Source organism: Diorhabda carinulata, chromosome X (assembly GCF_026250575.1).
Source record: "Diorhabda carinulata isolate Delta chromosome X, icDioCari1.1, whole genome shotgun sequence".
Lineage (NCBI taxonomy): Eukaryota > Metazoa > Arthropoda > Insecta > Coleoptera > Chrysomelidae > Diorhabda > Diorhabda carinulata.
In genome coordinates this window covers 28,377,215-28,584,404 of record NC_079472.1, presented here as the reverse complement: position 1 = coordinate 28,584,404, position 207,190 = coordinate 28,377,215, and the positions used below count along the sequence as shown (strand labels likewise).

The following is a 207,190-nucleotide window of genomic DNA, read 5'->3' as shown; positions in this document are numbered from 1 at the left end:
TTAATTGAAAAATTTAGAGAGATTAATAAATAAGCAAACGAAGATTTTATTAGAAAAAAATTAATAATTTTAGAACATCTTAGAGAAAGAGAATTAAAATTAGTAAAGAACTCAAGTAAGTCCGGAATGGAAACTGATGATATTTTTAAACTGAAATTGTGGTATTTTCAACTACTGTCGTTTCCAACCTATCGGACGAGGAAGAAGTAAGTAAATAAAAAATATATATGTTCACAGCTTTATTTTGCTATGGAACAACACTTTCATTGTTAAAATATGACATAAAATTTTCTCTTGTTATTTTTGCTCTTCATCTTCTTATTTTAAGACTGTGTCTTGTGTTTTCAAAGAGGCAGCATAAGTTGTGACTGCGAGGACCAGCGCTCATACCAGCGCTTTGGTGGTCTTCCAGGCGGTCTACTTGTATTGGGTCTCTCTTCCTTTGCGATTTTCGCCAGTCGATCGTTGTTCATTCTATTGCAATTCACATATTTTTGCAATATGTGAATAATTTTTGGCACTTGAAGATCTTTGTAGGTCAATTAAATCCTCTGAGCTAACTCGGAGACATAATGTGAGTGTTCTAGTTTCTTGATCCTCATTATCCAAATGTTGAGGGGTATATCCCTTCGGACTGTTCGTTCGCAAATAGTTATGTACAACGCAACACACCACTACTATTTTTTCAATTGCGTTCGGATTAACATTATTGTCAGTATGAAATATTCGAAATTTAGCTGCCAAAATTCCGAAAACATTTTCAATTATACGACGCGCTCTTGACACTGTAATTAAAAATGGCATTTTCTTTGGTCAAATATTTCTGAGGAAATGGTTTTAGTAAATTTTCTCTTAATGAAAAAGCGTCATCTCCAATAAAAACATAAAGTTCGGTCGTTGTGTTCTATTTTTTCTGGCTTAGGTATATTTGATCACGCAGAAATCAACTTTTCATACAATTTACTAGCTTTTAATACATCTCCATCCGAAATTCTTTCGTTAGTTCTAAAGTGACAATAGAAGATTTCGTAATTGGCATTTGCTATAACCATAAGTACTATGGAATCCTTTATAATTATAATAGTAAGAGCCTGAATAAGGTGGTGTAATAATTCGAACGTGTTTTCCATCTATAGCACGTAGACAGTGGGGAAACTTCCACATTTTTTTAAACGAGTCTGCAATACTCTTCCGGTTTTCTTCTGTTGTTGGAAACTTAAAAAAAATTAGATAAAGAACATGTTTATCTGCAACATAATATATGCATTTTGATAATGGAGCTAAAAAGCAGCAAAGCAAATGACGTGTTCTCTCAAAGAACCTTGGAAACCAAAGAAGATTCACATATATCTCAAGAATCGACAATATCAGAAAACATGGCTACTTCTTCAAATATCACAACGCCGTCTTTGCGCAAAAAACGAACGAGAAAAGCAGAAGATCCCATAGATGAACTGCTTCGTATAAAAAACGAGAAATTACAGCAGCCAGTACAAAGTTTGCGTGAAAAGGATAGATACGATATTTTTCGAGAGAATGTCGTTATAAAATTAAGATCCCTTCCCAACAATCAAAGGATCATGGCATTGATAAATGACGTGTTGTTCGAAGCTGAAAGTACTGCCCTTGCAGTGGATGGCAATTGACATCGCTGAGTTACACCCTCAACATAGTGCTAATGCAGAATTTTCCACATCTCAGTTCTTTTCAACTTTTACTGATAATTCTTAATAATAAACAAAATAAAAAGCAATATTACATATTTGTATATGTAGTTTTCAAATATTGTTAAATTGCATTAAAGATTGAGTGGAGATGATACTGGTAAACTTTAAATCTTCATAGCTCCTTCCGGTGGCCAAAAACCTAAAATCACTGCTAACTAACCTAACCTAACCTAACTTCTCATATTTATGTGAACCTCAAAGTTGCCGAAAGCCGCTCATGTGGTGATATTGATTAGCACATATTTGTGTCTTTTTTTAAATCAAAGGAGTTACCAGTGTCAACAATTCCACGTAACTAGATTCATCCATCCGTAAGTAATTTCTATAATCATCTGGATGCAGCCGTAGTTCTTCCAATAAAATAACGTAACTCAGTGAACATCTTTTTTTGAGCCATTCTTTGCACCAAAATTGTACGATCTTGTTGTGCGATCCTGTCGATCGAAGCCGCAATACCGTGAGTGGTCAGCTTCAGAATATATGTTTGGTAATAGGTAGATAGGTTTAGGTGGAGTCGACTTGCAGAAAACGATAGAAAGCATATATAATAAAGACGATCAAGATTACAATGACAAAGATGAGGAAACTCTAGCGGTTGATAGAGGCCGCCTTGCCCCAAGAAATGTATTGGCAACCCAAGTTAATAATTAGGGATTATCCATATTGAACGTCGAAAAGAGCCACTAAACCGATTATTTTCGAAAAATGAATTCCTTTAAGCTGATTCGCATTTTATTTCATAATTACCTAGTGATAGCAAAAAAATTTCTCTGTGATCCTTCGCAACTATATCGGCAAAGGGATCAGGTCAAGATTTTCTCAAGTGAAAGTGTAAGAGATTTTGCACTGACAAAATAAAGTGTAATTCGAAATATCATAGCACGTTAACGTGCAAAAATAAATAATATATTACTTAATCATGTATTTGTTGATTGGGGTCGAAAATAAATAATACTCGGAAACATTGTTACTATATTATGTATTCATGCATATGTTACCAAATAAACACCTTCAAACCAATTAGCATTCTCCATTAGGAATTTATTTTGTCTAAATCACGTAGTGAGTAGTCACTTTGCTCAGTGGCCGAAACCATTTAAGTGACTACACCCATATTTCGCATTACCCATAGCTTTGTCGCAGGTCAAATTCCGAATCAGTTTAAAGACCTATCGCATGCGCACCAACAAAATTGTCGTTCGCGAGAGTGGAATCATCGACCTGCGAACAACTTATATATAACTATATAAGGAAAGTCAATACTTTAAGATCAAAAAAATTGAAAACAATCGGTCACTTGATCACATTCAATCGCGATATGAGATGGACTATCCACACAATCTACGAAATTACTCGAGGGAACGCGAGTACTTTGGATGGATAGAAAATATATTTATATTAATCAAATCTAAAAGATTACAAAAATATCCTTTTATATTATATAATTCGTATATCAATAACATCAAGAAACGTTTCGATTCTAGACGATATTTCTAACCAGTGGCGGCTCGTGGTAAAATTTTTTGGTGTTCTGTAATGTTCCAAAATAATACCTTATAAAAAGATTGTCGTCTTTGTCAAATTTTCATTGACATAATGGATTGTTGGTAGTGCTTACACACTGTTTTGGACCGCCTGGATTATAACGTTGGTTAACGAAAGAGCACATAGAGTACATTCTTGTTTTCCAGATAAGTACGCTGCAACAGCGGGAATCGAAGGGTATGTGGATTATTCAACAAGTCGGCTTCACTGAACGCAGCCAATTCATTTGCAGTTATCAAGTTATTACATGGCGACTACGAAGTATTGAAAATTCTCTTTTGGATAAGTAATACAAAACGTTATATTACTTGAGATTATCATTATTTAAATTATGTGATTATAATTTTTCTAGTTCTCAATTTTTTAGCACTGTAGCACTTATGCACTTGGCCCCTACTTCTGATATTATCTCAGTCTCTGTTATTGATGTGTGTATTAAAATTAATCATTATTTAGATACATTTTCTCTTCGTTTGCATAATTCATTGTAATTTTTCTTTATGACAATAATCATCTTCGGAGAAATGTAATGAACAAATTTTCATGTATTCCTTTTCCAAATAAAAGTTGATTTTCTCTTTGTTCAGAAAAATGATTGGAGAGAGAAGATGAGCTTTCATTCCTACACTGTCACAGTTACTGTGTGAAAGCGCCATTTCGAAACAATAAAATCGAAGAATTTTATCGTTGAATGAAATTGAAACAAATTTGGAAGAGGGTTGAAGGAACGCTATAAACTGAAAAACAATGAAATAATAATATATTATAGAATATCACAAAAATTATGAAAGTGATGCAAAAGCACAGAATTCCACAATTCGTATAGGAAATGTTTTAGCATCCACATAGTGTGTAAAATATTTCTTGTAGAAAGAGTTGTATGTTGTATCACAACCTGTTTATTAAATTAATGTAGAGCTTTTTATAGTGTCATAAACTATGTTCTAATTTTCGTTTTTTTTAAATGGCAATCAATATTCAATAATGCATGGAAGGGAATTTAAAAAGACATATAAAAACTTAAGGTGTATTTAAAAAAATCACAATATACTTTTAAGTACAAAACATGACGAAATAAAATGGAATGTATAAAAATTGCACTAACTAAACATACATAATCCTAAGTACAGTACGGTTCAAGTCACAAAAATGATAAAGTCTCCTAAAATTACATTTAAATATTGAGATCTTATAAAATAGTTTTGACTAAGTCTATCTCTTGACACAAATTTTTGATTTTTCAATTTCATTTATACAAAATACGATGTGATATATTAAAAAGCTTCTTAGGCACGATTTTTTACAAATATTACGAAAAATAGGTTCCTTATTAGGCAAAAATAAATAAAGGGCACGTAAACTTTTCAAAAAGTCTTTTTCTCATACACTAGAAAAAAATTGCTTAACTACTCAGATTACATTTATTGTATATGAAATATCTTCGTAGATGAAAGCTCACAAAGGATATTAGTCTATTGCCCTTTTATAAGGAAGGAGTAGACAATGTTCACATATTTGATTATACCAACTATAGCAATTTTAATCACATAGGTACCACCCAATCAAACAAATAATTTATGCTTCTAAATGTTCTTGATTTTAGGTCTCTATTGATTAGTTTCAAAAAATTTTGATAAAGACTAAAAGAAGTAGAAACTTCAAATTCTCATCTGTCTTCAAAAATTTAAAAGAAACTAATTTTAAATAATAAGAGACTTAAAATCAAGAGCATTTAGAAGCATAAATATATCAAAAGGTCTAAGAAATAAGAAATTAAAGAAATTTAAATAATTTATTAGATTTGAACCAGATCAGTCTTTTAGTACATAAAATTATCAAGAGTGATGGAAAATTGAAAATAACCGTAAATAATTCAATTTTCTTTATACGATGCCAAACAATTGAGAAAGATGTACTGGTTCATAAGACCCGGTGTTTTGCGAATTTAATTATTTAACATGATTTAATATTCGGAGTATAGAAGCAAAATTTCCAAATGTTAATTGTGACTGAGTTCCAAATGCATTAGGTACTATTAGTAAATTGGTAAGAAATAGAATAGACCAACCGTCTCTTATTAGAAGGTCTCCTGAAAGGACAATGGCTGTTACGGACGTTTTATTCAAAAATAATTTGTGACATTGTAGTTATTGGAAATGGTTTAGGCTGATATGTTTTTAGTATTTAGGGTTTGTCTGAGAATTGCCAGGTGCTTCTGGTAAAATCATTTATTTACAAATTCCTACTTCAGGTTTTATATCAATATGTTATATATAATATTAATTAACCACAATCACAAAAAGATATACAATAATCTTACCGTAATCATAAAAAGACCAAGTTTGTACATAAAATTTCGGAAATGAACTAGATTGTTTCATATTTTATCATGTTTAAATATTTTTTGTTATGTAATTATTTTACTTTTGTTTTTTTTTATTTAAATTATAGTTCCTTCATTTTTTTCTATGTATTGTTGTTCATATTTTCAAGTATTAGGTTTGTCTATAAAATTGTAAAATGTTCTATCGCAATAAAGCATTTTTAAATTGACTTTGAAAAGACTGTAACAAAGCATATTTTTAAAACATTTTATTATTTTTGATTTCAAATTTAATCAGTTTAGGTGTAATTTCACATAATTCAGTTTATCATTATTATATTGGGTGATTCTGCTTAATTTTTTGGTAATTTGAATAAGACATTAACGAATAGAATCAAAAGAGAAGTTTTGAACGAATTTATAGATAGGTAATGTTGTATATCGAAACAGAACCGTAAAATACTAAACTTATTTGAAAAATATTAAAGGCGCTGGGCATGGGAATTTTTTTACTAAATAATGTAATAAGCAAAGTCTTCACCAATTAAGTGTGTTTATCATCAGTTGATAATTTATATCAGTGGAATATTTTGTAGTCAACGTGAGTCATTTTTAATAATATCGACTACTTTTAGCAATATTAAAATTATCAGGTTCTGTTTTTGGCGCATGTTTAAAAAAAATGCTCTATTACTATCTCCTCAATGGAATCATGTAGTGAGCTGTGGTTTTTGCATTTTATTCCTGTATAGCTGTAGATGTTCAGAAACATAAGAAATTTTGTGCATTATCATAAAAAATTAATCAAAACCAAAACGTGATTTTTCCCATACAAAACACAACAACCAACGAATTCGGAAATTTTTTGAAAACATGACATCAATTTAGTATGTTCAAGAGAAGCTACAGCAAACGCAAATACAACATTCGATGAAGTCTTTGTAATATAATGTGCTCTCAAAATTAAAACTTTTCATGGAAACTTCTTTTTATAAATTTATATTTTTGTTAATATTTACTGATTGCTAATATAATTGAATACTATATGTAAAAAAATTAATCCCTTTTTCGACAGTTTATTTATTGATACTTTGATTATGAATATGGTAGTGTTTCTAGTATAGTTATTAAGCAATGAGGGTCTTCTCCAATTGTTTGTCAACGTACAGTTCGAACATATGTATTTTGGATGTACTCAACAGTATTACTTCTAGTAATTCTCTAAATAGTCTTGCCTTTTGTGTGCTTTCAAATCTACGAAATTTTTAACACTATTTAAAGTTAAAAATGATGTTTGATCATACTGTCGTTTGAATGTATGTATAATAGATATTTATTGTAAGAGTGTTTTCTTAAGTGAATAAAATTTATCTAAAATACGTGTACAATAAAACGTTTTATTCACAATCACATTCATTTAGAATCAGATTCGAACAAATTTTGACATTTTGTTCTGATTATGGAGGTTAGATGTAAGGAGATATCAATTTAAAATTAATACTTTACAGGTAAAAAACACGAACTTTTAGTGTATAATTTTTACATTTAGGGAAATACCATTTTATTTCTTAAATTTGTAAGCAAAGATGCTTTCAGAAGGGCGCAATATAGAAATATATTTTTTTTTCTTTTTAATCTTGTTCTATTCTATTAATTTTAGGCGCTATATTACAGATTTCCCTTATTTCTACTCTCTATAGCTCTGATAGTAGTTTTCACTTTAAAGTAAGAAAAACATTTTTCTGATACTAATTGTTCCTTACAATAAAATATATACATTTATTCGACAGGCACTATGCTCTCGACAACCAATGGCTCTACAAGCTTGTTAATGGAAACGAAGTAAAATATAAAATGAATAAGTAAATTCTGAGTGATCAAGATTATATATATATATATATATATATATATATATATATATATACATATATATATATATATATATATATATATATATATATATATATTTGATTATTCTACTTGTGAAATAAAGTTACTTCATTATTATGATATAAACTGATACTTTATATTGTTTATAAAGTGATTGTGAATAATGTTATTTTCTATAATTAGCAGCCATGATTTTGATTTAAGTTTGAAAATATTTCTATTATTTGAAATGGGTCAAACTTCATTTTTTTTTCTTCGAATAATATAAATCATTTAGTAAGGCATAAAACAGGTTTGTACCAGTATTTTTTTGTTAGAAAACAAGCAACATTTATATTATTCCTCAAATACAGAATCATAAATGCTTATACTGAAATTCCTGTGGCAAAAAGATTTCTACAAATACGCAAATATTTTTTTTACATAATTACTATTAAAAATTGTGCTATGCTAATTTTTAGAATGCCTTCACGTTAAAATTCGACGAGTAAAGCTTGGTTTATGCAAACAAAAAGAAAAATTACCATTAAACTAACAAAACTTGTTGAAAGACACTAAAATTAACATTAACTTTAAATTAAATTAAACTGAAAGTTTTAACTTCTTAGTTTAATTACTTAATTTTGTGAGGTTATGAACACAGAATACGTCAGATCAGTCTGTATTGGTGGTATTGTTTTGTATACAACATCTTTCTTCTTTGGTTATGGAAATATTGTGCGCGTTATTGTGCGCGTTATTGCGCCGCTTTCCGCTGTGGTGATTTATTTTTAAAACTGATATAAAAAAAATGGGAAAGAGCAATGTCTGAAAGGTAGGAATGTTTTTTAGACGATGGAACACTGATAGACAGTGTCAGGAGCCTTCCGCATTTGTATAACAAAAAGAACTCATACAGGTTCTATTGGTTTACCAGTAATTTAAAATAATCCTTAATTTACTACATAAACCAAAAACTTAACAAAAAAGTTTAATTCAATGTTAATTTTAATTTAGTTTCAATTTTGGCTGCATAAACCAAGATAAATTTGGTATATAGTATCAGGGCCGAGCCTAGGGTATCCACCGCCCGGGTGCAAGAACAAAATGTGCCGCCCTATTAGCATACATAGTCGAAATTTGATTAGTGAGGCGAGTCTAGTCCGATAGAAAAGTACCTATTAATATATTCCGTCGTTTTTGCGAAAGGGCGGCTTATTCTTTATTATTACCAATTTATTATCTTTTTTACGCCGCCCGATTCGCCCCAACGCTCAACGCATATTTTGGTATTATTGTAATAATAAGAAAACAATATTTCGGAGAAATACCGCTATCAAAGAAAGGCACTTTGCACTTTTCGACTCAATATTTTTTGCATTATAGAGTTCTGTTATTTTTTTAGAGACATTTTGCCTTTTCTCGCCCGGGTGCTATGCACCCCCGGCACGGCTCGATCCTGTATAGTATTAAATGTGTTGAAAATGAAGACGTATAAGGCTACAAGTATAAGTTATGGAAAAGTAGGTTACCTACGGCAGTATTGATAAATGGAATAAATATTGAGCAAAACAATTGAAGTGTTTAAACAAATGTTTGAAATTTTTCCGGAATGGCACTGAAAATGATATTTTTATTCCTAATTATATGTTAATATCGTGCTATAAATTTTTTGTATGAAAAAGACAATAAAAACCTCAATTTTTTGATTTCACAACAATTTGATGAAATTATTTAAAGCTTTAACAAAATATTTGATTTGATGATGAATATCAAGACACCAATTTATCATTATATTCTGATTTAATTCATTATATGGATTTCACAAGGTGGTCTAGATTCATGTTTATCAATTTCTAGAGCTAATAGTAAATTTAAAAATATTAGTCCTTTTTTATGTACATTTTGGTCTAAATGCTATGTCTATAAGGCGAAAACATGTGTGGAAGCTGACTGAAGTAATTATGGTACCTAAGCCCAAGGACTCTTCTACAAGATATTCTACAAGTCGGTCAACTTGCATTAACCACGCATTATCCAATTTTGTAACGTTACAAATTGTCCACTCAAAGATTGAGGATAATATTTCTAAGCTAAATTACAGTTGTTTCAGTTTTTTATTTCGAATCGAGTGTATAAATTTTGCAGTAAAGGTAAGTTATATAACAATTTTTTTGTTTCTGTTACTTTACAATAACAAGTTGTTTTGCAAGACCAATTGCAAGATGTCAGTATCATTTTGTGCTGTATTTGGATGTAAATCCAAGTATTGGAACTGTAAAAAGACTGAAATTTACATGAAAAAAATCTCATTATTTATGATTGCTGTTTGTTGAAATTTTACATTTACAGTCTTTATTTGAAATTCAGTTCTATTCATTCTATTCTTTGTGGAAGAGTCTTCTATCTAAACCAGGGAAACTCAAAACTTGTCTATCATCAGAATTGAGAATATTTTAATGAAAATAATTGAGCCGATTTTGGAAGAAAAAAATAGTTCTAGGCCATCAATTCGGATTTTAAGACAAACACTATACACTTGAGCAGATACATAGAATATCAGATATAATTGAAAGGTCACATTAAGACGGGACGATATGTGATATGTTTTATATATACATGATATTTTCAAAGCAAATTTCCTGTTTTATACGGAATAGACTACCAGATAAGTAAGATTATATTAGGTCGACAATGTACTTTGATAATATCATTTTATAGATTAGCACAGCATGCCACCCTTTGTCTATATTATATATATATACGCTTCAATACATCTTTCTGTTTCCAAGTGACCTTTAAGTTATATTTAATGTTCTAAATACCTTGTCAAGGGTAGAGTGTTTCTATTCCAAATTGATGATCTGGTATTATGTTTTTCCTCCAAAATCCGTTTAATTATTTTCTTGAAAATAATGGATACTAGTGAGGTAAGTCAATTTGATTTTCGGTTTCCCTGGTTTAGGTACCATAATAATTTCAGCCATCTATAATCAGAACATATTTTAGGCTTGAGTTTTGATTTTTATTAAATTACGCTGATTTTTCGGTGACGATTTTGTTCTTATTCAATCTATTATGGAGATAGAGAGTGGGTTCTATTAAACTTCGACTCGAATCAGACACGATAATACGTTGAAAAAATTCCATAAGAATCAGATAGTGTATGATTTCTACTAAATATTTCGTGGTAGTTATTGTTTTCGACGTAGTAAGTGAAGAAAAATACCAAAATATCTTGGAAACAATACATTAAGCTGTTATTTTCATCTGTAGATGATGAACATTTAATTCAAATAGTTTTTCATTGTATCTATTTTTACAATTGACTATACTGGTACTATTGTGGACATCATGATTTTTTATTTCAAATTTTGGTACAAACAGAAATAACCATTCTGCTATAACGGAAGACAATCCATAAAATCCGATTTGTAAGGATTTTTCGTGTTACCTTAGCGGAATTTTTCTTAACGGAATTCAATAAGAACAGAAACTTATCAACACTTATCAAGTGTATCAGTTTTTTTACAGCTATTTTTGGTTTATGCTACTGAAATTAAGTCATTACCTGGTGTTTTTTTGATATTGATATTCTCTTTAATCTCTTTAGCTAGTTCTTTCGGTGTCTGATTCTTGGAAACATCTTTAAAATTTTCTTTCTCACTTTTTCGGTTTACATATGTCTTAAAAAACAGGTTTTTTTTAGTTCATGCTCCTGAAATTATGTCATATCGTTATGATTTCTTGAGATTGATATTCTCTTTAGCTACTTCTTTCGGTGCCACTACCCTTGTATCTGCTGATTCTTGGGTACATCTTGAATTTTCTTTCTTACTTTTTCGGTTTACATACGTCTTAAAAAAACAAGGTTCTCAATTTACTTATATTAATATAAATAATTCTGGACCACCTTCACCTGTTATATTATCCTTTTTGATGGCCAAGCACCCAGGTAGGGTTGCTCTTTCTTTGTTTAGTTTGTTGAGGGTTTAATACAATACAATTGAATATTTTCTTAAAGATTTGAACAAATACATAAAAGCATTTGATTCAATTTTAAATTATCGACAAAATATTTATCTTTCTCACTTAAATTCGGAATTTTGGATTGTTTTAAATTTCCACAGTCTTATATTGGAATGTTTCAGTTAAGAAGAATGTATTTTTATGAAGGACTAAAAGTCTCTTTCAACTAAAATTAGAAGAAACCATATTTTTAACAACTAAGTTTAAAATTTTTGGTTTTGAGTATATAGATTCTTTGAAAAAAACATGGTTTCAAATATTCTTATTGTATATAACTAATTTGTTGCTATTTATATAAAGCTGAGTATTACAGGTATATATTCTAATTCTATTTTCAAAGCGAATATATATATAGCAGTGGTACATATTGTGGACATAATAACAACTAATTTACATGATCAGAATTCCAGTGACAATTTTGGAGCGAAAACTTATGGAATCCTAACCATATACAATCTTATAAAAATAGTTTTGAAGATCGTTCATACATGAAGTGAAGTAATTGGTCCGTGAACAACGAAACAAAAATTCATCAAGTTTTGTAATTTGAGAATGAGTAAACTATGATCGCTAAAGATGTATAAGTTTAATGATTCAAATTAATGTTTGTTGCAGAATAAATATGACTATTACAGTTAAATTCACAAAAGTTGCCGGTTTTTCTTAAAACCTTGTGGTAATTAAAATAATTTGACGATAATTCACTTGTTACAATCTGAAACTTACGTTGTAGAGGTGCAGTGAGTTTAAAAAAAATGCAATGTTGCCACCATTCATACAAAATATTTGTTTCTAATTTCAGGTTTTACACCAAGCCGCTAAATTTTAAAAAATAATTTAATAAATTAATTACATGCACTGCAAGTGAAACCATGATAATCATTGGAATTTTTTCTTAATATATTTAAGCAAATTGTAATTTGGTTTTTTAATCGTCTCAAAATAAATAAGCGAATTCAATCATTTTGTTTTGACGGTTTCATAAAACAATGAATTTATATCAAACTACCTGTAATCACTTTATTGCAATTACCGGTAATTGTTCACCATCAAATCTACTTTTAGCAATTATCTACCACTTAACTGTATATATGAAAGTCATTTACACATTCTCAACTTAAAAAATCAAATGTTTTAATAGAATGCATTGATTCAGTAATAAAAGGTCCTAATATATAATAATAAATATTAGTACTTTCGGTTTAATAGTCTCTCAAGTATCAATATATTAAATTTTATTTTTTGAAACGACGGAGAAAAATATTGAGCATAATCAATTTTGTAAAAATTACTAAAAATACATTAGCAAATGAAAATAACCGCTAAACTGATGTTTCTTCATTTTTATCTTCAATCCTAAAACAACACAAGTGAATTATTAGTTGTAATAATAATTGTATACTCATATAATTTCACCTTACCCATTATGTTAGTGATGTTATTTATTTAGTAGAATATTCCCAACACCATCTATACAGTAAAAAATGTTTGGTTAATATGAAGATATTAATTATTTTTTGAAATAACATGAAACCCAAAACACTCACTGTGGAGAATTCCCATGATGTGCAGTATGCATCATTGACACAGATGGCATTAACGGTGAAGGCGAACCCCTCATACTACCGGAAAGGGAACCATGGACTGAGCCCAATACCGAACCTATTCTGGAGCCCAAATGCGAACCAATTGTGGAGCCGTGGTAATCTAATCCAGGATTATTTACGTCGTTTGTCACTGGAGACATTACTCGACTGCCAGGATGGAGAGGATGAATGTAATTGTTATGAGGTGACATGTGGTCTTCTTCCGCTAAAAACAGAACCCATTCCAATAATGTATAATGTATAGCATATATAGATATCATAAAAAAAATTATCATTTTCATACCTCATAAATAATGGATTTGTACAACAATTTTGAAAAATAAGATTTATAACTTGTACAAAATAATGTCTACACACCAACAGGCATATTACTGAAAATCAGTCAATTTTTGACCTATTTCAAAATTTAGATACGATAAAGGTTAGTTTTACAAAAGTGCTTACAGTTATATACATTGGATCAAACCAGTAGAATTGCGATTATAAGATCTTATTTAAACCAGAATGTATGATGAGGTTTCTGCATAAGTAACAATTGTTTTTGTTATTATCAAAAATTGATGTATAAATCCAAAATTAAATTGATAATAAGCACAAACCTTCTAATTCAGTACCTAAAGCAGCAGTGCACAAAGACAAAAGCATTAATAGACAATATAATCAATAAAGCATATCAAAATGATTGAAATATTTGCCGAGTTATAAATTATGTTTGACTTTTAAAATTACCTACCCTACAGTTTTTCATATTTGCTGTTAAATTTCTCTCTTAAATTTCCAGTAACACATTTTCATTTGAAACATTCCCTACTTTTCATTAGAAAGATTCTTTTCTGTTATAGAGGGGATTTCTTTTAAGTATAATACTTTGACTCAAATTAGCAGTCCTTTCAAAAAAGAATAAAATTTTTCCAATTTTATGATTTTTTGAGTTCTAATTTTAGTTTTCTAATATTTTCTCTTTGTACCGTCCCCGATAAAAGCCACATTCATAAGAATGGATTATCTCATAAAATCCCGTAACAAAGATTGTTTCAATTTGGAAGGAACTAAGGTAATATTTTCAAATCTACTTAAGCATTTGTTTGTTCAGTTAAACTAAAAACATTCTTCGTTCAACAGTTTAAATAGATGATATTAAATGAATTAGAAAATTAACTTTAGTTACCTGTATATGGAAAATGGTATTTATCATTCATATGTCCTTTATCATCGATATCACTTGCCCTATCGTATTCTTGGTAATTCATATTATCGTGTGGCATAACTTTGGGCATATAATCACCTTTGTAAATCAAGTTATTCGGATTGTAATTATTATAATGCGCCCTCATCATGTATTGTTCAGATTGTAAGGCCGGTACGGTAGTTTCTGGTGTTACGTCTGGATGAGGCAATGGGTTAGGAGAACCATTCTTTTGATAGAACTCATTATCTGAGCCTGTTTCAGCTGACCACCTACCAACTTCAGAAACTAAAAAGTAATAAAAATTTTAGCAATAAAAAAGTATAAATAATCTTTTAAATAAACTGACAGATTTTTTACAGTTGGTTAATAGACTCTTTCATAGTTTGAAAAAAATAGTTTAGATGCATCCTTTTCCTTTCAATTTGTAAGTTTATATAACGAATAAACGGTGGGTCGGTTGGGTACATTGAGTCACGATTCACTTGTACTTGTTAAGGAAGCGATACACTTGGTTCTTTATGTATTATTGCCATTTTAATAAAATTCATTAATACTTTTGTAATGATTATTTTTTATAGAATGGGCAGAAACAAAAAGACAAGAAAAATAGGAATTCATTCAAAGCAAATGAAAAGGGCACTGGATGCGATAATAATATCGATCACCTGACGCCCAACTCTACTAGAAAAATATTTGCAGCTGCATACGAAGAGGCCTTATGTGAATATGTTTTGATAATTTTAATATGCTTGTAATATGATCTTACGTTCCTGCAGTAATTAAACAGTAAAATTAATTTTTGAGAATCTTTAAAATATCCTTAGCCTTAGTTCAGCATTTACAGATGGTACTTGCATTTATTAAGTGGATGTTTTTCTTAGATCAATAAGTTTTTAATCATATAATTGTTCTGATTAAATTTAAAAACGAATAACAGATAATCTTTTCTGGCAGTTGAATATCGCATTAAATATTTTATGCCTATTAAGTATTCCAGACTTTTAGTTTCATTAAGAGGTTTTTTTTATAACAATCAATAAATGATTTCAGAATAACATATCTTTAATTTCCTAATGAGGTATCTAAAATACCAAGATCCATTGTTCGCCTTCCAATATACACAGTGAGTCAATTTTACTTTTTTAAAAAATCTCATTTACTCAACTATCCATTGTTGGTACTAAATGAATTAAGATTATTCTTATAGTTGAATAATTATTTAATACCAAAACTAAATTTGAAGCCAATCGTATTGATAAGTTTTGAGTTATAAAGAATAAAAAAAGGGACCCACTGTTTACCGTTTTTTTTAAATCAGGCTTTTATTAAAAGTTTCTAAATTATAACTGAATATTATTGATAGTAATAATTAGTCGTTTAAAATACATACCATTATGATTAGGCAAATAAGATTCGGGTAATTGGCTTGCCCATCTAGAACCATAACTGGGTTGTACAGCTGGAAACAGTTGGGAATTTGTTACGACGTTTAAAGATGGAGGCGTACCACATCGTGATATCACGTGCTCTGTAATATTTGGCAGGTATCCCTGTCGTCCTACAAAAATACACAAAATTAGTTTCAAATATTCATGACACGAATATTTATAAGTTATGTGTTAAAAACATTACAATTAGATAAAAGGAAATTTCAATGTCTGTAACAGAGTGAAGGAATTATTCAGATTATAAAAGATTCGAATTACAGTGATCATTTCCAAGTTTCAAATATTAAACTCTATAAATTATATGCTGATAACTACTTTGGTATTCCTGGAACCATTGTTGGTATTCACACTGTTAAATACATATATACAATGTGATAGGCATTTTCATAACTTAGTTATTTTCTTGTGTCTTACCATTATTTGTTCTTGTTCGATGCCTTCTAGTACTAGATTCATCATCATCACTGGAATGACTGGAAGCCAAATCCAAACTTCTTCCTTCCGATCCATCCGAATCTGAATCGCTGTCTCTATCTCCTCTTCTTTCTCTTCGCTCCTCTGGTTCTTCCGGAACTTCCCTATGCCTATGTAATCCTGTTTCCTGTTCAAAGCCGCGCATATACGATGGCACGTCACTTGTTGAATTGTAGTTTGATGTTGATGTAGATGTGTGACGTAAATGACTGTCACTTCTGAAAAGTAGACGAAAATATGGGAAATATGTGTATTTATTTCAAGTAAAATCTGTACCTGTATGGACTTGAGCTAGTTTTGGTTGTTGAACGAGAAGTTGTACTAGATGTTGAAATTCCAATGTTCCTTCTATTCGGATCACCTGAATGGTATGCCAAAGCTGACCGCTTGAAATGAAATATCAGGAAAAATTTACAATTAAAATTGTATGGAATTACAAATAAATGAAATTCAATAATTCAAGTCGGTTCAAACTGTCTTGTTGTTTATCACATTACTATTTTAAACACACTCTCTTTATTTTACATTGAATTGAATTGAAAATAAGTGAATAATTTTAAAAATATTATTTGAAAAGATATCTTTTCTATGATATATGTATTGAATGTATTTATTACCATAAAATACCACAAAATAGTCATATCTATTCTAAAATTTTATTGAAATTATCTAGAAGATTCAAATTATGATTATTTTGATAGTCGGTAAAAATTTGTTTCGGATTATGAACAATCGTTTGTTCTTTTTTATTAAGCTCAATCCTACAATGAATTGATTCTTACCGATTGGATATTAATATTCTGGCTGCTGGTACTTGGAACACCAATTACAGAGGTTGTATCTAGTAATGGCACTTTTTTACCCAAACACCTCATTATTGATCTGCAAGAATAAGTATAAAAAAGTTTTAAATATCGTAATCGACCGTATCAACATCTATATATGAATGCAAATCTCACCTGATGAGATTCTGTCTGACTCTGTTATTAGCAAAACAATATCCTGCCAAAGAAAATCCAGCATGAACCAAAACAGCAACAGATAAAAATGGCGTGAGAAGCGGATGTCTTTCTGAGGCATCTAACAGTGCCAGAACCCAAGTGGCACCCATTAGGGGAAGAGCTATCACCGATACCCATAATAGCGTTCTAAAAAAATTATAATGACCATAAAAATTACTTGCAAAGAAAACAAATATGGATTATTTTATACTGAAATAAAAAGAAGTATTAAACTCTCATTAGTGATATTTCATCAAAACTCTCTGTGTTAATTCCGGTATACTTGAATTACTAATTAATAAATATCAATTAATTATCAACTTCTGTAGGATAATAATTAAGCACATTTCCTGTAATACTATGCTCAAATTTTAGTATAAGATCCTTAAAATGTCATGTGTAACTCCAGTGAACACGTTCTTAATTCGAATTTTCTCATCATCGAGTGTAGTTTGTGGTCGGAAACTTTTTATATAATCCTCATAATGTAGAGTCTTGTGAGTTAAATGGTATAAGTGTTAAAATAAATATACACGTACTTTGAAATAAATTCTAATCATAAGAATCTATAAAATATGTTGCTAATTAGATTAAAATATTCACTCCTTTGTGACAACAATGCGTGTCATACGAATCCTAATTTGTGATATTTTACCAATTCATATTATTATTTAACACAAGGTCTCACATTCCTAATAGTTGAACATTCCCCTTAGTTCTTACATGACCTTAAGTAGACTATAATATAATAATGACATTCTTCCTTTTTTGTTTGGCTTTTAAGTCAGCAAAATAGTAATCATTTAATTTTCTATTGAAATGATAGATAAATTATTGACAATGGAAGATCGCAAGTGGTTTTTTTATTAGTTTTAAGTTTAATAAATATTTCTAAATTTAAAGTATAAAAGAGTATTGACATCTTTAAATTGCCTTCAGTTAGCTAATTATTATTACAATTATTACCTCAGATTTCCAAATCCTAATACGTGATCCTGCAGAGTAAAAGCTGCTCGAACAGAAAAAGCTAGTACGAAAATGTTCACTAAGACTAAGAGGCAAATTGGTCCCACTAAGCTCCAAACTACGCTTTCATATAAAGATACCCAGCAGCTGAAATTGCAAAATAAAGTATGAGAATACGTATATTCATTATACTGATCAACTGAATTTAAATTTTTTTGTCACATGAAAGCTTTTTACAAATTTTGAATGTACTATGGCCACTAAACAATAATATATCAATGGAAAGAAATTGACACATTTCTATGTGACATCAAAACATATATTTTTATACAATGTACAAAAATCACTACCATAAAAAAACATTCCTTAATGTACCATAAATAGCTATAATTTACGCTTCTGGTAGGACCTTTTAAGTCTCCAACAGTAATCTGCTAGCATTCCTAGATTTTTTTCACTTCTTAACACTTTTCTAATAAAAAAATGTCCTGATGAAATCTTTCGCCTTGTTCGTCACTCACAGCATCCAAATTCTCGGGCAAGAAATCCAGATAAGACTGCAGGATATGTATTTTTAAAGACATATTACATCTCAAAGCTTTGTATAAAATTATAAGCTCATTCATTAAGTTTTTGTAATTTTCCGTTTTATGGTTTTCTAGAAAATTTTGGACAACATTCACAAAACATTTCCAGGCGACTTTTTCCAGATCCTTCAAAGTTTGTATCCTTCATTAGTTCCCTTATTTGTGGATCAATAAATATTCCCTCTTTAATTTTTGCTTCGCTGTGTTTCGGAAATTTCTCTTCCAGGTATAAGTTGACAATCAATAATAAAAAAAATAATACAACGTTACACGGTGTCAGAAGTGGAATTCTTCTTGACGGTTTAATTTCCAGTTTTGGGTTTCAATATCATACTCACAATCTTTATAACAGCCTAACCCTTCGAAGATGTTATCTTCACATTCAGTTTCTTTCAATGTTTTTACCCGTGCAATAAGTTCTAACTTTTCACAGGTATCAAATTCTAGGATCGGTGTAACCTTTTCTTCAACTACTTTGAATGTTGTTTTCTTCATTTTTTATTTTACAAAGTAGCGTTGCTTCACCTAAAACTGCTTTTTATCTTCTGTGTAGATAATTCAATTTTTTGTTCGGCTTGGTTTCAGACTTGCCTTCGTTTTGTTCATTAAGTGTTTCGGTAACACGTTGCATTGTGCTCCTGTACCTAGTTTGGTAATAGATTTCACTTTACCAACTTGTATTTTTTCTGTCCAGTTTTTCTTTTCCCCGGTACCTATAGCTTATATGTATACTTCATCTTCAGAACTATCTGAGATGTCTTCTAACGTATTCACTCTATATTTCTGTTTGGGATGTTTCTTCTTAGTGCGGCACATACTGGCAAAGTGACCATTTCTATTGCACTCCGTACACTGTTTGTTAAATGCCGGATATTTTCTGCATTTATGTTTTGTTCCACATCTCTTGCAGTTAAAATATTCATTTTGTTTATTTTTGACACCTTTACTTCTCATTGCTAATACTCTATCTTTTTTATTTCTACCTTCGAACTCGTCTAGTTGTCTTTTAGCATTTTTTCGAGTAAATTGTCAAATTTTTAAAAATATGCTCGTATATCTTTCATACGATATAATCGATTTAATGCGAAGTACTCTTGTTTTTGTCTGCGTCACTAAGGTTAAACCTGTTGTATATTTCGATTGCTCCAGAGTCAATCACTGCCATAAATGCCGCTGCCTGAACTTCAGCTTTCTTTTTATCTACTTGAACGACAATTGCATATCACTCAAACTGTTGTAACTACTTTTTCCAGCAAGTTGATTTGTCAGAGTCAATTTGTAGGTAAGTTGGCGGCTTTATTCCAGACACTGCATCGGTCGTAGCCAATTTACAAGTTTTTCACGTATTTTCTTTTATTTTATACGTTTTTCTATACTTAAATCGTAGTTAAAACAATAAGTATAACGTTACAACTGCCATCTCGAGGCATAGCTTTTACAAAATTTTTCATCAGGCCGAGCTTTATATGCAACGGTGATAAAAGTATGTCATCAAGTTCACTAAAGGAACATTTTAATATTCTTCTGCGCTGGAGTAAGTGATCCACACTTGGGCCATACTTTTTTTGTATAGTGACATTTTCTGTCTTTGCTGTCTCATTCATAAATGAAACAGAAATATTTTGTGTAACCAAACTGTAACCCAAGTAAAAAAGCATTGACTCTGAAATCACAAATTTTCCAAACGTGTTCACTGTATTTATTTTTTTCAAGATGGAACGCTTTAGAAAAATAAAGTTTCATTTCATCGTCGCTATGTCAGAAATAAGAAATTTTCGAACCAGGAGAAAGTAAATTCCAGTTGTTTAATCTAGACCATAAAAGCTTGGTTTGTTTTTTAGACAAATTCAAATCACGTACTAAATCGTTTAAATCACTTTGTTCAATGAATTCGGTTATTTTGAAGTTGACGGTTTATAACTTGGGTTACTCTTTTGAGATACCTTATCGGGTTGACTAAGAAAAATTCCGCACTAGAAACAGAATCCTGATTTTCTGCTTGATTTGGAGGCTATGGCACATGCAGTGTTTGTTTGAATCAAAAATATTCAAACAAAAACACGTAAAAGAAGTCAGAAAAGAATATATAGCTATCACAAAAAACTGAATGTGACTGAAACAAAATAATATTTTTTTTTGAATGAGGATACATCAAAATAAATAAAAATCATTACAAAGTTCGTGTGACAAAAACAGTTTACCAGTGTTATTTATCCTCATGTACTTGCATCTACAAAATAGATAAAATTTTTGCCGTATATTAGGATATATGATTCTTGTTAGTTTTTAATAAAAATATTAGTAGCAAATGTGTGATTCAAATGATGAATAAATAAATAATATTCCTTCAGATATTTGATTAACTGCAAAGGAGACATATAACACATTATTAACTCAAAAAGTAAATATGAATTTTGTTAAAAAGAAAATCATTGACTCTGTTAAACGGAATTGAAACTATATCAGAAAAACAAGCCCTCGACTCTTTGGACAAAATATTCAATGTTAAGAATAATGATAAACATTCAATACATTAGGAAATTTTTTTTCTACATAATAATAATCACTTACAAATAATAGTTTCCATATTGATGTGCTCTTACTCCAACTGCTAAACTAACGACGACAGCAGGTGCGACGTAGCCCATGCTATAATAAAATCTCATCGGCCCATGGTTTATGTCTCGCATTTCCGTTAACATCCTGTACAAGTGTATCGCATCTACCAGCATCCATGAGAACGACGCTAACCATAGATAATGTAAACCAATGGCTGACAGTTTACAAGAGAACTACAAAATAAAGAGCATCTTTTATAATTTATTTTAGTGTAACTACTATAAGGTACAATTACATATTTTTTAAAAAAGCGGAATAAAATTAAAATAAGCTAGGAGTTTCGAATTCGTGGTTATGTTTTTGACTTCATGAGTATATGTTGATTTTTTATACTATAAGTACAATTGTGTTCTGGGTTATTTTGATTTCATAAGTAAATGTTATCTACAACTTGCAAATAAATTTATAATTAACTTTTATTATAAATTAATTAAAATTATATCGCTCATGCGCGTACAAAGGGAGACAAGTCAAAAACAATAGTGTAGAGATATATTGATTTTTAAAAAGGTCCTATTTTCAGTTGAGTTTTTTAAAAACATAAATTAAACTAAACCAATATTTATTGAGCAACACATTTATTTAGTTGTAAAGCATAAAACATCATACCGGAGTATGACGACCCCTCTCATTATCCAATGTTGTACCTGAGATGAGAGTTTTTGTTACAACAGTCTCAATCAATTTATTTGATAAATTAATGATGATGACACGGATTGTACTAAATAATTTCCAAGTGTTGAGATATCTCAAGATAGCAAATTAGAAATAACTTGCCTCAATTCACACTACACAAAAACTAGGGCAAAAGAAAACATATTCACTTACCTCTTTTGGCACAAAAGTAACTTTTTATGCAACAACTATTTGCCGTAGTAAACTCAAAATGCACTTTTTCGGACATGTCTTCCTTTGCACGCGCATGAGTGATATTCACTATGCCATTATTAGTTGCAGTTTTTTTCAAGTTATAAACCATATAAAACATTGTTTCCTTATTTTCTATTAAAACTATTTAAAAACAATATGTGAACTAAACAATTAGAGCAACAGTAAAGCCTCGAACATAACCCAAAAATGTGAAATTTTTCAACATTGATTCCATCAATTGATTCTCATTATTTTATAACTAAAAATATGAAACAATGAAGTAATGTATGTTACCTCATTGCCAATCAATGGTTTTCTCGCTTTTAAAGCTATGAAATAGAGAAGTTCTCCCAAAAATACACACAGAACCAAATTTTTTCTGATGGTATTTGAATTGGTCTGCAATCCTCGAATCAAAGCCAAAATGAGATAGGTTCCGAAAAGGAGCGGCAAAGAGATAGAAAAACAGCTATAACTTGATATATCTTCTAATAGTGAGGGTTCCGGAATGTACTGAAAACAAATATATTCATTTCAGTTTATAAATATAAATATCAAAGTCAAAGTACCTCCAAATCTACAACGTCGACTAATACAGCGAAAGTGCTCAAATGGTTGCAGCTACAGTTCACTAAAATTGGTTTATCATTGGTAGTTTCATACCAGTCATCGTTAATTTCAGTTCTGCAACCAACCCGAGACCATTGCCCAAATCTGAAAATTATATGTTACTCGCAAAACAGATATTCATTTCCAACAAACTTACCCTCTAGCTCTAGACCAATGGACACACTGCGGATTAGATCTAGCATTTAGAATAGTATTGTTAGCGTCCAACCACAGCTGTAACCTTATGGGTACATGTAGAGACATCCCTGCTAAACTTTTATAAACTAACTTTTTTTCTTCAATGTGACTCCTCTTATTTCTTAAATACAGTGGATCGTTTTCGAGTATATCAGCTCTTTTAAAACTAGATTTTGCCCAATAATCATCAGTGTCGAACTTGAGATTGGGCATACTCATATCTGGCACATCATTTTCCGCAGGTTCTACTGGTACATATTCTGGTACCAATACTGCTACTGATATTAGAGGAGATCCTATGGTAATATCTACACCCCATCTTCTAACAACTGATTCGTCGTATGTTTTTGGTAATAAAGCACCGTCTTGTCGATATTCGGCATAACTTATAACGCTGCCATCTTCTGGTAAGCTGTGTTTTGTTATAATTTCACCGAATTCTATCGGTTTGATTCCCAAAAGATTTAAAGATATTAATATTTTGCTATGCAGATCAAATTTCGATTTATCCAATAGATAGTTGTTGTATTTGGGGAATATTACATATGGTTCTGGATGTAAATTGCGATTTTCTTCTAAAAATAAAGATGTATCCGGTAGAACAACATTTTCTGAAGTGAAGTTAGGAGTTATTGAAGGAATCGGTGGTAAAGATTCCGATTCAAATCCGTAAAGAGATTCAGGAGTGACTACATCCAAACCAAGGACTGAAATTGATAAAAATGTTTAATCGTTACTTCTTAGTTCCGGATTTATGATGGTTTAAATTACATATGATGTGAAGATACCGTGTCAAATGTTTAATAGACCAAAGTCTTTTCATAAACCATTCTTTATGTATGGTGATCAACCTTTAAGCTTCACATTTTAAAATTCTTTAAAAATATACAGGATCTTTCAAACACTTCATCACATCAAACTTTTACTGTTTTAAATTAAGCATACTGTATCATTTCACTATCATGATTGTAGAAGTGGATAATTTTGATAATATTCCTCATATGCAATACTGAATAAAAAAATTTCTAATTATTTTCAAATGGAATACTATTTATTTTATAATGATACCTTAAAATAAAGTTGATGTAGTTCAATTTATTGTAAGTATTTTATAAATGTGAATTAAATGGTTCTAGGGATATTTTGTTAACGATATAAAATTAAAAGTGTAAAATTTGTTTTTTGATTCACCCTTTAATAGATTTATCGAATATTAACATTTTTAATCATTTCTATTAATGTTGAAATTCATTCAAAAACAGCATTTTTTCACAGTTTTAGAAAGTGAGGGGGATTTTAAATTAGAAATTTAATACAGGGTGTTCCATTGAAAAATGTAAAGCTTTGAATTGGAACATTATGTATATTTGCGAATAATTTTTAAACCTAATATTGAAGTATGTTAACAGGTATATACTTTATCACAAAAGTTGATTGACAGTACAATTATCATGTATTATAATTATAATGAAACTTACTCATATTCGGAGAAACAATTTCGAAAGGACTTGTGTAAGTATCATGTTGACTGACACTCAATGTGTTTATATACTTCTCAATTAATTCTATAAGATCTTCAACTCCTTCTCCCGTCAATTCTTTGATTCTTTTCCAATGATTTGTGTATTTTTTTGACAAAACAATGCTTACAGAGTGTACCAAATTTCTTATATAATCTTTATCTTGACTGTGAGTTAAATTAAGTCCATTCATTTTGGATTCATAATTAAGTAGTTCTCTCAATAATTCGTATGTGATTAAAACATCTGCTCCATAAAGATTTTTCGTTAAGTTGGTAGCTTTGTATAAATCGTGAGCCAGTTTGATGGAGACAAAAGTGTTAAGTTGGAGATCTCCATTTTCTATATTAGACAGCTATAAATAGGAAGAATGAATAAATTTAAGCTTCAAATTTAAAAAACTATACCTCACCTGCTCTCTTAACTCAACAAACTTCTCAGACGTACAATTAAACATATCCGGTTCTTGCCATCCACCTAATTCGTTGTCACAAGTTCTAGAAGCTTTCCCGTGTGTACCTTTTGGACAAATCTCAATGGCGTCGGCTCCAAACACTGTTCTAGGCCACCATATAGCATTGGCTGATGACTTTGGACATCCATCATATACAACTAGAAACCAAATAAATTAAATAAAAAATATCGAACTTCTAAGATACTTTTTGTTACCTTCGCAACCTTTGATAGTAACTTCTGCATAAGCATTAGGACAAGAATCGCATTTGAGTCCAATAACTCCATCTCTGCATTTACATTGACCTGTTTCATGATCACATTGAGTGCTGTGTGATCCAATATGATAGCAGTCACATGGTATACATTGTGTGGAACCACTGGGTTGATAATGATTTTCCCTACAGTGACATTTTCCTGTTTTCTTATCACAATCAGGGTTGTAACCATCTTCAACATCGCATTGGCATGGGCCACAAACTGGATAGCCCCACCAACTTGCTGGACATGGTTGAGACTGTTCGTTTTCACAATATTCTCCCGAATAGTTCGTGGAGTTACATTCACATTTGTATCCTTTGGGATACTTTGAATTTTCTATACAGATACCACCATTATCACAGGGATCTTCAGAGCAAACTGGGACACAAAGAGGACCAATATGACCTTCGTTACATTTGCAATATGATCTACCCCATTCAACTACACATGTTGAAGATGCTGGACACTCACTGTGACACTCATTTGAAGAATAACATCCGTCTTCTACATTTTCTTTAACGATCGGTCTGCTAAGCGTTGTTTGATGGTTTCCTATTCGTACATCTTGTATACATCCTTCGAGGTAATTATAACCTGCATTAAGGCTCATGTAAGTATTATCTGGGCCACCTATTAAGATTTTTCCAACGTACAGTCCTTGAATTTTTTCACCATAGGGCATAACCTCAACACTTTCGCCGTAATCTACGGACATTTTTATTTCTGTACCAATCCAAGTTACTTCCAAATGATGCCATTCACCATCAGATATGTATTTAGTTGGCAGCGATAAAGATTCGCCATTATAAGTGTATAATAGAAGTCCCCTATTTAGAGATAATACTGCTGAGCTATTTTGACCGATTTGAATTGACATGAGGAAAGTATCTTCTTGTAATGTTCGTACAAATAGAGCGTTTAACCACGGAAGTTGTATCGGTCTCAATAAGGGATTAAATGACAGCATACCATCTCCATTAAAGTGCCATGGAGGGCTAATTGTTTCACTACAATCTTTATTTCCAAACCCTTGTGGACATTCGCATTTATACATACCCCAACCATCAATACATTTTCCTCCATTTTTACAGGGTGTTGAAGAACAAAACGATCGTTTTTCCGGACAGCCGGGATTAGTACCATTGTCTGTCATAAAGCTGTTTAAATCTACAAATTTGTAATCGATTTCCAAATCTGAAATACAACCATCGTAATAAATATTTTGTATCTGGAATACACTGGATTGGGCGGGAACACCACCTAATTGTAAAGGGCCTGTCAAGTCCAAGAATCTGTGACACGTTTCTGTTAAAGACGCACATCGGGCTTCCAACTGGTGTTCAACATATCCTGCACAGTTCCATTTACCTCCAAGATCTTCGCCGTGTTTTAAAGCTATAGCTATATCGCAATCATCTAAGGCTATTGTAGCCGTTTTATTGAAATAATTCACTACTACCGAATGCCACTTTCCATCCGACACTCCTCCTGGTATTCTTGCAGATACGTTGGTTACCTTGCTACCCAAAGAAAATGAAAATTGCACCGCACCTTTGATGATTTCCAAAGCCACAAAGTCGTGTTGTTCGTTGTATCTTCCATTATATAACAAAAGTCCATTCTGTTGTTGAGTTGCGAATTTTAGAGCCAAATGGATTCGATGTCTTTGTTTCAAACTAGGAAATGTCAAAAATGAGGTTTTGGTGAAGCTGCGACTCCTTAGCTGACACTGCGAAGTGTAATGTTCGTATTCAGCAACAATATTGCAATCTTCACAAATAAAGCTCGATCTTCCAGGTTTAGGACTACAAGTTTTGTCTTTGATGCATAAACTAGGGTTGCAACTGTTTTTCTCTATCTTAATTTCGCAATTGTCACCTGTATAACCATTTTGACAAACGCAAGTATATCCACCTTCTTTAATTTTACAAATGCCATTATTCTCACATGGGGAGGAGTAACATAGATTAACTTCTGTATCGCATAAATAATGTTCTTTAGAGCCGGTGAAGCCTTTCGGACATTGACAGGTGAATGTGGTTACTGGATAGATAGGTCTAAATAGCACAGTATCGCTGGAAATAAAACCTGATGCATTACCAAATTTCAAAATTGTTAGACATTCTTCATAATTCAAGCAAGGTTCTCTAACGCAAAGATTATCGTCAAATGGAAGTATTTGAACAGTTGAAAGTCTTGCTAGTATTCCTCGATTCAAATAAACTTTTTCTTGGAGAAACTGCGGGGTGTAATATTCTTCTCTAGGTACGTCAGGTCTACGAACAGAAAAACTGACGTTTAGTATCTTGGCAGCAACGTCTGTATCGTCTTGGATGCTGAAGATAAAGACATTCTCTTTAGGACACGGAATTATTGCTGCTAAACCATCGGTGAAGTAGTTAAGAAGAGGAGAAAGAAACGCTTCTTTGGTCATTTGATTAAGTCTTACAGTTATGGAGTTGAATAACATTTCTGCTGTTATTAATCTTACGCTTAATGACATTATTTTCTTTACAACATTAATGCCGTCAGATACAGATACTTCCATGGAAGCTATTTTTGGTACATTTGTATTAAGCTGTGGTGATAGCTGCAACTGTCCAGTAGTTTCGTTCAAGGCTATGAGATTTGCATTATTACCAGATAAAATCCTATAATGCAACTTATCTGAGACATCAGCGTCAAAAGCTGGTATTCTCCCTATAGATCCAGTTGGGAAAAAATCTTTAAAGTTATTGAACATTACTTGAAAGTCTTTTAATATTGGAGCGTTATCGTTCACATCGGTTACTATTATTTCAACGTGAGCATCACTTCTTAAAGGAGGGCTTGCAGCTCTAACTATGAGATCATACTTTTTCTTAGGGCTTTCGTAATCTAGCTCTACCATCGTTAATAATTCAGCTTTTTCAGATCCTGGTCTAGTTACTAAAGAAAAACTTTGTGCATCTTCTCCACCTATTATTGAATACTGTACGATAGCGTTGACGCCTTCGTCGGGATCTTTAGCGTAGATTTCGCCTACAGTAGAACCTATAGGACTATTTTCTGGAATATAAAGAATTATCTTATCAGAATCAAAAGCTGGTGGTGAATCATTTACGTCATCTATTCTTATGTTCACTGGTACAGAACTACTAAGCGTAGGCGATCCCCTATCTATAGCATAAGCTTCTAATTCGTAATTAGCAACAGACTCTCTGTCTAATCCTTTATTGGTCCTTATTACTCCGCTAGTCGGATCTATAACAAAGGAGCCATCTTCTTGATCCTTTTCACTCAAAGAATAATGAATTTTTCCGTTTAAACCAACATCTGCATCAGTAGCTGTTACTTGTACCACGGAAGTTCCTACCAAAGCATCTTCTGGTACACTACCTGAATATGCTACTTGTTTGAATACTGGATAGTTATCGTTAACATCTGTTACTGATATTTCGATATCTGTGGTGTCTGAAAGAGGAGGAGATCCTCCATCTTTAGCTGTGACTGTTAGAAGATAACCTGAAGTTGTTTCGCGATCAAGAGGTTTGGTTGTTACTATGGCACCTGTTTGTTTATTAATCGCGAAAGCTCCATCTTTTCCTACGTCATTCATATCGTCGCCTACAAAAAAAATCTATTTTGCAGTACATCAGTTTTTTAATAAGAGATCCAAACATACCTAAATAATATGATATCTGAGCGTTCAATCCAACATCGTTATCTGTAGCGGAAACAACTAAAACTGTAGTACCAACAACTACGTCTTCAAAAACGCTCGCCGAATAAGGAGCGTTTTCAAAAACCGGAGCGTAATTATTAGCATCCGTGATGTTGACATAAACCGTAGCAGTATCTGTTCTACTTCCAGAATCCGTAGCAGTAATTGTCAAAATGTATCTTTTTTCTTGTTTGTAATCTAATGGTTGAGCTATGGTGATTAATCCTCTACCATTTTGTGAGGTTACGGCAAAGCGACCTCTAGTGTTACCATTTGTTATTTCATAATGAAGTCTTGCGTCTTCATCCGGATCTGTAGCTGTTACCGTTGCCACAGGAGTACCTAAAACAAATTATGTTTTCGGCAATCGTACAAAAAAATTTTTTTTCTGGTATTCTTCACCATGTTCTAAGAATTTTGACTTAATTATGGATCTACAATCCTGCATAGCTTTTTATCAAGAATAATTTTTTTATGAAATGTAAGCTTTTCTCTATTTGTAATAAACTTTTTGGTAGAGCCTATATATTAAACCTAACCAAAGTCATCTTTTTAGTCATTAAATTGTTGTTACATTGCGTCACCTGTGGTTCTGGGTAATTGGTAATCGTTCTAAATTCATACTTACAGCTAGTCGAAAAATATGAATTGATCTCAAGAACGTGGATTATTATGTAACTAGGTAACTAACATCGCAAACCTATGGTGTTCGACATAAATCGAAGATCGAGGAATATTTCAGCTCCATTCATCTTCAAGAAAAGTTGAGCTTAGTGCAGCGTCAGATTTCGAGGGACATGGACTAACCCTAAGAAGAATGTACAGTTTCGCCATTGAGGACTCGTATGTAACTGTAATAAAAGATCTCGCGCAAAAGAATAGTACTGTATAGTCGGAAACAATGGCTGATTGGTACAGACAGTGTAGAGAAGTCATAACAGATTGACAAAAGGAAAGATTGGAGGTATTGTGATACTGATAGATGAGACTAAATTTGGCAGACACAAGTTTCATAAAGGCCCAGTTGTTGAGGGTCACTGGTTATTGGGTATGATCGAGGATGATCAAATCAAAAGATTTCAGATTTGTCCCAAGAATCGCCGAGGTAGAGAGACATTGATCCCACTTATCCTAAAACATGTGGAAGAAGGTACAAAGATATATGTTTTTTAAGCTTACTTTGCTTGAGTATCGAAAAATTTTTCGTATCAAGTAATACTGACCGAGATTGAATAATTATATTGTGGGTTACGTTTTATGAATTGTTTTTTCCATGGGGTCGGGGCCTCTGTAGTTGGGGGTCCCCGTATCTAAGTATAAGAAGAATCGGGACTAAAATTTAGATTAAATTCCGTACCAGCAAACAAACAAGAGAAATTGAGAAGCAAATTAAAAATAGCAGATACGAATTTCCTACTGTCCACTGTGGTTAATATAATTCGATCGTTATAGAGGCTGGATACAATTATTTAAAAAAGATTTACTATAATTGATAAAGAATGTTCTGTATTCTTTCTAGAATTGTCTTTAAAGTTCTCAAATACATTCTATTCCTAGAAATAGCTGGAAATATTTCAAATTGGTCTAGAATGGTCTAAAAATTTATGTTAAAAATGTTTAAAATAAATCAATAACAATTCCAATTAATCTAAAATGATTCATATTGGTCTAAAAAGTCTAAGAATTTTTCAAAAAACTGCAAACTTGGTCTAAATGTTTTGAATTAGTTTCACTTTATTCTGATGGGCTTAGATTGTGTATAACAATTTGAAGACTACCATAGAAGGTGCTAAACTGGCCTCAGTATTAGGTAAATATGAATGAATTGAGTTTATTTATTTAAAATAATTTGAAAATGATTCCATTTAGTACAAAATATTCTGGAATAGCCTAAAAATTTATCATTAATTTATTATAAAATAGAATAACAATAAAAGAGCTCACCTGGAGAATCATCTTCTGCAACTACCGATTCATATATTTTTGGCTCAAAAACGGGATCATTGTCGTTTACGTCTTGGACTGTAATAACAACGCTTGCACTTGCACTTTGTGGTGGCGCACCTTGATCACTTGCTATAACCTTTAAAAAGCATACGTGTTGATACTGATCAAAACAATCTAAAAATAACTTACTTGAAACATATACTTTGCTTGATGTTCCCTATCTAGTTCTTTAGTAGTATAAATCCAGCCTGAATGGGAATCTACAGCTAATGGTAAGTCGTCAGTACTACCACCAGTAGCATCTCTACTTGATATTGTATATTTTATATCAGCGTTAGGCCCTTCGTCAGCATCATAGGCTTGAACTTTAACAATACTATAGCCAACAGGAACGTTCTCAAGGACGCTTTCTTGAAATAATGATGTATAAAATCTGCAAGTATATTCATTGTTATAGATAAAAAAATTGGTTAAAATAAATGAGTTGAAGTAAGTAAGTTTTCAAGGTTAAAAACTCACCTAGGCGCATTATCGTTAATATCCTTAATATTTATTAATAGTTGAGTGGTATTGGACCTTGCAGGACTACCGCCGTCTTGTGCCCTTATCACTAATCGATAATTCCTAATGGTTTCATAGTCTAGAGGTTTTACAAGAGATACATCTCCTGTTAGACTATCTATAGCAAATTGTGATTGTGTATTGCCACTTATTATTGCGTAACGTATTGCTGCGTTGGCGCCCTGATCTGCGTCAGTAGCTCTATAAAACGAGACAATAAATCACTGAATTGAATAAACGAATATTTAAAACTAAAAATATATCTTATCATAGGAAAAGGAAATTATAAATAAAGAAAGAAGTGGAAAAAGAAAGTAGGAAAAAGACAACATAAAAATAGTAGTTCAAAGCTGCTAATAAGTAGAAGTAATAATAAAAAGATAGTTTTCGAACATTATTTAAAAACACTACCTGTAATCGACAACCAAAAGTGAATATACAAACTACACAGTTTCGGATACCTAGAATTGGAAGCACTACAACCTATAATCCAAGCTGGACGTGGAAACTAAAAAATAGGTCCAATCAAGTTTGTGATTGAATATTTTTTATTGTAATGAACCATAAAAGAAGAGGGAAGCAACCGCAAGAGTTATTAACGGTTTTCTTAAAGTTTATGTTTATTACAAAGAAATATTGATAACAAGGAAAGGAAGCACAAGAAATGGAATGCGGGAAAAAGTAAGTATTTGCAAACATTTGAGTAAGAAAAAAAGTATAGATGTGGAAAGGAAGTAAATACCAAGATAGAAAAATAATGAATCAAACATTAGAGATTAACTTTTTCAACGCAGAACAAAGAAGTCTGCGTTGTAACACCTGAAGACGCTGGGCCTAGCAGATAATGCGGCATGTAAGTTTTGTTGCACAGAGAACGAAACCTCAATCCACATTCTCTCGAAGTGTGAAACACTACGTATCTCCAGAGAACTGCACCTGGGAGTGTATGAAATATAAGACAAAGATCTCTAGCAATTAAAGCCATCCCACATTCTAAAGTTTTTAAAATGAGTGGGATTGATGGTTGAGCTGTAAACACTGGGTTCTCCAGTATCGCAGCAAGAAAGGGGGATAAAATAGATTCTTTGGGTCGTAGAGTATACGAGACTCCAAATCCATATATACATACATACAATCACTGCAAAAAGTTAGTAAAAGCATAGATTCAATTAAAACCTATCTTAAGATTGAAAACCGTGAAAGGTCCCTACAAACATTAATAAATATATTTTCTAATCTTTATCTAGAAGTTATAAATGCAGGATAATTGATACTGGAATTCCTTACTAATTGCTCGAAATAAAATAAGTATGTACTAGTTTGACCAGATCTAACAGAGTACAGAGCTATCAAACAAATTTTTATCCTTGTGGAAGAGGAATTGGACATTAAATGTACTGATTAATTAAAATTGAATCAAAACGTTTATTTAAAAAAATAAGTAAAAAACAAATAAGAGATGAAGTAAAAGTATTCCTTCTTCAATTTTTTCTGTAAGTACTAATTCGCAGAAATATTTCTAATAATAATACACTCCACCAAAAAAGCAACGTTGCTTACAAAATCATCATTAGAGGAATATTATTACTGTTAGACTACTTACAAACTAACAAAAATACAAAAAACGAAGCGACAGAAATAAAGATTAGTTAGTTAGTTAGTTAGTTAGAATAAATAAAATGCCAGAACTCTAACTCACTTTAACCTATGGGTTAGAGTGAGAGCGCTTATTAGGCATCTGTGGACTTCATTAGAGGTAGATTTAAAATGATAAATAACACAATAGAATTTTCTTAATCTTGTTGAAACATCACTTTTGAAATATTTTTCTGTACCTTTGATGTAGATATTTTCTAGGTCAAGGATACTGTGGGAACATATTAAAGCACGTAATATTCTAGGTATTCTTTTCTTTTAGGAGTGACAATTCGTAGAAGGTCTTATTGCTGTTACCTGTACCTGTGACGTACTTTTATATTTCTTGCTTAACATTTCGAAGGTCCTAACCTCTATCGGTTTGCGGTGTTGCTTACGATTCAACATCTCAGTAGTCGTTTACGAACATTTTTGGAGTGCAGTTCAGTTTTACTCGTGCGTCAATCTTGCTACCAGAATAAATATTTTATACTGAAGTATTGCAATTTTTTTTTTATTCAACACTGACAATATATTCGTGTAAATCAATTTTAGAGTATGGTGAGGTAGATTTCTACGTGTGTTAATTTGCCTACTTCATTCAGACTCGTATACGTACGCTATAGACTTTTTTTTAAAACTCAGTTCTACATTAATTGTCACTCATAAAAGAAAAGGAAAAAAAGTTTCGTAACTTTTGAAATGACCACCTAATTGGTCACGGATTTTCCCTCTATTAGTTTTGCTGCCCTGTCGTATGATAGCCAATTTATCGCTTTATTGGGAATCTAAATGTTTCAAATGTTCTCTCAGTGGCAGCAAATGTTACTGTTGCCCCAATAATTTCTTCTATTTCTAACATATTGTTAATATTAATCATTAAGTTTCATTTTAACGTTAGAAAAAATTGTTATATATAATAATTGAAATAGTTATTTAAAAGCACAAATACATAATAACGAAAGTAATATCAAAATCAGTTAAGATTGAAAATTATTTTTTATAAAAATTTTTGAATACTCAATCGTTGGGCGCTGAAAAAGGCTATGGAGAAATTCCCCGGTATTTTTCCATTTTATGAATGTCCAGCCTATTGGGCATTTGCCCGGCCTACATCACTAGTTAATGCAACCCTGATTTAAACTTCATTGAGCATGTGTGGGATAATATTTACAGAACGGTAAGATCTATAGTTTGATACCAGCCTACCTCCAACAACTGCAAAAGAAGTTAATGATTAAGTGGGACATTTGGATTCAAAATTACTTAGAGATCAAATGTATGCCACGACGTTGTCGTGATGAGATTAGAACTCAAGGAGTTGATTTATTTAATTTCAGTATTATTTTGTACTATATTTTTCAATTTCTTAGTACGTTCAAGTTATATGTGTACATTACTTTCACACCACTTTCTGTCTGTGAAAGCAATTATGATCATCTGAAAACATTCATATAAATAATAATTATTATCGCAACGACTAGAAATTATAGTGACGCATTACTTTTTTGGCGGAGTGTATTTTAAAACAACAAAGCATACGCAATTTTTTGTAAAATAAGACAAAATCAACACACACATGATATTAAATTTAAATCATTTCTTTTGAATATACGATGAACATACTTCAATTTGAATAATTGAAATTCAAATTCAAAATTCCTACATCCTTAGATTAGTTTTTACATTTATCACGTAACCTGTTCTTCCAGTTGCCGCTGAAACTAATTAACTTACTTGATATGTGCAACTACAGGGTTATCGTTGTAATTAATATCCTCGTTGAGTGAGACAGTATAGGTACGTTCAGAAAACTGGGGATAATTATCGTTATCATCCAAGATATGTACAACAACGCTAGCAGTAGATGTTCTTCTAGCAGTTTGAGGAGTTGCCAAATCAGATGCTTGTATGATTAAGGTATAAACTTCTGTCGTTTCTCTATCTAGCAAAGTTCTTGTTGTAATAACACCAGTTTTGGAATCAATTTTGAAGGCATTGCTGTCCTCACTTTCCGGCGAATTTCCTCCGCCACTTATACTCTTTATAGAGTATTCTACCTCGGCGTTCTTTCCAATATCTTGATCAGTCGCTTTGAGGGTTATTACAGTAGTACCAACATTTACACTTTCTCTTATACTAGCATCATATTCCATCATTTCAAACGTTGGAGAATGATCGTTAGCATCCAAAACATTTATTTGCAGCATTGTAGTACCAGAGCGGGGAGGAAAACTATCATCCATCGCGGTTACCCGAAAATAATGAACATCCACGAGTTCGCGATCTAATTGAACCTAAAACAAAAACGTCCCATTAAAGAAGATAATGATACAAATAATAAAGATTGTGTTTTTAGAATATGAAAGGTTAAGTAGAATCCAAAATAACGATTTTGAATTGTTTGCGGTTATGTACAGAAGGCAGTTTTCTGTTTAGATAGAGAATTCAGTAATACCCTTATTGTTATTTCAAGAGTAAGGAGATTTAATTAAAATTTTTATTGTCTTACAAGATAAGTCCCAGTCATATGAGGACATTATGCATTAAACTCTTCCGGGCAGATTTTTTCTACTGAAATCTATATCCAAAAGTATTTGATGCTATTGAGTTTCGAATATGAAGTTAGAAAATTGAAATTTAGTTTCCAAGTATGACGGGTTTCGAATTAAGAGCTCACAACACTCCTAAACCTAGAAACCTCAAGACCGAAAGATCATTCAAAGCTAGATTGTACACCCTATAATTGAATGTTGAGAGATGTTGACCTTGAACTTCTGTAGATCATTGTGTTCGTGAAAGACGTGCTTTAGTAGCTGCTTCCTCAGGCTCGCACTTCTTCAAAAAAATGAGTCCCGATCAAATGACGTTCTCGGCGTATGCAGACGAATTGGTTTTCATGAGTCTGCCTGTCACAAAGGTCTATAAAAAACTGCTCTATGTGGGATTACGTTGAACAGTTTGGAAGAGTATTTGCCATGGTAGTATCGGTAAAACAGGTCAGATCGGTGACCTTTCTTATATGCTCTAAGCTGTCTAAGTTTCTGTTCAACTCTGGATCGCCTATAAGTCGAGCTGCTCTCTTCTGTATTGAGTCCAGCATCTTCAGGTTATGGTTGGGATCCAAGCTCCAAATGTGCGAGCAATATTCCACAGTTGGACGAATCTAGGCCTTGTAGAGGATTAGTAGCTGTTGTGGAGTATATAGTTTTTTGATCTTAAAGATGACTCCAAGTTCTTATGAAGCTGCCTTGGCTAAATCGGCCACGTAACTATGCTAGGATATATTGCTTCCAGCCTCAACACCCAACAAGCGAATTTGCGGCGATAGTGATATTTTATGTCCAGACAGGACCAAATCCTGAGTCGCAATGCCAGCCATTTTTGTAGAAACAGCAGCCTATATCTTTGCTGTATTAAACTCAATCAGATTGCTTCCACCTCAATCCACCATAGTGCATGAAACTAAAATATCTAAACATAGATTCCTGCCTCTCTTTCTGAATAAGCAATTGATACTTTGGGTGTACTAAACCAAGATGGAAATTATCGTCCTAATATGCCACTATATATTTGGTGAGAATCTGTTTAACATAACAAGCTAGGACCACTTCAACCTACCTTAGTAGTTATCACTCCAGTTTTTTGGTCAATATCAAACATAGCCTGCGTTCTAGAATCTAATAAGCTAGTCATGGAATATGTTATTGGACTATTCTCTGGGTCTCTTGCCTTCACTGTGGTAACTACTACCGGTGGATCACATTCTTCCAAAACACTAGCTACGTAGAGATGCTGTTCAAAAAATGGTGACTGATTCCTCAATTCTCTTCTTACTCTTTTGGCGATATCTGTGTCGTTGAATTGTTGATGATGGTAAACAATTTTCAATCGATGTTCTGAATTTAAAACGGATATGTTTTGACATATCGCAGTGAACAATATTGTTACCTAAAATAAATATATACAATATTAGTTATTATGCAAGGTTAATTGCACAAAATGCTTGATTTTCAATCACATCAAACAATTTTAAGTGGAAATATTTCTGGTTAATTTTTAAGAGAAAAAGATACCTTCCAAAGTGGTTCTATTATACAAACATCCTTGCTGGCTACCAGATCTCCTTGACTTCGTTCAATTTCGAATCTGTCATCGCTGACGTAATGGAATTCAACAGTGCAATAACTGCTGATAGTATTCGGAAGGAAGGCGGTGATAGAGTTAATGTATTGACTTTGTCTTAAGCAGATCTTTTGCCACTTTCCTGCGGTTGGTATAGCAAAAGAAGCGTAAGTTTCCGATACCTACGACAAAAATTATAAACAATTAAAATTTTTTTGTGTATTTGTGGAATTTAATTTCAATGGGTTCTTGAACAGAGTATGGAGGAAAAGTACTGGGAGTGAACAATACTGTTCTCTCATTAATGCAAACAAATAGAATATTCTTAACTGAACAGATTGTACTTATCTCATAATTTAGTTCATGAACAAAACGCAAAGCTTAGGTGGCAGTGGATGCAATAAGTAGTAAGATAAATACAGACAATTGGTCATACAGGATATACTATGGGGGATAAAGAATTAAAAAGAAGCATAGGAAGACCAAAAAATTCGGAGAACGATTTTATCGCTGTAGCTATAAAGAATGAGAATAGTTAAAAACAGAGAAACGTGAAAGAAGATAAAGGAGGCTTGTGTCTATTATTGGATTGAAGAAAGGAATAATATTATTAACTACTGTACTATAATTTATTTCTCTTCACCTAGATATTGGATTATATTGGCATCATCTCTTTTTTTAAGTTATGAATAGGTTGCAGTACAATATTTTTTAACATATTACTGTTTCTTCAGCTGCGTGGTTGTTTCCGAAGCTCGACTTTTTTTAAAATGGAGATTGCATTAGGATTTAAGTGCACTTTTGCCCAAGGGCAAAACATTGTTAAACTTATTGCTTCAAATAAATACAATATACTATAAAGTAAACACATATAACAAAATACAAAGGTACTTGCGGGTGACAGTATTAGATTGATTATTTTTACAAAAGATTTGTTCAAGAAAAATTTTTAATTATAACCCGATTAGATGTTGGCATGATTATCTTGGATTAATAATTTCCATGTAAAAATGATTATTCAAGTATTTAACGGCGTCTTAAGTATTGAATAACGGGTTATTCCAGGTTAGCAACCAATGATTATTAGAGATAAGACGATATATTTCTTTAACATTTAATAATAAAAAAAGATAATTGAAACGTTGTGTGAAGAGATTTAAATGTCTTAAATTTAACATAACCTCTGAAAATGTAATTAAGCTTACCATTTCCAAACAATTCTTATTTCTAGCCCCCTGCTTATTATAAATTTTAATTTTATTTTGTTAGATAGTAATTATTGTATACACAGTAATATACAAAAGACTCCTAGATATTCAAGTATGCGTCCAATGATTCCAGCGTTAGACGCTGGTATGATTGGACGTATCGCGTGGTCGTGGTGCGCATGTTTTGCATTTAACATTGGCATTGGTACGTTGGCCATAGAAAGTCGGTTGTTTGATCCGCGTCAAAGGGGTATTCAACATTGGAACGAAGTTGGAACCAACACTTCTTGTACTTTTGACCAATTGCCAGTAGCATCCACTTTATTTCAAAAGAATTTATATCTGTTGTATGCTGTTCATCACTTTTTGCCACGTTTTCATTTCTTTAGGTGAGTTTAGGTAAGGTCCAGCCAACGTTGGAAGGTGAATGTTGGAGCAAACGTTGACAACATCGTGTAGTACCGGCTTTAAGCATAAACTTCTTTCCAATAATAATAATTCGTGTTGGCAGCATATAAAATCTTAGATATGGAACATTTTCAATTTTAAAACTTACATTAGTGAAAATAATAGTATTGATAGGAACGAGCTCGCGTTCTCGGTCCGGCCCTGTCCAGCTACAATGGAATTTTAAAATTCGGCAAATTTGCGTGGGGTCTCTAACATTTTTTACAAATGACGGAAGAGCATTTGATGTGTCTTTTGAGTACTTTTTATTATAGCGGACGAGTTATTTGCAGTATATCTTCTAAATTATTTCTAGGAGAGTCTATTTAATTAGTTCATTTATTTCTTTTTGTTCTAGAACTTTGAAGAATTCTATTTGTAGTATATAAATAAGTTTATGTAGCGCATTTAGTTAGTTTTAAATGAATAGTCGTAGTGAAAAAAACGAAACGAATTAGTGAAAGTAATCGCAGAAATTATTCAAGTGATATATACAATAATAAAATTTTACTTAGATAATGAACTAAGATTTTCGGTGGTTTTGGATAATATTAATATTTGTAAAAATTTTTATTTTATTTATTATTCTAGCCAATAAATATTCAACTACATTAATAACGATCTAACCCATGGAAATTCAATGTTATCCATAAATTTATCCATTAATATTGAACATTATTCACTATAACGTATCCTTATCTAACCTATAAAAATTCAACGTCATTCATAATCTAACCAATTAAAAATTAATAAATATTCTTATAGTAACCAGAATCAATGTTTCAATTTCGATCAACGTCAATTTGAATATTGAATTTTGAATTCTATAAGTTTATTATAGGTTTAAAAATTTATACAAGCATTAGTACTATCCAAAACCACCGAAAATCTTAATTAATTATTGTAAGTAAAATTTTATTATTGTTATTTATACATATTTCTTATATTCTTATTTGACCATAATTTCAGTCCCAGACGATGAATACATAAGTATTTGAAAGCTCGGAAATCTAAAAAGAAAATGTTTAGAAATGGTTCTCATTCATAAGAACGAAAAAGCTATAAATGATAAAAAATAAATAAATTTAATATATAATAAATAATATATTTAATATTAAGAATGTAAGAGACAGTGTTATCCTCATGAATAGAAAGAAAGTGAATAAATACGAAAAACTTTATAGTATTTTACTGGTATATACTCGAAATGGTTATAATTTAATATTAATAAATGATCCATTTGTTAAAAATAATTTTTTAAGTTCTCTGTTTATTCTTCATTTATTTTTTCGATTAGTTATTTCAATGAAAATTTGAAATTTTTATAGTCTAATATCCCAACAACCTATCGTGTTAGCATGTACTGTATTATTTCAATTGTTCAGTTTCTAAAAAAGGACAATGCTTTGTACTGTTTACCCGCGTATACTCTCAAAATATAGTTAAACTTCTCAACATAAATACATACCCATTGCCGAGCTTCGTTGATTTTTTCTTTAACAGAAGGATGAAGTTGCGAAAAAGGTCCCCAAATATTTCTTAAACTCCTCTTAGATCTTCCAAATTCGTCTAAATATGAATAATCATCCTCGTTATGATTCACGCAGTCTTTGCCGACAATAAAAATCCTCAAAGGTAAACTATAATAGTTTATATCTTTCAGTCTGTTCGAAGTTGAGTCTATATGGATTGTGAAAAAATAGGGATAAAATAATCCATCACATTGCAATTGTTCTTTTAAAATTACTTGTCCTGTTTTTGGATGAACTTCTACTAAGGAAAATACGAAAGGGGCTGATCTCTTCCCATTTATTTTGTACTCTCTATCTGACCCTAGACGATAGACGCTGGCATTGAATATTACATTTCCGACTGGTGTTGTATCCTCTAATAGAAGTAAGTAAAATTGGGAGGATTGTATGAGAGATAAAAATAACAAAAACAGGTATAGTAATTGATTTCTCTTAGGCATAAGAGGATGTCTTTTGGTCATTTTTTGATAGGTAGCACATCGTTAAATTTGAAGTAGAGGTGGCTTCATTATAACTGAAAAAAAGAGGACGTAAAATATTATTATACATCGATCAGGAATGTTGTAAATGTTAATGTCTTTTAATAAAGAAATCGAAAGCGCGCTTTATGTAAATTTGTTCACTGGTTGAATACAAAACATGAGCCATGTTGAGTATTGTAGAATTTATTAAACGTAACCGAGTTGTACGCAAAATGTTTAATAAATGTGCAAATATGAGCGAAAATGGAGGAGTAACGATTTATAGACTTTTGAAGCATCAACCCATTCAAATTTATGATACTATGAAACAACTAATTCGAATAATCATTTTATTTACAACTAAAATTTAAACTTAAAACATCACTTGTCACAAAAACCGTCTTTTTCACGTTTTATAGGTTTAAACGTTACCGGCAGTCTAGAATTGTAAATTGTAGTTTTTTTATGAGTAACAATGCACCTAATATCACGATTAAACGATATTTTACATTTAACCTAATCTACCAAGTACTGTCTTTCCAACAGTATTTCCAATTGTTCCATTGATAAATTGACGTTTATGCGCACTTCATTATTATGGCTACTAACTTGTGAACTGGGCTTTAACCGTAACTTTACACACAAGTTCAAAAGGCTTGGTGCTTTGGGGTCTGAGACTGTGACGTTAGAGAAGTTGCAACATTTTGTTGTTTATGTGTTTATGGAGTTGCTCTTCGTGACCTTCAGCAATCTTTATCTCTTCTTTGACAGTTTTTATATGGAGTTTCCGCACGAATAGACGTATGTATAATAACTATACCTTTTGGAATCGAACCATTACAAGACTTTACCTCTCATAATGATCGAATGTTATATAATCATTTTTTGACATAACCCTGTATGAAAAAATACTCTACCACTTAAATACCTTCACTTCACCAATAATAGTGTCGCTTCGTCAGGCAGTAAAAGATTTTATGTTGCTTTATCGCATTTTTATGGGTTAGAAAAGTTTGTACGATCTAAAAACGAAGCGCCAGAGTCAAAAGTTAAGATTAAAAAAGGCTCGCATAAGGAAATCTGAAACCAGAACGATGCTTGTCTGCTTATTTGACAGCTATTAAGTAATTTATACGGAGTTCGTTCCACCGAGACCCGCCGTGAATCAAGTACATTTTTTGTTTCAGAAAGTGTTACCACAGCCACTCTTTTCGCCAGATCTATCACTCCAAAATTAAAAGCTCCGTGGTAGTAAGGCATTTTCAATTGTTTAAGGACACACAAACAACTGTGACGAGGGTGCTGTTGGAGGTCCAAATCATATACTTACCAAAATTAGTAATAGTGCGAAAGGGAATTGCTTCAACAGTCTCATTACTTAATTATCATACTTTGTAAATTGTTGTATACGAAGTATATCCATAAAGTTTCGTTTGATTATATAAAAAAAGTGTACAGATACAGAAAAAATATTTATTATAAAAAATCTGAAACTGTTTAACTAATTTATTACATTGATTTTGGAATTTTGTAAGCACAAATTTTTGTATGCTGAAGTTCTGGCTACCAAATAAAGATTATTGGTGTAAGAAGAAATGAAAGTCTCTAGGAGCGGAGTTCGGGTTGAACGGAGGATGTTCAAAAAAGTCCCAGCCAAATGTCACTCGTCCGCAGTAAAAGCTCGAGCATTATGGTCTCGCAGTAAATATGTTCATTTATTGTTCGACCTTGTGGTAAGAAATCAATCAGCGAAAAGCCTTTTCTGCCCCAGAAAATGGAGCACATGATTTTATGAGATGTCATAATTTACTTATGCTTAACTGTGGTTGACGACAAAGTGTACCTCCAATAAAATGATTGCCGTTTAGATTCTGGGGTGTTGTAAGATACCCAAGTTTCATCCACAATGATTATTTGAGAAAAAAAATATCACCGTCTTCATTGTAGTGTGTCAAAAACTTGCAAAACCGTTGTATTTCGTTTTATTTAGTAAGAACTTTAGGTACCAAACGTCAGCAATACTCTCGAAATGACAGTATTTCAGTAACAATGTTTTCATCCAATCCAGACCAAGAGCACTCATTTACGTTTTTGTTAAAGCTTCTCTTCAATTGCGTGAACCCGTTCATAGGTAACAAAAAACAGGAGTCAACATCGTTCTTTATTGTGCACTTGGTCACGTCCATTGAACTTTTTGACCCATCTTTTAATCATTGAATCATCAATAGCATTCAGATTATCCGATAAATTTCACTTGCTTTAATTGACTTATCGTTTAGAAAACGAATCACAGATCTGATTTAACATGCGGCGGCATTTTCAATTAATATTGACATTATAGAGAAGGTATACAAAGAACACGTAGGCAGGAGCGATCTTAAACTGGCGTACATTTCTTCTCAGAGTAACTGCCGTGCATGTTTGGAACTGCAATCGCAGCGCTGCCGCTGTTAAAAATAGAAATAAAAGACTTACATTATGGATATACCACGTATATATTTATTTGGAATTTAAACGAAATGTTTTAATCTAGTATACCATACCATAAATGTGGTTACTAAATGTTGACTTGAATCTAGTAAAGTCGAATAACAAGGTATAAATATTTTTCCAATCTGTATATAAACCTTTGTACCAAAAACTGTGCTATCATATATTTCAAACTAAATTATGGTTTATTCTAGAACGAAGTACACTATTTTTTTTTTCGTATACATTGTATACCATTTGTATAGTTTTTCACACTTAGATTCATGGGAATTCAACGATTAGAAGCTATTAGATTCATTCAAATTTTGCTAAACTATGATAATGGTAGTAAGTGTCCTAAGCGATAATCTATGTGCAGTTTATTGAAGAGTTATTTCTGATTCAACGGTAACTTATGGTATATATATATATATATATATATATATATATATATATATATATATATATATATATATATATATATATATATATATACATTAAGAATACCGGAAGAAAAAGGCAATTACATTCTAGATGTTGGATGTTATTTTCTATTTAATGCTTTTGCGTGTATCTAGACCAAACCAAGAAGATTGTTGAGGCGTGAACAATTTTTTGAAAAAAAAAACTAACTTCACTGCGAGAATGGAAAGAAATAACAAAAACATTTATCATAGGCGTGAACATTTTCATTTATAGGAGGCTCCCGATGCGTAAATATGATGAAATGAAGTAAAATTATATAGTAAAACAACAAATTTAAATTACTTGGTACCGCGAGACGTATGGAAATTACAACATGGAGGGTTAATAAAATCCGTGCCCTTACGCCTAGCGATCGTTGAAGAAAAGTACGTTATCCAAGGAAGTGAATATTTCAGGCAAACGAGTTTGTAACATACGCAAGGTAGGTGCTACGATTCCTTATGCTGATTAAAAGCTAACCCACATTAAAATTCAACTAGTGTTGGGATATTTTCAGATATAATTTGAGTTAATTGTCATTGGGCACACAGTGGACCAAAGAATGTAGTCCCAATGAAGGAAAAAGCCACGACCGGACAGTATTTTGGGATTCCAAAGCTGTATTTGGAATAGTGAAATTAAAATCTCACGAATATTATACTAATTTGCTGCTACGTTTTGAGCCAAACTTGAGGAAAAAAACAACCGACATTTTGTCAGGTTACCTTCGTTTTCTTTCTATTTGCAAACTTGAAAAATGGCTTAGTGGGAAGTGATTTCAGGCAGTGACAACGGGTATTTTGCGGAACATATGAAAAATTATCTTTTGGAAAGTCGCTGGAATAGTACATAGATAAAAAGATATTATATTAAATGGGATTGAGAACGTGGAAACGATCTTAAAGACATTTTTTATTAAACTAGTCCTTGGCATTGATGAAATTTATAAATTAATAGACGGAAATGATTTGCTTTTTATAATGGGTTGAATATTAAATCCGGATACAAGCCCCAACGAACATTTGATCGAATAACAAATGCTTATCAGGAGCGAATGTTGTTTGTTAGCCTTCGTAGATGTTGTTTGTTAGCCACTTTTCCCCAAGAAATAATTTCGAATCGAATTTTTCTTAGCTTTAAAACATTTTAGGGGTATTCATAAAAATGAAAAATCTTTGTACAATTGGTTATTAAAAATGATTCAATTAATAGATGATGACAAAGATGAAAAAGAATATTGTGAACATATAAGAATACTTTATTCTTTATTGAAGCACCAGGGAAGTATCAGAGAGTTACAATCGCAAAATTGATATACCACTGCGAGTTTTAAAGAAGCCCTTATAATACCCAGAATTGTGAATTTTATTAGATTACGTATTTTTAGTAACCCTGGTAAGAAATCAAATTTTTTGTACCTAAATTGGTAAATGAAATTTTGATATTAGTATGAAGTTTAACCACCATATCTCAATCAGTGCCCCCGCTGAGAGACCCGGCCTTGGCAACCAAATAATGACCCAAGTCTGGGTAACTTAGCCCCGACCATTCTATAGTCAGCCAAGCATGATTGAACTCTATCTAACCTAACCTCAGACATCCCATATTCACACAAGCATGGGTAACCGACCTCAGCCATCCTATAGTCAGCCAGGCTTTGCAGAATTCTGAATTACTATATAAAGTTTTGTTCTTATATTTTATCCATAATCTTAACATTAAAAGTAATATTTTTTTATGAATAAAAATAGTATCATTTCTTAATTCTTAATATGTGTAAATATTTAAGTAATATTTGTATATACATTAATTAGTAGAGTGCATTAATAGAAATTTGTCATAAAACTATAATTTTATTAACAATATATTAAAAATCTATTTTTACAAGCAACCAGTCCGGCCCAGGGTTGCAGACTAATCTTGTGTTTATCTAGACAACCAGGCCTGGTCTAGGCTTGCAAACCAAGCGAGGGACCTTGTTATCATCCAAGAGTCCCACCAAGTCTGGGCCAATAATGGCTTCCAAGCTAGGGCCAGAGTTGTGCATACTTGGCCCCAATCTGGGCCTATACTGGGCCCATCGTAAAATCCTATATGGGTGTGGGTTTATCAGCTATTTGTTTGGTAGTATTGACTATGGAAAAGAGAGTTGAGAAACAAGTTTACTTGAATTGTTTACCAATGGAATTACGGCTACGAAAACGTTCGAAATGTTTGCAAAAGAAAACATGTTGAGTGGTAAAAAGCATTCAGTCGAGTATATGTCGCAAAACAGAAGGTTAACAACGTAGCTGAGGACCCTACATATCAAAAGCACTGGCAACGAGACATGTATGTGTTTATGAATATAACAACGAAACTGCCCAACAATCTAGTGATTGGCGCTTCAAAAATGAGCGGAAAACGAAAAAATCATAGTCAATAATGATTACTACTTGACTGTTTTAAGGCATTAACGAGAAGTAATTCGTCGTGAGCAACAGGGCAAAAAATTAATGGTTTTTTCACTACAATATTGTGCTGGCAAATTCCAGCATGATTGTGGTTAATTATTTAGCCAACCGCGAGATGAAGCCCATCGCTCAGCCACCATATTCACAAGATTAAGTTACTTTTTACTCTTCGCTTAAAGTACTGATAGATATCGCAGCCGAGGCTTATAACAACTGTTTGGAAAATGAGATCAAGTATTGGCATGATTGTGTTAGGCAATAAGGAACCTATTTTGCATGCCGACAATAAGCATTTGTATTAAAACACGTAAAAATTGTTATTTAGTCAGTCCGGGTCAAATTTTATCACATACAACTCAGTCAATTTAGCAATGTTACGTCACCGAAAGCGGCATAATCCTTTGTTATTTTTCACTTTTACACATTTTTTGCTCCTTCAAGAGAAAATAACTTGTATATTGAGATGTAAGGAAAGTGGCTCATATAGGAATTATTACTTTCTAATCCGTTATCGAGTAAAGTCAAAATTCGTATGTGGTGTATACCATAAAGTGTGGGCGTTTGAGTCTACAGTGAGTTAGGAAGCAATGGAATAAAAGTTGATTATGGATTACTATATTCATATACTCCAACAATTTTTTCACACAACCCTCTTTAATAATTTTAACTTTATCATATTATACGTTATTACCAATAACAATGAAATTCAACATCACTTGAAAGCAGTGGTGGATTTACCAGCAGGCTGAGTAGTGTGGCAGATTTCATGGGGCGGCACATTTAGAATAGCATTTCTCATTTCCATTCAGAAAATTCAAAATATTCACAATAAGAAGATGAATTTTGATGAGGCGAACAAGAGAGTTTCAAGTTTTTTGAAGAAACGGCGTTGGAATTAAGCGTGTAGAAAAAATATACTAGAGAAATACACAAATATAATAAGCGCGTTAGCAAAACGGCAAGAGGCCTAAAACGGATTTAACTTGAAATTTTCATTTGATAAAAATTGAGCGAGATTCTAACAGAAACAATATTTTTCTGGAAAAGTTGTATCCTAATGATCTAGAAACAGAATAAGTTCGGGAATGAGTACACTTTCAAAGCTACCTTCCACTTTTTACTTCGTATTGTTCTGTGGACACCAGCGTAAAATTGTTCAGGTAAGAGAAGTTTTTCCTTCTGGAAAAAAGTGAAGACCTATTTACTATCGATGCGAAGTCAACAAATGCTTAACGTTCTAATTCTTTTATAAAGTCAGAACTAATGGACGAGATTTCGTACAATATTATGAATGATGATGATATTGTTAAACTGTGAGTGTAATAAAAAATATGAATCAACGTTTCTCAATTTATAAGCTTCATTCTTATTATATAATAATGTTGAATAGTTTTAAAACGTACCTTACCTAATTAAAGTAGTACATAATTAAACTTTGTTTAACAAGTGCTGTGAATATAATTAAGGATCTTACCTGAACCCTTGGATTACGTAAACCCTTGGTTTTTAAATAATAATGTTGAGACTTTTTTGATAAGAAATGTAATTTGAATAATTGTAAACCAAGGTATCGAAATTCAGAGGTTATTATAGGCGGCAGAAGATTAGTAGCCTACAAGCAGTCAATCTGTAAATCTACCACTGTTCAAATGTAAATATTTCAGTTAGTTATATGACTTACATGAACAATTTCTGTAGTTACATGTTAATAATATAGTTTTTAAACTTATTCATAGTCTGTTTCTATTATTCAAATCATTCCTACAAGAATTGTAATTCTTGTTTCTTAAAAGACATTGAATTCGATAATTACGAAGAAATTCATATCAAATATGATATAACTAAAATTATTGATCTCGATAAGGTTGAATAATCAATGATATTCAAATTTTAATATATATAATTTCAGCGACTACCAATTTTCGTTTCAAAGTACGCCGCTGGTGCTGAAGGTTACGTTTAATTAAAGGTCGAAATAGCGTCGAAGAAACCGTGGAGGGTACTACCAGGTAGGTATAGAAAAAGGGCAGCGCACGCCAAGTTTTAAACTCTTGAGAAACTCGGTTGTAAGGCATATTTAGTTATGGACTAGTTAGTATAATATTAAAGCATTCCACACAACAGGTTGTTTACTCGGTCTCTAGCATCTGCATCTGACACCGAGACAGTTCAAATATTGAAATATGCTGAGAAATATATAAATACGGTGGGACACAAACTAACATTTCGTAATGAAACCGCTATGATGAAATAAAATTAAGAACAGGTTTAGTAAGTTTGTGAAATAACGTTTAAACTAAGAGAATTAATTATTAGAGGCATAGTCGAAAATGTAGCAAGTTAAATAACTTAATTCATAACTTTGAAAAACTATTTATTAACATGAAATATAAATAAAATTGTTTCATTAATCTGACTACTGTTCTCGATGGATGTTAAGATTATATATGAAAATCTATGCAAGTTTATTCTCCCTCAAATACTAATTCTATTGTATAAAAAAGCTATAATTAATTATATTTATGGTTAGGTTAGGCTACGTTGTCGTTGGTCTTCACGTCACATCAATACAAAAATAAGTAATTTGATAAGTTAATGGAACTCGAAGTGTAAGAGTAAGACATTGAGGACAGTCAGTCTACAATAAATCTTACAATACAATACGAATATAATAATAAGTAGGTAGATTTATGATTCTTCACAATCACATTAATATAAGACAGATATTAGGTAATCCGAGCATAAAATAAGAGACACATTGTATAACTTAATATATGGTTAACAGATCTTAAATGATTCCCATGAGGAGTAGCGAGATAGTTATATTCTATTTCAGAAAAGTATAGAGTAATAATATGGGGAATTCCGTCTCAGTTCGGCTTAGTTTAGGTGTCGGCCATAGGTGTACGTTAATTATAACGTCAAGAGGAGATGGCAGTTCCTTGGATGACGAAGAATATTATGATTTTTTATAATTTAATTTCTGTACAATGTATTTTTTTATAATGTTCTATAAAAAATGAGTGCACCTAATACTATGTACATAATGCCTAATTTTTATTCTGTTAAAATAAAATTCTTTCCTTTTTACGAGTATCCCATCGACACGCCTTTGGCACATTTTTCAGTGTTTGTGAATGGATAATAATAGGCTAAACCCATATATTGACCCCAACCCGGGTTGTACTACCTGCACTTGATAAAAAGAATACAATGAAATTATTGCCAAACTATGAAAGTGGCTTAAATATTCGTTGGGTCACTCTGTGGTCCCTTTGCAAACTAATGAGATTTCATTATTCTACACCTTTCTGAAATAAACTATATCAAATTAATTTGAGAAATACAACGGGGCTTTATATAAAATATATTTGTACCATGGTAAATTTAAATTGTAGATTGTGTCTAAATCCGTTATAATCACACAAGTATTGTCCAACATGGAATAGATTTGGACACATTTGTGCTTTTAACAACATCATAGAGAAATTTTACCCGAGTGAAAGCAATAAAAAATAACTTTACTTTTAATGATCAGAATAGAATTGTTTCAAATAACATGAAATATAAATATAAACCATAATACCCATTCCCTGCTGACATCAACGACAAGTTTTATTCCATTGAAATGTAAAAGTGTCCTTTAATACTCGGGGGTGGTTTGACAAAAAAGTTTTAATTTCATAATTCTACATAGTCAGTCCAGCGAATTTTTTCAAATCATCCAGAAAATAATTGATATACAATGCGTTCCATATGTATGGAATAAATTCAATTTTAGCGTTTGTACTAGTTGAAAAAAACCTGATTTTACAATATGAAAATATTATCCCATTGCAGCACCCTCTCTGAATTATAAGCACTTCTTCTGAATTATAAATACTCACTCGTAAATTTTAAATAAGAAAGGGGGTCGTGTAGCACCTTGTCGGAAAGGTCTGTTCAGCAATATAATTTTTTTTAAATCATAACTGAGAAAATATTGATAATATCACAAAATTTCATGTAGAATGAAGATAATAATGTCGCATTATATTGTTAATAAATTTTTCAATGTACTTAACAATTAAATGTTCAAAATGACCACCATTCACTTTTTGACAATAACCGATGCGATTTTGGAATTCTCGTACAACATTTTGTATGACTTCAGGGATTATTTTGATAATTTCTTCCGTTATCCTAACTTTTAAATCAGCAGTATTGTCTGGTCTATTAAAATATACTTTATATTTTAAGAAGTAATCCTTGTTTAAATAATTTCTAGCAATACCTGCAAAATGCGGTGGAGCTCCGTCTTGTTGGTAGTAAATAGATCGATCTATCTCATTTGGATTATTAGCATCAGGAAAAAGTCTTTGTAATGTAGGCCCGAAGAAAAATCTAGATAAACTTCATCATTAGCTAAGTTCTCGAAAAAATAAGAACCATTAATTTTATTGTTAATGATACCAGCCCAAACGTTCACTTTTCTAAGATATTGAGTGTGAACCTCACCCATTTTCTCTGCTCCAACATCTACAATTTTGTTTGTTAACCGTTCCGTTTATATGAAATATCGCTCCATCAAAAAAAACTATTTTGTTTATGCTAACTGCAAATGTGCGTTCATTCTGTCCAAGATCTATGCACATAATTCTTGCCTTTAATAGGACTATCTTCATTCAACTCCTGAATTAACAGAACTTTGAAAGGGTGGTATTTTTCTTTATGCAAAACTCTCAAAATAGATTATTTACTTACATCATTGTCGGCGGCAAGCTCTCGAGTTGTCTTATGCGGATTTTCCTAAGTCTCTGGAAGTACATCTAACTTTTTTCATCATTTCTACCTGGTTTTTCAATATTTTTTACATGTTCAGTTCACGAAACTGTTTTTAATTTTCCTAACTGTAGACTGCGAAAGGTGTTGATTAAGATTTTTTCCTGATTATTTCCAAACTATATTCTATAAACTATAAACTATATACATCAAACAATAATGCTGATTTAAAAGTTAGAATAACGGAAGAAATTAACAAAATAATTCCCGAAGTCATACAAAATTGTCAAGTCGGTTATTGTCAAGAAGTGAATGGTGGTCATTTTGAACATTTGAACAAAGTACAGCTCTAACATAAGTTATTCAAAGGCTCTATATCAGTAAAAAGCGAAAGTACTTAGTTTCCAACCTTCTAATAGTAATAATCTCCGAGTATGCTGCTCAATCAATGCCGCTTTTCTACAATTTTTAATGGAAGAAGTGTATACTTAGTCAACCTCCATTATATTGTTCTTCGAATAATAAATTTTGTAGAAATCTTGTCACATGACACACGCTATCGCAATATATCTTATTACGTTTACCCTAAGCCTCGTCAAAAATTATCTGCAGGTATGGCGTTCAAAGTCGCTCACCCCTACACAATTACCAACTGTCTGTGTAATTCAAGACAACATTCGGTTTTTCTATCCGACCCTCTGTTAAATCCCGAAAGGTGTGCTGATGACTCACGACTAAAACGGGAAGCCTTGTTAAATTTTACTCTCTCATACGTTATTTATTACAATATTAGAGAGGTCGATACAACTTAAAAAGGGACGTATCCAGTTCAGTTTGTTGCACAATCAACCTTTTTTACTTTGGAAAAAAGTATAAATTTGTGGGGACAATTTGGCATACATTTTTGAAAATTTATGTTTTCAAGAAATTGTAGTCTAAAGTCAGGATATGCTACAGATACTTCAAAATATTAATACTAAAATTTTTGTGTATAGTAATATAATAATAGTAATATTACTAAACTATAGATAATGAATTTGATGTGGGGAAAACTGTGAATGTTGTTAATCGTTGACTCCGATGCTGACTATCATTGCTTTCTTTACTGCTGAGTTGTTGATTTCCCGAAGATTTTTCAACCATGTTGTGCGCTGATCTATGCTTCTCCTACCCATTATTTTGTTTTACGTTTTCAAGTGAAAAAGATCGTATTTACAGGGTTGCGCATCACATGACATCCGCTCAAGAACATCGATGTTTGTAACTCTATCGATCCAACTTATCTTTAAAATACGGCGATAAACCCACATAACATGGTGGCATCCACATACGCAGATCAAAGTTAAGATCATGGCTGCAAAGATACTTTAACTTATGTGTTGTTAACATTGATTTATTCTTTTGGTTCATTTGGTTATTTAAACTTTTTTGTATTAAGCTTTAGCTCATAAAGTTTGATAGACTAAAACAAAAGGTCCACGAGTCTCTGTAGTTCTTCAAACGAGCTGCCTATTCAAGGAGTATCATCAGCGTAGCGTATATTGAGACATTGACTAAGACACAATCATCAGCGTATATAAAACTTTGTTGAATATCTTTTTAGAGTACAAATTAAAGATTGCGACAAAATGAAACTCTTGTCTTAGTCCTCTTCTTATTTCAAAAGAGCTTTGGTGATCTACGCGAATGGTGTGATATCAGTAAAAATTAAGAATAATCTTATGTGACATTACACACCTTTATCATCTAAAGGTGACTTTTCCAGAATTTTTACCATCTTATCATGTCTACGTCTTTGAACCATCTCTTGAGTAAATAACGCTTCACGCGTAAACAATTTTTAAAAATATTTAGTTCCAAAGTCGTTTGTAACTAGTTTCGAAAGATGCATGTTGAAAAATTTTACATTTGGTTTGGTTGTTTTTAGAAAAATTGGTAAAAACTAGTTTCGTGTATCAATCAAATCGGGAAAGACGTGCTTGATTAGACTAGAACTGCTAGTTAAGATTTATGTAACTACATATTCTGAACCCTAAAATGGTCAAAATTATTGTGATCCTGTTAACAGGATATTGTAACGTTTTACACAGTTTAACAGTCTCTAGGTGGATAGGGTCCATAAAAAGAAGAAAGCTGAAGAATGTAATACATATTTAAAAAACCAAGAGAAGGTCTATCTACGTAAAACCAACCTACCTATACAGAATACGTGAATAAACTACCAACGTTGCTGAACCCTTTGGAAGCATCTATAATTTAAATCTTTGTTTGGAGATGTTTAATGAATGAATGATTGAACATGGAATCATTATTGTACTCCTGAATCAACGGGATTGTTAGTAGACCGACCAATACCTAGTGAAATCTATTCAAAGCGACGAAAACTGGTAATGGTATCCATATCCTGACAATGCATCATACATTAAGCGATAAAAACGTGGTTATACTGAACGATTTGCTTTTACAATTGCTTTATTCCCATCGTATTTTTCAGATTAAATCCATAAAGATTACTGGCTACAGAGAAATAGATTTAGCTCTAATGTTAAAGTGATTACAGATGTTGAGGTCTACTTTTAAAGCAAAAAAGCAAAGATAAATCTTTTTACAGAAAATCACAGAAAAAAAGAAAAGAGGCGCATTTATCACTATTGAGGATGATGAATAAAGACTTGAGAAAATGGTGGGTCTTATAGATAGTCTTAGATAGATAGCCTTAAGGTATAGATGATAACATAAGTACAACATATATCTCCAAAATCTAACGAATTTTAACAAAGTATTCGAGCTTACATTTTAGAGTAAGCTAATAATTATCTCCCTTGATGCCGTTCCTGCTATAAACACATACTGTAAGCGCACATATTTCAAACTATGAGGTGCTTATCGGCAAAACAAAAGTGGCTACTTGAAAAGCTTTTGTTTTAAGCAGTATGCATTTTTTTTGTAGTCTCTCCATTATATCCTGTTCCCAAAGGAGACTTAAAATTAGCAAAGTGCTGACGGCATGAACAATTTGAAGTACGCACTCTTTTGAAATAGTAGTCTAAGTATTTTCTTTCAATTTTTTTCTCTTATTATACGCTGATACTGATGATGTAAGCCGTCAAGTGTCCACAGAGTAATTCAAATATTGGTGTATAGGAATATCCTTTGCTACTGACTTTGCAATGCGTTTTATACGAGTAACGGACATGAAATATTTGATAAAAATAGTGGGAAAAACAGAAAGAGAAAAGACCATATGAGGAAAATGACAGAGCAAATATCTATAATATAGAAAAAAACAGTTGGTATGAATATTTTAAGACATGAGCCAACAAAAAAAAGGCCAGAAAAATAGAAGAGGAAGACTAAACAGGACAATGGATTAGATAGAAGTTGTTCAAAACGTAGCAAACCGAAAACATTGATAAATCATATTACTCTATGTCCATTTTCCCAATAATTTAACCAAACATACATGTCTTTGTTGGAAAAATATGATTATCCATATTGTCGGGAAAAACCGCGCAAAAAGATGTCAATATTTTTAAAAATATGTTCGGAATGCGACTAGACGCATTACGGTTCAAAGTATTTCAAGATGACTAGTAATGATCAGTAAGTTTCATTTTATTTTATTTTTCGTTACTTAGTAGGCCCTCGATGGCCCTAACTTAACCTAACCAATAAGGAATTGTAGTCAAAAAAGATTGTCGGGCTTTTATTGGCTTTTTATAACCATAAGCTGTACAGAGCAATAGAGGAAGATTTGAACTGGTCAAAGTGAAGAAAATGAGATTTTAGGTTTTTCCATATAATAAGGAGGTTCAAGTTGTGTATTCTTAACAGTTTAGTTTCGTTGTAACTCGGAATGCGGTATGCAGCCTATTATGAATTTTTTGTGAATATGGAGAATTTGGAAAAGCCACGTAAACGCGGTTTTTTCAAATAATGAAAAAACAATAATATTCAATTATTTGAAATCATTTACAGAAAAAAATTTATGTAAAAATGTTGATGACACAGTGGTTGTAGTTAGTAGTACGCTGGGTGTTGGGAAATCTACAATTTACAGAGTTATTAAAGAAGAGAAATGTGGCGTGTTTCAAACAGCACTTAAATCTTCAGGAAAACCAAAATTTCAAATAGAAAGTCATTTAAAAAAAAATACGAGAACAAAGTTCTTGTCACGGTTCGGAATGATAGGGATTATGCGAGTCGAATCACACTACAGAAACTTTTAAAAGAAATAGATTTTCGCTGGAAAAAACATTCCAGAAAGTCTATTATACTATGGAGAAAAATTATTATGAAATAAATGAGAAAACAAAGTAGAAATATATTTTCAGTTGAAACATGGATCAATGAGACTACACCAAGGAAATTTTGTCAAGAACTGTTAGAAGTCGAAGACATGTTTTTTCGAATAATTTATCTAATGGTTTTTGAATCCACCTATAGCAAAGTAATAATAGTCACATTGGCAGATCAAACGGTTTTGTTGAACAATTGCTCAATGAACTGTATAATAATAAAATAAATTTGCTGAATTCACATATATAATATGAAGTTCTATCCCGGTTCTATGAGGGATGGAACTATATTCTTTGTTTCCTTCATAAAGAGAAATTCAAAAAATATAAAATAGATGAAATTGCAGAAAAACTAGGTTGAACTGATATGAGCACAGAAAGAGAGAAGTTTCAAGAAAAAATAATTCTTCTAAAATAACTGATGTGAAACACTGGAAATAAATAGGGTTATATGACAATTCAAATATCTAGGAAACATAATATCGGAAATAGAACAAAAGAAAAAATTAACATAAACACAAAAATTACAATATACAAAGTCATAGTGGAACCTATTTTTACGTATGGATGTGAGTGCTGGCAGCTAACAGATAGATAGGAGATCGTTGGTGGAAATGGTCAAATACAATATAAGAAATATGTATAAAAATAATAAAATTTTAACTTACAATAATTAATTAAGATTGTCGATGATTTTGAATCGTATTAATTTGTAAAAATTTTAAATTCATAAGTTTCAAAATTCAATATTCAAATTGACGTGAATAGAAATATTGATTAATTGAAATATTTCAATTATTGAGTTTTGAAACTTATGAATTTAAAATTTTTACAAATTAATACGATTCAAAATCATCGACAATCTTAATTAATTATTGTAAGTTAAAATTTTATTATTTTTATACATATTTCTTATATTGTATTTAACCATAATTTCAGTTCCAGACGATGAATACATAAGTATTCGAAAGCTAGGAATTGCCACGTTCCCAATAAGAAACACGACGTTTCGGCTCCCACTTTGGGGCCATTATCAAGAGAACGGTGGGGATAGGGTGGTTATTCGTTCATTGGTAGGAAGTGATCCGATTCCGTGGTCTCAATTTGTCTACTCCACGCATCAAATCACCCCTTTTTTTTGGTGATTGCGTGGAGTAGGTAGACCACGAAATCAGATCACTTCTTACCAATGAACGAATAACCACCCTATCCCTACTCTTGATAATGGCTCTAAAGTGGGAGCCGAAATGTCCAGAATCTAACCTATCCTGACCGCGGACCACGGAACTTTTTGAAACTATTCCTTATGAACGTAAGTCTGTTTAAAAATCAAATTTTAAACCCTAATACGTATATATGACTCAATATTCTTCATACCATGTGGAAAAATGGAACATTTTAGAAAAAGCTACCATTTTTTAACTTCAGCTGGTTGGAAGTTATAAGCAGGTTAATTAAGTGAAAATATAAGTGTATACTCGGGGTATCACTGCAAAAAATATTATAAATGAAGTGATACGCCTATGGATTACGAATGCTTCATAATTTCATTAATCTCTTATTCATAAAAATAGACTACAGATTCAGCTATTGTAAGGTAATTTACGGGTAAAAAAACATGATATTATTGCTATCGATAAATCAACTACTGTTCATTATTCAACTTAATAAAGTTACAATAGGATTTGAAAAAATGTTTGCTGCAAAACTTAAATTCTTCAGGGTACTATGAAAAGACTAACATTCTTAATTATAATAGTTCCACTTATCTGTTTTTAAATTTAAAATTTATATAAATCAATATAAGTATAGTCATCATGAGACAAACTACCATAAAATAAATGATAATAATATCAGTTTCAATTCTTGTGAATGTTTAAATATTGAGGATGATATAAGTAGCTTATTGGAATGCAAGTGGTTGTAGACATCCCCTTTGGATTGAGTCCTAGTGAAGGATCTCTCCATTCTTCAGCGAAATTTGCTTTCAATTTACTAGTACTTCGTCTGGGTTTAACCTCTTCCTAGAGATTTTTAAACTATGGCAATTCCATACAAGTTTAGAAAGTCAATAGAGATAATCACCTTCATATTTTGAATCGTACAGCCATTTCAAAAAATTACAATGGGTTTCTTTTGGAATACGCAGTTTTTCTCCAAGTAATTAATAATAAATGATGCAATGATTAGTATTAATATCAACTGTTCAGATACAAGATATTTGCTTCATTTTTTGTAACAAATAGGACCTAATTTAGAAGATTTTTCCATTTGTTTTCATTTGTGTTTTTATCCAACTAGATTAAAACATGAAATTCATAAAAAAATTAGGTATGGGTACTTGATCGTCGATATGTGGTGACAGAGAATAAAATAGAGAGGGCAAGGTTCGGTTGATTGTTTGGGACTGTTCCTGTGGGATGAGAGATCTTTCAAGTTTGGCACTGATATAGAAAAAATTTTCCTCTGCAGGACTGGAATTGTGGTGGATTTAAGAGGGTGGTGTGGTATGGGCTGAAATCAATGAAGCAAAAAAGGCTACGAAATAAAAAGCTTTTCGGGAAGTGTGATTGATTTTTTTCCATGTTAGTCAGCAGCCGGGTGAAGATGCGGCTCTACTATTTCCTGTTATCGGTTATTTGGCTAGTGAAGGGGTTACAGGAAAACCGCAGAAAATTTGTTGTTCAATTTATGATATACATTTTTACTATACCCTATATACTTCTACGTTTGCAGGAACAAACAATTTCATAAAGTGCTTATTAGATATTTATCGTTTTCGTCTCAACTCGGCAGAATTTTTCAGCAATCGATTCTATCAATAAAGAATTCCATTAAGCGTGAAATTCAATTTAAACAACTCGGAAGCTCAGAAATGTTGAGAAAAGGCATTTCTCATAATTCTGTTTGTGGCCTTTTCAGAGTCCTTTCGAACTGAACGCGAAACGAGCACAATTTCCAATTAATTACTGAGACTTTTTTATCATCGATTTACTTCCATTAAAGCTTTAAAAAATGATGATACGTCAACAATTGTTATATGAACGTTTTGAAATATACATCTTTTCAATTACTACCGTGTAAGACTGCAGTACTGATCATTATAGCCAGCTATAAACTACTGCAGATATAAATATGAACCAACAATAGTAGTACCCGAACGATTTGTTTTAAAACTTATAAATTGTCTATAATTTTCCAAACTGTTTTAGTTTACTCGCGAAATATAATAATTGAAGAATAAGAATGCATTATTGTCAAAAATTGTATATAATTTGTAGACACGAGATTGTCAACAACTACAAAACCAATAAATATAAAGTATACACACGAAAAATACAATAAATAAAAATATTATCTTTTAAAATATACAATGTAAAAATTTTTATATATAATATACATTAAATGAATATATTGTCAGAACAAAACAAATTTAATGATGTTAATAAAGCAGATAATGAAATTGAATATACGGCAATTCTAAAATATGTAAAAATTTGCTTTTAAATCCAATATTATTATTAAACTAGTGTGTAGAATGGCAAATGATTGTGTACATTACTGTACATTGTACATTATTGAGACTTCAACTAATTCTGAACAATGAGTAGGTAAGTAGATAAAGATCGTACCTACTCCGCGTTCTTGTCGGTATGTTGATAAGGTATGACTTAAACAATGCTAAAGGTATTCCCCTAAAACTGTAGTACTGCAATTACTATAACACTTTTTGATATTGTATAGTTGAAAATATTTTATTAAGAATCATGGACAGGACAAGAAGGGATCAATTTCTCATATCAACAGAGTGGTTTTTGCGATAACATGAAAAAGCTAAAGGAAGGAAAATAAGCAGGGCACGAGGGGATGTCACCTGAAATGATAATGATTTGCCTTACGAGATCTCTAAAAAATTTTGACAGTATAAAACAAACACTAGTTTGGGTTAGCCCCATTCAGAAAAATGTACCTAAAAGATCAAAAGTCTATTTGCCACTAACAAGAGTTGGAATTTCAAAGTTTCATAATAAATATGGACTATGAAAAGGAAGGGTACTGAATCCTCGATTGTTTATACTAGTTATGGATGATCTAATGGAATCGACAAAAAGAGAATCCCAAAAAGTAAGAAAGAAATTATAGGTCTAACTCAGTAGAACCGTCAGAATGCGCCTTTGAAGTTGACCTCATGATACGTGTATCTACCGAATGGGATTATTAGTAAAATTATGATATCGAAAAGAAAACTAAAGCAGAGAAATGTGAAGGTTGATATTGACAAGTCAAAAGTAGTATTCATAGGAAGAGAAAACAAACGGATGAACATAGTGATAGAAGACGGAATTATTAAATATTCGGGAGTGACAATACACAGAGAAGGAACAGCCGAAACTGAAATAAATCTCTACTGCAAAAAAGAAATAAGCCGGAATACCAAGAAAGTATACCGACCAATTTTAACATATGAAAGTAAGAGGTGATGATAAACAGAACAAAAAGTAGAATACAAGCAATGGAATTGATATTAATAACACGTAATAACTGAAACGACAAATAACAAAAATTTAAAATGGATTGAATACATGGCTTGAATGACAAAGAAGAAATCAGTGAAAGCTATATGGGAAACAGGATCAAAAACGGAAAACAGGTAGAGGGAAACAAGGCAACAAGTAAAATAATTCACTGTAAAAATAAAAAAATAATAGGTCTGATTACTGAAAAAAAATTTAAGCAACTCCATCCTACTACTTAAGTAAGTACGGAATAATTATGATTTATTCAATTCGCATTTTATTCACCAAGCAATACATTGTGAACAGAAGCTTGTTTATCTACAGTCTCCCTCAAGCTGGTGCCACACTAGCGGATAACGTCAATGCCCATTAGCGCGATAATAATTACGATAATTTTTAACGCACTAAAGCGGGTGGCTACACTTTAACGATCAACGTGAATGCCCATTATTGGCGATAAAAACGGCGTTAACTTTACTTGAATTCAAGCAAAATGGACGTTGACGGAGCTCTGTATTTCATGAGTGTATATCATATTTGAATTTATTGAATCATTACCGAATGAAGAAAAAAGGAAAAAAAGAAAAAATTTAAATGACTTCTATAATAACCCATTAAGGTTTCCTGCTTCTTTTTCATTTCTTCAATAGTTGTTTTAAAAGGTGCGTTCCATGATTCTTGAAACTTTTTAGTTTCGTGTCCCACAAACATGGTTCTGTTTGCAGAATCTCGGGAAACGCAATTACTTTCTCGTTACTCCACTCCATAGCCATAGTGCGTATTTCAAAGACAAACAAGAATGCATAGAACTATGAATACGATAGAAGATTGTTGTCTGATATGGAATAAAGCAGGTCGTATATAACTAGTTAGAGGTACAAGACTTATCTAAAGAACGACCCTAATTCAAGATCGCTGCCTAATTAAGAGGAATTGTTAAATTTATTTTTGAGAATTTTTTATAAAACCATTTAATCCCCAGCTCATTTAGCTTGATACAGATCTAGAGTAATAGTATAAGTAGTGGAAAACGTCTTGAGCTATGACCTTGAAAATAGTTGCGCAGGACTAAACGGCAACGATGTACAGAATTGTTAAGATAGATAGTAGAATCTACGAGTTGAATACTGCACTTTACCTATAACTATAAGAATAAATAGCAAGATACGAGTAGAAAGAAAAGAATCGTATTCTTAAAACAATGCAATAAACATTTTAGTTGTAATTTGAGGTTTCAAAAACGAATAAACTGAATATCTAGGACTAAAATATATAAGTTTATTGTTTCTTTTCGTGTTTGTTGGGTATATGTTGATGATGTACTAACTGGTTGAGATGTTATAGTATTACCAAGATTAGTTTATGATGTGCAGCATCACTAATAATCATCCACCAGTGTTTACTAATGTTCACTGTTAATAATTTCGAGGTAAAAATCCATTAGATCTACGGTAATAATATGAATATTTTGATTAAAGCATGGTATAATCAAATTATACAAATGCCAGAACTTTACAAATCCTTTATTATACCTGATACATGGTTAAACCAAGGTTTGTAGTCCACAAGCATTTTTACCTACTGACAGTAAAAAAAATTTGATACATATGTTACGCTCAAGGACCTAAAACGGCCAGTGGCAGTTTAAAACAGCGACAACGCGTTCTGGGCGCCATGCGTTTGCCGGAACGCGTTGTGGCTGTTCTGATATAGCCAGAACCCGAATGAAATTATTTTAGATTTAGAAGACGTCAGCTCACGTAATATAATGCTGCTTATTATTTATCATTTGGTAACAAAGTAGTACAACACTCATTATTTGAATAAATGTTTTATATCCATATAGTCAATAGTTAATATAACTAACTTAACCTAACTGCCTCAAACATAAAGTTCAATGCAATTCAAAATGCTACAACATATCCTCGAGCAAAAACAAATAGGTGGATATGCAGCGAAGATTGATTTTAGTAATATACTTTTTTACATTAGAACGACTGTTAATAATTTATATTAACTACTGACTATATGGATATAAAACATATATAAAAACGTTGTCATAAAACATTTATTCAAATAATGAGTGTTGTACTATTTTGTTACCAAATTATTATTAATAACCAGTTGATGTCTTCTAAATCTAAAATCATTTCATTCGGGCCTATATCAGAACAGCCACAACGCGTTCTGGCAAACGCAAGGCGCCCAGAACGCGATGTGGCTGTTTTAAACGGCCACTGGCGTAACAAATACATACTGAATCAGTCCGAATAGAAAGAACGAGATGAAAGTTGCCGAGAGTAGCTGGAAATAAATAGATTAACCTTATAAATATTTAAGATGTAATAAATTTAATGGAATTACTGAAAGAGTGAGGAAGATTTATGGTCTGAATTTAGGACAATAGAGTACACTAAAGTTTCATGTAATTGTAGACTTTACTTATTAGGTTTCAATGAACAAAGTGAAATTAGAATTATGTGAATATGTTTCAAATGGATATTGTAGTAATTGGAGAGCTATAAAAGGACATTGAAATAAATCATTGTCAACAAAAGTTTATATGTTTGATATTACATTTCTTCCACATTTAAAACCAGCGACATAGAAAACTTAATCTTGTGTAAGTTGGACGTTCTGGAACCATTGATGATATTCATACTAAACACATTGTTTACACTACCACTACACCAACACTCACGATTACACTGTTTGACGCGTGTTTCAATAACCAAGTTATCGTCTTCAGAGACTTTTTAGTTTATCTTCAGTCTCTGAAGACGATAATTTGGTTGTTAAAACGCGCGTCAGACAGTGTAATTGGGAGTGTTAGTGTAGTGGTAGTGTAAACAGTGTGTTCATTATTAATCAGGTATATTTGTATGTCAAAAAAAAGAAAGAAGATTTAGACGATGGGAGAGAAAGATTTTTCAAACATATTCAAGTATTTAAGAAATTGTAAATGGACAAACCGAGAGACAATAAGCTAAAAATTGAAATATAATTAGAGCGATAAAGCGGAAAATAGTGCATATACAGCCCACAAAACATAATGTATTGTTTTCAAACTTAATAGCAAACAACACATCTCCAATACTACAATTACCCCTACTATTTGTATAACTTGATATTTTGACCTCTATGATAGAGGAAGGATTCCTGAAGACTGGCTCTAGACAACCTTTGTCACTATCCCCAAAAAACCATATGCTCTGTGAACAATATCTCCTAATAAGCTTGATAAATCCTCAGGGATATTAGCATGTTAAAAGCTTTCGCTATTTTTTCAAACCTATAAAGTAGCCTTTGTAAGTTATCTTCGTCTTCTAAGATGATCACTGCGTCATCAGCAGAACATACTATTCTTATTTCTTTGTTTCCCATTCGGTATCCTCTTCCAGCTTGCTAACGGCCGTCACAGGTATTCTACTGCTCAGTTCATTTTCCATTCTGACATATATACAATTATCGGTGTTCAGGTCTCCGATTACTATTTTGTTAGGGTGAATCTTCCTTCTCTTCAGTAGAGTTGTTACATCCCTTAATGGTACCAAATGCTTAGGCGAGATCGATAAACTGTTCTCCATTAGGAATGTCCTTATTTGAAAACATCAACCCACGATAATTTTCCTAAATTATCTAATCTAAATGTGCTGGAGCTTGCAAGTACAGCTTTGCGTACTCGAAAACCAAGTTTCTTACACAGATAACTCGTTCATTATTGCTCTAAAAAAATTGGAGGAAATTTTATACTCTATAATATTATATAAGTAGATTTTGAATAAAAACAATTTACAACTCTTAATTATATGAAAATTTTAAACAATTTGAAAATTTATTTGTTTATACGGTAAGGTTAATATCAAAAAGCAAAATGAAATTAATACAAACTGAAATATAGAGAAAATTTTGGTAAAAAAGTTGGTGTTTTCCAATTTTGAGAATTCAAAATCGTGAGCGCGTAAACTAACTTTATATTTCATTTCATGCAGTCGACAAAGTAAAAATTGTTGTTTCACAAACAATATTTGAACAGGATTTTTTAAATTTTATGTAATTTTTTAAGGCTCAAACTCTATCATTAGAAGCCAAGATAACGGAAGTCAATTTTCACAAGATAAGTAATGGAATCAGTCACCTTCCCCACCGTGGCGCGCGCCGTACCGCTGCTGCACTATATTTTCGTTATACGTTAAGAAAAACCCTTTTCATAAATATGTCTTACAAAATGTTATAGGGCAAAAGATTTTTTACAATTTTGTGGTCTACAATTTTTTGTCAGTAAAAATGAAAAAGTCGCAATCTTTAATAGAGAATTTAGGAAAATGATAGTGGGTGGATGTTTTCGATTAGGAACAGAATATTGGCTGTTTTTAATGGCTCTATCGAAAAGCGTTTTCAATACTTTATGGTTCGAAAATGGTTTTCAATTCTTTTAAAAGAATTTTGATAGTTTTATAAGAATCAGAAATGATTCCTATCTTTCACAATGAATCGATTATTAATTCCTGAAAATCATGAACTCTCGTTTTTAGAAACCGAATGGAAGAACCCAACTGATTGTCGTTAATCCTAATGTATGATTTACAAAGACCACTTTACTTTTGCTGGAGACAAGACAAGGAGTAGCAATCCATGTACTATGTAAGGTCTAAGGTTTTAATTGTTGTCAAATTAAAATTGTTTATTATTTCGACTCTCTCCATTAAATTTTGCTTATATTATCACTGAAAACTATTCTTGAACAACAAATTGGTAGGAAACATTCACAATAATTGCATCTAGCTAAGCCATAATGTATTTTCTAATAAATGAAGTTATTTCAGTTTTAGAGAAAAGTTAAACAAAACGATTTTTCACGACTACTGCGGTTGTTCTAGGTTTTTTATATATTGTTCCAAATATAGGGTTTAAAATTAATATTATAGAGTTTGAAATAAAATATTTTTCCCAAATTTAGTGAAAAATGATTAAGATAGCACCAAACTTTTGAGTATTTGCGATTATAATCGGTTTTCTAAGTTGTTTCAAATTTGCTCTCAATTATTCAATAATACTGCTTGCGAAAGAATTTATTTTTTCAGAAATTTTAAGAAAATGTATTATATTATTCAACTAATATTCCACTGCCACCTGAATTTTGAAAAATCACTCTTATAGAGTTGTTCTGGTTGTTCTAACTTTGTTTTAGATTTTAGTGTTTGTTTCAGAGTTGATCTACTTTGTTGCAGAACGACGTGGGATTGAGAACGCAACTTTTGGAAAAAATTTGAGCTACGACGACAGTTTTAAGGTGTCGTTAATTTGGAGGTTTATTATAGCTTTTTCCTAGATTTTTCGAGGCTTCTCCACAATAAATTAAAGTTCGAGCCGAATTTTAGATATATCGCAGTTTTTTTTCAAAATATCGCATTCGAAAAAAGTGTTTTTTCAGAAATTCAAAATAAAAACAAAGATGATTTTCACCCGACTGTTCACTTTTCAACAATTCATCCTGTACCAAATTTGTTTTTGCTAAAATATTAGCAAAATTCAACCTTTATTTTGGCAGATAAAAACTTATGTATTAATTTTTTGTATTTGTACTATGACTAAAAATTTCGTTCTCAAACGTTAGAGAATCTAGGAAAATCTAGAATAATTCAGAACAACAAAACAACTCATACAATAGTGATTATACATTAATTATAATCAGTTTTCTTAAGATTTAAAAAATTTTTTTTCGAAATCTAAATTGAACAAATAAGGACAATTTGAAACAACTCAAAACAACTATTGTAATTGCAAAGGCTCGAAAGTTAGTTGCTAGCTTAAAAATTAATTTTGGCGAATTTGTGAAAAATAATGTTTTTGACCCTATATTTTGGAACAATATAGAACAAACCTAGAACAACACAGAACATCCGCCAGAGTCGTTATACTTAAAAGGTGTGGTACCGGCTAAAAAATCTAAAAGTTTCGTTCTCAGTCTTACGCCATTTTAGAACAAAGCAGAACGAACCTAAAATAACCTGGAACAACCTTCAGGATGTTTGTTACCTCAAAGTGCGGTGCCAACTTCTTGAGGGTAAATATTTCTGTTTGAGTCTATGTATGTCTCAATACGATGCGACATGATTCCATCATCAACAATCTGTTTTTTATGTTTGAAACCACACTCTATTAAAACTCACCGAAGTTTGTTCTGATTAATGTCCAATGTAGGCACTAAAATGACTATAGAAGTCATACACTAAACTAAAATCCGAAAAACGAATTAAAATAATTAAAACAATGATTTAATACACCACTGAGAAACGCCAATGTGCCAACAGTCGAAACTTTATGGTTTCTTTCAAATATTAAGCAGAATTTTTTATCTAACAACTTCCAGGGGCGTGTACTCTTTGGAGATACTTTGATTTTTTACCTGGGTTACTAATTAGTCAAATTCTCTACTTTTGTCGTGGAAATGAGTATTATAAATGCTTCTTTAAAACTCGTCCCGTTATATCAGTTTTGTGGCAGAAATTCTCTATTCTTCAAATTAAAATGAAGTTTATATATTAATGTACAATTTCTCATACTATTTTTTAAGTATGACAACTATGTAGACATGTGACCTCTATGTCAACGAGTTTAATTTTTAAGAAAATGGTGAGGTTACTCCGGTTACTACAAAGGTCGCAAGACGCTGAGATAATATATTCTTCATTTTCTGTTTAAACTTATAGTAATAAGAGTTGGAAATCGCTATTTCCTAGCTTGTTGCATATTTTTTGAACGTGGGACTAAAATGTTTTAGAATATTTCAACTACTAATTCAGGTGGTTCGTTTTTTCAAACCCAAGCAAATATTTGAAATGGTGCCAACAATTTCATCATTACATAATTTAGCAATTATCTCTCATGCTTTAAACGACGATTTGTTATCACCATTTACCGACGCGACGTTTAGTCTGACAATATAGTGCACTTTGCATAAACTAAATGACAAAAAAAGTTTTAACAACAAAATTTTAATTGATCAAACTCCTTTGGCTTTATTTAAATTGATTTTTATTTTCTCAATTAAACTGATCAAAGAACTTTATGGAAATATAAAAGTTTGTTTACTATTATTCAGGATATATGATGCAGGAACAAACAAATATTGTTTATACTGTAATAACAACTTATTTCGATAAGATCATAATTATAAAGTATCAGACTGTGGGAATTGGAAAAATATATTTTTTTAAACCTTTTTGTTGACTTGATGCTACAAAATTACTATTACAATTAATATGACCAACACTAATTTTAAACGGTAACTTCTAGAAATCTATGCAACTCAATAATAACTGAATAAGTTTTTCTGTTAACTACAAAAGCTTTGAAAATATTTCTATCCGTTTCATTCAATGTATAAAATAATTTTTACCTACAATAGACTCTTTAATTTGAATTCTTTTTTATTTGTTAGGTTAGGTAATATAACCAAAATAAATTAGGATCGAATTAATTTGATTTTTAATATATTTCGTATATTATGATATCCTAAGTGCCTTCAAATATTTGTATCTATATATATTTGATTATATGAACAAATTTAAACTTCTAACATATTATAACAAACCACTTATCAATAATACTTAGAAAAATTTCGAACTTGTATAGTTTGTTACGCCTATTAAATGTTTGTTGAAAACAAACAAGAAATTAAATACCCCGATAATGTTCTTTTGCACAAATTATAAGAATGGAAGTGTAAACAAATGATTTATCAAATATATAAAGTTAAATTTTGAAGGATACTATAATTTAGAATAAATATAATATTTTCTAGTACTTTTGGAATTTGAAAATATTCACTCACCTATAGGTACTTTCACAGTTTTATACAAAGGTGCATTGACACTATGCCTATCAATTTTAACCAATCCAACATCAGTTTATCTAACACATTAAACACAAATTGCACTCTATTTTATTCAATTCACTAAAGACTTTAGTTTTTTTCGCATTTTTCAATTATTTTAGTAACTTCTTATTCAAGCGAACTAACGCGAATGACCTATGCTGCCATTTTGATGCTTCGAGATTTTTATGTTTTTATTATTCCGGTTCTTTGATAGGATAAAATGCCGGAGAAAGGATAATACAGAAAATTTAATCCGGGAGGTTTGAGTCTAAGCTATATCAATGTTCTTAAATAGTAGTTGTGTAAACTAGATGGCACAACGGTTCAAAATAATTCAAAAGAACAAGATGTCGCTGTATCTGTGTACAAACATTTGTTGTAGTTGTGTAAACTAGATGGCACAACGGTTTAAAATAATTCATAAGAACAAGTAAAGATGTCCCTGTATGTGTACACAACAATTTTGATTAATTATTTATTTTAATAATAAAAACTTACCGTTGAATAAAGAAATATTGATATGCATGTAATATAATAGTTCCAATTTTAAGCTGACACTTGATAAACTCTCGTAACAGAAAATAATCGATTAATGTTATCTTAGTTGCCTATCTTTTACGTCATTTGGAAGCCGCTAAGTTCATAGCACGGAGGGTAGATAAGCTCTTTCCAAAGATAACTAAGCCAGGGTTAGTGATCTGTAGCTCTATCTAGCCTCTGTGGTTCGTAAACTAAAAATTCCCCCTACTCACCTAGCTGAAACCTATAGAGAAGTACCAAAAGAATTTTGTTTTAGATTTAAAGAAAATACATTGTATCCGTTTCTGACTATAAAAATATACTGTACACAGTGAGAAAAAAGATTTTTAAACGCTCAATCATCTTGTGTTGTTCCTGAAACCTAGTATAACTTGAAATTTCTGGACCCGTTGGTGAAATTTATAGTGAACACAAAATTCACTACTTTAGATAAAGGCTTGTCAGACAGTGACGTGTGAATAGTGTGTTCACTATTGAAATCTAAACTTCAATATGATTTAATATTCAATGCAAACGGTATTTTTCAAAATTATTATTTTTACTACTTCTCTGATCTGTACACATCTGACATTAGGATAATATATGACAGCTGCGTGAAAGTTCAATTTGACGTATCCATAAGATTGGCGGCAATTGTTACTAAAATTCTATATCATTCTTTTATATAAATATATTTATTCAATTCTTTATATAAATATGCTAAGAATCAAAGATTAGAGGAGTTTGTGCTAAAACCATACAAATAGTTATTAAAATTGTTTATACAGAATAAAGTTATTATATCTAAAGGTAATCGAAAAGTGATACCATATTATACCAACTGAATTGATATTTTTCCAGGTTTTTGTCGATTTACATAATGAATATTTTATATTTTCTTCTCTTAATTGTTTTAATAGAAGCTCGAGGGAATAACTGGGTCGATCCTCATGAAATGAAAATTAATGTAAAAAGTTCGCTAAAAAGGTCTCAAAGTGAAAATGATAAAAGTTCGAATATACTAAAAGAGCCGGTGTACTACCGTGAGCCTTCAGTGGATGAAAATATGCCACTTATTTATTTGAAAAGAACAGTTAAGCTAATTTTACAGGCTGCCGATAGATCAAGTGATAATTCCAATGAATATACTGGAACTTATAAATATGATCTAGACAGTGAGGAGTACAAATTTTTAATAAATTTCGCTGATAATAAAATCACAAATAACGAAGACATTCGAAAATTGGATACAGTATTAAGTATGATATTCTCAACATCATACAAGAATAACATTTTAAATTTTGGTATAGGCATAAAAGACCAACTTTTAAACTATACCTCTTTAATTTTTTTTGGAATAGCTATTTGTTTCTACACAGTATATAAACTCTTGAAAAATAATTCAGGATTTTGGTCTATAATTTCATATTTAATTTTTCTCTTATTAATAGTCGATTATGGATACCGTTATAGATTCATGTATGAGGTATGTATTAATATTTTTTTTTCAATTTAAGCATATTTACAATTTTAGGAAATGGAAGAGCACAATATGAAAGTGATATATACTACTGCATGCGATAGTACCAAAATGAACTGGAGCCAGTACTTTCAATTTCTCCTCAGTAAGTAGATGCTCAGTTTAAATAATTATATGTGATTATTTGTGTTAATAGATTTTTTTGAAGGATTGTGAGATCAGAAAATAATAAATAATCTCTCCTCACGTTTCATTATTATCATCATGCCCTGTAATATAAAATATTTTTGTTAGTACTAGGCTTTGAATCCATTTGTATGTTATTTTATTTCTATGCTTTGTTAAAAGCTTGTGGTAATATTTCTCTTATTTCATTTATACTCCAACATTTTCTTTTGTATTGACTTTTTGCTTATAACTTTTAGATACATTGTAGGGTATTAATGGTTATGTTTGTGCAGATTTCTATTCTTAGCTAGGTCCTTGGCTTCTTTCTAGTTTATTCCTCGTTCAATCAATATTGAGGCTTTAAATTTATCCCACAATTTTCTTGGTCTGCTTCTTTTTTATTTTTTTTTTAAACAGTTGTTCTTCCTTCATCCGTTGTACGTGTCTGCACCATTGTAATTGTTTTCCTCTATGTAGTCTAATGTAGGTGAATGTAATAAATATTTTCTTATATCTATGTTTTTTATTTTACCTTTTTTTGTCACTCCTCTATTCTTCTGGAATATTTCTATTCTAGTTATATCACTTTCTTGGACTCATAGAAATATTGCTATTTTTACCTGGCTTTTCACTAAAAAGAGCAGTTAGCATCTTCAGGAGTTGCTTACTGCTTCAGTCAAAGCAGAAATTGTTTTATACAATAAGCCCAAATAAATATTAACTTTTCAAACAAGATGTGATTTTATTTAATTTGTGAAAATATTTGATCATGAATTTCCAAGTTTCTCTTTTATAGTTTTCAACACAATCTTTGTTTGCAACATCATCAGAGAACATGTTAGGGATGGCACAATAGAATCTAATTTCCTTATATTTGCTCAGGTGCCAGATAAAATTAACAAAAAAATATAGTTTAAAAAACTAAAAAACTTGATTTTAAAGTACATTAAACTAAAAAGTTGAAAATAATTTTTAAAATAAACCTAAAATAATAATGAATGGAAAATACAATTATCATTGTTAAAAAGAGAGAAGCATTTTGTTCCATATTTCTAATATTAGTATGTTTCAATCATTATTGCTTTATGCTAATTTTAAAAATTATTTTGATGTGCTTGAAAATTGTGTTTTTAATTTATTTAAACTATATTTATTTTTTACTTTCCAGTTTCATATGCTAAGAAATCGTGTTTTTTTGGTATCTTTAAACTTATGAAAAAAATGAAAATATTTGATGGTTATTCAGGCTTTAGTTGGTGATAAAATTTACTACAAAAATGAAAATTGAAAAAATTTACTTACATAAACTTTAATTAAGAAAGTACAGACATATATGGGTTCATATGAAGAATAAATAAACAAGTATAAATTTAAGTGTTTAGTATAAAATAAAAACTACAACTCTCAAATATTCCTCTATAGGTACTTGTAAAAGTTGCTGTCTAATGCCATCTAAAAGTTGGCGCACTTTGAATAACTTATCATGACCTAGACTGCCCAATGGGATATAATTTATAATTATTGTTGTCATTGAAGTGCTCATTTTTTTTATTATTTCAAATCTATTGCATGTTATATTTTGTAAATTTGTAGGTGTCCTAAAGTCTTGTTCCAGTAATATCGTGAGACAGGTAATTTCACTATATACATGAATATTACCATGCCAATAAATAGCTCCATTTCTTTGTTGCTTATGTTAGCGGGTTTGTTTATGTTGTCTTGTACGAATTTTAAATTAGAATGATTTGTTATAGTTTCTACCAGATTCAGATAAAATAAAAACAAGAAAAAAGTATTTCAAATTTTTCAATAAACTTTGGTAACTGTGTGGCTACATGTGAAATTATTTTCATCAAAAGCCTTCAATTTTTTGGATCCCCATTTTATAGTTGACGGGCTTATCTTTTTTGCCTTTCCTTTTTTCTGCGTGGAGGGTTAGTTTCATCATCAGAGCAATCACTGTTTCGGGTAGGTTAGTTAGTCTATGACGTTGAAATTGTCTAGGAAGAACATATTCACATATTTTTTTATCACGCAAAATTTACCTTTATAATATAGAAAATCTCTTGCCAATTTTACGATTAAAACGCCTACCATGCTTGGGCAAAATAAATTGAAAAAAATTTTTAACCGGGGAACCATATATGGGTTTATATGCGGTAGAGGGTTAATTGATATCACCCTCGTATAATGGCCTCGCTGCTTATATACCTACATCTCGTTGAAACATGTTTCGAATCGTAACGATGTAGTTGGTAAGGTTATCAAAGTGCTTAATTTACAACACGGAAATCGGAGGCTTCAATCCTGTGTCGAACAAAATTTTTATTAAATAAGCTACTTGCTCTTAGTCCATAGGAGAGTCACAAACCAACAAACAAACCCACATACAGGTGAAGCTAATGTAAGCGTGTTGAAAATAGAAAAAATATGAAAATTAATAAAATATTCTTGTTATATCACCTTTCTCGGTCTTATAGGAAAACTATTTATTGAGGCATATTAGCAAAGTTGTACTCTGCATAGGCTTATTATTATTACTCCCTGAGATTCTGTCTAGGACTGCCCTATATAATTATAATAAATTTTCTTATGAACATTTTTAGATCTTTTTGTTTTTAATTTCAATAATCATTAGTCTTATAATTGTCTTATATATTTTTATATCTTTGTTTTCTGTTACAATAAAAAAATACAAATTATGTTTCATATCAATTTTCAAATACATTTACAAAACAGTTGATTTCAAGTTTTTATCAAGAAAAAATATTTTTAGAAAAGAACGACTGTGAAAAAAGAATGGTTACTCCTCTGGATGTAGGACTGAACCAGTTAAAGCATATCATTATTATACCATTGGAGTCATTTGGTACTGGCATGGGGAAGTTTAGCAAAGAATTATGGGGTATGTGTTCATAGTAGACTATTATTAGAAATTTAAGAAAGGTTATAAAACATGTCCTTTATTTTAGAAACACTCCCCTTTCCATGGAATTTCTTCATATTTCCAATAATATTGGTTTTGATCATAGGCATAATCTTTATATTTATGTTAACATCGAAAAATACACTTAAACTGAAGTTGTGTCATCTGTTTCATTTCGAAGCAGCGGATGGAAATAGAGTCAGTGGTGAAATCCTGGAAAAACTTTTAGATGCTGCTATTCATAAAAGGGTAGAAGATATAAGATCATTTCCTGTAAAAAGGGAACCCAAAATTGTTGAATATAAAAATGACAATAGCAAAGAATATGTCATAAATGGAACCAAGGAAGAAAGTGTGAGTGAAAGCACTGATAATGCTAATGAAAACAAAATAGAAAACACATCAACAAATGTGTCTGTAGAAGACAAAAAGGAAAAATAGATTTATATATATATGTATATATAAATATATATATATATATATATATATATATATATATATATATATATATATATAAGATAAGATATAAGAAAACTTAAAAATAAAATAATTTTTTAGTATATTTTCAATTGCTTTTTATATATAAGAATTGTAATGTTAGAATCTTCTCACAACATGTAAACATATCACACTCTTATTTCAATAGTGTCATAAACTCATTAATGCTAATTTTACAGGGAAGCCAAAACAACAACGATTGAAAATGAAATGTTTTCTGCATCAGTTAATTCGGTACTTACGCATACCAAATATCTTTATGATGAAAAATCTACAGTTTTAAATTTTTTTTAATAATATGTTAATTTTATTTACGAAACGAAATATGACTTTATTAGAATTTTACTTTCATGTAAGAAAATAATAAGAATATATTAAACCAAAAAAATGTGTCAATTAAAACTCGCCCACAAAAGCTGTGTTTAAACATAAGTCAATCTCTGTTTAACCGTTTAATGTAAGAAAGAACAACATAAAAAAAACAAAATAATATTGAGCAATTTGGAACGAGAATTTTTAATTAAAATTAGTTTCTTAAATCTAGCATAGCTGGATAAATAGGGAGATACGACTTGAGAATTACACTGCTTCTTTCATTTTGTTTGCGTCAATCTTTGGCTTAGTTGTGTAGATTGGGATCAGAACAAACTTAGAGCCATTTTTTCATCTTTTTCTTGTTACCATCTCTTGAAAATCTTCACTATCTTAAGAGGTTTTCACTTAAAAGGAAAACTATCGTATCTCACGACTTGTGTTCAATTTATGTCTGTGTCAAAGTTGTTGCCGATCTGCGTTTGAATGTTTTTTATGTTATAAAAATCAGTGTGGAACAATTCTAGTACATCCTAGGTACCTCCTGTCTTTTTTAGCTGTTCCTATTTCCACCAAATGGCTTAAGGCGGACAAAATCAAAATAATTTGGATAGACTAATTTCATACCGTTTGGCAGATTGCCAGGAAAACACGAATTCTTCAAATTTTGGTTGTGCCACAAGCTGTGAGAAATTTAATGCCTTTAGGTCTTGAAACCTGTCGTTAATTTGTACAATCTAACCTCAAAAAATAACTTTTGATATGAAACTTTTAATTCATCGTCTTTGTGATTCCTACGCTGGTTTCGCCCTACAGTCTCTACTTTTCTATTTTCACATGAATATTTCCTCAAATGCTCAATAAAGTTACACCTGGTGTTGTTTAAAAAAGATTTTTGGATTGTATCTACCTTGCTGGTATTTCTGTTTGCTTATTTTGTAGTACATTAAAGGCAATTTATGAGGAAATACTTGAAAAAACAGTCTCCAAAAAAATAAACTCAAGATCTTTTAATGCTATGTTAATGTTAATATCCTACAGAATCGCGTAATGTTATTTGATCCCAATTGTTTACATCATCATTAAAAATATGTTCAAATAAACTTATTAAATCTTCGTAATGTTCAAATACGGTTTCCACTTAACGAGCAGAGTAACTCCAACGAGTTGAAGCATCTTTAGGCAGTCGTTTTTAACCACAGTATCCAACAAAGTGGTTTGATTAGTTGACGTACTAAACATACTATAAGTCCATTTAGTGTAGAAAAAAATATTTTACATTGCTTGATATATGAAACCGACTGAGACAACACCAAATTGAGTCTATGACTGTAACAATGTATGAAAAGAGCTTCTGTACTCCGTTAAGATGTTTTGACATAAAGAATGCCCCATCATATGTTTGCGCAATCAGTTTTTCCAAATAGCCAGACTCTTCTAGAATATCCACTGCTAATTTTGTTATGGAATTTGCTGTTCTATCAGCGCTAACTTCGAAAAATCCAATAAAAGTCTCGGAACAGTGACTGGAACGTTTCTACCGAAAACGTCTGACAGCTGAGACAAATTAGATACATCGGATGACACATCCATTGAAATCGTAACAAAAGTTGCTTCCTTAATTTGATTTCTTATTTCATTTGGAATAGTATCTCCAATGCACTTAGGTCGGTTTGAATGTTACTAGACAAACCCATAAAGACTGTTGCACTTTCCAAGTCATTGTATAACTTCGTTAAATTCAGCAAAATTGTGTTAAGCATTTCTGTATAATTACCCCGGTTGCATAAGCTTTCATCGTGGCCCCGAAATCCAATCTTTTGCTTTCCAAGCAAAAATATGGTTGCAATGAATCGCTTTAGCATCTCCCTATTATTTTTCATCTTCTCAATGTGTTTTGAAATTTCTAGTTTATGTGCTTTGCTTAGACTGGCATTTATGCGGGTTGAGCCAAATGACTTTAATTTTAACCGTAAGTAAATGCGATTCAGAACTTGACTTGAATGACGTTGTACTTCAGTGTGTAAATTCAAATCTGAATATCCCTTCTTGAACGAATTCCAGATTGATATTTTGTCCGAAAACTAAATACATGGGCGACATAATTAAATGTTCGGATAATGGCCGATTTCTTAATAGTAGTTTTCAGTCTAATTTTGGTGTAGGTCTTCCATCTGTAGTGATTCGGCATTTTCTCCCCAAAATTCGAAGACGAAAATGTTTGTTTTGATAATTTGTAAACTATGTCTGTATTGGCATCATCGTTTTGGTTCAGCTTGACGCTATTAAATCCTGTAGAAATCATCTTATAGTAAGCATTGGACGGAAAAAGTTAATTTAAATTTTTTGGGATATGGCACTATTGAAATAGGAGTGCGATATATAGAATATTTATTCAATTTTTTGCTGGTGGATTGTATAACTTCTGTCTATAATCTCATATAAAGTTTTACCAAAATGTTTTTTAATTGCAACATTTTTGTGAAAAATTGGCATAATAATCAACGAGCAGCTATTATTTAGCGGACTGGCCATGTAACTAAGTTTGCGATGGGCTCTGGACAAAAAAGATTTTGTTAAGACGCACACTGTAGTAGGTGACGACACAATCGAAAAGGTCCGACTAAATTGAGGATGAATCCCACACAAAACCAACATAGATGGATTCAATTATGGGATGCTTATACCAGCACTGGACTCATATAAGTTGAATTATGATGATTCTTATTATATATTTGTATGGATTTTGAGGTATCGTATACACTGCGACCCTAGGGATCTATTTCCCTTTCTTGCTGTGATACTGAAAAACCCAATGTTCACAGCTGAGTTAATCCCACTCATTTTAAAAAGTCTAGAGTGTGGGAGCGCTTCAAGGTGTATTATTTTAGAATTCCTTAATGTTTCACACTTCGAGAGAATGTGGATAGATGTTTCATCTTGTGTGCAACAAAATCTGCACGTCGCGTTATTTGTTAAGTTCAGCGTCTTCAGGTGTTTGTTGAGGCGACAGTGCCCCGATAGAACTCCTGTTAGTATTTGTAGATTCTTCTTAATTACTGACGCTTTAATAAACATAACCTTAAAAGTGCGCATAGGTACTTGGTTAGGATGATTTTGAAAATTATTTATATACTTATTTATATACTTACTTCCCTGTAAGAAATGTGTAAATATATACAGGGTGATTCATTAAGAATGTCCAATCTCTGAACTGTAGATTCTAGACCTCAAAATATAATGATTCTGCTCAACATGCCTTATGCAAATATTGCTAGTTTCCGAGATACGGGGTGTTCAAAGTTTAAAATTAAATTTTTATTTTCGCAATAATTTTTTATGTTTTCACAATTTCTCTTTGAAAATTGGCAATTTTACGTTTTTTGGCATGAGGAATCATAATTTGCACTCTAATTTACCATTGCTAATAGAGGGCGCTAGTTACACTTGTTTGTGTTAATTAAATTAAAGTAAACTTTTTTTGAGCTAAACTTACAACTAACATAATGAAAAAATATTAAAAAGCGTTAAATTCTACAAAAAAAGTTACTCTTCTTTGATTCGTGTAACTCAATCGGTTATCGAGTTATTTGCTTCTAAAAAGTGCAGTAAATTTTAATTTTTTCATAAAAAAAATTTATTATTCCTTAAATATGTAACAATAACAAATTTGTAAACAAAAATGAAAAACTTCAAAGCAAATGCTCAAAATGCCCACCGTTTACTTCAATACGATTTATGATCCGCTTTCGTAAAGATCACATTCGTGAATTAAGCCGTGGTTTAATTTTTCGTTTTTTTTTAAGTAGGATTGTGTCACTTTTAGACAGTTTGTGTAGAAGCAAAAATTGGATAAGAATAAGTAATACATTAGTATACCATTTATTAACAATTTAACAAGTGTAATAGTTATTTATCGAATAATGCCTAGGCATAACGATTTTTCCAATAATGAGATGCGCGATATGATTTGTGTGTTTGCTCAGTCAAATTATAGTGGTCCAGCTGCGGCTCGAAGATATTCACAATTATACCAGAATCCAGATATTAGATATTAGTACTCGCCGATTAAGTCTGCAAACAGGTATAAGCCACTCATCTATTTTTAGAATACTGAAAGAGGGAAAAATTGCTTCATATCATTACACTCCTGTTCAGAATTTATTACCTCAAGATTTACCTAAACGTTTACAATATTATTTTAGTTGTAAGTTTAGCCCAAAAAAAGTTTACTTTGATTTAATTAACACAAACAAGTGTTTATGAAAAAATTAAAATTTACTGCACTTTTTAGAAGCAAATAACTCGATAACCGATTGAGTTACACGAATCAAAGAAGAGTAACTTTTTTTGTAGAATTTAACGCTTTTTAATATTTTTTCATTATGTTAGTTGTAAGTTTAGCTCAAAAAAAGTTTACTTTAATTTAATTAACACAAACAAGTGTAACTAGCGCCCTCTATTAGCAATGGTAAATTAGAGTGCAAATTATGATTCCTCATGCCAAAAAACGTAAAATTGCCAATTTTCAAAGAGAAATTGTGAAAACATAAAAAATTAATGCGAAAATCAAAATTTAAACTTTAAACACCCGGTATCTCGGAAACTAGCAATATTTGCATAAGGCATGTTGAGCAGAATCATCATATTTGGAGGTCTAGAATCTACAGTTCAGAGATTGGACATTCTTAATGAATCATCCTGTATATATGTATATAAATGCATCTAAATGCTCTTGATTTTAGGTCTCTTCTGTTTTAAAACTAGTTTTTTTTTATAGTTTTTGAAAGAAAGATAAATTTTGACGTTTCGAGTTTTCCCCAAGTCTTTATCAAAATTTCTTTCTTTTAAAAACTATAAAAAAAAATTTTTAAACAAAAGAGACCTAAAATGAACATTTAGATGCATTAATATATCAAAAGATCTAAGAAATAAGAAATTGAAGAAATTTATATATATATATATATATATATATATATATATATATATATATATATATATATATATATATATATATATATATATATATATATATATATATATATATATATATATATATATATATATATATATATATATATATATGTATAAAGCCTCATTGATGGGTGAGACTTAACAAAACATTCAATAAGAAAACCTGATTGTCGATTAGATCAGGAAGTTCAACACCAGTTTTGTCATGAAATTTTCAAATAGGAAAATGATCCCTATATTTTGCCAAATTTTCGTTTTCCTGTATTCAGCCAACTGTTATATATAAACACTCATGAGCAAGTACAAATTCTATCCTCCTTTTACCCAGAGAAGTCATGTTTTTGGGTATCTGTAACTACCCTATAAAAATGAGCGCGTAAAAAGTAGAAAATTGTTTTCTTCGACGTCATGCTCGCGTTCATTTTGTTTACCGCTTAAGGTAATGGGTTGGAAAGTTTATTTTGATTTAAACAACAAATTCACAAAATATAATTGTACTTTTTTAAAAAATTTACATTTTTTTATAAAGAAGACAATTATTCTTCAAATATCAAATTAATCTCTATTCTACCTAAAAATACTGATAAAATATGTATATACATATTTAAAATTAGATATCACTAGAGGAAAATTTATATGGCCACATTATTAACACAGCTATAAATCAAAATGGGATTGTTAATGACGATGCATCTAAAATGTTTTTAAAAAGTGTAATAAACAGTGTTTTCCAATAGGAAAAATAACAAAAAGAGGTAATAGCACTTGTCACCAATGAAATTGTTTTGTCTTAAAAAAATTACTGTTTGCTCTAGGTGATATAAATACTTGGCTGTTTACAACCATCTTGAGAAAGTCAAAGTTTGCGAATACAGAGCTCCAATAGAAAGAGATCTATACAATCTCTGTAGTATTCTCAGTTCCTACACAATCTAGCCGTTATGTAGAATGTTTACAAAAGCGAGAAGCTGCTGTAACGTTAATCAGAAGATTTTTTTCAACTCCTCAAAAAAAACATAGTCTCTTGCAGCTTACGTTGCCGAAAAATAGGGTCATTTTAACAATGTTTCTCTCACAAACAAACAAAATGGATAAGCAATATAAGTAGAAGAATGCTTTCTAATGACATCAGCATTAGCGGATAGTACTTCTCCCAAAAATGTAGAACATAATTTGCTCTTGTCGGACTCTAAGAGTTCTAAAAACTGATTAGTGACCAACTAGAGCATCGGCACAGCTTGGTGAATCGAAAAACTCTGTAAAAGGTTCACATTCAACAAAATAAAAATTACAGTCTCCTTCGGAAATTATATTGACATCTTGAGAATACCTTATACCGTTATTTAACTGCACAAAATATATTCCTTGTAGTTCATCAGAATGTAAACGAGGGTTTAGCATTATGAAATAATCACTTATTTGAGGTTTCAAGTCAAATTTTTATGAATCGTTGAAAGTCAAATATAAAAGAGTGGCAAATAGAACCTTAAGTGAAAACCTAGATGAGAAGTTACCATAGAGAAGACGGTACAAAGCTAAACCATGACTGAAGGTTCTAAGAAGAATGGGATTAATAGAACAGCTATAATCAGTGGGTTTCCCAGTATCGCAGTAAGAAAGGGGGACACAATAGATCTTTTGTACATAGAACCCTAACATACATATATCACTTGAACAGAAAAACCCATCCATTAAGTTTTTTATACATGTTCTTGTATAATTCAAATGAAATGAACAATAAATTTTACCATTAGCTGTGTTTATTTTGTCGTGAATAACTCTTTATAAATATATGCTTTTAGCTCCAGACCTCCTCTCTCGGAGATATAACATGTGAATAATACCACTGATTGAATAGTTTTAAAAAATTATGCATTTTCTAGTACTTCTGAAGTGCAAATGAAAAAAATATCGAGTTTGTCGTGCAGATTCGTTCAACTTTGATCAAAATGACGCGAGTTTCTGGAAAACAAATCATTAGTGTGTGAAAATATGACAACCATACATTAAATCCACCAAACAAAGAGTAACGTTCAAGATTCTACACCAGTCTTTAGTAGCAAATTCTATACATATCGCAAAGAACATAGAGGAAATGTTTGTGATGTAATTTGTGAATTTCCTTTAAATATTTTTTTTGCAACGTTTTCAACTATGTGAGAAGACTTTTTAACTCTTCGATGATTTGTGAGAATATGTAATAAAATTTGAAAAATCTAGGAGGCAATTAATATATCATCGATTCGATATTCTATTGTTTTCATACTAACTGAGACAACAATTCATTGGATTTTGGAAACCACTGTGCATTAATCAAATTAAATGTGTTACAATTTTATATCACCAAACTTGAACGATTATGAACATTAATCTTTCAATTAAAAAATATATCTTGTGCCGAAAATGGCGGTTGTCTGGATAGATTTTTTTTAGAAAATATTGTGTCATTAAACAATTCTGTTAAAAACATTCTTATTTTTGATGTAACACATCGTACAAGGATGTCAATTGTGCCAAACTATAGAGTATTGGAAAAAACGATGAAAGTTAAAACGATTAGTGCTAATTATTATTAAAAAAATAAATATTGTTTATTATTATAGAATAACAGATTGGAGCTGTGAATTTGTTGAATATAAAACAATAATCAATCATTTCTTCTAATAAACTATAGTACTTTTTATTTTCGATGTTCATTCAAAAACGTTGGTAACGAATGCCATAATAACGATCCCTAGTATTAATGCCATTAGCTGCTTAAACGACTCTTTGGGATCTTCTTCTTTCAGTAAATCAGGGAGAACAGTCACTAATGCTATATGAAGAAACGTCCCTGCAGTAAAGGGCAAAATCCATGAGCTTCTAGCTTCTAAAAATTAAAATATTTTATATTAGAATAATTGTACGTTACAATATAAATATTAATTTTACCTATTGCCGTTCGCGCTCCGCTGAACATGATGGCTGCCATAGCACCGATGAGACCTCCGCTAGCTGTCAACATTTGGAATATACCAGCATGCCACCGCGTGAAACCGGATTTGAGCAAAATTGCGAAGTCGCCTACTTCGTGTGGTATTTCATGAACTAAAATGGCAAAAGTTGTGAGTAGTCCTACCCTGAGAGATACCAAAAAGGCTCCTCCAAGCGAAAGTCCATGGGTAAAGTTGTCCATGGTGTTGGCCACCAAATTTAGGTAACCCGCAACCTAAAAAAATTGTATATTACCTAAATAGTTTGTTGGATCTTAATTGCAAATACAAAAAAAAATTGTTTTGAAACAATAGCAACAGTTATTTCTGGATTTGAAATAATTATTTTTAAAAATTGTTTATCCGACAACATTCTATTATTATATTCACTACTAGTTAAAAAGTTTCGATAGTATTTCGAAGATTGTCGACTTTATAATATGTATGTATGTAGATATTGGGGGTGTCATATACACTGCGACCCTAACGATCTATTGTGTCCCCCTTTCTTGCTGCGATACCCAGTTACAGCTGATCTGCTAATTGTCCAAGTCCATAATGTGGGATGGCACTAATTGCCAGAGACCTTCGTCTTCTATTTAATATGCTCCCAGGTGTAGTGCCCTTGAGTTACGTAGTGTTCCTGTTAGTATTTGTAGATTGTTCTCACTTAGTTTAATACATTCAGCAGATCTTCTCTGGTTACAGTTTCCATTTGCGTGTCTCAGCCTCTGCAGGTTGTCCCAATTGGTTTTGCTCCTATCTCCCTATTTTTCCAATGCTTTTTCAATTGTTCTGATACCACAGCGGGGTGCAGGTTCCATAAAGGGCTTGTCTGCCCCCGCTTTAGAGAGCTTATAAGCTGTTTCATATACCTTCACTCCGGTGTGTTCCGTAATCCACTGTAGGAAAACTTTATTTTTCTTACCTAGCTCGTTTGATTTTTCTAGACAATCCTAAACAAGTTTCGATTTTATGATATTGGAGCTTGGAGCTCTAATGGCTGCTTGGCTATAGTTCCTCTCTACATTGAGCTGGACACATTTTTAAATTGCATAACGTTCAGAGTGTTTGGTTCTGGGCCCGTATGTTCATATTCCAGTTCTGTCTGTTGTTTTAGTTTCATCTGTATACCATTTAATGGCATTTCTTGTATTGTGTTTTGATCCCACTTACTTCTACTGCTTAGTATTAAGGTAAATGTTTTCCAAAGCTAAAAGATTCATCATCCTGAGGCATGTCCCATGTTTGGTCATTATTTAGGAACGTTTTTTCTTTGTTAACCCTAGATCACTGCCCCGTACGTGATGATTCGTCACACTTCTGTTGCAGTAAGAAAATGACATTAACTACAGCAGGTAATTAGCCTATTCAATAATACAAAATCTGAACATGTCAATTTAACAAACCAAAATTTTTTTGAGAAATATCCACTCTTTACATAATAAACTTAAAAACAATTAAATGAAACTTAAGAAAAAGAAACAAATCTCAGTAGATTAAGGCCGCTTGATGTGATGCAATACAACGTGCAATGCAATGCAAGACGCAATATTTCTTAATCAAAAACATGTGTAGATGAAGTTCAGCTGATTATTTCTTGCAAGATTTCGCATTTTATCGTCTTTGTGCCACTTTTATTATGTACAAGTTGCAATTTTAGAGAGAAATAAGTTTATTATCTACTGATTCAGTGTAACCTCTATATAACAAATCGGAGGGGACCAAGAAAATATTCGTTATATCAAGTAATTCGTTGAACTGATAGTTATGTTGAGGTTAGGTTGGTCTAAAATTAGTTGTAAAGAGGTAAAAAAAATATTTTTATCCACCTCAACATTACTTACTTATCTTGTTATAAAAAACAACTACTAATAAATGATAACACATTTTTATCTAAATACTGTATGTATTTTCTATTTAATAACAATTAGGTAGGCAACAAAGTTTTTTTCTTACATTAATAATCAAAATTAAATGCGGTAAAATCCGTTAGAGAAGGTACATATCTTGGTGGGTACATACATTATGTAGGTAATTTAATGTTAATTTCAAGGATTCGCACAATAAAAGTCACAAATTAAGGTAAAGAATCAACAATATGGTTATACATAGTAGCTTAATCTCAATTTTGTTGATCTTGATTAAAAGAAAAGTCATCAATAGTTATTTGTTTACCAGCGGTAAGATTTATCACACCCAAAGCGCAATCCAATTTCGTGATGGATTTGACTACATCGCTACTTAAATCTCCCTTTTTGAGAAACACAGATTTTATTATATTTAAATAATTATAAGCATCTTTCATTGTGAAGTTATGCTCATCAAGTAATAGTAACGAGCAGCAGTATTTACATTACTTTTACTTTCCATCCAACAACAGTGATTGTTTTACGAACAAAAGCGTGTCGAAACCTGTCGCGACATGAATCTCATACTATGAGATTAAGGGAAATTTATATAAAGGTTTTGGGTTGACAAAATTCGTTCGTTAATTAGAGATATTTATACTTTTTTTTGATAGTTGAAAATTCGTTATAAAGAGGTTGTTCGCAAAAAATGTTCGTAATGTAAAGGTATATTTTACATTGACCCTTATGGACAATTCAAGGGGATTACGAGGAATTTGTTAAATCGAGGAAGTCGTTATATTGAGGTTACACTGTATTACGTTTTATTTTACTTAGGAATTTTTTATATGTTTCTTCATCCATTCTCAACTAATTTTTCTATGTTTTCTTATCCAATTTTCCAGCTAAACTGTCCATCGGACTCTAAAAATAAAGGTAGCAGCAGATATAATTAGTGCTAGTGATGCTCTGACCACCTTTTTCTTGTTTACTTTACCTAGTTTTGTTTTCAAAGTGCCCACAAAATATTAAATAAAGTTTGAGGTTTCTTGCTTCTACTTATGGAATTTTGATTAGTGGCAACTATTATGCAATGACAAGTGGGATGCAATATTCGTCTATGTAATATTTTGGTCTTGCATGTTGTCTTGCATCATGTCAAGCGGCCTTTAGAAGCAAAGATCTTCACTTGGACACTATGGAACATTATCCTGTTGTTATTGAGTCCTGTGCTTCTAAAAAACAGCATCAGAAAAGGAGGAGGCTTTTGAAATTATGTAACGATGAAAAACAAATCTTTTAAGTGCACCTAAATTACCGAAACCACTAAGTAACAATTAATGAATTTAAATATCAAACTTAAATTAAAAAAAAAATGTTTTCTTTGTCAATAATGATCAGATTTTTATTATACCAATATGGTCGTCTTTAATCACGTACAGCATCTTAGTTGAAAAATTATGTAGTTTTAATTAGTTTCTACTTAAATATATATATTTAAAAATTATTTTACATGGCTATTTAATTTTGTTTTACAGTTTTTCCGATTTTTGGTACATTGTTTCGAACAGTATATTAAACTCAATGAGATACTCAAATATTGTTTTGACAAACAATTATCTAATTCCTTGAATAACATTAACGTTATCAATCAATGTGTTAATTTTTAGAAAAATGTCTACCATACAGATCCTCTTCATATATTTATTTTTAGATATCTATTCAATACAGATAATTTTTATCTGTTACTTGAATATAATGTAATATAAAAATTAAATAGTTGAATATTTATATATAACCAATTGTCTAATACAAGCATCTATCAAAATGTCTGATTGGTCTACTAAAAATTCCAGTAAAACACTAATTGTTTAAACATATTTTTTCTCACAACCTTTTTTGTTGAAGAGTTTTTTTTTTTCATTTTTGTGAAGAAAAATGACTTTTCCTGCCAATAAATATTTCAATAGAAAATGTATCAGAAAACCACGTAGACCAAGAAGCAGGAGTGGCAAGCCCAAAACCAATATAGTGCTCTCAAAAAAATTTTAGCACTAAAAAAATGATAATTGCGTAATTTAAAATTAAACATTTCCTACTACTCATACAACACAAAAAAATTTTTTATTATCTATGCAATCCTCCTGTAATACCTTGTTAAACAAGTCTGTAATGTCGACCAGATTAATAATCCATCTTCCGATTCACGCTGTTGCATTTTTAGGGCCATTTGAACAGATTAACAGTAATATACATAACTATTTCAAGAAGCAAACAAGGCGCAGGGTTCGTTTACTAGAACAGTCTTTGAATTTTTAGTGGCCATCATGCCATACACGGGAGAGCAACGCTCGTTTTGCGTGCGCGTGTATTTCGAAAATAATCGATCACTTATTCGAGTTCGACCATTGTATCGGTTACATTATCGCCTGCGCAGCATTGTAGAAGCTCCAAGCCATACAACAATTTTAGCTTGGATTCAGACATTCAATACTACTGGAAACATTATTGGCGAAATTCATCACAGCCGTCCAAGGACAGCAAGAACGTCAGGAAACATTCAGTCAGAAGCAGATTCTGTAAGCCGACACCCTCGACACAGCGTCAGTCTCAACTGGGATTATCAAGAGCCACAATTCACCGCATTATGCGATCTGATGTAAATGTAAAGGCCTAAAAAATTCAAATTGTGCAAGTTCTACATGAAAATGATTACGTTATAAGATTGAATTTTGTTAATGCAATGTTAGAGAGGTTCAACAACATGTTCCTCCGGCACATTTTCATTTGGATGGATACGTAAATCGCCAAAATTTTCATTTTATGGGAGAAAAGAATCCACAGACCTTAAATAAACGCCCGTTGCATAGCCCAAAGCTCACCGTTTGGGTCGCTATGTCGGTGAACTGCATTATTAAGTCCTACTTATAACAGAGGACATGCAGTCACTGTAACTTGACATGGTTCCAATAGGATGGGGCCACATATCACACCACTAACAACTCTTTAGCTGCATTGCACAAGTTGTTCCCAGAAAAAGTGATTTCAAGAAGAGGTGATATTGAATGGCCACTTCGGAGCACTGACTTGACCCTCCTGATTTTTTTTGTGGTGTTTTCTTAAGAGCGTGGCCTACGAGAATAATCCATGAAACAGATTTAAGAAACAATATTGAAGAAAAGATCAGGAGTATTCCTTGACGACTTCTTCAAAAAGTTTTTGAAAATGTACGCAAACGGTTTGAGGAGTCCCGTCAACGTGATGGCTGTCATCAAAAAATGTCGTGTTTAAAAAGTAACATTTTGTTTCGTATCTTTTAATTCTTACCAATAAATACATTTAAGTATAATGTATTTTTTTTCGAACTAAAGTAGTTGGGCCGTACTATAATTTAATTTATGTGATTTTGTGCAGTACGGAAGTTGTTTTTTAACTCAATAAATATAAATAGATTTTGTAAATAATCATACGAACAAAAGATTTAAAGAATTAAAAACGAAAGGTAGGTCATCACCAAAGATTGTTATACATAGAAAAAACTGTTGTTAGTAGAGAAAAAAGCTAGACAAGAAAATTTACTCAAGATATTTATGTCAAAAATAATTATATTTGTGGTTTTTGGTAACCAAACATGCATTATATTTGCATTTTAGACATTGCGAATTTTTTTTAATAAAACGACAAATAATGCAGGGAAGTCGATAAAATCAATGGAAATTGTGACACAGACGCAAAACTATTACAAGAAAAGTTTTTTTTTGAAACATTGTTGAACACATTACAATTTATACAAAGACCTGCCATTGTCAAAAAGAAATATACCTAATACCTATTATGAAATTTAGCAGAATTCCAAGTGAATAAATATTTTTTTCTATGTCCATTATAATATTCACGTATTTTTTCATTAATTTGCGGTCCATTTTTTCACGATTTTGCTTTAAAAAAAGTGCCGTAACGTGTCATTTTTTAACGCAATTATAAAATTGTTTTATCAAAATAGTGGGCTATGAATGCTTTCTTTTTCATGTCAATTCGTTTCTCCGATAAACTGTCACTTTTATTTCTTGATATTCGTTCAAGAAAATCCATTTTGTGTATAATTAAAAGGAGTTTATTATTATTATTATTATTATTATTATTATTATTAGTGATGGAGAGTGAAGAAAGTTTGAACTGCACACCAGAAGATGTTGTTGAATCGTCAACTGCAGTGACTATGAATCTTCTCCCCGAGAAATCCAGGGAGCAGTATTCAAAAGAATATAATTCTTTTATGGAGGGACGTACTAAAAAAGGCATAAACAGCTTCACACAAAGAGTATTTCTAGCTTACTTTGAAACTAAATCCAAAATGTGGAAAACTTCAACACTTTGGTCGACTTTTTCAAAACTGAAAAGCGTTCTAATGGTAAAAAACTACGTAGACATCAGTAAATACTCGAAATTCATTGCATATTAGAAAAATGAATCAGTTGGCTATAGACCCAAAGAATTTAAAACATTTGCCCGTGAAGAAATTAATAAATTTCTGTTGCAAGCTCTAGACGATCATTATCTCATGCATAAGGTATGACAGCAAAAAATTTTAATGTAAGCTTAGATATGATTTGTAACATCTTTCAGGTTGCTTTAATATTCGGAATCGCAGGAACTCTGTGAAGGGAGGGATTATATAAAATGAGGTGTAACGATATTAATAATACCGGAAATGTTTTAATTATCAAACTTCCTGATACAAAAACTCATGTTCAACGTCGATTTACTGTTATTGGTGAAATATCTGCCAATAGATTAAACTTTGTAAACATTTATAAAAAATATAAAAACCAACGACCAACCAATGTCAAAACAGATCATTTCTTTTTGCAGTATGGAAATGGAAAATGCAAAACCCAAGTTGTAGGTATCAATTCCTTTTCAAAAATTCCCTCGCTTATCGCAACATATTTGAATTTACCTAATCCAAAAAACTATATTGAGCATTCTGGTGGTGATATAATTCAACTGAAGAAGCACGACTTAATAGAAAACAAAATGGTTTCCGCAGTGAAAATTTTAACGGGAACAACTAGTTCGACTTCAAGCAACATTGTAAATGTTCACGATCTTATCAACAATCCAATAAGTACTAATACAACTATATTATACTTTGAACTCGTTAACTGATGCCAATTGAAGTACCAATAATAAAGTAACTTCTTCTTCACTTCAAATTAATAATGCTTACAGTTGTACTTTTAATATTACTATTACAAAATAAAAATTGATAAAAGTTTCGTCGAATTTTTTCAAGTCTACGGACGTAGAAACAATTTTGTATGAAACTCGTGAGTAAGTAACTTTATCACTGGAAGGAATAGCCGTCCTACCGTGAAAAAAAGTATTACTTTACTCACTTGTTGCATAAATAACTATTATGTGTCTTGTATATTCAATATCAATTTTCTATAAATTATGATTTAAAAATATTGTTATAATATTATTAATGAAACAATCCACGGTAATATTTCAAATTTTGATTTGGATGGAAAATTAGTTTTAGCAACAAAAATCTCGATTTATTAAAGAGTACTTAAGTTTTAAACTTATCATTGTCCCAGTTCATTAGTACTAAGCAGGCAACAAAGGAACGGAAAAGATAATTATTATTATTTTAGCAATTACAGTGTCTTGATAAGCTACTGAATGAGTTAATAAAAAAAATCGCGTGTTTTTCTATATTTGTACTACACGTTAAAAATTTGACTTCAATTTTATTTAGCCTTTAGTCAGTATATCAACAATGGTATAAACTGATTACTTTTAATGGCCATGCAAATGATATTAATATTTATAGAACTTGTTGAATGCAAACAGTCTTTGTTTCAAAAATTATTCACAGATAATATTCATTGTTTAATATTATAAACAAGTCGTTTAAAATATAATTCCAGTCACATTTTATATATACAACATCAATTTGATTATTGTTCTACAAAATTTCTATCCTTCATTTTATCAGTATGATGGTTGATAATAATTCGATAATCATCTTTTAACCCATCGAAACATACTACACTTTGTTCGATATACTTGTCTGTAATGACAATTGGTTGTCTGAATCAACTTAATAAAAATAAGTTGTGGGTTGCCTTGAGGACAACTTCATGATCTTATCTGGAATACCGAGCCCTTTTTAGTCGGAAGTCCTCTTCAATCATTTCATAGATCAGCTAGTCAATTCGTTCTCAGTCTTCCTATATTTTATGATCTAAAAAAGGAATTAAGTAATGTATCGATGTGCTTTTAACATCAGTACTCCGTAGGTCATACTTTCTTCTATTTATAAATATTAAGATTACTTTGTAGCATTTGATTTATCATATACCATCGATGATCATACACTATTTGACTTTTTCATAATGTTTAGCTGATTCGTCTTTTTTTGTGGTTTCTGTATCTCCCTTTATCATCATTTACCATTATACTATATATAAAAAGTAAAAACAAACTTAAAAATAACTAAATAAAGATACAAATAAAAGAAAATTTCAATATACAGAAGAAAACCACAATGAGTAACAAAATTATAGGTAATAGTAATAGGTAATAATTAGTATAGAAGTCCATAACAAAATTAAACCAGTATGCTGCATGTCCGGAATTAAATATTATTATTAGAATAGTCGTTTACAGAGTAGAAGGCACTTTCCAGTAAATATGCTCTCAAATTATTGCGGAATGCGGAAAAGGATAATATCGATTTGATTTCAATTGGCAAGTGATTGTGCATTTTTTTGCGTTGTAAAATATTGAGCCCTTAACTAATTTTGAACGTGCACTAAGTAGGTACAGGTCGTGCTTCGCGTTCCTTAACTGGAGCCGTGCAAAGATCTTTCTTAAATTGGAGAAGCGTGCTTACGAATTAGACAAACGAAGGAAGCATGAGTAAGAATTTTGAATCTTTTTAAGAAGTCCCTGTAGTGAGCCCTGCTGTTTGGTCCGAGTAAATATCAACAACTCTTATTTGAAGTTTAAAGATTCGCTCAAATTGAGTCGCATCATACGTACCCCAGAAGGGAAGGAAATATGGGAGATGCGACTCAATAAGGGCATAATAGACTGTTAAGGAGGTGGATAAGTTGAGTTCTTTGGAAACTGATCTCAGCGCAAAGCAGAAGAAACTTAATTTTTTAGATAAGGCTCAATATGTAACTCCCATTTCAAGAAATTGTCCACAACAAGCGCTAATAATTTTCAACGATTCAATGACGTCAATGGTGGTACTATTTAATGAAAAAGGCTGCAATGTATTTTTATTTGATAAAACTTTGGTTTTAGAAACGTTGAGACAGAAAATTTAAATCGCACCATGATTTAAGGATGATTAGGTCACTAGATATGGTCCTATGAAGTGCCGTAAGATCAAGGTTGCTCCAAGAGAAACTAGTGTCGTCTGAAAATAGACATATTTTACCACTGATGACTTGATAGGCAATGTCGTTTATGGACAGAAGAAATAAAATTATTTCAATAAATAAAACTGTTTAGAAAACAAGATTTTTTATCAATTACATTATTCAAAAAACCAGAAAGTTTTGTAAAGGTCACTAATCAACAATTCAGAGAGAATTGTCTCTGTAAATACAAAAAAAACAGCAAAAAGCACAAGATTATCAAAAATAAAAGAACCAAAAAAACTGAAGTAAACAATACAAAAATATAACCACGAAATGTTTTTCTCTGTATATTGGGCACTGCTGAATAGTTGATTCTAACTGACCACAAATTTTATGATGTACTGTAATACAACAAGTGATAATTACTTAACGACGTCAGAATAACAGTTTTCCAGTTCATAAAATTGTACATTTAATTCGAAAATTGGTGTGTCCGATATACAGATGGTTCGAAGAGAGCGCAATGAGCTGGATTGGACATTTTTGAACGAAAATGCAACCTCTCCACTACTGGGTAAATCACTCACTATTTTGTCGGGTAGCAATAAACAAATGTGCTTAGGAATTTTTGGATGTAAACCTCTCTCCGATATCCCAGCAGCCATTAAGGTCCTGAAGGCTATTCAGTGCACGTCCAAGCTAGCGTGGAAGTGTAAACATACTCTTAATTTAATAGCTTACAAATTAACTCTAATATAGGTAGCAGGGTATACCAGGCAATGAGGAGGTAAACAGCGTTACCAAAAAAGGTGCAAAGACTCCACAATTTAGATCAGAGTCCCTCATAAGATGTCACATCAATAAATAACTGAATGGATGGCTAAAGATTCAGATGGAGTTTTACTGGAGAAATACTCCAGGCTCAAGACAATCCAAAAGATTCATAACCATACCTGATAATAAGCGTGTTAAGTATCAAGTGTCAATTGTTAAGTACATCGAAGTTGTAGTACCAACACCTTGGGAAATGGGAAACAAAAACCCTTTGGCAGAAATCTACGGGTTTTTGAACAAGAACAGTGAGATGTTAAGTATTGTAGGTATATGTGCAGACTGGCTAAAAAGCATAAACGACTCCTCATACAAACTACAATCTAGTAGCATGCTAATAAATTCAACTTTTTTATATCTTGTAATAAAAAATGGTTTACGGAAAAATCCTTTATAAAAATTTACTCAATGAGTCTGAGGATTTTCAAGTTACAGCTTAGACGATCTTTACTTGGTTAAAGCAGGATTGTATTGTATTTTGAATTACCAAGTTTTTATTATGGTGTAATTTTTTTCCATACAGTTCCATACAGAGTGCGGATAACATGGGGATGAGGGCAGTTATTTCCAATTTTTTATGCATGTAAGTATATATGTATTCGATATGCAGGGTTCCCAACTTATCTCTTTATCTCTCTTTATCGATATCACCATCTTCGATTCATACACGTATTATAGTGTCATCAAAAATGTGATCTTATCCTACTCTTTATTCATATGGGTCTTGGTAGACGATAATATGAAATCAGTTATCCCAATGTCTTTTAGTGACGCCCAAAAATATAGTCCTAATCTAGCTTTTTAGCAGAAAAAATGAGGTTCAGAAATGAACAAATCCTTCTAGAGGTGAATCGGGACGATGGTCCGAAAATACAAAAGAACGTCTGGGACTAGGTTTTATCAAAATTATAATAAAGAAGACCTTGAAACGGTTTCGAGGAAGAAGAGGCCCTTCAAGATGTACAAGAGTTATATAATATGACAAGATCGACGCTACAAAGTCATGCTAAACAAATGCCAAAGAAACATGATGGGCAAACTTTTTGTTAGAAGGTGAGGAAAGTAGGCTAGTGCATACCCGTTGAAAAAAATTGATCAAAATTTAATAATAATATGCCTGCTGTTCAATAGGCGAATTTGTTTTGTTTGCATCATAAAGAATCACTCACTGAAAGACTGTGTGAAAATATTAAACGGGCTCAGGCAGCGAGGTTTCGGGAAATATTAGATAAATATTTTGATCACCTCCAAGTAAACTTACAAAATATTGAACCAGAATCCATCATCAACTATGATAAAACTTGCTTTGTAGATGATTCCGGATGGAAACAAGTCATTGTAAAAAGAAAGGGTAATCATTGGCGATAACTTATGTAGTCATCTGTCGCCCAGACTTATAGAATGGTTCGAAGAACCCATTCAATACAGCCACTTGAGGTCTCTATATTTGACCCAATGAAAGAGGTTTGTTGGTCAACTCTACAAAATTGGAAAAATGAATACAAGTGTTCTTTGCCGAAGGAGTATTTTCCGAGTTTAGTAAAACGTGCTACAGACAGATATGTAACTATTTTTCTGTAATTAATGAAAAAATAATGAATACATTGATTTTCCAAAAAAATATGTGTTTTATTATATTTAAAAATAAGTCTTAAAATGTTGTCCATTTAAACATTAATGGTTGTGGATTATAAAGGAATATTATCGTCTCGATTCACCCTATTTGACGGTAACTTTTAGTGAGCCGGTAATGATCATTCTGGTATGAAAGAAAACTTTATGTAAGTAGCAAATCATTCAATTGTCAATACACAATGAGGAATTTTAATGATGAATTATCTATTTTTAATTGACGTCAGATTTGTTTCAATTGTTTATGTTCACGTTATCAATTTTGTTTTATTTTTCAATTTGATGGAATGGTGATAACATTTTATTACTAGTAATATCATAATTGTTTAAAAAGTAATTAATTTATAATCATTATCGGTGTTAAGGTATTTATTATATTAAATATTCAATATCTTACTGTTTTATAATATTAAGTATCTACGTAACACGAACCATGATTTATTGTGATGCAAATGAAATAGTGAATGTAACTAATTGAAAAGTACTCAGTAGATGCTAACAACTGTTGAAATTGCAATTTGAGCAGACTAGTAAAACAAACCGCTTCTTCCGGTGTAGAAAAACGTTGACCTCGCAATTTATTTTTGTTCTGCGGTAATAAGAAATCAATGGGTGCCAAACAAGGACTGTATGGCGGATGACCTATCAATTGTGTGAGAGCTCGATTGGTTTCCCTGATTTTTTCGAACACTTCTGTTAAACAAAAGCTGGTGTACCTTTGAGAATTAGCCGTTATACGTTGCTCTAATGGAACGCTGGCGACATGTCCAATTATTCCGAAAAAACAGGCGACCAGTTGCTTCAAAGTGCTTCCAACTTTTATTAGATTTGGCTCGTCTTGAAAGACCCAGACACAATCGATTATTGTTTAGTTTCGGGTTCATATGCATAGATCTTATATATCTTGAAGCACCGTGATTGAATTTTTTCCTCATTTATTTCCACCTACCGACACGGACTTTTTTGATCGATTGTCATATTATGCGGTATCCAACGCGAACAAATATTTTTGACAGCCAAACTTTTATGCAATATTGAACGTATGCGAGTGGAACTAATGCTCAAGAATGCCTCAATCTCAAGGTATGCTCATGACGATCTTACAATATCGGTTCACGCACATCATCAATGTTTTCTGGCACTACAGACGATTTTGGATGACCTTCACAAAATTCATCTTGTAGCAAAATGCGAACACGATTGAATTTGGAAATTCAGCGAAACACGAAGGCTCGAGAAGGCTTTTGTTTCATCAACAAAAGTCGAAACGAGTTGATCGGCACACTGCTGGAGGGTTTAATATACGTCGAAAGTAGAATATCATCGCATGATCATTTTTGCGAATTAATTCCATTTTTGACCAAGGTGAATATTTCAAGTACATGTAGTTCACCATTAAAAATGTCAAACGGTAATTTCAGGTTTGGCATATTCAGTGTTACCATAAATAAAAACTTAAGTAGCAAGCCTGGTATTAATCAGATCTAAAATATTTTATGATACCATTGTCTATTGATGTAATTGAAGGACTCTTGTTAAGGCCTTTACAGTGCTTAAGATATATGTATAACTGGATCTGTTGTCCTTAAAAGATGGAAATAATCTTTTGTATTTTACCTTTAGCTTCAAATAATTGCAGTGAACAAATCTTTTTTGACACATTTCCCAATTTTTCATTTTTAAAATCTAGTCATTTCTTCTATCATCGATTCTTTTCGAATTTTATTTTTATTTATTTTTCGACAAAAAAGAATGGAAGCTATCGACGATTCTTTTATCCTTGAATTTGAATACACCATTTCGAATTAATGAAATGGAAATAATTTAATGATCAATTGAAATTAATGGGCAGAAAATCGTGCCTGATTAATTAAATTAAATTCTTAACAAAACTCAGTTTTTTATTCTAAAACAATCATATACAGAGAAAAAAATGTATTTCATGTTTTCAAATGAATTATGCTTTCAATTTTCTTTGAAAAAAATGGGAATTTAAGCCAGTGAGCCTTCCTTTCATAATCATGAATTACAATTAAGAACACAGGAGTAGTCGTTGCATGAGGACAACACTATAAACTCAGAAGCCAGAAACTAAGAATCGAATATCATAAATCCTTTCACACTACAAGTAGTATTCTAAAGAAGATATGATTTTGGCATTTTTGGCCTTGCCTCTGTGAACAGAAGCTATCACACACTAATGAAATACCTGAATAGCTGCTCATTAGTTAGTTCAAGCAAAGTATCCCTCTACAAAGTCTACTCCTAGTTCTTACTCACGGGTGGGAAACTTGACGATGACGAAGGGTATAGAGCAAAAGCACAAAAAAACAAACAGTGGGTTATTAAACAAGAACTTGCTTTTTTGTCCAAGGATATATACGGTCAATGCCAAATCAGCGTTAAGTTGGACTGATGAAAAGGAGATGCTCAAGTTCTTGAAATAAGGAATAGGTGGACAGCTGCCCGCCCAGTTCTAGTAATGGATAATAATTCTTTTAAATAAGGTATTTAAATGCATTTCGTGTACTCTTTTATATGTACGTATAATAGAGAAACTTACAGATTTCTTTTGTCCGAGTGGCTGTTTTAAACCTTTGGTATTATTATTTTCTACTGTGTTTATTTCACTATTTTCTACTTGTTCTATCACAGAGAATAATTTTTCGGCAGCCACAAATATTATGAGCCCTGTTAAAATTAACAGTCCACTGTTTGAGATATGGTGTCCATTATCTGAAAATTAAAAAGAGATATATAAACACGTGTGGTGATGTTAGTGTTGCAAAAATGGAGTTATTATTTTTTATTATGCATATCAGTTTTTAAGTAAAAAAAAGAAAATATATAGCAAGAGTTATAAACAGAAAAAATTGCTAACACATCACTCATTAAGTCATGTGACCAAGGAAAACAAATTTTTTGCTAAAAAGCGATTTTATTCATCAATGTAATCTTCTTCAAGAGCAATAGAATCATTCCAATGCTTCTCTAACTTCTCGATGCCGTGCTTTTAGAAAGATTTGACATATGCCTCAAAATAGGCTTCAGTTTCAACAATTGTTTTTCCATTTCTTATTGAAGAGCATATTTTGAAATCAGCGAATAGCTAGTAGTCACTGGGTGCCAGATCAAGACTATATAGTGGATGAGGAAGCAGTTGAAAGTGTAATTTGATCAATTTAACCTTCGTTTTCATCGACTTTTGAATCGGTGTATTGTCTTGGTGAAACAGCGTTTTTCCTTAATTTTTACGTTCGATATTGATTGTCCCTCTCTTTCGGAGATAGTCAGCAAATAATACTTCATGTGCGTACCAAAATACAAAAGCACTTTTTTGATGTTTTCTGGAATAACCACCTAACCAGAACGTTCACCATTTCTGAGCTTGTACAGTTATTTTTTTTAAGCAATGATAAATTAACACACGAAGTATTTTTGAGCCATTGTTTCGAAAATAACAAAAGTAGCTTCACTTGAATTGCTGTCACTTTTTTCTGACTAATCGAAATTTCATGAAATTTTAAACATAGTCATATGTATTCTTTTGAAAGCTGGTACATCATAAACGTCATATGGATTTGACAAGGGCAGCGCCATCTGAGTGTCAGCCAAACGACTTATTAAGTGATGTATTATATAGCAGGAGTTCTAAACAAAAAAATAGCTATTTTAAATTAGAAAAATGGCATTTTACTCAGTGCAAAGCACTAAGGGGGTATATTTTGGTACAAAATTTGTTGTTAATTACAGGATTAATTAATATGTTTCACATGTTTATATAAAAACTAAATATTAAGAATGATTGCTTCGGTGCAGTAGAATTCATTTCTTGAGTGCAAATCATATAGGAATAAGTGTGGTCATGGACTTAATTGGAAACTGAAGAGTTGTTTCATGTGTTTCAGTTAACGGAATGCATTCAGGTAGATCGAACAAGAAAGTAAATTCCTAACGAATACAACGGGAAAAATATGAATACGGTGATTATTAGATAAAGTTAAAGTTCAATAAACATGTAGTACGTAAAATGGCTTTGGTACTATGGGTAATTGATAACAAAAACTACACGGTAGTAATTTTAATACTCACCAAATTTTGTAACTGTATCATTAGCCCAAATTTCAGGCAAGGAATGAAGAAATACGTCTCCCAGAAGTCCGCCTACAGCAAAACTTAGCAGTGTTTTCAATTTATTCGCACTATCTGTAACAAATATACATATTGTTAGGTTTCATAAAATATGAGGAAGCTCTAATAGCCGTGTGAGATGGTGCTCCATTTGCTCACCAAATCGGCTTGGTTTCAAACCGGATAACATTTAAAAAGTGAAAATTCGGCTAGATAGCCCTTCAACATTTGGATCCGTCCTTAGTTCCTTCTATCTACGGTAAATGGAAAACACATGTTGAAGTGATAGTTCGCCTACTTATGATCATAAACGTGACACAAGATGAATTAGAAGAGAAACTTACGATTCCACGTGAAATAAATTATAAACAAAAACATGTATGGGGCGAAGTTAACCACGAATTTCTACGACGAATATTTATTTCAAAATAAACAAAACTGTGCGAAAAATGTTAATAGAGGATATATATAAAGACATTGGAGATTAAATGGATAGAACATTTTTAAACACATGTTTTTGTACATACGTGATCTGGCTATTAAATAACGATACTGCACGTCTAGAGGGCACCCTCGACGGGTAGGGTAAAAAACAAGTAGTGAGTTGGGTATCTAGATATCTTGTCTAGATAGTAGCAGTTTTAAAGGAACGTGTTTTTTTCTCGTACCGAAAACCAAGTGTGACGAAAGACAGGAGCAATGTATCAATCTCAAACTTCTCGTTAAATTGAAATAAACTTCGGCAGAGTGCTATAAATTGTTGCAAGCGGTCTATGGGGACAATTTTTTATCTCGTGTGCCTGTTTTTGAGTGGTGTAAGCGCTTTAGTGAGGGCCGAGGGAGCACTGAAGATGATTAGCGCCCAGATCGCCCTGTGACTGTTTCCAATCCGGAAACCATGTCCAAAATCAACCCAAGTGCAAGGAATTATTACACATGACAAAAGTCTGTGCGAAGTAGGACCTAACCTAACCTAACCAGACCTTGTATTTCAGGATTCTGAATCAAAGACCTAAAAGATAAAAAAAAATTATTCAACTGTTACAATGTTCACATAATTAAAGAATAAAGAACCAAAAATTATGATGTAAGTATTTCTGAATCAAAAAAATTCATAAAGTTCACGTTTGAGCGCGGACGCGCATCTTTCGTTTTTAAATTGGAGCCACTAATTTTGTGATACTGTTTAGACCATTGTGAAAAGGCTTCTTAATAAGTAATCTATTAACAAAAAATTTTGATGCAAGTATGTTTCATAACGCCAAAACTAATTCATAAAGTTTACATTTGAGCACTGAGGAGCATTGTTCGTTTTGAAATCGAAGCCCCAAAATTTTTTCAACTTTATTTCAATTGAAAAGGCAATTGCATATAGAATAAATCTTTTTATTCAATGGTGTGGGTTATCTGCCACAAAAATTAGATGTCTAGGGAAATTCCACACAGGATAGTGCGAAAGGCCAAAATGCACATTTTAAAAAATACGAATCAAGACATTTTCGATGACAAATCTACGTAGATACTCAGTATCTACTTCTCAAGGGTGAGGAAGATAGAATCTAAATATGAATTTGCTCAAATTTATAATTTCCCAAAATTTGGATACAGAATGTAGATAGTAGTAAGTTATCCCATTGATGTTGAATGTGTATACAGAAAAATAATTACAACACAATTTTTTGTTGATAGGTTCCTTATTTAGTATCCTTCGAAAATTTGAAAAAATTTCGGAGATTCGATTTCAAAACGAGCGTCAGTGCTCAACCGTTAAGTTGATTTTTTTGGTCGTTATAAAAAATACCACACAATTTTTTGTTAATAGGCTCCTTATTGAATGATCTTTGCAATAGTTGAAAAAAACTTGCAAAAATTCTGGGACTTCGATTTCAAAACGAACGATGCTCGACAGGGCTCGAACGTAAAGCTTATGAATTTTTGTGGCATTATAAAAAATACTTACATGACAATTTTCAGTCAGTTGTTTTCTAATTAGGTGAACTTGGTAATAATTGAATAATTCCTTTTTATTTTCTGGATCTTCGGTTCACAATCGTGAAATATGTACGAGGACTGTTCATACGCTACGCGGGCATGCGCTGTAAGCGACTGCGAAGATCTCGCACTACACACTCCGCCATTGTTGGCGTTCAGATGTCAGTCGGCGTTGTGCTACAGCCACGTAAATATGTCCGCCATTATTGATATTGCCGCCAAGTGTGAATTGCGAGTGTGATTCGTTTTCTATAGGCCGAAGGCAGTGCTGCAGAAATCCATCGAAGAATGAGTCGTGTGTATGGGAAAATGGTGTCGAAAGTTTAAAGATGGCCGTACTGATTTTCATGATGAAGAGGGCCAAGGACGCAATTCTGTCGTTTCAGATGACCTGATTCAACGAGTTGACAGAAAACCCCACATTCATCATTACTACTTTGTCTACGGAATTTCCGAAAGTTTTAAGGTCTGTTTTGTACTCTACTTGAATTCATTGGCGGCAACTTTCTTTAACAGGGTATTGAAAAGCTTGTCCACAGATATGACAAATGTCTCAATATCTTTGGTCATTATGTCGAAAAGTAACTGTAAGTGTACCAATCTTTTGGTAACATAATTATTGTTTCATACGAACTTGTCTTTTATTTATAGTCAATTGGAGGTTGAAAAGAAAAGGCACTCGCACCTACAATACGTATTTAAAATTTTTTTATTCACTTAATCCTCATTTTTTAGAAATAAAATTCTATAGTCTATTATAATGTGTCTCCTCTATTAACATTATTTCACCAAAATTCAGTTTATTCAGAAATATGCGTGGATAACTTCACACGTGTGTATGAGGAGTACTTCGATGCGTCAACTTTAATCAATTGTACATAACCGGGATTCTAAAATTAATTTATGGCAAAAATTACATATTAAATGATTCCTTTTCTTTTTCAATGTCTTAATATCAATCATTCCGTTATTTTATTCATAATTGACAGATGTTTTTTCTTTACCAACATTATTAGTGTAATAATTTCATTGTGTTGTTACTCAATTGAATTGTTCATTGAAGCAAAAAAGTAACACTTATACCCAATCAGTTTTGCAATTCACAATTACACGAATTAGGTTGACAATTTAATTTGACTCGCTTGCCAAGTTTGAAACCAAATTTTTTGTTACGTAATTAATACAAAATTAATCAAATGAAAAGTTCTAGAATTATCTGTAGAATTTAAATATGTTTATCTTGAAAAAGGTACACTTTTGAAATTTTGACTATGAACAAATAATCTTTACGGAATTCAAGTCAAAATAAATTATGAAACGATTTAATACCATGATAAACGTAATACATTTTTACTTAAAGAACTATAAAAAATATAAATAAGCCAGATGATAATTTTTAGGGCCTCGGTCTCCTATTATATGTTATATGCGGCGTCCGACTTGAGGGTCAACGTTCTGATCGATACCTGAACGCCAGGCACGGCGTCAGCGGTCAATACATTTCATACGCGAACGACAACGTCTTGTTCACAAGTAATAGCAATCGACAAACAGTGCTAGCTTGTAGTCGTGTGGTATAAAATGGATATAAATTCGATACTTTTGGTTAGGCGCTTATGTTACTTGAAGAGGAGATAGATGAAGCAAAACTCAGAGCAACAAGACCCCGATTACTTATGAAGAGGAAGAAAGAAGGATGTTTCCAGTTTTTGATTATGAAGCACTAGAAAGGCAACACTACTAAATTTATTAAATATTTTCGTGTCAATCAAGAACAAATCAAACAACCTTAAAGCTAGTGTAGTTGCTTGTCACTTTTATTGTATAATGCACAATAACATTGGACTGATCCAATCAATAATTCGCTTTTTCTTTATAGAATTTCGCCAGATACGACGTTTACACTGCAATGGTTCGAAATAATTAGAGACGCGACGTAAAGCTTTGAAAGCCATCTACAGTGTCCAAACGCCAGCATCAGCGTGTGAAAGAGGCAAAAGAGTACATTTCTATAGTAAGAGATGTACAGAGGCGTACGGTGTGACGCTGTACGCAACCGACAGCGTTTATAGGAGATCATAGCCTAAGAAGCCCCGGCCCCACATTTGCATTATACAAAATATAAAAATATGTATATATAATACAATTTTTCTCTGGCCGGGATGAAAAGTTCGTTTTTCGTCACTGATATGCAGGTCAAAAGTGGCGTATTCTCTCCCGGGAAGAATTTTCTTTTGCTTCCGCTATCATAGGGCATCCTCGCCCTATGATAGCACCTCACCCTATGATACCACCTAGGTGCGTAATGTAATATTTTCAATTACAAGAAAAAAATAGTGTATTATACACCGGAAAAATACAACCTCAAGCTAAAATGTACTACTTTTGTCCATCGTATAATAAACAACTATTTGTCTTTATTGCCATTAATTATTCAAATTCATTGAATGTGATAGCGACCATATGAGGTAGACAATACAGCATCAAATAATGGAAAAAAAAATTCAAAATTTGTCCAATGTCAAAGGGTTATTATAAATATGTTTAAGTGCCTAAGACGAAAATATGGAGGTCAGTCAGAAACGGATTCAACAATTACTTTAATTCCATATAATGAAATTTATCATGTTGTACAAGTGATATATTATACACAAAAATAGAAGAAAATTCATGACGCAACTAAAGATTTTACTCAACGAATAGTGTATGACTTATATAAAGCCAATGTAGTGTCAAAATCTGACATGATTTAGAACATAAAACAACCTCACAAACATATAGTTCTTCCAATATCAATTGCAGATGATAAAAATCATTGCCGACTATTTTGTTTGATCTACCATAGGCGTAGATACCTCATTTTATAAATTTATTATTTTTATAAATACTTTTAAAAATATGTATATCTTATGCGAGAAAGTAATCGTTCAAAGGCAAAGGAATTATTATAAATTGGACGGCATTATACGTTATTTAGACAGATGCACTTAATTGTAGTCCTACTAGGAACTTAAAACAAAATCATTATTATACCTCGTTAACTTGCTACAACTAAACCTTAAATTATAAAACATAAATAGACGAGTGAAATACACCTGCCTATAAGGGAGTTTGGTTTAAACAAGGTACCACACGTGAACTTTTTGTACCCCATTCATTTTTTTTTTCTGGAAAACTAAATTTCAAAGCAAAAACCTTAAACAAAAATAAATTCTTTGCCAATAAAACCAATAAAAATTTCAATTTCAAAATATCTTTATAAATAATTATGGTAGTCAGAATCATCAGAACTAGTGTCATTTTATAACATATTCAAGACAGTTTTTTCAAAGCTCTTGGCGTTCTGCTGCTAGAACTTTCTTTACGAGTTCTACAACCTCTTTACCGTCTTTGCTTCCAGCGTTTACAATTATAATGCGTTTCTTTTTGGATATTTTCATTGGTACAGTGGAGATGAGTCCTCATAGACTGACGGTTTGTTAGATGTTTACCGAATTTTATACGGGGAGTAAACATTATTTTTCATTTCTTAATTTGGTATGAGTGCCGTGCGTATTTATGAAATATTGATTTTTCCTCGTATAACTGTCTTCTGCAATTGATATTGGATATGAATAATTGAAATTCTTTATTTCTTCTCCAGCAAATGGTGTTCATGGCAAATGAGATTTTAATTTTTTTTTTAAATTTATATTAAAGTTATTTTTGGAAAGCTTTAATAATCTTATATCATTATTGTCTTTTATAATACATCTTAGTTATTTTAACAATGGGTCGCCACTGGTAGAATAGTTTGCTACTTTTTACTTTTACTGGACTTCTCCTTTAAGTGAGAATAGGACTACTGTAGTATAATATTCAAATACAAAACAAAAATCAAACCCAAATTCGTAATTAACGGTTAGTTAGAATTGCATAGTGTAGTCAATAATTGCTTTTTAGGTTAAAACTTTTTAGTCGGCTCCTAAAAATATGGTTGAGGTGTCATTTGATTCATAATCGCATGTAGAATATTTTTGAAAAAATTAACGATGCATTAAAGAATTGAGATACAATGAAAAATGCTAAGACTTATTTGTTCTTTATCAAAGAATAAATTGACCCTAAATTTCCGCTTTTCGAATCTTTTTTCAGATTCAGAATATCTCAAATAGTTTTTGAGATACAAGAAAAAAGCAAACCCCCTTTTTTAGTTAATTGTTTATAACTTCTGTAATTTTTGCGAGCACATCTTTAATTTTTTCAACTACTATACAGAGCATATATACTATATACTATACAGAGTAATGCGTTCATGATCACCGTATAGGGCTTCATCAAATATAGACTCATTTAAAAAAAGACAGCATGGCAATTTTTACATTTATCTAGGTACTTTATTATATTCGCAACAATATATGGGGCAATTGAGGTTAAGTATATGTTGATAAGATTAATACCACTTCATATTTTCCTGGTCATTGTTTTCGTGACATGATAATGTTCTTTTTAATCTTATGATAATCATAATAGTTAAGTAGTAGCCAAATATATCGTTAAAGAAGAGACGTTTTCTTAACTGATATATCTGACACACTCTAACTGACATATCGCAAAATTAGTTTTGTCACTTCTACGTAATAATCTGGATAAAGTTCAAGTGAATCATGAATTCTCCATGTATGTTCAATTCTTCATCGTAAATTGATTTCCCAAATAATTGTTATCTTGTCTTGTATTCTGTTGATTCCGACGACATACATGAATAATAATTATTTCATTTTAGCATATGAAACAGACTTCGTGTGGTTAAAACATTCGGTTATTGCTTTTTCACGTTCATCTAATTCTACATTGGCGTCGAGTGTAATGTTCGTTTATTTTTAAATAAACTTTGCTCATTCGTTACTTATCAACTATCGAGCCTCCTGTGAAAAACTTGTACGTATGTAAATGTAAATAAGATTATACGGTGAAAAGTGTACCTGACCTGGGCGAGAGATGGCGATAGTTTCTTGAAAAATACCACTATATATTAGAAAGGACACAATCTATACAGCATATGTTTCTTGTTTGACAACGTCTCGTTGTTTAGTATTTGTTTAGCAGCCATCAATATTAAATGTTTTCAGTGAATTCGTAAATATGGAAATAATTGGTCTTCTTTATGTGATACGATACTTTTATTTGAAAGAAATCAGTCCAATCAACATAAAAGTTAAACTAGATTCTACTCTGGGTGAGACTACTCGTTCGTTATCAACAGTAAAATGTGGTCAACCAAATGAGGTGACGATTCTAGAAATTTTGAAGAAAATCCACAAAGCGAAACCTACTGGATGATCGTCGACTGAAAGTGCGCGATCTAGCAGACAAAGTAGGCGTTTAAAAAAGTGCGGTACATCGCATAATAAATGAAAATTTGGACATGAGAAAGCTGTGTTTGGCAACGTTTCACAGAAATAAAAAAAAAACAATAAAAACACCGGACTGGAAAGAGTGAACAGGCTCCAAAGAAGGCAAAGACCGTTCCATCTGTAAGCAACGTTTGATTAAGAAATCAAGTAAAAATGGCCGCATTTGGTTATGAAGAAATTTTTTTTCCATGAAAACAATGCACCAGCTCACACATCCGTTATTGCAATGGCCAAAATTAATGAATTAAAGTTTGAATTGCTACCTCATGTACCGTATTCGTCAGATTTAGCCCCCTCGGATTATTTTCTATTACCAGACTTGGCTCGGTGGTCAAAGTTAATGGCTATTTTGAGCTTGACGATTCTTATTATAAAAAGGGTATCGAAGTTATTAAACATCCCTGGGAAAAGTGTATGGAGCTAGAAGGAGATTATGTTGAAAAATGTTGTGTTTTCTTTATTGGGCCAGGTACTTCTGGGACCATCCTCGTACTATGAGCATAATAGATGGTTTACCAAAACATGGGCGACGGAAGACAAAAAATTCACTTCATTCCAAAAATGTTTGCTCTTGCTCAGGTTGTAAGATTGTCTGCATACTTTGCTGCAGTACGGAGAAACAAACTTTGATAACTTGGTTGAAAATCATCGTAAAGACAAGCATTAAAGTACGTTGTATTTCTTACAACCTCCAATTTATTTTTCTATCGAAGTTTATTGGAAACGCTGCCGTAGAACGGGTTTTTTATTAATTTTTAATAGTATTAGTGACAACAAATTAACCCAAGTACGGAGATTTGCCGTAGAAACGAAACAATTATTTTGACAAATCTCTATTTTTTGACTCGAACAAATTTCTAGGAGTTCAACAGTAAAAGCTGAAAATAATCTTTATTATGAGTTTCACACGAAAAGTTAAGGCATCAATTTGAAGCTCTGGGTCTAAGTTTTGTGCATGATTATAAATAAAATAAGCCAGTGAAAGAACGTCAAGTTGCTGCTAAACGCAATAAAAATCAAGAAAATACTCGTTCTTAAAGGCATTGACTCCACATTGGTGAAGATTTCCGAAATATAGAAACAATATTTCAGATAGAGAAATTACATCTACACAGGCAACTAAAATCAAGGAAGGAATCAGGGCCTCTACTTTTCCATTACGAGACTACTCTAACTCTAGTAGTTGTTTCGAAACCTGAAGTCTATGAAGCATTCAAACTGATGTAAATTAAGTAGAAGACAGCAATGTGCAACTTTGTAGCGGGGGTCAAATTACAGTTTTGGATCGCGGACCGAAGTGACTAGATCGCAAGTTAATGACGAGTTACATTGTTTTCAATTCTTATAAAAGAATCGAAAACCTTAAAAGTATTGAATAAGTCGTCCAAGATCTTTTTGATTTTATTCCTGGACGAATGGACGAAGACGAGAGGAGAGAAATCAAACCAATATATTGACATCACAGGATATTCCAGTATAGATAATCAGGCGATATGCTTTCTCAAAATACATTATTATTTATTAATTTAACTAATATAACTTTTTCTGTTAGCTAGATCTGCATCAAAAGATTATCGTCTGCATACAAAACTGTTTGTTCAGCAATGCGCTTTGAAAAATCATGTACAAACAAAGAGTGTATAAATAAAACGATAACATGGGACCTTGAACCTATTTTTGCTTAAGTTTTAAATGAACTTTTCAAATGTTACTTTTATAACTATCAATTTTAACTCAATTCTGTGTTGATGAATTGGAATCTTTTTGATGACTTTGTCAATAATTCAGTCAATCAACAAAGTAATTTAGGTATAATTAAAAGTTGCGCTTTCCAAAAATATCTAAAGGCCAATATTGTACCTATCCGAAAACACTACAATTCTCACGAAAGTGAAAGTTCATTTAAATTCTTATTTACTCATACGTATCGATTATTAATAATAAATATTGACATTTTTATTTCATAATATTAATTACTGACCTAACCCGGAACTGTTAAGTAATCGTTTAAAAAAAATGTGAATGAATATGAGGGTTGTCTGAAAAGTTTTCGACCCCAACCTGAGTTAATAATTGCTATCATTCAGGCGTTTACGTATGTAAGTGCAATTTTACGGTTAGGAAACAGGAAAAAGTAGCTGGAGGCCAGATCTTGTGGTCCACTAATTCGAAGTATGTACAGTTCGTGAATTTTATCCATGCCGATCACGGGAATATCAGAAGATGGGTTATCATGATGGAAAAGCTCAAATGTGGTCGCTTTTTCTACTTTTACGTTATTAAGGAATGAGGCGTAATATTTTAATCTACTAACACAATCCAAAAAAAGTAGTGATGGATCCAGGTTTCAGCTACAGTTAGGAATCGACGGAGAAAATACTACTTATTTTACTTGAAACGCTTTCGGTCCAAAGTGAGCTAACGTGGCACTCAATGCGTGGATAGCTTACTCATGCATAATTCTTCAGTCAGTATATGTTGAATCCGATCTTTTTATTTGCCAATAGCCTCTTTTATCTCTCTAATCTTAGTCCTATGGTCATCTAGTACCATATGGAAATTTTTAATACTATATCGCAGGTTGTGGCAGTTTTTGGCTGTCCCGTAGCTTCGTCATCAGTCAAGCTGATACGGCCATGTTTGAATTCAGCTGTCCAAAATTTTACGGTGGTGAATGATGGTGCAGACTCTTCGTACATGTCTAACTCTTTCATTGTCTTTCAAAAACATATATTCGAAAAGATCTCCATACGATAAATCTTCAGAACGATTCACTTATATCATTGGCAAACATAAACTCAAAAATTGCTGAAATTAGTGCCATTTATATTGACTACTACTACTCAAATCCAAATTGATTTTTGGCCTCCCCAACAAGTTGCCTCTATAATTTTTTATCCTCAGTTATGTCTACTTCTCCATTAAGTCTCCTTACATCTTCACTCTCTTGGTAATTCCATCTTGCTCTTGGTCTTCCCAGTGAACGCCTCTCTTCTGGTTGACCTCTCCACACTCTTATTATTGTTGCCTCTTCATCCTTTCTTCGTACATGGCCTAGCCACAGTATCTGGTCGTCTGTACCTGATTTCTGTTTTTCAATATTCTCCATACTCCTCCTTCGAAAACTGGCTCATATATCCTCCACAACATTTTATTTTAAAATGTTATTAACTTCTTCTGGGTGTGTTTTGTTAGTGTTCAGACCTCAGCTCCATAATATCAAACTGGCTGTATTATGACTGTGTGGTCCCAATTTTAATGTTTTTAACGATGCCTGCGGTAGTTCATGGTTAGAAGAGAACCACTTGCGGATCTATACGAAGTAAGGCTGCTTTCTACCAGTCTTCGACGCATTGTATCTTAATTTATAAGGTAATTATAGCAATGAACACATTCTTGCTGTAATGCAGTACTTGTAGTGAAACAATTTCTTAGGACCTGCATTATCAAAATCAGATGGTTTTTGATATGAATGGGTGGTTACATTATTGTATATAATCCTGCAGAGACGTGACTGGATTGAACTTAAATTTGAAGAATGTATTTGGATGAACAAGGTTGCTCCTGTAACGTCTGATGATTTGAAAGCGTCAGTTAATATGATATAGTGGTTATGATAGTTTTTTATTTCTTAAAAAAAAGACTGTTCAATCAATTTAATTGGAGCTCCAGTTTTTTTTTGAACATATTAAGGTTTTTACAATTTTGGAAGCTTCGATGATAATCATGCTGAACACACTGTTTCACTAGAACAACACTCACAAATACACTGTCTGACGCGCATTTCGAAACTGAGTTTAATCTTCCGTCTCTGAAGACGATAACTTGGTTATCGAAATACGCATCAGATAGTGTAATTGTGAATGTAAGTGTAGTGGTAGTGTAATCAGTGTATTATTTATTGGGAATAGTTGGGAAATTGAAGCTGTTGATCAATTTGCATTTAAATATTGTTCTCAAGCGGATTTCTTCCATTTTATAAGCAATACGCGGCAAAAGCATATATTGTTTACTTATTAATATTTAATAACAATCTGCCACGGCAAAAATCAAAATAAACTTATTATAGCCTCAGTTATGATGACTAAGGTGAAACATACTGTTTTGTATACCAAGGTAAACATCTTCGCTCAAGAACAACGAACGCTTAATATTCACCGCAAAGGATACGCCGAATATTTATTAATTATTTGTTCAGTTGCTTATTCAGTATAAAGTATCAACCAAAAAGTGAAACGAAAACAAAACTTTCAAGTTCAAGAAATATGCAGATACTTTTCTCAGAAATCTTTCAACCTGATTACACTGGCCTACACAAGTTTTTTAACACATTTCAAACAAATATATTTATAATGTTAGTACCTTCCAAATAGTAGTTCATTTTATGAAGGGTAATTGAATATGCATGGATTTGTGAGCAATAGTTGTAGTGTGAGTAGTAAGTTTTCATATTGTGGGTTGTTTAATATTTTTCTAAGTTTACATTATATAATAAAGTGAATGGTTCTGTATAGAAAAAACTTTAAAAACCACAATAAGTCTTACGAGCCACAGTTGTGAATTTTTTCTTAACAAGTTTTGTTATATTTGTGGAAAATTTATGGTCAAAAAGTCATTTTTTCTGAAAATGTGAAAAAGTCCAATTTCATGTATCAAGACAAAATATGGGTTACCATGTGTGGAAGAGAAAAAAGTATACAGTATTGCAGTTCAGTAGCATAGCGACAACCCACTAACCATTTTGAAGATTGTCATTTTTGCATGAGGAAAAAAGAAAAGGGTACTATCGAATATCCAAATTTGCGATCTGTCATGACACCTGTTTTTCCCAATGCATACGTACAAACATCGACAGCATCTTTGGATTGCTAATATATACTTTTGGAAAGTAATAACTCATTTTCAAGAAGCTTCGAGGAACAGTGTATCAAACTCACGCCTGGTTCCAGTTACAGCGGACCACATTTCATTATTTAAAATGAATTTAATGATTTAGTACGTGATTTGGGGTTGTTAGAGCAATAGTCAGAACTTTTTGGATCCCGTCTAAAGATTCGTTATGTGTCTGTTCTGATATTGATGATTCAATGCAGGAAGTCTGATAACAAGCATTCTTTTTGTGAATTGTATCATGGATACAACGAAATATAGTCCTGTTATCACATAATTGAAATTTAAAACCATCTATACCAGTTGCTCATTTAATGACAATGAAAGAAACCTAGAAAAATATACGCCTCTTTTTATATAAAACAGATTAAAATAGCTACAAATGGCACTTTTAGCAGGACTTCAGGGAAGATATACGACATATTGTTCGTTTTTACTTAATAATTTCCCATTTAAAATTATTTAAATTTAAAAACATTGTACAAATGTAACCCAGACAAAGATAGTGTGTAAATTAAACTCACCCCCGATGCGAACCATTGTGATATTTTAGTCATTTAGTTGAAGGATACAAAAGCTCCTTATTTTTACCCTCCATTACCAAATTTTTATCTTATATTAATATGACTGAAGAATCAAAAATATAGCTATTCAATATTCAAGGTTTATTGTATTCATTAAGATTTATGGTACACGATCTTAATGGGTACCCACATCATTGATGTCATTCCAGGTTTCCCTTGGACACTTGAGTATCAAAGTATGTACTTTATTTTGTATCGATGTGGCTCTAAAAACCATATATATAATATAGATAATTATAACCTTTCATACAATAGGAATTTTCAGTATTTAAGAGTGGTCTGTAAACAGATCGAGGTCTTAATATTCTGGCGTTAATTCGAGTATGGTCGTGGGATTATTGAAACCACGTTTAACTACTTGTTTTTATCTGATAAATAGTTTAATTCTAAGTAGTTTTGATGTTTTAATACAACGAATATGGTCAACCATCATGGGTTAGGGCGAAGATACATTACAGGGTTATTATCATGATAATATCTAGCGTGATTACGAAACCATAAACCAAACGCTTCAGTAAAAACAAACTTTCTCCAATTAATTTTTTTTACATGACAACACCGCACCGCAGCTAGTAAACAACAACCAGGAAAAATATTTTTGCATATGAAACAAACATCGCACATTGCCAACAATAGAGTTGAGTTTTTTAACGTTGAACTCGATGAACTGTTGCACACGAGTGTCTCATGCGCTGCCGTGTGTAAAGATTGAATACTGTTGTTTACTATTTTATATATCAATATTATCGTGCAATTTTGTTACGAGAAATGTAGGATCGTGTGCAATTACAGTACAACGTTTAAATTAAAAAAAAATTATAAAGTCACAGAAAAGCTACATTGGTTTACTTTGATGAAAAAATATAGCGATTAAGTCAATTCATAAAAAAATGTTTCGATTTAATCTTTAGGTACAGAAGCCAGAAGTACTCATGATACAATTTTGTATGCTGATATCAATTTATCATAAGATAATAAAAGCTGCCAAAGATATTTATTATAATAGGAGACTCGCCTATTCGTACGTGTGGTGCGACTCAATTGGAGAGAGCTGTTAGATATTTAGTCGGACTAAACAGCAGGATTCCTTCCTTATTCATCTTTGAATCCGTTAGTACGCACACTTCTCCAATTTCAGAAAGGACGTTGCGTAGTCCACGTTCAGAATTAGTTAAAAGCTCAATATTTTACAATGTAAAAAAATGCACAATCACTTGCCAATTCAAATCTGTATCTTTATTTAGTAATTTTTATGTTTGTTTTTTAGTTTTTAGAAGCTTTTGTCTACAAATTGTAACAATTTTTTGACAATAAAACATTTCTCTCTCTCTTTCTCTCTCAACCAATTGATAACTTGGAATATTTATTGTACTTGTCAATCATCAAACAACTTTATTTTTATATAAGAATAATTCAACAAAACTTGATGCAATGATGCATTTTTTTGCTTTTTAACAACTATCTTCAAAGTTTGATAGAGTATACCTAACAGAAAAAAGCAAAGGAACACCTTCAAAATGTATTCATACCAACTGTATTCGCAGTGCATTTATAACTTGAATGTTTCAGAAACAAATGTCGATGAATAATAGGAAAAGGGCGTGATGCAGCGTATTCATCACAATAGTCAATATATTTTTCAGTAATACATTACAATACGCCTTATTTTGGTTTTAGTTTTTAAAATTTGTGGAATAAATGATTTATCTATTGATCTAATAAATTACACAACTCTTCAGGTCAGCAAACTCCATATATTTTAAAAATAAATCATAAGACAATTATTTAGGAGAATTTTGTTTTCTGATTAATATACGTATGCTTTAAATGATAAATAAGTCAACAAGTCTATGTTGAACGGATGAGCATCTACAGTAGATGATTGAAGGCTTTACTATACACCCAGAAAAATGTTTGGGAAGAGATTACAGGATATCAAGTTATGGGACCTGTTCGTGAGTATCTCGATGCTGCACCGACAAGGGTTAAGTAGAAAGAAACCTATTATATGGCCATCGATACCCCCCGATCTCAATCCTTTGGACTTCTTTTTATGAAAATAATTAAAAATCAAAGTTTTTAAGAGTGAACCATGAAATGTTAAGGTGCATTTTTTAATTGGTAAATCAACAATCAACAACGATATTTCACTCTAAATTAAGATGCCCTGTGTACATTATTTAATAATTAACGATGGTTAATATTTTTAACGTACAATTCCGATAATTAGATGAATCAATAGATCACCTACTACATTAATATCAAAATACAATTCGTTTTAACTCTTATTTTCCATCCTTAATTGTCATATATTAATATGGGGAAAAGAAGGAAGTATCCATTTCAAATTATGGTTACATTAGGTAATTCAATATTTTTGATTTCTTTTCTAAATGGCAAAACAGACAAGTTCATTGAAGTTTCCTTCTACCTTTTTTTATCTACCACTTGAGAAAATTAGAATTTGCAATAATATACTGCTAAGCAGATTTTTTCAGTAAAATTCAAATGTAGCTCTTTTTCTATCCTTTCCAATATAAACAGGAATAAACAGTTTATAATTACTACTGTTTATTGTTGGTTGATAACTAAGGTGATTCAGCATAATCTAACATGGTCAATTCATAACAAATGTGATAGTAATTATTATTGTCAGAATATCAAAGAGTAATGAACTGATTAGAAACGTCAAAATGCAATTTCACTGAAATACTTCTATCTATTTTATATTTAAAATGTGATGGTTATTACTTTGTTCATGAAACTGCTCCCCTTGCTTTGGTCATTACTCAAACTTTTCCACTCCGAACATATACCTTATAGAGGCTTAAAAAACAACTTTTTATTAAAACGAAAAAATTAATTAATTAATAAAAATAATTAATAAAAATTAACGAAAAAACGGACAAGGAGAAATTCAATTAGGACATTATATTATACAAAATAAATATTATCTATTTATATATTAACTTGCATTAACAAGGTGACACAAATATTCTATATATATATATATATATATATATATATATATATATATATATATATATAGTATGAGTTTATATACTCAACAAGTGCTGCAGGGACACACCTTTAACATAGGTAGGGAAAAGAAGAAAATCATCATTTTTGTTTTTACATTGTTTCACTTTCATCTCTACAGACTAAATACTCTATCTCCATATTAAAAATATTTTACAACCAGTTAAATCCCGATATACAATCTAAAAGAAGTGTTGACATGAACGGATCCATATGATCCAAAATTTATTCAAAATATTTTTGCTCGTCTAGAACTACTACTGAACAAGTACTTGAAATTGATGCTGTCGAAACTTAATTTCCATATCGCTCATGGTCCAGTAGTTACAGTCTAGTGTGTAATCTCATTTAGTTAATTAAGTAAAGAAATTTATAAATTATAACATAATAATTTGTGTAAAGATGTCTAATGTTCAAGATAGGATGGTTTTCCAGATATTACCCTATAGAGAATAAAAACAATTTTCACCAATGAAATAGGAGACTACAGAAAACTGCAATTTTGAGAACTTCAGCAACAAGAATCTTCCATTTATATCTTAAGATATAGATATTGTCTTATTTTCCATTTGCTTTATCTGTACTAAAACTAATCCCATCCAATTCCATATTGTATGGTAAAAACTAATATCTTCTCAATATTCAATATCGAAACAATTTCAAATTAGCATTTAACTTTTCTTTTAATGTGTGGTAATACATACTGTAAGTTAGAATTAAAAGTGACAATGATTTTAACCATATGAAAATGCATTATCCTTATTCTCAAAATAGGCACTGATCGCAAGATCCAGATAACAGAGGTTGCAATGTACAGTTTCATTTTTAGAAAAATGTTACCTAATCTATACATTTTGTATGGGTATTTTAATTTTTAAGAAAATACGAAGTTGATAGTATTTATGCACTACTAGCTTTAGAATCTTTTTCAATGGTATAAATTCAATCGAATATGACAGGATAAGAGTTATCTGACCTCTCGAAATAAAAATATTCATTAGGTTTCTAATATTTTTTCTCTGTGATATATAGTCTTACGAAAACTCAACTATATGTTTTGAAAGAGGAAGAAAAGCATACAGAAATAACGAAATTAGTGATTAAGATGGAATTTCTGGAGCCGTTGGTGATATTCATACTTCAAAGACTGAAGGTAAACGGTTTACTTACTCTCAGACAGTGTAATTGTGAGTGTTGGTGTAAAGTGTATTCAGTATAGAAACTAGTGATTGATTGTCTTTAAGCACAAAAGCCTCATAATTCAACTGCTGTTAATTTTAAAATCCCTTCATTCTATTATGGTTCTGTTATCTTAACTACAGTATTATAAAACAATGGTGGTTTGCTTGATAAAAGTCAAAATTTTCTTGCATATTTGCAACCATAGAGAATATTTATTTAAATGCTACCATTGATAGAAGGATATATTGTTCATTTTTTTCTATATCAAGTTTTCAAAATATTGATAACACCACTTGGTATTATTCATAAGTAATTACAAAAGTCCAATATGTTCCAATATTATTTTCTATTACGTCAAGGTATGAATATGAAAGTTTTATCTGAAAGATATTTGAAGTAAACCAGTGATCAGAAAAAACTAGAAGGTCTTCAGTTCACTAAACCTTAAAGCCTTTCAACCATCCATTACTGTCACAAATGATCATTACTGCAGATAGTAGTGCTTTCTATTTCATTATTAAACTGCTCATTTAAATGATTTAATTTCATACATGTTTTATACTTGTTGAAGAAAATTTAATTGTTTAATTTAGTCAGTAACACTTGTCTGTAATAATTCCCTACATGATAGACCCAGACTAATAATTTGTTACTGGATTTTCCTATGCTAAAATCTAATGATTTCTGACTTTTGTTAATGAATACATAATCTTTCATTTTTTGCACTTTTATACATTGGTTTATTGTAGAGAAGTTTGTACCCACAGAGAAAAACATGTTTGAACCAGTACAAACCTGGTGAATTCCTGTACACCTAAGATCTATTGAGTTACTACTCGTATATCCCAATGGAAATATTAACAAAGAATCGATTAATTTTAGAAATATAGGAAATCGTAATGCATTTGTAAAAAGCTATTGAAATTACAAATAGACAATAACCTACATTAAAATCTGAGAAGCATTATAAAACTTGATTTTTGAATATATGTGTTGAATGAAATTATATTTTTATTTATTATTATTTATCAGATAATAGTTTAATAAACAATATTTGCCTAATTAATATAGAACAAAATTAATTCTAACCTCCTTGCTTCAAATTGTCGGATTGGTCAATGGGAATGACAAGGAGCGGCAAAACTCCACTGAGTCCAACAAGGAGAGAACCAAATATGGCCCAACACCAAGGAACATATTCTAGAGCACAAATCCAATCCGGCACTAAATCCTTATAGGGATCTTCAAAATTTGTGCTATTATTGTCTGTTGCACACACGAAAGCGTTTCCTAGCAATGTCATTTTGTTTACAAAGCGAGAAATTTAATTTATAATCACCCACGATCTCACCGATAGTGCTTGTGAATTGTTGTTTTTATGCCGACTAATCTACACTGAGATTGAGCCGAGCATGAGATATAGTCTATTATAATATTATGAAACTCTCATTAACGAGCACTCATCTTATACGACACGTTTGATAGTTCATAACAAATATTCTTGGATAGTAACTAGAACTCTAACGTGTTTTTGACGGATAAATCCCCTCCACTCACGCGGCGATCATCTGGTGAGAAGGAATACGTATGTCCCATTTATTCCACCACAGTAAGAACAGCGCTAACACAGGTTTCTGTTATTAAAGACCGTTCGATGGTGACAAGAGTATTTGCGTCAGATAAAAGACTACCGAAGTTCTAATAGACATAATTTATGTAAATAAAGCATGGTTTGACAGTCACGATGTAGTAAATTTCGATTGGATAGACAATAATAAAAATTTCTGTTTGAATGGGCCATGTTCTAAAAGGAAACGCATTATAAAAGTAAATGCTGGAAGCAAAGACAGTTTCGTGCCTAATGCCTTATTAATATCTGCTAACAAAATTAGAAACTGTGCTGATAGCAGAATTATTTGAAAAGTGGTTTAATGAACAGCTTTTACCTAACATTCCACCACTATCAGTAATCGTTATGGACATCGCATCCTATCACTCGTGGCAACTCCTTAAGATACCAAATAGTAGTAGTAACAAAGTTCAAATTTTAGCATTTATGTCTGAAAAAATATTCCCAATCCTGTCAGCGATCGTAACAAAAAATTGCTTACTGTTATTAAAGGTCTAAAGTTGGAGGAAATTTATTATATTGACAAGCTGTGTTATACTCTTCCCAGACTACCTCCTTACTCTTGCAAATTCAACCCTATAGAGTTGATGAGGGCAAATGTAAAACGAAAATTACGAAAATGTAATCAGTCTCCAAAATTGAGTAAAGAGGTTGTAGAGTTCGTAAAGAAGGTTCTAGCAGCAGACCGCCAAGAGCTTTGGAAAAACTGTGTTAAACATGTTATAAAATGACACTAGTTCAGATGATTCTTACTACCATTTACCAATTCACGTCTGGTACCCTGTTTAAACCAAACTCCCTTACAGGCAGGTACATTTATAATGATTCTATTACCTTTTAACGAATACTTTCTCGCATAAAATATACATATTTTTAAAAGTATTTATAAAAATATTAAATTTAGACAATAAGGTATCAAAGCCTATGGTAGATCAAACAAAATTGTCGGCAAGGGTTTTTATAATCTGCAATTGATATTGGAAGAACTATAAGATGATTTTGTAATAGCGTCTATCATAAATTATACATCTTTCCTCACTCATAAAATTTCACTACTAAACATATATGTTGAGAGAATTCAAGTATGAAATGTCGAATCAGAATTATCTATTATTTGAAATTGGTGGAATGCACTTGCTTTTATCCGTACACGTCACAATGTTTCCAGTGTTGCCGGCTATCAAAAATATAAGATATTATTAATATGTGGTTAACTACGCAGTTTGATTTTTATATTAATTATTGAATTCTTTAAATTCCGATAATTGATAGATACCATGATTTAAAGAAATAACTTGAAATAATATATTTGATTTTTTTTCTACTATTTCATAAAAATATAAGATGCATTGATAATTGAAAATAAGGATATATGTTCAAGGACGATATTATTCAGTATAATTATAAACACAAGATTATGTTATATAAACAAATCAAGTTAAAAAATTAGTGTTAAGAATATAAACATAAAGAAAACAAAAAATATGTTTTTTTCTGGAGCTTATTTAAATAGGCTATAACCGTAAATAAATCCACGCTTAGATGCAATAGGGAAGTGATAATATTTTCAGGTGATATAGATATTTTATCATGTTTCAGGGTCAATAACTGATTGTTTTATTTTGTTCTTGGAATGGCTTTTATATATTTATATAATTTTTTGTATGTGTTTTAAGGCACTATTTGATTGTGTGATAATAAAAGACAGTGTAGAAAATCAAGGTATCGATAAAAAACATGTGGTAACAAAAATACATGCTATAAAAATGGCGGCTAAGCAGAGACTACGGATGTGGTTCATCTATACTTCACTTAGCGCCAAACAATTCCACTGGTCAATTCCTACACTGTTGCCAGTATTGTCAATTCTACTTTAATTTGAGCTCTACAATAAGTTTGAAAGTTTGAAATTGAAATGTGCTAATACTGAATTTTATTTCTAAATATTTACTATGATTACTTTAAAAGAAGAAAGGTTAATAGACGTGATAATGCCGTCCAAGCATAAATAAATATTTTTTCATGTAAATACCTTTAAATCGTTTAATTAGATATACGGCATTTGAATTTAGATTCGTAACAAAGCATTACATACTTTGTAACGTTTTATTCTATGAATCATATTAGTAAAAAGTAAAACAAATATACTTTTGTTTCAGGATCGTTTTAAGTTCATTTGTGTAGGTATATAAATGAATCGGGTATAATGATGTGCGTGTTTATTAGACCATATCTTTGAGCTTTTTTGATTTTTTTTTCTCCAATACAACTTCGATTTATTCATTATCCTTTATTAATAACTATAATCAATAGCCCAACTAGTTAAATACTACCTAAGTTCTGAAATGAGCATGCGCAGGTGTTGTTAAGGAATATGAACAGTTATAACGGGGGCAAGTTGTAATTGATAACTGATGATATACGAAATGAATGTAAACATGACGTATGAATGGTTGCCTATCTACAGATTCGAATCGTAAATCCATATATGTAATAATCCTATATGGACAGTTCTTAAGGGAAAAAACGTCTCTACGTTACGGTGCCGACAGTATTAATTTTCTCTCTCGTTCGGGACAATTTCTCTATACTGCGCATGCATAGTGCGCGCAAAAGATGCGCAGATCTAACTGAAGTGCTCGGAGGAGAGAAAGAACGATACACTATTTGTTTCACTTAGTCGGAACACCTTCCAATTATATAAACTGTCCATATAGAAATATTACATATATGTGTAATTCGAACATATCAGGAGCGTGGGGTAGATTTAGAGTGAGATGTGAGGAAGAGGTGGATGGAGTGAGGTTAACCCTAGTGAGGAAATATTAAAGATCAGTAAAAGGTTTATAAGAGTTTTAGCATTGAGGACTAGAAGTAGTGATGAGTAACTAAGTATGATTACTGGTTAGTTAAAGGTTTAGTAATTGAATATTTAATCAACTCGCTCCTTCTTTTGGTGTTGAAGCACCACTGTCGAGCCACTAAATCGAACAAAACGTTTTTGAACAGTCAAAAGATCGAATTGATGGGTCATTCGTCGTATAGTCCTTGTGGCATCCAATAATTTCTTCTTATTTCCGCAGATAAAAAATAAATTGCGAGCTCAACCCGAAGAAGCGTTCAAATCACATGTTTTGGAGGTACCTCAATCGGAAGAGAAAAAATGCTTAGACAGATGGTTCAAACACATGCAAAAGTGTATTGATCTTGATGGAGAATATTTGAAAAACAATAAAGTCATATTCAATTATAAGTATTTGTTTTTATTTGTCTTCCTGGAAACTTAAGTAGCAACCTTCGTAGTGAAAGTTTAAAAAAAGCAAATTTGTGCAAAAGTGGAAATCAATCATAAAGGCTTACATTGGATGATTTCTTATGATTATTGGTTTGCAGAATTTCGTCATGATCTTGCGTCCATCAGTCATGAATGTCGAGAAAGTCAGCCAAAATCAATGCTGTACGCAACATGATTAAAGAAGATTGTGATATGACTTACAGACAGATAGATGCATAAACTTGATCAAAAAACGCGACTTTTTCTTGTTCTCTATTGCAACAACACCACGTTACTCCAAAATCAGCTTCAAAGTAGTCAAAATTTTTCAATAATTGGTTTGAGCGTATGCAAAAATGTATAGACCTCAAGGGCGAATACTTCTAAAAGTAATGGAACATTTTGTTTCGAACTTGTTTGTTCCTGAATCACTTTTTGTGAATTTGTGAAGGCAACCCTCGTATTGGTGAGAGTCACCAATAATTCGAGATTAATTTTTAGTTTAAATTTAGTGGCAAAAATACGTTACTCATTAATTCTTACTAATACTCCATGATTTTTTTAAGACCAGTAATGGTCAAAAAAGGAACAATCAATAGAAGAAGAATATAATGGAAAGGGGGTAAAATTTTATATTTTCCAGAAGAAACATTTCAATACAGGTAGTCTAAAATTCAGTGAACAAAGCAGATATTCAAAGACTTCATTACTAATTACTTGCTTGTGACTGTTTTATTATGGTTTACAGTACTGTGCTGTCATTATTCAATTATTTTATATATAGAAATCTTCAAACAATTAAAAAGGTAGACGCACACTGAGGCGGGCCGCGTAACGCCGCAACGCATAACAAAAATCCTCCTGAATCAGTTTCATACATTTTGTATGAACTATCGCACACCTAAGGTGGGCCGCATCGCAACGCACTGGCGCATCGCTAGCCAGGCGTATTTTTGCGGCGATGTTATTCGTTGCAATGCGGCTCGCCTGAGTGTGCGTTGGCAGACGCAACAAGTAGACGGCTGAATAAGTGCTGTTCGTGAATTACCAAACAGAAGCCGAATCTAGGTTAACAATATTTATTCAGGTAATTTTTTATCGTACTAATGTTTACTATTTTCTTCGCTTATCAACTATTTTTTCCGCCTATCACGCGCTTGTTTTACATACAAGTCTGGTGTGGTTGTTTTAGGTTAGGTACGGCATGGATGAAGAATTGTTAATTTCTTTAGTAGAGCAGTAGAAGGAATTGTATGACCTACAACACCCCAAATACGACGATGTACAGAGAAGGAATAATATATGGAAAGAAATAGGCGGAATCATAAATCAACCAGGTATCAAATGTGCTAGCTAACACTGAAGTGCGTCGGCTGTAACAACAATTGCCATTCAACCTGTCTACAGGAGAGGCAATAATAAGTTTATTTTGAGTAAATTTAACATAATTCATAATAATAATTAAAAAAACCTCATTCACTCTACAAATTCTCTATTTCAGTCATAACAAATGCTTATTACCAGAATAGGCAGATTGCAGTTTCCACTAGGAGATATGTAAAATAATGTGTACTAGAATACACAAAAGTTTTAATCATGCAACATGAATTTTTCAAACATGTATGAATTTACCCTTTGTGCTTTCATTCGCCAAATTTCGATCTTTTTTGACTCTTTTGAAACGATTCAAATGAGTCTTTTTCCAATCAATTTCGAATTGTGATCCTGAGATTATGATGGGGGTATACGCCATCCTGTTATATTTGTAATATCTATATCTAAAAGATTCATCATCCTTCTGGGGCAGAGGTCATTTGATCTCCAATAAAATAAAAAGACAAGGTTGGTAGCTGGTAAAAGATTAGTAAATGCTCTGGTGCTAGGATTTGAGTAAGAGTTTATCGGAATTGTAGAGGCATGGGGTGTATCAGCAAAATTGGGACTTTTCGCGCGGTTAAAATTTTTCGGCAAAACGGTAATACAATATTGTAGCAGATAGTCATTAAATGATAAATGCTGAACACTGTGAACGAGATACGGATATAAAAAATATATTGGTACGAAATCGTCCACTGAGGTATTTTTTGGAAGATCTGTTTATTTACATTATGTTTCTTGTGGCTTGACCGAAATAGGTCGAACTGTTTCTGAAAACTTTTTTTTTAAAAAAGAAACCTAAAATCAAGACGAGTTATTAACGAAATTAAAAATATATATAGAGCTATATTTGAGAGCAAATTTTGACTAATTGTGGTATCTTACTATCACTGGCTAACTAACTCTTTCAAAATTCCAGTAATAGCTTGAGCCCATCTTAATTTTTGTCTAAAACATGCTGGGATTAAATTAAAAGTGCAGTCATTGTGTGATACGCCTACACCCAATAAACATTTTCTTGCAGACAGTTTCAAAGCAGGACAATTCCGCATAAATCGCTACATATGGTCACGTTATTAATGAAGAAAAATTCTTATTCTTTTTGAAATGGTTTCGATAGGAAAAATATCTCACACTTCATATGATGATCAACCAAATGAATTTGAAGAAAATAAAACAGAATGGCTTTCTGTAACTTATTCCATAACATATGTCTTATTAAATTGTGATGATATGTGGTTATTTTATAAACATGTACAGAAACTCAAAATTGATGCAACAAAATAGATTCTAATAATATCGAAAAATGTATTGGGACGGTCCTGATTCTTCACTACTAATTAAGACCTTTACGATTGAATCAGTTGCCAAAGCCAATATAAATGTTAAATATTGTCATAGTAACTGGCAGAATCCCGGCTGTAGCCCACTATTTTCGTACTTCCATTTTATGAAGAAAATAATTAGATACATAAAACTGATTAATCAATTTTTAAATAAATTAATTACCGGCGGATGAAAGGTGTTAAATATTTTTAGTTCGCCAGAGTGTGGTGGGAAACGTGTAGCATGTGCTGTAATTAACATTTAATCCTTAATTATCTTCTGTGTGTGTAGCGGTTGTGGAAGATGGACGTTTGGGGAAATATTACTCTTGGAAATTTGGATGTGCCGAATATTAGAGGAGAGGAAATTAATTTGCAAAGTAGTTTTAGAAAAAGAAAAGCTAAATCTACCGTAAGTGTTTGATTTGAATAGTTTTTCTTTCATGCAAAGGTCAATAACCTTAATACGGAAAAATTTCTGATTATATTGAGTTGAAATTTTATATTTACAATAAGAATCTCCGAGAAAATATTAAAAACATTATTTTGAAGTCGCATATTATATTTTTAAATAATGAAACACAAAATAAACACTTTCAGAGCGCTTATCTTATATTAGCACTTTTTCAAAAATCTCACAATACATGGGAAACAAGAGACCTTTAATCTGGCGTGGTAAAACTTACGAGGATTTTTTTATTTTAAATGCATTTAAAATTCAAAATTTTGGTATAATAGATTTTTAAAAGTTGGAAAATACATTGTGGATATATAGAACTTATACTTTATAATAAGATCGACCTAACAAAGAAACGACACATTTTTTCCTATCATATTTTTTATTTTCTAACGTAGTTACCTTTTCAGTCTATACACTTTTTCCAGCAATACTTTTAATCCTTACCCTAATTAGTTATCGTTATAGTGTTCCTCAAAATAGGAATTTACGTATGTCTCGTATGAGGAAAATCCCTCTCCCGCAAATGAAATTTTAAGGTTAGGAAACAGGGAAAAGTCGCTTGGAGACAGACTTGGAGAATACGGTGGGTGGCTTACCAATTCGAAGTGCAATTCGTGAATTTTCGTTCATGATCACCGAACTGCCAGAAAGCGCATTGTATCGATGAAGAAGAACTTTCTTTTTCTTCAAGTGTGTTTTCTTTTTTCCAATGCCTCTCTTCATCTTATCAAGCAATAATACTTTGACCTTTTTGAAGATAGTCGATGAACACAATCCCATGACTAGGTATCACGAAAAACGGTCGCCATAACTTTTGCGACTTATGAAACTGTGTTTGCCTTTTTCGGAGTAAGTTGGCCCGTGGCAATCCACTGTCTTAAATGCTTTTTAGTTTCAGAAATGCAGTAGTGGATCCAGGTATCCAAAATAAGCAAACGCGGATAGTTTATGCATGCCTAGTTCTTCATCAGTATAAAAATGTCTTTCTTTGATATGCCGATAGCCTCTTCTATCTATCTAACCAAAATCCAGCCGCCGTCGTCGGGTACCATGTGTTGAATATTTTTGGTATCGCAGTTTTTGGCTGTCGCGAACGATCGTCGAAAGCCAAGCTGATACAACCACAATTGAAATCAGCTCTTTTGCTCAGGATCAGCGTATATCTCTCAAAAACAAATAGCTTGATACTCAGTTTTTTCTTTTTTCATCTATTTAGCAATACCAATGATTCATTTTAGAAAAAAGTCGATATAAAATTTTTGAGATCAAGTTAATTTAAAATTTCACTGATATGCAATATAGAACATTCTGTGTCTTATAAAAATTAAATATTCTAGCAATTTTTCTATTGAATCATGTATTATCATAAAAAGCTAAAAAGGGCGTGAAATTTAAAGTCATTAATTGGGTTAAATGCTAGTGACAATTTTATTACAAAATTCCATCCAAAAAAACAGACCAACAAACAAATACGTTAATTAAAGTGTGATATAAACCAGTATTCGTCGATGAAAACAAGTCCAAAAATATATATGTACATACATCGTTTTATGAAAAACAGAATGTTTACTGACTCAAGAATGCATAAATAAATCCCAGAAAGCATATTTTTTATTTAATATGTACCTGAAAAGCACAAAATCCTATGAAAATAATCTATGGAATCTGCAATGCAATTTTTTTATTGAATACGTTCTTGAAAGAAAAGAAAAAAAAATCCGTTTGGAAATACTAATCGTTTTAGCTTGCAAAATATACAAGAGTTATAATAGTTTGATTATCAATTTATTCTAGTTGTTTCTTTTAAAGAACAATGAAAAACTCACTTCGTAAATCGAGTGAGGCAAATTAACTGAACGATCAATTAAAGGCTTTTTATTTTATCAGGTCCAAATGGTCATAGACTTTATCGTCGAACTCTAAGCCAAATTGTGTCAAAACATCTTATGCACGTCGATCGGTATGTGGACGAGCATTGTCATTAAGGAGCACAACACGTGCACATTCTACGTCACTGGCTCTGAATGGTACTTCATCATTTCCGCAGTGTTATGCAATGCTTTGTGCATTTAATAACTTAATCACCGACCACCCGTCGCAGACGGCGGATGAAGGAACAATACCTTCCATTTAGGACCAACACTACGATTAGTTATATAATATAAGTATGTTTACTTTGAAAGAGAAAACGTCGGGAAACTTACTTTACGGATGTGTCACGTATAATAACTTAAGATGGACTGAGCCACTCTTTAAGCTCTATGTACTCATGTACGTAATGGGAGTTGCAACAGTGCTGCACTTCTGGATAATACAACGGCAGGCATACCAATTGAAACCCCTCATCTCACTCAGAGCCATCCTGGACTTCTGTTTGAGCAGCCTTTTTTTCTTGCCTCGTTATAGGCCCCTCTGCTACCCTGGTTCGTTCTTGCCTTCATAGGCTAAATTTGTTCCGTCGGTTTTCTTAGAAGTTCTTTAATCTTCTAGTCTACTAGAAAGAGTATTTCTAGCTTCTATTGTATGTTATACCTTGCTAATTTCACATATTTCTTAAATTCTTTTTACACATTTTTACCTTTTGTTCCTATTCTACCGGCATTATTTTACCTTATTATCCTTTAATACATTAAAAATGGATTCTATTCCCTAAAGGTGTTTGCCATTCCTGCTTTTATCTATTAGTTTTTTTAGTTTTTTTGTTGTCTCTTCTTTTTTTATCCCTCTTTCCTTTCCATCTCCTTCCATTAGCTCCTAACTATTTTTGCATCCGTTGAGACTGTATAAGAGACACAATTATTATATACAGTAGTCGGATTATAGTCTTTTGTTTTCCATTGTATAATTTTTACCACGTATGGCAGTGGGAAAATCCTTGAAGTCAGACAAACCGTCTGACCCATCATAAAAAACTGAAATCCCCTCTTATTAACTCAAATATACGTTTAACCTGCAAATTGTCTTAAAATATATGAATACCGAAATAATTTTAAACTATTTTTAACTTATAACGCATGCCAACAGAACAAGTTGCGTCAGGATTTTGTAAAATTCGTTTCGTCTAAAATTATTAGTGTTGAAGGAAGAAGTTTTCGTATTAAAATTAGTTATATTTTCGTTAAAATATGGATGTATCACCGGATGTGTGGGGGCAACTAGCCCTAGAAGCCTCCCAAGTATATTTGACGGATGGAACGGCGGCTAAAAGCCCATTTGCTGGAACGGTATGAAAGGAATTTAGCTAAAAATAGTTTTTTTCCATTATATAGTTTATGTATTTGAGGTACTTGATATGCGTTGCTAAATATTATTTGGTGACTGAGTTCCGAATTACTTTTATTGTGTGTGATCGTTTTTAATGTTGTTATTTTAAATTAGACAATGAACGGATTCAAAATGGCACTAATACAGCTAGAATGTTTGATCTATACTTCACTACTACGAATATTTTTGACAAGTCTCAATGTTGAAATATTATAATTGAATGATCCTTATAACATGCATCATATTAATTAATGGACCGTCTTATAGAATCAATAGGTGTCAAGTCGGGGCTGTGTGTGTGTGTGTCCCGATGTGCAATGAAACAAATTGTTTGTTTTGTATTAATGCTGCTAATACCTTAAGCATTCTAACTGATGTTCACAACTATTTTTGGACGTTTGTTAAAAAAATATCTATTTATGGATGAATACCAAGACAAATGCACGGTTCATAAATGAATACTTTTATAAAACTTTTATAAAAATCATGCATACTATTATGTAAGGTTGTGAGAAAATATGCATCTTAGGTAAAAAAATAAAGCGTCAAATTTGTCGTATCATTTAAAAAAATATGGTTGTTCTAACATAAGAAAAAAAAACGAGGAAGTTGATGAAAATCGAAATAAACTTAATTTTAATGATACATTCTGAATCAACTTAAACAATATCTTAAACCAAACCTATTTCTCACAGGAATTGTTCGAAGTGTGTCCCGTTCCCGTTCAAGACGATGGTAGATCTCGTTTACAGATCATCTTCGAAGTTATTCAAGTCATTTCATATCTAATTCGTTCTATTATATCTTCTAAATTGTCTGGTCGGTTAATGTATACCCGACTTTTTAAATGTCCCCACAAAAAAATTCAGGAAGTTCATCTAGATGACGACTTCATTGGTCCTTGTCTTCTAATACCCTTCCTTCAAACTGGTTATCCAGAAACCTTCGTACATCAAGACCATAATGTGCACCATCTTGTTGAAAGCGAATACTAGGATCCAAGTTTTCCTTATTATTTGGATCCGGAAATGCCGCGACTAGGTTCGGAAGTATTACCATACATAGAAGTTCTAAATATCGCTTAGATGATAAATTTCCGCAAAAGCAAAAAAGTCCATTAAATTTTCCCCTGGTGATTCCTACTCAAACATCAATTTTTTGGTGTGTTTATCTAAATGCAGTGAGAATTTTCCCAAGCCCAGTAGCGACAATTGTATCAATTTACTGTACCACCCTAACACAAACTTCCCTTGTCTGAAAATACTACATTATCAAGAAGAAGATTTCACAAAATTCCAAATGGTCGACTCCTGAGAATTCGTAACAAGTTGAACTTTGTATGAGTGCAGTTCTTCTTTCTTTAAAAACTTTACTTCAAACGACTAACATTTTGTAAGAAGGCAATTTCTATTGTAGTTGCACAGTGTTGTCTTCTAATGATAGCAAAATATATAACTGCATCGCCAATCTTGGTTTTTCAGATTTTTGAGTATCCCTCACGTTTTCCGTTTCATGTTGTATTAAATGTTGTAACAATTTATCTAATTGTGCTTCTAACAATTAGAGCGTTTCGTTAAATAAAGCACGTTCTTCTTCATGACTTCGAAGTCTATCATCATTAAAATTTCTATCCTTCCTCTTTTCCCCACCGGAATCATCAAATTTTAAGATATTGTGTTATAGCTAGACCCCGGGGGGGATTGGAAAAGAAATCAAAAAGATTTGGCTTCATGGTGATTGGCGAAAAAACTAAATACATGTAAATGCAACGGCAAAAGAAGAATCAGGAGGAAAATACACATTTCAGAAAAGAAAACGGAAATTGTGTTGAAGATGTTGAGTCCTTCGACTACCTAGGTGTGCTGATTACTATTACTGATGATGAGACGGAGATAGAAAATCTGATAGCAAAGGGTAGTAGAATTATAGGGTCCTTGAAAAATATTCTCAAAACAAAAACAAAATCCAAAGCAACAAAGATAATATTTTACAAAACAATAATCAGGCTGACTATACTGTAAGGATGTGAGTCCTGGGTGTTAATCAACAAGAGTACTGAAAAAATAGAAGTGCGAGAGAGCAAAGTACTCCAAAATATACTGGGGGTGTGAAAATAAACAATGAGTCATGGAGAAGGAGAAAGAATGTTGCGCCGGTAGAAATATATATCGTAAGTCTAAGATTATGCAAGTAATAGCTCAAAGGTGGTTGGGACATGTGTGCAGATTGAATACAAACATAATTACCAAGAGAGTACAAATGGAGGGAGAGGGATTAGCGAAGAGTGGGAATGACTGAGTGGAGAGAAAGAACAGAGGTCGGAAACAGGTGAAGACTTATAGTAAAAAGCGCAGAGGAAGAACAAAACTGAGCCTAAGGATTTTGAAATATATATTTTGTGTACTTTTTAATTGTAAGATTGACAGTGACAAATAGTTATTCTAGCGAACCAATTAAAATGATTGATAAAAGCAGATGTTCTCACTAGTAACAATATTTATTTCTAGACTAGAATTTGAAATTGTATATACTCGTATTCAACGAGCGGTAATGTAGGTGAAAGATGGAGTTTGTAATTCATCAAGTGAGTCACTTTTACCACAACTATACAAATACTGTACGAGGGTTGTCTGTGAAGTTACCGACCTCAACCTGAAGGTATCAGCATTTATCAATATGAGTTGAGAAATATATATGCGCATGCGTTCAGAGATTCTTACTAAAATTTCAACCATTTTGAATGCTTTGCTTCTCGTATAAATTAGTCGTTGAGAATATTTCTCTGAAAATGGAAAAAATTGTGAATCGAGCTGTCATTAAATATTTGTTTTTGAAAGGCCACACGCCTATGTAAATGAAAGAGGAGTGAACGGAGACTCCAACTTCAATTACGACCATAAAGTTTTGGGAAGCCGAATTCAAAAGTGGCCGTTTTAACTTGACTGGCTACGATCGTTAGGGACGTTCAAAAACTGTTAAAAACGAGCGATATCATCGAAAAGGTTCACCAAATAGTATTACACCAGATTAAGGATGAAATGACAGAAGAGACTATCAGTATATCATGACGCATTTGCTATATACTGAATGAAATGTTATGCATGAGTAAACCATCTGCTTGCTGGATGCCACCTAAATTCACTTTGGAACAAAAGCACATTACAATCAATATTTTCCAGGCCTTGTTTACGGGGTTTATGCAAAAAGAGCACGCTTTGATTCATAACTGTAGATGAAAGTTGAATCCACCACTACACTTCTGAAACAAATAAAAGTGATCAGTAGAATATAAAAGACGAAAAAGTACAACTGAATAGGAAAATGTATATATTCAAAATATTGTGCAAAAAATTTTACTCAATTTTACATGCATTTATGTAAGAAAGAGCACATTATTGACGAGAGGGTGATGGAGTTGAAATAATTAATAATCCTTTTTACCACCCTTATATCTACGCGATTGCTTGTTAGGCCGCTAAACGAAAAGTATCGAAGTTACTTCCTAGAATTTCCAGTTGTAAGCAACAGAGTTAGGATCAAATTGATAAAGATTTTCTAGGATTTGATTAGCTGAGCTTCATTTACGTACCGACATATCGCGTACTGCATTATCTTGCTCATTATAGAGCGGTCTAACCTTTTTGTCTTCTGTGGTGACCCTAATCTTACTGCTGATTCGTGATATTTATTGTTGGCATTCACTTGAAAGTTTTTATTTGTTTGATTCAAGTCTGATGGATGAATTACCCTAAAAAAAGTTAATAGCATGTAACAAAATAGTTAGTTTTTGTTAGCGGCAGCCATAATGAAATAGCACGGGTTTGCATAAAGCAACTTACTGTATTCATCTAAGATTTTGACTATGCAAGAAATTGTTTACAGTTGCAGGTTGTTTTGCTACGCGTCAAAGTATTAACTTTTTCCATAACCCACTTTTCGAAAATAAATTTCAAATATACTACCAAAAAGCAAATTGTTTATATGGAAAGTTCTACGATTCATATAGTCTAAAAGTTTAATTTAGAGAGTGTTATTTCATTTATAAATAGTAGTGTTCACTTTTCAAAATATTTTCATTTCAAAATTAATATTGAGTATCTAAGTTGATATATTAGAGAAACACTTATTTCGTAGCTGATGAATTAGTTCCAAGGTTATCAAGTGATCACCCACGCGTAAACGGAGGTTTTATCTGGGCGATTCACATTTCAAAGCATGATAAAATCGGGAACACTATTTGGAATAGTACCTACAGTGTGCTATTCTTATTATCTTGATTATCTTTGTGATGTTGCCAATTTACAGATACATTGAACAGGGTGTAAGGTGATGCTTTTGAAGATAATATCCACTAGTTTTTTTTGAAAAGTTCACTTAAAAATATCTCATTCCAATAATTATAAAAAAAATTATGTTACTATGGTTGCTACTTTGGTTTTGGGATAAATAAAAACTATATAAATATTTATAACTGGATACAGCTTTATTATTTTTCAAAATGTATAAACATCAATACACATACGTTTGAACCAATTGCCGAAGCATTTTTTCCATTCCGATTGAGGTACCTCCAAAACATGCGATTTAAACGCATTAATCGTTTCTTTAGGTGTAGAAAAACGTTGACCACGCAATTTATTTTTGATCTGCGGCAATAAGAAGAAATAATTGAGTGCCAAACAAGAACTGAAAGCAGATGACCCATAATTTCGAAGTTTTGGCTGTTTTTGTTTGTTTGTTTATTTGAACTGAAGTGCTCACATTGTCGGGGTGGACAATGATTCGGCGTCTGCGATTGGTTTCCCTGATTTTTTCGAACACTTCCGGCAAGCAAATGCTGGTGTACTATTCAGAATTGATTATTTTACATTGCTCCAATGTAACGGTGGCCTACATTTGCTTTGAAATGCTTCGTGTGCGAACATTTCTCGTTAAGTTTTGCTCGTCTCGAAAGACACCAATCAACACGAACTTTTTTTGAGCGTTTCTCAAATTATGCGCTTTCCAACGCGACAGTTAAATGTTGATGCGATTTTAGATGACCTTTACGAGATTCATCCTGTAGCGAAGTGCGACGACCATTGAATTCGGAAAACCAGCGTTACACGATGGCTGGAGATAGTGCTTCATCACTCGAAGCCGAAGCGAGTTGATCGGCACACAGCAGTTGGTTAGATCCACGTCGAAATATGAATGTTTCAAGTATCTGTAAATAACTCAAATAGCACTCTTATGCCAACAATTTCTGAGTACGTTAACTATTAAAAATGTCAAAATTAAAGTAGCTACCCTCGTGTTCTCTTTCCATATCTTAAGACACAAATTTTTCAAAGTCTTTTTACAGACTCTCCTTCCTCTTCACAATTGCTTTACGCCAGATTCAAATTGTGGGTGACAGAAATAATGATCTGATATGATAGTTAACGTACTCAAAACTAAGAGCCACACGATGTTGAGAATTTTCAAGCATTGTTTCATCGGAATAAGTAAAAACTATGTCAAATTTGCGACACCATATACTCTAAACCTATCTTCTAAAATAACGCATCGATCTTACTACCCATGAATGATGTTCGTGTAATTAGCTATTCATCAATTAGTGATACTTGGAGAGTTTATTTTAGTTTATAAATAATATTGAATTTAAGTAGGAATATTTGTTATTCGAACTAATTACTTTACCTCGATAAATAGGTACGATAGATATGAGCTGTAGATGATTTATAACGAAGCGCTGAACTAAAAACAATTAAATGGATGGCCTCTCTTCGCACTAAATATGTAGCCTAGAAACTGTAAGGTATAGCAGGAAATTTTGACTACGAAGGCTTACAAACATGGACGCGAGGTGACCTACTTAGTCTTGTAGGAACTCTGGAATACGAGTGAAACAAGACATTGGACCTATATGATGATTAAGTACAAGATTGTGTCTGTCAGGAATCTTACAGAATTCCTTTCAATACGGTGTAGATAGACGTTGAAGCTCCTGATTATGTGCACTGTGTATACGCTGAGGACTCCGTCACGCACATATTTTTTGATTTTCATCGGTGGTTCGACAAGCTATACTTATAAGACCGGAAGTAATAACAAAGTTTGTGAGAGAAATGTTGACATAAAAGATAAACGACGCTTAGCCGCAGCTATGGTGTTGTCCCAATACCGTAAAAAAATGCTCACCTAGTATTAGAGGCTAAAGAGGGAAGATTTTTAGTGAGTATAAATCGCAGACTACTGAGTAGTCACTAGTGGCCATGAGTCTTTATATAACTTTGTCCTCTCCACGCAAAAAAAGTATCAACAAGGAGCTGCCAGTAGCCTCATAAAGTTTTATATTTTGTGAATGACACAGACACTATTATGACACACTCTTGTGACAGTTTTCTCTGTCTGGAATATTAAGAATTTTATAATGGCGAAAGTTTTTATTTCAATTCAATTCAATTTTTTTAATTAGTATAAACCAAATAAAATAGAGGAAAACACCTCATTCAAAACATTAGAATTATGGTCAATGTGAGAATGTACTATGATTCATTAGTATTATTTGAGACGTCTATTAATAAAATTCATGCCTTTGAACTCACCTCAAGCTCTTTAGGAAAGAATGCATTAGGTATTTTCCTTGTAAATACCAGGATCAAAACGAGAATTACGGTTGGAAAGCCCAAAATAACGAATATATTATATGGAAATTAATACATGAAATTTCAACAATAAAATATTATTTTTTTGGTGATAAATTTCTTGATACTCAAAACTCCATAAGGAGATTTCATATTCTTGGCTTTTTCAACAAAATAAACTAGAAGAGTATCTATCATCACATACAGTTCAAATTTTTTCGAGATTCCATAAAAAGTTAGTACTCGTTGTGTTCATATCTCGAGTTTTTTTAAACTAACATGAATTAACCTGACAGAAACTGGGAAACAATAATGCTCATGTGATACTAAAAAAAAACAAGATCATGGTTCCAACTTTAATTCTACCCTATAATTAACAATATCAAATGACATATGTCAAATTGGAACTTCCGCCATGTGATAGCATCTATTTTGGATTTGGAATTAAAGAGTATAGAGGTGAGGAGAACAATCTCAGTGTATCAAGAAGTGTCTGTTGAAAGGGAGCAAATTAAAGAGGCGCTTGAGTAGCAAGTAGAAAGATTTTAAAAACAGCGCCTGAAATGATTAAAGTAGGATAATAAATTAAATTATTTAAAAATCATAATAATAACAACAATAAAGTCAATAAATATAAAACAATATAATAACCTAGGTTTATAAAAAAGCATGCTAATGTCAAACACTGTCCATGTTTTTAAAGAATTTTAGGTTATAATTAAATAAAGTAGTTGAGATTTCAAATACTATTTATTTTTCAACTTCACTCTGTTTATTACTGTTAAATTCATATCATTTCCACTTGCTACACTAGTGGTATTATGGTGAGTCTTCGAATAATAACTTCCTGTTTATAAATGGACACTTTTTTAGCTTTCCCCTCATTTAAGATGGTTCTCCTTACCCCTACACTTCATATTCACAAACTAGACTATATAAATGATGTCATGAAATTTTGACAAATGACATTTCCCATATTTATATTTAGAGAGTCGCCATCTATATGTGAGATAAAACATTTCAATAATACAGAATGTAAAAAATTTAACATAACGTTTTTTTTTCTGTTACTTTATATTTTAATAATTTTTCAGACCATAGAAAAGCTTCCAGACAAAGTTCTTCTTCATATCTTCAGTTATTTAAGCCACAAAGAAATATGTCAAATGGCCAAAGTGTGCAAGAGATGGCGTCTTATGGCTTACGATACCAAATTATGGAGAAACGTCTCTCTTCGTCCCGAGATATCCGGTTTACATGTAGGATCACTCGAGTTTCTTCTTGCTCTAATTAGTATTAGGTTCGGACCATCTTTACGGTATATAGAACTACCTATAGAACTTATAACACACACCGTGTTGCACGAGTTGGCGAATAAGTGCCCTAACTTAACACATATGTTACTAGATTTTTCTACAGCTATGCAGTTACATGATTTTAGCGAGCTACAGGCGTTTCCCACAAAATTGAAATATCTTTGCATATGCTTATCTGAGGTAAATAACATCCCAAAATAATAAAAAGCGTTTTTCAATGTAATTTTTTCTCTAGGTCATTTTTATGGAGGGTTTTATGAGAAAAATTTACAATTTTATAAATGGACTAGAGATTCTTCATCTTATTGGTACTTACGAAAAAGTAGAAGAGGAAGAAGAAGAAATATATGAAGTTATAAATGTACATAAATTAAAATCAGCCACTCCCAATTTGAGGGTTATAAATCTTTATGGTATCAATTTTGTAGACGACAGTCATATTGACGCTTTTAGTTCAAATTGTATACAAGTAAGTCATTTTAGTGAGAGAACTGGCTTGCTAGATATTTGTTAAAGTAAAAAGCAAGGTAATTATGTTGATTTCGAGGATCCAGATACCTGACTTCTCTTGTTTTTGACAAGCTCATTATGTCAGGTATCATATTCGTTGTAGTTATTTGAAGAATTGATTGGAGATATTCATTCGTAAGTCTTGTGGGATGTTAGTTCTTTTTTTTCATGACGGAAAATATAAATACGTACGACCAAACATGCAAAGAATGTATGCTGTGTGCTTGTTAAATTCCGGGTAATTATCCATCATCCAATCATTTATTCTTGAAGCAACAGTGTTTCTTAAGAGCGAAATATTTTGAATTATTGACTTTTAAGATGAACCATGCAATGAAATGAAACATCGGCAACTTTCAACATACAGTCTTTAATAATATCACCATCATTGAAAGGTTTTGATCTTTTCACGATTTCTACTACAATAATAAAACTTGATTTCAGGGCATCTTCGTTCTCTGTATCAGCTTTAGTAAACATCGATTGTTGACCTTGAAGTTTAGATTTTAAATATGACAATGTGTCGATTATTATTTTTTCAGTGTAACAACTTCGACTTGTGATTCGTATAGTAGTGTATCTTCAAATTAAACTCCTTGCAAACAGCAACTGTTCGATTACAAATAAAACACAGTGGTTTACCTTTCCATTCTATGGAAAAATATGCATTTAGACTGAAAAGCTCTGCACACACATCAACTTTACGTTTTTGTGACATTATGCCAAAATCGTATCAATTATGGAACTCGACACAACAATTATGGATATCGCACGCGCACGACACAAAAGCAAAATACCTTCACAATCACTACTTCGCGGTACAATTAAAATCCTTCTCCAACCGTCGCGCTTCGATTACTCGACTCAACTGACTCATGTCGCGCCGACGCACTCGTTTTATATGGTTAAGGAAGGTTCTAGTCTAGATTCGAAGCGCGTGGGAGATTCTATCGTTCTCGACAAAAATAATAGGATATTTCCACTTGCTGCTAAGAGATGGCGATACTGTCTTTCTCTCTCACTTGTCTAGGTAGGCGGTGCCAATGAAATTACTTATAAATATCCGTAGACTTGAGATTACGAGTATTTAAAACATCCGTAGAAAAATCGAAAGAAGTCTAAAAGCTCTAAAAAAACATGATTTTCTTTCTGCGATACATTGCAATTGCGGGCCTTATTGATACGGCACAGGGGCCGAAAGCGGCCCGTGGGCCGTATCTTTGTCATGACTGCTTTATAGGATCTACTAATAAAGTTGCCGACTAACGGAGAAAACAAGACCAATCATATAAATAACAGTATTATAAATAAGTATTTCTATTTTCTGTTTATTTTTGTTTTCGGTACACTGACCATGAAAATATCTTCTAAATCTATAATTTGCATGGAGTAAAAATCTGGTGCACGATAAGCACCGACAACGCCCATTATTAAAAAAAACAAAAAAAAAACTATGTAATTGACTAGATATCACATTTGTCGCTAGATATTTTTCACCAGGAACTTCGTTTATGGAATTATTGAGCTGTTCTGACGTAGAAGTTTAAGTTCTTTTAGCTTCATGTGTCCATTATTGGAATAGGTCCAATATTCAAGAAGGGAGATAAAAGTACGTGTGATAGATACCACTTCTGGTTGACTTAGACAAGAGTTATGAGAGACAGATTCAACGAGAATAAAAAAGATAGTGGGAGAATACCAAGGAGGTTTCAAGAAATGAAGAGTAATAACGGATCAGATATTTACCTTTAACGTTAATGGATAAAATATATGAGTGAAGTATAGGCCTACATTTAGTGTTTATAGATTTTAAGCAGGCTCATGACAAAGTAGATTAAAATAAAATGTTAAATGCCTTTAACCTAATAGGAATCCCAAAAAAATTGTGAATCTAGTCACGATAGAAAAATCACACCATAGAGTAACAAGTGACAGAAATGTTTCAAATAAATTTAGGATTCAAAGAGGAGATCCAATATCGACAGTGGCTTTGGATCTAATATTGGACAAAATTATACGAGATAGTAACACACAATAGAGCTTATTTATAACCATAAACAGCAAATAATTGCATATGCAGACGATTTAGTTTGCATAACCAGAACAAAGAAGAGAATGGAAAGAGCACTCTGTAAACTAGACGAGGCAGCAAAAGTTATGAACTGAGAATATAATTAGAGAAAACAAAATATATGGCACCAAGACACAATTTGGTTGGTAGACAGTAATACATAAAGAATAAAGCATGAGAGAATAGAAAATACAAAAAAGTTAAGAGTTTGAATACCTGGGAGCAGCAGTGACAAATAAAAACGAAAAACATAAGTTGAAGAATAGCGAGAAGAAGTAAACTGTGGGACAATTGGGTGAGTCAATAAGATCGTAAGTTATTTAGACATCCTAAATTAGACTATATCAAACAATAATACGATCAACAGTTAGATACGGAAGTGAAACATGGGTTTTAATAGATGGAGAAGAAACTGGTTACTGGGAAAGGAAAGTTTTGAAGAAATAAACATAAATAGAGGACTCTGAAGAAGAACAACTAACCAAGAACTGAAGAACCAGTATAAATACTCATCAGTAACAAGTTACATTACAGCTGAAAAAATGAGATAGTTGGGATATAGCAAATGGTTACCGGAAAATAGATTAGCTAAGAGGGAATTGAAGAGGTGGAAGAAAGTACAAGGCCAAGAGGCCAAAGGAAAAATGGTTATATGCAATGTTGGACGAGATTACAAACGTAGAACCGAATTTCAAAAGTTCAGAATCACAACCTGTGGAGGACATTTGTGGAAGCAATTGAAGACCGATAAGAAAAGAAAAATTATTCAAGGGCATTAAAGTATTGTAAACATATATAGATTGATTGCATTATATTGTTGAGTCTTTTTAGCATGGAGTCTAGATGCTAAAAACGATTTCGAGTGGAAACTATTTTCCACAATAAATTTTAGATAATGTTGAATATTCTTCGTATCACACTCCCTCTATCCATAAACACCTTTCAGGATTACAAGTGAAAAATATTTTCCACAATGAATTTTAGATAATGTTGAATATTCTTTATATCAGATTTCTAGATGCTTTATATTTAGTGTTAATTTCGCTAAAAGCACATTTTCTATAAACGATGACTTGATGTTCTTACTGCTACATCGATCTTTTTTATTTTTATATCCATGTATTTGTTCTTTAATTTCTTGGGAAATAAATTTTGTATGGTTCTGATAAACAATCCCCGGAATAAAGGCTAACGTAATTGGCAGCCTCCAAGAAATTTCCGAAAATTCGTATCCAGTGGACCCAAAGGCTGACAGCAATCCCGGAATCATACTTTATATCCAGGTGTTCTGTTTTGAGTAGTTTTTCCAAGTTAATTAGTTTATTAAAATATAATAAACTGAAAACTAAACTATTGACATAAGAGATATACTTGACAGTGACATGAAATAATAATATAAGGTATCAGAGTAAGGTAACTACAAATGAATGGAACAATAAATATAAAATAATGGTAGTTACTTGTATTATTTATTAATGTGTTCATAATAATTTATCTTCAGTATGTAGATTCATCTTTTTATGCACTAAATTTAGAATAATTAGGTATTAATTTTATAAAAAGCTAATGTTACTTTATGTATCGTCTTTTGCGTTCTAAGTCCAAAATATGCCTCTTTCATTTTTGAATGTCTTTCAATAGAGAATCGACAATCTAGATAACTGATATAAAAATCCTGTAATCGATTAAAAAAAAAACACATTTATGTATTGTGATCGCGATATATAAAAAAGCATATTTTTTTGCTTACCTGAAAAGTTTTCATTTTTGACTTATGTGGTGAATTTAAGGCGATATACTATTAATTAATCAAAAGCAGTTGAATAACTAATAAAAACATTAATGGGACTGGACAAATTTACTTAATAATACAATTTAATTTCAATCCAAGAGATCTGTGTACTGGGTTTTCAGAATAATTTGACTCCCTATTATATTTGTAAGTAATAGAGATACAAATAATATACTTCCTCGTACCTCGTACCTTTTTTTTACCTCTATTTGAAACAACGGTAAAACTGTATTTATTATCGAGAAATTATTTTTTTACTATGAAAAACTATGATCCTCAGTATTGAAAGCCCGTGTATACATATCCATAACTATGATATTAGCATATTGTTTGTTTAATTTTATGTCGTTTATTTCAGCTTGAATGCTTGGCAGTAAATTATTGTAATAAAGTGACAGGATCTACATTAAAAACGTTATTCCAGCGAAGTAGGAGACTCAATTGCTTATTAATGAATGGAACTAGTAAGTTTAACATAAATTCAAACTGATTTACCTATTAGATTTCGTTCAATTGAATTTGTATTCACATAGTGCAGTAGACATATTTAAAAAAATAATTGTTTGAGTCAAACCTATGATAAATGATGCAGTATCTAGGAAAATATTTTCTTCACGAATCTGTACTAATACGTAGTTCTGGCCTCATATATAGTTCGCAAAAATATTTATGCACGTGTCAGTGATAAGTTCCAACAAGTTTTACACGAAATTCAAACTTAATAATTTCATCAATTTTATTATAATAGAGTTCGAACCTCCACTCAGGCAAACAGAATGCTGTTTACGGTGACTTGTGTCCTTCATTTTTAACAATTAATATCTAGTCTGAATTGTTTCGTGCCTACGAATAGTGACCGGTGCCTAAAAAAAATGCAGTGCAGACAAATCTTCTAAGGATCCTACTTGGACATTCAATAGTGACAAAAATTAGTGCACGTGCAGTGCAAAAGCAGCGTCGAGCAGAATTTTGTGAGCGATTTTTAGATCTTTGACGGGAGGACCAAGAAAGTTCAGATCAATTGTAACTGGTGTTAAAACTATGGTTTTGTACTATGATTCGATATGCAAAAGAGATTCCATGGAGTATCATCGGCAAGGAGCGCTCGTGCCAAAAAGAGTAAAGATCATGAATAGCAAACAAATAAAAAACATTGACTGTCTAAGGCGTCAAAAATTTTTCGAAAAAAATGGTGTCAAAATCAGTCGAGGTGTGCGATTGCTTCATGATAATGCTCCCGTATGCAGTATGCTTCGCTAACCAAGGCTCTGTACACGAATGTGGCTTTACAGAGAATGAACATCCACCATTTAACCCTGATTTCGCCCCGTCCAACTATTACCGACACTTCATGTCAAATTACAGGTATTTCACAACTTATATTTTCAGTATTGAATGCATGCGAGATTTGGCTTTTATCGAATAATTTCTGGCCACATCTACGCCAAATTTGGTGCTATTATACAACTGAATTGTCTCCGGTTTTCGGGCTTCATCTTCTTGTACGGTGAAGTACAATGAACGGCGAATTATAACTTTCTTTCTTGATTTGGATTTGTAAACTATCTACATACAATTGTCCCAACAATCGTAGTTTTTTTGCTAAACAGAGCCGGACTTAGAGTCATCGTGGCCCCCGGGCCAAAATACTTAAGGGGCCTATGTAAGGCGGGCGTTTTACGTGAATTCTTACATCAAGATGATTTTTCGGAACTTTTAAAATGATTGCGCATAAAAAAATTTATGTTGATTCTGAACATTGGCTATGGATGTATTTTTTCGCTTGCATTCATATGTTTAAAAATCAATCATATGGCTCGTCGCGAGGCCCCCCCGCAGCGGGGGCCCCCGGCGCACGCCCGGGTTGGCCCATGCCTAAGTCCGGTTCTGTTGCTAAAAGTTAGGTTGCTAAAGATAAGCGTGTAAAAAAGTTGTCCGTTGCTATATTTGTTCCACACAAACTCCTCCAAGAGGAGCTGAGGGTTCTCTATTTTCATCTATTCCGAAATATCGGAATATCGTTTATTATATATTTGCTACGTACATCGGATACTAACCAACATTTTTATCTAAATTTCTCCAGTATATTGGGTATTGTATTGAGTAAATCTACACCTTGCCTCCGTTGGAAACAACTTTCGTTAGGAAAGCAATTATCGGATAAAATCGTACCACAACTACATTACCTTTCGTTTTTAACGACTTTATAGTTTTGGCATTGAGTCTTAGAAAGAAAATAAAAATAAAAAAATAAGCGAATATTGAAAAATGTATCAAACATATAAATGAGGAAAAGTTGAAAAAGTTTAACGGTGAATCACTTACGTTGAATATAGTAAATTCCAGTTGATAATTTAAAAAAGTTCATTTGACTGGTGTTGGTGGGAATAGTGTTAAGGCTTAAAATACGTAACAGCGATAACGAAATTAAACACGCGGTGCACGAACATTTTGACTCTAAAGATGCATTGTAGTTTTATAGTGCCATTATTGTTACCATTAAAACCCGGTTTCAGTTTATTCTAGTTATGAATAGGAAAAACTAATTTTCACAAACCCTTTCCGTTAAAACAATTTTTAATTAATCAAAACTAGTGTTGACTAGTACCTTCGGTGTTAAAATTGGTTTATTTTGTAACAAGTTTTGACTAGCAATATACTAGAATTCACCAGTTAAAAGTGTTTGACCTCATTTCATAGAATCATCAATTACTAAAACTAATGTTCACTAGGAAATTCGTAGCATTTTGAATTATATTGAGTATTACTTTTTTGCGCAAACAGCTATTACAAACTAACCTAACTTAACCGAAATTACCATTATCACGACTGAAATTTTCGTAAAATGAGAACAATGAGAAATATATCTACTAAAATGTAAACAATAAACTAGCTATAAATGCCTTAAAAACAGACGTATAGCTAGGAAAAACAGAAAACAGCTGATTGCAATAATAGCTTCACATTAAAGGACAAACCATCCTTTCAATCAATACCCTAGGGTACTTCCTAGGGTATATTGTGCAGGGAAATACAAATACAAACGCTCACACCGAGAAACAAGTATAAAAAGCTAAAATTGCAATGGGTAGACTTCACCCTCTAATTTGCAAACACATTAAACTCTCCACGCAAAACAAACTTCTACTATACAAACAAATCATAAGACCAATTTCAACATACGCAGCCTCAGTTTATTACATTAGAACAGTGAAATGGTTTTTAGGACGCATTCAATACAACATGATTGCATACCAAACAATAGCCATCCAAACCATTACTTCCGTTGTTCTCTGCATGTACAGCAATGTGAAGATTACAATTTGAAAATTATTAGTTTCTCACTTCATTTGACAGTTTCTTCCATGAGTTAATCGAAGTGACTTTTACATCAGCTGATATTGAATCTTTCAAGCTTCTGTAATGTCTTCGCACCTGTCCTGTCTTCTTCTTCATCAATTTCGTGTGAAAAACTTTATTAAGGTTCAATTGAACATGCTCATAATGGATACTTGTTGCAGTAAAGAAATGCACTTCATGACATTCAAGACTTTGTATCAATCCTTTTAATTACCATATCGCACACTAAAACTTACTCAATAGTAATCACACTCAGAGTTTATCCATCAACTATAATTTAATATATGCAAAATTTAACAGTTTAGAGACAGGATACTTTCAGTTTTAATAATCATAAGAATAAATATTATGTTAGGTACTTTACTTGTAGTTTTTCAATTTATGCAGTTGTAGAAAAAGTATAGTGTGCAACGAGCCAAGAAATTGATTTTATCACTCGTGAAAAAGATGGAATTTTCTCACTTGTTACACAGTATACTACATCCTACTTTTCTAGATCTCCAAAGTGAACATTTGATGCAAGTAGAATGGGAAAAATGTTCTGTGCAAGAGCTTGATATAACTGCAACTGATCTGTCAACAGAAGCATTACAGGATATGCTTACGAGGATACCAGGACTTAGATTCCTAAGTGCAGGACAGTTAAACGGTTTCAATGATTTGGTATTAAAATCCTGGATGGAATCCGGCATGTCACGAAACTTGGTACTCATATATTTCTTCACAATTACATCAAAGCGTTTTCAATGTTTTTTATTTTCTTGTATAGATAGCACTAGATTTGGACAGTTCTGACAATTTGACTGAAGAAGCGATCTATAAATTTTTATGTAAACATGGTCATCAATTATTAGGATTAGGCCTTTCAGGAATGACTCACATTACTGATTCTTTATGGCAAACAGTACTACCTATACTTACGAATGCTAAGTAAGTACTATTAATTTAAAAGATTGAAATAAACTCTCTTTCTGAAAATTTTTAAATGATGGTTTCTAGATATATAATTTTCTCTTACATATTTTAGAACAAAACAATCTTATATCACTGGTGAGCAAAAACATCAAATCGCACGGTCGCTGTTAAAAGTCTGTAGCTTCCATTATTTTTCAGATTTTTGCATCCCAAAGCCATAGTCTTAGCTTTATGAGTGGTCTATGTTGTTATTGAGTTATTTGTTTTGGCAAAGGAAAAATATCAAACAAAAAGGAATTTTAAACAATGAAAAGAATTATAATAACAACTTCCAATCGCTTTTTCATCTTGTTTGATGTGCAGTGCAGGGCTTCTAGCCCCAAATTTTCTCTTGAGTTCTTCCCATATATGCTTGTTAGGATTTAAATCCGAGCTACGCGCTGGCTAATTCGACATCCTATATATACTGTCCTATGGAACCTGCTGTTTATAGACGGGCATTGTCCTGCATTAAGATGAAGTTTTCGGCGATGAAACAGGCGATGTGATCCACTAATATTTCTTCTACTTAACAGTTCGCTGTTAAACCCCCTGCTCCACCGCCAGATTCAATAAAAACCATCTCGGCTTTTTTTTCTATTGAAATGTCCAAAACATCCAGGAGCCTTCTCCAAAAGCCACGTTTTCTTTTATGCAATACTACGCGTATCTTTCTCCAGGTCTTCTGTAGACTCATCCTCTTCTATCGCTACCATAAAAACAAACTTTGCTTTCGTCTGAGAGAGACCGGAGCACCATTGTACGTCACTCCAATTAACTTAAATTGTAGAGGTTAGCTGTATTAAATTTTCTTTTTACTGTTCAACCACCCCTCGCGTTTGTGTGAGCTTCCGGCACCACGTCTTCGATGAAAGTTACCTGTTTCTTGGTAAAGACGGTAAACTCTGGAAACATCGTCATATGAAATCATTAGGCAAGATCTATAAAAATTGCCGAATAATGCCACACGAATTAACGTCGAATAGCTTTTTGCATTGCCAAAAGATAATAAATGATGATTGTTGAGTGTCCGGTGGAGTTGTGAAGATTTTCTTATCATTGTTTTTTTAGAATACTGATCATGGGCACGCAAGAAAAATTAGGGGTAAATATTCTAGCTGATCAACTAATGGATACTATAGCAAGAAATTGTTTGAATTTGGAAAGGTTGGAACTAAGATGGGATCCTGATAATCTCAGGTTTTCAGATAAAAGTCAAAAAGCCATAGATACTATTAGAGTGAAATGCCTGAAGTTAAAATGCTTATGTTTAAGGTAAGCAGGTGTATTAATTCTAATAATAAATCAAAACAATAATTATTAGGGTAGATAGACATATTTATAAAATAGGAGGTAACTTAAAAATGACGTATCGGAATTAAAAATACAAGAAAATTTGAAACAGAAGTAAACCAATAGATATTTAAATGATGCAAATGCTCATAATGTAATAATACCCTAAATGCAATCACATTCCTTTTTTGTGCTTTTATTTCCTTAAAATTTGCCGGTTTAATATAAAAAACTTTGTTTTTAATTACCATAAAAAAACTCCATAGGATGAGATGTGGGAATTTCAGTGGTCATTCAATAGGTTCCAATCTAACTATATCAAAATCTAATACTCCGTTGATAGTTTCGTCAAAGAATATTGGTTCTATTACTCACAATATTTAATCAAATATTTTTGGGCGTGAGTTTGAGATTTTTATTTGCCAAAAATATTTACTTTACCTCTTTATCTAACAGGTAGATTCATTAACCAACAAACTGTGTATTTGCTATTTATTCGGGTTCAGTTGACCACAAAACTGATGTCTTCTATCAGGATCATACAAGTTCGGCTGATCACTTGCGAGTCGATAAACCAGGATTACGTTTAACTTGTTGAATTGTGTTTTCTGTTGTTGTTGATCTTGGGGGTGCCGTAGGCTTCTGATTGAGAGTCGAACCAGTGGCTTCGAACTTTCTGACCCACGATCGAATCCCACTTTCCCTCGGACACTGATTTATGTCATGTAATCCAAACTCGTCGAAACAAACGCCGAACAATAGCGCATTAATCGCCATGACATCGAAGTTTCGAATAGTGAGAACGACAAAAGGGGAGAATAACTAGAGATGCGAGTCTTAGGATCGAGGATGACGAAGATGTAACACAATAATCATAGTTGGAATAACTATTCAAAATTCATGTGTTATAGAAATACAATGAAATTGTAATGGGGCGGAGGCTGCCGTAAAACAAAATATAATGTTCCCTGCCCATGCCTAATCTCTAGGAGCAGCGTAGTTCGGTTAGAGTTGAGTATTAGTGCACATTGTCGCCACAGAACAAGTTTTGATTTCTATAGCGAGCAAAAAGAAATAGATAATGGTAAACTGATGCTCTCTCTTCCAAGACTACATTTCTACCTACATGCCGCTCTCTTTATCTTTAGTATATACTTTATGGATTGTAAATGATTCTGTTTGTGGATTAAACGTTTGAGTTGTAAAGGGATTACCCTAAAATACATCCACATTCTTATAAGCAATAGTAATACATAACTTTGTTTTTTTTATTTTAGCGATGGTCGTTACTATGAAGTAGTAAAGGCTAATTTCGAAAGAGCAGATAGAATGACAGTCGTAAGGACGTTAACAAATTGTAGGATTTCTAATTATTATTTATTGTCGAATTATAAAGATTTAATTTTTAACTAGTATATAAATAAGCAATTTAAGTATTTAATTTTAATTTATATATGGTGATTAAATATTCCTTTGTAGCCAAAGCTATTAAAATTTTAAATTACTTTGGAATATGACAGGTTTAAAGAAATAAATAAACACGTATTTCTCAAAAATAACAAAATATTTATTATTTTTTATTTAATTGATTTTTTAAGGCGGTGTTTCCCAACCTGTGGTCCGCAGACCCCTAGCGTCCTACCAAGAATTAATTTTACGGTGTGCGTTAAAATTATCTATCTAAAAAAATTACACAGATATTAGCAATGATGCAAATTTGCTTGCATATGTTCGTTATGTTTTATGCAGACGATGGTATTGCCGTAGCAGAAAATGAAGAAGATTTACAACGTCTACTATATGAGATGAAAATTTCTGCCGAAAAATTTAATATGAGCATCTCAGTTAACAAGACACAATCAATGGTAATATCAAAAAATCCTATTCGATGCAAATTGGCAGCCGATAGCGGAATAATACAGCAGGTATCAAGATTCAATTACCTGGGAGTGAATATATCTAGTGAAAGAAACCTGACAGAGAAGGTACGAAGACAAGCGATGAAAGCATCAAAAGTCAGCGGCTGTCTAAGAGATATAGTGTAGAGAAACAAAGCTATGAGCTCACAGAGCAAGACAAGAATCTATAAAACATATGCCTCAAAAACCAGAGCCGAGACATCAACAACAGAAAGAATAATGAGAACCACAGAGATGAAAATAATACGAACCCTCAAGGGAGTCTCCCACAGGGTCCGAATAAGGAGTGAATGTCAGAAGACAGATGGCCTAAGTGGGCTAAAACATACCGAACATACAGAGCATACAGACCTGTAGGCTGACCACCAAAGAGGTGGTACGAGAGCTGGAGTTCAGCTTCTCAGGAAGATCCAGGAAGAGAGCCAAACGTACAGGGTTGAACAGGACCTGGTCCTATTGAAAGAGAAATAATAATAAGATGTTCGTTACGAACACAACAACAGCATAAGTAAGGATTTTTTATTTTGTTTACCTGTGCGTTTGCACACTAAAGGTGAAGTAATATTTGAAGTGTTGAACAACTTTATGTCTATTCATGAAAGTACATAGGACAAATATGTGGCAGTTAGCACCGACGGTGCTCGGGCTATGACCGGGACACGAATAGGTCTTCAGGCGCGTGTGAAGAAGATGAATCCACCTATTACCTGGCATCATTGCTGCATGCATTTTCGGTATCATTTGTGAAGAAATGAGAAGCATTCACAAGCAGTTGTTAGTGCGTTGGTGTCTCGCGGCAAAGTTGTGTCGCGTGTTTTCGAGTTGAGATGAGATCAGAATGTTCTTTTTGAAGAATTCCGTACACAGCGTCAACAAACATGTTAATCACCTCACTGACTTTGAATGGCTTACAATGGCAGCATATTTTGTTGATATATTTAGTGCCCTTAATGAGCTGAACTTGGATTTACAAGGGAGAGGTAACAACATCTTCCATGTCGATGATAAAATTGAAACGATGCTGAAAAAGCTTGACATTTGGATAACTCGTACAATTTAAAAAAACTACACTCCTTTCCCAACACTATCAGCATTTTTGGATTCCGTTGGTGAAGCAATATTGCCAGCACAACTATAAGATGAAATGGTTACACACCTCCGCGCCTTGAGATCTTCGTTTCGGGATTATTTTCCAGTACCCGACAAAAATAAAAATTGGATATCAGACCCTTTCAACACGGATGTTACTGATATTACTGGCTTAACAGCGGCACAGGAAAACCAATAAATAGAAATATCCTGTGAACTGCAATGAATTGAAATTCAATTTCAATGAATATTCATTATAAGTTTTTGGGTTAATCTAAAGACATTATAAGGAAAGATCGGACGAAGCACTGAAACATTTACTGCTTTTTTTCAACCACATACCTATGTGAAAAGGTATTCTATACTCTTGTATATACAAAAAATACAGACACATTATAAGTAGAATCTAAATTGAGATTACAACATCAACGATTTAGTTGCAAAAAAACAACACCAACCTTCACATTAATTTTTTTTTCATAATAAACAGTTATAAGTACCTATTTTGTATCTGTAATAACTAAAATAAATACCTAATCCGATTTTTTTGCTATTTATTTTATTAAGGGGGTTCGTGAAAACTGTACTTGATTTCCCAGGGGTCCATGGCTGAAAAAGGTTGGGAAACGCAGTTTTAGGTAGTGTAATCTTACTATAGCATTGAGTTCAACTAAAAGAATATCTACTTATGTGGTATAGAAGGATCTAGAACAATTATTTTGTTTATTGTAGCATAATGCTACTCTGTATTTTTCATAAATTGTATGTGATACACCAGTACATTTGGGAAACTTGTACCGAACCCTTTTTTCTACCCAAATCGGCTAATTCGATCCTGCATTACTGTCAATAGAGGGACTGTGGTGCTGGCCTCTGTGTTTTTTGACTTGAATGTCATTTTCAATCGACCTTCGGTTCTTGATCTTAGGTTTCAAGCCTAGATTACATAAAGTTCCACCGATCTCAAGTTGAAAATCTGCTGAAGGCAGTTTTTGTCACTGCAGTTTCTTGCCTGTCTTATTCTTCGATATAACAGCCAAGAATTTGCCATAGTCAGGTCTAATAAGTGGTAAAACATTCGAACCTGCCATCTTTTACTTCGTACCTAAATTTTATACCTTTTCATGATATTGTATATAAAATCTAATCTAGTCCTCCCATATCCCGATTATATTCTACGACGATGTGGACGCGATTAAAATTGATGTATTTTTTTAGCCTTATTGTACCGTCGTACTTGTGCCTTCGTCAAATCACCAGTAAAATATGACACCAGAGTTACAACTTTTTTGTCTTTCCAAATAACTTTTGACACATCAATTCCATCCATATTCACACATATTCAACTGAAAATCCGCCTTCTTCTTTCATTATTTCCTTGTCAGCGGGTGGTTTGCAATCTGGAATGCGATTGAGTCGTACTGTCCCAAGAATCAGTATACCCTCTGTAGCTAAGTACTTCAGTAATGCCAAGCAATTTGATTATTCTGATGTCTTAGCAGATTCATCTGAGAGTACATTTTGAGTTCCTATTTCAGGTTGAATTTCATAGGTGAAACCTGAGACTCCACAAAATACAAAAATCTTATAACCCCATTTGTGTGGTTTTTTGATTACTTCTCGCTTTAGTGGAGCAAATCTGTTCTTCCACACAAAAGTATGTCTCCATTGGAACTCCACTAAAAGTCCTATTCAAAGTTTCTACGCTAGATCTTATTTTAAAAAACCTTTCACCATTCGTTGGATTTCGTTAAAGCAAATTAGAATTGTCATTGAATGGATATGCGGAATTATTTTTTGAATCATGGTTATACCAATAGATGTGTTCCAATGATTGGTTACTCGAATGGCAATTGTATCAATAACATCATATAAAATCCAACAAAAATGCTTAATATCGATATCGGTAATTTGATGATTTGGTAAGGATTCTTTCGTATAGAAAAGATATAAAAATAAAAAGAATTGAATTGGTATATCAAGCTCAAGTGAATTAGACAATAATTGATAATCGTTTATAATTAAGTTTTTCTTGGTCCATTGTAATTGCTGCTTTTTTCGCTTTTGACTAGTGGAAGTTTTATTTGAATGGCTATCTTGCTGTCCAGAATCTGCAGATCAGGGACCAACAATAGGCTCACTGCGTTCACATTCTTCAATAATTGAATCCATATCAATTGCAGTATGTTCTTCATAATCTGATAAAAGTTCTAAAACTTCTAATAATGGCTGAAAATCTAGATCAATAATGCTGTCATCATTGTTCTCTAATCCGTCTTCGCTATAATATTGGTGCATTACTTTAGTTACAATTAATACTTCCATCATCACTCAATGTAACAGTAAATATTACAAACTGATAATCATTTATCACATTTATCACAAAAGTATGCTTTGGTAATAATATATAATAGGTGCTTCACGCAGGCCCTTTAGGCCTATAGCATGGAAACGATTCCCTTCCACTATTTGCTATTTTATTGCTTTCGTTTTTCAGTCCTAGATTCCTCTCTCTTTCTCTATTAGGTCTTCCATCACCTTTGCGTACCATCTTTTCCTTGGTCTTCCTTTTTTCCTTCTTCCTTCTTGTTCTATGCCCATCATTTTTTTGTTGCTCCAAAATCTGGCATTCTCTATATGTGACCCAGCCACTCTATTCTTTTACGTAGCCCTGCTTCTCAAAATGAATTCCTTATCTCGTTATGTGTTCTCCTCAGCCATAAATCTCTCTCCTCTTCACTGCCTAGTACTCTAGGCTGTAGTATCCTAGTATTTTTCTTTCCCATATATCTAACTTCTCTTCCTCGGCTTTGTTAACAATCTTGGTAACAACATAATTCATTTACCTATAGGTGTCGAAGAAAACAATACCATTTTATAAACTTTTATTATGTTTTTATAAAATTCAAACTTTCAACGAGTTTCAACTTGTCACTTTCATCATCATCAACATACGAAGTTTGAACTCGCTAAAATCAGCCAGTTAAGCCATCTATAATTTGTATTTGATACTAAAATTTTCGGTGTGGTAAGTTACAATGCAGTAACATTGATTTAAATGAACTAAAATGTTTAGTTACATTACATTACTGAGGTTTGATACAGAAATATCACACGAGACTACAAAGGGATATCTTATAAATGTGATTACATAACCATCAATTGTAAACAATTAATATATAAATAAATAATATGTTACAATTTTCTTTCCTTCTTCGGTTGTCTCCGGGCAGCTTACAGTAAAAAACGTATAAAAAGTACAAAACATAAATGAGTCTGTTAGAAGAGTGTGAAATACATTTCACACTCAACCACGGTTTTCCTCGGCCAATTTTTATGTAGGTCAATAACCAACGCTTCCAACTACTAATACGATCTAATAGGATACGATAACTTTCATATAAATGAAAAAAATAAATATTTAAAATTTTTTCATAATTAGTTTCACTTTTCAAAAATTAATACCACACCTTGAAAATATAATGAAAATTAGAATGTTCTGATAGATAGTTAGATATTTCCCTGCAGTATCCGAATCAATTTTTATAATTTGTTAGACTAGAGAAGAATCGACAACAACCGACGTCAAACTCTGTAATCCAACTCCGACGCTTAGGACGAACTCAAGCACCAGACGATTGCCCTTAGACTTACAATACGATAGAAATCTACCAATACTCGTACACTACAATTATCTTTGTACATTTAGCGTTTCGTATATTCGAAATTTGCACTTATAATCATTTAGACTTAGGAGTTATCTATTGTTATATAAGTATAAGTATGCGCTTCCCTAACAGTCCCAATATTTGGAATAAATACTCTTAAGACATATTTCAACGAGTATTTCACTTAACAATTGGTAGGTACCAATCCACTACAATCTTCTTACGTACATTTAGCGTCTCGGAAATTCGAGGGTGACCGAGCAAGATCGGTTTAACTTCCAATATACAAGGGTATAAGAATTCACAACACCTAATATCTCAAAGGGTTTAAGCCAAAGCGCCTGATCGGCTTCTCAAAGGACATCGGCCTTTGGTAACGTCAAGTGGGTCACGACGGACCTATCTGGAGGCCTATGTATTCAACGGCTCCGCCAACAACTATGAAGGGTATAAGAAATAAGAAATTGAAGAAATTTTTCAGTAACTTTACTGCGGTCTTCTATTTGTCGACATTGGTACACTCTCGTCAATTTATTGTCATTAATGTAGAATAGCACAAAATTCGTATTTCAGGATAATTCATAAATTAAAGCCCCGCGGAAGGAATCTTGAACAGACTTGAGTAAATATGATAGACTATTATCATCACTTCATTGCCAACAAAAACATCTTTTCTAATTTTTCAAATTAACACGTTGAGCCCCGATGCGGTTCATAGGCTTGCAACTGAACTCTCCCCACAGCCCAAAGCGGTCCTATAAACCGCACGACGTATTTTATTCCAAACCTATTCCACGGCCCAAGAGACCGTATTTAAATTTTTTTCACGGTTTGCTTAGACCGTCCTAGGTCCTTGAAACATTATCCTACACTTGGTCCATTTGATTTTTTTTTCATGATCTGCAACTCCATTTTAAGACAAAAAACCTTACTTTTCATATTTTTTTGTTTTCTTCAACATAATTCAAATAATATATAATTAAAATTTCTGATTTGGGCCACCTTTATATTACCTGCCTTGATCTTATATCATATTTTTCGAAACATTCATACATACATTTTTGTACACTTTACATAAAATTATATATCATTGTTCAAAGGATACAAAAGCAAACAGAGTATCTTCAAAATTTATTTATTTCGAATAAAAAGTGAAAAAATTATGTTTTCTGGGTGCGGTCCATAGGACCCTTCTGGGCCCTGGAGCAAGTTTTAGCGCTAACCTTTACCTCGGGCCCAGAGGAAGCCTATGGACCGCACACAACGAACATCATTTTCTCGTACTATTTCTTTCAACTAAATTTTTTCTTGGATCCACGCCCCATATGGAGTGCAAAAAACACAAACACATTTTTGGGGCCAGGGCAAGTTTATCAATTTTGGTTGAGATCCAACGTATTAAAATAAAATAATATTAGGATTAATTGGTTACGTATTCATTATTTTCAATAGTTCCATAATCAATTGATATTTTCAGAAGTTTATTAAAGAAATTCATAGTTGACAATTAGACTAAATTATCAATTTTGAATAATAAATAATAACGAACTTTTCATAACAATGATATATTTATTTCCAATCATCTCCGAAATATATTTAACTTGGCAACAAAGCACATTGGTAGTTTATTAGAATAAAGCATTATAAGTTTCAAAGTTCGACTAATCATAATCAATTATTGTTTTCTATTTGAATTATAAAATTGAGCATAGAATTAACTCTATTAGAATGCTAGTAGTTAGAAAGCCCTTACTAAAAAAGCCAAAAAAAATTGTCGGTGAGTGTACCCGGGCTCTTGTATAATATGTATTCTTTTGTTCAACTAAATTGCCGGATCAAATATTTCTTGTGTTTAAAAAGATTCTACATGCAATAACAAAATTTAAGTAAAGCTCAATTTATATAAAACTAATAAAAATCATGTATTCTAAATGAATTTTGATTAACAATATTTCCCTGATATTTTCTTGGATATAAAATTTTATCCTAGATTGTTTATATTTTATACCTTAAATTTGGCAACATCGTTAGAGTTTACCTTCAGTCTCTGAAGACGATAAGTTGGTTATCGAAACGCACGTTAGACAGTATAATTGTTAGTGTTGGTGTAAACAGTATATTCAGTATCGTTAGCCATACTTCCAAAGTTTTAGGTCAAACTACTTGTCAAATTTAAAATTCATTTCATTATAGTTCTTTATTTAAATTTGTGCCAGTTTTACACCCAAACCAAAAAATGATTTATTTGCCACAGGGTACATGCATAAATATAGTATTGGATAGTTTATATACAACTTTTATTATATTTTTTTAAATTCTTTGATCAATACTTTTAGAGAGAAAAACTATTGAAAATTCAAAAATTTTGTAGGTAGTTTGAACATTTCAATAAGGTCGTCATAGGTTAAAAATAAACATTGAAAGTATTGGTCGTTTTGACGATCTTGCGAAACGTAATTATTTTTGTTGCCAGGATCATTTTAATTTAAATAAGATTCATATTTAACTTATTTTAATATTTTATAGTAATTAAGTTTATTATGGTTTTAATTTTTAACGTGATTATAGGATATTGTAAGAGCTTAACTTTAAAAGGTTTATTCACTTTATTCTTATATATAGAAAAATGTTTTATTTATAGATAATTAACAAATAAAAACTGTATTATAACAGCTCAAAAAATCCATGGAAATAGTTTTCTAACGTAGTTAAAAATTTGGAATATTTGGGATTTTCATTTCAAGAACCTATAAAATAAACAAAAAATAAATTCGGTGTCGGTTGAGTTATTCCTTTGCGTTAATATATTATATTGGTTATCGCTTGTGAACCAGAAATTTGCGAAAAATGGCAGAATTAAACGCCGTTTTATATGCATCTATAATGACCAAAAAACTGATGTTAATGTTTCACAGGTAAGTTGATTGAATTAAGTAATTTATAAGATCCTATTAACGAGTAAATTTAGTCACTTTAAAACAAAGAAATATATTTGTAGTAATTGTGTTGATTAAATATTCGTAATTAAGTTTTCCATCATATAAGACAAAAAAGGGTCAGTGTTTGTAATTTACGAACTAAAACAATTGTATATATGGTCCAAACATTTCAATTAAAGAATTACTTGAAAACCAAATTTTTTATACATTAAATTTTGACTGAATAATATTCTGTACCCTCTAGGAAGGAAGTTAATATAGCAGTAGTTTCAGAGTATCAAGAAAGTATCAAGTTGAGAAAGAAAAAAACAAATTCAATTTCCAAAGTTTAAAATTAACTTTTACTACCTATAGAAAGTGACTCAAAGCTTAGAGAAATTTTTGACACTACAAATCCATATTTGTCTTTAAGTATATGCATGAATTTTGAAGGTTTTGATTGAAATTTTGCACAATTTGACATATTTTGGCTCTAAGGTAACCTCGAAGGCCATAGACTAATATCAACCGACTTGAACTGAACGCGAGGACAAGGTTGATAAAAGCCAAAATTACGTTCGTAATAATATAAAACAATCAATAATTAGTTATTGTACATTTAGAAATTCACATATACAAACAAGGTGTATAATTAAACAAAGGGCGAATTGTTTACTATCAATTTTAGATAAACAGAAAAGAGACCATGGAAGAAAATATATAGATGGTTATTAGTCATATATGATGGAGTAGTAATGTATATCGTTGATAGTTAATATAGTTGTAGGTATGTAATACGTGATGGACTTGACCGTAAATTTTTATACGGGTCAAAACATCAGGGTAGTTAATATGTTATTTAGAGTGTGATTAAAAACTTATTGATCTTAAATATATAGTTCAGTTTCCACCCTGTATTCCCGATTGGGGTAAGTTTTGATTTACATTAACTACCAGAATCGGTGTATAAACTACAGCGTTATCCTTCAACGTAACCATATACTACTTAAGATAATATTATAGTATTGAGTTGTTATGTTTTTCAGAAATTATTATATGTAATTAGGTCCATAAATGCTATTTTTTTTCTTCAAATATACTTTTCTTGTTTTCTCAGAAACTTAAAGAAATACTAGGTTTGTTCCAGCAGACTGTAAATATTTGATCCTACGCAATATGAAAATCGCGTTCCAACAGTATCAAGTTCAAGTAGTGAACAAAAATTTTACGTTCCAGCAAAAAATTAAACTTGTTGTAGAGACGAGAACAAATATTTTGAATAAGTTTTGGAACATTTGGATTCGCGCATGTCAATATATATTTAAGATCGTGTATCATGCTTTATCAGGTTGTTATTAAGATTGAGATTGTCTTTAGTTGGTTGTGAAGATGATAGTGAATGGTCCAGTGAAACTGGAAACAATTATACAAGTGAATTGTTACTAGGAAATTCTAAGGGCAAATAAATGACTAAAAAAGTTTTGTATAGGTGAAAAAATTTGTATCTATCTTGGCTGCTAAACCGATTCAGTGGCCAAATGATACAATTGATATTTTTCGCGATAAAAGAAATTTTTAAGATATTTTTGCTCTTCATGTCCATCCAAATGAATAAACCTACTGAACATCCTAATCCATACTATAATAGAAAAAATTCTTCTCGATTTCCTTAGTAATTAGTTGGAAGACAATAAATGAACTTTTATTTTCAATTAAAAATGTGTGTGAAGCTTTTAAAATTTTAAGTCCATTAATTTTAAATTTATTGTTTACTTAGGATTCAATATAATTTGTGTGTGTTCGATTTAGCTCAACTGCCGTAATTTCAAGTAAACAAGACAAACAAAAAAGTTTTTTTCTTTTCAATAAATGTGCCAAAGGCAACAATTGTGGGGTGCGTGTTCTTAATAGCTTATAGTAAAGTCATCCTTAATGCACCAAAGTTCAAAGAACATACTGATTGAACAAACCTACCATTTATATAATTTTTCACGATCTAAGAAAGTGATTAGTCTTCAGTTAATATTTCTGGAAATCTTCCATCGACTCAAATCGGGCCCCTTTCAAAGCAGATCTTTTTCTAACCTTTCTAACCTTATTTAATAGCCAGACCTCGTATACCTGATTATGTATGGTTCCAAAACGCCTTTGTCTGCCTGTTCTTTTCGAGCCATGAAATGTGTGTTAGAAGGTTCAATAGTTTTTTTCAAAATATCCACCTAACAGCTCAAATGTTTGCACGTTGAAGCAAAAATGGTAGTTGAGAATGTTTACTTAGAATTAGTAGAGCGAGGCCACGAGAAATAATTTTCATTAAAACAGACTTTAGCTTTAACAAGCATCCCCGATAGCACAATTTGGAAAATTTTGAATAATCCGATAGCTTTAAAAAAAAAAACAAGTAAAGACAATTGTGTACCAAAGTGTATTGATTTCTTTCAAGAAGACTTGAATTGCAGAACCAAAAGTGCCAACGTTATTGGCACTTTCACGAAGACTGTTCAAAGAATAATAAGAATAACTGTCCCACTAGAACTCTGTAGTGCACTCTATGTCGTTTGGAGTTTTTATTCAATAGTCACAAAAGTCTGGAAAAGAACGAATTGATAGTTTAATGATATTAGGATATTGTGATAGGCGTAGAAGTCAACAAGAAACGTATATAATCTATAATAATTTATAACCTAACCGAATCCCATAACAAGATCTACTGTCAGTAAATTGGTAAAAAATTTTAACGAAACTGGTTCAGTAAAAGATTTATCCAAATTAGGGTGCACAAAAACTTGATCATCTGAAAACAAATCTTTAGATGTTTGTGTTCTGTTGAAAGACGATCCACACTTAAGTACTAGACAAATATCCAGGGAACTTGATATTTCGCAAACATCCGTAATGAAAATGTGATAATAAATTCCATCCATACAAAGTAACGTTGGTTCAAATGACGATTTTGATAGACGTGAAGAGTTTGCAGACCTAATGTTGGAAAAATGTTACAATCAAAACGATCAAAATTTTTTAAATAATGTCATGTTTTGCGATGAGGCCTCTTTTTGTATTAATGGGAACGTTGTAGATTGTAGATAATGGTCACGTAACAATTCTCGTTGGATGCGTGAATCCCACACCCAATATCTGGAATAATTGGTCCCTTTTTCATTGAGGGTAACTCAAATGGTCCGACGTATTTAGATTTATTGGAAAATAGTATTATTCCTGAGTTGTCTCGGATATTTTCAAATTCAAGTAAGTATTTTCAATTACATATAAAAAAAAACTTCATTATTAGATATTTTCAGACAATAACAATATCCTAAACGACAATATTTGGGTACAACAAAATGGTGCCCCACCTCACTATGCGTGTGTGGGGAGGCATTATCTACCTAAATAATGTGTTTCTCAGAAGATGGATTGGGAGGCGTGGTTTTATCGAATGACCCCCGCGATCACCCGACATGAATTCTTTAGACTATTTTCCGTAGGGTCACTTAAAAAATACCGTTCATAAAACAAAACCTGCCAATATTCAGGAATTAAAAGATAGGATTACCACAGAGATAAGAAGAATTAATCAGTCAGGGATGTTGTAAAATTTCAAAAATCGCAGGGCTTGTTGAATTGAAGTAGATGGTCAACATTTAAAGATTTGTCTTCAGTTGGTGTAGGTTTTCTGCGCCATGATTTGAATAAATATTTTAATATACCAGTTTTGTTAAACTTTTTACTAATTTACTGATACTAGACCTTTGTACAAGATTTGTATTACCATATAAATTATTAAAGAATATTCAAATTCAACGAGTTTATTCAATCGTAGCCATCTAAATGTATAATATTTATTGCAACTTTGGTGAAGATACTGTAAATGTTGCTATGACTACGAAATTATGGCAGTTAGTTATAGAAAATATTACATGAAAAATAATCAGTACTTCTTAAGGAGTTCTAAAAACACAAAATATATAGGATAATCCATTTGAAATGAAACAAAGTTCATTATTTTTCCGGAAAAAGGAACGATCTGATAACGATGTAGATGTATGTACCACTATAATACCGGCCTAATCACAAGACCCTTGTACATAAAAATTTATAAAAATTGTAGAAGCCGTTGAGGCGTTGCATATATAAAACTCACTCTGTATAGCTAGATCGGAAAACCAAACGATAATCTACCTAGATGGGACTTGGTACGACACCCATGTGGCGCTACGTCTAATAAAGGTAAAATAACTATTCTAGATGCGGGGTCAGAAGGAGGATGGATATCAGAATGTGTGTTTATATCAGCCAATATTTCGGATTCCATCCAAGATTATCATTACGATATATACAAATAGAAGATTCTTTGTGCGAATGTCACATATATTTCTAGGAAAATTATAATGTTCAACAATTGTTAGATACTGTAAAAAGTTATAAGTTTTCGAAGGAAAACGTTTGTAGCAAAATTTTAAAAAAAGCATTTCGCGAAGTAATTCGGCTTCCACTATATTATTGTATGTTTAATACGATTAAGTTGATATGGCATAAAGTCTTATGTTCGTGTTCACAATAATACATCTACTTTAAACAGTAGTGTGATCGAGTAGACAAAGATGAAAGTTAAAAATGTAACCGCTGAAAACTGGAGAAACTGTATTCAATATGTGAAAAAAATTGAGAACTCACGTATATGTATGTGCACAAATATAGATAGTTTAGAACCACTAAAAAACTTATTTTATTGATTTGTAAGATTTAAGATTAAAATTCAAGAGTCCAGACATATTCAAATTTCAAACTCAAGAATGTAAACCAAAAATTTCCTGTTTTAAAATCATTAAATTTACAAAATTGGTATTTTTCTACAAACTATAAGGAAAATGCCAGGTGATATGATACAATAGTGTGACCCTGTACAATACCCCCCAACAAATGATTATAAATTTACGACTTTTGGGTTTTATCGAATTTTATATAGGTTTCAGTGGTAAAGACACTCTTGTAGATTTTGGAAAATATTATACCTATATAGTGGTTTTTTACTTGTTCAAAATCGAATTTTAATATTGAAAGAAAAAACTTTTTATAAATCCTCATCGAAGATCGGAACTACTTTGTGTCCAATTGCTTTAGATACGTTTCCTTTTAGGTAGAGATATTGAATACTATTATTAAATACATTGCAATGATTGTCCCATTTCAGCAAATTATTAGATCATGATACTGACTGTGAACGGTAAAGAGAAGGGGAATTATCCCTCATGGGAGATAAGTTGAAATAGTTTCCAGCTGTATACAATACAGAACAGTTCAAAAACTTTGCTGGTGTATGGTATGAATGTAAAAATTGTAGAGTAATTGAAGTATGCGAGTTAAAAAATTTAATATCATAGTTATAGTTCATTACTGAACATTTCAACAACTTGTGTTTTTTAACATTTATCCAGAAGTTAATGTGGCGCCACCTTTATTTAACACATTTCGACGGATACTTTTCGTGCACAAAGATTGTTCTCCTTCTCTATTACCTCCATATTACTGACAAAATAAATAATTTTAAGTGTTAAATAGAGTACAATGCTTTTCTAATGACATTTGTAGTTATTCAACATACCCTTGTATATCTACTAGCCTCCTATTGTTAATTCTATGTATATAACAAACTGTACTTTATTATTATTGGTGAAATGAATATCAATGTTGCCAAGTCTTTTGTTGTAAATTCAAATTACATACAGTAGAATAATTATTTAATCCAAATATATTAATTATGAAATAATTTGACAATTAATAAATTTTATTTTTTTCACACACAAAAAAAGATTTTTTAATATAAGCAGCAATTTTTTAAAATTAGATACATATTTCAATATATACGTTCGACTGGTATAGTTCTTCCAATATCGATTTCAGAAGACAATTATGCGAGAAACCAATATTTCATAAATACGCACGGCACTCATACCAAATTAAGAAATTAAAAATAATGTTTACTCCCCGTATAAAATTCGGTAAACATTTAACAAACCGTCAGTCCACGTGGACTCATCATCACCACTGTTTACCAATGAAAACATCGAATCGTAAACATAATTGCATTTCTATTGGCCATAGCTGTCGTACAACATTTCTTCGAAATATTCCTGCCAGGCAAACTGCGATAAGCAGTGGCGTCGCTTGGTTAGATTCATTTAGTTCATAAATTTCTTCAAATAAATAGAAATATGACGTTCTTTAGACCATGGGCGAATGAAGATAATGAAATTGCACAGTGTAGTGAGAATAAAGACAGGTATGAATTTAATAATAAAGATTTAGATATACAAACTTTTCAAACAATCAGCAAGTTATTTTAAATATACTCGAATGTTTAAAAAAGGAAAATATTTAGCAATATGATTATGCAATCATAATAAGAATTGCTGAATTGAGTAAATAAATTTTCCATTTATTGAGTAGTCACGGAAAGAGTTGCTGTCGATCACAGAACCGAAAAACACGTAAATAAAAACTGAAATCAGTTGACAAAGCTACTCAAGATTTTATAAGTAGGACAATTTATAGTTTATATAAGGATACAGGGTTGCGACATTAGAAGTAATACAGCAAAAGGTAGCAGATTATCCAGAATACAATTATTTCAGTTTAGAAACATGGTGTCAACTTTTGTCAGCATATGGTTTATAACACAAAAAAATGAATAAACGGGAGGCAATAACCGAATCGTCAATGGCGACAAGATTATTATATAAAAGACTACCGAAGTTTCAATAGACACATAATTTATCTAGATGAAAAGTGGTTTGACACTCACGATGTAGTAAATTTCGGTTGGGTTGACAATAGTAAAAATTGCTGTTTGAATGGGTCAAATTCTAAAGGGAGACAAATTACAAAGACGGTTTCGTGCCTAATGCTTTATTAATATCTGCTAAAAATATTAAAATCTGTGCAACCGTTTATCATGAAGATATGCCAGCAGAATTATTTGAAAAGTGGTTTAATGAACAGCTTTTACCTAACATTCCACCACTATCAGTAATCGTTATGGACAACGCATCCTACCACTCGTGGCAACTCCTTAAGATACCAAATAGTAGTAGTAACAAAGTTCAAATTTTAGCATTTATGTCTGAAAAAAATATTCCTATCCCTGTCAGCGATCGTAAAAAAGGCCCAACAAACAAAGAATTGCTTTACTGTTATTAAATGTCTGAAGTTAGAGAGAATTTATTATATAGACAAGCTGTGCACAGAATACGGTCATAATCTTCTCAGACTATCTCCTTACTATTCAACCATATAGTGTTAATGTGGGCAAATGTAAAATCAGAATGACGAAAATGTAATCAGATTGAGTGAAGAGGTTGTAGAGCTCATAGAGAAAGTTCTAGCATCAGACCACCAAGAGCTTTGAACAAACTGTGCGGAACATGTTATCAAAGAAGAAGATGAGTATGTGGTATAACCCTCTTTGCAACCCTTCATAATTCAATCAAATTATGTCTAGTTGAGTCGATTCTGGCTACCATTATTATATATAAATACAATTTGGAATTGAATTTTTCTTTTATTTTGTTTTATTTGTAAAGAATTTATTTTCCTTTATTTTTTGCTTTGAAATTTCGTTTTCCAGAAAAAAACGAATGGGGTACAAAAAGGGCTCAGTTCACGTCTGGTACTCTGTTTAAACCAAACGCCCTTACAGGCAGGTACATTTTACTCGTTTATTTAAGTTTTATAATTTAATATTCAGTTGTAGCAAGTTAACGAGGTATAATGATTTTTTTTCTAAGTTCTAAGTAGAACTACAATTAAGTGCATCTGTCTAAATAATGATTGGATTGCCTTTTAACGAATGCTAAATTTATAAAATGAGTTATATCTACGCCTATGGCAGATCAAACAATTGCCGGCAAGGGTTTTTATAACCTGCAATTGATATTAGAAGAACTATAAAGAGAAATGTAATTAGTAGGGTCTAAACTTTCTGCCAAGAACATAAAATAAAACACTTTGTAACTCAGTAACAGAATATTTTCAAGGATCAATAAGGAGTTAAATTTTTCAGTTTTCAAAATTCCAAAAGTTAAATGATTAGGAATTCTCGAATAATTCATTCATATTATTATAACTATTACTACTACTAATTTTTCATTAAGAAATCTTTTTTTTCCGTGCCAAGATATATCTACATTGAAACCTCATATTTCTTTACACGTATATTTACTTGTTTGTCTTTTTTTATACATATCTTTTTCTCAAAGTCCATTTACAGCCAATAAAATCGTAGATGATAGTATTCACTTAGTCATCATTACTCCAAGCTCGTTTGTAATAAAATTTTTTTAAACCTATATCACAATTTGTTAACCTATCACCTATCATAATTATGATCGTCGGCTACGATAGCAGCAGCCTCTTGTTGATTGTTTTCTTTTCTCTCGTCGGTTTCTATACCGTGAAGAATTTCGTGACAAAGGGGACATCTATCTTGAACGTACAACCACTTCCTTAAGCAAACACCATGGAAAAAGTGTCTACATTTGGTAATTTTAGCGCTTTGCATCTCCTGATAGCATATAGCGCATACGTCATCTAATAACCTTAACTGTTCTTTGTTGGCCTCGGGAAGAGATTCTATTTTGTTTACAGCGGTTCTACGCTTCATAAACACGGACCAACCAGATTTAGCATCGCACCAAATATTGAAATAAGCATGTATACACATCATGGCAGCTCTTATTGCGCTACCGCTTTCAAACATCAATATCCAAGCACCATTAAAGAATAAAAATATGCCGAAACAAAACTCAACAGTATTTCCGAAGGCTCTTATATAATAAATATAGTCATCTAATTTTTCCCAGAAGGTTTCTCTTCTGGCATCAAGTAGGAATAAAGAGTAGATCGCTAGGGATACAAAAACCTTGACTATGACTTCTATGCTAAAAGCTGTTACCGCCAACAACCACGTAGACGGTTCTTGGGTTTTCCACAAAAAGTACATCAGTATAATAGGTAACATGACCAATACTCCACATACCAATAGAGCATGCAGGTGCTTCTTCAGGGAAGGGTTATGAGAAGCGCTTAAACTCATCAACAAAGGATTTACTACGTTGTGAGTGAAATGTAATAGAGCTGTAAATAGCAAACAAAAGTTTCTGCATAACCTCACAAAACGTATTTCGGGTTCTAAACCAGTCAAACCAGTTTGCAATGCTAATATATAAAAGACTATAGCAGATACCGTTCCAAAATTTTTATCATTCTCATCGTCCGTGAGAAGAATCCATTGAAAGAATTTTCCAATGTAATTACATATGTATGACACAATACTAGTGATACCTAGTACTGCGGTGAGAGTGTCACAACCTGTTACCATAAGGTACTTCATCAATCTGAAGTAAGGGGAGTTTTCATCTTCAATTTCCCAGTAACCTGATAAGAAAAATATCCCAGTGTGCTCCAAAACTCTGAGCATCCAAAAAGTTCTCAAAACTTCTGGCACGTTTAACCTCAACCATTCAGATTCCACCAGAGCAGACATTCCAAAATTAGCAACGAAAATTTTAGCTTGCAGGTAGCCTGTGTAAATTGATTGAATTATTTGTATAATAGAGGTACATAAAACGAATTTAACTAGGGCTAACGGTATTAGGGCCGCTATGAAAGGTATGTGGTTTAATAGGAATGGAGGCGTGGGCAATACAACTAATACAGAAGGAATCAGAAAGGCTACCGGTAGGATTTTTTGCAGCCATGGATTTCGAGGCCCCAAGTGTATGTTGGTAAAAATGATTGCTAGTAGGAATTGAAAGAAATAATTTTGAACTACGTTAAATAAATAAACTTTGTGTTGCAGCAACTGTTCGAGGTTAAGTGACAGAACGTTGATTATGTTGAGAGTGCCGTTTCCGAAGGTTTCAATATCTAAAGCTGAATTAACGGTGTTGACGTTCGTCCAGTAGGAGATGATGACTAGGCCAACTGATATAAGGTACATGTAGACTACCATCAGGTGTTTCGTACTTAGAATAAACATACATATTGCTATTATGCAACCTGAAATAATATAACACTGTTAATACTTCTTCAATTATTTTGTAAATAATAAATTGACAATAACGGGAGAGGTGCTTTAGTAAAAAAACTATTACTGACGTCACCAGTAAAAATTAATCGGCCTGCATCGTAGATTTTTCTTTTACAGAATAGTAAATTAAAAATCCACCTTCCCTTCAATTCATTCATTCGTAAATATTTAGCAGGAGGCTCCAGCCCACAATTATTCCAAAAAAATTATTTTTTGCACACTTTTTTGAGTGTTGAATAAGACTACTTTTAGTCTTCATCAAAATATGATATTGACACTGATAATTCGCTTATTTATATTAATCAATAGATCAACTACATCGTGAATAATTAAGAAACAAAACAGAAACTACACATAAAATATTTCTCCTAACCATATGTACAAGGATTTTCCCAACAATTATTTTATTATTTAATTATTTCAATAAATATGATATAAGTTATAAAGGACTTAATACATTATCCAAATATTTCACTAAGCTAAACTCTATTGTATTTATTGTGACGCTGTCTACATAGGGCAAACATCTCAGTATTTAGAAAATAGACTAAAAAGTCATCAATACGAAAAAAATGAAATAAAACTGCATTAACGAACCATGAAATATATAAAAAAACATAAATTCAATTATAAAGATTCAAAAATTCTTGGAACGAAATCTAATAAAGTAAAAAGAGAATTTTTAGAAACGGTCCACGATAAAGCTATAAATGATAAAAGAGACCTAAATAATTTAACTAAAATTTATAGCTCTATTTTGTAAATTCTAATAAAACTACAAATAATTGAATTGATAAATGCTACATACTTATGAGATGAAAAACTGAGGAAAAAGTAAATATCTATTTTGATTTCATTTTTATTTTGATATTCAATAAGCAAATCAGTGTCAATATCATATTTTAATAAAGCCTTAAAGTAGTCCAAACGTCAAAATTTTTATCTGTCTTTCAAGAACTATAAAAAAACTAATATTATAACAGAAGAGACCTTAAATCAACTCGTGTTAATTACACTATTACTGCCCAACCAATTTGGCTGAAAATTAATGGGGAGGTAGCTTAGAACCAGAAGAAGAACATAATGTATAACTCAAAAACGGCCGAACCGATTTGACTCAAAATTGGTGGGGAGGTATATTAGAACAAAGCGAAGACAAAGGATACTTTTTATACCATTTCCGTAGGACGTGACAAGCAAAGTAGAACGGTCAATTCTGAATGGTACACCAGCTTTTGTTTGCCAAAACTGTTCGAAAAAATGAGGGAAACCAATTGCAGAAGACGAATCTATCTCCACCACATTTGACACTCGATGATTTCTTCTTATTCTCGCAGATCAAAAATAAAATGCGAGGTCAACGTTTTTGTACACTTTAAGAAGCGGTTGATGGGTTTAAATAACATGTTTGGAAGGTACCTCATCAGAAATGGAAAAAGTGCTTCGACAATTGGTTCTTAACAGAGAATGTTTTGATAAAGAATAAAGCCACATCCATTTATAAATATTTATTTTCATTTATTTATCTCAAAACTTGAGTAGCAACCTTCATATAAACCTAACCTATTCTAGGACCATTGAATCATTATTATTGATAGTCAAAGACAGACAGTGTCATGATGAGAAATATATGCCTCCCTCAGCCTTGGAGTACTAGAAACCAACCCTTAAGGCGTGAAAACAATTTGGAAAAAGTTTGGGTTGGAGCCACACTTTTGAATATTCACCTTTTTAGTTTACTATATTTTAAGCTAATAGTGAATGAATGCATTATTATATAAATGTACTGTACAATATTCTACAAGTGGAGTTGCTTAATTGATAGGACATTCTTTATAATAAAATATATAAAATAGCTATGTTTCAAAGAAACCAAGTCAAAATATAATTCTTTTCATATTGTCATATATTGAATGTAGATTAAAACTAGTTTTCACCTTATTCTTTATAAAAATGTTCTTTTTTCATCGACCTATTATAAGTACCTCTCCAGTAAGAAATAAAAAACTGGTTTCAAGTATGATACACATTTTTAGCATTTTTACTAAACTCCAATCTACACTGCTTTGCAAAGAAACTCTTAATCAAAAATGAAGATTTTAAATTATAGGAATAGGAAATCATAAAGAAATATTTTAAATATAATTTTTCTCTAATCTTGTACTTTGTGAGATATAGGGATGATGAGGATAAATACAGATTTACTTAAGATACCCTGTATCTCGAGTTATAACATTTGTTTTTTAACTCAATAATGTTTTTTCAAAATAAGACAAACTCTTCAAAATAGACTTATAAAACATTCCACACCTTGTACTATATTTTATTAAACAATAAGAAATAACAATTCCAAATATATGAAATGATACTAGAGCAGTGGTCAGCAAACTTTTTAACCAAAGTGCCAAAAACGAATATTATAATAATTTGAAACAGAAATGGGAGCCAAATCTACTTCTTTAGTAAACTTTCATTACACAATAGAAGTAGTACATTAAATTTCATATTTATTAATACAAACAATGTGCTTGGATCTTCTTACAAAGTTTGAGTAAATCAGATTTGTATGTTGACGTTCTCAGTTTACTCTTGATAATGTTAATACTTGAAAAAGATTGTATCACATATATATGTAGAACCAAAAAAGGAAAGAACAGCAAACCCAAGCTTTTTCAGCTGATTTTAAGTATCAAGAATACTATTCCGAGTGTTGGAAATGATCATGTCTTCCTTCTCCAGGTCATTCAAAGCAGACCACTTATTAAATGAGATCACTTCTTCAATATTTTTAAGTCAACATAAAGACTTTGAAGCGCCATATCTATCATATTGTTTTTTTGAATCCAGCAATTATATTTTGAAAAAATCAATTTCAATTTCAAAAGGCAGAAAATTTTAACTCGGTTATTGTAGCATTAAGATGATTTTTAACAAATGCTAACCTCATTTTTAAAATGTTGCCCTTTCAAAATACTGGGCAAAAATAATTCCATAGCTTTACAAATCCCCTATGGAAATGTTTGATACAATTGTGAACAAGTATCTCATAATTAATGTTTTCTTTAAAAATAACAACCAACCCTTTCCTTACATTGGTCATACTTTGGGCCATATTTATTGAAATCGCAATAATTTTATCGAGGTCAATATGATATTTTTTTAAAAATATTGTGTCTTCTGTGAATATTTGAACCAGAGTTACACTTAAAGACCTACATGCAGCTCTAGAGGCACACTTTGCCGACCACTGAACTAGAGAGGTTGTTTAATTGAACTTCTTTCCCCAGTAACTTGGCTTTATGTTCTATAAATGTTTTTAAAGGTTATAAAGAACTTTCAAGAATGTTTAAGCACCTCCCATTATCTATAAAAACAATAGATGACAGAAGAGGAGGGAAGTATTTCATGAAATTTAATAAAAGTTAAGTTTAAGTTAAAAATAGTTTTGATAGATTTATAGCTATTTCTAAAAATTAATTTGATTAGTGTTGAACACTGTGACTTTGAGTCATAAACAACAATTACATTCATTTTGTTGTTTTAATTAATATAAAAGATCATCCAATTGAAAAATTATGAAATCAGAATTAAATTGAAAAATCATGGAATCAGATTCAAATTTTGATGTAATTATTAAATATACAATTAAATATTAAAGTGTAGTTAAGTGAATAAGGATGAAACAAACATACTAAAATCAAGGGCAAATGGAAAAATTTTAAATTAGTGTTCAGAACAACAGGAAAGTATATTGAAATGAAAGATAATTATGGATGAAAAAAAAATTTTAAATATCTTACAAAAATTAAAAATATTCAAATGAACATATAAAAATAAAAAAATATATTTGAAAACATTACAGATTTTATTTGTTATAATTCTTGTTTTAATTACAAGCCCCTTTGTATGTATATATAATTAAAAGATATATTAAGAACAGTTGTTGAAAGTGGCCTTAGCTACTATTTAACAATGCAGAGTAAGCATATATCTATTTTAATTTTTAAACTATAGAAAGTGTGAAAAAATAAACACTATTTGGGGTAATTTAAAATACATATCTCAAATTGTGGAAACAATCCAACATACTTGTATAAGTACACATTTACTACATGTAGTAGTAGTATGAAATATGAGCATTAAACTTCAATATGGACAATAATAACAATAAGGAAAAGTGATAAATACAAAAAAATATAAGTATTGATACACTGGTTGTAAGATTGAATTGAAATATTGAATCTTTTCCATGTATTTGACTAACCTTAGCAACAAATACTGTATTTAGGAGCAAAATTGTGAATTATTTTATATAAGCATATACTCAATTTTTCATTATATAGTTTGGTATCTGTACAATATAAATACTTTAATGTATAACCCTACATTGCCAAATGAATACACACCTGATTCAATGTCAACAAAATTTAGTGGGTGTCAAATAGTAACAACTGCATGTTTATACAATTATTCATGTAGACGAAAAAATGTATGATAGGTAATGTAATGAAGATTATTTCGAAGTAGTAAATTAATAAGAGGTATACTAACCTAATGTGCTGATTACCAATCTAATTACGGTCATTATAATAAACCTGTACACCAAAGGATCATAAGGGTCACTATTCGTTGTAACATTACTAAATTCCTTTTCAATTTTAGCATATTTTTCCTCGATATTTGATAAGTCATGTTGTGACAACTCTGTTATACCAAAAAGTCCAATTTTTAGTATTTCATCTATAACAAATAATGGTGGCACTCTTAAAATAACTTCCACAAATCCTAGAACTCTTCCACGGAACGACATTTCATTTCAATGCAAGCACCAAAAATTTATTTTTTTAAACGTTAAAGTGTATTTTTATTATGAGGCTGCAAATTGACAAACGTCATTGACGTTAAAAATGACAGAAACTGAACCTCAGCGCTGCGTTTGTAAACTAAGTGACAGAACTCACAGCCAATCAAAAATTCAGTGATAACATCTAATTCTAATGAATAGAAATATTTTAAAAAGACATTTAAAAAGTAAATACTTAAATCGAAAAAATTCTTTCTTCTGAAAAGACAATTTTTATGACCTTGTGCAAAAACATAATTAATTATGTATGAGGTAAAAACATTAGCCCGTATATTTTCTGTTCCATTACTATGCATATTTGGTAAAATAAAATAATAATGAATGATTTATACTATGCAAATAACTAAATGTGTGAGTTTTTAAATATAATAGATATATTATAATATAATAGATATTTTAGAAATGTGAATTATGTAAAACGCCATCTAGTATGAGGAAACCTAACTTTTATTTTAAAGATATTAATTTCGAGCTGTAAACTGTAAAACCTAAAAAATGAGGAAATAAATTTTCCAACTTGTTTTTATATAGTCTTACTAGATAACGCAGCATATGCGTTTAGTAATATTTCTCTTACCATGTTGAAAATATCTAATCCTTTATACCATGAAAAACACAAAAAATTGCTATTGGAATATATCATGGTAAGTCTCTCAGATTTTTGAATGCCTTAACCTTCAAGTAAGATTGATTCATGTTGGTGATTAAAATTAATTACAGTATTTATTCACAACTTGGCCGTACCTGCCCCATACATGTTAATAATTAATCTACATTTGTTGATCTAATTACTAATACATGATTACCAATTTACTGAGTTATAAACTGTCATTCTTAACAATATAAGAAGGTTAAGTAGTTTTTCGAACTAGAATCAAGGTTTGGTGAAAAATTTTCTAATTTGGTTTTAAAAAGTACACATCAATTTTATTTTCACTAGACAAAATAATTGCACGGTGATAGATCAGACAATTATGGAGGATGGTTGATTCCACACATCTTTTTTTTTTTTTTAAATTCGTTCGATTTTGAGAGTCTCACGGTTTGAAACTAAATATATATGAACAATTTTTCTTCAAATAAAAGAAAATCTATATGATTGAATACTGATAATTCTTGATATTTGAAATACAGTTGCTAACTTGGTTATATGTAGACACTGAAAATTTGGTGTCACCGGACTCTTTTCTTATACATTTTAATTCTCTGTAATATCCATTATACGAGGTGTGATTGAAAATTACAGTGAATTCCTTTTTTCAAATAAAGTAAAGAGGTAACATGAAATTTGCATTAATTCTCTTAAAAGTCTTGCCTATGGCCAGTAATATCCTATTCAAACGAGAGACCCGTTAATGGAAGCAATTGTGCTAGGATTCTTCAGTATTTTTGTGAAAACCACCTCTTTTAGCATGTTTTGTATTTAGAAAAAGCCAGAACTCGCACACTGTTGAGTCTGGGAGGATGTGGGCAGACAGAAGCATTCTTGGATCTTCTATAAGAAGAACGTTGTCGAATAATGCCACACGAATTCATCAAGATTCAACCAAAACGTCATATAGATGTGTAAACAGCTTCTTGCTTTATCTAAAGATGATCGTTAGACGCAATTTTACTTGCAATTAAAAATGGATATGTCTAAAAACCCAGACATGGCAAAAGATCAGTGGTCAGACAAAGGAATATACATGTATTTTTGAAATATTTTTAATTCACTCCTTAGAGCTATAACTCAATAAAAAATATATATTTTTCAAAAAAGTCGAAATAATTTTTATAATACGATTTTAGGTATAGGTTAAATTTAGTTTCTCCATATTTATTTACTTCAAGTGTGACAGTTATTTTATAGGTTATAAGTTTAAAAACTCTATTAGAAGGAAACCGGATAGAGTTTAGAGATATAAGAAACAAGAACTAAATGTTTGTATTGTTGCAACGGACATTTTAATAAAGAATGTCAGAAGAATAATCAGAATCTGAAAACGCTTCCGGAACCCAAAAGCAAACAGGATTTTTGTTTGGACCTCAATAAATCCTGAACATGTCATTTGACATCGCAATCAATGAAGAGGCATTCATTAAATTTGAATTTCGCTAGCTTATTTTACACATTTTAATACTTATCTATGCAACAAGTTCAAAAAGTAAGTTTATTGCACGCGAAGTGTCTAACGAGACCGTTATGACGAGTTTGACAGCACGTCGAGTGCAATAAACACTTTTTGTACGAGTTGCATACAATATTTTTTCTACGTTCGTGAAAAAAAATTTTTTTACAGACATTTCTAGAAGTGCAGAGCTGCATTATCCAAATCGTAGTAGTAGTGATCGCGTATGTTTAAGGCTTTACGTTTGTGTTTATAAATTGTAATCATTGGGCATTTTAGAAAAGAAATGCATTTTCTAGTAATTTCGTAATCCAGTAAATAATAAATATTACTGATAATAAAATAAAATTCGCAATTCCTCGAAACGTATTACAATCTCACAGAAAAAGGACTAAATATTTCGATCATTTGAGTGATGAGTGCAATAAAGATCCACTTTTTCCAGTAAATATGATTTCATAGACATAGGTTAGATAATGTCTACGGAAAAAATAATCAACTGAATTTAAATTATATTCATATTCATTATAACCAGAACCCATCGCAAAGAGCAGTCGATTCGAGCAGAAAGTCTTGTGTGTATGGTTGAATTATGAAGTTTTTTTGTGCATCGGAATCACGTCAGATGGTTGAGCTATCAGGATAAATCGACAGATGATGTGAATATATTAGGTTTTATCGGAGAAATATCCAGGTTTAATAAACCGAAAGCGGGTTCTTTTACAACAAGATAATGCTAAACCACATACTGCGAAAGTTACGTGAAATAAAATCGAGTAATTTAATGGTTTTGAACTCCTACTAAATCCCTGGGAAAATTTTTGCCAGGAACAAAATTAGAAATCAAAGAAGATATTGAAAATGCAGTGCGACAATTATTTGCATCTAAGCCCTAAGAATGGTATGACCAAAGCCACAAAGAGCTTGCTGAACGTTGGGTTGAAACCATAGAATATGATGGGCTTTAAAACGAATACTAAGGCTCTCTTTTTGTGTGATGATTTAACAAAGTGAAATGAACCGACATTATTTATAAGACACCCTAGATATGATAGTTATTTTCAAGTAAAGTTTGCGGTCAAAATTTCACAACTCTTAAACTTCCGAATCGAAAATTTTTTAAACAAAACTGAAGTTATTATATATTATAAGATTTATAATATATAAATTAGATTTTGATAAGTTTTGAAAAATTAAATACTTGATCATGGGTTAACCATAATTTTTGATTTTTATTTCATAAATCAAAGATTAATATAGGTAACAGAAACTGCCGTGGAAAAAGTTAACATTAATATGTTGGAATTATTACTTTGTTGAGTAAAAGGTATTCTAATAACCCAATGAATTGTTTGGCGTCTGATTATGAATTTTTTTACAACAAAAAGCATTCATTATTAAAAGAAAAAACCAAAGCTTATGATGAAACTTTTGTACTTTAGTTGCTTTACGTTCAATAAGTGAAGATCATACAGAAATCGAAAAACAATTACAAAAAAAAATACATTTACATATAATTTATAAAGAAATAATTTATGAGTAAAAAGTCAAAATTTGTCATAAAAATGTGACGAAGCAAGGCGATTGCAGTTCTGTTTGTCTTTAGGGGAGCCAATTTTCGAAAATAGATATCTTTATATCTAATAATTTTTTATGACCAAATTACTTTTACAACAAATGATGTTCCATCTTGCCAAAATTGTTGATATTGGAGCGTAGCCAATCAAAATTACGTAAATAATGCAAGAATGATTATTTCTTTATATTATTGAAGGAACGTTAATCAACGTACTTATAATTTATAATAAAAATTGAATATTATATTTGACAATTTATTTCGATATTTGCTCTATGGGCCTCTGTGTTGATTCTAGACAACTTTTTCCAATAACTTTTTTACATATTTGCCACATAAAAGACAATTTACTCAATAGGTCAAATTTGAAAAAAAAGCTGATTGAGTCAGTTGACGATCCTAAGATCTTATAATATGAGGGTTGCCTTTTTACAATCGAACAATAGGTGGGGTTATTAAGTTGTGGCACCACGGTATTTGTGGTTGGTTGACGTTTGTTATATCGAAGCCAGTGGTAATTTAGAAATTGACTAAGTTGTTGATAATGAACGTTTAATAGAAGAACGTTTTTATAGAAATGAAAATCACCCGTGAAGACTTACATTGGATAATTTTCTATCATTTTAAAAGGCCTCAACAAAAATGCATAGAAACGTTTGGTGCAGCTTTTGGTGATGAACCACCATCAGAGTAGTTTGTTTACATTTGCTTTGCAGAATTTCCTCATGGTCGTGCTTCCTTCAGCTTTGCGCAACATGATTGAAGACGATCGGCATGTGACTTACAAACAGATAGAGAATTAATGTCTCGATGTTCGTATCAATCCGATTTATCGTCTAATGATTTTATCTCGTTTCCCATTGTCAAACAAAAGATACGTGGACAGCGATTTTTATCACCACAGGAATCTGTTGAAAACTTTCAAAACCATGTTTCTATGATATGAGCTGGATAGTGGAAACAATGTTTCCAGCATTGGTTTGATAGCATGCAAAAATATACAATTCTAAAGGGCGAATATTTCTAAAAGTAATAAAACACTTTGTTTTGAACTTGTTTCTGTTTCATTGTTTAACTAAGTTGGAATTTCTGGAACCGTTGTTGTTATTAACATAGATGTCAACCAAAGTAATTATTCTCAAGTAAAATTTGATCCCTTTTGTGTTATATTTCATTGTTTTTGTTCTAAAGTTTTGTCCTTCTAGATGAATTGTTTCTATAAGAACAGTCTGTGACATAATTATCTGTTTATATGTTTTTTTTCAACTTCCGATCACTTTGTGCAGAGACTACGCGAGTAGAAGAAAGCGGGTACTCGCTGTAAATGACTGCGAAGCTTCCGCACTACATACTACGCCATTGTTGACATCCAGGCGTCAGTCGGCGTTGTGATATAGCTACGTACACGTATCCGCCATTATTGATGCTCCCGCCAATTATGAAATGCGAAGTGTGATTCGTTTTCTACAGGCTGAAAGCGATGGTGCTACAGAAATCCATCAGAGAATGAGTCGTGTGTATCTGTCGGTTCAGATGGCCTGGTTCAACGAGTTGACAGAATGGTTAAAAAAAACCACAGATTCACCATTACTGCTTAGTCTACGGAATATCCAGAATTTTCAAGGTCCGTTTTGTACTCTATTGTTACTAAACTGTTAGGCTACGTTGGTGGTAACATTCTTTGAAGATGGTATTGAAAAGTAATTCTACAGATATGACAAATGTCTCAATTTTCTCATTGATTATGTCGAAAAGTAACCGTAAGGGTACCAATCTTTCGGAAATAAAATTATTGTTTTATATAAACTCGTCTTTTATTTATAGCCTATCGGAGGTTGAAAAAAAGGCCCTCGTATTTCGTACAATTTATTACAGCTTTTCTATATTGACAAAATTCATTCTTTGTTCATCTCACATCAAATTGTTTTTGGTTATTTTATTTTTTGTTTTCATATATTGATAGATTTTGACTATTTAACTACAAGAATGAACTGATTAAATAATTGTGCACACTCTGTAGGACCCCAACTATAAAATGAATGTTGCTTTTTGGCGCTTAAACGGTCTTGACAGCTCTTAAATTATGAATAATGTTAGTAACTTGTATAAAAAACATGCCGTTTTACATCCTAGTCGATTAAACGAGAATGTTTCGTGTCGTGGTATGTTACTAAAAATATTTCTAGAAGCACATGTGCTTCAGAAAACACTAATATGCCAACGCTTCAAGATCATTAGTGAGTCTTTAGTTAATGGCGTGATACCGCCACACGTCAAAATAACGAATTAATCAGTATAACGGAGATGTAGTTTGCATTTAAAACTAGTTTGTTGTAAAAATGACGTATAGTAATTTTGATATTTGTTGCAAATTTGAAGAGGCATCGAATCCAGAGGCGCCTTGTGTTGAAAAGTCTGAAAGATTATCAGATTTTTCAAATTGCATTGTTATTATTGAACTAATTGAAAATCGCAATGTCGCTCATGTTTGGATATTGGATTGTGTCCTGATCATTCACATCTAAGGTTAGGAATAATTGCTAATCATATACATATATGAAATAAGAAGAAATCAATAAAAAAAAAATAGTAGAATAATCAGTTCATCAAATTTGTCGATTATTACGTGGCCAACGTCAGTCATTTTCAAATAATTTGTTTAATATTCATATTCCAAAGAGGAATTTTCAAATATATTCATTATAGTACTCTCGAGAGGAGTTTAGAGGAATCAAAAATGTTCCATCAGACAAGTTGGTCATAGTCACAAACTTTCTCAAGCAACTTAAACGAGGAATAAACATCGTCAAATGAACAAAAAAAATTTTATTCAAAAAAAAACAGTTCAAATATGAAGTGCAAGTACCTGGTTTTAGGTTTTATTAATCTCTTGGTATCTTAGTATCGATATAAGCTTGGAGGAACAATTATAGTTAGGTTAGTTGGACACTGGGTAAAGACTTTTCAATATATTATTACGTTAGACAAGGTACTGTGAAAAAAACTTTCCAAAGAATCTTAAGCTGGGTAAAAACATGGTCCAACTTTGAAATAGGACAAAATTGGACAAAAGGCATGGAACTGTCTGATTTGGTGTAACATCAATATCTTGGTTTATTACGAAAAAAGACTGAAGATACCAATATTGTTACGTTAAACAAGTTGGATATTGTAAAAAAATTCCATTTCGCAAATAAAAATGCCAAATATTTTATTTTAGAAATTTTCCTTCATTTATTTTTTATGTTATGTTGGGTTTTATAGTGATAATAAATAAACTATAATTACTCGTATATTATATTTCCATTATTTTGTAGGATCTATTTCAATTATATTAGTTTCCAGGTGTTGCTTCAAGGTTTTCCCTCCCAGCTCGTCAAGAAATAAATCGTACTAATTACCTTGAGCAATATGTTGACTACAGTTATATTATCTTATTTATCGCACACCGTACATGTCTACAGTATCATTCTCTCTTCTGTTTTTTTTCTATTTTTTAATATAACATTCACCAAATTCATATAAACTAATAATTCGCATACGATTTTTTCTTGTTGAAGATTTAAAAAGACGTGGATGTTAATTTAACCTTATTAACCCGTATTAACGACCTTCGAAAAAATGAAAACTTTTTATGGAGAATTCTCGCTTGATTTATTTCTTAATTTGCTTGACTCCATGTTGTCATCCATTCTCTAGAAAGGAAGTTGTACATTTAGTAACGTAACGACAAACGACTGTCTCAGAGGACGAACTCGCACATCTTTTGTTTCATCCCGTCATATTTTTTCAGGACTTACTTTGTTTGTTAATTAGCCAGTAATTAGGCTGCTGTCCTTTTTTTAAGGATCTTGTCCTCTGCGGTTGACGAGATTGGGTGGTCTGATTTTTTTATTAACGCACACAAAAAAATGTCTTAATGATGATTAATTTATAAGTAGATATGGACGTTTGAAATGGCGACTCAGGTAACGAATGAGTTACGGAAAGAAAATTTGGATAATAGAAAAAAAATAAAACGCTCGTTTGTTTTAATTTACTTCATTTTTTTATTATGAGACATCCTGTATATAAAAACAAACGCCGTGTTTCCAGAAGGAACATGGACAAAAGGTTAAGGTTATAACAATAAATTGACTTTGTAAATATTCGTAATTGATTATTTCTTCGAATGTAAATTGTATTATGCAGGTGTGACCTTTTTTGAATACATTATTTTGTTTGACCTATGTCTAATTAAATATCATACAATAAAAATAGTGTTTAATGTGTTTGTCTGTTTATTGCTTATCTATAAAAGAGATCGACGATATTCTAAGATTTTATTACTTCCCAAGGTAGTTTATTTCATTTTTTGATTATTAAAGGAAGCGTTATGTGAACCTTTTAGACATTGAGAAAAATTTATACAGAATTATCTTTCACTGAATTATTGATGGAATTCTAATACAAATGTGTATAGAATTATTATTTAAAAGGAAAATAAATTGACTAAAAAGGGGTTATCTCTAAAATATTTTCGGGTATTTCATGATATCAGTAATATGCATTATTTACCTTTTAAAATAACAGAATTTTAGTGTGGAGATGTTTTAATATCTTGATCATTATAAATATGTGTTACTGGTCCTAGGGCTTTGTGAGGGAAATAGTCGACTAAATGTTAAAGTATACCAAGAAGATTTCGAATTACAAAACTTTTTTAACTACTATTAACTGCTAGGAAGTACTACAAGGAGATTCAATTTGAATACATATTTGAAATGATTTTTTGAGATTGAACAAATCAAGCACAAAAGTCGACTAACGACATAGAAACATTACAGAAGGGGGCAAAACTAAGACATAAGAATCGTTAGTGATAGAAAGACTTGTTGGGTTATTTTTCGGATCGAGTAGGGACATCTTCATGTTGAAAAAGATATATTTTAGGATTGGCACTGATGTAGCAAAATTTTTATAGTAGTAGTATACCTTCCGTGTAGTACTATGTGTATGGACACCTACTACCATGATGTGAATAAAAACACAATTAATGAGAGGAAAACAAAATTTCTGGACGAACCAACCCGCTTTAGGAGATAATTGATGTCGTAGACGGGTACGGTTGCCCGTGGCGATAACACGAACCAGCTAAAAAGAACAGCAAGATCTCAAAACCGAGCTCACCAAATTACACGGTGACACGGATTTTTTCTAGCCCAGATATTAATGGACTACGATGGGATCAACGTCTACCTCTTCAAATCGAGCCTAGACCACACTCCAATGTGCAAGTTCTGTCGAGACAAAAGCAGTTTCTTAACTACAAACGCTGGAGGTACTATGAAGTCAACACCGAAGCAACTATGGGAGAGAATCTGCGTGCCTTGTGAACGATATGATTCAAGCGCATTGGAATCAAATCTCAGTCTATGCGCGGCGCCTTGTCCTTGACAACTATTCAGAGAGAAATTAGGAAATCGCAGCAGATTCGATTAAAGTAATGCTTACGCGGTTGGGGTTCAATCTTTCTTAAATATTTACGATGAGAAAGGGAAGATATGGTCTTTTACTAGTTGGTGCCTTTGAATAATGTTTCCTCGCCCATAAAAAACTGAATAATAACGTTATACTCTATATACTGTCGGCCAATTTGCCATTTCTTTCCGTTGAATTACTATTTTGAGCTCGAGTCGTCTTGGTTAACAGACATCATACCCACCACTAGCTTACTAGTAGTAGTAGTATCACATTCATTTATTAATATAAGTATAGCTACTATTATGACGGTTGTCTGAAAAGTTTTAGCCCTAAGCAAATGCGGTTGCTTTTTCGCAATTTCTCACTTCACCTTTTCAAGCAATAATCTTCTTATTGTTAGGTTAGTCCTTTGCAGTTGACTGAATTGACTGTTGTTCCATTTCAAGAATTAAGTGGTGGATCTAGGTTACATCTTAAGTAATGAAGTTTGTTTAAAAGGCGTCAATAAGGTCTGGGAAATGTTTATTCAAATGAGCTTTTGGTTCAAACTGAGTAAACACGGTACCCACAGCGCGAATAGCTTACGCGTTCTTTTGGTATGCTGATAGTCTTTTTTGACTCTCTAACCTTAATCTGTCGGTGGTGCAATACCATTTGGGGTTTTTTTGGTGATGTCGCTAGCTGTCGCCGGTTGTAACCGTTCTGAATCCTCGCTCTAAGTCAAGAAAAAATTTTACGGTCATAAATGATGGTTTAAAGTCTTCGTGAACAGTGTTTTACTCCTCTTATATTTGCGTAGGTGTATTGCTTTTTAAAAACAAATATTGACAACTCGATACTCAATTTTCTCTATATTCAGAATAATCTTCACTACGGCTTACTTGTACGAATGTCAAACAAAAACTATGCGTTAAAAGTAGGTGAAATTATTGAGAGAATCTTCAGTTTGAAGTCGGAATTTTTCAGACAAAAATACCAAAATTCCTTAGATGACATTAATTTTGCCGGAATTATTGTCTTTTATCATCGCTCTCCGGTAATTTTGTATCATAATACTAAATACTATGGTTTTCGTGTATATTCTGAAAGATATTTGAAATTTAATTTGAAAGATATATGAAATGTAAAGGCGTATTTCATTGAAAAAATGTCTCCGCCACTGATACGGCTAGTTTGTGCACCTTTCCCCACCAACATTTAAATAATCCTTACAAGGATAAAATTAAATTATTTATTGCAAGCCACGTAAACGGAGTGCCCGTCTATTTTATATGTACGTAAATGGTCGTTATTTTGTGAGACCTGGATGCTTATTATCCTTGGAGGTACCGTAGTACTATCACAGAGGCGTAGCTGTTGATATAGTTTCATATTGAACTTTTATATAAAAGGTAACTGTGTAATTGACAGTTGCTTTTATTAAGCATTTTTTGATACGGAGAAGGATATGAATAGAATTGTTTCCTGTACTCTTATATGAATGACTTCTGGAGGCTGTCCAATCAGACCAGTCTCAATAACATAATATATTAAAAGCAATACGGCTTCCGTCAACAACGCCGTTTCCTAATTCATTGCCACTGTCTGAAATATTCTATCACGGCTACATTCTTCAATTATTGGACCAATTCGTTTTGGAACAAGATAAAAGAGATGATGTTTAAAACGCTGACGTGGAAATTGATGTTAAGTATTAGTGAACTGGTAACTAATGTCATTTCTGTGTATGACGATTGTTATTTTTAAGCTCATTGTTTATTATAAGTCGTGTCATAGACATTTTGAAGTTATGCTGACTTCTGAACTTCTAAATAATTACATAATGCAGTTCGGGGTGAAATGACCTGCCAAATACTAATTTTCTACAAAGCTTCCTATTTTTTTAGGCACTTGTTAAAGCGTACCACAAGTTTTCTGATTCCCTTCTTCTTAGAAGGTTACCGCCTGTGCTATCAACCAAGTGGTAACATATTCCTTTAGCTCATCATCATTGTTGAAATGTTGACTACCAAGTAAATATTTCAGGTGTAAGAAGAGATGAAAGTCGCTAGGGGTGAGGTCAGGGTTGTTGGGATGATGATTCAGCTAATGAATAACTAAAAACGTGCACTTGATCTTTTTCTTCATTGAACTGTATGTCCCATCCTCTAATCATTGAATCATTTATATAATTTTTTCCATAAACCACGCAGATTTGCCAATAAATTTCACTCTTTATCATACAAGAAGTACTACAAAGAACACGTTGGCTACAGCGATATAAAATACTATTTTTTAGCAAGCTGGCAACTGTTTTCGTATAAAATCTTCAATTTTGTCATTTATCATAGGATGACGTTGAGGTACGCGAACCAACTGATCGTCCTGCTGCTAATCCAGTACATCCAATTCTTTCAACTGTTTTTCATAGTTTAATGTGTGTGTTCTCCCTTACTGTGCAAATTTCAATTTTTGTTTCTGTTGTACCTGGTCTTGTTTCTAGACCGTAAATTTGTAAAAGCCCGATTCTTGTAAACCAGCGTCTTTCTTCTGTGTGTTTTTCATGTTTTTCTTTACCTACTTCTCTATTTCATTCGATATGTAACTTTTGTATTCTATTAGAAAGCTTCCCTAATACGGGCATATTTTATTATACAATATACACACACGCACATTGTGTTTTGCCCCTGCACTGGTTTTCATCGTTTGCAAACACTACTGCCAAGTTGAGAGACGTAAACAGACATGAGTGAGCGGTGGCATGTCGAAGACAAATCTATTGTTTCTACTTGAAAAACTAACCAATAAATAATGGGAAGTTTCTTCTTATTTAAATAATTGACGGTCGTGTGATGGTCTCTGATCAACTTGTTTGATGCGTCCACCTTCAACGCTCGTTCAAGCTGAATGCTTAATGTATACAGGGGTGTCTGGTCACGTTCAGATCAGACTATCAATGATAACAAATAATCAGTAAATAAAGAAGACCTAACTGGAATTGGTTTCACGTTTTTCTTCATTCAATTAATGGTAACAAGGAATGAATGAACATTCGTGGATCTAAAAGTATTAAGAATTATTTTCATTCAATGTACCAATTTTGAAAATATCATCAGGTTTCCTCTATATTTTTTGATAAACAAATTAATTAATGTTAGTTCTTACACAAGGCGAAAATAAGGGAATCAATTTAAAATGAAGAGGATAGGTCCGCCGTATTTTTTCAAAATTATTTCATTTTTTGTGAAGATTTTGTTCTATTATGTAATGTAATTAAAATAAAACCGAAATAGGGAAATTATTTACAAAACATTTGGAAATTATTAACATACTTTATTTTAGAAAAACATTGAAAGTGGATGGTGCATAACTATAGCTTACATATTATATATGAATATATAAACTCACTAGTAATTTAATAGTGAGTCAGTCCTTTGTTTCTTCAAAAGATGCATTATAACTAGCGTTTTGTCTATTCGTCCGTCTGTCCGGATTTTTGTTCAAATTTACTGTTTTTCTTACTTGTTTTAAATTAATGCTTGAAGATTTTCGGTTAACCAAAGTAGGACAAATATTGTCCTAAATTTCATTCATTGTAGACGAAACGGTATCCCCCAGAGATTTTCCATTGGGCTCAAATCCAGAAAATAACAGGTCTATTCCGATATTTCTTGCTTCGAACCAGGCCAATCTCTTCTGACATGAATCCATGTGTTTTCCTGGATATCCAGGTATTATCTACCACTTCTTCGCGTTGACGAAAGCGCTAACGACAAAACTCCAGACTTTGTAAAGGCAGTGAAAACCATTGAAGTGTCATTTCAAAATCTATTTTCCTAAAATACTCAGGATCAGTTAAAACCGGTCACCTTTGATTATGTTCTCATTTTTGTTCAATATTCTTTCGATCGTCCACATTTACACCACATCTCACGGTAGTAATTTTTTAGTGTTGCTTGCTGCAACAACAATTCTACTTTCAGTTTCTAGTGAAGTTTTTTAACATTTTCTAGTTTTCAATCTGTCGGTCATAAGACTTTAATGATAAATAATGACAATTCCATCATTTATGTGCTCTTATTTTTATGATTTCTGCTATTTTAAATTTTAGAAAATTATCAGCTCAATAGTAATAAAATTTATGTTTTGAATCATGATAAGACTTCTGAGCAATTTTTGCGTGCGTGCAAATATCTTTAATTTACCTCGCAAATCAGCTAATATCTCAATTATTTCACAATACTGAAATTCTTGAAATACCACGTGGATCAGGATATGTTACATGTGTTAATTGTTTGATTTATGAAATGATCATAAAGAAAATGAAAAAGAAATATCATAGACTGTATGAAGGAGAGTTGAATATGTCAATTTTGAAATATATAAACTAGATAAACTATGGGTCTCTGATAAAATTTGTAAGTTCTGTGTGGAGTCTATACTATCGTCGAAAAAAAAGTCTATGCTGGATTTTCATGTTGGACACCTTGCGAGGTAGACGCTAAAGGTTTCTAATCGAAATAAGCCGTGAAAATTACCTGATTTATGGTCTACGAAATGTTCTATTTTACACTCCCTTGTCCTATTTATATTTCAAAAGTAATTCGTATGCCCTCAGAAACCAGCATGTTGCCAAATTCATAGAAATCACTTCAGTCTACCAATAAAATGGAATATGAGAGAGAGTTATTTTTTCAAAATAAACACAGTGATTTACGTAATCTCAATTTATCAAATTAAAGGTCAGAACAGAAGGACTGAAGAAAGAATTATTGGCACCAACGGTAACAGTTACAACATAAATTGGACACACTGTAAATTCTATCAAGTCGGAACCATGTGGGAAACGTTTTTATTCTTAGTTTTATGAAGAAAAGTTATTCCTTATAAAAAATTGTGCATGGTTCAAAACCTGAAATGAACTCATCAGATATCAAAATTTGTTAGTCGTATACGAGGTATGTAAAAAATATGAATTTTTGCTCAAGAGTAAAGTACTTTCATTTTTGAGAATATTGACAATTGTTATCAGAAAAATTTGATCATTATTGAAAGTTATTGTCAGATATTCAATATTATCCATCTACCATGAAAAAATTATTTTTTTGTGCTTATTAACTTCTCTGTATCAGCATATTATAAAATACAAGAAATGGCGGTTCTGTTAAGTAATGAGGAAAAAATTGAAAATAGTGTTGATTGTGGGACTCATCGAGAAGCAGCAGCTATATTTTACAACAGACATCAGAATAGAAATATTCACCAATCGACAGTTTCAAAAATTATGAATAAATTTAAGATGTCTCGAAGTGTTCACAATCATTTTAATAAAAAACGCCAGAAGAGGGTTGCCAGTGAGGACGCGCAAGTGATGTTATCTGTAGTAGAACACCCTAAAATGTCATTGAGAAAAAGATTGTCTTTGATCCGAAATGAATTAAGTAGAGGTACAATGGCAAAAATTATAAAAAATAACAATTATCATTCATACAAACCCCAGTTTGTGCTGCTCTTTGATACATATAATATAATTTTTACCGGTGAGTCAACATTCACATTAAATGGAACTATCAGTTCACAAAATTATCGCTGGTGGTGTGACAGTAGGTAATCCTCACTTTACCATCAAAACACGAGACCAATATTCATTCAAGACCAACGTATGGTGTGGTATTTACAAAAATAAAATCATAGGATCATATTGTTTTCGACAATCAATGAATGCTGAACCAAGTCTAAGTTTTTTACAAAATGAATTATACGATGGTGCATGGTTCCAACAAGACGGTGCTACATGCCATACCTCAGTAGCTGTGAGGGAATACCTTGAATCGACTTTCAATAACAAAGTAATACACAGACATATGCACATTTTTTGGCCGGCTAGATCTCCAGACTTAACCCCTCAGGATTATTTCTTATGGGGCTACTTAAAACATAGGGTTCACCAAGACTTTTCAAAATATTGATCATTTGGAAAGGACAGTTACAGAGGCATTTCAGGAAATTACTTGCACATATAATCAAGCATGTATTAAGGGAATTTCATAGACGAACCACTAAATGTTTAGAAAGAGATGGTGGATATGTTGAGGCTTTAGTCAATTGAATAAAAAAATAAATTATTTTACTTCTATAACTATTTGAAGGATTCATTATATTGTTATGAATGTTGTTTACTACTTATTAGTTAGTTTGTTTATATTTTCATTTGCAAAATAAAATACTATGATATGTATGCATTAACTATTCAATTGCAATGTACATTGTTGCATAACTTAATAATAAACAGAAAGGTTATCATGTCTTTCATTAAAATAGCTGATTACAAGATTTACTTATGCATGTATTTTATTTATACCAAAAAATATTTTTTCATGGCAGAAGTGCAATATTGGATATCTGACAATAGTTTTCAATCGTGATCAACATTTTTTAATAACAATTTTCGATTTTGTAAAAAATAAAAGTACCTTACTCTTAGGTGAAAATCATGTTTTTTGACGAAACTCGTTTATGACTGATAAAAGTTGTCATCTGATGTTTGCATTTTAACTTTTAGACCGTGCAAAACTTTTTATGAGGAATGACTTTTTTTCGTAAAACTAAACCATATGGTTCCAGCTTAATTTTAAACATTGTATATTCATTTGTATGCTGTAAGTACAGCAAACCACATTCTTTGAGAAAGGATGTTTGGCCTATTAAACCTTCGCTAAAGTCAATGTAATAAGGATAAGCAGAGACCAAATCACCAACATATAATTTCGACATTTTCCTCTCTATTCACATTGAGGTCTCCAACTTTTTCAAAACAAATTTGACATGATAAACATATCTGTTATCATATCTTCATCAGGGGGCATACAGCCCACGATACAAAGCCACTAGGGCTCTTTAATATTATTGCTCACTGCTCCGCGAAGATCTATCTACGCCACTGACTTCAACTAAACTAACAGAAAAAATTTGAGGGTTATTTTACATTTTACATCGGGAATTAATAAGAATCTAGAAAACTTTTGTTGTTTAGAGTTATAAATAAGAACTAGATGTTTCGATAATCATTTCTATAAAAATAAATGTTATAACACTATAACACTCTATTATCGTTCTATTATCAACCAATTTAATAATAAATTAGAGAAGACAAACAATTTCAAATAGAGTATACGACGACATAAATCCTATCAAGCTGCAAAATTCTCCTCTTTCGCGAGAGTTCACCAGGCAAGAATATGAGAAATGGGAGTTGTCGTGAAGTGAATAGAAACCGTTTCAACGATATTCTATCTCTTTCTATCGTTGCCTCCAACCTCCAAGTTTCCAGTCGAATCGAGAGTGAGATGAGGCGTTGAAATGCACAGGGACGCATCGGTGTCAATTTTTCCAATAAAATTATGTTGGTGTGATAAAACAAACATATAGATTACATTATTAAGTAACGTTGAAAATAGAAATTCGTTCGTTCAACTTGAAATACAATAAATACATTTATTGGATGATAATCAACTAAATTGTGAGTATGAATGTTTGTGCATTTTTTCTGGTTCTATAAAAAAGTAAAATTTTACGGCTTTGTCTATTACATGAATTTTTAAACATAATAAATCTCTGAGGGTATGCTTATAATAATTAATGGCATAAGTTGTTCAGCAAAAAATAACAGCGGATTTAATAAATAAATGACGAAACGCATTGAAAACGATCTGATTTATTTTAAATTGAGCTGATAACTGTGATATGGTGGGTCAAATGGAATGGCAAACTGAGACACTCATTCAGTTCATTGTATTCAAAATTCAAAATATTAACCACAATGTTAATCACTAGGCATTAATAAAAAAACAAGTGAATATACCTTCAAACTTCTCAATCAATCGTCAAATGACTGAACTAAGAGTAGAACAAAAGCTGGTGCTGCGATTAGGGGGAGTTAATATCTTAATTCATCTGATTTTAGTAAAATTGAATAAAACAGAATTGAATGAGCTACTCTTAAATGAGTTCAAATTTACTAAGATTTCATGCAAATGGAACGCATCTAATGTCAATATTTAGAAAATCATAGCGGTCAGAATATATCAACTTATATTAATTCATTTTGTGCTTAGCTATCTCTTTGTGGTGACCTCACGGGTAGATGATATAAGAATGACCTATGTCACTTACTGACACATATCAACTGATCTTGGATACTAGTACTGTTCACAATAGTCTTCCTTACTTGAAAAATGTATAAGTAAGATAGGTCCCCGTCGGCCGAGTCGACTGTCGTCGCGAAAAACACACCTACGCAACATTATCTGAAGTCGATGAGGAGCCCCACTGGTACTGGCTGTCATCTCGATTAAGATCAGTCAAATATCGTGGCACATTTGCCGTAGTAGGTTGAAGTGGCGTTTTAACTTGCTGAAACATATAGTGGTACTGGGTTTACTCAATATGATGTCGAATTGCGAAAGATCTTTGTTTTCCAGTTCAAGAAAAGAAGAAGTGAACGACTAGGGCTTGATATAAACAGTCTTTGCTATAAGATAGTTGAGTATCCGAATGTGTCTTAATTTTCCTTTCCAGTTATAATTCAGCAAGCCAATAGAGCTCAGTTAAGATAAGTTAGATCATTAGAAGCAATTCTAAGACGCCATTTAAGGGTTTGATTATTCCTATCAGCGAGGCCTTCTATAATCTATAATTAACTATGTAAATGTAAAATTTCGCTATTTGACTTTCCAATCAAAAAGATACAATTCATAATCACGAATTACTATTGAATTAAATTGTGTGAATTTCTACTATCGAGTTAAGAAAATTTTTATTTGTATAGATGTGAGACTCCTACCCTGTAAATATCCCTTCTCTTCTTCATCTCTCCATTCTCCGCCGACATGCCAGACTACAAATGGCCACGGTGGATGGTAGGAAATTACAGGACTACTATCTTTCATTTTACGCCCCAAAATTTCTTATTCCAATTTCCTGTTCGCGTCTGTCAGTTGTTATGAGTCATTTTCTGATAAGCACTCGTAGCGAGACTATTATGCAATAGAACTATTACACAAAGAGCTTATCTTCCATTATATGTCATGCGGTAGGGAATTGCGAGCCACCGTTTTCGTTACTATATTGCCAGCACTGTTTGTCGCCTCAGTTGGTAGGCTTGTTTTCGTGATGGGAGCACTTTTGTTAATTGAACAGTATTCCGGTAACAGAAATACCGTTAGAAAATAACGTAACATGATTCCTTCTAATATTGCCGTAAAATACGCATCACATAAATTAAAAAATTAGGAAAATTAATTAAAAAAGCGCGTATATGATGTACTAAACTTTTGATACAGAAGGTTCGGGTTCGAAACTAGCAAAATAATTTCTTTATTATTAATTATTAATTAATTGAGAACGATGAAATAAATTAAGAATATCTTATTATATGTAAACCACTGCAGATTTTCCGTACTGGATCTAATCCAATATGAAATTCACGCTTTCATTAAAATTTTCCATCTGTACTGTTACTGTGTTACTGTGTTACCAAAGTTTAGTGGTACAGCCTTTAAACTTAAGACTTATGATTAAACACACACTCTCCACTCTTCTGATTTGTGTTCTACTAAGTGATTCATTCGTTTAAAAAAATTCTTATGACGAGGTAACATGAGTATCTGAAATAAATAAATACCATCCTTGTAAACAACAAGCAATCCAATCAAACTATTCCTTCGAAAGGTTTTTTAAGTTAATGTATTTCTGGTTGGTTGATTATGTAAAGTTCATCTTGAAATGTATCAAGTTCAAATAGTTGGGGAATAGGGAAACACAAAAATGGAAGATTCTAATTTGAAAACTGCGCCCCAAAGTGGATCAATCAACTTTCCATCTCTTTCAGGGCTGAATTCACAAAAACGCTGAAATACGTAGATATAATTTTTAAACCTTCGGCCTGAAAACAAAATTGGAATATCATCAAATCAAAATTGACAGACTTTGATACGTTTATTCAGGTAGGTTTTAAGCAAACATTATAAAAAGGTGTCATCTGGAGATAGGACTGACTGGAAACATTTCTTTAACTACTGGTATACTCGCACTGGTTTGTCATCTTATTGCATCCATCTTCTTTTGTTGCAATATTTAAAATGATGTAACTAAGGTTGAAATCACTGCGTGCATTTTCAAAAAAATAGGGGTCAATTTTTGATTTCAATTTTTCCACTAATTATGTCTCAAAGGGGAAACTACAGAGGTAAAACGCTTTTAGATACAACCTACAAAATTTTTAGTAAGGCCATAAATAAAAGTTTGAGAGTATATAGAGAAAACGATTTTCACAGTTTCGGTGGAAATATTTTTTCTTTTAATTTATTGCGTAACTTTTTTGACGTCAAACTTTACACTGACACTTCTAATAAGTTCTTGTTCGTTGCTATGGTAACGCAATATTTTGTTTATGCGTGGAACTGGTCTAGGCGATCTAGATATCAATACATCCTCGTATATGGGAAAGAAAAATATTCGTCGGTGAAAAGTAGGGATTTATGGCGGAGGAGAACAAATAATGAAATAAGGAATCTATTTATAGAAGTCGAACTAAGCAAAATAATAAGATCCAAATAAATAGAGTACGCAAAGATGATGGAAAACCTAAGAGAGAGAGAGAGAGAAAGAGAGAGAGAGAGAAGAATCCAGGAATGAAAAACGAAAGCAAAAAATAGGAAATAGTGGGAATCGTTTCCATGCTATAGGCCTAAAAGACCTGCGTGGCCGCTAAATTGGCTTTTTATTTATTATCTTACTAGTTACTTAGGAGTTTTTAACTTATGATTTAACTGAATTTATACCATTAATGGTGTAAAATTCATTTTCTAAAAATGGTTTTAGAGAGAACGTGCGTAATTGTCCCTAGAAGTAGACCATTGTGGCAAACTGACCCCCATAAAAAGTGCAAAGTGCATGGTCCATTATGTACATGTACACTTTAATTTAATTTGATAGTAATTACAAGAAATACTGTTCCAAAATAACTTTTCTCGTATCAAACCCAATGCCGTTTGATACACTACGCCTCCCCTTCCAACTCAACTCGTTTCTACTTACAGGTACCATTGTTTCTTCCTTATTCAGTGTGATATTGTCACCGTTAGGCTTTTGTTTCCAGTTAATAATGACAAAAAGTTGGTAACGATGCTGGACTATACATTACGCGCTCTATTATTTAGCATAAAATAAACCGGACGTCGAGTTATACCAAGTAAACACAATGAATTCCAAAAGGAAGTTTGCGAAATTCCATAATGACGTTTCATTAGGAAAATAGTGTTATTATTATGTTCACTGAAACTCGAATGATCTGTTGAATATTTATTTATTTTTTAATATAATCATTCAACCTAATATTCTTAAGATCATATAACAGATTTAATTTTACAAAACTATTGATCAGCTCAAATTCAAAATCTAAAATTTAAGAAAAGACGTTATTTCAGACGCAGAAAATCTTCCCTTTTGTTTCATAATTTCAGCGATAATTATCGTTTAAAGAGGAATAATCTAATGAAAGACATTTCTTAGCTTCGTTGATCCATCTGATTTGAATATTGAGGCAAGTCAATACCTCAAATATTTCTCAAACTTTAAACCACTTCATTATTCGATTTTGATTGAAAAAGCATACTTAAGCTACAATAATAAAATAGACACTATAATTTCCACGTGAAAATAGGTAATTTTTGCACAAATAGAAACCTTCGAGGCTTGAAATTAAGCCTTCTACATTTGACATTTAATATGTAATTAAGGTACTAATGTACTTTGGCTAGATGCCTCGGCAGGCGTAAATAAGGAAGCAGACTGATAAAACTAGTCATGCCACACGAAGTCTGGTGGCTAATAGTAGTAAACTATTAATGTAAATAATTTTATTTTGATTGTTCTTAGATTTTTTATGATGTGTTGATTCCTACAACCAGTACCAACCAGTACTATAGTGATAAACGCAAATAAACGGTCGTGAATGAATAGTCATTAAATTAATTATTTTCGTATTAGTTTTCATTATAAGTAATTACTGTGATTGTGTAAATACGCCTATAAAGTGTTAGAATGACTCTTTCTGTTATATTGGTGGATAATTAGCATTCGCAGACAAAATTTTATAATTTGTGTTAAGATTTTGAATAAGAAAAGGTCTCGTCCTATGCCGTTTGCTTCACCAATAAATTGGACCTAATCAAAGTATAACGTTTCAAATTGCTATTTCTGTCTTTCCGATATAAAAGATATAAAGCGGGTTCTGGGGGCTATGAGTAACAATGAAATTGTACTTTACCCAAAATTTAATAAATATTAACTTCAACATACGAAAGTAAAAGTGAATGTTACAACAGGAATGAAATAATTGGAGCTTAATCTCTATTCGCCTTTGTCATTTGTCACCGTTCACTGTCCATGGGAGCTGATGGCCTGGATTGTGAGAGAGACCAGCCAACACTGGCTAGAGGCGTCCTAATTTTAGGAGCGGGGTTTATAGATATTAATTCTAAAATAAGTAAAAATTTTGTCGAACTCTCTCAGCTTCTAGCAAACTAAAACTAAAATGCGCAACCTTACCTTATATATGTAGATTTCTTCAATTATTTCTTGGATATTTTTATAAAGACAGTTAAAAATTTGACGTTTCGATCTATTGCGGTCTTTGTCGAAATATCACTTGACATTGACAAAAATGTCAAGTTATATTTTTATAAAAACCGCAATAGGTCGAAACGTCAAATTTGTAACTGTTTTTGAAAAAACTAATTTTTTTTTAATAATACCCAAAATTTTTTCGTTTGGGATAATATAAAGCTGTAAAGAAATAAAATGCACCTAGCTCGCTACATGATTCCTGTGAGGAGATTTTGCTGCTACAAACATGCGGACAAACGGTTGGACAAAATGCTAGTAATAGCGCATTTTTCTTGTGAAAAATGCACACAGTGACGTACCCTAATTCACTCAGAGATCAGTACGTCATGGTGACAATTCATCCGAACCAGTTACATCTGCATCCGTTAGCTTAACGATCCACTTCTCACTACTTCGAATGAATTTCAGGCCGTGGATGAATCTGAGTTTTAAGATAACTCAAGAAGAACTGAACGACTCTAATTTGACAAAAAAGTATTCAGAGCTCTTAGAATCTCGTTGAAAAAAAATGAAATTTGCTACATCATTGTTCTCCTTCCACCATTGCATCTTAAATTAGGCCTAAATAAAATTTTTGTTGACTCGAAATGGGTGCGGATTTTTGTATATGAAAGAAACATTTCCTAAAATAAGTGATGCTAAAATAAAAAAGTGTATTTTCGTTGTACCTCAAATTAGGGAGGTGATGAAAAATTCAGTACTAGAAAAATTTTATGATTAAGAAAAACCAGGAACTTAGGTAAACATAAGAATGAGATGTACAAAGATGTTGTTAGCGATTCTTATCAAGCTATGGAGTGCAACATGTAACTCAAGATTCATTTCTCATACTCTGGGAGCAATGAGCATCAAGTCATTTTACAGTCCGAAAAGCGCTGTCAAGGAAGCCAATGACATTGACGGATTATTCATGATATAATTGATTTTTTATTTTTTCTATTTCCGACGGTTATTATTTATTGAAATATTTGAATCACATTAATCAATAAAATTCTTGGCCAATTATTTTTTTAGTTATTTATTTGTTCTGTATATGTATCATGATAAAATTGCACACTTAACACTTGATATTTTAATTTAAATATGACAATTCATTGAATAGTAATTCTGTTTGTATTGTTTTGTATATTAATATTAAATCATGAATTTTTAACAATGTAAAAGGCGAATCTAATTTATTTGACTGACGCATTGAAAGAGAATAATAAAAAATTAATATTTATATGATGTTATTCCAAATAAATTATAACTAAGGCAGATCGCTAGTTTTATATACTTCAAAAGTTTGTTATTATCATAAAATTCAACGAAGCAATGTTTTTATTTCAAGAGCATAATCAATGAAACTATAATTTTTATCTAAAAAAATTATTATCTTCTAAATACACGTAGAATGTCGTAAAAATGAAGAATAATTTCTAGTTAAGACATCATGGAATTATTTTAATGGCCATGAGAAAATTTCCGAGTTTGTTAACGAGATCAATCGTAATATTTATTTTATAATTCTTAGTTGACAGATGACAAACAACTATCGGAATTCCAGTCACAACCACTAAATGAGTGATACTCAATGAATGTAATTCTATCTTTTAGTCGCTTTAGTAATATTGGGATTTTATCTTGACATTAATAGCCTGTATAGTACTTTTCACTTTAACAGGGTACTTTTAAAAAGTTCAAAAAGTATAATGAAACTGGTAATTAAATTGAATTAAATCGAAAACAGAGTCCGATAAGTCAAAACATGAAAGGGCTATTTTTTCAGTTATTTTTCTATAGTCATCATGGAAGTTACCTTAATGCTATAGTTTTCAAAATACGTCTGACTCTATCAAGCTCAGGTACGTTACTATACAGTATTTTCCACACATTCATTTGAAAAAAGTGTTAGATCCGCATTCAGGTGGATGGTGAAAGACTTCCTTCTGGAATTTTTTTTAACCACATTGTCTTGGGAGAGGATGATGCTAGATAAAATAACAAGCCTCTTCGTTTATTTAATATCACTCTTTGAGGATGAAAACTTACCTACCCAGGACAAGTCTTCGAGAACATTAGGAATTTTTTATATTAACTCTTATGATGATTACTCTTGTGGTTACCATTCTATATAATATATGTTTATAAATCCATGTGTACCCGCTGGAGGTATCGGGTGTGTGTGTGTGTGTGTGTGTGTGTGTGTGTGTGTGTGTGTGTGTCTTTCTATTCATAAACAATTTCTGCCACTTTTTGTCATAGTTATATTCATGTTATTGTATTTTCTTTCAAAATTTCTTCTATTCTATTTTCACTTTGAGTCTCTTCGTTTTTTTTCCATTTCTCTTGCCAAATCCTTTATGCTGGTCCTCCATTCTACATAGGTATCCAAACCATCTAAGCTGATCTTCCAAACTATTTTAATTTAAGATTCTATCTTAAAGTTTTCTCTTATTGTTTAGTTCTTTATTCGATTTTTTCTGGTTATTTTATTTATAAATTTGATATTTTTTCTCAATTTCATTCCATCTTCTCTTTGTTGTAATATTTTCAATATTTGATTTCTTCGGTCGCTGTCAAATGCTTTTTATATGTCTAAAATCTAAATGTAAATATATTTTCTTGGGTGCTTCTTTCTTTCCTAATGCCGCTATGGGATTGCTTTAATTGGTTGTCCATTATTTTCTTCAGTCTGTTCTCTAGGATACTTTCGAGGATTTTGTGACACGCTTAGCATTTTTATGTGTGCAAAATTATTGCAGTCTGTTTTGTGTCATTTTTAAAAATATGTCACAAATTGTTTTTTTGTCCATATTCGTTTTAACAACTTTGTAAGCGTTTACAGATCCGTTTCTCCCAAATTTTGTAGCATTTCTGATGTATATGTTGTAGCCCGTTACTTTACCTATATTTAACTCGATCATGATCTTAATGCGGATCCCGTTCATTGTTATTCTAGGATCCTAGGATCCTTTCTATACTGGATCGCAAGACCGCAAGGTAAATGCGATTAGATGACGGGTTGTTTTATTTGTCTAAGGGTTTTTGAGGTTTACAAATCATTTGTTCTCCTCAAATGGCTGTTTACTATTAGTTTTCATGAGTATTGTCACTGATGGGCTACTGAGGTTTGCGTTTTTATATATTTTTCAACATTTTGGCATAAAAATAGCTTATTAATAATGAATTTGAATGCATAAGTACACGTAACAAAAATCGAAAGTTATTATGGATCATGATTAACATTTGAAATTTCCACCGAACATTGAACGCGATGTTTGGGAACGTAGGCAAATTCCATCTTTTGTTATATGTCATTTTAAGAAATTTTATAAAAAAAACATAAAATTGAAAGTTTATTTAGTTTTTAGGTAGAATGGAGTCTTCATCATCATCAAACTTTTCAATCTTTCGGATTATTGCTATAGCTTTTAGAGCTTCAAAATACTTTTGTGAGGTGGATTACTCCTCGTTTTCTATTTTTGTTTTCTTCATAGTTTATCTTGGCTGCTTTTTCACTGTTTTCCATTCCTTTCATTTCTGGCATTGGCCCCCCAGTTCTCTATATTGAATGCTCTTATGTCTTCCTCTATTTCGTTTCTCCAAGTCTTTCTCGGCCTGCTTCTTCTTCTTGGTCACAGTGGGATCGATTGCGTTATTCTTTTGATCATTTCAGCTGGTTTTCTTCTCATTATATGCCCAGCCCAGTTGAGTCTTTGTACTTTTAATTATCTCACGATGTTTTCCCTTCCCAGCTCTTTCTCTATTTCTTCGTTTTTCTTTGCTCTTCTTTCTCCCTTCTGTGTTATGTTTGAACCTGTCCATCGCATGCGTAATTACTGGTCTTATTAGAGTTTTGTACATTTTTATTTTGTTTTGTTTAGTTATGTTTCTGTTTTTTAATAGGTTTTTGTTTCTTCCATAGGCTTGATATCCTTTTCGTATCCTTTCCTTTATCCCGTCTCTGGTTGTTTGTCCCAACGTCAGCAACGCTTTTATTTGAAATAATTCAAATTTTAATAAAATCCTTATTTCTTGGTATTTTATGAAGGATGCCATATTAGTAGTTCAGGTTCAGACCCCGGTCGACGTCAATTTTGTAAGAAGGACTAACATTATCGTGATCCATCTAAATATAGGTGATATGTTGGTTAGGATCCTCTTTCAGCTGATGGGTGATCTACCTAAGCCCAGGTTTTAGTTTCCGAACATTCCCACTGTCTCCTCAGCCAGCGTTAAAGTCACAATAAAGGCTTTCAGCGGATTTTGATTGGAGTGCACCTAAATATAATGGGGTTGTAGTATTTTGTACCGAATTACTGCATTTAGTTTATATTTATCAGCAGAAATTATCAAAATTAAGTTTTGAACGTATACATTTACCAAGAAATAGGATAAAGTCAGAAACGGACTTATAAGACATGAAGGAAAAAGCGAAGAGAAAACCGAAAGAGGTAATAATGGTTTGATCAGATAAAGAAAAAGAGATGAGATAAAGGAAAAACACAGGAGGAAATGAAGGAGGAAGAGTCTTGAATAAAATGGGAGGAACACGGAATCTTAATAAATGCCTGAAAAAGCACAATAATCAGATAAAAGGAAGAAGTTTTCAGTTGAACTATCACGATTAACAATTATGGATAAAAAGTTGCGAATCGAAATTTGACTCTTTTCAGCTACTAGAGTAAGTCACGTGTTGATTGGTGGTTAATGGAAGACATTTTTAAAACTGTATCTTTTATCAGATAAAATATATGGGAAATAATGAGGAATAGAAAAGTTAGTAAGCAAATGATAAACATAGTATAGAATAAATAAAGAAGAAAACAGAAAATGTGCTACAAGTTAGAGGGAAGATGACAAGTAGTTTTGTAGCTTACAGAGGAGTGAGATAAGGAGACATTTTAAGCCCGTTATTGTTTCTTTTAGTCATGGACGAAATAGTTAAAGAAGTGAACAAAGAAGGAAAGAAAACACACATAGGATACAACAGATTGAAACCAATCTACATACACGAACTAATGTATGCAGATGATCTACTAATATTCGCTAACACAAAAGAATAACTACAAAATTGAATACAAAAGAGGAGTGATGAAATGAAGCAATACATATAAACATACAAGAGACAGGTATAATGAAAATATTAAACAAAACAAAATAACTATGCAAAAACAAAAATTGGAAGAGAAGAGCGTTAACTGGCTGAAGTATCTATGGACAATCGTGAGACAAGATGGAAGAATTGACGAAGGGGTAGCCAGTAGGGCTAATAAAAAAATATCTAAGTATGTACCCCTGTACAGAGTATTCTTCAACAAAAATGAGATAATAAAACGTACAAAAACAAGAACCTGCGAATCAGTACTAATACTAACGCTGATTTATGGTTGTGATTCGTAGGTGCTAACCAACAAACTGAAGTAAAAACAACAACATGTGAAAATAAAATACTGAGAAAAATAGCGGGGATGAAGAGACTAGGTAAAATAAGGAACATAATTAGACGCGAAGTAAATGTAGCGAGTGCAGTACAAAAAATAGAACATAGTGAGAATGGAAGAGGACAGAGCAGTTAAAGTGATGTGGGAAACCGAAACAAAAAGAAGAGAAAAGACGAGTCCAGAATGAAATGGAATGGAGAAATAGCAAAAAACTGGAAAAAAGAGGACTGAATTGAAGCGAGCTAAGCAAGAAGCAAAAGATAGATAGAGAAGAAATATCACCCCTACACCTATGGTAGATGGGGTTGTGGGTAAGTAACCTTTTATCAGAAATTTAATTTTAAAACATGGGATTTTGAAGCAGTTACTTATTAAGACCCTCGTATTGCATGGTCTAAATTTAATTCTCCTACAATATCATTTGTTATTTATTTCGCGAAAGCTACGTGCTTTAAATGTTATACGGTGATTAAAAACCCGCTAAAGTCATTGGACCATCTTTTAACCATTAAACGCGAATCGCGAGTTTTCACTCATAAATAAATTGTTAATTAAATGCTGCTTTAAACTAAAACGCGTCATTAAAATTTTCATTATTACTCAGAAAACAGCCATTATGGGTCAGCTGAACCAATTTGGTAATTGAGGCAAATATAGAAAATAACAATTTAGACTCGGTTAATTTGTTTTGGTAGATAATTTTTAACGGTTCAAAATCAGTTCAATAATAATTGGTATTAAAAAATTGAAGTTAAAAAATACGTGAGCTCTTAGCAAATATTAGTTGGGTTCTTGGAAAAAGTAATTGTTTTAAATTAAATTAAATTAAAAAAAAAAAAATATTAATAACAGGTGTTTAAACAAAAAAAGAATAGCCGATTACAAGTTACAACAATTTTTAAGCAAATATATACCAGAAGAACACATATGATCGACTTAAATCTGGTAATCAGGAAGATCATATATCAGTAAGCTTCTTCCAATTCAACTGTCGGATAATTTTAGATTATATACAGATCTTATTTATCAACCGTCATGCTGTATCTAATAACTAATAATAATTTATGAATTGTGTGTTCATAAGTGAATCTACTACTTTGATGACGTTGTATAATCAATCTTAGTGACATTTTGTTGATTTGTCAAAATATATATAGTTTTAGTAAAGGAGTTTATCAAGAAGTTAAAAATTGGACAATAGACAAAACACGAAATATCTTAATTATGTTTGGAAACAGTTTACACAGTTTTGTTGAAAAACTCTATGCTAAAGCTTTAAATGAAAAGCTACGAGTATAGATAATAAATATACGGCCTTCAAAACGGAAATTGAAGACTGCAAAAAATATGAAGAATGGTATATTTTTGCTAAACTGTTAGAGAATAAAGTTCTATGAAGAGTTGAGCAGATGACTTACTTACATCTTACCATAACCAACAACACTAAAACTTTACAAAATAATAAGACATCGATATTTCCCATAATAATTATAAATATAAAAAAAACTTATAACAAAAGTGACCTCGAGAAAAACCTGGAAATTATTTACAGAATTGTAGGTCCACCGCCAACAAGGTCTTTAATCCGGCCCCAGAGATAGAAATCTAAGATGGTTAAGTCTGGTGACCTGGCTGGTCAAAAAAAAGGCCTCCACGTCCTATCCACCTATCAGGGTAAGCATTATCTAAAAATTCTCTAACTTGTCTGGAGAAATGCGCCAGACACCCATCGTGCTGATATTGAACTTCTTACATCCAGTGTGGATTATTCTTCCACCAATAGTGCATATTATGCCGGTTAACCGTACCATCACTACTAAATGTAGCTTCGTCTGACCACAAAATACGTGACAGTAATTGAGGGTCGTCATATACCATATGTAGTAACCAGTTCCAATAATCCAACCTTCTGTCGTAATCACGATCAACCAATTGTTGATGCAGTAATATATGATAAGGATGAAATCTAAAAAAAATATAATGTCCTATTAAATATCTTACCGGAATGATAAATAGATTATTATTTTAACACATAACCATTACCACAAATAATATTATGGGGGTATATTTTGTTTAAGAAACATATCTTTTTACATCATAATTTACCTGTGTCAAAATATGTTGAACAGTGGTTCTGCTTATTCCCAAGTCTCTACTTTTTGCTCTAATACTTAAATGCGGGTTAAATTGCACATATGCCAAAACATTCATTGTGTTTTCCTCTTAACGACCTCTGCCGCGTCTACTAAATACAGGAAGATTTACATTTCCAGTCGTTCTTCGTTCTTAAACGGTGTATGAGTCGACGAAAAACTCTGCTACCGGGATGACGTCTTTGGAATATGGTATGGCATATACCCTAGCCGCAACAGTTGCATTTCTCATACATTCAAAGTAAATGCCTTTTATATCAAATGCTTCTTCGTTTGTAAGAATCATCTTAGATATAACTTTTAAGTAAATTTTATATCGAATTTTATGCACACAAATCGCAATGATACGCAAATGAACAAATTACTAGGTTTATTAATTTGACACAAGGCATATCTTTTTGTAATGTTTTTTTTTATGGCCCACTACTTGTTTTTATATACATATTTCCATTTTAACTTCCATAACGCAGTTTCCCTGTGACAGCATAAGTCATATTGACATAATAATTGGAACTATTATTAATAGAACAAGAAAAGACAATTTTGAGGAGTCAAAAAATGTTAAAATCCGTTCAGTCTACCAGGAGTAATTTATGTTTATGAAAATGATTAAAATGTACACATTTCTTAAGATATCTCGTAATACGAAAAAGATATCGACATACGGTTTTCGCTATTATATTGCTAATTTGGTCTACTTTTATATTCCTTAATTAAAACTGCATGTGTCCATTCAATATTATAACTCATACATTGCTAGGAAAAAGCTCTCTTCAAAAAGACTAAGTTTGCATACATAGGTTAAGTAGAACTGGACTTACAGGCGTTTTTTCATAATAAAGTTCCTGCTTCCCCCCACCTCTTATTTGAAAAGATGGACTAAAACTTGTACAATCAAATATACGCTGAATTTCTTAAGATTACGATAATCATAGCTTAAATTCATCTTGATTAGGCAAGATTCTAAATTATGCATTTTATATTTTTTGGTATTTAATTACGCCATTTGGCGGTGGACCTACAACTATGTAAATAATTTCCAGGTTTTTCTCGAGGTCACTTTTGTTATAAATTTTTTTTCCCGAAGCTGTACTATAAACGATTCCCGAGAGCCATTTTTATTGGGACACCCGGTACAATTGTCGTGACTAGAGTTTTTCGGAAACTATGACTCCGTATTCTAACGTCGCGTTCGTTTTTTGGTGAAATTTTAAATTTATAACTCAACCTATAAAAACCTTCTATTTTTATTACTTTTGTTTCAGGCGTTAATTTATAATTTTATAGTTTTCTGTTATTAGACTTTAATTAAGTTATGTTATAGAATTAAGATGTTCTAATAATTATTATTGAACAGTTGCCAGCGATTTACTAACTCACATGTATTTTATAACAAACTACATCAATCAACTGTTTCTATGTCGAAAAGGAAGCAAAAATCCTAAGTCTAAGTAACATGTCAATTACATTGCTCATAAAAATCAATTAGAAATAACCATGTAAGGCAGATCAATTATTTTGGGGTTGAAAATAAACAAAAAGAAATACAGCAAACCTCCAGCTGATCGTATTTACCCACCATACAAAGAAAGAAAAAAAACTTATCAAACGCTGGACTTCATGGTCCATTTCGTGGACGAGTTCATAACACTATCCATTATCATGATCAGATGAGGTCAGGATTATACATAAAAATGAGGGGCAAGATTTTGCCGATTGGTGATGACATATGAAATAGTGAAGTGTTTGGTTTCTTACCTAATATGTTGGGCTCCCAGTTAAGATTTTAATCCGAACGGGATCACTTCGCATATTGTTATTGATTTTTTTTCATATATGTAGAAAATATTTTTCATTACACGAGCGAATACCAAGTCGTGCAGACAGACTTACAGACTCGATGAATATCACTAATAATATTTTGTTATTCTTGCATTTTGCATTTATATGCTCAATTTTCGCAATCATCTCGTTATTATTCAAATGGGTATTGCAGTTTCTTATTGACATATAAAGTAAATATAAACGTAATGGATAGAGTACTAAAAAAGTGGGTACAAACATTAAAACTTGCCGAATATTGCTCAGAATAATGCATGTATGGAGAAACCCCAAATAATTAATCGGACACATTTTTCATTTCTCTGTGTGTTTTATTATGTGTAGTGAATTTTCTATCAATGTTAAGAGTCCATATTATCGAAAATCAATTAAGGTGTAAGAATTAAACTGAGTTGAGTTGAATTTCTCAACCAATTACTTATTTATTATCGAATTTCATTGAAGAAGAGAGTGTACGCAATTAGAGATTGTCTATCTGCTTTGGCAATAATTCGTCGTTAAGGACGGATTCGGCTTCAATCCTTACAAATACGAGAACGATAAGCATCTTCGGAAAAAATACTAGTCAATTATTGCAGCCATCTTATACCGATAACTTGAATGGATATAAGGTCGATTCGTGAGTCCGGATACGACAATATCGATTGAGGTCTATAATTACTTCATTTTAAAAATTTTCATCATGTATGAATTGTTGATGATTTATTTTTAAAAAAATGTTAGTTATGTACCTTATCATTTACTCATATACAAGCAATGGAGGAGAATAATACGAAATAGTAAACAAAAAAAAAGAAACAGAAAGACTGACCAAAACAAGACTACATGAGAAAAGACTCCACAAGAAATAGAAAAGAGGAGATTGGTTTGATGATAAATTTAGAGAAGATGCAAACATGATAAACCGTTACAGACAAAAGTCATTACGAAGAGTAAACAAAAATAACAAAGAAAATGTGAAGAGTAAAAAAAAAGGAAAAAAAAAATTAAAACAGAATAAAAGGCATAGAAGAAATGAGGTATTAACAAAAAATTAATGGAGATAAATAAAAAATACGGAGAAATATTAGTAGACGAAAGTGGAAAAATACAAATGAAAGAAGAGTATTAAAAAATAGAACAAAGAAAGTAGACTTGAGAGATTGGGAAAGCATGATATCCTTAACGTTCAGAAAGACATTATCAACTGAAAAAAATTAATACATGTGACAAATTCAGTGATACAGATATAGATGATATAGAACCAGAACTGTAGATGAAAACTACTGTAAATATGTAAGTCTACCATTTAACAATGGATAACTATATAGGAGCAACAGACAATATGAGAAAAATTTAAAACATTGAGTATGGTTAGTAATAATATAGAGATGAAAAGGATGAGAGAAACTTTGGAGGAATCGCGCTTCACTGCATTACGTTTAAAATAACGGTTTAGGAAGCAAAAGAAAACAGTTGCGAATAAATATTATCCGCCAATTTATGCCATTTTTATAGGTTCCCAAAAGGCTTGGCAAATATAAAATTATAAACTATCCAGTTGTTTAGTTTTTTTGATTTTTTGTGTCTTGGAAAATGTTATGTTATTGTTACTATTATGGTAACTTTTGTAGATTTGTGAGTTATTTTCCGAAAAGTGAAAAATGAAGTTAGAAGTAATTTCAAACGCTTATTACTCGATAGTTTGTTTTTTGTTTTTTGACTTATGACACTATTTGAGCGGAGCTACGATTTCAATACTATCTACGTGCTTCATAACAACGAGAAATAAAATATTTTTGAGTGAAATTGTTTTTTGATATAAGCTGGAATTATTTTTTTAATGCAGAATTCTGATTGAATTTCATTATAATCATAGAATTTTCTACAAAAGTTTCAGAATGAAAAAAATTTCAGAATAAAATTGTACAACTATCCAAATATTCAATTTCTTAGAGTGAATCTTTGGATTGTAATACTTGATGAGCTTTTCAATGGATTCAATTTTGGTTATTATTTTGAGCGTCCGGAGACAGTTTAATTTTCGTTCGGGAAAATCCAGTTATGGACATTGTGGACCTAGAAATTAAGACTTCAGCACCAACAAATTCAAAAACTGATTAATTTCAACCACACAAAATTTTACTATCTACATTTCTTCAGCGCTAAAGTGGCCTATTGTTACAATTGTATTTTTTTTTAAATAAAAATTAACAGCTTCGCATAAGATGATTGTTATTCAAAATATATTTGGAGCATTTCTATGAAAATAGGATGACAAAAAACCGTAGTTTTTCAGTTACGGATATTTGCATTAGAAATGAATTGATTAACTTTTTAACATAAATATAATGTATTATGTTAAAAATGTATGAATAATAGTTATTCGTGCAACTAATGCAAAAAGTAAGTGTTTATTGCACACGATATGAATTTAACTAGGCCATTAGGCCGAGTTTGACAACACACGTCGAGTGCAATAAACACTTTTTGCACGAGTTGCATACACTATTTTCTCTACGATCATTAAGAAAAATGTGTAGCGCAATTTGAGAGCAAAATATTTAATAATTTATCAACACTATCGGTTAACATCGAGAAAGGTAGGAACTATTAATTAGAAACAGTTTGAACAAAAAATTATTTTCACCCTTAATAAAACAAAATAAATGTACAATTTTTGCAATTTTGCAATTTTCTTCAGCTTGAAATATTTGTTTTGCAACATTGAGTTTGTTTGCAAGTGATTGCTCGACGTATCCTTCCGCTACTGTCGACGATTTCCATCCGCCGGGTCGTTTGAGCCCTAGTATATTTGCTCCAGTATTTGCAAGAAGTGTTGCGGATGATCTCCTGAAGCAGTGACTTGTGTATACCTCAGGATTCTCCAAATTCAGAAATTTTCCAATTCCCTACGGAATTTTAGCAAATGTGTTTATATCAATAACATGGAAAGTGCACTTTTCATTTCAGTATTTGATAAAAAAACGTGGAATATGACTTGAAGGTAATTTCTTGTATTTACGGTATATATCGATCAAATTTAATCCTTCAGCCTCACCTTTAATGATACAACTTCGTTCCTTGCCAGTTTTTGAACGTAGCACTTTTACAATTAATATTGAATCTACTTCTATGTCTTTAATACTCAATTTTTGGAGTTCATCTCTACGACATGCCCCTGCGATTGCATCGATCCTCAACAAGTAATTTTAAAATGTCTTACAAAAGCTAAACAATTATTACTGACCTACATTTTTCATCGCTTACTGGGAATTCGTAGCTTCTTTTAGAAATTGATAAATGTGTCCCCTATTGAATACTTTTGACTTTTTAGACCGAAATCCTGCAGAATTCTACTTCATAAATGCCATTAGCTTTTTGTAATTTTTAATTTGAATATCTTTTCTTCTAGAACGGCAAGCTCTTACCATTGAATACTCAGACCAAAGTGATGAAGATTTAATATCTTTCGATCCTTTTGAAAATATGCAATAAGCAAATTTTCTGTAAAATTTACTACTATTTGTCAAAGCACTACTCTTTGAAACGATTATAACGAATTTTTTTTCACTTTTTCCAGTAAATATAGTTCAATAAAGTTGTGTTTATTGCATGAACGTAGAAAAATGACATTATTGAATATATAATTATCATTACAAAAATTTTGTGGTTTATTGTTATGTTACTTGTACAAAAACGTCTTAACCTTTGAAAATTCTTACCCAGGATGGATTCGACCAATTTGATCAATCCAAGTGTAATATCACATTCCGCCTATATTCTACTTTGAAACTCCTCTCTTTCTGTCTTTTTCTCTGCCATACCCGTCCTATATACCTGTCCAAACTAATTAGGAGATAAATCAACTGCTACCGACCTTAGTTTACAATACACCTGGCTTCTTCGTCTTCACAAGTCCAGTTCGCTATATATATACCTGCAGTCAGAAGTACACTTATTACGTTTATTACTTCTTCAGTTTTAATATTTCAACTATATTATTTACTAAATTAATTTTAATATATTTTGATGTGAATAATAATTAAAATGTTTTTCAGATACGAGGTTGATACTAAAGTTTTGAGATTGAGATTGAAAAAATTGTTTATAATTGGATATGGCATAATTGTTTTTAAAAATATTCTCCATTAAGATCAATACAGTTTTTTATGCGTTTCAAACAATTGTTTAAGACTTTTTTCCATAACGTTTGAGATACCCCCAAAACATATGATTCAAACGCATCGACCTCTTCTTCAGGTAAAGAAAAACGTTGACCTCGCAATTTATTTTTCATCTGCGGGAATAATAAGCAATCATTGGGTGCCAAACAAGGACTATAAGGCGAATAATCTGTCAATTCCGATGTTTTGACTGTTTGTTTGAATTGATATGTTAGAGTTCGCATTGTCATGATAGAGAATGGTTCGTCTTCTGCGAAACAAATGGTGGTGTACCATTCAGAATTCACCGTTCTACGTACTAATAGCTTTACCGAATCGGTGGTGATATGTCCAGTTAAAACGAAAAAATAGGCGACCATTTGCTTTGAAGTACTTCTTTCACGAACAACTTTTGTTAGATTTGGCTCGTCGTGAAAAACCCATACCGTCCATTGTTGTTTTTTGAAACACCGCGATTGAATTTTTTCAGCATTTCTTAGCATTAATCACCATGAACTTTTTTTTGACTGATTCTCAAATTATTCGGTATTCCACATGAACAAATCTTTTTGACAGCCAAATATTCGTGTAATATTTGACGTATGAAAGTGTGACTCAAGGAATGTCACATGAGATTGAATTTAGAAAACCAGCGAAAGACGAGCTCGAGATGGTGCTTCATCAAAAAAAGTCAAGTCGAATTGGTTTAATCCACGTCGAAAGTCATAGAAAATCATAGCACTTATATGATCGCAACTTATCATTTTTTACAAAAAAGAATGTTTCCCGTATCTTTAAAAAACTTGAATATAACTAGTTTGACAGCACGTTCTGATCATGGTCACCATGAATGTCAAATTTGACATATTCACATCAATATTGCCATATCTTAAACTTAAGTAGCAGTCCTTGTATTACAGAATTAAACCAAGTTTTTCATCCGAGGAACAGAATAAATAAAGATTTGACAAAACTACAGCAGAAGTACCTTAGGACGACCAAACCTCGCGAAATATAGTAATTCTTGTAAAAATCAGAGCATGAAAGAGAGAATAATATATAAATAACGGGAAGAAACTCTGGATAGAAACACTAGAGTTATTATTTAATGGACTTGAGTGACATCAGAATCTAGTTGTAGGAAAGTCAAAAGTCATAGAAAATCATTGCACGAAAATGTTCGACATTTAATTCCATTTTTTGAACAAGATGGATATTTCAAGAATCTGTAAACAACTCAAATAGCACTCATATGTCAACAAGTTCTGAGTACGTATTAAAAATGTCAAAAATTATGATGGACACTGTCAGTACGGAGGGTAGAGGTAAGGGAGATCATCTCATATGGAGGCATAGCTTAAAAACTGTTCGCTTGTAGACGGTAAATTATAATTCAAAATTTGACCAGAATGGCGCTCCTGTCGGATGAGATATCATATGAACTTAATTATTTTAGATAGAGTGAAGTATAATTTAATATTTCAAATGACTATAGTCGTTAATTAAATATTGGTATACAAAATCTAAACTATTCACGTAGTACAAAATAATTTTGTAAATATAACTCAGAAAAACTGCTGCGAGATAACGCTGAATGTTAATTAATCATTGTGAATTTGTAAGAAAGAAAGTGTCAATTATCACTTCTTTCTTTCTCTGTCCTCATTCTTGAATTTCTAGCGTTTTATTTAAAATTTACACTCATGCGATAGTAGCGCACAGAGATGGTGCTCCTTACCTCTACCCTCCATAACTGTCAGATTTGACATATTCACATCAGTGTTGCCATATCTCAAAGCTTAATTAGCAATCTTCGTATTACTTGGAAATCATTGACTGCCAAATGTATGTTGAAGTATAATTGTTGAACTGTGTCAGTGTGCAGTTTGACATGGAGCAAGACGTAATATATATTGAGCAAAAGAAAGCACACGATGTTGCAACCTTATCTAGTACTAAGGGAACAAATGCTAATATGAACCACCTACAATTCATAACAATTATTTGTGAATTTTTTTGAAGGACCTATAATTATCGAAATCAAAATTATCCATTCAATATTTAGTGAAAATATGATAAATAGCCAAACGTTAATTTTTCAAATTTCTTATGATCTCGTTATGAAGACTCACTAGCAGATGGACTGACATATGTCTCGCTATCATCTCATGCAAATTCTCGGAGTTCTTTTCATATGTAATTCGATCCACTTTCCAAAGTTAGGTGCAATGTTCTCATACGTTCTTGTCAAATATTTCATATGTAGTTTATTACAATGACAACGAGACATGAAGACTACTGAATTTTTGTTTTGTTTCGTCACCGAAACGGTTCTAAGAATTTTTCAGACATTTCCTTTTAAAATAATTCATCATTTGCCTTAAGAGAGTATTTATACGAGGAGAGTTTTATATTTAACATTGGATATCAGACAGAAAGATTATTGGAATAGAATTTGTTTTTACGTCCATCATATTGCATTTTAGTTTCTTCCTATTAGATACTCAAATCCTCCTGGACCCTCTAATTGGGAAATAATTTTAAATGTATTTTAGTACATTTCTACTGATATTAAACAATTTATTTCATTTGATAGCCCTGTGGTAGCTACCCTTTCCTTTTCATTTTCAGTTATAGTTAGAAAATTAGACTTGAAATATAAGATGGAAGGGAGATGCTAGTTAGTGTATAATAAATGTTTGATGTGCAATTTTGTGGACTTCGTATACTCTGGCTTAATATCCTTTTCCTCCGCAGGATGTTTGGGTGAAAGATTTCTTAAATGGGTTTATTTCGTATATTTGGGCTCGTGATATCTAGGTACGTTACGTATGATGATTTAACGTAAACTGTATTATATAGAGGGGCGGAGACAGCTGCCGCGGTATTACCAATCGTCAACGAGAATGCCAATAACGTACCAAAATCATAGAAAATGTTAAAAATTATTTCGTGGAGGATCTATGCAAGCTGTTAAACGTACTAATTCAATCATTTACAGCTTGTGTTTGATAAATCCAATCTCTGACATAATGCTACACAGAATAGTCCAGTGGTGTTAGATCTAGGCAATTGACGAGGCCAAGTTATATGTCCATAAGTGCTAATGTACCAGTAGATCGAGATGCTTGTATATTGAGTTTGAACTCTTTCCAGAGTATTATGCTAAAGTAAAATCTTACATACATTTAGAAAATTCGTGTACAAGAAAATGTGATTACCTTTCTGAAACCTTCATAGAAGTACGACCCAACTAATAATCACTTAATAGCCCATATAGATTTACTTCATAGGTACCTAATAAACTCAGAATTATATGTGTTTATCGCATCATTGTTATGAAAGCTGTTTTTTATAATCAAAAATTGATATTAGAGCTGTAAACTTCTTTCTTGGATGGCCTTAAATTCAAAAAAAAAACTCTTTTAAAATGATCTTTATTTTTATTGTGTTTACATCTGTCTGGCCCAAGTCTCGATCCGTGTTAC

At 31.9% G+C, this 207,190-nt stretch overlaps 5 protein-coding genes across 8 annotated transcripts; 2 read left to right on the top strand and 3 right to left on the bottom strand.

The window, feature by feature from the left end:
- Positions 1 to 11,118: 11,118 nt before the first annotated feature.
- LOC130900613 (protocadherin-like wing polarity protein stan) lies at positions 11,119 to 67,960 on the bottom strand. Its single transcript, XM_057811328.1, has 26 exons — positions 67,715 to 67,960; positions 40,390 to 40,967; positions 37,218 to 37,448; positions 36,763 to 37,092; positions 34,879 to 35,438; positions 31,465 to 31,707; positions 31,135 to 31,378; positions 30,943 to 31,081; positions 28,960 to 29,340; positions 25,251 to 28,901; positions 24,994 to 25,193; positions 24,540 to 24,936; positions 23,021 to 23,768; positions 22,824 to 22,968; positions 22,549 to 22,767; positions 21,337 to 21,557; positions 18,179 to 18,325; positions 17,171 to 17,359; positions 16,994 to 17,093; positions 16,488 to 16,597; positions 16,152 to 16,429; positions 15,680 to 15,847; positions 14,269 to 14,574; positions 13,700 to 13,714; positions 13,041 to 13,305; positions 11,119 to 12,849 (listed from the first exon to the last, which is right to left on the bottom strand). The coding sequence occupies exons 2-26, from the start codon at positions 40,912 to 40,914 to the stop codon at positions 12,816 to 12,818; spliced, it is 9,846 nt and encodes a 3,281-aa protein (XP_057667311.1). The 5' UTR covers positions 40,915 to 40,967; positions 67,715 to 67,960; the 3' UTR covers positions 11,119 to 12,815.
- A 934-nt stretch (positions 67,961 to 68,894) lies between these two features.
- On the top strand, positions 68,895 to 76,120 carry LOC130900619 (uncharacterized). Of its 2 annotated transcripts, XM_057811339.1 has the most exons (6): positions 68,895 to 69,088; positions 69,140 to 69,764; positions 69,813 to 69,903; positions 72,703 to 72,831; positions 72,899 to 73,206; positions 73,530 to 76,120. In XM_057811339.1, the coding sequence occupies exons 2-6, from the start codon at positions 69,159 to 69,161 to the stop codon at positions 73,551 to 73,553; spliced, it is 1,158 nt and encodes a 385-aa protein (XP_057667322.1). In that variant the 5' UTR covers positions 68,895 to 69,088; positions 69,140 to 69,158; the 3' UTR covers positions 73,554 to 76,120. The 2 variants fall into 2 exon arrangements, with proteins under 2 accessions (XP_057667322.1, XP_057667321.1); XM_057811338.1 differs by having other exon boundaries at positions 72,899 to 76,120.
- Positions 76,121 to 79,114: 2,994 nt separating this feature from the next.
- Positions 79,115 to 116,131, bottom strand: LOC130900620 (zinc transporter ZIP13 homolog). Its single transcript, XM_057811340.1, has 5 exons — positions 115,607 to 116,131; positions 97,396 to 97,509; positions 95,867 to 96,039; positions 81,568 to 81,844; positions 79,115 to 81,505 (listed from the first exon to the last, which is right to left on the bottom strand). Exons 1-5 carry the CDS (start codon positions 115,818 to 115,820, stop codon positions 81,330 to 81,332), a joined length of 954 nt encoding a protein of 317 aa, XP_057667323.1. The 5' UTR covers positions 115,821 to 116,131; the 3' UTR covers positions 79,115 to 81,329.
- A 4,276-nt stretch (positions 116,132 to 120,407) lies between these two features.
- On the top strand, positions 120,408 to 146,906 carry LOC130900617 (F-box/LRR-repeat protein 2). 3 transcript variants are annotated; one of them, XM_057811336.1, is made up of 9 exons: positions 120,408 to 120,508; positions 120,614 to 120,758; positions 133,571 to 133,972; positions 134,028 to 134,261; positions 138,524 to 138,629; positions 142,022 to 142,230; positions 142,295 to 142,455; positions 143,551 to 143,754; positions 145,050 to 146,906. In XM_057811336.1, exons 3-9 carry the CDS (start codon positions 133,643 to 133,645, stop codon positions 145,183 to 145,185), a joined length of 1,380 nt encoding a protein of 459 aa, XP_057667319.1. In that variant the 5' UTR covers positions 120,408 to 120,508; positions 120,614 to 120,758; positions 133,571 to 133,642; the 3' UTR covers positions 145,186 to 146,906. The 3 variants fall into 3 exon arrangements, with proteins under 3 accessions (XP_057667319.1, XP_057667317.1, XP_057667318.1); XM_057811334.1 differs by lacking the exons at positions 120,408 to 120,508; positions 120,614 to 120,758 and adding an exon at positions 122,174 to 122,535; XM_057811335.1 differs by lacking the exons at positions 120,408 to 120,508; positions 120,614 to 120,758 and adding an exon at positions 125,590 to 125,807.
- Positions 146,907 to 161,566: 14,660 nt separating this feature from the next.
- Positions 161,567 to 168,465, bottom strand: LOC130900616 (protein TRC8 homolog). The gene is made up of 2 exons (XM_057811332.1): positions 168,008 to 168,465; positions 161,567 to 163,425 (listed from the first exon to the last, which is right to left on the bottom strand). The coding sequence occupies exons 1-2, from the start codon at positions 168,264 to 168,266 to the stop codon at positions 161,735 to 161,737; spliced, it is 1,950 nt and encodes a 649-aa protein (XP_057667315.1). The 5' UTR covers positions 168,267 to 168,465; the 3' UTR covers positions 161,567 to 161,734.
- Between the last annotated feature and the right edge of the window lie 38,725 nt (positions 168,466 to 207,190).

Coding starts and splice junctions, on each gene's coding strand:
- LOC130900620 (XM_057811340.1), bottom strand. CDS start 115,820: ATGACATTGCTAGGAAACGCTTTCGTGTGTGCAACAGACAATAATAGC. Junction 96,040..97,395: donor TGATACAGTTACAAAATTTG/GTGAGTATTAAA, acceptor TTTAATTTTCAG/ATAATGGACACCATATCTCA. Junction 81,845..95,866: donor CACTCGGACAAAAGAAATCT/GTAAGTTTCTCT, acceptor CAATTTTTTTAG/GTTGCGGGTTACCTAAATTT.
- LOC130900617 (XM_057811334.1), top strand. CDS start 122,428: ATGGACGTTTGGGGAAATATTACTCTTGGAAATTTGGATGTGCCGAAT. Junction 138,630..142,021: donor CTTATTAATGAATGGAACTA/GTAAGTTTAACA, acceptor CTACTTTTCTAG/ATCTCCAAAGTGAACATTTG. Junction 143,755..145,049: donor TTAAAATGCTTATGTTTAAG/GTAAGCAGGTGT, acceptor TTTTTATTTTAG/CGATGGTCGTTACTATGAAG.
- LOC130900613 (XM_057811328.1), bottom strand. CDS start 40,914: ATGACCAAAAGACATCCTCTTATGCCTAAGAGAAATCAATTACTATAC. Junction 37,449..40,389: donor TCAACGAAGCTCGGCAATGG/GTATGTATTTAT, acceptor TTTTTGTCGTAG/GTATCGGAAACTTACGCTTC. Junction 37,093..37,217: donor TAATAGAACCACTTTGGAAG/GTATCTTTTTCT, acceptor TATTTATTTTAG/GTAACAATATTGTTCACTGC.
- LOC130900619 (XM_057811338.1), top strand. CDS start 69,159: ATGAATATTTTATATTTTCTTCTCTTAATTGTTTTAATAGAAGCTCGA. Junction 69,765..69,812: donor GTTATAGATTCATGTATGAG/GTATGTATTAAT, acceptor TTACAATTTTAG/GAAATGGAAGAGCACAATAT. Junction 72,832..72,898: donor GTTTAGCAAAGAATTATGGG/GTATGTGTTCAT, acceptor CCTTTATTTTAG/AAACACTCCCCTTTCCATGG.
- LOC130900616 (XM_057811332.1), bottom strand. CDS start 168,266: ATGTCGTTCCGTGGAAGAGTTCTAGGATTTGTGGAAGTTATTTTAAGA. Junction 163,426..168,007: donor ATTGGTAATCAGCACATTAG/GTTAGTATACCT, acceptor ATATTATTTCAG/GTTGCATAATAGCAATATGT.